This window comes from Schistocerca serialis, chromosome 3, assembly GCF_023864345.2.
Source record: "Schistocerca serialis cubense isolate TAMUIC-IGC-003099 chromosome 3, iqSchSeri2.2, whole genome shotgun sequence".
In the NCBI taxonomy this organism is placed as follows: Eukaryota; Metazoa; Arthropoda; class Insecta; order Orthoptera; family Acrididae; genus Schistocerca; species Schistocerca serialis.
The window spans coordinates 364,531,377-364,819,734 of NC_064640.1; the positions used below are offsets into that span (position 1 = coordinate 364,531,377).

Below are 288,358 nucleotides of genomic sequence, written 5' to 3' on the forward strand. Positions count from 1 at the left end.
ATCTGGTACATGTTCTACATGTGTTCATCAGGAGATCAGTGGTGTTGCTGGCTGGTAGGGGTTTTAATTTCTTACAAATTATTACAATAAAGTGATGTTGTCTTGATGCTTCTCAAAGTGGTTTCAGGCGAATTGTATTGTGATGTACTACAATTTCCTGAAAAGTACATTCATCATCTTGTAAGTGTGTTAATAATGCAGATAACTACTTCTAAATTTGTGGTGAAGTGACATTTACATTAAGGAACTGTTCAATTACACCTTCTATACAAAAAAAAAGACATATTCACAGTTTTCTGGATGTATAATATGGGAAATAGACAAAAAATAGCCACCACACATGTCCTATACTATGTGTTCGTTTAGCTTCAAGATACAGACGAAGGAGAAAGAATATTGTATGCCATATGGATTGCTAATGGTTTGAAGGGAACTCATCAACACAAATGACTATTATTTCTGTATGGTTCCCCATGCAAACAAATGTCTCCCCTTGAAGGGGGGGGGGGGGGGGGGACAAGACTTACATAAATATAGCAGGAAAGTTCTGGTAGAATGTAAATAATTGGAAGACTGCTCATCAAACAGCAGAAGCATGGAGTTGTTGGAAGAGAGGCACAAGGGGGGCATACGTGGATGAACTCAATATTATACCACGACCATGATCCAGCCACAGATCTACAATATTTCTGAACCGGGGCAAAAGCTTGATAATGGCACCCCCTCCTACTCAAGCGTTTGAGACAGGACATCAAAAATTTAAAAAAAAAAAAATCAATTTTTCAAAGATACTCGTATGTTCATTTTCAGCGCATATCTTTGTAGAGTTTGATATATAAAACATATATGTTCGAAGACATGTTTTTGGTCTTATGTGTGCCAAAGTGCAGCACAATGCCTTTTCACACAGCATTCTTCTTTCGCATGTCACTGTATTTCACTCTGTGGAATTCAAATGTGCATATTTTGTAATGGAAGCCATCAAAACTACATTCAGGACAATGGAAATTAAAATTTCCTGTGATACCCTTCCTATTCCCAGTCAGCTGGTTTGACATACTCCCCCCCCCCCCCCCCCCCTCCCGTGCCCCTCCCTTAAAAAAATGACAGTTAATACTGTGTGGGATTATTTGTGACTGGTAAAATAAGTGCTCTTCAGAAAATTTGCACTCTTTATATCCTGTTAGCTAATAACTCTCTCTTTTGTGTGGTATAAAATTAAATACAGGAAACATAAAACTAGTAATGACAAGAAACAATCAAGATAGCATACATTTCTTCAATTCTCAGATTCCAGCATTTTTGCCTCTCTAATCTTGCTACAGCTTTACACGGCATCCTTCTTTCCTATGAAATAATCTATTTCCTCATCAAAGTTTGCCAAATGTTTGCTTACGAGAAAAATCAAAATGTTGTTGTCTAATACTGAAAATCTGTTAATAAGACCAGTACCCAAGAGTTGTGTGGTTTCTCAATTTGATTATGTCTATTTTGTAACTGTCTGCTTGATAAAACGAAATAGGCCTTTTTAATAGTGCAGCAGTTGTAACACACAACAAAAAAGTGAGACTGTTTTGGTGCATATGGTTGATTTTATCTACCTCATTTGCAGAAATAACATGACAAACTATAAATCACAAAGTACCAATATCAAATATGTATGAGACCTATTAAAACAAATAGTTTCACATTTCATTCATATGCCCAAGCCCCATACCTCCGCAGAGGAAATAAAAAAGAGCCATCAGTGTCCACATATATACAACTTCTCCATATACCACCAAAATGTGCAGTCAATAACAAACAAGCTTGTAGAAATCGAATTCTTATTCACAACATTCACAACAGACCTGCAATATGTACATATCATTTGCATTACTGAACATTGGCTGAAACCAGGCCAAATTAGTTCAGCTAGCATACCTGGTTACACATTAGCTTCCCACTATTGCAGGAAAAACCAGAAAGGTGGAGGTGCTGCCATTTTTATAAAAAAATTCCGTAAACTATAGAAGTTTTGACCAGTTTGACCACTTAAATAAAGAAAATGATTTTGAGACAGCTGTAATCGAAATTCTAGAAGCAAATATAATCATAACATGTATCTATCATTCTCCAACAGGCAGTGTATGTGTCTTCCTAAAAAACCTTGAAATACTCCTAAACAAACTTCACCAAAACGAAAAGGTACTAATTTTATGCGGTGATTTCAATGTTGATTTCCAGTCTACAGGGTGTGTGAAAGGATCCCTACTGAATCTCACTAACTCATTCAGCCTGAATCCCACAGTAATATTCCCCACAAGGTGCAAAATCAACTCCAAAACCACACTTGACCAGATATTTATAAACTGTCCCTACCACAGAGTTCAACCTCTGGACACAGGCTATAATAATCACTGTGGCCAAGTCCTATACCTTACACATGTTCTCCCTTTAGACTGCAACAACAAATACAAAACTAAAGTAAGAAACTACAGCAATGAAAACATGAAAATCTTCAATGATTCCTTAGCTGCAGAAACATGGAACAAAGTATATGAAGCAGACGATACAGACAACAAAATGGAATCATTTCTAAACACATTTCTATATCACTTCAATATTGCCTTTCCTCTTAAACTCAAATGCACCACATCAAAAGAATCCAATAAGAAGCCATGGATAACAACTGGTATAAAGATTTCCTGCAGAAGGAAGAGAGATCTGTTGAAGTATCTAAAAAATAACAACGCCATCACCACCCCATGTCAAGAAAGATATATAAAGCAATATGTCAAAATCCTTAAAAATGTCATAGCACTAGCAAAGCAAAGAGCAAATGACAACTATGTGGCAACATCCTCAAACAAAACCAAAGCAGTGTGGAACATCATAAGGAACCAAACATGAAAACTGTATCCTGATCCACAACAACAACAGAGTTACTAATCCACAAGAAATTGCAAATATTTTCAACAATTACTATGAAAATATTGTTAAAAATCTGTTACAAAGCGTCAACAAACCCACCCCAACAGACAAAACAAAATAACAACTCTTGTAGAATCTATATTCTTCTGGGAAACTACTCCTGAAGAAATTGTACTAAGTGCAAAGTACCTCAAGAATAAATTCTCATCTGGAATCGATGACATCCCAGATTTTATCATCAAAAAGTGCATAAAAAATAGCTCTCCCACTCTCAAATGTGTACAACTCATCATTGATGGCAGGTACATTTCCAAAATGCATGAAAGTGGCTAAAGTCAGCCCAATCTTTAAGAAAGGTGAAAAACTCAACGTAGAAAATTACAGTTCCATATCGCTGTTAACTGTGTTTGTTAAACTTTTGGAGAGATTAGTCCTCCAAAGACTAATAAATTTTCTTGATAAGAACCAGATACTACCTGATGCCCAGCATGGTTTAAAAAAAAAACACACACACACACACAAATCCACAACAACTACCACATATGAGTATTTACACTCCACCCTAGATGCTCTAGACAAAAAGCGAAAAGCAGTTGGGATCTTCCTAGATTTGTCCAAGGCATTTGATGTCATAGAGCACAAGATTCTTCTCAACAAACTGGAGTCATATGGCATCAGAGGCACCCCACTAAACTGGTTCAGCTCATACCTGACAAATAGGAAACAAAAAGTGTCAATAAAACATAACAACCATGGACATGTCGAAACATACTACTATGACTATTGCAATATTACACAAGGTGTGCCCCAAGGCTCAATACTTGGACCAGTGCTCTTCCTTGTGTACATAAACGACCTACTGTCAAACATCAATGCCAGCACCAGTACACTCTTCGGGGATTATACCAGTATCCTCATAACAAGAAAAAATGGACATCAACTCCAAGAGGCCATAAATGGAAATACAGATGAACTTGGTTTGAAAAAAAACAAGCTCATAGTTAACACAAAGAAAACCACTTACCTAAACTTCCACCTAAGATCAAATAAAATTATGCCTGATATGAAATTACACGGTTCCCAAATATCCCCAAATACAGAAACAAGATTTCTAGGCCTATGGATTCAGGATAGTCTAAAATGGCAAACACACATTAATAAAACTAATAGTAAGCTAAACCAAGTGTGCTATGCCCTACGAATCCTCGCATACTACACAAGCCCAAAAACTGTTCACACAGTCTACTATGCACAATTCCACAGTGTAGTGCAGTATGATATTATATTCTGAGGGGACTCTACTCATAGCTCAAACATTCTCCTCACCCAAAAGAGAGCTATAAGAATAATGAACAAGGCAAAGCCGACTGATAGCTGCAGACCTCTCTTCCAAAAGTTGCTCATCCTACCCTTTGGCAGCCTGTATATACTAGAACTATGCAAATTTGTAAAAAGTAATATTACAAAATTTAATACAACTGTAAATGTCCATGACTATGGTACTAGACAGAAAATGAAACTCCATGTTAAAGAAATGTGCACCTCTGCCTTTAAAAACTCTCCATTCAACAAAGGCATTAAACTATACAATAGCCTGCCATCAGAAATAAAAAACAGTAAGTTCCTGACTGTATTTAGTAAAAAATTAAAATCATTCCTACTTGATCATTGCTTCTACAGAGCAAGTGAATTTCTGCTCCACATGGGTGGAAAGAAACATGAAACAAATTGCAGCAAAGAATTTTGTAAAGAGTAAAACGTTAATGCAAGTATGTGCAAAAATCTTGCATCTATATAATATGCTACTGGGAACCTCCCCATCGCACCCCCCTCAGATTTAGTTATAAGTTGGCACAGTGGATAGGCCTTGAAAAACTGAACACAGATCGATCAAGAAAACAGGAAGAAGTTATGTGGAACTATGAAAAAATAAGCAAAATATACAAACTGGGTCGTCCATGTGTAACATAAGCAATTGTTAGGTAAGTTAGCTCCAGTGCAGACTGATAACATGGATTTACACTGGGAGGTAGACAGGCTAAGGGAGGGAAGAAGGGAACAGTCAATTTCTAACATATCCTCACCTGCCATAGATTAGGCTGACCAGATTTCCAAAACCAAAATACAGGACACAAATTAGAAACAGGAACGAACCTGCATTTTCTGGAAACTTTCATTAATACTATAATTATATGGCAGATCTGTGTCAAAATATTTAAGTTTATGCTGCAACTACATAGCTAATTATCCCTTTTTGTTCAAACTTGCACAGAAAACCCTTGCAACACTCAATAAATATTTTATTGTTGTACATGCAAAATAATGCCTCACTTCAATATAATGAAGTCTTTAACTAGATAGACAATGACGATTACTTAAATAAGTTACTTACTTCTCATTGACCTCGAAGTTTCTCCGTAGGTAGTTTCCGAAAAATCTTTTTTATGATATTTTGCACTTAAAAGTATGTCATGCAGCAATTTGATATTTTGAAATAGAATTTTATAAAAATCAGCACATGAAGTAGCCTGAAAATGAACCCTTTCATCAGCCCATAAAGCATTTTGGTTGGTTGGTTGGTTTGGGGAAGGAGACCAGACATCGTGGTCATTGGTCTCATCGGATTAGGGAAGGATGGGGAAGGAAGTCGGCCGTGCCCTTTCAGAGGAACCATCCCGGCATTGGCCTGGAGTGATTTAGGGAAATAACGGAAAACCTAAATCAGGATGGTCGGACGCGGGATTGAACCGTCGTCCTCCCGAATGCGAGTCCAGTGTCTAACCACTGGGCCACCTCGCTCGGTCATAAAGCATTTTGATAGAGAATACACTTGCTGCAGCAGCATTAAAGCCGTGTAGAGTTAGCACAAGCTCAGTAATGAGCAGCAAATGTTTGCAGCGGGTATCTTGAGGTGCAAGGAAATTGAAAATGATATACCATTTTTCACCAACACACTTAACAGTTGTTAATTCATGGTTTTTCACTTCACATACATTTTTAATATGGTTCACTTCCTCATAACGTTCATCTTCACATACGTCTTTCAGAATATTCATTCAAACTCTGCTAAAGTTACAAGACATTGCTGAACTGAGTCACACCTTGTCAAAAGGCTTCAGCACATGAAACGGGTAAGCCCATATTTCAATATATTAATGAATGTCTCATAAAATAAATTTTAAATGTCCACAAAATTAGAATCTTTCAGCAAGCCATTTCTTACAATGTACTTATCAAAGTTTTCCTCCTCCCTCCATCTTACTTTCTTTATCGATGTTTCTAACTCCTCCAAAACTTCATTTGCCGACATGTCTATTGTCTCAGTAGTTTTTATTATCTGTGAAACCATTTCCAATTGGCTCTGAATAAAACAGAGCCAAAGCAGTGAATGAGGGTCACAAAAGAATAATTTTGGGAGAGTAAGACATTTTACTTGATATAAAGAATAAGATTTTAGTCCCTCATAAATATTAGTAATTCTGTTAACAGCCAGTTTCAAGGAAAACCATCTGCTTTTAACACTACCAAGCACCTGTTTATATTCCACTTCAGAAAACTCCTAAAACTCTTTTTAGTTCTTCAGCAGTAATGGTGTGAATGTGGAAATACAGAAACATTTTGTTTAAAATGGTTTCTATATCCAATTGGAGAATATCAGCACTGGTTCGTTTTACATTATGCACTATGTGCACAGCACAAACAACACTATGAATGTTTCTCTTCAGCAAAACTTTAAGCCTTTCAAAACCATTGTTTCATCCCTTTTTCCCGCCTCTCCAAAATTTGTGCTGTTGACCTCACAGACTGCAACAATTTTATGCCTCAGATTGTATTTATTAAGAGCTTTCATGATAATATTTGTTATATCATCAGACATTTCAGCTGTTATTCTGGAAGTCAATCACCTTTACTAGAATGCTCTTACCTGACAAAGACCGAGTGAGTCAGGAGGAAAGTAGAAGTTTATTGTCTCATAACATACAATTTCAAGCCATTGACTTAAAAGTACAGGAGACTCATCAAAACACAAAAACTGGTTCACAATTTTCCTTATAATACCATTAATATAATATACAGTACTGAATAATTGCTTAATTAAGCAATTACTAATTTTTCTTCAAAAGTAACAAACTTTTAAGATTAACAGTCCCAAGTACTTGCTCTCTCCTGCTCAAATTTTCAGGTTGTCATTTATGAATTCTACTGAATAGTAACATTTCTGCACTAGTTTCTCATATGAGGTTTGCTTTTGTTTTGTTTTCAGTGTTTCTAGATTTATGCTGAGCAATTCTCTTCCTTTCACTTTGTTATAAATTTTCATACCCATATAATGTGAAGTTTGAGCATAAAGTTTTAAACGATGGGTGGGCAGCATAAAATGATTTTGATTTCTGGTGGTGTAATTATGTCGAGATTACATCATGATCAGACAGAGAAATCAGATACTGGATTGTAAGGCGTACCCAGGAGCAGATATAGACTCATATCACAATATAGTAGTGATGAAGAGTAGGCTGAAGTTCAAGACATTAGTCAGGAAGAATCAATACGCAAAGAAGTGGGATACGGAAGTACTAAGGAATGACGAGATACGTTTGAAGTTCTCTAACACTATAGATACAGCAATAAGGAATAGCGCAGTAGGCAGTACAGTTGAAGAGGAATGGACATCTCTAATAAGGGCCATCACAGAAGTTGGGAAGGAAAACATAGGTACAAAGAAGGTAGCTGCGAAGAAACCATGAGTAACAGAAGAAATACTTCAGTTGATTGATGAAAGGAGGAAGTATAAACATGTTCCGCGAAAATCAGGAATACAGAAATACAAGTCGCTGAGGAATGAAATAAATTGGAAGTGCAGGGAAGCTAAGACAAAATGGCTGCAGGAAAAATGTGAAGACATCGAAAAAGATATGATTGTCGGAAGGACAGTCTCAGCATACAGGAAAGTCAAAACAACCTTTGGTGACATTAAAAGCAACGGTGGTAACATTAAGAGTGCAACGGGAATTCCACTGTTAAATGCAGAGGAGAGAGCAGATAGGTGGAAAGACTACATTGAAAGCCTCTATGAGGGTGAAGATTTGTCTGATGTGATAGAAGAAGAAACAGGAGTCGATTTAGAAGAGAGAGGGGATCCAGTATTAGAATCGGAATTTAAAAGAGCTTTGGAGGACTTACGGTCAAAATAAGGCAGAAGGGATAGATAACATTCCATCAGAATTTCTAAAATCATTGGGGGAAGTGGCAACAAAATGACTATTCACGTTGGTGTGTAGAATATATGAGTCTGGCGATATACCATCTGACTTTCGGAAAAGCATCATCCACACAATTCCGAAGACGGCAAGAGCTGACAAGTGCGAGAATTATCGCACAATCAGCTTAACAGCTCATGCATCGAAGCTGCTTACAAGAATTATATACAGAAGAATGGAAAAGAAAATTGAGAATGCGTTAGGTGACGATCAGTTTGGCTTTAGGAAAAGTACAGGGACGAGAGAGGCAATTCTGACGTTACGGCTAATAATGGAAGCAAGGCTAAAGAAAAATCAAGACACTTTCATAGGATTTGTCGACCTGGAAAAAGCGTTTGACAATATAAAATGGTGCAAGCTGTTCGAGATTCTGAAAAAAGTAGGGGTAAGCTATAGGGAGAGACGGGTCATATACAATATGTACAACAATCAAGAGGGAATAATAAGAGTGGACGATCAAGAACGAAGTGCTCATATTAAGAAGGGTGTAAGACAAGGCTGTAGCCTTTCGCCCGTACTCTTCAATCTGTACATCGAGGAAGCAATGATGGAAATAAAAGAAAGGTTCAGGAGTGGAATTAAAATACAAGGTGAAAGGATATCAATGATACGATTCGCTGATGACATTGCTATCCTGAGAGAAAGTGAAGAAGAATTAAATGATCTGCTGAACGGAATGAACAGTCTAATGAGTACACAGTATGGTTTGAGAGTAAATCGGAGAAAGACGAAGGTAATGAGAAGTAGTAGAAATGAGAACAGCGAGAAACTTAACATCAGGATTGACGGTCACGAAGTCAATGAAGTTAAGGAATTCTGCTACCTAGGTAGTAAAATAACCAATGACGGATGGAGCAAAGAGGACATCAAAAGCAGACTCGCTATGGCAAAAAAGGCATTTCTGGCTAAGAGAAGTCTACTACTATCAAATACCGGCCTTAATTTGAGGAAGAAATTTCTGAGGATGTATGTCTGGAGTACAGCATTGTATGGTAGTGAAACATGGACTGTGGGAAAACTGGAACAGAAGAGAATCGAAGCATTTGAGATGTGGTGCTATAGACGAATGTTGAAAATTAGGTGGGCTGATAAGGTAAGGAATGAGGAGGTTCTATGCAGAATCGGAGAGGAAAGGAATATGTGGAAAACACTGATAAGGAGAAGGGACAGGATTATAGGACATCTGCTAAGACATGAGGGAATGACTTCCATGGTACTAGAGGGAGCTGTAGAGGGCAAAAACTGTAGAGGAAGACAGAGACTGGAATACGTCAAGCAAATAATTGAGGACGTAGGTTGCAAGTGCTACTCTGAGATGAAGAGGCTAGCACAGGAAAGGAATTCGTGGCGGGCCGCATCAAACCAGTCAGTAGACTGATGAAAAAAAATAAATAAATAAATAAATAATGTTGAAAATGATTTGCTACAAATAAATCAGGGTTACTGTGTACAAAGATAATCAGCTCATATATGTATAATGAGGGAACACTTAATATAATCATATATTTTAAGAGTGGGTGACATGATTTTACTCACCCTACATTGGGCATATTTATAATGAGAGTTTTCTGAAGTTTTAGTATTCGACACACATGGTTCAAGTTACCCCAAAATACAGTTCCATACCTTATTACTGATTCAAAGTTGCTGTGACATACTACTTTTCTTATGCCCATACTGGTGGCATTGTACAATATTCTCATTGCATGTGCTAGGCTATTTAATTTATTTGCAAGGTAGTGAATGTGTGACCTCCATGATATATTTTTAGCTAGTTGCATTCTTAGGAATTTCACACAGCTAGCTTCCTGCAAATCCTGTTTTCTGCGACTGACCTGAATATCATTTAATTTTGCTTGTGTTGTTTTAAATTGCATTAACTGAGCCTTTTCCATGTTTAATTTTAACCCATTTAAGTCAAACCAGTTATCTAAGTTTTCTAAAGTATTTAAAACAGTTTGTGGAATTTCATCTGTAATGTTACTTTCACTGATTAAAGATGTCATATCTGTAAATAAAACTGAGTGACACTCAATATGAAGTGGCAGATCATTTATGTGAAACAAAAACAGAATGGGACCTAAGACAGAATCTTGGGGTTACTCCGTGTGAAATGGTTTTCCATTTTGAAGTATAAGTTCCTCTCTCTGATGTAATAACCACTCTTTGCCTTCGGTTGGTTAGATAGGATTTAAACCACCCCTAATTCCATACTTTTCCAGTTTACAGAGTAGCAAGGAGCGATTCACACTATCAGAGGCTTTTGATAGGTAACAAAAAATTCCTGTGGCATGCAGTGAGTTGTCTAGAGACGAACTAATTTTATCAACAAAATTATTTATAGCAGACATTATGGTTTTGCCTTTTTGAAATCCATACTGATTTTTTTGAGATTATTTTAAATTTTTCTATGAAATTTTGAACTTGTATGGTGACTACATTCTCAAATGTTTTTGACAGTGATGGAAGAAGAGAGACTAGATGATAGTTTCCCATGTGTTCTTTTGTGCCTTTTTTGAATAATGGCTTAACTACTGCATACTTCAGTGTGCCTGGAAAATAACCTTCTTGAAGGGACTGGTTAATTATTGTAGTTAGTGTCTGGGCAATAATTTTAGAGACTGTTTTTAACACTTTTGTTGGTATCCCATCCCATCCTGCTGATGATTTACTTTTTAGTGGCAGTATCACATTTTCTATATCTTTTACAGTAGTTTTTGTAAATGTACTGAAATATTCACCATTAAGTTGCTCACTGTTGAAGAAATGTACCTTCCTCAACAATAAGATGCTTTTTTTCCATAATTTGTAGTGGCACTGCTGTAACAAAAGACATAGCAAAAAATCATATTTTGAGACAAAGTTTTGCTTGTGTTTCTCTACATTATCATGTTGCGCAATATGAGATCGGAATCCACTGTCGACTGAAAAAGTGCTTTTATGCAATGTGCAAATTAATTTCTTAATTTGTTATTCTAGTTTCAGATATGGAAACTCAGCTTTAATTTCATCAGTAAATATACACTTTCTTTTTGGCATTTCTGTGAAAAGTTTGCACTATATCACATCAAGAAATGTAACCAATGATTCTACCAGCCTAAACCCACACTTCCAAATCTGATGACCTGAAGCAATAGGCAATGCACAAAGAAAATGCTTGTGACAAACTGCTCATCATGTGAAAGTGTTACGTAGTACCTATCAATGGACTTCAAAAATTGTGCCTCATTCAGTTTTGTTTAGACACAAAATGTACTTCCATTAGTCTTTGGATATGTCAAAATTTTAGTTATGCTACACTTTGCTTAAAAACACATGGCTCAACTGAAACTAGCAGGTGATACAAAAGTATATGTGATGCGGCACAAGAAATTGTGAAATACTCAATCTTTCCAGGATTTGCAGTGACTAGTGGAGCATTAAGAAAGAAAGAAAACGTCTGGATACTACTGGAAACCACTTAGAGGGGTAACTCAGAAACGGATAATCTGTTGAGAGCTCTGTGGATTGCATAAAGAAAAGAAATAATTAATAGATATGAATTGCTACATGATGAAAACGCCAATTTTGCGGGAGGCAGAACAAAGACCATTGAATGCATTATTGTGGGGCTTGCCTCCTGAGATGTCACATATAGTGTAGATAGAGTTTCCACAAACTTAAAACAAGATTGTAACAGCAAAGGCAGTTTTGGCCGAGACTGATGCGGTGACCAAGCTGAGAGAGAGGAAGTAGTTTTTAATGCTGAGACTGTGTGTTACAGATGTTGTCAGCTGGGACACATTCTACAGTCTTGTAGGAATCATAATGTAAGAAATGTAAACAGGTTGGCACTCCAAATGGGATTGCCAGCAAGGAACATGTAAACACAAGGGTGGGGCTCACAGGACAGATCTCCCACAGCAATGTTAAATGAAAGACGGAACAGTGTAGCCACAGTGCACAGTTTCCAGCGGATATTAGCTCTATGTGTCCCCTTGTAGAATCAGACAGTCTATTGTTTAAATGACTATTTTGGAGGAAGACAAAAATTTTTTTCTACATACATTTCAAGTATCTGAAGCCAATTAGGGTGTACTCCATATAAGGAATTTGTACCCACCTAATTGTAAGCTAAGTTGTGTAGGTGGAGGCATTATTCACTTGCTTTGTTCAGCATTATTGGGTTTATGAGTTGGGAGGGGGGGGGGGGGGGGGCAAAGTTGGAATGGAGGCTTCCAGGCTTGCACCGAAGTTCTTTCTAGCATGGCTCTAAGCTGTGACATCATACTTGGGCTCAATTTCCTGACTAAACATCACGCCAAAGTTGATCTACAACAGCACATAGTTTAACTGGATGGGACATTGTTCCATCTCAGTTTTACTGCTGCCAGTACCGAACAGATGCAAGGTACACCCCAGATACTAGGGAAGCCAATGAAACTGCATATAAAGTCTCAGACTCAAGTCGTGGGATGTAATACTGAAAGGTATAGGAGATAGACTGGGTGGATGTAGGAGTGGACAAGCCAGTTAATATCTTATGTATGTACAGTTGAGCCCTTGAAAGAAAATGAAGAACTGGTTAAGGCATAGTGTCTTATTCACCAAGTTTGTACCACATATAAGAGGCAGACAGAAATCGTGTCTTAGTTTGCTAGACCACCCAGTGACCTTAGGGCATATCCATATGTCACTGTAATCACTGGGGTATCTCATTTCTTTCGCTCTTCCTTACTATTTCCCACCTCGCTTTCAAAGGTACTGCTGGCAACTGAGACTGTGCTTCATGGCTGTCTTTTAATGGGCAGAATCACCCTGCACATACAACTATGGTGCGAGTCAGGAGTTGCAGTTTTATAAACTTCATTTCAACCACACAAAGACTACTTCACATTCCATAATCCATTGAATCTGCAGCCCCTTCTTCCGTAAATGTGTTGGGTACATCTGATGTCACCTTACACTCAACCGTTCTAGCCTTCCTGGACCAGACTGCATACCATTGGAGCATCTGTTTGTCCAAGTGAAGAAATACTACCCACACATCACTGTCGGCTCATTGCCGTGGGAACTGCCATGTTGATGCCATTCAGCATTTTAGTGACAGTAGACACTGTTTATTGCTAACTTAAGCATATTGCCTGGATATAACCCTTACATCCTGTGATCTGTGACTTCCACTAATAGCGTAAGCAAAAGTGAGGAAATGACCAAGCTGTACTCAATATTTGTCTTTTAACGGGGAGTTTGGAAGGTGTAAATTGTAAAGGTAACAGCACCTCTGTATAAGCCAGACTATATCTAGTCAGGAATTTGATGGGCCAAATTATTCCAAGATGTGAGGGGCCCGATGCCAAAATCCAAGTGCTTATCGACATCCATTAGTTCAGCACTTATACCACACCAGTGGCTCTGCTTCTAAGACTTAGTTTCTGCGGTGATAACTGGTGTTTCAAGATGTTTTGGTAGTTCTTGGCAGGTAGCATATATGACCTGCCTTCTGAACTGGACTGGACTGCCAGGCTGGGCACATTGTTGTGACTGGGCTTTGAACCAATGTCCACTGTGTGTGGCCTGCGACTGCGAGGCTGCCAGTGTTGTTCTGCTATCTTGACGGGATCTCAAACTGAGATACAGCCACAGCCTGGATGAGCTGGGGTCAAGCTAATGTCTCGAGCCACTGGAGTTCAACCATACCAGCCACTGCTCTCTAGTCACTGGCCCTGTGTCCTGACACTTGGCTACCGACAAGGCCACAAACCAAATTGTTCTGACTGCAGTTATGAGAACAGAGTCACAGCCACAGGACCCAACAATGAGATACAATGACGCACTGATAAGCTCGCCACTGAGCCATTCCGACAAAAAGGATGCATCCCCGCCAGCCCGTGCTGGTCCGAGTTCACCAAATTTCACTGCCGCCTCTGGGTGTTGTATTTACACCTGTCCAACTTAAAAGTTCATAAATTACCTGTGACAACTAGCTGCATTTATCTTCTGCACCACCTACCCTCCCCCTCCACCAGAGAACCATAACCCACATGCAGTCCACATCTGTTATATCACAACAATTTAACTTTTCAAAAATTGTAGAACAGTGATATTTTAAAGCCCTGTTAAACTAAAACTGTGGTACAAAATTGTGTGTTTTTTGCATTTTAAAACCATTTTTAGTCATTTTTATTGTGCCAAGTTTCCTGATTCTTTAATTTCCCAAAACCTGTACTATTACATCTTTCGTTCCATCATCCCCACTACTTTTTCTTCTTTCTTTTTAAATTATTTTTCCTTAACACTACTTTCTGATGGGTTGCCAATTGTGCTTTAGGTGCTGATTGCAACTTCACTGATTTACTGATTTGTGCAACTTCACTGATTTACTAATCTGTGCAACACTCCCTTAACTTTATAATGTCCTCCCTCCCTCTCTCCATATTTTTATCTGTTTTTCTGTAATCCAGCCTACAAGTAGACATTTTTACTAATGCATGATAATTACATTACCTACAGTTTTTTGCAACTCCAAAACCACCTCATGTATATACGTCTCCCTTATAGACGCACTTAGCTATATTTCTTCGTGTTACAAATTCATAATTTACTCTCCTTGAAAGAGTATTTTAATCATAATACCCTGAAATTTATTTATGAAATTCCAAAATCAAGTCCATCTATTATTTTCTCTATGCCAACCCACGTTTTATGCCACGTTGTCAATCACACCTTCTGCTAGCACTAATACTGAAAATCAAAATTAAAAACAAATACAAATTAGAACTGGGAAAGACTGAGCAGTCTGTGCAAATATTTCTACTTAAAACCACTGTTTGGTCCCCTCCCCCAAATCAACCAGCCGAAAAGCTCCCAAGAAAACAAGACACCTGGAGATTACCAAATTGAAATTTAGGATTAGAAACACCAAAGAAATAATGAACAGCAAGGTGAAGAAAGGAGACAATGTTGAAACAGACCATAACTTGACAACAATTATGGTAAAATGCATTCCCCAGTGCAAGATTAAGAGCCACAGGAATTAAATAGACTAATGGAATTACAGAACAACAACAAAATCTTCCAGACCAAATTAAACAACTTAGGAACGATTGATTGAAAAAGCATCCGTACCAAAATAATAGATGTTGAGAAGAAAACAGATCCATTGGAAAAGAACAAGAAAAACAGATGGTGGATCAACCTTGAACATACCTTAGAGGAAAGATTGAGAGCATGGAAAACATGATATACTACAGATAAATTAGTTGTTTATTTGGAATTCATAAACCAAAGAAAACAAATTGCTAAAAATCTACATGCCACTACAAGAAATTTTGAAAAAAATCTTCTCTACATGAAATTGAAGACGATTTCCAGAAAAACTAAGTAAGAAATTTCTATAAAGCTTTGGAAACTGAATTAGCAAAGAATCAACTGCCAAGTCTGTTTGAAAAGAAAAGTGGTGAACTAGCAGTTAATAGTGAAAACTCTAGCAAGGTAGTTCAAGAAGCTCTTCAGTTATGAGAAATCAGTGGTATCTTTAGGTTTCTGTTGTCACAGAAATTAGGAAAATATGTTTGAAAAATTTTGGAGGAAATTTGGGAAACAGAGAAAATTCCTGAAGAATAGAAATGTGCTCTCATATAGTTTCACACAAGAAAGGAACTATGGCAGGTGATGACAACTGTAGAAGAATCTCATTAGTTGCTGTTATGTACAAAATCCTATTCAAGATCCTTCAAAATCATTTGAAAGAGAAATTAGACCATCAGCCTGGTGAATACCAAGTGGGATTTAGAAAGGGCCAGTCCTGCATAGAGCAGATTATGAATTTGAAACTGATCATAAGGAACTATTGTTTAAGAAGCAAAAATCTTGTTGATACCTTTACAGACCAGAAAGCCTATGAATCGTTACACAGAACAACAATTTTCAATAAACTAGGAGAATTCGGCATAGTAATAAAAAGCAAGTTTTCAAAATAATTAAGGAAACACTGGCAGAAACAAAATCCCAAACAAAATTCCACAGAGAAATTTAGAAGCCACTTCAAACCAAAACAAGATTACAGCCTCTTTCAAATGCTCTTCAACTGCATTTGGGAAAGGGTGATAAGGGAATGGAATCTTAAGACTTCAAGAAAATCCACTTCAAGAAAACGGAATCCAAGACATTGGATAGGGATATAAAGACTTAATAAGGAACCCAACTGCCTTAGCATATAATTTAGCAATATTTCCAGAAATACATACAGCAATTGAGCAAATCAATCTGCTGATAGATGGTGGAAAAGACTAGATTACAAATTTCTTTTGAGACATGTTTTATAATGAATATTACAAGTACTTCAAAATTAATAAGCACGAGAGAGAGAGAGAGAGAGAGAGAGAGAGAGAGAGAGAGAGAGAGAGAGAGAGCAGAATCAACAATAAATTTAAGTAGTTAGGGGAAATAATACAGCTGAATGCTGTAAAATAAAGAACCAAAGCAAAATAGAGCCCAGAAAATCGAAATCACTTATCCATTACAACACTGTCATAAAACTGAAGTGCCCCTAAGCAGTGGCATGTTTAGTTTTCAACAAAAAGGGTGAAATTAAAGAGTTGGAGAAAAAGGAAAGGAAGATACTAGGACTGTGGGAAATATTTGGTCTAAGAAAAGTTGAGAACATTGATGGTAATAAGTAATGAAGATATCTACACCCAAACTGAAAAACTGTTAGATGCTCTCAGGAAAAGAAGAATTTTGTTTTATGGTCAGTTGGTACAACTGGTCCCAGAAAGACTGACTAAAAAAACATGTTTGAACATTTTGCCAAAAATCTCCCTCTCCCCCCCCCCCCCCCCAAAAGAAAAGGGCTTAGCAAAAATTAAAACTACAAAAACAGAAATTCTGAACTGCTCATTTTTTAAAACAAGATTCAGAGGTTTGAGGGTTTTCAGAATATATCCGGTAACTCATCACTGTATGGTCAAATGAAAGAAGAAAATAGCACACTGAAAGAATGAAGAAATACTGGAAAGAACAAAACAGGAAAGAAGACCAAATCATGAGGAAGTCACTTCATGTGACCAAAGTCAAGGAAAGAATAATTTAGAAAGCATACAACCTAAGCTTCTGCTTACACACAAAAAGAAAGAGAGAGAGAGAGAGAGAGAGAGAGAGAGAGAGAGAGAGAGATATCACAACACATGTTAACTTTTGGGCTAGCCATTTCATGTCTGTATTGAGCACTCCAAAACAAACTTACTGTCTTCGTCTTCTTATACTGCATCTGCTCTCGTTTCCTACCAACAGAGCATTGAGAATACTAGAATAAATATAAGTAGATGCCAAAGCAAAGGCATTTCTTTCTTTAAAAATTTATGAATCATTTAACTGGAACATTAGAAGTATAGACACACTGAGCTATTAGAAAAATACATATAAGAAATAATACATCAAGCTTTGATGCATTGGAAAAGGTATATGAAACATGCAGCACACCATCCCGCTTAGGAATCGTGACCATAAAACCCAGCTGTTAATGCTGTTTTCAATTTTGTGTAACATAACCACAGTTTTTTATTCTACTCTGAGTAAGCAGAAACACTGTTTTTTAGCAACCTGCACTGGTGGCAACACGGAGATCAGCAGAATGAATGACAGCAAAGATCATGAGGCAAGTGAATAACCAACACAATTCAAAGCATAGCCATGTCATCTGTATGTATACTACAACCCAAGGGAAAGAACATAGCTCAAAATGTAATCAGGCAAGGTCAAAATACTCTGTTATTCAATGGCATGAGGCTCAGGCTTCAGAGAATAGCAAGAAACTGGCTGTAATTGTCAGGCAGCAGTATATTAGTAAACAGTCGCCAGATGGCAGCACCATCTCATGAGCTCGCCACTGCGGCTGTGCGGCTATGGGTCGCAGCTGTCACCTGGAGCCCGACTACCTGTGATGTTTTCTCTCTATAGATACCCAGGCTAGGTGGATAATCCAAATCACTGTCAGATACTAAACAGAGTTACTGCAAATGTGCAAACGGTGCAAAAGGGAGGTTGGCACAGTACACCACTGGTATAACAAAAAACAAAACTATTTTCCAAAATAATAAGGCATGGTGTACAAACAAAATAGATTTATTTACTTTACAATAAGTTAAGACATTGAGCTCCCTACTTACTTACTGAAGAAAAAATATTTCTTCATGTTATCCACTGTTGTTGCTATAAAATAAAAATTAAGATAACTTCTTTGTTAAAAGATTTACCCAGGTTGTCTGGAAAATGTTTGCAGAATATTATGCACAGAAGATTTAAAGAAACATCCTCACAAATCAAACACATCAATTCAAAAAAATAAAAATAGGTTAACTAATTGTTACAAGTGGTTGTAAGAATGGTGAACCACACAACAGTTCTAAAAATGTACATATTATACTTAGTTGGTGTTTTGCTTACCATAATATTGATGTTTGTTGCATAAAAGGAACAGGTGACAACACAAGGCAACACAAAAAAAAGGCGGCCTATGATTCAAATAACTCTGTTTATTCACTCCGTGGTGCAAGACAAGTTCCTGCTTTTGCACATTTCCATTAAAGTTTAGAATAGGTGACAGTTGTCATGGGCAGTACGATTGTAACCAAGTTATTAACTGTTTTTCTCATGTGGTGGCTTCCACAAAATTGATTCAAGGATCATTACTTCATAGTAATGAAATCAGACACACACACACAGTATGAACACATGAAACATAAAAAGCCAAACTAAATACTGTTGTTTCACTTTTTTTTTGTCTTTTACTAAATGCAAAGTTATTTTGAAACTTCCAAATTTAAATGGAAGTGATTAACTGATACCAGCACCAACTCATAACAGTTGCAAGAAATGTATACATATATGTACGTACATAAATATTTATCAAAGACTGTCTCAGTATATGGTTCTTATATGTCTTAAAACATTAATAATAATAATTTTATTATTATTATTATTATAATAAATTATTTTTGAGGAAATCATGGATCCACAATATACAAAACAACACTAACACAAATTTTAAATACAAATGAAAAGAGCTGCAACAGTGACGACGATGATGATGATGATGATGATGAAGGTAATAAAATAATAATAATAATAATAATAATAATAATAATAATAATAATAAACTAACAATACCAAGCCTAGTCATTTAAATTTTTATTACTATTTTGAATTAGTGAAGTTCCCACAGTAGAAATAACTTGACACAAATAACAGAGTAAATGTAACAGGAATAAAACATCCCATCTCCAGTTTAATGATGGCTGTCCTTTTATCACAAGATCCTCAAACAATTTTTGTGCCATGTAGCAGCTGCACAATTCTTTGTTCAGTTTGCATCTTACGAACTCAAAAAGGAATCTTTAAATTTATATTCAAAAATACTGCAGAATAAAATAATGATTGCACCATTAATAACTTTTGCTATTTTAGGAACTTTCTACATAAAATAAAATGTCAATACCATTTGAAAGTGTTCATATCTGTATTCCAGTTATGGATCACAAATTTTTATAGCAGTTATTAATTTTGGTCAGTAATGACCATCTTCGGACTTGCATGCACACAATTTTTTTAATCACAAAGTGTCTGTATATGTAAAAATGGTGCAGTAAAACTAATAAGCAAGACAAGCTTAGTCATATTTATATAAAATGTAAGATGCTTCGTAGAGTCAACATATCCTGCTAGAACTATGTATGTGGTACTTAGATTTTATATAAAATTGTCAAAACTTATTCTGATTAGAAAAGTGTGTGTACTGAGATCTGAAAATGGTCATTAGTCACAAACTAATAACCTGGTATAAAATTTTTGTGAACTGTAACTGGGATAAATATGTAAATACCTTCCTTGATCACTGTGGATTTTGCTGCAATTATGTCACAACTTGTGATTTGAAAGTGTAATAACAACAGCTAACAACAAAAAAATACTTGAATAGGCAATTATATTGCAAAGAATGCCCAACAAGCTGTTCAATGATCATATCCAAGTTGCTGTACCTTTAAAAGTTTAATGTTTAACACACTCTAGAATAACTTCCTTCTCAGAAAAAAAGTAAATGTATAAAACAGAGTGGAAGACGTGTATGTGTAGCTGAGAAAGGGAGGGGGGGCTGGGGAGGGGGGGGGGGGGCACATGGTGGGGAATACATGAGAGAGAGAGAGAGAGAGAGAGAGAGAGAGAGAGAGTACAACAATGCTTGAAATATTAAATGGCATGGTGCCTATCCATATTTTTCTGCAGAGAGAATTTAAAATAAAGGAACAGACAATATTCCTTTCAGAACTAGGTATATGTATAAAGTGCCACTATATAAAGCAAATTTAAGCTTAAAGCCTTAAGAGGAAATAATAGGGCAAAACCAAGTTTGGGGTGGAGAGGTACTAGCAAGAGAGGAATTTGTAAACATTTGTAGTGTATGTCTTAACCACATCAAGATAATGTAACTATTTATGCTGAGCTATTTATGTTCCTCTTCATTTTATGAAATCTGTGGCTCATGAACTACTGTGTTTTAAGCTAAATCGCGCGCGTGTGTGTGTGTGTGTGTGTGTGTGTGTGTGTGTGTGTGTGCGCACGCGCGTGTGTGGGGGGGGGGGGCAGAGAATGAGAGAGTGTATGCACATCATCTGTTATCAATTCACAATTTTTAAAGCACATTTAGTCCTTTCAGGTATGCTATGTACAGCCCGTGCATGAAGTGCTCAGAACCTTAACTATAACAAAGGTTTCATATAGCAGTTTATTATATGCACAGTCAAAGAATGAATGAATTGGTAGTAGTTTGCGAACACTACTTTACATCTGATGTTACTTATTATTAGTGTTCGAAGATGTAAATATTTTGTTCTTAAATTGCACTTTTGATAAGAAAGTCAATAAATGATAAGTGTACCAATTACATTTTCATGTAGGAAATTTTTATTGCATGACAATACACTGAGAATGTTTTAAATAAAAATTGGAGTTTTAAAATCTTCACTGAACCACACCACTGAGTTTGCTCCGGGAACATAAACATAATATCAGACACAGGAAATGAAGAGCTATAGATTTACTAAGTAACTGTGTTTCAAAACCCTAGTTCTGAAATTACCTATAATGCTCACTGTCATAAGAAACTGGGTATCAGGACGTTTTACAGTGTAGCACATTATTTTCAATTTGTTCCAAATGAATGCATATATTTGTAAACTAAGTAGTGTGCAATTGAAATCTGAATTATACCTGTTCACAGGCACGTGCCCCCCCCCCCCCCCCTCCACACACACACACACACACACACACACACACACACACACACACACACACACACACACCACCCGCACACGCACGAAAACAGACTGTCCATTCCACAGCCCCCAAACACGTAAAGTGATATTTAATGAGAAATGTTGATTGTTACTTCAAAATGGTACAGAATTAAACAATACACTAACTGTTTGCAAAGAAAAAAAATGCAACCATGAAAGGTTTTTGCTGTACATAGATGTAAACAAAGTAATGATCAAGTAAAAAGTTTTTAAGCATTTGCTATGCTCCACATCAAAATATCATAACCATAGCCAGTGTTTGCTGAGTAAGAATTCAGGAAGTACATTTTTGCAGCATACATGTCTCTTATATTTTCAAAAATTAGCCATTATTACACACATTTTCTTCTGTGATAGGACCTGCCTCATTGAACGGTCACAAACAATACATAACATCACAAAGAATATACAACAGAGCTCAAAATAATGCCAAGTAAAACACCCAAAATGCAAAGAAACAAACAACATTGTAACCTGTGCAGTATATGTTTGTGCTCTAATTAATTAATATTTCAAATAATTAACACAAAACACAAACATAACAGCTTGCCATCTCTGACCTTTTTTACTTGTATCAGCTTGTTCAAGTTTAATAAAACATCTCTCACTTCCCCGACCAAGCAATTCTTGGCTTTCAAAGCCAAGATACTTTAGTTGCTGTTTTGTTCAGCCATAGTTCTCACTAGAGTTACAAACAAGATTCATTACTCCATTAAACACTTCATTTTTGCACAAAGTCTGCTCAAGTGCTGAAAGTGAGAGAATGTTAAACGAAAATGTCCGCCACGTAATTACTTACAAAATTATCGAAGACATAGTTATATCCATGAGTTATTATTTACAATTTTGATTAAGGAAATGGCAAAATCATGACACCTTATTTGAGAGACTATAAATGAAGATGGTTTTAAAGCAGTAATAGCTTCTGCATGATCTGGAAAGGATACCAGATGTTTACAGTGAAGTGTGTAACATGAACACACAACATTGAAATTGGAGGACTACATTAAATGTTGCTGCTGTGGATGAATACAAAAATCACTGTACAGACATTTAGCAATTTCTTTGAAGAGCCTGAGCAATACAGTTCATACACTAATATCTTTCTGTGCACCACAGGCAAGGCTCCAACAACTACAGTACTTTAAACGATACTTCTCCTCTGAGCCAAACAACCTTCCTTGAAGTCAAGCACTTTGGGCTGAATGTGTGACTCTTCAAAGAATGTTTCTTCCAAATGAAATCACTTTCAGAACCTTTGATGTCACTTTGGTTTTAAGTGGTTCAATGCATCTGCAATCTCTTGTAGGTAAATATAAAAGTTATTGATGATGAACTATCAAAAAATTCTTAATTAAATGCCCAAAACTGATTTCACTTTATAAAAGTAGCAATACTGGGTACATACAGCCAGTGCAATTCAATATGAATCATAGCACAATGTTAAGTGTAATATGGTATATATTGGAACAATGGCCCAGGTATTGACTGAAGTGAGGGATTTCCTTTTATATTGAAAGCATTAGGGTCATTAGGCTCAAATTGATTTTATACATATTCTTTTAATTGGAGAAGTTCAAGTGCATTAATGAAATATTTGTATAACTAACCTCCAGACTTTGTAATCGCGTAAAAGTACGGATAAGTTACTTTGGTGACAGCTAATTGGAAAAAAAATTATCACCTACAGTATCCATAGTGACACAGATCATAACTACAGTTAAGTAATCATGATCAACAATTGGAAAGATATGAAATTATTGTGCTAGGAAAGGATGATAGGCTAATTCTTAGAAATGTAAGAAACTACTGTGAATGGACAGTCCCAGATCTTGTTTTATTTAAAACATAATTATCTACCACAGCTACTGACACAGGAGATCTCAGGAAAGCACACACTTATTTATAACTAAGATATGGGGTAGATACGAAGAACGACAGTTATACTCTTTCTGTTAGCTGAAAGTAGAATTGAATGGTCAGGTTCACTGTTGGCAATAAACTCCCAAGTAAAAACTTTGGAAACAACAGTCACGTAGGTTCAAATGATCATTTTTATTTGAAGTTGATAGTGTCGTCTGGGAATTCTTAAAATATGGTAAAGTACTACCAGTTTTAGAATGGCTATTGATTAAAGTAAGTATAACAATAGCAAGCAAGGCAAACAGAAGACCTGGAAACACTTATCTATACTACACTCTGTAGTGCAGGGTTACACAATGGATTTTACTAGTAATGTATTGCATAACTAATGTTGACATTGTTTGCAAATGTTGCCATTGTGAGCATACTGTTAGTTTGGTGAAAAAGGGAAGAAGATCAATAATGATTCCAGGATAGTGAATTACCTGTTACATGTCTTGAACAAAGCTAAATTCCAAATGTTGCAGAGAGCACCTGCAATGGAGATACTGGAAAAATGCTGTAATTGTCTATGTACCTTCATGAGAATCAGTATGAAAATGCTCTGGCTTGCTTAATGAAAGCCACAGATCTGTGAGAACTCTCATGACAAGCAAACACTTTGGTGGTTAGACATGATGTGATTTGAAAGCATTGAAAGTTTCACTTATGCAAGGTGATCCATGATTTTTCCATTTCTTTACAGCAAAAGTGAACATTTTCTTATGATAATTTCATGTATATAATCAACACATTCACATTAATGGAAAAGATTACAACAAATGCCAAGGAAATACAGGAGGCTATGTAAAATAATTTGAAGTTGTTAGCCTGAATCATCTCTTAGGAAAACAAAAATAGCTCAGATTCATTTCTTACATTTTACTGAAGCAAAACAGAACCCAGATTGTGTGTTTTTCCTCTCAGTTAATGACTCAAAACAATTATAATTATGCCTTTATGTTTCTAAATAACTATCACAAATATTACACAAAAAAGGAAAAAAGCATTAATTACCAATAAAATACTACTTGGTTTGCGAGTCTCATTTTCTTATGTTGCACAAACCTAAAGTCTATGTAACTTAAAATTAAAGTGACCACAGATGAAATTTAGCTACATGAAGTAGCCCAAAAATCAGACACATGGTGTGAAGAACATACCATCATTTTCTTTGCTGAGCATTCTTCAAAATACCAAGAAAATAATTACTGCCACAGAAAATATGTTATAATTATTGACAGAACAAAGCAAAACATGCATGTCGATTTTGTAATTCACTTATACAATGGGGAAATGAATTATTTACAGGTAAATACAAAAAGGTTTGATCTGTATACAAATAAATGTCTGAACTTAAAAAGAGTTCAAACAAAATTACCAGCACAGTTGCAATAATTAGATTCAGGTTTTATCATATATGTAATTTAGTTTTGTGTGAAGAGCAATTTGACTGTAGTATAGCAAATCAAACTGCTAGGTTACTAAGTACAATCTGTACCACAATAAACATCACAATATAACACCAGTTACCAAATTACAAAATACAATATGCAAACAAAGTTGAATGAATGTGGTAACAGAAAGGACGAAAGTCACAGGAAGATGTCACAGTTTAGGCAATTATAAAAATAAACCTCACGTTGCACAAATCACTTTAACTATAAAAGACAGTAATCACTCTCTCACAGTTATGACTATACTGTTTAACAACCTTAACGCATAAGCTGTAAATAAACAAAATGTCACTAGAAACAGTGCAAAAGGATTTTATAACAAAATTATATCAACATATAGAAATTACTTAATTTATTAAAGTTGCACATTAACTCAAACAGTTGTTTTGTACATTGAATAACAGAACAGGTATCTGAAACTGCCTGCAGTTGCAGAGAGGTGTAAAACTTACCGTTTTACAAATCTGTGAAGTTCTTCAATGTGTACAAATATTTAATTTAATTTTGAGGGTCTTCATTAGCATACGGTACAAAGTAAAAACAGATATTTAGAAGAACTGAAAAGAAAGTCAGCATTTCAAGAATCTTATTTTCACAAGGAACACAGCCCAATAAGATCATGAATTTCCTGCTAACCAACAAATTCACAGTCTTTCTTATTTCTGTTACAGTATGTGCCAAAAAATAGAGTGTCGCAAGTTTGATATCAGAAACAAATCCATTCTGTCATTACTTACAAAGCATTACAATGAAGCACCAACAAGTCATTACAGCACTGTATCAAATAAAAGTAAATATCCTTTTACACTGTTTCTTTGCGACATGTACAATTCTTGATGTACGATTAACACTGGTGCACTTTCTTAATATCTACTTCTGTCAGATAACTTGCACTGCTAATTAACATATCACTTTCAAAATATCTGAGCAAAATAAAATTTAATAACTTAAGAAAAAAGTATATGCCTCTTCAAAATATCTGAGCAAAAGAAAATTTATAACTGAAGAAAATATGCCAAAAAACAAATGGAACAGTTGCAGTTACCCATTTATTTCATTCAGAACAGAATAAATGTACATAGATTAATAAGGCACTTCACCAAGTGATCTGGCAAAGCAAGAGTTGTTCTTTGGTAAACTATTTTGAAATTTTAACATTCTTGGTAAGAAAAATATAGAAAGAAAAGAAACAATTGGACAATGTGGTACCATGCCACAGAAACAAGATGGTGTATCAAGAAAACTCCTGTTTGACACACACACACACACACACACACACACACACACACACACAGAGAGAGAGAGAGAAAGAGAGAGAGAGAGAGAGAGAGAGAGAGAGAGAGAGAGAGAGAAATTCATTTTTTGCTTTTGTAAAGGTCACAAAAGTTAACAAAATCAATCACAGGAGCTATTATGTTACTTTTTCAATTTCTCAACTTTCTCCCAAAAACAGTCTTTTCTCAGAGAGTACATGAAAGCCAACACACAATTCTTTTAAACTCTGGAAACATTATTGCTTTTTTTAAAAAATATGTAATGATATATTAGTGCATTTTGATCTCACACACAGTCTTGGTAATCCTGAGCAGCACACAAGCATAAATACTGTAAAACAAAAATCATAATCCAGTTCCTAGATATATGCAAGCAGCTACCAAAGCAGCACCTCAAATGGCATGCACTTCGTTGTACTCACAGCCCATTTTCAACCTAAAACAGCAAATGGGTAAAAATGAGAATAATTTACTTCAACTAAATGGAAGAATAACATTAAAAACAATTTCTTAACACTGAGGTGGACAATCAACAGAACGTTGGGTGATGTGTGTTTTCCAAAGAAACTATACTGAATGACACTGTGTTGTTTTGTGTAAGTTGATTTTTGTTCAAATGGTGGCAGGATGTGTCCTCTGACACTGTCAAACAAAAATTAAACACAAGAAATACCTATGACTGACTGAATGTGTAACAGGCAATGATATAAAAGATACTTACTTTCAACTCTTTGAAACCTCATGCAGTGGTGATTTGCTGCTGTGATTTCTTGTGACATGTCGGTGCCCAAACCCAGGTGGCGGTGGAGGTACAGGCTGCGACATGGAGCTCCAGTCCGAAGGGGCTGGAGGCAGAGGCGGAGGTGGAGGAGCAGAAGTATAGACAGGAACATTCTGCACCCATGATTGACCATGATTTGAACTGCCTGGCCGTGATGATGTTACTATTGCAGGGTCTAGAGCATCCCAATCTGATCCCGTCCACCCTAAAAAACACCAGGAATGTGCATTTATCTGTTTAGCAAGTTCTAAACAATTTATATTGGAGTATGACTGTGGAGCTTTTAGAGGTAGCAAGCAATAATAAAAAAGTTCTTGGGACATAAACCACATTAAACTGAAGTTAAAAATTGAGCTTATGAGGATAATAGCCATTTTTTCTCATCGTCATATAAAATCAAACTGTCCCCTCTAATATTCACACTGGCTTTTGATATCATGTGTGGCTTTCACAAAATGTTTGAAAAGTGGCCAATCAGTAATAATCAATTGTGTTCACATCTGGCTTGAGGGAATTGATCTTTACGTCAAGGTGGGAGCAAGGAGGCTTGTAATTATGCTACTGCATTTACGTTGTCCTCTATTTCAATGTTTAACGGCCTTTTGGATTGAGGAATTTGAGTAAGCAAAGACACATGTGTCTTACAAATATCACACACACACACACACACACACACACACACACACACACACACACACACACACAAAAAATGGCTGTATCCCAAGTTTGATGATGACAGGACCTATGCAGTAGAATAACAGCAGAGAAGTCAACGTCAACACCTGAAGTGCTTGTGGTGGCTAGACTCCAACCTTAACTTCATGTAAGTGACCACAGCTGGGCAGAGACATAACAGTCCATTTCTGGGAAACATTTTGACTGGCTATTGCAGAACACCTACAAGTAACAGCAGAAGTTCTTTCGAATATAAGGTAGTTAAGTCAGGTGGATAGATTTTTAGCTCTCGACAATGGTGAACATGGATATTATACCCAGAAATTTGAGTTTTAACTTTTTAGAAAAGTTGTCAGTGCATAAAGTCAAAGCAAACTAACAATTTACAATTATTTACGTAATCAGATATTTTTTGTACAAATTACAAAGGCAAATGTATGAAATAACAAATGCAAAAAATTATTTTAACTGTCCAATACACAAACAACACTAGAAAATAAAGATTTTTCCCTTCTCACAAAATCAAATGGCTGCCCACAACTGTAGATACTTAATATTCCATGTGACTGCATCACAGTGTTTCACTGTAGTTATTTAACAGTTTCTCTTTAATCAAATGAAAATTTAAAGTGTTATGGAGTACATGCAAGACTTTTCATCAAACATAAATTTTGAACACTCTTAGTGTGTGTTGTCCAAATCATTCCCTACATATTCATTGACACACAAGTCGCTGAAGTGCCGTCAAATAGAAAGAGATGCATCAGGTGGCCAAACAATCCCAGATGGGTTCTCCTAGCGAATAATGGCATACCATAATTTCATTTTTTTGTAGCTAAGTAATTTTGATCAAAATTATTGTCTTCCCTCATTGAAATTTGGGCTTTTTTCTCAATAGTCAAGTGGATGTCAAACTACAAATCCAAAGATTCAGTGCTATACCCATGGTCAGTCAAAGGAATTTTTTATCTGTCACTTAACAATACTTTCGTATCTGACAATGATTTGTATGTGTGAAAAAAGTCACTAGTATTCACATTCAGTGTGCATCACTAACTGGATATGTCAATACAAAGGTCATAGAAAAACAAGTACACACCATTCCTTCCATGGACCTGTGCCCAACAAAACTGTGTGGCATTACAACCAGTCTTCAAGCTGAGGACAGTATTACTTACTGCAGTTTAAAAGAGTGTATACAAATTATATCTACATTTTCCTTTTCTCTAACTTGGGTGTTTCTGCATAATTGTATATACAGGGTGTTTCAATATGTTTGTCTCTCTAAGTTACAAAATAACTGAATGGATTATTTATTTAGAAAGGTAAACATAAGAAATGTTACTTTTTCTGCAGGGTTGTGAACATAGTTTATTTAGTTATTTCCTGAGAGGTATAACAATGAGTGATAATTTTTTAAATACAACATTATTTTCTTCTATAACATAGCTGATGTATTTAAATCAACTGTGCATAAATCAGTTTAAATCATATTTCTGTCAGTTTTAGTTACAGAGATGGAAACATTCAAAGTTTTAGGAGGGGATGTAACATGCTGTACACAACTGGGTGTGTTCAAGTGGCGGAATGTTCATTTAAGTGAAGTGTTCAAATGGGTGCCCATTTTTTTGAATGCACAACTCAATGTGCTCTCTAAAATACCTGTGGACAAGATGTGCAGAACTTGCCAGCATCATAGAACAACAAGTTTCCTGGGTGTGCTGTTTTAAGTCATCTGGGATTGTGGGTTCGGTGACAAAAATGATTTTTTAGATATCCCAACAAAGAAAAATCTTGTGGTGTTAAGTCACGTAACCTTGTGGTCTATTCCTAGGGAATACTTATGTCCTAACCATCTTCCAGGAAATATTTGATCAGTTTTTGTGCAACATCATCCGCAGAATCAACTAGGTGAGCATTGTGCTGAATCTACATGTCACCTCCAATGTCTAAATTTTCGACATGAGCATCTAAATTGTTGATGGTAAAAGCTTGATATAGCTCACCTCTCAGGGTACGCTTGAACGAGCTGATGATTTCATCTCTAAGAATTCCATACCACAAATTAATAGACCACCTTCTCTTACCATCAACATGACAAACCCACCTACGATTTTCTGTGCCTCACATTAGCATATATGATGATGGTTCACCACACAATAATTCACGAACGTGGGTTTCATCAAAGGACACTACACTTTGTGAAGCTTCTAGAGTGAAATTATTCATGGTTCCAGAATGAAATTTTCACTCTGCAGCAGAGTGTGCACTGCTATCAAACTTCCTGGCAGATTAAAACTGTGTACTGGTCTGAGAGCACTTCTCCACAAAAGGCCGAGGTCCCCAGTTTGAGGCTTGGTCTGGCACACAGTTTTAATCTGCCCGGAAGTTTCATATTCATGGCTTATTCACAGAGAGAAACTGATTGAACTGATTTTCATTCACCTCCTGTCTCAGTGACAGTTGGTAGGGATGTAACTTGGAACCATATAATAATTGCCACACAGATGTTGCGCTGATACCAGTGGCTGCAGCAACTTCTCATAAGCTGAAATGACGACTGTATTGTACTGCAGTTAAACAAACATTTTGATATTCTCACTTCTTGCTGCTCTTTGTCTGCTAGCATCTTACATTCTCAAACTACTTGTACACTTATTAGTAGACATTACATATACATCTACATCTACATCGATACTCTGCAAATCACATTTAAGTGCCTGGCAGAGGGTTCAAACGAACCACCTTCACAATTCTCTATTATTCCAATCTCGTATAGCGCGTGGAAAGAATGAACACCTATATCTTTCCGTACAAGCTCTGATTTCCTTTATTTTATCTTGGTGGTCGTTCCTCCTTATGTAGGTTGGTGCCAAAAAAAATATTTTCGCGTTCGGAGGAGAAAGTTGGTGATTGGAATTTCGTGAGGAGATTCCGTTGCAACACAAAACGCCTTTCTTTTAATGATGTTCAGCCCAAATCCTGTATCATTTCTGTGACACTCTCTCCCATATTTCGCGATAATACAAAACGTGCTGCCTTTCTTTGAACTTTTTCAATGTACTCCATCAGTCCTATCTGGTAAGGATCCCATGCCGCGCAGCAGTATTCTAAAAGAAGACGGACAAGCATAGTGTAGGCAGTCTCCTTAGTAGGTCTGTTACATTTTCTAAGCGTCTTGCCAATAAAACGCAGTCTTTGGTTAGCCTCCTGCACAACATTTTCTGTGTGTTCTTTCCAATTTAAGTTGTTCGTAATTGTAATACCTAGGTATTTAGTTGAATTTACGGCTTTTAAATTAGACTGATTTATCGTGTAACTGAAGTTTAACGAGTTCCTTTTAGCACTCATGTGGATGACCTTACACTTTTCGTTATTTAGGGTCAACTACCACTTTTCACACCATTCAGATATTTTTTTAATATGGGATACATCCACCCTTCACTGTTATATTGGCTTTAAGTCTGTTGGGGAGGAATGGCAGCCCACTGTTCCTCAAGAGCCAAAACCAAAGTAGGTAGTGAGGCTGGATGCTGCGGTCTGGAACTAAGTCAACATTCCAATTCATCCCAAAGGTGTTCCAACAGAGTTCAGGTTGGGGCTCTGGGCAGGCCAGTCCATTTCAAGAATGTTACTGCCCACAAACCATTGCTTCACAAATGCTGCTTCAAGAAAGAGTGTCATAAAAATACAATCACCATCTTCATATTGTTTCTCTACTGTACACAGTACACAATGCAGTAAATCGCATTCACACCCTTCCACATTTAGCACTTTCATAAGTGCAATGAGGAAACCACACCATAACCACCACAGCAGCGCCATACCAAACCACTACCTCTTCTGTTCTTCACTGTTTACACATGATGTCATGTAACATTGTTAAGGCATTTTCCAAACTCAAAGCCTTCCGTCAGATTGCCACAGCGTATAGCATAATTCATCACTCCATATCACTCATTTGCAGTCATGTACTGTCTACTGGCATCACTATTTACACTACCTCAAACGTGCTTAGTGTTGGCTACAGGAATGTGTGGTTCACAAGGGCCTGCTAGACTATTTTTAACCACCTATGCAGAGTCACTGTGCTAGCTGGGCTGCTGGTATCACTTTGGAACTGACAAATATTCCTTTTGTTGATTATATGCAATTTTTTAAAACCAGCCTCTGCAATACTTGACAATACCTGTCCGGCAATACATGAGGTTTGTCTGGGTTTGCTTTAGCTATGGTTCGTCCTTCATGTTTCTAGTTCACAATCAGATCACAAACAGTTGAGTTTGGCTGCTTTTGAAGGGTTGAAATTTGCCTATTGGATTTAGTACATAGGTAAAATAGAATGACTAATCCACGTTTGAAGTCTCTGAGCTCCTGGCTGACCCACTCTGCTGCTGCTGCTGCTGTGGGTCTACTAACACGATAATCCCGTCTGCCTTTTATACTGGTGGGTTCATCTCTCATGACATCTAGTCAACACATAGGGGTGTCCGGATATTTTTCATCAGGTAGTGTGTTTTCATAACTCTGCAGAAAGAGTAACATTTCTTACATTCATCTTGTCCACTTATTATTTTGTAAGTAACAGAGAAATGTATTTCTAAAACAGTCTGCATATGGAATTATGAAACCTTTCACATAGCATGTCCCATCTCTACTAATTTGACATAGTATCTTATCTCACCAATTCATATTGGTCATCTTTTGAATTTTGGCTGTTAAGTACATATTCTACTTCATTATACATAAAAAACTTCTCTGTTGTTTGAAAATAGTTTTGAAGAAGAAAACTACAAAATGTGCATAAGAGTTATTGGAGTAATGGCACTCTATTCAAATTTCAAAGGAAAATTATGAGGCTACTGAAGGTTTTATACTAGCTGTCATTGGGTGAAAGCTAAAATATTTTTTAAGGTAATATTTAAATGTAAAACAATACAGGTCACAAATGAAGAAACAAAACAAGGAATGTTGAAGAGATCTGGAAAAGTAAGAAATACAAAAGCACTAACAAACAATACAGAATGACAAATTCTTTCTGAAGGTCCATGACAGAATTGTATCACTTTACATTTGGAGGCCCTTTTTAGGTCTTCCACACTGAATTACTCTGCAACAGTATTTGAGCACTTGTGTGACCTCATACAGCATAATGGACAGCGGGCTAGCTTCCAGGACAGGAAGGTGAGCCAGACCCATACTGAATCCACAGTGCAGATTAGCGACCATGGCTGGGGCACTGGCCAGCCTAAGTGTGGTTTTTAGGCAGCTTTCCATGGTCGTCTACATAAGTATTGGGCTGGGCTCCACTTTCCACCTCAGAAAATATGAAACACAAACAGCTAAAACATAATCAAATGAAGTTCACACAGGTGGCACACGACTTCCCTCCCTTAGGTAACTGATGACTGCAACAATAGAAAGATCATCCGACCGCAAAGTTTAAAAATGTATTTGTCAAAACTCTAGTATAGTAGAGCCTTGACTAGGTAAAAAAGAAGTTGTATTTGAACTCTTGTGTAGTGAGTGCACTAGCAGTGAAAATAGTCTACATTGCTGATTGACAATATCTGTTCAATCAACTGCAGTAGAATTACAAATGTCTGCAGATACACAATAATAAGCAAAGTAAAATCATAACAACAATGCTAGGTGCATCAATATTTGTCCTTTGATGGTCTGTAGAATCCGGAAGAAGTTCCATTTAAAACAAAATGTCTCACGGTGTTACAGTGGATGATGTAAATATGTAATTTTAGCCATTATTGCAGTTTATTAGGGCCACTGGCAAGTCATAATACTCATATCCCAACTTCTGGCTAATACAGTGGCTGCTATTGGCTGATCTGTATCGATTAACACAGTAAACAGATACTTTATGGGTGTGGAAACCAGAATTAAGAATTAAACAAAATAATCACCTTCGAAGCTCCAACAGGAGCCAGGCACGCAGACTAAGTTATGGGAACTGGGTTCAATCTAATATTTGGGGGGGGGAATCACACATATTACATCAGGGTCAAGGTCAATCAATATGAAGTGACCATTTTTAAATATTTTAATTTTTTTATATGTGATTGTCCTATATTTGAGGAGTTCATAACAGTTTTTTAAAACAATTTATCTTGCACCTTTACTGGATGGCGGCAATTTTTATTTGTAGGCGCGTAACGATTTTTCAGTCTGGAGACATTAGCGAAAATTTGAGTATCTCTGCAATGGGTTAAGTTACAACACTGCAATTGACATGATTGTTTTTAGAAAAGTGTCCTCTACAACATTGTCTATTACACAAAATACCCTAAATTCAAAAATAACCAGTCAAAATGACCAAGTTTGCTATCCAAATTTTCAAAAATTCACTTTTTAGGCCCAAAAATAACAAACAAGGAGTGAGTTATGAGAGTATTTTTTTCCTATAGTTAAATATCATACACTACTAGCCTCATATACAGCAATAACCCTTACAAATGTTTCCTTAATTTTTTATGAATTTTTGAAACTTGAAAATTTTCATTTTTTCAAGTTAGGGGTTAGTTATCTCAGGTGAGACTCGATATAAAAATATGATTTTTGCACAGTTTGTACACCTATATGATAGCAACGTACTGCAAAAATTTCAACACTGATATCTGACGGTGAACAAAGATTTGAAGTTTTGAAAATGAAGAAATAATTCACATTACTCTACAACTGATCTTATGGCTGTTGCCTAATTAAATGGTTTATTGTTTCATTGTCATAAAATTTAATTGTGACATATATTTAGTTACCACTATCACCCAATATTCATTTAATTGATTTATTTTTAATAACGCAATATTAAAAAAATAGTAGCTTTTGCTTTGGTTCTATGGTAATAAAAATACCCATCTACGTTTAAGTTTATTGTCAATAAAGAAGTGCATTATTGCAGGGTGTGGCATTGTTGTAATCAGTCTGTTCTGAAACCTCTGTTAGAGTGGATGTACATACTTCATCGAGAGTGTAGAAGGTGTTATGTGCTTTGTTCTGTGTGTAATTAGTAATTAATTTTGAGAGATTAACTGGAATGCAATAACATGGATGAACAGTGCTCTGTTGGACAGATAGCAAGTGAAGTGTGTTACAAAACAGTTTATGGTTCAGTTTCAAAAACTTTGAAAAATATCAATGACTTTGATGAAGTTAGACACACTTTGTTTAAATTTCGAGTAAGTTCTTCTGTAACATCAGTGTGCGAGTATCATGAGAAGAAATATATTCTGAGGTACAACCACATTTTTGGAAGAAAGTGCTGTGGTCCACTTGAAGTTCATAAAAAGCCTATTACTAAAGGTTTGAGGGAAATAAAACTTGAACATTTGTCCTTGTTATGTGAGAGTGAAACAGCTTCCCCAGTGATACATAATGTGATTCCTGGGAATTCCCTGTGCCCAAATTGTTACTCAAAAATATTTGTTGTGAATCCAGAACCAGAATCATCTAACCTTGTTAATGACGTTTATATTCCTAATGAGGAAGCATATTGGGTTTTGCTTGTTCTAAGGTAGACCTATCTGCAGCTTTGAAAATAATAAAATTAAGTACCAGAAAAAGAAAAGCAGCTATTAAAAATAAGGTGCAACAAATTTCAGACAAAATTAGAAAAGACTTTGACTCATGCTTTAATAATACAGATACCAACATTATTTCTAAAGAAGAAGAAAATCTACCACCAGCATCAACTGACACTGAATATTTGAGCTTAATAGAGAATTTAAAAATTAAATGTTCTGTGACATCTGAATAGGAAAAATTTAAAATTTTGAGTTTGCTCCCTTACTCATGATCAAGAGAAAAAATAGTTCATGAATTCAACATTTCTCATCATTTGGTTAAACTAACCCGAAACTTAATGAAAGAGCAAGGCATTCTTCCAGTTTTAGGAAAGAAGAAAGAAGTAGGTATAAGTGAAGAAACAATTACAAAGATAAAAGCAGTTTTTTCAAGATGATGAAAACATTAGAATGTGCCCAGGTTGCAAAGATAGCTAAAGAGTTGTTATAAATGGAGTAACAAAGCAGAAATGACTAGTGCTGTCAAATTTAAATGAACTTTATGTAGCTTTCACAATTGTCATTCTGAATGCAAAATTGGAAGGTCAAAATTTTGTGACCTCCGCCCTAAGTGGTTTTATTTTGGCTGGATCCTCGGGGACAAACTCTCTATGTGTTTGTTAATATCATCATAATGTCAAACTGACGATTGTGGGTGCAAAACTCAGTGATATTAACTACAAAGAGTTACTAGGTTTAATGGTCTGTGACTCTAGAAGTTATGACTGCATGATGAGTTTGTGTAATAAATGCCCTGGTAACGAAACCATTATTGAATTGTTTCACAAACATTATAAGGAAATGCCAGATAGTATTAACTTCAAGTAGTGGGTCACAACTGAAAGGGCAGAAATGATAACAGCAGTTAAATCTCAGGAAGAGTACTTGGAATCTTTAACTGATAACTTACAAAAACTCAAGTCACCACTATGTTTCTAAAATCCAAAGTAAGTTTTTGAAGGACAAAAAAGCACAACTTCATGAAACGGAATGTATAGTGCTAGCTGATTTTGCAGAAAATTTTACATTTGTGATTCAGGATGCAACACAAGGGTACAACTGGGTCAATGACCAGGCAACAATGCATCCATTTATTCTCTACTTTAAACATGAGAAAGATGAGTTTGCAGTTCTTCAATTTGCATTCTAAGCGACTACTTGGAGCACATCACTTTGGCCATACATGTGTTTCAAAGGTATGTAATAAATTACACAAAAGAAAATTTTCCCAAGGTTGAGAAGCTGATATACTTTTCAGATGGAAGTGGTAGTCAGTTCAAAAAGAACTTCTCAAATCTGTGCAACCACAAAGTAGACTTTGGGTTGGAGGTTGAATGGCACTTTTTTGTATCTTGAATGTGATGGAGTAGGAGGTACAACAAAACATGAAGTAAGTAAAGCCAGCCAACAAAGAACAACCACAGACCAAATTCTCACAGCACAGGACATGTATGTCTTTTTCAAGAATAATATTAAAGGCATTACCTATTTTCTGATCAAGAAAGAAGAAGTGGTTCTGCATATGAAAACAACACTTCAAACCAGATTTGAGAACTGTATAGCAATAAAACGAACAAGGCATTTCCACAAATTCCTTGGCATTGCAGCAAACTTAGTTCGAACTTCAGAAACCAAAATTTATGAGGATCATTGTGTCGGTAAAATTACATCTCTGTCTTTAACGTTGAATGACATAGCAGCATGTGTCTATGATGGACAGTGATTGCTTGCAGAGGTTGAAAGAACAAGTTTGGAACACAATGACGTTTTTGTGCATTTTTACCAACCTGCTGGTCCAAGAAAATCATTCAAGAAATCTACTAGTGACAAAACTTTGAATACCAATGAAAAATGTTTTAAGGAAACTTTCAGTGCTTGAACTTACCACAGCAACTGGGAGGTCTTATTCTATATCACAGAAGCTGTCTGAATAAATAAGTGTTCTTAACATTCACCACCAGGTTTAGGAACAGTCGCACCTCTAAGGATGTTAATTGAAAATATTTATTTTAAGTATGTCAAGATAATATAAATGTTAATTTCACTAATGTTTCCACTTTTTGCATATAACTCAGTACCTTACTTTAATAATAATTAAATACATCCCACAAATATCACACATGAATAGGCAACAGCCTAAGATCAGTTGTAGAGTAATGTAAATTCTCTCCTCATTTTCAAAAATTCATATCTTTGTTCACAGTCAGATATCAATGTTGAACTTTTTACAGTACATTGCTATCATATAGGTGTACAAACTGTGCAAAAATCATATTTTTATATTCAGTCCAAAATTTACAAAAATGAAAATTTTCAAATTTCAAAAATTCATAAAAAATTAAGGAAACATTTGTAAGGGTTCTTGCTCTATATGAAGCTAGTAGTGTATGATATCTAACTATAGGAAAAAAAAAAAACATACTCTCTTAACTCAATCCTTGCTTGTTATTTTTGGGCCTAAAAAGTAGATTTTTGTAAATTTGGATACTACATTTTTGAGGCCATTTTGACTGGTTATTTTTGAATTTAGGGTATTTTGTGTAATAGACAATGTTGTACAGGACACTTTTCTAAAAACAATCATGTCAATTGCAGTGTTGTAACTTAACTCATTGCAGAGATACTCAAATTTTCGCTAATGTCTCCAGACTGAAAAATCGTTACGCGCCTACAAATAAAAATTGCCGCCATCCAGTAAAGGTGCAAGATAAATTATTTTAAAAAAACTGTTTTGAACTCCTCAAATATAGGACAATCACATATAAAAAAATTAAAATATTTAAAAATGGTCAAGCAATCAACTTAATTTTTACTGGACCACTTCATTTGGATTGAACCATCACATTCGTGCTATCATCAGTGGGTCATATTTTATTCAGTGTCTAGAAGGGTACACTTTTTAGGACTTTCTTTTAAATGGTCACACACATTGCCAGAAAAAAATAGTACATCCTTTTAGAGATTCCAAATTCACTCAAGATTTATTGTTGCAACAGTGCATATCGAGTATATGAAATGATTATGTTTACAGATCAATAGCACAAGAGGTTCTGAGGTACCAGGTATCGAATCATGCTGAAAAACCCATATTAGTACACAGTGTACAGCCTCCACGGGCAGCAATGTAGACACTGACGGGCATCCAGTTGATCATAAAGATGGGGGATACTGTCCTGGGATACGTTATACCACTCCTGCTCGACCTGTTCACGTAGTTCTGTAAGAGTTGTTGGCTGAGGAGTCGCACGAGTCACTTTTTGTCCCATTGTATCCCATACATGTTCTACAGGAGCTAAGTCTGGGGATTGTGCTGGCTACGGAAGTTGTTGCACCTTCAGTTTCATGAGCAATGTGTGGGCAAGCATTATCCTGTTGGAACAACACATGATCTTCCTGTTGCAGAAACAGCAAAAGAATGGGCCTAACAACATTCTGCACATACCAAGCACTGTAGCGTCCCCTCCAGAACCACCAAAGTTGAAAGAGAGTTGTAGCATCACACCTCAGACCATAAGGCCTGGACGAATGTACTCTAAACAGACAGCGCTCACCGGGTCTATGTCGCACAGCAAACATCCATCACTTGCATCCAGGCAGAAACTGCTTTTATTGCTGAAGACAAGGGTGTGCCATTCAGTCTTCTAAATGATCCTCTGACAGCACCAGTCAGTCCATGCGTATCGATGCTCTGGAGTAGTGGAAGATTGGCTAGAGATGTGCGTGCCCGTAATCCCACTAGTAATAACCGGTTCACAACAGTTCATGTTGGCACATCTGGGCTCACAAACCCTCTTATCTCAGCTGTGAATCTGTACAACCTGCCACAGCTGCTCCTGATGGGCGACTGTGCTGCATGGGTGTACAGAACCTCGTCTATGGTTGAAAAAATGTTCATGTGACCAATGATACCAGCAGTGTTGCACAACTGACGCAGCACATCCAGCTTGCGTGGCAATTCTCTGACAGGACCACCCTGCCACTTGGAAGGCCACAATTTGACTCTTTTCAAACTCTCTCAGTTTGCTGTAGGAAGCGCGCGCATTTGCATCATCCACGCGCGCGTGTGTGTGTGTGTGTGTGTGTGTGTGTGTGTGTGTGTGTGTGTGTGTGTGTGTGTGTGTGTGTGTGTACGCGCGTGCGTGTGTGGCATGGTTGCCTGCTTGCTTCTTAGATTTGCATCATCCTAAGCCTTCTGACAGAGCACTTGCTATTAAAGGGTAGACATAAACACTGTTCTGGTAGCTATGCCACTACGCTATCTGTTGGCGGATGATGCAGAAATCCTTGTCACTGCATCTACTATCCCTCAGGTGGCATATGCCATCATTGGACCAAAATTTACCTTGTCTTCCCAGGTGCGATTTTTTTTTTTTTTTCAGGCAGTGTAGTTTTTCTCATTGTTCTAATCTTCATACATATGCTCCTCTCTAGCACACAGTCTCCCAGAAACATGACAGATTATTTTAGTGAACACACTCAAAACCAGAGCTGATTCATGGTCATGTTGATTCGACAGTACTCTGATGGACTGTGGGGCCTTTATTTAACAAATAGCATTAGCATTTTTTAACGTGGCTTTAGTTCCACATAATATATGTGGGTAATATTTAATGACAGTTATTTTACTACACTAAAAGGTAACTTTGATTTTTTTTTTTGAAGCCTTACCTGACCAACACAATAAATATTAGTGAAGACACTTAAAAGCCACCAATCTCAACTGACTTTTATTAACTCCTTTCATGTAGCATGGAAAAACCTGTGCTAAGTAGTAAGTTAAATTTCACCATGTGTTTCATGTTCCTCCCTAATTAGGAAAATGTTAGCCCTCTAATGTGGTTATACAGTAACCTGTAAAGTGTCAGGCTTGTCAGATCACGAAGGCCAGTGGTATCTCAAGTTGACCACAGCTCAGTCTGCCACAGAGTGGTTTTCTGGTGATTACCTGCACACACATGCTGATCAACCAGAACATTATGACCACCAACCTACTACTGATATAAACCCATTCAGGTAATAGCAGCATCACCTACTATTCACACACAACACACAATGCATGTAATATCACTGAGCATGTTGTCCTTTTGTAAAATTGGGAAGGCATCACCTACTATTCACACACAACACACAATGCATGTAATATCACTGAGCATGTTGTCCTTTTGTAAAATTGGGAAGGCGCGTGATCTGAGTTTGACAGAGAGCACATTGTAATGGCCCAGAGACTCAGCACGAGCAGTTTGGAAACTGTATGACTTGTCAGGTGTTCTAGGAGTGCTGTGGTGAGTGTCTTCAACATGTGGTGAAACCATGATTTTAATCATACCGAACTTTTCAGCACTGTATTTATCAATATACAATGTTTCTGTAAATGCTGAAGAGAACTACCGTTTTTGCTCACCTCTTTTTTCAGTTGTATCAGCACTGACAACCTGCCAAAAAATTTTTTTCAGCATACCTTTCAGGAACAATAATTATTTACATCATAAAACTGAAACAACAATTTATGGCCACTACCTACCTGTTACTGCAACTTACACTACGTATACACAGAAACAGGCCTACAGACAAGGGAATTCTTACTTCCATTTTCTCTAAGTGTGAAGAGTAAAGTAAACAATGTTGCATGTTTATACCATTGCTGGAATTACTGGCAAGCAAAACAGTCACTGTTGGTGCTAATTTGTCCAGATTGGATCAGAGAAATATCACTAAGTGAGCAAGAACATCACTAACCTTAATTCAAATGAATAGTTGTCAGACTTAAGGAGTATTCTGGTAGTTTCTTTTTCATTTAGTGGCCTATCATTTGACATGTGAGGGGAATCGTAAATGGTTTTTAAGTGAACTTACTTAATAGTGTCAAGCGAACTTCCTCTGTCAACAATATTGTGATTCAAAAGACAATAATGCACTGTAGACCAGATTGGAAAAGAAAATGTTAGTAAAATTCTTGTGACAATTTGTTACACATACCGTGTTGTTTAACAAAGTAGAACTACAACAAATGTATTCTTCAAATGTTAAAAAAATACACACAATTTGGTGTATATGATTTGTTACTTCCAGTGCTTTAAAAATACTGTATAATCATGCACACACGATCCAAAATAATAGTATATCCAATTCAGAACTACTACCACCTAATTCTTCCGTATAAAAAAGGTCTGTGAGATTGCAGTAAATGAAATGGACCTGTCAAAAACAAGAATACAAAAGCAGTTGACCCTGATGTTCTACAGATGGTATAAGTCAAACACTTTGGCCAGAGTTAGGTGCTGATTGATGAAGCTGTTGAACAGCTGACTTAAATGTTATCAGAGTCATAAAAAGTAGAGAAAAGCAAGTGTTGCTTCTATTTCAAAAGAAGGGAAGACTGTAGTGACCCTAAAAGTTATAAACTATTGCCTTGCTCAGCCATCATTATAAATTTCAGCAGTCTCATTTTGCAGAAGATGGCAGAAAAAAACCACTTACGATTCTACAATGATCTGTATTCATGAAAGGGAAAACTCTATACTTCAAACTTAAACTACCTCAACTCATATAGACTGTCTTTGAAGAGAAATCATATCTCAAGAGCTGAAGAGTAGATTCCTCAGTAACTTACGACATTATGGAGCTCTGAAAAAAAGATAAATGACCATGACCCCTACAACAACAAACATAAAACAACACAACAGTATCATGTTGGGATAGCATCTTGCATGCCTCTTCAGAAATCTTTTTTAGTATAAGATTTTCTTGGTTACTTGCAAGAGCAAAGAAGCAGGTGACAGAAGAATGACCTACTTCATGGGAGTACAATGCCTCCTATCTGTTCAACATGTAAGTGAATGATCAACCTCTACCAGGAGGTATAGAGATTGGTCCAGCATGTCAATAACTGTGATATTACCACGGAAGCAAGGAGTTTTTAAATGATTGAACAGAAGCTGCCCAAAGGACTAGACGTCTTTGCTGCTTTTATCATAAAAACATATATACCTACAGCTTTGAAGATCACCTCTGAAAGAACCCACTGAGTACTTAAGTATGGTAAATTGTATGGGTGTTACTCAAGACTTACAGGAAAAAACTGTAGAACTGTTAAGGAAAAAAAAGAGTTGCTAAAAATAAAATTGTGTGAAAAATGACTGAAAAATTGTAAATCGTGATCTGGGGCACTATGTGCCTAGTAAGCGTATTAAGGACAGAAAAGACCCACCATGCTTTAACAAGTAAATTTGTAAAATGCTGAGGAAGCAAAGGCTGTTGCACTCTTGGTTCAAAAGAGGATATGCAAAGGTAGTAGAAATTCGGACATGTTTGAAAAGATCCATGCATGAAGCAACTGCCACAATCATACCTTAGCAAAAGATCTGGGTGGGAACCCAAGGAAATTCTGGTCCTTCATAAAAGTGCTAAGCAGGTCTAAGGCTTCCATCCACTCATTCATTGACCAGTCTGGTGTGGCAGTTGAAGACAGCAAATGAAAGCTGAATTTTAAAATTCACATTTAAGAAATTTTTCCTCTTACTTCCCCCCGTCATATGTCATGGCGAATATTGACAACATTGCAGCAAGAAACATGTACGTACAGCATTGACACCAATCTAGACTTTTACCATCTCCTGCAGAAATGAAAGCTATTGTTGAGTATTTGTCCATTTTTAAAGTCAGTTTGACTCCGACTACGTATTGATTTGGCAAACTGCAGTTTAAATGTGTAAAAACCCAAAAGTACGTGGTATAGATTCGCATGGTTGGCAACATGACGAAATTTGCTGCTTCCTCACCGCTCTCCTCCCAGCAATCACTCTTATTTCTCTGTCAAACTGGTGTCACTGTTCCTCCTCCATCTCTTCTGTAGTGCTGTGCTCGAGCAACTGTGAAAAACTGACTGCAATATCTTCTAGTTTACAGTTAACAAATCCAACTAATACATAAACAAAGGATCACAATTACGGTTCAGACCCACTCTCGAAGTTTCAGTCATCCCAAGATCTAGTGATGACTTGCTACTATCTCCATGACGGGTCTTGCTGCTGAAATTTAGCCTCACGATAACAATTATAGTCAGTTCAATATGATTTATTTCCTTTGTTAGATATTTAATTTTGGATTAAGAATCCTTCTTGTTTGATCTGAAGGTCACCATCATGTTCTCAAGAAAGTAACTTTTTACCCGGAATTCTAATATGTGAACAACGACTGACTGACATTTGCAATACACTTAGTAAATCATTACAGTCTCATATAACCAAATAAAATATTGGTCTGGATTCTGAATCAACTAATGTTTCTTGAAGGACATTTCCCTTTTTGAAAGTTACCTTTTCTTAAAAAGCGGCATTAATGTTTGTACTGGTACCCAAAAGCCTACATGTATGAGAATGTTTATTGAAAACCAGTTAAAATACAACAAACGTTTTTAGATGACAGAATCTAATACTATTTCCTCCATTGTTTCACAAAATTGTCATATTTGAATCAGAGCATTAGACTGTTGTAGTGGCTAGTGCATAGTTTCTCATGTATCTCTTGCATTAGCACTGTGTCACATGAGTTTTCGAGCAATGTCAATACTGTATCAAGTGCTTCGGCGTATCAGGAAATCTTGAGCCTGATGGAACACTGATATCATTTGCTGAGCCCTGCCCTGTCGAATTCTTCAAAATAATTCTGCCTGTGACCTCAAAAGCCAAAGCATCTCCAAATATAAGAAAACCCATATAAATGTGAGACTACTCATATAAACTCTACTAAACAACATACAAATGTTGACCTCAGCAGCAATAGTTTAATGTGTGAATATAAGACAACCTTATATTTTTCTAATGACGAATTTGAGGAATAAACCTCATCTTATAATCGGGTGAATATGGCACATGCTCAATGTAGACGCAACCTTACACTTCTTATGAAGTACATCTGGAAGACAAGCAGTAATATTTCTACAACACTCAATAGTTCTAGATAAACTGGCTATAATATTAGTATGTAAAACAAGCTTTCGAGCATCACATAACTGAGTCATGTGTCTTCCAATACAGCAAAGCTATGCAGAGCAGACACCTTGCCTATCCACTGTTCACAACAGTATAAAATGAAACTTACTGTAGCATTATCCTGCTACGCACACCGGTTCAACCATATGTTATTTCAATCATGAACAATATACTCCAGATCCTGTCCAACTAACCCTTTCCTGGTAATATCCCTTGCAACTGCCATGAACTTTTCCGTGTTTTGTGAATCCTAGCTACTTCCTTTTGCCTCGCTATTTCATCATTAATCAGAGAGTGGACTTGTTTTCATTTCTTTGCCTGTTCACTGTTATATAATGGCTGTCACTATCATTTTTCTTTTTGTGAAAACTGTCTTATTTGAGTTGCCTGGTCACAGATACTAAGTCTACTTATGCAAAGCCTGGGTCGGTCGATAGGTAATTACACACTAGACTATTAAGTTTGATCCTCAAATTATAGCAGAATAAGCAAAACACATACATCATATGCAAATTCTCTTCAACAAAGGTGATCTTAGCACAATACCCTCTTTGTTTCAAATGCTGCACACTTCATATCAACATGCAAGAAATATATGCTGTGTTGAAAATGTGTAAGATATATGGTGCACAGAAGTAAGCTCCTTCAGAAAAAGTACATGTTATCCTCTGTCATTGAGAATGGACTGCACAAATGAGAGAGCACACCCAACATTTTACTCTCTTTACCTTCTGTGAAACAGCATGTAAGGTCGATAAAGGCTATTTGGCATGCAAATGCTACTGTCCTTCAAGAATTTAAATACTTTCTATCTTTACTTTATATATAAATACAGGAATGTACACTTTGAAGAAAGCTTGTGTTAAGATTAATGGTACTTTTTTCCTTCAAAATAGCCAGTAAACCAAAGCCAATAACTATCTTCACATTCTTGCTTCCTGCACATGTAAATATTGCCTACTTCACAAATTCCTTATTCAAATTCCCATTTATCACATAATGACACGGCTCCCTGACAAGACGATATCAAAGAGCCTTTCTGGACTTCAATGTATGATATACCTATCAGTTCGAGGTAGTGTGTTTCATATTACAACGAAATTATTCAGTAGTTTAGGCACCTACTGTGACTGTTTGTTTATAATTATGAAGTCGTTCCACCAGGCAGCAACAGAAGAATAAACTAAAATGACCGTAGATGCACAAAAAATAGGCAATGCACTGAATAACAGCATTAAATTCACGAGTTGCACTAATTACTACGCATACCTTTTGAAGTATTGTTCTTTGAATTTGTGGCACTAGGAAAAACTGGTGGATGTGATGGACTTCCATGTTCTGACCATTCATGTGATTTGTAGCAGTCCTCCAGTCCAAAGGAGTTAGAGTTGTCTGGAGCAGGTGGACCAGATGCCTGGCCACTGTTGCATGTGCTGCTGCTGCTACTGCTGCTGCTGCTACTGCTGCTGCTGCTGGTGGTGGTGGTGGTGGTCGTGGTAGTGGTCGTGGTGGTGGTGGTTGAGCTGCTGCCACCACTACCACCACTGCCACCATTGCTGCCACCACCACCACTGCTGGTGGTGGTGCTTGTGCTGCTGCTGCTACTACTGCTGCTGCTACTGCTGCTGCTGGCACCGCCACCACCATTGGCACTGCTATTACTCAGTCCCATGAATGGCAGAATTTTGCTACCTAGAATATTAATTTAAGATTGTAAGGCAATGTTTAACTTCACTTGCCAGTGTTTAAAGTGATGTCTGCATTTTGCAGAAAGTTTTTGAATTATTTATGCAAGACATGTTATTGGCAAATTCAAGCTGTAACATGCAGTAGTACAAAAAATGTTACACTGCTACACACTGGAATTTGTGTTGTTCAAACATGTTAGGAAAGAAAGGCAACTGTAAAAGAAACTTAATATTCCATAACTTTTGTTTCTTCTATTAACATTTTCCTTTCTTTCTATTCATTTCTATTATTCTTTCACCAAGACACTGTACATCACTACTCATTTCTAGTCAGCTTTCGTCCACAATCACAGCGTGAACAATCTACCATATTCTTCCTTACAGCGTGACAGTAACTAGCAGCACTTCGAACACATTTTGTAAACATACTATCTCTGTCAACATACAATAAATGTTATCCCATCCACTCACCTACCAACCTACCCTGCCTCCCACCCACCCAACCTCCTATCCATCCAGTCTGTTACAGGAGATATAATCTTTGAATTTTCATTTTTTGCATTTACTTTATAATAAGCTAATTTCTGGTTCTAATGGTCTCAAACAGTGTTGTTTACTGTTCATCTTTCATCATGATCATCCACCTATCACTAACATAATAGTTCAATCTACATCACCTATTTTGTAGATGCATGTGAAGGGCACAAAAAGATGAAATGGTGTACCTGTTAAGAAATGGTCTTATAAATGAACATATGTCCATCCTTGGAACGTTTACGATGTCGAAAGAGCTATAATACATAGAAGTTACAAAACACTAGTTCTTTGACATTAAAACAGGGAACAGACAGTAGTGATTTGCTGTCTCTGGTTATCTTCAACTGCATTTTGGAGAAGATCATCCACAAATAGGAAAAAGAAGTAAACACGAAAGGGTTGCTCAATCAAGTATGCAATGGAGGAACCAGAAGCAGTACCATGGGCAACTACCTGGCATTTACAATACTATCTAACACTAACACAGCTTCCAAAAGAACAGGCAGACAAAGCTGAAATCTAAATTTACTTTCGAGAGAAACACGAAATCCGCCCCTTCTCATTACCCAGAAAACAGCACACAGTAACATGAAAAGAATTGACTGCTTTAAATATATTGAGCAAATTGGACAACTGAAAAATTGCTTCTCAAAGAAAACAATTATTAACGTTTTACATCTTTATTGTTCATGTCTCCATATTTGCAGTCCACTGCCACAAGATGGTTCCAAATTTTAGTGTGTAACACGTCATTGTGCAATGTAACTATGTCATTGTGTGAGAAACAGTGTGCTGTAATTGAGTTTCTAACCACAGAAAGAGTTTGTCCAATATGAAGCACCCTCTCCTTCAACATGACAATGCCAGACCACATACGAATGCTGTGACATCTGTAACAATCCGACACCTCAGGTCCATTGTCATCGATTCATCCTCCACATAGGTCCGACTTGGCCCCACTCAATTTCCATTTCTTTGCAAGACTTAAACAACACCTTTGAGGACTTCACATTGATAGTTATGAAGGAGTGCAAGCAGAGGTGAGACAGTGGCTCCATCAATACATCAAACACTCTACAGTGACAGTATCAATAAACTCTTCTCTCGTTGGGAGAAACATGTTCTTTAAAAATGGACACAAACAATCTCTACTGCAAAAACATTTATTTTGATGTAAACTGGTTTCAGTTAGGTTTTGACCATCTTCAGCTCCTCACACCACGATGGTAGGTAGGTAGTGACAGTGAATGGAGCAGCTGACGTTTGTGGAGTTACACCACCTGCTCCATTCACTGTCACTGCCTACCATAGTGGTATGAGGATCGTCAAAAACTGACAAACCAGTTACAATCAAAATACATGTTTTTGTGATCAAGACTGTTTCTGTCCATTTTTAAAATAATTTTAGCCAGAGCACTGTTCTCCATGAGAAATGTTCTAAAAAATTATTTGAAATGTGTTCACAGCCAGTGTGACGATGTCGAGGAATAAATATGTAGACATTTATAATAACATTTGTTTTGTTTATAAAGCTTTAAGAGTTTTCATGTAAAACATTTGGAGGCATTACTGTTTCAGCATGTCTTCGCACAACACTCCTATTACAAGAGTGTGTTCGTATGTTAGGGAATGACTCCGAATGACAGGAATGTAAGGACTACTAGAAGCCATAAAATCAGAGAGAGAGAGAGAGATGTGGTGGACAGCACAGGTTACGAGGAAGAGGAAAACGGTACCAGGAAAATAAAAGATTAAGCAAATCAATTAGAAAAACAAGATGAAGATTTTAGGATGGCTGGGAAAAGGTGGACAAAACACATTTTAATATACTGGACTGTACATCTCAAGTTTACATCAAATGGTTCAAAGAGGTGAAAAAGGATGTCAAACAGGCTGGGTTAAATCAAGGAGACATCTCAGACTGGACAAAGTACTGGTCAGGGATTAACAGCTTTGAAGACTTCCACAATGAGCAAAAACTGTAAGGGCGAAGAAAAAAAAAAAAAAAAAGATTTTGGACAACAAAGAAGGCTTTCAGTAATGTGTAATTGTCACCTAACATGGCGTTAAAAAGGTAGTTATAAGAAAGAAAAGTAAATATTATTGTTCAAATTGAAATCACTATACCAACAAATTTTTGCTAAAGACACAAGTCGTAACATGTATCCCTTCTGTACCATCTTCTCCATTTCAAAGAAAAATAAATGCGATAGAGAGAAAAATTTTATAAAAATTATAAGTCATGGTCCAGCCTCAGTTGTACATTCGTGGTTGGATAACTACACTTGTGTCCAAAATTAAAACAATACATCATTATTTCCCCATCCTTTGTCCAATTTATGATATAGCAACACACACTGTCAACAGATGTCCATACGACCATATTCTGCTCTTAAGATGGCCTGCACTTAAGATAGCATTCTGGTCAACGGACAACTATGCCACTCTAGATGTCAGGGCACCAATCAACTGTGGTAGTGATGATTTTCACGGGTGTGCAGCCGGGTTCCATCGTCCTGATGACAACACAATATTTTGGCGGACCATCTGGCCACCATCTTCAGGTGAGATTAAGTGCACAATCACGACGGAACTGAAGAGACCTCAGATTTGGCGGCTCCTTTATACTGCGGGTACTGGCCGTTGCGCGTGCGCGAGCAACAGAAGAGGTGCCCTCTGTGAGGCGAAGAATTGCAGCAGCGCCAGCGGCAACGGCTGATTTTTCCGGCTGGAGCAGACATGTATGCCGTTGATGTTCCACACATCGATCTTGAACTGTACGAATAATCTGTCCAATGTAGGCCTCGCCGCAGTGACAGGGAATCTTGTATACCCCAGGCTTCCTCAGTCCCAAATCATCTTTCACCGATCCAAGAAGGGATCTAGTTTTGGCCAAAGGCGTAAGGACGCTTTTAATATCATATTTCCTGTGGATCCTTGAAATTTTCGAAGAAATGCTTCCCACAAAGGGTAAAAAAGCGACAGATTTGGAAGTGTCCACCATTGGTTCTCGCGGGGGTCCAAATTGAAAAGCACGAGTAATTTGGAGATCAGAATGTCTTAGTACATAAGAAAGAAAATGGGACTTTCGGCCACAGCATATACCGAAAACATACGCAAATGGACCGCTACCTCCATGCCACAAGTTGTCATCCACAACATCAACGCTTGGGAGTTTTATGCGCACACTGGTCAAGAGGGCTTATGCTGTTTCGGATTCCGATAACTTGAAACAGGAGTTGGATCACCTCAAGGTTGTCTTCAGGCAGAATGGGTATTCTGATCACCAAATTACTTGTGCTTTTCAATTTGGACCCCCACGAGAACCAACGGTGGAAACTTCCAAATCTGTTGCTTTTTTACCCTTCGTGGGAAGCATTTCTTCGAAAATTTCAAGGATCCTCAGGAAATATGATATTAAAAATGTCCTCATGCCTTTGGCCATAACTAGATCCCTTCTTGGATCGGTGAAAGATGATTTGGGACTGAGGAAGCCTGGGGTATACAAGATTCCCTGTCACTGCGGCAAGGCCTACATTGGACAGACTATTCGTACAGTTCAAGATCGATGTGTGGAACATCAACGGCATACACATCTGCTCCAGCCGGAAAAATCAGCCCTTGCCGAACACTGTCTTAATGAAGGGCACAATATGTCCTTCAAAGAGACGCAAATTATTGCCTCGGCTTCCCGTTACTAGGATTGTGTATTGAAAGAATCAATTAAAATACGTCTGTCTGATGATATTATTAATAGAGACAAAGGTTTTCCTTTAAGCAAGACGTGGAATCCTATTTTATCACAGGTAAAACAACAACGGTCTGGTTTTCGACCGGCTGCATTTTAATTTTGGGATTCCTCGCTTTTGACAGTTTTCACCGCTGGCGCCGCTGCAATTCTTCGCCTCACAGAGGGCAGCTCTTCCGTTGCTTGCGCACACGCAACGGCCAGTACCCGCGGTATAAAGGAGCTGCCGAATCTGAGGTCTCTTCAGTTCCGGCGTGATTGTGCACTCAATCTCACCTGACGATGGCGGCCAGATGGTCCGCCGAAATATCATGTTGTTGTCAGGACGATGGAACCCGGCTGCACACCCGTGAAAATCATCAGCATTTTATACGCCGGAAAAATCAACACTATCACAACTGTGGTAGTGTTTGCCGGGTAATTCCACATCCACAATCACTGTGTACACAGTCACAGACTGTGCAATACGGCACAGAGAAGAGACCTACCACACTCTCTCTGCGGAGAAGTGCCATACGAAGAATGGAAGCAAGACAGTCAAAAACTGATGTGGCCTGATGGCTAAATGTGAATCACTCTGTTGTTTCTTGGGCATGGTGACAGTTTAGAGAGACCAATCTGTATCCAAAGACAATGGCAGGGCTGACCACATGTGACATAAGGAAGAGAGGGCAGTTATTTGGCTGTATGGCTATGACAGTACCACCTTAGTACTGCATGGCAACTGGCATCTGACCTCACAGCATCCACTGGATGTGATATATCGAGGCAAACAGTGTACAGAAGGCTTTAGCAAAGCAACCTTTATTGTTGGAGACCTGCTGTATGTGTACCTCTGATGAATTCACAGAAAGCAATGTCTAGAGTGGAGTTGTCGACATGCCACCAGTATGGTCAAACAGTGGGCCAATGTTCTTTTCACAGATGACTTCCAATTCTGTCTAGAGAGTGATTCTCAATGAATTTGCATATGGAAGGAATGTGGAACACAATTTCGGGACCCAAGCATTGTGAAAAAAGGCTGATATCGAAGATGATCCCTAATGGTATGGGCAGAGATTACATTGACCACTCTACGGTTTAACTGCTGTCAGGTATCGTGATGAGATCTTCGGACCTAATGTGTGATTGTTGCGAGGTACTATGGGCGACTTCTTATTGATGGAAGATGATGCTCGACCTCATATAGCATGGGTGGTTGATGGTTTTTAGGAAATCGAAAATATTGCATGCATGGTGTGGCCCTCTACAAGGCTTTCAAGCAGCTCTGCAGGAAGAATGAGCACTACTGCCGCAATATGAGATTGATGACATCATTCACAGCATGCCCCATCATCATTGTCAGTCCTATTGCTGCCACAGGTGGTCACACACAATACTAAACACATTAAACAGTTGTTGGAACATGTTGCAAATCCATTAAGTTCCGGGTGTGGGGGAAAGAAAGAAAGAAAGAAAGAGAGAGAGAGAGAGAGAGAGAGAGAGAGAAACATTTTTTGTCTACTGTTAAGCATGCTGTATCTATATTGTTGCAGAAGAAACTGAGAAGCACAGTCACTGTGGTGTAGTGGTTATGATACTAGACTGTTGGGTGGAGGGTCATGAGTTCAAAACTCACCTGAACTGTACAATTTTATTTTCTATATTCGGTTTGAGTACATTGTAGAAGTATCCACAAATGTCAAGTATCATTGTAACGTAATGTTCTGTAACTCTATATATACTGTACGTGTTCTGGCCGCAGGCCAGGCATCTGGTGGTCTGGTGGAGATGCTGGGTATTGGAACATGCGATAGTGCACATTATTGACGTCACAGTGGCTCCCATCAGGCCACGACAGAGCTGCTGTTTATGTGGTGAGAAACCTGAGTTAGAGCCATATTCAACAGATCCCAATCTATTGGAGACAGAAGAAGAAGAAGAGGAAGAAGAAGAAGACGACATTACGATGACAGCAACGGTGTGCCACCACATGAGACATCTGTCTAGGTTCTCTGGTGACAATGGCCAAGATCCAAACAAGTAGCTGAAGGTATATGAGCATGTAGCCAAATTTAACAAATGGGATGACACTGTGTGTTTGGCTAATGTATTTTTCTACTTGGAGGGCACTGCCAAGCAATGGTATGAGAACAACAAAGAGAAGTTCACAAGCTGGGAAGTATTCCAGGCGGAACTACGCAAGTATTTCGGCGACACACAATGACAGACATGCAAGGCTGAAGACAAATTATAGTGCAGGGCACAGCGTCCAGGAGAAACTACAGCATCCTACATTCAAGACATCTTAGAGCTGTGTAAAATAGTAGATCCTAGAATGGAGGAGGAAGATAAGGTTGCACACCTCATGAAGGGTGTTGCTGAGGAAATGTATCAAGCCCTGCTCCTGAAGGACGTTTTGACAGCAGGTGACTTAATAAAATGGTGCCAGTATATCGAGACAATGCATCAAAAAAGAATTACACGCAAGAAGTTTGAACAGCTTCCAAACATTGTATCGATGTCTGTGATGGAGGAAGGAACTCATTTCACACGTGTTCATCAGATAGTGAGAGAGGAAGTTCAGAAGGCACTTGCATTGCACGGTGAGCAAAAGACTGAGGCGCATCAAGAGGTCATAAGGGAGGAAGTGGAACAGACAATGAAGCCACTCTTTAGTCCTTCATTTCCCTTTAAAGCAGTGAAAAAGTCAAGACCCAGGTCGAGTTATGTTCCTACAATGCCACATGAGGACCCTGTTTGGGCACCAAGGAAGACTGACATCTGGAGGACTCAGGATAACCAACCAGTATGTTTTCACTGCGGACAACCGGGACATGTGGTGCACTATTGTTGAGAAAGGCAGTGGATATCTGATGGCGCCCGTGTCACAAGACAGTAGACCACCCTTAGCCAATGCCAACTCCGGGATGACGAAGATGAACAAGATGTGGGTGCAGGACGACGTAGGGCACCATCTCTGCAAGCTAGGTGCTGGAGAGTACGCTCCCCAACATGTCGATCAAGGTCTTCATCACCGTTTAGAAGCTCCAGCCAATCACCTAGCCGCCGCAACCTGAAAAACTATAGGGCGCGACCTTCCTGGGAAATGAGGCCACCGAAGAGAAAAATACTCCACCATCAATCACTACAAAAACAATAGGAAACTACGTTGATATTCTCATGGATGGCCAACCAGCCCAAGCTCTTGTGGACTCGCATCATATTCAGTCATTTCGGAGTAGTACTGTCGCCAGTTGCAGAAAACCGTATTCATCGACAACGAAACATCTCTGCTGAAGGTGGCTAATGGGAAATATGTAAAACCTATAGGAAGATGTGTCTTTCGTGTGGGTATAAGTGGCCATACACAGCCCTTAGAATTCATTGTCTTTCAAGAGTGTAGTCATGACGTCATTCTCAGATGGGACTTTTTGAAAGCTTCTCAGGCAATTATAGATTGTGATTGCTTGAACATTATGCTAGACGAGATGAGATACTGTGAACAGGAAGATGGGCATCCAAGTGAATGGAGACTGTGTGTGCTGGATGAAGTGATCATTCCTGCAGTCAGCGCTAAAAAGTTAACTGTCATGTGTCATGCCATGCATCTACCCATGGATCTTGTAGTGAAATGTAATAGAAGCATATCACTGAAGAATAACTTGGTCATACCAGCCTCTGTTGTCTCGTTTATGAACAGATTCAGTGAATTTTGGATAGTTAATTGTCGCCGAGAACCGCAGAGACCCTTCTAAGGCGCGAGTGCGTAGCAAATGCTGAGCTGTTAATTGCAGAACAGCTGAGCGTCACAGAAACCTCCCATGCCAAGTCTGTGGGCGAAATTGGCACCAACCACTACAAGGTAAGATCTTCTAGCTCGACTATCACCAGATCCCACTAAGGAACAACATAAGAAGCTATTTGCCATTCTTCAAGAGTACTCTGAATGCTTCAATCCACAGGTGAAGAGCAAATTAGACAAATTGACGGTGAAGCACTGGATTAGCACTGGAGACCATCAACCAATAAGCCAGAGAGCATACCATGTGTCAGCAACAGAACGTCGAATAATTTACGATGAGATAGAGAAAATGATGAAGAATAACATCATTCAGCCTTCACAGAGCCCATCGTCGTCACCAGTGGTTCTCGTCAAGAAGAAGGATGGCAGTAGGTGTTTTTGTGTTGATAACTGGAAGCTTAATAAGATAACTAAAAAGGACGTTTACCCTCTTCCACGAATTGACAATACACTAGATTGTCTGAAGGGGGTTAAGTGTTTCTCAATCATGGACATGTACTCGGGATACTGGCAAATCGAAGTAGATGAGGCTGATCGTGAGAAAACTGCATTCATCACCCCTGAGGGTCTGTATGAGTTTAAGGTAATACCGTTTGGTTTGTGTAATGCGCCAGCAACTTTTGGCCGGATGATGGATAATCTTCTAGGGCACCTGAAGTGGACGATGTGTCTTTGTTATTTAGATGACATCACAGTGTTCTCAGAGACATTTGATGAACATATAAAAAGACTGAGGGCCATTCGTAAGTATCTCCAACAAGGCGGACTAAAACTCAACCCAAGAAAGTCTCTCTTCGGAACAAAAGAAATCAAAATACTTGGACACCTTGTGTCAAATGAAGGTGTGCGGCCAGACCCAGAAAAGGTGAGATCTATAATGGAATTTCCTATTCCCAAAAGTATTAGAGATGTGAGAAGCTTCCTCGGATTATGTTCTTATTACTGTCATTGTATCAAAGATTTTTTTACCAAAGCCAGGCCAATCCAAGAGTTGTTAAATGCTGATGTTAAATTTATGCGGGGTGGTGCTTAACAAGATTCTTTCGTTGTGCTGCGAAAAGCTCTGACGACTGAACCTGTACTTGGTCTGTTGAGAGTTCAAAACTCACCTGAACTGTACAATTTTAATTTCTATATTCGGTTTGAGTACATTCTAGAAGTATATACAAATGTCAAGAATTATTGTACTGGAATGTTCTGTAACTGTATATATACCGTATGTGTTCTGACCAGAGGCAGTTCGCTTTGTATGTGCAAGTGCTGAATAAACTTTCGTTATGTGAAGTCAGTATTCGTCATTCATCTAATTACACCTTCTTTTATGTGACAACATTGTTTCTACATTACTATCACCTGTCCCAACTGCTTTGTGGCAAAATAAATCCAACCTTGCAAAATTTCCATTTGTTGCTTTGCTTTAGTTTTGGACACCAATGTACATGTGAAAGACAATAAACTTAAGACAAAATTTTAAAATAAACATTCTTATACACCAATAACAACACGGGTAAAGGCAATATAGTTGAGGTATTACAAAGAGGCGCGCACCCCCCCCCCCCCCGACACACACACACACACACACACACACACACACACACACACACACACACAAACAGAGAGAGAGAGAGAGAGAGAGAGAGAGAGAGAGAGAGGGGGGGGGGGGGAGACACGTCAGATGCAGAATGAGATGAAGACAAATGATGGCTGATGCACAGTAATAGCACCTTCTCCATCCTTTTTGTCTGCTATTGATAACTCAATGGCTCAACTACAGTGAGTTGTTACCTTCACTACATCATTATTTATGTTTCACACAGGACTTTCTTTTCTTATGTTCTTATATACCAATAATCTAAGTTCACATGTACAAGGCACCAAGTTATGAGCCTTGGAATAAATAACTAAATGATCTTAAATGCACTGACATTCTTAAGTTTTGGATGCAGCTCTCTTCTGAAAATGACCTAAACTTGTATAAAAATAGTTAGCTTAGTTTTATGTCGCACAGACCATTTTGCATGATAAATCTTAACGATGTGGAACAAGTCATTATACATTCACATCACAAATTAATTTGTAAATATAGCTACACGCTGAACATTTAAATTTTTTAAAATATATGGATGCGAGTTATTAATTCAAACCCATCACCATTTACACATTGCAATAACAAAAATTGTTCTATGGAATAGGAGTAGTTGTCGAGGAGAAACTTTTTTGGTTTGTTTTCAATTTTACTTTGCTATCTATCAGAAATTTTATATCACTGGGTAAGTGATCAAAAATTTTATTTGCACAATTGCGCATCCCTTTTTGTGCTAAAGACAACCTTAATGTGGAGTAATTAATGTCTTTTTCCTTCTGGTATTATAATTATTTATGTCATTGTTCCTTTTGAACTGCAGTGGATTATTTAAAATGAACTTCATGAGGAACTAAATATACTGTGAATCGGGAGTCAAAATGCCCAACTCCTTAGACAGGCATCTACAAGGTGATCATTAGTGAGCACCACATATTATTCTTACAGCATGTTTCTGAGAAATGAAAGCTTTTTTTTCCTTAAAGATGAGTTATCTCAGCACATTATTCCATCAAAATGTGTCAACTTACTGACTTGTCTGTCTGCAGGACCTGCAATGATTGTAAGTGCAAATGTGGCTGCACTAAGCTGTTTTGGGAGTTAAAAATGTGTTTTTTTTTCCAGTTTAAAATCTCATCATTATGGACACCTAAGAATTTTGAAGTTTCCACTCTGTTTATTATTTCCTCATCACGGGTTACAGTTACCATTGGTGTTACACTTACCATAGGTGTAGTATTTCGAGATGTCGATAACTGAATATGTTGTCTTTTTAAAATTGGGGGTGAGATCATTTGCAGAAAACCAGTCCGTGATACTTTTAAAAACATTGTTTACCATTTTCTCTATTTCTGTACGTATGCTTGGATTGATTACAATACTAGTGTCACATGCAAAAATTACTCATTCTACTTGTTTTATATTAGATGGAAGCTTGTTTTCATATATGAAAAACAATAGTGGACCTAAGACTGAGCCTTTGGGAGCCCCATACATGACTTTTCCCTAGTGGGAATGATGTCCCTGTACCACATTCCCTCAATTTCTAAGTAAACCTTTCTGCATGCTTTTGGTTAGATATGACATTATCTATTGTTTGGCTATACCACAATCCCATAAAACTGCAATTTGTCTAGGAGAATACCGAGATTCACAGACTCAAGTTGCAGAAAATGCCAACTGGCATTGTTTTATTACTTAATGCTTGTGAAATTTGTTGAGTGAGTACATAAATGGCATTCTCATTACAGCAACTCTTCTGAAAGCGAAACTGTGATTTGTTGAGGATATTATTGTCAGTCAGGTGACATACTATTCTAGAGTTCATCACCTTCTCAAAAATTCTGTAAAATGGTGTCAGCTGTGAAACACATCAGTAGTTATTGATATCTCCCGTATCACCTTTCTTAAATAGGGGTTTGAAAAAAGCATATTTCAGTTTCTCTGGAAAAGTGCCTCGAGTTAGTGATTATTATATATTTCAGGTAAGATCAGTCTGGCTTATTATACAGTAACAAATCTTTATTACTGTATTGGAAACACCATCAAAACCATATGAACTTTCATTTTTGAGTGAATATATAATTTTCTTGATTTTAGAAGGAGAAGTTGGTGATACATTCATACTATGGAATTTTTTGAGAGTTGCTTTTTCAACATACCGTTGAGATTTTTCTCTTTAACTGTTCTTCCCTAAACTTTTTAATATATTTAAGAAATTATTATTAAATATATTTTCTACCTGTGGCTCATCATTTATAGCCCTCCCATTCTATATCTATATTGATACTCCGCAAGCCACTTTTTGGTGCGTGGTGGAGGGGATCCTGTACCACTACTTGTCGTTTCCTTTCCTGTTCCACTCACAAATAGAGCGAGAGAAAAATGACTGTCTATATGCCTTCATGTGAGCCCTAATTTCTCATATCTTATTTTTGTGGTCCTTGCGCACAGTGTATGCTGGTGGCAGTAGAATCATTTGGCAGTCAGCTTCAAATGCCGGTTCTCTAACTTTTCTCAGTAGTGTTTCTCAAAAGAAAGTTGCCTTCCCTCCAGGGTTTCCCATTCGAGTTCCCGAAGCATCTTCACAACACTTACACATTGTTCGTATCTATCGGTAACAAATGTAGCAGCCTGCCTCTGAATTGCTTTGCTGTCTACCTTCACTCCGACCTGGTATGGATCCCAAACACTAGAACAGTACTCAAGAATAGGTTTCACCAGCATCCTATATGTGGCTTTACAGGTAAACCACTCTTTCCTAAAATTCTCCCAATAAAATGAAGTCTACCATTGACCTTCTCTAACACAGTTCTCACATGCTCGTTCCATCTTGTATCGCTTTGCAACGTTATGTTCAAATATTTAAATGACTTGACTGCATCAAGCAGGACGCTACTAACACTGTTTCCGAACATTACAGGTTAAATATGTTGTTATCCTGTTTGTGGTTGTTTGTTTTGTCTTGTTTCACTACATTCCATGTTTGTTTTGTCTTGTTTCACTAGATTCCATATAGTCTTAAGTCTGATGGCAGTGTTACTGATTTCTGACATTATGCGCTTGTGCCTTATTTTTTAAATAACTTTTCTTAGTAACTCTGAGTAGTGTTTGTAGTGTGCAACTACTGCAGTATATCTACTTGTTCTTGCCAACACACATTTCGCTTTTGCTTTTACAAGATACTTTAATCTCTCTAGTGATCCATGTTGGTTTTTACATGGCTGTTTAATGTCCTTACTCATAAGCTTATGCAGAAAGCTATTTTCAAATATGATTTAAATTTATCATGGAATAGATTAAATTTTATGTTAGCATTTGGTCCAAAATAAATTTCACATCAGGTCATGTCTTACTGTTCTTAAAAACATCTGTCCTGGATCATTAATTATTGCAACTTATATCCACTGCGGAGTATCCATCCTGTAAGGTATTTTGTTAGTTATCCAAACCAACCATGCATTATGATCAGGTAGAACATTTGTTACTGAGTGAGCAGTTATTTTCTTGCTTTGAGCTTTACTAAAGGAAACATGATCAATTAGGGTCGTACTGTCTTTATCCACCCGCATTAGAAAGTTAATTACTGAAATCAAATTATAGGATCCAAATTAGGTTTCCATATTTTTTTCTATCAGAATCCTTTACAGAATCTACTCTGATGTCACCAAGACTATTAACTGCTTGCTGATGTATGACCGATAGCATAGTAAGGCATCCAGATTCCTCAAACAGTTCAAGATTTTCCTGTGGGGATCTAAATAAAGTTACAATTGAAAGTGGCCTATTTTTCAGTATCAATTCACAAGCACACACTTCTGTGTGTTGATCACTACAAAATGTACTTGTCTGAATGGTTCTGAACTTGAGTTCTTTTTTAATATGTGTAACAACTCCTCCCCTTCCTATATTAATGCTGTGTGAGTAAGCTGCTGGAGAGAAATGGGTCTAGTTATTTCCAAACTTCGGTGGACAGTTCTCTCTTTAACTCATTACTGACAGCTAAAACATAAGTTGTGAAATCATTGCTAGTTCTTTATAACAGTGACCTTTGAAACCTGTGACAAGGCATCTAATAAGTCTCCAGTACAATACAGGCTGTAGATTGAAGCAGTGGACATTAAGCAGAAGTTAAACAAGAATGAATTAATTAATGAGAGAGAGAGAGAGAGAGAGAGAGAGAGAGAGAGAATTACTTTTCCCCCTACTGACGTAAGTATTTGGAATCCATCACCAATAAACACGTCAGTGAGTGAGTGAACATTGCACTGACTGCAAAACTACGTTCGTGATGAACACTAACCTGTTGATGCTATGTACTGATGTGCTTGATGCTAGTACTGTAGAGCAATGAGTCGCATGTCAACACAAGTACCGAAGTCAACATTACCTTCTTTCAATTGGGCCAACTGGCGATGAATCGAGCAAGTACAGTACATACTGACGAAACTAAAATGAGCCTTAACATGTAAAGTAAGCATTTCCGGACACATGCCCACATAACATATTTTCTTTCTTTGTGTGTGAGGAATGTTTCCTGAAAGTTTGGCCGTACCTTTTTGTAACACCCTGTATTTAGATGTAGCTCTGGATACCTGGCCAGGCATAAATTTCAAGATTTTGAACACAGCTGCATTTCAGCAGATGTGCATGCAAGAGCTTCAATGCATTAGAAATAAAATCCAACCTGTTGCAAAATGCACTTTTTAATAAACCTTGACTATGGGTTTGACAGTTTTAAAACTGTTTTCTTCAGAAAATGTAGGACATAAAATCACATGATCTATAGTCAATGTGGGAGTCATTGAGACAGTCTAGTACATGTCAACCACTTAATCACCATTTAAAACTAGTAGCCATCTAACGTGGTGCTTTGTCCCCAAATGAACTGAAGCTCTTGTATGCCCAGTTGCTGAAGTGCAGCAATGAACAAAACCTTTTAAAAACCTCGTAATTGTACATAACTGCATGTTCAATCATTACAAGGACATATTGTAATGCAAGGTATTTCTGGAGGGATAGTAAATATTTTAAGAGGTGGTAGTGTAGACTAACTAAAATAGAACATTCTACATTGCACGTTTCCTACTTTTATTAGTTACAGAGACAAGTTTTCATTTTGCATATTAGTAATCCAGTTACTATGACCTTATTTATTGATTGTTATTTTTGTTCTGAAGCAGTGTGCAAGCATGCCAAACATATTTACAAATGACAGATATGCCTATATGGCATTTGTGTATGGGTTTTGTAATGAAAACACTGCTGTCTGAAGAGAATATGGTAGATGATTACAGAGCGCCATATTCCAGAGTGTGTACTAACGTTTTCACTAAACTGTGTTGAGACTGATGCTGTGCCCATCAGTCATATTTCATCCGAAAATGCAAATAAATACAGTGTGGACGAAGTAGAAGACATCATTCAGTTGGTATAATATAGTCTCAACAAGCACACGAAAAATTTCTGTACCTATCTGTGTTCCACATAAGAGTGTATGGTGGATATTAAGAAAGCACGTGCTCTATCCGTATCATTTATGAAGTGGATTAAACTCCTCTGAGAAAGAGATGATGCAAGACTGTTTGAACTTTGTCATCAGCTAGTTACGAAACTCCCAGTAATCCCAGTACTACTGTTTACTGATGAAGCCATTTTCACTTGTGACAGTATGTAACAATGTTAACTTACACTGGTGGTCTGACGAAAACCCATATGCATTTGTAAAGACACAGTTTCAAGAACATTTTTCTGTTAATGTGTGGTGTGGTATGATAGACAATTGGTTTATTGGGACTGTTGTGTTATCATGCCATTTTATAGGACACTTTTATGTAAAACATGTCTTGAAAATGAGCTTCCATCATTTTTAGAGGAGGTTTCTTTGGCTATGATAATGGTATGTTCTTCCAGCATGACAGGGTGCCTACACAATCTAGTCATCAAGTGACACTTCATCTAAACCTAGTCTTTTTCGAATGAGGTACTGGTAAAAACAGTCATGAGTCTCAGCCACCAAGGTATCCGAAACTAACATTGGGGATGGCTGAGAGGCAAAGTCTACAAAGAAAATGTAAACACAAGAGAAGAAATCACCTTCTCGATTATGGATTATGACTAATGCTGCCCTCATAAATGAATACCAAGACTACCCTAGCAGAGCTATATATGATGATGTCAAGAGATTTTAAATGTGTGTTTAAGTTGGAGGTAGAAATTACGAAAATCAACTGAGAGCTTAATCATTTACCTTTGCTTATCATCATCATCATCATCATCATCATCATCATCATCATCATCATCATCATCATCATCAGTGAATATTTGTTTGGGTTAAAATGTAAGAGATATTTGTAACCAGCAAAAACTACACATACATTTATGTAACATTTTATTCAAATTAGTCTATACTACCACCTCCTTAACAATTTTTCTTCTTTAGGGCCAGCAGTATAATATATGTCTGATAAGGACATGATTATTAGCATATATGCACCAAAATAGCTGCTTGTAATAACAAATCTTTATTTACGACAGACTGTTTCGGTATTTATCGCCATTGTCAAGTACGTCTAGTCTGAAGTGATATCAATATTGTGTAGTTAGTGAATTGTCTTATAGCTCTCACCGTTTCAATAGGGTGGTAAATGACATAATATAACGAAAATAATATGTTAATAATGATGTGACAGTATTTTGACAGAAGAGTGGAACTGTCAAACTACTGTCACACCAAAATTAACATTTTACTTTCAATACATTACATTATTTATCACTTTAATAAAAAAAATGACAGTTATACGACAGTTCATTGAAGTCTAGACGTACTTGACAACAGCGATACATGTTGAAACAGCCTGTCAAAAATAAAGATTTGTTATTACAAGCACCTACACTCCTGGAAATGGAAAAAAGAACACATTGACACCGGTGTGTCAGACCCACCATACTTGCTCCGGACACTGCGAGAGGGCTGTACAAGCAATGATTACACGCACAGCACAGCGGACACACCAGGAACCGCGGTGTTGGCCGTCGAATGGCGCTAGCTGCACAGCATTTGTGCACCGCCGCCGTCAGTGTCAGCCAGTTTGCCGTGGCATACGGAGCTCCATCGCAGTCTTTAACACTGGTAGCATGCCGCGACAACGTGGACGTGAACCGTATGTGCAGTTGACGGACTTTGAGCGAGGGCGTATAGTGGGCATGCGGGAGGCCGGGTGGATGTACCGCCGAATTGCTCAACACGTAGGGCGTGAGGTCTCCACAGTACATCGATGTTGTCGCCAGTGGTCGGCGGAAGGTGCACGTGCCCGTCGACCAGGGACCGGACCGCAGCGACGCACGGATGCACGCCAAGACCGTAGGATCCTACGCAGTGCCGTAGGGGACCGCACCGCCACTTCCCAGCAAATTAGGGACACTGTTGCTCCTGGGGTATCAGCGAGGACCATTCGCAACCGTCTCCATGAAGCTGGGCTACGGTCCCGCACACCGTTAGGCCGTCTTCCACTCATGCCCCAACATCGTGCAGCCCGCCTCCAGTGGTGTCGCGACAGGCGTGAATGGAGGGACGAATGGAGACGTGTCATCTTCAGCGATGAGAGTCGCTTCTGCCTTGGTGCCAATGATGGTCGTATGCGTGTTTGGCGCCGTGCAGGTGAGCGCCACAATCAGGACTGCATACGACCGAGGCACACAGGGCCAACACCCGGCATCATGGTGTGGGGAGCGATCTCCTACACTGGCCGTACACCACTGGTGATCGTCGAGGGGACACTGAATAGTGCACGGTACATCCAAACCGTCATCGAACCCATCGTTCTACCATTCCTAGACCGGCAAGGGAACTTGCTGTTCCAACAGGACAATGCACGTCCGCATGTATCCCGTGGCACCCAACGTGCTCTAGAAGGTGTAAGTCTACTACCCTGGCCAGCAAGATCTCCGGATCTGTCCCCCATTGAGCATGTTTGGGACTGGATGAAGCGTCGTCTCACGCGGTCTGCACGTCCAGCACGAACGCTGGTCCAACTGAGGCGCCAGGTGGAAATGGCATGGCAAGCCGTTCCACAGGACTACATCCAGCATCTCTACGATCGCCTCCATGGGAGAATAGCAGCCTGCATTGCTGCGAAAGGTGGATATACACTGTACTAGTGCCGACATTGTGCATGCTCTGTTGCATGTGTCTATGTGCCTGTGGTTCTGTCAGTGTGATCATGTGATGTATCTGACCCCAGGAATGTGTCAATAAAGTTTCCCCTTCCTGGGACAATGAATTCACGGTGTTCTTATTTCAATTTCCAGGAGTGTATGTTGTTGCATCTATTCTAATAACAACATATCAGTTCTCCTGAAACACTCTGTATATATCCAGAAATGGTTCCAGATTTGGAATGCAAGCTTTTTCATCACCAGCTGACATAACTTCCTTTTCATTAATTTTTATCGTATCAAAATAATGGATGTAGTAGCAATCAATGAGACATGTGACAGTATTACAGGCTGTCTACAACCACCCATCTGGAGAAGTTATATTAGTCTTATTGAAATTTCTCCTACTGACATTTCAAGGGGAGTAGCAGCTACCAACAACATGACCAAAGCCGAACATCCAACATTTTTCCTCAGTTTGCTTGTCAGTAAGCATGTTTATGACTGAAGTTGAGAGAGAGTTATCTTACAGCATGCAAGATCCTTACAGCACTACCAGAGTAAAAACAAACAGGGCGCACTAGAATACTTCACCTGGAAATATGACTGATGCACGAAGGACTCCATCACAGTCATACAGGAGAGGAGGCTACCTAGAAGTAACTCGACCAAATCCTTTCTGGAGCATAAGGAATAAAATCAGTCGCCAGAGGTGGGGTTTCAGTGTGGAGTTTGTTCTTTTGACTGTAAGGTTAAACATGCCTCACAATGTCACTTATGTCCACCATGGGAGACTTAGTAAAAGTTACTATCAGTGCTATGGAAGTTGCCAAATTCTGGCCTGTGGCTGTCTGAGATCTATAGTCTTTATATTCTGATTTTAGTTATATGTGTACAACTGTGTTTCATGTGGTTTGCTTCTGACACCACAAGCCATAACTGAAAACAAATGTTTCCACAATATGAAGCAAGGAAGAATAATGGCATTAAAGCCTATCAAACTACATAAACAGCTGATGTATAAAAAAAACAACACCACCACTCCTGCTGAAATAAAATTTTTCACAAGAAAGCAAAACTACTTCAGTTATGACTGAACTGATTTATTTAGAAATATACAAACCTGATGTCGTGGGAGCGCGAGGGATCCCAAGACCAAAGGCATTCATGTGATTGGGTCCAGCTGAGAAGCCTGGAGGAGGCAGCCTTGCATTGGTGTTACTTCTAGCAGGAGAATTTTGTGAAACCCTGAAAAGCAAGTTATTTAAATTGGCCTGAGCAGACACAAATTTTCACGTGCAAAAAAGAATAATGTTGGTAATAATCAGTTCAAATACTTAATACAAACTTTTTTTTCTCAAATATACCCTAAGAAAAAACCGTTGCACTGCGAAGTAGTTACACAAATTGGTCACAAATTGATATTCATAGAGGTATCGACAGAAAATGCAGAACTGTAAACTTTGACAGCTGATGGATAAATGTGTGTGACTGCAGTGCAATTTCACTGTGCAGCTGGCAAGGATCGTAAACAGAGGACATGCTGATACCAGGGCATAAAGTCTTCGCAAATTTCTTTCTGTATACCCCAGTGGACAGTATAAGATGACAGGTGACAGTATAAGATGACAGGTGACAGTATAAGATGACAGGTGACAGTATAAGATGACAGGTGACAGTATAAGATGACAGGTGACAGTATAAGATGACAGGTGACAGTATAAGATGACAGGTGACAGTGTTAAGTAATGTGACAGCTTTGACAGTGACTGTGCTGTGTCGTCTCTTGTTGAGCAGTAAATGTAGATGGCGAGAGCGGACCAAGCTAAAGTTGCTGGGAATTTCTGATTAGGGGGAGGGGGGGGGGGGGGGACTAAAGAACTGCCAGGCTGCATCGTGTCAAAATGAAGGGATTCTGACTGAATTTGAAGCTAAAACACAAAATATTAAAATCACATGATAAAAACAGTCCCTAGAAAAATCACCATGTTTGCACCAATTTACAGAATAAGCTGTTAACAACTGTTTATAAAAAGAATCACCTGACAACTATAATGATACACACCACCACATTGCCTATGAACGCGAAATAGCAACTGTCTAGCATGAAATCCTCAAACAAATGAATGTTTGGCATAAGGATAAATACAACTACTGATTAACTATAAATAAAATTCTTTGATTAAGACAGGTGTGTGCCCAAAACAAAATTATCCACATGTATGAAACAGAGCGCCTCTGTGTGGACAGTTGACACTCATATTTATTTTTCTAGGTTTATTTGATGATAAATTTTCATATTAATATTTGTAAGAAAAGATTTAAGTAATGTAGCATGGAAATGGTGAAAATAAAGGAGCACGTCTGACTAATAATGGCTGTTCAGATTTGTCCAATGTTTAAAATGAAATAAGAAAGTGAATTATAGGACAAAGTGTAATAATAATAATAATAATAATAATAATAATAATACAAAGAAGGCCAGTTCAGCAAGTGAAGCTAATTACTTTAAAATTCAAAGAAGTGTTCCATGTTAAAAGAATGGAAATTTGAGTTGCCCACAATGGACCCATGGAAAATAAGACAGAAGCACATTATTTTTAGTGATGTGTTGCTACTGAGATCATCAGCAATGGAATAAATTAGGAAGGCAATAACTGTGGGTTTGTCTGAAGAAGCCATCTTGTTGACTGACTTCGGAAAATTATGGAAAACACTGTCCGGATTTCATTGTTAACTGAACTGACAAAATTGGCACTGGAGAATGAGATGAGACAAGTGGCTACAGATAATATAAAGGAATACACCACCTAAAAACATAACCAAATAGAACTCTTCCTGTCAAATTTAGATTTTCTCACGGAAATTAGCTTACACATCCATGCAAAGAGAAGAATAAGCCTGCCTGCTTGGCTAAAGATTTGATATGATCTACTATGGGTGGTAACATGACTATTAATAAAAGTTCACGTAGTCTATTAATAATCTCTCTCTCGTCACAAATGCAGCTAAGTATATCTTAGAAATGTACTCTCTACATAAACAGTGATTTCTAGAAGTTCAAAAGCACGAGTCCATTCGGTTATCTTGACACGTAGTTCAGGATCTCATGTGTGAAGAATGAGAGTTGGGGGTTCAAAAGATTTATTTTTTTGGAAACCACTTTAATTCTATGTTGGGCAATTTTTAACTAATTGGGCCCTTTTGTTTCATCACAAAATAAATTTCAGTGTTATGCAGCAGATAGAAATCTGTGATGCTGGGCAGCAATTATGAGGTACGTTCTGCTGTTGGTCTTTCAGGCAGCTGTGACTTTTATTGTCTTGCGATCACAGGGACAAAATTTACTCTTCTAATCATCTGTAGTAAATTTTATTTACAAGTGACACTAATGCACCTATCACATCTGTGTAAAATGTGACACAAATTGCATTGGGCCTTTGGGGCATTGTTGAGTTGTCAGCTTTCATTTTACTTGTGTATCATTAAGTATGTACTATTGGCTGCCTCAAAACTACAACTTTCATTGAAGACATATTGTACTTCTGACAGACAGGCATGTTTCCATAAACTGATTGCGTTTAGGCACTTTTACGCTACAATTCTCCACTTTCCTTCAAAACCTTTATGCAACAATCACTATTACTTTTGAAACTTAGTACACTCTCCTTGTGCTGTGGAGGGTCTTCATCATTTTTAGTTGTTCCATCTGTTTTTCTGGAAGACTCCAGTTATTTTCCAAAACTTGATTGAGGCCACCTTGGTTATTGCCACAGTGAAATGTTTAAGCTTTTGTTTGAGAAGGCTTGGCTGGAAACATGCCCAGTTCGCTGGACACGAAGATGTTTTATGTACCCTACGTAAAGTTCTGCATTCTGGCCCTAGACGGGTCAGTTGGGCGACTGACTGCCCTGACATCATCTGCCAATGGTATCATCATCACATGTGGTATGAAGGCGCATGTGGTCAGCACACAGCTCATCTGGTTGCTGTCATGTTTCTTGAGCATGTAATTATTACCAATTGGTTCAGAAGCTCCTCACTTGGACTTGAGAGGATGACTGCACACCCTGTACCAGTCCTGCCACCATGGAAAAATCCCTGGTAATACCAGGAATTGAATCCAGATCCCTGGCATGGCTGTCAGTCATGCTAACTATTCAGCTACCATTCAGCTACCGTGGCAGATAGTTGTCCTTCATATTGTGGCAATAATTTTTTCTACAACTGCCTCGCAATCTCTTAGTCCAGTGTCGGCGTAAATGGCTTCAAAGATGGGAGTTATATTTTACACTAGTAAAACTATTCTATTGCTCAGAAAATCTTAAGTGTTTTCATGTCAGATAGACTTTCAAACTAATTCTCAAGGTAGTTGGCTGGTAATGCTTTTAGAACAGAGTAAATTTTGTCTTGTGTGTCACTTGTATAACTGTAAAGTTCCTAGTCCACTGTTGGGTGGTTGCAACTTTCAACTACAATGTTACAGCTGATAAGCATGTGCACAAGTGAACTGGATGTTTTCGTAAGTCTGCATTTATTTCTCTGGTTATACCATGTGGTGATAGAGTGTTTCATTTCACTCTCAACAGTCAGTCTCATTGTAAAACCTCTTTTGTAGACTGACATTCTACTTAAGTGGATTAAGTTTCTTGCAACTATCGCTCTGTTAACTATAATTTTGACAAACTGTATTTTATCAAAGATCTCACTACTGCTGAATATAGGTTTTAGTTGACTTTCATTTGCTATTGTGTGAATTCCACAGTGGTCCTAAAGTGTGCAATTTTCATCACCATTAGTGGTTCACTCAAAAGTGGTACATGAAATCAGACAAAATAAAAATGAACTATAGATGACCTAACCTGAGCTTCAATTGATCAATGTATTAACAGACCAGCACTTAAGATTTATTTACTGAAAGTATTTACTTTTATTGTGTGTTCGCCATAGAAAAAATAGCAGTTTTCAAGATGTTAACTGAACAATACTACACTACTGGCCATTAAAATTGCTACACCACAAATATTATGTGCCACAGACGCGAAATCTAACCAACAGGAAGAAGATGTTGTGATATGCAAATGATTAGCTTTTCAGAGCATTCACACAAGGCTGGCACCGGTGGCAACACCTACAACATGCTGACATGAGGAAAGTTTCCGACCGATTTCTCATACACAAACAGCAGTTGACCGGCGTTGCCTGGTGAAACGTTGTTGTGATGCCTCGTGTAAGGAGGAGAAATGCGTACCATCACGTTTCCAACTTTGATAAAGGTCGAATAGTAGCCTATCTCAATTGCAGTTTATCGTATCGCGACACTGCTGCTTGCATTGGTCGAGATCCAATGACTGTTATCACAATATGGAATCGGTGGGTTCAGTAGGGTAATACGGAACGCTGCGCTGGATCCCAACGGTCTCATGTCACTAGCAGTTGAGATGACAGACATCTTATTCGCGTGGCTGTAACAGATCGTGCAGCCACATCTGGATCCCTGAGTCAACAGATGGGGACCGTTGCAAGACAACAATTACCTGCACGAACAGTTCGACGACGTTTCCAGCAGCATGGACTATCAGCTCTGAGACCGCGGCTGCGGTTACCATTGATGCTGCATCACAGACAGAAGCACTTGCAATGGTGTACTTGAAGACGAACCTGGGTGCACGAATGGCAAAACTTCATTTTTTCGGATGAATCCAGGTTCTGTTTACAGCATCATGATGGTCGCATCCGTGTTTGGCGACATCACGGTGAACGCACAGTGGAAGCATGTATTCGTCATCGCCATACTGGCGTATCACCCAGCGTGACGGTACGGGGTGGCATGGGTTACACGTCTCAGTCACCTCTTGTTCGCATTGACGACTCTTTGAACAGTGGTCATTACATTTCAGATGTGTTACGACCCGTGGCTCTTCCCTTCATTCGATCCCTGCGAAACACTACATTTCAGCAGGATAATGCACGACCGCATGTTGCAGGTCCTGTACGGGCCTTTCTGGATACAGAAAATGTTCGACAGCTGCCCTGGTCAGCACATTCTCCAGATCTCTCACCAACTGGAAACGTCTGGTCAATGGTGGCAAAGAAACTGGCTCATCACAATACGCCAGTCACTACTCTTGATGAACTGTGGTATCGTGTTCAAGCTGCATGGGCAGCTGTACCTGTACATGCCATCCAAGCTCTGTTTGACTCAATGCCCAGGCGTATCAAGGTCGTTATTACGGCCAGAGGTGGTTGTTCTGGGTACTGATTTCTCAGGGTCTATGCACCCAAATTGCGTGAAAATGTAATCACATGTCAGTTCTAGTATAATATATTTGCCCAATGAATACCTGTTTATCATCTGCATTTCTTCTTGGTGTAGCAATTTTAATGGCCAGTAGTGTATAATACTTAAAAGAGAACCACTGACATTTTAATCTACACAATAATACTGAAAGATACCTTTTAGGTTCACAGTAGTGGCATTGATCACATAACTGACATGACTTGTTTCATATTGTACCAGTACACTATATAGGAAACAATGAAGATCTTTATAAACAATATGTCACAAAACTCAGGCAGTTTATTGAAGGTAATTACAAATATGGTGGAAACAAATAGAGAGACACTGCTGTTTGTCTATTTTTTTGTACTGATAAGATGATGAAATAGGAAATATGGTGTAAACAGAATGGAGCTGAAGGAAAGTTATTAAACCTAACTGAGTGGCTAAACTGAAATTGACTGCTGCAATACCTCTGACTTAGGACAAATGCACTGAGAAACAAAGAGCAGAATGAGGGCAGTTAACCAAACAATTATTATTATTATTATTATTGATGATGATTTAAAATCCTGAACAGTGGTGCAAACAGCAATTGTAAGATGATAGTCTTGGTGGTGGCGGGGGGAGGGGGGGGGGGGGGGGCGGAGACAGTCAACCAGCTGCCCAACACAGGTTTATTAGAACGTACTTCAAGGGTTATAATTAAATTGTGTTATGAAACTAGTTGGCTGATTTCTTCATCCTTTCCAAGATGATGATGATGATGATGATGATGATGATGATGATGATGATGACGACGACGACGACGACGACGACGACGACAACAGTAATTTCACAGAAGAACAGTTGCATGAAGTTCTAGTGCTTTATAACTTTACTTTAACATTAACTGTGAAGCGGTGGAAACAGGTAATAGCAGTTACCTATTATTTATGAAATCCTTCAATTTATGCCTTTGTTCACTACAACTATTCGCCAAGTCGTGCAGCTAAACATTTTTGCAGTACGCTATACTTCGATTAAAATTACTTTATTACTTACAGAATGCACTGGTGCAGAGCATAGTTGCCAACTCAGGCAACATGCCACGTGCTCATGTGATCAACAGTTGCACACGCACCAAAAGAGAAATAAGTTGTTTGTTTACAGACTGCTGTTAATGTCTTTGTAGGTAGTGGGGAAGGCAGTGGTGGGAAGTGCTGCTGCTGTAGGACCAGCAATGTGTAATGACACAATAAGCACATGTTATATGTGAATAACAGCAAAAAGATGAGCATTGGGTCACATATGTCACGAAGTACCCAATAATTTAAGTACAATACACTCAAATGAATGCAGCATTGCACATACGGACAATTTTGACTTTGGTGCTAAGCATTATACAGCAACCATGTAAATTTTGTGTACTCCACATTGCAGTGAGACATGGCCCTCCTTCCACTATAAAGTGTTTGTTTATGAATGGCTGTTAAAGACTGTGAATTTGACATTGCTCTTTTATATATTTATGTGCAGAAACTAAAATGTTTATCAGAGAACTAAATTCAGCAGTACATACAGTTTTGTCTTATTTGCAAAAAATATTTTTGTAGTGGCACTACAAAACATGTAAAAAAATCACTACATATTAGGCAGTCCCTCCCCTCCCCCCCCCCCCCCCCCCCACCCTTCCAGTCTGTCCTGCCAGCCCCTCCCAACTCCTGCAGTCCACATCACCTGGCAAGACTTCTCTCTTCAGAACAGGCAACACAATGAGCATGTGGAGCCCAAGAAACAGCTGCAATTGGCTGATGCATGGCCCCTACTGCTCAACTTGCTGATATGTCAATCACAAAGTAATTTTATCCAAGCATTAGCATTTTGCCTATCACTAAATTTCATCACTGTGTGTGATTTTATAATGGACAAGATCTGCAAGCAACAATGCAGCAAAACAGAACAGATTTGGTTATGAACAATTAATTTCAAGAAATTAATGGCATTTGTCACAGCCTGAAAAAAATAATAATTTCTCTGTAACAGAATTTAGAACAACAACAGAAAATACTATGTGGAATACAAACAATTATCTGAGACAAAACAACCACTCAGCATACTGAAAATGTGTTGAAACCTAGCTATGTACAGAAATACTGTGCTGTACACTAAAGGCCAATTCATATTGGCCGTCACATCATGTCAAAACATTCTGCAACTCATTTCAAATAGCAGCAATCTGAGCTGGCCACCATGTCATGTCGCTGTCAAGGTTTCTCGGGAAAGAAGTTATGATGGCTAATGTTATCATCCGTTGTTGATCCTGTAACCCCCCACTTCATCTTCTCCTGATACGCAGCCACGGACTCATCTCCATATTTTGTTTCTTCATGGTTTTTGGGTTGATATCACTTGTTATTCTTAGTGTTTGTTTGTTTTTTGTTGGTTATAAATTTTTTGTTTTATTACTTCTTTTGTTGAAATTTATAATTTTATAATCAATCACAAAAGATTGATAAAAGCAGTCAGGCAGCAATCTGAACCATACGACTTGACTACACTAAATTACTTGCCCTTTATTACATTTATAAAGTGGGTTTTTACACATACCAGTGCCGTATTTAATATTCTACAATGAAATGGATTGCAATATGGCTGCAATTTGAAGTGGAAAAAAAAAAAAACTACTGTGGGCAGAATAAAATTGACAAGTAAGTGGAATTTATTTCTATGTTGTCAGGTATTTGTAATGTTTCATACAGAAATGGAATGTCACCTTCAGAAACTGCAACAGTGGCAAAATGCTTGTTTTGTGAAGTACCCATCAAGTAATGTACATTATGTGATTAAAAGTATCTGGACACCTCACTGAAAATGACTTACAAGTTCGTGGCACCCTCCATCGGTAAGGCAGGAATTCATTGTGGTGTTGGCCCACCCTTAGCCTTGATGACAGCTTCCACTCTCACAGGCATACGTTCAACCAGGTGCAGGAAGGTTTCTTGGGGAATAGCAGCCCATTCTTCACGGAGTGCTACACTGAGGAGAGGTACTGACGTCGATCGGTGAGGCCTGGCACAAAGTTGGCTCTCCAAAACATCCCAAAGGTGTTCTATACGATTCAGGTCATGACTTTGTGCAGGCCAGTCCATTACAGGAATGTTATTGTCATGTAAACTCTCCGCCACACGCCATGCATTAAGAACAGGTGCTCAATCATGTTGAAAGATGCAATCGCCATCCTCGAACTGCTCTTCAACTGTGGAAAGCAAGAAGGTGCTTAAAATATCAGTGTAGGCCTCCGCTGTGATAGTGCCATGCAAAACAAAAAGGGGTGCAAGTCCCCTTAGTGAAAAACACGACCACACCATAACACGACCGCCTCTGAATTTTACTGACGGCACTACACGTGCTGGCAGATAACGTTCACCGAGCATTCACCATGCCCACACCCTGCCATCGGATAGCCACATTGTGTACCGTGATTCTTCACACCACACAATGTTTTTCCACTGTTCAATTCTCCAATGTTTACACTCCCTACACACCAGGCGAGGCGTCATTTGGCATTTACTGGCGTGACGTGTGAGTTATGAGCAGCCGCTCGACCTTGAAATCCCAGGTTTCTCACTTCCCGCCAAACTGTCTTAGTACTTGCAGTGGATCCTGGTGCAGTTTGGAATTCCTGTGTGATGGTCTGGATAGATGTCTGGCTATTACACATTACGACCCTCTTCAACTGTCAGCGGTCTCTGTCAGTCAGAAGATGAGGTCGACCTGTACGCTTTAGTGCTGTATGTGTCCCTTCACGTTTCCATTCACTATCACATGAGAAACAGTGGACCTACAGATGTTTAGGAGTGTGTAAGTCTTGCATGCAGTCATATGACGTAAGTGACACCCTATCACCTGACCACGTTTGAAGTCCGTGAGTTCCGTGCAGCACCCCATTCTGCTCTGACGATGTCTATTGACTACTGAGGTCACTGAGATGGAGTACCTGCCAGCAGGTGGCATCAAAATGCACCTAATGTGAAAAATGCATGTTTTTGGGGGTGTCCAGATACTAGTGTAATAGAGTTGTTCATTTCAATGTGTGTTTGTGGTAGGCTTATTTACTGTTTTTTAGCTCTCTGGATTGGGTGTGAAACAGTTTTGCAAGCACCAGTGGTCAATATTTATGCGATTTCACTAGCTAACCCCAGCACAGTAAGGCACTTTTAACTATTACCACTAAGTGCCAAGCCTGTAGATTCTATGCACCGTGCATCCTTCCAAAAGCACCTAGCCCGTAGGTTCTACGGGCGTCTACTGTGTTGATTAAAAAGCTCTGTGTTTTGTTTTCGCACTTCTGACTATTGGTATATGATGTTTATACTGTAGTTACTAGTAGTGTGGACAGATGACATGAATGTGCATCTTGTTTTCATGCTACTTCATTCATTATGAGTTTTGTTTTCGACTGATAATAGAGCACATTATTGGTATACTTTGTAACAGATGCGGCACGTTTTGGTTTATCTGATGAAGAAATTGTCAATTTGCTGAATTTTGGTGACATTGTCTATATTCTTGATGCTGAAGATGACGACTTGGGTGAAACAGTTGTCTTCTGGAGTATGTTTTTTTGTAAAATTCTACAACAAAACATATTTACAGCATTTGACAAAAGCAGATAAATAGCATGTGTAAGTTCACAAAATTAGTAGTTTTTATGTCTCTTCCCATTTTTTTAGTTGAAGAATCAGCCGAAAGCAGTTCATCAGAAAACTACAGTAGTGATAATGAATATAGTGCTACTGCTCCTTCCATGACAGAAATTGGTGAATGAAGTGAATGTGAGGCTGCTCCAGAAATACCACTGAACAGAGCTCCGGACACTGATCACCTGAGTTCAGTGCTAGTTTTGTTAGTGTATTCACATAACTGACGAGGATACAAAATGACTGAAGTCTCAAGTCTCTATGCATCACAAATAATTCAAAGAAAGTTCTGGAAAAATAAAGCGAAACTTCATTCAGTACTCAGTTCCTGGAAGCCAGTATCTCTAGCTGAAATTAGATGGCTTTTTGAGCATTGTGCGTCGTGTGTGTGTCACATAGGCCAAAATTATCAGATCACTGGAGCACTAACAATGTAGTCATTTGTAATTTTTGTCTGCAAATAATGAGTCATTTACATTTCATGCAAATGTTTTTATGTCTTCATACTGTTGATAACTCTGACCAAAAGAAACCAGCAGGAGGCTTTCATCCACTTTTCAAAGTGCTTCCTTGCTACAGTAATTTGAAAGAGCAATACGTTCGAGCTGATGGCTTTCTGAAAAATTGATCAATGTATATGCCCATTCTGTGGCCATGTCAGTTTTCACATTTACATGCAAAATAAACCACAGAAGTATGGACTGAAGTTATACATGCTGACACTAACAGTAGCTATGTTGCAAACTTAAAAGTTTATACTGGAAAGCACAACAATGACAATTCATCAGCAGCAGTTGTTGTTATAAGGCTGCTGTCTAGCAGCAGTTGCTTGAATGAGGACATACTGTTTAGTTATTCGATAGATCCTATGCTAGTCCAGAAGTCTTTGAGCAGTTATCTTGCAAAGGTAATGGTGTTGTAGGACTGTAAATAAGAACAGAGAGTCAGTGCCTGAACATTTGATTACACCTAAATTGAAGAAGGATGAAATGACAAACAGACAAAAAGTAAATGTCCTGGCAATGAAGTGGAAGGACAAAAAGGATGCACATTCATTGTTCACAAGACATGTAGCCCCTTCACATCTTAGTTAATTGAAGTGAACAAGGTTGGAGTGGACCTTGGAGACCAGTGACTGCAGTAAAGTGAGTTCAGGCACAGAACTGTAAAATTGTGGTGGAAGCTGTATTTTCATTTGCTCCTACTACGAGTCTAAAATGCATTTTGGTTACACAGTTCATTACAGACCAAGAAAATGATAGTAACTGATTTCATTACCAATCTTGCTATGAAGATGGCTCAAGATCATATGCCATCAGCTCCAAATACCAGAAACTGATCTGTAGGCAGACTGACACACAGACATTTCCTGAAACATTTACCATCCACAAGAAAAAAGCACGCCTCTCATGTGTCATGTTCCTTTTTTCAAAATCAAAGGAAATGGGAAAGACAAAGTATCAGTGTGGACAGAGCTATGTGGGGTTATGTATGGAACCCTGTTTTAAAATATTCCATACTAAAAAGCAGTTAGATTCCATGCAAAAAGTGATATTGCATTTAAATTCTACATTCAGCACTGATCATTGTGTATTTATGAACTCATTTACTCTACTTATACGAATGTATGACTCTTAATTTTACAAAAACAATGTTATTTAAATAATATAATTTGTCCATGTCATACCAGACTGGATTTTGTTCATAGACAAACTGGGCTTAAACTGTTGTTAATTTTGTGTTTATACATTTACATGTTTACAACTTTCCAAGACATAATTTTTTGGACATAGCTAAAATTGCCTGGATTCTGCAGACATTGACAAGTATTGGGGCTGTATCTTGAAGGGAAAGATATTGAGAGAGATTTCACTATGGCAGCCCATAACACTGTGTTCCTTGTAGTAATTATGGGTGCAATTTGACATAAGAAATGAAAAACGATTTGACTTTCTCAAATATTTATAAAACACAGATTCTTCCCCCTCGAGCTCCTTGTATAATGTGTGAAATTCCCCTTCTGTACCACATAATGATATTTTTCAGTCCCACACTCTTTTTTTGCATTGTTCTGCACTTCTGTCTTCCTTCTCTAATATACAAGATAGGTCTGCAAGCTGCAAAACACTTGAGTCCAATGAATGCCATTTTTGCTCAGATGTGGTCTCCAGCATACACATATATACACTGAGGTGACAAAAACCATGGGAGACCTTGTAATATCATGTCAGACCTCCTTTTCCTTGGCATAGTGCAGCAGCTCGACATGGCATGGACTCAACAAGTTGTTGGAAATTCCCTGCAGAAATACTGAGCCATGCTGCCTCTATAGCCATCCATAATTGTGCAAGTACTGCAGGTGCAGGATTTTGTGCATAAACTAGCCTCTCAATATGTCCAATAATTATTCAATGGGATTCATGTCAGGCAGTCAGGGGGCCAAATCATTCACTCAAATTGTCCAGAATGTTCTTCAAGTCAATTAAATTCCATTGCTCTTTGGGAACAAGAAGTCCATGAATGGCTGCAAATTGTCTCCAAGTAGGCGAACATAGCCATTTTGAGTCAATGATTAGTTCAGTTGATGGAGTCACCATTAGCTTGCACAGTGCCATGTTGACAACTTAGGTCCACGGCTTCAAGAGGTCTGTGCCACACAGCTCTTACCAACTGAGATCAGGACTCATCTGACCAGGCCATGGTTTTCCAGTCATCTAGGGTCCAACCAATATGGTCACAAGCCCAGGAGAGGTGCTGCAGGTGACGACGCGCTTTTAGCAAAGGCACTCGCACACATCATCTGCTGACATAGCCTGTTAAAGCCAAATTTCACTGAAATGTCCTAACAGATATGTTTGCCATATGTCCCACAATGATTTCTGTGATTATTTCAATCACTGTTGCTTCTCTGTTAGTACTGCCAACTCTATGCAAACACCACTGCTCTCAGCTGGTAAATGAAGGCTGTTGGCCACTGCACTATCTGTGGTGAGAGGTAGTGACTGAAATTCGGTATTGTCAGCACACTCTTGACACTGTGGATCATGGAGTATTGAATTCCCTAATTATTTCCAAAGTGGAAGGTTCCAACTACCATTCTGTGTACAAAGATTGTTAACTCCGTTGTGTGGCTGTAATTATGTTGGCAACCTTTTCACATGAATCACCTGAGTACAAATGACAGCTCTGCCAATGCACTGTCCTTTTATACCTTGTGTAGGTGACACTATCGCCATCTGTATATGTGCATATTGCTATCCCATGACTTTCACCTTAGCGTAAGCTATCGCTTTTTGTGTGTGCACTTTGCACGTAGAAACAGTTGAAAGTAATCTTGTGAAGATAGCAACTCGCACAAAAAAACAGTTGAGGACAGCCATGGGTGTTGATATCACATGACTTTAACTGACTTTACACGCTGTGATGTGACTGACAGTGTGAATACACCTTGACGAGATGGTGCCATGTCCTGGCGGCCAATGTGAATTGGCCTTAACTTGGATATCCAACTTGCGTGCTTCACTTCAGTGTTTGTGCATTTATTTAGTGCTCAGCCTTTTCTGCATTTCAATTAACAGCAATAAGTTCTCAAAAGTGCAAAGTTATACAAAATTACATATAAAAAAAACTCTATTTCTTTTACCTTTGATTATGAAGGAGATATGAACTTGCACCATTAGTGTATGGTGGAAGTATCTTCCCTCCATACAGAAACTGCTGTTGTGTACTGGCTGATCCATGAAAACTGTGACCCCCATGCTGATAATGTTGTTGTTGCTGCTGCTGCTGCTGTTGATGTTGTTGTTGCTGCTGCTGGTGTTGTTGTTGGTGGTGGTGTTGCCGTTGCTGCTGTTGTTGCTGGTGGTGGTGGTGGCTATGGTGGTGGTGATGGTGGTGATGGTGGTGGTGGTGATGGTAGTGGTGATGCTGCTGTTGGTGGTGTTGCCGCTGATGCTGTTTCAGATGGATGTGCTGCACTTGGTCATTCCCACAACTTTCCTGCTGCCTAACAGACAACATCATTGTCTCTTTCTCAATCATTTCAGCCAAGGCCTTCTGGGTTTCATGGAAAGGATCGAAGTCCAGTTCATCATCTGGGGCACGTATATTGTCTTCTTGTTTGATTTCTTCTTTGACCCTTTCACAGAACTCATCCTCTCTATCTACATCCCCACAGCTGTCTGAAGAGTCATTACCGTTTCTCTGTCTTTCCAAGCCACCGTAGCTTGAAAAACGATCATCTTCCAAAGAAGAATCATTCGTGTCACAACTGTGGTGTGGCAGTTCACTAACCGTAGCACTACGATTGTTCTTCCTAGATTGCTTCACAACTCCTCTATTACTATTAGACACACAACCTTGCTTTTCTTTACGGTGTTCCCGCCTCCTGTGAATATCGGGGTAGCGTTTGTCTACACTCTTTGAAGAGAATCCATTACGCACATGTTGCATCGAGCCATTCTGGAGACCTGAGAATTCATGACGACTGCTGCCTATCACGTATACTGTTGGATCTTCAACAAACCCATTAGAAAGCACCTTGTGGAAAACATACCCATTTCCTGAAGCAATTTTTGTAGTTTCACAGTTAACAATAACACTGCTGTCCACACCATTTACTTCACTGAAAGGGAGCTTGTGCATTTTGCGTATAATATGTTCAATATTATTAATTCTGTAGCCCCCTTGCGCATTTTTAAATCGTTCCGAAGCAATTCTTACTGATTTTTCACCATTTTCAGCCCCCTCCTCCTCCTCCTCATCCTCTTCCTCCTCCTCCTCTTCTTCTTCTTCTTCTTCATCCTCTTCATCTTCCACCTCCTCATCTTCATCCTCCTCCTCCTCTTCTTCCTCTTCCTCTTCCTCCTCCTCCTCCTCCTCCTCCTCCTCCTCCTCATCATCATCGTCGTCACCCATACTATCTTCACGGACACTCTTATCTTGTGAAGTTGTGGTTTCTTTTGTTCGGTTTGAAAATCCAAATGCTGCTTGCCAGTCTTCTGAAGAGTGTACCGGAGGCAGCACATCTGGTATGTGTGCCACAGAAAGCCCATTAGAGGACCAATCCGAACCCCCTGAAAATCATGAAGTTACTGTCTGTTCATTAATAGTTTTTACATGAGCTGAATATAAAGAATAAACACTATCTCTGCAAACATAATTACAGTTCTCTGTGTTCACTGTTCATAATATCTATAAGGGTGAGATTACCAAGCTGCTCCTCAACAATAAACTTAACCATGAAACAGTCACCAATGCCCACACAGTAAATAATAAAAATATTAAAATTAAAACGGTGAACAGTGCTGCTGACAAACTGACTACCTTATTGTGTAATAGTCTGCCTCAAGATTAAACTTTTCACTGTTATCAGTATGCAAGTATTTTTTGAAAGGAATTTTGCAAACAGAGATCATAGTTGCAGTAAGACAACTCATTGCTCCTTCACCAAAACAGGATATCTGCTCACTTCTAAACTTCAATTCATGAGTTTTGTGCTTAAAAAAAAGTTGACTGCCTTCTCCTAGGCACTTTCCGTGACTTTTCCCTTGATCCAAAATTAAAACTGGTGTGAAAGGAAACTACATAGAAACTTTTATGATATTAAGGAGGGTCCATAATGGGCCCTTGAGAAAATTCCAAAAGAAGTTTTGGCAAAACTGCATAACCAAGTGGACACACTGCTAAGACAACGTGCGCATAACGTGTACATGCTACATGTACAGACAGATTGGGATGAAAAATCTCAAAATGGTATGGGTGAAAACTGAGTCTAATATAACTGCCAGAGTTGCCAGTATTAAGTGTATAACCAAAAGAACATACAATGCTTGGATTTAACAAAGCTACAAGCCTAAAATCTAAAGGCTAAGCACATGATCCCAATTTCTCCTCATATTCATAATCACATTGTTACTGGTTATGAGTGCAGTGAAATGTGGAAACAACCTTGTCTTCAGTATCGGCATAATGATCCTGCAGAGATGGTAAGCGGTTAATGCTACACGAATATGGCAGTACCTGTTATGGTCTTTGGACTGATTTTCAGAGTATGGTTGTACATGCTGGTATTGGTAATACTGAATCTTTTACAAGCAACTGACAAATGTTGATAACTGTAGGATTGTTATGGCACAAGTAACAAAATCATGCATTACATCAGGCTGTCATGTATGGATTGAGGGGGGGGGGGGGGGGGGGGGGGAAAGGGGGGGGGGGACTGGTAGTAAAGGGCAGTGAAGATAAAGATGCATAGGCTGTACCACTAGTCACCTTCACCAATACAGTTCTATCCTAGTCTACAAATGATTACCTTTATTCACTTGATAATACATGCAAATCATTGCAGTACAGTGAAGTCTTTTTACATATGTGTATCCGCAATTTTCTGAGATTGTCTGGCTAGAATACGTCAGTGTCTAGGAAGGTGAGGAATACTACTCATCATTAACGTCGTACCTCCAGGGAGAGCCAACTGCCCCAACCATCACCAATGCCAACACTGACTGTACTGCTGATGGCTGCCCATGTTAGATTAAGCCCACAGCTTTCTCTTTTTAACAGTAAAAAAATAATTTTAGCAATGTTAGGATGATAGTTAAGTAGAGTATGTTACCAAGAGGCGCCTAAAAATTAAAAAACTACAGGCAAGTAGATGGAATAAATATATCATCTCATAAAACCTATTATTAAAGAATAAATTTACAGTTAAAAAAAAGACTAAAATTACACCACAAACTAATTTAGCTTGTTGATTGTCAACGAAAGCCAGTACATATGCCAGACGAAGACAGTCATACACTGGATGACTACAACAAACCTGCCAAAAGTGGGGTATTGCGAACGTTAGAGAAGCATTCTCTCGTTTTGAGAAGGTGAGGGGAAGAAGGCAGGAAGTACGACCAGTGTTTAACGCATCACCAATGATGAGGTTACTAGAAATGGAGCACATGCTCAGTTTGGACATATATGGGATGGGAAATAATCAATGTTGTTCTTGCAGGAACCATCTGAGCACTCACTTTAACTCATTTAGGAAAACCCTGCCCATACCAAAAAAAAAAAAAAGAGGGCCAAGATGATGATTATTTTAAAATCACACTTAAGTATACAAAATCTTCCAATAATACAGATAAATTTATGTAGAAATTGTTTCAAACGACCAGTACTCTTCTAACAAGGGGAGGCCACGATGTTTGGAACGCGGATTTACTGCGAACTTCGTACACTCGTATTACTCCATGAGGACAACAAAATGTGTAAGCATTAGCACGTACTTCTCAAGCATTATTGAGAAAATTGCAAGATAATTTCGGTCATCAAATATATACCTGTGTGTGGCCATTTATTCCATGAAGCGGCGGCAGCTGAATGGTTAGCATTCAAGCCCCGTGATCGCGTGATCGAGTCCCGTTCGTCAGTTTTTTTTTTTTTTTTTTTTTTTTTTTTTTTTTTTTTTTTTTTTTTTTTTTTTTTAATAATTCATTTTCAGCACAGTAATTTTCTTTACTATTTATATTACAACTGATATAATGGGAAAAATACTTGTAATGGGATGAACTTTTGTTAAATTTACAATGTTATTTGGCAGTCTGCGTATTTTTATTGTCACAAATAATATAATATTCATAACTACCGACTCGTAAATGACCAAACGCATGAAGTGATACTGAAAATGTATGCTTGTCCGTGATTTAAGAAATCCCTTATACCTGGAAGGAGCCCGAAACAACTTGTTACCTGCAAGTTTTGACCGGCACAGACGGCTTTTGAAAGATGTACAATTAATAGTCTCTTTCGACATTACGAGTACAAGTTGCAGGATGACATTTTTCGTAAAAACATGGAAAACATAAAGTTAAACGGCACCAGTTACATTGAATAAATGCTATGTTTCTGCATATGCAAGGTCTTTTGAGGTTTTCCGTGGAAAAACAAACATTGTTAACATTTTCAAAAACATCTCTTTTGAGGTTTTCCGTGGAAAAACAAACATTGTTAACATTTTCAAAAACATCTCTTTCAGCCAATAATTTGGAAGCAAACCATGCATAGCAGGGTATTTCCTTAAATATCGGCACTGATAATTGGTCATGCAGTATCGAGTGTATTTTAATATTGTCTTCACGAGAAGCAATTTCTCGTTCTCTTTCAATTAAATACGAACCTTTTTGAAGACACGGACAAGCATATATTTTCAGTATCACTTTATGCGCTTGGTCGTTTACTAGTCGATAGTTATGAATATTATATTATTTGTGATAATAAAAATTTGTAGACTGCCAAATAACATTGTAAATTGAATAAAAGTCCATCCAATTACACGTATTTTTCCCATTATATCAATTGTAACGTAAAAAAAAAAAAAAAAGACACTGTTAAAAACTGACGAACGGGACTCGATCCCGCAGTTACGGGGTTTGAACGCTGAAAACTTTTTTGTTGTTGATATTATTTTGTTCTATATTGTTCGTTGAATTTGTTCATGGCAGACGTCCAATGACACTCGTTCAGGTTGTTTGTTGATCCGTTCACAACCTTTTTTTACCTTTTTTTTTTTATTTATTTATTTATTTATTTATTTATTTATTTATTACAGAGGGTAGCTCAACCCTCTGACTGAACATGCTGAGTTACCGTGCCGGCTTCCACTTGGCTGCCGCCGCTTCATGGTAAAAATGGTCACGCACAGGTATATATTTGACGACCAAAATTATCTTGCGATTTTCTCAATAACGCTTGAGAAGTACGCACTACTGCTTACACATTTTGTTTTGCTAATGGAGTACTACGAGTGTTCGGAGTCTGAAGTAAATCTGCATTACAAACGTCGTGGCCTCCCCTTGTAAGAACAACAGTTATATTAATATATAACACTAAACCAAATATTCATAAAATATAACTCAGAACATCATTAAACTAAATATTCATAAAATATAACTCAGAACCTATAACAAATGACATCCACCATTAAGTTTTTCATGGCTGAGGACACGCAATACTTCATTCATTCATTCATTCATTCTCTCTCTCTCTCTCTCTCTCTCTCTCTCTCTCTCTCTCTCTCTCTCTCTCTCACACACACACACACACACACACACACACACACACACACACACACACACACACACACACACATTTTCTAAGGAAATTAACTTTAATTTTATTTTATATTTGGTTCACATCCACAAGTAAAGAGAATACTTTTAAACATCATCTGCAAACATACCACTTTTACTTTTCAGGCATTTTAATGGCCTGTAATACATATCTGCAATCTATTATATGCACTAAGTATGTGAAGACTTTATTCTGAAGTTTCTTTAACATGATGATTTTTAGTGGTAACCTCTTTTCCAGGTTATAAACAACTCTTGGTACACATTATTTGTAATCCCTAAATAGAAGGTAAAGCAAAAATGCTGATGTAATATAGCCATTCTAAATTGTATTCCACATATCTATAAAATACAGTACACTGCCGGAAAAAAAAAAAAAAAAAAATAGCAGCCCCAAGGAGGAGTTGCGTGACAAATGAATGTTAGTAGGCATGTTCCTACATCTGAAAGATGATATCTATTCCAATTTCGCACCAGTTGCACAAGATAGGTGCTAGTAGTGCCATGGTGAGGATGCAAATCAGGTTTGCTTCAAAAACACAATGTAATGGTTGTGAGCATTAGTTACCTTTGAGACTGGACGTGGTGAGTTGATGTTAGTCAGTAATGTCTTTAAGGCAAAAAATATGCCATTGTCAACACTTCATTGAATTTGAACAAGGTCGTGTAATATAGCTACGATAAGCTGGATGTTCCTTCTGCGATACGGCAGAAGTACTTGGCAGGAATGTAGCCAGTGTACATGATTGCTGGCAGTGTCGGTCACAAGAATGTATGGTCGCGAGAAAACCAGGATCTGGACGGCCACGTGGGACAATAGAAAGGAAAGACCATCATGTTTGGTGTATGGTTCTGTTGCATCTCACTGCATTTGCAAAAGTGATTTGAGCAGCAGATGGCGCCACACTGACTTCAAGGACAGCTCCGAGCCACACACCCTGCTATATGCACTCCCCTGACCCCAAACCACTGCCATTTGTGATTTCAGTGGTGTCAAACAAGAGCTCATTGGAGGGACAGGTGCAGGTCTGTTGCGTTTTCTGATGAAAACTGCCTCAGTGCCAGTTAGCAGGAGGCCTGCACCCAAGTTGCCTGCGTGCTAGACATGCTGGACCTTTACCTGGAGTTATGGTCTGGGGTGTGATTTTGTATGATAGCAAGAGCACTCTTGTGGTTATCCCACGCACCCTGACTGCAAAATTGTATGCCAATCTGGTGATTTGACCTGTTGTGCTGTCATTCATGAACAGCAATCCAGAGTGTGTTTTCCAGCAGGATAACGCTTGCCAATATACTGCTGTTGAAACCCAACATGCTCTATAGTGTGTCAACACATTGCCTTGGCCTGCTCAATCACTAGATGTCTCCAATGTGTCCAATGCCCATAGGACATCATCAGATGACAACTCCAACGTCATCCACAAACAGCACTAACCATCCCTATATTGACAGACCAAGTGCCACACGCATGGAAAACCATCCTACAAACTGACACCCGGCACCTGTACAACACAAAGCATTTACATTTGCATGCTTGCATTCAACCGACTATTAATGTACACGCATGTCACATTTAATGGCTTATCTCACACTTACATTAACCTGTGACCTTGCAGAGTCAATTGTCATGTACACGCAATACACCTAATGGATCAGCAACCCTAAACCGAGAAGCATCGCGTGCACGCATACCGCCAAGATGTTACCTCCCAGGGCTTCGGCCACCGGTGAGTTTCATATCGCAAGCGATAGGTGGTGAGGTAAGTCCAAACAGAGGTCCTCCTCGCTGGGGATCTGCCGAGTCATGTGCAAGGAAATAGATTCAGACGTATACGTGCGCATACCAGTTATTTATAGTGGAGCAGCTCCACTCATCAGCAGTTCTCTGCTGACATTTTGGGTCAACTCCTGTGCCAGCTAATACTATACTTTCAGTCAGAACTTTTGCAGGACTTTAGACCTCTCCAAGAAGTAGCTCCAAGAAGCTTCTTTGGCCAGCACACCCTTCTTCCTTCCAGTAGGAAACTTTGTTGGATTAGTCCTTATGTACCCATCTTAATTAGTTTTGTTTTCCTAGAAGTCAGTGAGAGTTTGGCAGTAAGTTTTGTAACAAGTAGCTTTTGTTTAGCTAACATCCTGTAGTGCCATAATAAACTTTTCTCTTGTTGACTTGGGACATGTTGTTTCTCAATCATCTTCCTATGTGAGGTCCAGCAGTTTGTGGATGAGGTTTTTTTGGACCCAGGTGGTCACATGTGTGTTCTTTTGTCCTTTAGTTGCTCCAGGTCAACAGACAGGTCAGATCATCTTGCTTCCCTATGGCCGAACACCCGGTTCCTGAACCCCTCAATGTGATATAACAGATGTTGCTCTTCCTGCAAGATATGCAAAACGTCTTGCAGGATCTGGTAAACATGATGGCGGACATTACTGCAGCATCCGCTGATGGGTCGCAACTCTATTCTCTAATGGACTCTGTGGCTAAATGCCTCAGTGGAGCTAGTCCACCATTCCTGGCCTTCAACAGGAAAATGGAACCTTGGGCAAATTATATGGCCTCGTCCGGGCAGCATTTTCTCCAGCAACACCCATTGTCAGGCAGTCCTAGTCACCTGAAATGGACATGTGCTCTACTGTCTTCTTTAGGAGTTAAACCCTGAACTTGAACTGCACGTCCCGTCATATAAGGAATTGAAAGTTTGGTTGTAAGAATACTTTGACTGCCAGGTGCACACTGTGGCAGCAGAGCGCACTTTCTTCAGCTGTTGTAAGCAACAGGAGCAATAGTATTGGGAATGGCTCATGACACTATAGGCATGTCTCAGGAACGTCGTTTTGGTGTTCAAATGATAACTGTCAACAGTCATATGCCACATCGGTCATTTGAGACATGATCTTAGTGCATGCCACAAATGAGGGGCTTACTGAAGTTGAAAGAACCCATTTTGGATTCTTGTCTTTTGATCATTCGCGTGTTGGGGCAATCCCTTTGTGCATCAGCATTCCTGCATACTATTTCATGTAGCGCACCCCCCCCCCCCCCCCCACCCTCCCTCTGCAAAGCTTTTCCCTCCCTGTAAACTGCCATTCTCAGCCCACAACCCTCAGCAGTTGCCATGTTCTATTCCTTGTTTTGCCACGAATCCTAGGCGTCAGTGGCAGTTCCGCCCTGCCAAATGTGTGTGTGGCCAAACAGGTCACACAACAGTGGTCTGTAGAGCCTCCTTCAAGATGAATGTGGATTATGCTCAAATGGACCTCTTCCCATTACAGCATCCTGACCTGGGGGACCTGGAGGTCCTCCATGTCCATGTGAGACTTCCCGTCCAGGATGGACATGTGTTCCAGAAAGCGTTCATCAATAGTCACCTGGCCTGCCTCGTAGATTATTGTGTGGAACACACAACGGCCGTTGGGCTCTCCTCCCCTCCAAACATTCGACCAGTGCTTTTGCAGTTATAGTAATGGCATAGTGGGTTCAAAGGACAGTTCACAGCTCTCATCCAATATGGTGTCGTAACATGCAGGGTACACTTCTGTGTCATCGATATGCCTGGGGCTACGGGTTTATTGGGACTTGACCTCTTGTACACTTTGGGACTAGAAGTGCATGATGCAAGCCATAGAATCCAGCCTGGCATGGACAGTTCTTACGTTCATGCTCTTCACTTTAAGTATAGTTCAGTTTTTGAGCCTTCTACTACAGGTTTTGTGGGATTTGAAGCCCATATCACCCTCCTATCAACGGCCACATCCAACTTTTTTCAAGGCTCGGAACATCGCATTGCCTGCAGGATAAGTTACAGGTGGAGCTGCAATGTTTGCAAGATTCTGGCATCTTGACGGCTTTGTCTAACAGTTAGTGGGCAACACCCATCATGCTCGTAGACAAATCTGACAGCTCCCTTTGTATGTGTTGCAACCTCAAGCACACCCCTATGCACAGTCCATTGTTCTTACTCTATTTAATGATATTTCAGAGATATTTGGAACAACATATACAGAAAGTGCCAGATGTGGATAATTATCTGGATGCCATAATTGTTGCAGGCGAGTCTGCCCAACACCTGGCAGGTAGCCTGGGCATCCTTTTTTCCATCCTACAGGTAGTAAACCTTCGTTGCAACTTTGGGAAGTGTCAGTTTTTTGTTCCTCAAGCTGAGTATTTGGGACATATCTTCAGTGCTGCATGTATCTGGCTGATGCTGGAATATGTCCAGGCTATGCAGAACTTGCTACCTTGGACAAATGCGAATCAACTTCAGTCCATATTAGGCCAACTGAATTACTATCTTAAATTCATCCACCATGCTGCCACAATTGCAGAATCACTGCACTGTCTCTTACGTAAAAATGTGGCATGGAATTTGGACAAAACCTTCCTGGACCTTAAACAGTTGTTACTTTGCCCCATGTCTGATGGCTCACATTCCCTTGCTCACTGTGGCTGTTGCAGCAGACGCATCCGATTATGGATTAGAATCCATCCTCCCTCACATCATTGATGGCGCGGAACAGTCTGTCGCTTTCGTCTCAAAAACATTGAGATCGTTGCAGTGCAACTACGGACACATTGAAAAGGAGGCTCTGGCCATATTCCTCGCTTTACAAATTCCACGACTACATGTATAGGCGTCATTTTATCCTGTTGACAGACCATATGACCTTATTTCAATCTGACATGAACAATTCCACAGAATCGGCTTGTCACCTTCAACTATGGGTTTTGTTTCTCGCTAGTTATTCCTATGATATCCAGTCCCATTCTATGTATTATCATGTCAATGCTGACGTACTTTTAAGATTGCCTGTGGGTCAGGACTCCTCTTTTGATTCCAATTCAGAATTATGCTGCCACCTGGGCACTAGTGACGAAGAAGCCATTGTCTCACTTCCTATTGATGCTAAACTGGTGGCTCAGCATTTGGCAGAAGACTCTTTGTGAGCTCCTCCTCCTGGCCCAACAGGGATGGCCGTCACAATACGGGAAGGTGCTCAACCCAGGTGTTCAATTTTCTTGGCATTGCAGGTACGAATTCTCTGTCCTCAATGGTATCGTGCTGCTCCGGGGCGGACTCATATCATCATTCCAACTTCCCTCCAGCACTGTCTGTATCCTACACCTGATTCACCTTGGCCATTGAGGCATCAAGCTAATTTAAGGCCTGGCATGTCAACATGCATATTTGAAAGGGATTTAAGCAGATATTGTCACCATGGTGGCAGCCTACACATACTGGCAAAGCAAGCAAGCGGTCTCATGGCTGGAAGTATCAACATGGAAGTCGCAGCTCCATTTGGATATCATGGGTCCTTTCCTGGGCCATTTGTGGATCACTGTGGTTGATGCCAGATTTGGTTTTCTCTATGTCTCTCTGATGTTCTATATGTCATCAACGCATGTGATCCAAGCCATGATATAGGTATTTGTGACTGAAGGTCTTCCCTAAACAACTGGGACAGATAACAGACCTCAATTTATGTCTGCCGAGTTTACATCCTTTTGTGTGTCCAACGGAATCTTTCTGGGGCACACAGCACACATTCCACCCCGCATCCAATGGTCTGGCAAAACGTTTGGTTCTAACATTTAAACATCAGCTGTCGAAGCTCCATCATCACCACACTGAACAATGCACTCTCCATCTTTCTGGTCTCTTATCAGGCAACCCCGTAGGAGGGGGGCCAGTTCAGCTGGATGACCCAGTGATCAAAGATCTTCCTTCTACACCCATACTGGTGGCCGGAGCCCCCTCCATGGGGTCACGAGCACTATTTTTCTATCCACAGTGATATCTGGGTCCTGAAATTCTCTCAATGCGGTCAGAGTCTGGCTGGAGTCACCACCATGGGATTTCGGACCTCTCCAACGTTGCCTCTGAGAAGCTGCTGTTGAGTAAACTCTCCTTCCTTCCAGTGGGAAACTTTGTTGGATTAGTCCTTACATCCCTTCATCTTAATTAACTTTTTCCCCAGGCAAACACCTGACAGAAGTCCCTGAAAGTTTGGTATTAACTTTCATAGGAGGGGCGTTTGAAAGGTCTGCGCAAAGTCCGAGAGATGGCACCACCAGTGCATATCGAGGTCATGTTTAGTTAGTATCATCTTTGGAAAGAATGCACACCAAGTTTCAGCCATATTGGTCTATTTCTTTGTGTTTAGCATTCATGTGAATCAACGAAGTTGAAGGATTGTCAAAAAATGGACAAAAAAGAATTTTGTGTGGTGAGTAAACGTTACTTTATGAAAGGCAAAATGCCTCATGAGACTAAAGAGAAGCTTGATAAACATTATGGTGACTCTGCACCTTCGATTGGAACTGTTTATATGTGGTTTCAAATTTTTCTGAGTGGCCATATGGGCACAAGTGATGCTGAACATTCTGGACGCCCTGAGGAGGTTACAACTCCAAAAATCATTAATAAAAATCCATGATATGGTGATCGATGACAGAAGAGTTAAGGTGCGTGAGATTGCTAGTACTGTGGGCATCTCGAATGAATGGGTACATAACATTTTGCATAAACACTTGGACACGAGAAAGCTATCCACAAGATGGGTTCCGCGATTGCTCATGCTTGACCATAAACGGAATCGTGTGAGGTGTTGCAGTGATGGTTTGCAGCTGTTCAGGAAGAATCCGCAGGACTTTAAGCATTGTTTCATCACTGTGGATGAAACATGGATACATTACTATGCTCCTGAGAACAAACAATCTAAATAATGGATTACCAAGGGAGAATTTGCACCAAAAAAGGCGAAGACCATTCCTTCGGCCGGAAAGGTTATGGTGACTGTCTTTTGGGATTTGCAAGGAACACTCCTCACTGACTATCTGGAAAAGGGTAAAACTATTACAGGTGCATATTATTCATCGTTATTGGACTGTTTGAAAACTGAGCTGCATGAAAAACTCTGGCGATTGAACTGCAAAAAAAGTCCTTTTCTATCACAACAATGCACCAGCACACACCTCAGCAGTTGTGGTTGCAAAATTAATGGAAATAGGATTCCAACTCATTTCACCCCCCCCCCCCCCCCCAACTATTCTTCAGACTTGGCTTCCTCAGACTGCTATTTGTTCCTAAATTTGAAGAAATGGCTGGCAGGATGAAGATTTTATTCAAACGAGGAGGTGATTGCAGCAACTAATACCTATTTTGTAGACTTGGACAATTCCTATTATTCGGAAGGGATCAACAAATTAGAACAGCGTTGGACAAAGTGTATAAGTCCAAAAGGTGACTATGTCGAAAAATAAGAAAGGTTTACCTCAAACACGTAAGTAGTTTTTAGTTTTTATTTTTGCATGGACTTTTCAAATGCCCCTCGTAAGCAGTTTTTGTTTAGCTAATATCCTGTTGCGCTGTACTAAACCTCTGCGCTGTACTAAACCTCTCTCTTATAGATTTTGGACATTGTTTCTCAGACATCTCACGACATGAGATATAGCATTAATCACTTAAATATGTTACCTAAACAAATTTATTCCAGAAATTTCATAATTGTACATTAATTTGGTGTTGCAATTATTTTTCCACCAGTGTAGGAACATGTATCACAGACCAATGAAATACTTCAACAGTAAAAAGAAGTGAAATGCACATGGCTAACATTTTAAGAGACTTTTGTTTGGTTGTACAGAGGGACCAAATGTAAAAGACAATCTCAGTTGGTGTCGGCCAACTAAATATCTCATAGCAAACATACAATATGGTGACACAAAGTACACCTTGAAAGTAACTGTAAAAGAAATTTTAGTCAGATGCAACCACATTATTGGCTAGGTACTAAAATTTAGATACAAATTTATGTTTTTACCTGTGCCAGAAACTGTTGTGGACACTTTGGTGAAGGTATTTGATGAAAAGAAAGAGTTGTTATCTTGCTCAAACAAGGCCGCAGCTCTCACAGCAGGCAATCTACCAGAATTCTTGTGGAACCTTCCTGCTGGCAAATTACTGGCCACATCATTAGCTGAACTACAGCTCACACCACCACTATTTCTTTCTTTGGACCGTGTACGACATGCGCGATTGAAATTTACTGATGATTTTCGAGATGGGTCCTTAACTACACCATTGGCAGGGCGTTCACTATTTGACGAGTTCATCTTGCTACGAGTCGGTTTGCTTTGGCGATCCTCTCCAGTTGCATTCTGAAGTTTATCACGCAGTCTCCTATCAACAAGAAAAGAAAGCAACACATATTACAAAACAACATGTATATCTATTACCAAACTGAACAAAGCATTAACAATGAAATATTCTACACACACTATTTGATAACCTAATGTGCAAAATGTGTGTTTTTCTTCTTACTACTATGGTTTGATGCCTGAGATGCAAGTAACCAAAGTCCCATTCTCCAAGACCAAAAACATCATCAGTAAAGAAAGAGTAAAACGTGAGGGCACAGTCATAAATTGACATAGTATCTGTTTTCATGGCAATGGCCAAACCATTACTATTTGCATATCATGTCATACAGCACAATGTTGTCAACTGCCATTTTCGTCCAACCTACAAAGTTTGATTGCATGATGAGCAGAAAAATATATTATGCTGGCATCTAAACAGTTGACACTGTGTGCCACCACCAAAAGGTATCAAGCGCAAACAGACCAAGGGACTTCGCTTTCCTATGTCCTACCAACATAAGTAACTGAAAACACACTGTTAGAAATAATGGAATAAATTCTGGGAGATTTCTTCTTGTTCATCAGTTTTATAAATGTGACAGAACTCCATAATGTAATAATGCACTGGCCAACTTTTACCTAATCACATTTCTCTCTGACTCCAAACAATACCACACAGCAAATACGCTGCCCGACAAAAGAAGTGACGCACCCATGCACTGATTCAGATGGGAAAAGTGTCAAAGCCATTGCATCCTCTCCTTAGGTGAGCTGGCCCAGTTTCGTGGCATCACTCCAAACACAGCTGTTTGTGGTGTGGCAGTAATTCCCTAGTATGGCAGCTGCTAGTCTCTGACTAATGGGGTGAGATGACACAGAATGTTGCATGGAGTCCACTGCTCGTTCTCTGTTGGCAGTCACAGATGTGAATGGGTGACGATGTGCTCGATGCACAATACAGTTATTCTCGCAGTGGTCAGATGCAGTTGTATGCCTGCCCTCACCTTCCCATGCAGTTCGACATCAGAACACTGTCACATCTTAATGCCCAACAAATCTGGAATTGCACGATTCAATCAGCTGGTCAAATGGAAACCCATGACGATGCCCCTTTTAGACTCTTGTCTGGTGTCTCACACAAGAACATGGCATTCCGTGTCCTTCACAGTTAATAGTCAACATCTGATGCCACTTGAGCCTCTTATATACCCTATCGAGCATGGTAACGACACTGTTTGTCATTCTGCCCATTACAAAGAAATGCAACTTTTATCATTTATATACCTGCTGACAGTGTGTATATGTACAAAGTTTCATTGACATCTGAACATGTCATCTGGCTGCTTCACAGTTTTCATCAGGCAGAGTATACAGTTATAAATATGCGTGACATACTGCCAATGTTGAGATTTATATAGACAGAGAACTTTTTCATTTTGACAATTATGAAGCACAGATTGGGCCACGATCTTGTTTAAGAAGCAGTATTGTGTTTACCTTTCCAGGATATGGCAGAAACGAAAGAGGGTAGAAAGGCTAGAGTTTACTGTTCCTTTGGATTAGGGGATCATTGAAGCAGAGCACAAGATGGGTTTATACAAGGACGAGGAATGAAATTCAGCAGTGTTCTTTTCAATGGAACCATCATATCACTTGAACCAAACCTACAAATGTTTTGTGCTTTACTCACTGTACTATCCGACTCAAAACCAGGCCATTGATAGAAAACAAAAACTCTCTTCAGTCCTGCTTTGTTCCTACTTCTTTTAACTACAGTAGCAGTACTTACTTATCTAACTAGAAAGACAAATTGGAACTGTGGAAGCCATGGTGTTCAGATTAATCCTATGCTAGTGTGTGTCAGAAGTCTTATCTGCAAAGGGTACATTCTCTTTCTTATCTAGTCTTACACTGACACAAACATGCAGTGTGGGCAGAAACAAATACTGGATATGTCTAGTTACGAAAAGCAGCACTGCAGCCTGTCAATTCAGCTTTAAGATTTGGGTGAAACCAGCACCAAACCTACAATAAGTTAAGCTAATGATCTGTACTATTATTTAACATGCCACAATTGACACATCATCATCATCATCATCGTCATCATCATCATCATCTTCATCTCCTTTATCTTTTCTGGATATACTGGGTATATTGGACAGAAACTGTGATGACAGGTTAAATGGCTGGTAATGTACTCAAAGCACGTGCACTCGATCTGCAATTTATGTGCAGTCCCATTCATGCTTCAAATTTTCTAGTACTGCTCCATAATTATAGGTGAGACTAGTTGCAGTTATCCTCCTGTCTTTAAATACTGTGTCCTCCAATTTAATTGGTTTTTATCTTATCACTGCCTGTGGCCTTTCTACTACCATTCTCACCAATAAATACTTCCCACAATGTTTCTAATTTTATTTTGGATCATTAAAATTGTTGTCACTATTGCTTACTTTATTGAAAATCCCTGTAGTTCTCAGCACATCCAAACTCATGCTAGTATGTATAGTTTTTTTACACAATTCTAATATTAACATGGGAACCCATCTTTGTGTAGTTTTTTGTTTTTAATCTTGTTACAGACAACATTAAAGTAGCATTAATATTTTACAAATACTATCACAATAATAATAATAATTATTATTATTAGTGCTCTGAGGAGGTAGTGTCTGAAATAGATATTTCTTCCTCAGTCTCACTTAATGGGTGCTCAGTCGCATTGTTCTTAGTAAGGACCTGACTTCTCTTTTCATCTGGTTCCCAACTGTTACAGAGTCCACCCTACTACTGATCTGAAGAAAGTGCTTCCAATGAGCAGAAATTTCAATAAGAAAAGTGCTACCTCATCTGAATTTCTAATTTGTTGAAATACCTTTGATGTGCAGCAACATGTACACTGCATATGTTCGTATTATGAAGGTATAAATTCGGATTCCATCAAACACCGCATGTTACTTTCTGAAGCACTGAAATTGAGATTGTGCTGCGCTTTTGTAAGCCACCCATAGCTCACGTCACGTGATCTCGTCAGCTCATGACAGCACACAACACGTGATGTAGTCAGCCAATAGCAACATCACTCTTAAGTAGCGTGAACACACAAATAAGAAAAGTTAATGGTTTAAATTAATATACATAGCATTCACATATAATATTGGTCTCTAAGATTAATAAGCTGCAAGAGAAGCTAAGCTTGCACATATAATGTTGATCATCTTTGTGCGTGTTACACTTAAAGACACATCACACAAATGTGCCAGTAAAATTTTTAATAATGACCTAAATGTCTGATTTTCTGGGCTCGAAATTCTTCTAAACGGTCCTCCTCAAAGAGTTGATTTTTAAATGAGAGTCAAACGTTTTGTGATTTAGGAAATTCATCGTACATTCTCGCACATATTTCATCTCGCGTAAAAGGAAATTTGCTTTAATGTAACGCTTTTCAAACCACCATTCGCAATATTTTCCCGCGACCTGTTAGAAATAGGTTCGTTTCGGCAGTTGGCAGAGAACGCCAAATAACAGGCGTCACCGCCCTTGTGCAGCTACGATGACGCAGGAAGCCCAATGTTCCTATGTGTAAAACATTAAAAGACCTTACATTATGTCATAAAAGAAACAAGACATCAGAGAATACTTCAAGAGCATCGGAATTTGGTGCACCATACTAAAATGCATAATTCGGCTTAAAGTGCACAATCATATGTCCAGATTCGGATGTAAATTTTCTTGAGTACCAGTGCTGTATTATCTCATGTTTGGTTCTTTATTATGGCATAATGCCATACGGGCTAGAAAGATGGAAAACGTGCACTTGAAATGCAGCGAACAGTGTGAAATTAAACACTTTGTTTCAAATAAATTGACTGCCTCAGCAGAAAATATTAATAAAAACTAAATCTTTTTAGCAAACCGACAAAAATAACTTCATTGTTCTGCAAGGTGATTAATGCTCGACTGTCAGAAAGGTGGAAATAAAACCTGAAACTAAGCCTTCCGTAATCATGCGAATGTATTTTAATTCATTTGGTAGCTCCCGGCCCCAGAAATGCATTTTCTTTTCATTTAATGTGAGAGCAACGAACGAAGAGGAAATAGCAAAATCACTAAACGTAAACACAGGTCACGTGGAGACTACCCACCTCCCCACAACAACTCAGACTGCTCTGTGCAACAACCTTGGATCTACGATATTTCTGAACCGGAGCAATTTAGATAGTGGCACCCAGCCACACAGCTGTAGCCAGAAGCAGGAGAAGGTACTACTCATAGGTAACTCAACTGTACATACGCAAGAGCCCGCCCGCAACTGCTCAAATGAATCAAATGTAAACAGTTTTCATGTCACGCTCATCGAAGGCAATTTGTTGTTAGGAAGCACTGCATATTCTTCCTAAAGCCTTTGACACACTTTGGTTGGCGGACGCTTATATGAGCACTGCATTTTGTTGTTGTATATGGCGCATTTCCTTTGCGACTTACATTTTATTTTAGTTTTTTTCTCTCGTTCATGTTTTTTTGCTGCAGCATTATTCTGCAGAAGCTGGATACAGTAATATCCTTCGTTAGAGTATTGGTTCTTACCAGTCAAAATCACAAAAATTTAACTGGTAACTGAAACAAGGAAAACTTCCCGGAATTCTAAAAAATTCCTGGGTTTTTCCCCGTTTTCTCTCAGACGAAAAAATTCCCGGGTTTTTCCCAGATCTCCCGGGTCGTATACACCCTGAAACAATTCCCGGGTTTTTCCCGGTTTTCTCCTGGATAAAAAAATTCCCAGGTCTTTCCCGGATCTCCCAGTTGTCCCAGATCATATACATCGTGATAATAAACAGAAAAATAAAAAATAAATTACGTTTTGCTGTTTGGAGGTTAGAGGTTTTAGGTTGTGTAGTAGAATAGCTACCAAAATAAACGTCCAATAGCATCACGTAAGGTATGTAAAGTAAGGCACACATCCACTCTCTTTGCCAGTTCAGCTATAAACAGAATTTTGACATAATGTTATAAACAAGACACAGTGCATCAGGTCGTTGGTACACATCTCACACGTGAACTATGAACAAACGATGTAGAATATTTTACAACAATTATTCATTCACAATTGTAAATATTATGGACTAAAAGTTTCACTAAAAATCAATACGTAATAACAATCTTACAGTTAGAAAATAAAAAATAACCCACTGAAGATGGCACAGAAAGTGCTGAAACGTGTCTGGGTAAAACAAATCAGAAAAAAGGTGTCTTGCATGAGGCAGAATTCCTAGTCCTATTTTCATAGCAAATACAGACATAACATGAAGAACTGCAACACCACAAGATTAAATTCAAAGAGTTACATCAATGTTTTCCTAAAAGTAAACCACAATATCCTGTTTCTTGTAGGCAACTATACTGCCTCTTGAAAAGACATTTCCCTACAAAAATGGCTCTTCCTTTCCTCCCCCCCATTACAACTACCAAATATCAATCCACGAAATTTCTAAAACTCGGAAAACAGTTTTATCACGAGGGCCTTGTTCAACAGTTTCTACAACACACTCAAGTATAGGAATTTGCGAAGCCAATACACTTGGCTGTATCAGGTTTTATTACTGGGGCGTGGCATGTCAGGAAACATCAAAGTAATCAAAAACAGTCTCGAAAAACTCGAGTTTTTGAGGTGAGTATCAATATTTTTGGATTTTCTGACACAAACTGAACAGCTCATGGCTGCCGGTATGCAACTTTTGTTATGGTCATCAAGCAGGGTGAATATTAAAGCAAATGATTATGATGCCTAGAGCTAGCAGGCAGTTAATTAAAAGCTCTGTTCCTCCCTCTTTCATGGCTATGTTAAGATTGTTAACCATTTAATCATATATCAGGTACAGGACAAAGCCGAAATTGATGATTATGATGATGACGATGCATAATGTAACTGTGCTGTACATGAAGCACAGTTTAATTCAAACAGGAGACTGTACATTTGAATCGTCAATTCATGGACAAGAGTAGTCTGATTTGCAGCAAATGTTCAAAATGATTCAAATGGTTCTAAGCACTATGGGACTTAACATCTGAGGTCATCAGTCCCCTAGACATAGAACTACTTAAACCAAACTAATCTTAGGACACCCCACACATTCATGCCCAAGGCTGGATTCAAACCTGCAACCATAGAAGCAGCGCGGTTCTGGGCTGAAGCGCCTAGAATCGCTCGGCCACAGCAGCCAGCTAGCAAATGTTGACTGGCGTGATGGCGGTAATGGTAATCTTTATTATATACAAAACTTTGTGTTTTACCATAAACACGAAAGCAATCAAAAGAAACACACACACACACACACACACACACACACACACTCTCTCTCTCTCTCTCTCTCTCTCTCTCTCTCTCTCTCTCTCTTCATACATTTTGTCATTTTGTACTTTTGAAGCATTTAGTATCGTGTAGGATCAATGAATTAAATTTTGCTTACAACACTGCATTTGTAGTTTAACAATTTCTTTAATTCCAGTATTTGTAATTCCTTAGGTAGTTGCATATTTATGCTATTTATTTCATTAGCTGTCACTTCCGAGACAGAACACTGCGTCACATTTAGGATGTTTTGCTCCTTAATGTGTGTTTTACTCAGACATTTTTAATGTCTTATTAACAATAAATTTCAATATGATAAAATTTACAGAAACATGAATGTTTATAGGATAATGTTTGTAGGATGATGTATCCTGATGACTGAATACACTCAAACTCTGTAACCTTGAGAACACTGTGTTAGTGAAGTAGCTGGGGAATGTGTGTATATTTCTAAATTTATATATGAACAATTTGGTATCCATCTATGACAATGAATTTACTAGTTGTCAGCAAGGTTCTTCCATAAATCAACGACTGAATTAATTATAGAAATAAAATGTATATACAGATTTTTACAAAAGACACTACAATGAACTAAGGGTTGGGACTGCTTGGGGGAGGAGACCAGACAGCGAGGGGGGAGGAGACCAGACAGCGAGGTCATTGGTCTCATCGGATTAGGGAAGGACAGGGAAGGAAGTTGGCCGTGCCCTTTCAAAGGAACCATCCCAGCATTTGCCTGGAGCGATTTAGGGAAATCACAGGAAACCTAAATAAGGATGGTCTGACACAGGGTGAACCGTCGCCCTCCCGAATGCAAGTCAAGTGGGCTAGCCACTGCGCCACATCGCTCGGTACAATGAACTAAGATAAGAGGCAAGGATTTCTTTATGAAACTGTGTTCTTTGTCTGATAAACTTTAAAAATGAATTTATAGTATCCACATTAATGTACAAATTTTAAAACTCAATGAAAATAATTTTATGAATAAACTGCTGATCCCATGTCCCTCCATATCACATACAAATGACACCATATCTCACAGGATGTCAGAGAGGCCAGTCAGTATCATGGGGTCCAACCATGGAGTTACTTTTCCTCCCCCCTCCATTTTTTTAATGAAGGAGCAGAATTAAATCGCTGTATAAGTCTTCCTCTGGATGACAATTTCTATCTATGACACTAATATAACAATGAAAGAATTCTGTCCCTTCTTTCTATTGTAATGGCATTTTCTTTTCCTTAATGGGTCACCAGTCATTAGACTTGCTACAGCGAGAGTGGTGTTTATGTACAGTTGTGCTTCCTGGTTTTGGCACTGATTAAGGAGGGTGGAATGAATATACCACAGAATGTCCATTACTGCTTTTCATACTTTTAACTGTTTGTGTATTATGGCCTAGAGGTAAGAATGTAGTTCACTTACTGTAGCTGGATTAGGAAACCACCTGAAAACAACAAGTTAAGATGGCGTATCAGATCAAGATCCTCTCTAAATGTACTAGAGAAACTAGGGAATGTCGTCTTGCTCCTAAGATCGATGAAAGGACGTTCCCGATGCTTACTTCCCTGTGGCAGCGAGGGGACAATAATTGTAGTCCAGAATAAGAAAATAAATATGTTGAGATTTGCTGATGATATCACAATGTCAATTGAAAACGCAGAAAAATTAGAAGGTATGCTAGTCCCAATGGAACCCACTCTCACCCTCCCTATAACATGAAAATTAATAAAGCTGAAAGAAAAATCTTAGTTATGAGTAGACAAAACATTGTTGCCCAATGATCACTTTACAATGAGTGACTGGAGACAACTGAATCCTTCACCTATCTAGGGAGTAAAATTACATCAGACGGATGATCGAAGCGGGATATTGCAAGCTGAATTTACCAGGTAAACTGCTTTTATGAAGAGAAGAAACTTGCCACAGCCAGCTTCATAGTTGAACATCTCAAGAAAGATCTCATGAAGACATTATTTAAAGCATGCTATGGTACATAAGTGACATTTGGAGGGTGATTGGGAGAGGGTGGGAGGGTAGGGTGGGAGGGTAGGGGAGAATGTGGGAGGGTAGGGGGAGAGGGTGAGGGGGGTGAGGGGTGAGGGGGGGTGAGGGGGGTGAGGGGTGAGGGTGAGGGGTGAGGGTGAGGGGGGAGAGGGTGAGGGTGAGGGGGGAGAGGGTGAGGGTGAGGGGGGAGAGGGTGAGGGTGAGGGGGGAGAGGGTGAGGGGGGAGAGGGTAGAGGGCGAGGGGGGAGAGGGTGAGGGCGAGGGGGGAGAGGGCGAGGGGGGAGAGGGCGAGGGGGGAGAGGGCGAGGGGGGACAGGGCGAGGGGGGACAGGGCGAGGGGGGACAGGGCGAGGGGGGACAGGGCGAGGGGGGACAGGGCGAGGGGGGACAGGGCGAGGGGGGACAGGGCGAGGGGGGACAGGGCGAGGGGGGACAGGGCGAGGGGGGACAGGGCGAGGGGGGACAGGGCGAGGGGGAGAGGGCGAGGGGGAGAGGGCGAGGGGGGAGAGGGCGAGGGGGGAGAGGGCGAGGGGGGAGAGGGCGAGGGGGGAGAGGGCGAGGGGGGAGAGGGCGAGGGGGGAGAGGGCGAGGGGGGAGAGGGCGAGGGGGGAGAGGGCGAGGGGGGAGAGGGCGAGGGGGGAGAGGGCGAGGGGGGAGAGGGCGAGGGGGGAGAGGGCGAGGGGGGAGAGGGCGAGGGGGGAGAGGGCGAGGGGGGAGAGGGCGAGGGGGGAGAGGGCGAGGGGGGAGAGGGCGAGGGGGGAGAGGGCGAGGGGGGAGAGGGCGAGGGGGGAGAGGGCGAGGGGGGGAGAGGGCGAGGGGGGAGAGGGCGAGGGGGGAGAGGGCGAGGGGGGAGAGGGCGAGGGGGGAGAGGGCGAGGGGGGAGAGGGCGAGGGGGGAGAGGGCGAGGGGGGAGAGGGCGAGGGGGGAGAGGGCGAGGGGGGAGAGGGCGAGGGGGGAGAGGGCGAGGGGGGAGAGGGCGAGGGGGGAGAGGGCGAGGGGGGAGAGGGTGAGGGGGGGGAGGGTGAGGGTGAGGGGGGAGAGGGTGAGGGTGAGGGGGGAGAGGGTGAGGGTGAGGGGGGAGAGGGTGAGGGTGAGGGGGGAGAGGGTGAGGGTGAGGGGGGAGAGGGTGAGGGTGAGGGGGGAGAGGGTGAGGGTGAGGGGGGAGAGGGTGAGGGTGAGGGGGGAGAGGGTGAGGGTGAGGGGGGAGAGGGTGAGGGTGAGGGGGGAGAGGGTGAGGGGGGAGAGGGTGAGGGGGGAGAGGGTGAGGGTGGGGGTGGGGGGAGAGGGTGAGGGTGGGGGTGGGGGGAGAGGGTGAGGGTGGGGGTGGGGGGAGAGGGTGAGGGTGGGGGTGGGGGGAGAGGGTGAGGGTGGGGGTGGGGGGAGAGGGTGAGGGTGGGGGTGGGGGGAGAGGGTGAGGGTGGGGGTGGGGGGAGAGGGTGAGGGTGGGGGTGGGGGGAGAGGGTGAGGGTGGGGGTGGGGGGAGAGGGTGAGGGTGGGGGTGGGGGGAGGGGGTGAGGGTGGGGGTGGGGGGAGGGGGTGAGGGTGAGGGTGGGGGTGGGGGGAGGGCGTGAGGGGGAGGGGGTAGGAGGGAGGGGGTGAGGGGGAGGGGGTAGGAGGGAGGTGGAGAGGTGGAGGGGGGGAGAGGTGGAGGGGGGGAGAGGTGGAGAGGTGGAGAGGTGGAGAGGTGGAGAGGGGGAGAGGGGGAGAGGGGGAGAGGGGGAGAGGGGAGAGGGGGAGAGGGGGAGAGGGGGAGAGGGGGAGAGGGGGAGAGGGGGAGAGGGGGAGAGGGGGAGAGGGGGAGAGGGGGAGAGGGGGAGAGGGGGAGAGGGGGAGAGGGGGAGAGGCACAGGCAGAGAAAGAGCAAGAGGGTACGCATATCTCTGGCCATTAATCTGATACATTCAACTGATGACCTCTCATTAAACTGTCTCTCACAGGTGTTCACACTGTACACATTACACTCTACAAGCAGGTACCTTACCAGCTAATTCATTGGAACACAATATGGCACAAATAAAAAAGGTACACACCTATTTGCAATAACAGACTTTGTGCACAACTATCAAACTGTTCACAGGTCCTGATGAAAGCTTCAAAAAACTGACTGGTGTGATGAAAATTGATCACAAAAGCTGGAAGCCAGATTCTGAGAATAGAAAAACCAGATGATGAAGGAACTGTAAAATCTGTAACATATCTGACTGTATCTCCAAAATTGGAAACCATGACCATGTATATACATGTTTGGATGTGGTACAAGTGGAAATTCTGAAAACATAAAGAATGTGTTACGAATTAGTCACCAGTCTACACTAACATGAAGGACAGTATTATGTTAACTGTTTTTGGATGTCTAACAAGCACACTAGACAAAAAATAATCACCACTATGAGGAATCACGCTAATACCACTTAATATCTCCTCTGGTAATAATCTTAGTTCTGCGAGAAGTGTCCACAAGTTTCTTCAAGTATGCCATATCTAGCTGAAGCCATTCATCGGTTACTAGATTACACAGTTACCAAAATGTGGGGATGTCGATTGCTACATTTCACCCACTCTTCCAAACAGTTACAGGCATTTTCTATGGGATTATGATCGGGTGATTTTGCAGGCCACTCAGGGAGTGATAGGATGATATCTCGAGTGTTTGTCAAACTACGAATGCATGAATGCAGCCTTGTAAAAACAGCTGTTATCTTCATTGGTGGGAGGTAAACAGCATACCCATCTTGAAGATGTTGAAGAAAGCATAACATCTGATGACTGAGGATATTCAAATAAACATCTCCATTGACGATAATTCGATTTAGCGGATCCTAAGCATAGCATGAAAAACACTCCACATCATCAAGAACCACCTCTGATCTGAATTACACTTTCCACACACTGTGGGTTAAATCTACAACTGGCCAGTCTGTGCATCAACACTTCGCTGTGCAAAACCAGACCATACAACATTCCTCTAGTCACCTACTTCACAATTTCTGTGTTGTTTGACCCTGTGAAGACATGCAAGCTTTATATGCTGCTGTTACCAATAGCCTAAATGTCCATTCCACACAGTTCCCTTCACAATGCTCACTTGGCAACTGGTCGAGAGGGACCTGCATTCACCGACAGCTGCAATTCCTGTTGGGTTTGATGACAACTCTCATTAAGAAGTCATGACACTTGTCTCTGGTACTTGTCAGTTAAGCTCTTTTGTGACCACTGTTTCTGAGTAGTGTTAAATGCCTGCAAGTGGTACAGTATTTGTTGTAGAGATGTTGGACAGTCCTTGTTGATACACCAACAAATCTGGTTTGGTCATCCACAGGTCCAAACACCGTAACTTCTTTCTGCCATTCTGTCACACACATATGTCAATCAATCTCTCACTACTGATTCCATACAACCCATTTGCACATACACATCAACTCACTGACATGACTTATTGCAGCAATGGGGGGTCATATGAAGGTCTGGTACCAGTTCAGTGGTACATATAGCACTCCAAAGTGACCACTGTGCTCTTTTAGGGTGTGTGTAGTATTTTGTCCAGTGATCTTATTCCCAGAACTGATGCGCACTGTTACATTTTAGCATTTCTACTGTAAAATTTAAATAAGTGTTCCGATGACAGCAATTAATGCTTAAACCTAATGGTGAAATATCAATTTTAAATGTAACATTTGAAGCCTTCCGACAGACTGGAATATTCACTAGTTGAGATGCAGACATAAAATGTGAAACCCCCAGCATAAACAAACAACATAAAACTACAAAAACACAGCACAACAGGGATGTACACGAGCTTACACATGCGTCCCCCGCGGCATACTGATAGTCATTCACTTCCACGTCATTTGTCTGACATTTTGCCAGCGTCAGAGATGAATCCTACCATGACAATCATATATGCTAGCTCAAGTGAAAGCTCAGAGTGCCAACATTTTTAGTTTTAGAGGAACATCAGTCAGATATTTAATGGCATCACATAGTATATGCGCGATCTCTTTTAATGGAGAGGTGTGTGTTCTTTTTTTATGTATACATTTTTTTTTAAACCAATTGGGTCTTACCCACTTAACAGAAAATGTAGGAAAAATGTGAAAGGATTTTAACAAACAAGGTACAAGGTCAGCTGTTGACATATGGGGAGCTAGAAACATCTTTCCTAAAAACGAAAAATATAGTGCTGGGATGACCTGTCAATATAGGAGCAGCTACTGAGCACAAGAATGAATGTTTAATGGATTTTCTCTGACACCACGACCAGCCCTGGGCGAACTCAGCTGCAAAGTGTGTAAACACAGAGTTGAGAGGGCTCCTTCAAATGGATGCTAAATCTCATATCTACATTATCAAAGTGGTATCTTAGGACCCAGCACCAGTTGTAGCATGGGAGTAACACAAATTCGATTTTCAATATTTCACGTAATTACAGACTGAATTAAAAAAATTAGAATGCTGTCAATCTACTCATTAAGAGGCATAATCTTAACACAATAAAACTAGTATTAAATTTTATTTGCGGATTCTTCAGTTACTTCTAGGTAGAACAATTCTATATTTAAGGCTGAATAACAAGCACACTGTTTTTGTTCTATTGATCTGAAATAAATGAAAATCAGTATAACAAAAATAGTGCACTTCTTATTCAACCTTAAAGAAGTATTACAGTCTGAAATTGTGTGTTTGTGTTGAAGGAACATGACTGACAGTGCACAAATACCTGGAATTTCATTCATCCAGCTCCGTACATATTTATGTAGATTCAATATGGATAAAGGAAAAGTTGTCACATTCATAAAAATGGGATATAAATACAAAAATGTAGGAATGTCACACACTAATTGACAAGCAAGCTGCAATGCACTCAAGGAACACATAAGCACACCGTAAGCAAACATAACAACATCGTACCTAGCAACTATGCACGTTGAATGGCACAAACAAGTTTCAGTGTGGAAACTTTTCCAAATGTGATATCTCATAAACAATTACCACTAGAATCCTATAACAGACAACTGTCATTCTAATTTACCCTGCTTTCAGTTTGTTCATTTCAATAGGCATTGTTCCATTAAAAAAGTGTACATCTGCACAAAAAATACATTTCATAAATATTATTAGAATATGTTTATTGGCTAACAATACCAGCCCCTGATTACCACTCCATTCTGTGGATACCACACATCACTAGCACTTCCCATTTCAGCAACATTTATGGTGCCAAGTCTTAGGTGAATCACCCTGTATACGGCATAAACACATCCGACATGTGTTGAGTGTAGTTTTAAAGAGGCACAAAACAATAACAATAAGTTTTCTTATTGTAAAATCAGTTGGACTATATATTGTAATCTTTGATGCTCTATTAGGAAATTTAAGGCTGGGTTCATATGATGTGTCTAGAATTTTAATAGAACATTAATGTTAATATACAATTGCAGTGAGAAGACAAGTTACATTTTGGTAAAAGCTGAGAGATCTGAACAGACTGCAGCTTTTGTGTGTTAATGCAGAACTTAAAGACTGTAAATCACTTTCTGATTACAGGACATCTTCACACTTTTACTTTCAACCCTCGTGTATTACAGACTACATCAGTACCAATCATCCTGAAAAACCTGCAATACATAATTTGGGGGGTGGGGGCGGGGGTCCTCCCTTTCCAATATATTCAATAAAAGCTAATCAGTTGTCATTCTATGCCTACACACCCTTTGTCATCAGGTAGCGCATGCCTTTTCTTGTGAGAATCCTTTGAACGTCTCTGGTTTCCACCACCAGTTGATCGACCCATGGAATTGCTGCAGCCACTGCTGACACTTGATATTGGGCTGTTGCTTCCTGCAACTAAAAGAAACATAAATGATGCATGCAATAACTGAAATGGGGCAAAAATATCCTCTAATACACTCCCATCTCTAGAAGGCTCTGATGCACTCCAACTACTGACAGTATGAAAATTATTTCTTATGAGATTGAACAATAACATTAAATTAAGGACTATTCTAAACATAAGTACTGAATTTTTGCTACTTATCGATTATTTACTTTGCATATATACACTGCATTACCAAAAAATCAGAGAAACATAATGTGTGATTTTAAAAACTACCTATGAAGTTTATTGCATAGTGAGAGCTTAAAGCCCCTTTTGCAGGAGACACTTTCCTGAATCAAGTATTCATAGCAAGCGAGTCTATTGCGCTGTCCTTGGTGTGTTATTCCTATTTGGTCGTAGATATTTACACATTGATATCAGAATTAAATGTGTTTGGAGTGCTGTATGATCTTTAAACTAGTTCTGCAGAGTGAAAAAGGGGTCATAAGGTACCAGCTCTCACACAACAATTTGTAGTACAGGAGTAGTATTTTTTTTTATCAGTCTACTGACTGGTTTGATGCCCCTGCGACGAATTCCTTTCCTGTGCTAACCTCTTCATCTCAGAGTAGCACTTGCAACCTACGTCCTCAATTATTTGCTTGACGTATTCCAATCTCTGTCTTCCTCTACAGTTTTTGCCCTCTACAGCTCCCTCTAGTACCATGGAAGTCATTCCCTCATGTCTTAGCAGATGTCCTATCATCCTGTCCCTTCTCCTTATCAGTGTTTTCCACATATTCCTTTCCTCTCTGATTCTGCGTACAACCTCCTCATTCCTTACCTTATCAGTCCACCTAATTTTCAACATTCGTCTATAGCACCACATCTCAAATGCTTCGATTCTCTGTGTTAAGAAATAGCAATAACATACGATTTCTTTAATCATCCAAGCAAAATTTGTAATGTATTTTCTTGAGAAAGGTCAAATGTTAAACTCTCCACACTGCTGAGAACTAAAAGAATAGGAAAAGTGTAGTCAAAACATTTCCAAACATCTAGATTTGTCTGCTCAGTAGAATATACAGGGTGTTACAAAAAGGCGTGGTCAAACTTTTAGGAAACATTTCTCACACACAAATAAAGAAAAGATGTTATGTGGACATGTGTCCAGAAATGCTTAATTTCCATGTTAGAGCTCATTTTAGTTTCGTCAGTATGTACTGTACTTCCTCGATTCACCGCCAGTTGGCCCGATTGAAGGAAGGTAATGTTGACTTCGGTGCTTGTGTTCACATGCGACTCATTGCTCTACAGTACTAGCATCAAGCACATCAGTACGTAGCATCAACAGGTTAGTGTTCATCATGAACGTAGTTTTGCAGTCAGTGCAATGTTTACAAATGCGGAGTTGGCAGATGCCCATTTGATGTATGGATTAGCACGGGGCAATAGCCGTGGCGCGGTACGTTTGTATCAAGACAGATGTGCAGAACGAAGGTGTCCCGACAGGAAGATGTTCGAAGCAATTGATCGGCGTCTTAGGGAGCACGGAACATTCCAGCCTATGACTCACAACTGGGGAAGACCTAGAACGACGAGGGCACCTGCAATGGACGAGGCAATTCTTCGTGTAGTTGACGATAACCCTAATGTCAGCATCAGAGAAGTTGCTGCTGTACAAGATAACGTTGACCACGTCACTGTATGGAGAGTGCTACGGAAGAACCAGTTGTTTCCGTACCATGTACGGCGTGTGCAGGCACTATCAGCAGCTGATTGGCCTCCACGGGTACACGTCTGCGAATGGTTCATCCAACAATGTGTCAATCCTCATTTCAGTGCAAATGTTCTCTTTACGGATCAGGCTTCATTCCAACGTGATGAAATTGTAAATTTTCACAATCAACATGTGTGGGCTGACGAGAATCTGCATGCAATTGTGCAATAACGTCATCAACACAGATTTTCTGTGAACGTTTGGGCAAGCATTGTTGGTGATGTGTTGATTGGGCCCCATGTTCTTCCACCTATGCTCAATGAAGCACGTTATCATGATTTCATACGGGATACTCTACCTGTGCTGCTAGAACATGTGCCTTTACAAGTACGACACAACATGTGGTTCACGCAGGATGGAGCTCCCGCACATTTCAGTCGAAGTGCTCGTACGCTTCTCAACAACAGATTCGGTGACCGATGGATTGGTAGAGGTGGACCAATTCCATGGCCTCCACGCTCTCCTGACCTCAACCCTCTTGACTTTCATTTATGGGGGCATTTGAAAGCTCTTGTCTGTGCAACCCCGGTACCAAATGTAGTGACTCTTCGTGCTCGTATTGTGGATGGCTGTGATACAATATGCCATTCTCCAGGGCTGCATCAGCGCATCAGGGATTCCACGCGACGGAGGGGGGATGCATGTATCCTCGCTAACGGAGGACATTTTGAACATTTCCTGTAACAAAGTGTTTGAAGTCACGCTGGTACGTTCTGTTGCTGTGTATTTCCATTCCATGATTAATGTGATTTGAAGAGAAGTAATAAAATGAGCTCTAACATGGAAAGTAAGCGTTTCCGGACACATGTCCACGTAACATATTTTCTTTCTTTGTACGTGAGGAATGTTTCCTGAAAGTTTGGCTATACCTTTTTGTAACACCCTGTATACATAGGAAAACATCACACACTGTTTAGAGGGCCATTCATATAATCTTTTTACTTTATCCTTTGATTCTTTTAAGCGCAACATCCAAAATCTTTTTTCCTTCTATACAGCTGACCGTTTTTCCATTGAAACAATGTTCGTTAAAAAAACATTTTTTTCTCTTTATATTATTATTTTTGGAGAATGTAGGCTATTTCTTTGTCTAAGTACTGTCAAACTGAAATAATTGTTTGCTTTCAGGTATTCTGTATCTCTTCTGTGAGAATATTCATCGGCAAAGTATCATTTCTGCTTAATGCTCAATGCATCACAAAGTCAGCAAATGGCAAGACTGTGCCCAGTTTCTGCACATGTGCACTCTTTAATTTACTCAGGATTTTTAAACTATATACTCCACACAATCAATCTCTCACTGACATTACAGACCCTTTTGCAACATGGCTGGCACTTAAAGCACTTAAATTCTCTCTCTGTGATAATGTACCTGTGCACACATCTGTTGCCAGTTTCTCTTCACAAAGTACAACTAACAGATCAATTGGGGAATACTCAAGTTTAATGAAATAATACCAGTCAAAACAAACTGCTGCAGCTGAATCTAATATTTTTTTTAGAAGTCTGGAAAAATGCTGGTTATGAACAGACGTAAGTGGCAATTATGATGGGATCCAAACTGACTATCAGTAGAATTTTTTTAAGTCACAGAAATATCAGTTACTCTCCAAATACCAAATTCCTTAAAATTTCTGTTTAGCATACTTCAAAACTAAATTTTCAACTAGGACAAAATAGGCTTCAATCGATCCAGTCATTAAATGCACTAAAATAATGTTAATAGATACACCTTCACTTCTTTTCATTAAAATCTAATTTCATACAAAAGAAGCACCTGAACATCTTTTGAACATTGAAGTGACAATTAGAGAAGGTAATTTTCCGACACACACACACACACACACACACACACACACACTCCTTTTGTTCACTGAACAATTTTCCATCAAAATACTCACCATTGGCAGAAGCATGTTGCCAGCCTTGTTTATTCACTTGTGACTGGGACGATGTAGATGCAGAGCCTGAAGACAATGGAGAATTTGAAGATGCACATACAGAACTCTGTGTGCTACGAGGTGGTGAGGATCCCGGTTTTCTGGACAGAATTCAAAGAATAATATTATTATTGCAGAATACACCATTGATGTGCAAGGACGAAATTCTAACTAATGCACAAGATTAATTATTGAATCAGTTCCACCACTGAAGAAATAAATGCTGAATCCTGGTTTACACACCTGGTGTAACAGAATAGTGGCTAGTACCAAGTCAACTTAATGTTTATTGTATTATATTATTTTAAGGAGAACTATTACTGGGTAGTTTGTTGAAATGAAACTTTCTCACAAAATGCTCCAGCACTGCTGAACTGGACCAACACTCTACTATCAGGAATCATCTGACCACTGTCTCCAATTCTAGTACCAAGTTTCATTTCAGCCAGCTACCTGTTGAGTTTTTTTTTTTTTTTTTTTTTTTTTTTTTTTTTTAAATAAACAGAACTTTAATATTTCTTACCCGGAACATGGCCTAGACCGGGCCACATCTGGACCGACCTGCCCTTTTTTAGTTTGAGACTGTCTGTAGCGAGTGTTATGCTGATTAATGACTAACATTCTTCTTTTTTTTCCTTTCCTTCTATTCCCGTGTGGAAGCTTAGGATCTCTTGAGTTTTCCTGATCTGTGTGCCACTGAGTATGAAGCTGATCCCAGAGTACCCTTAGCACACAAGGGAAATAATTAGGAATTGAGAGGAAGCAGCTGTGGCCTCTGAATATGGTACAATGCTAGTATTGAAATGGAATGAAGAGGAAGCCACAAAGTAAAGCAAAGCAAAAGCACAGTAAGCAAAGGTCAGAAAAAATCCAAAAATCCCCCAAAAAACCACACCCAAGGTAGTTAATATTTTAACTTACAATAATCATTGTCCACAATAACCAAGATAGGAAATGTGTGGTCACTAGACAACACAAACTAAAGCCGTGACAGATTAGTTTAAAAAATAACATGCTCAGTACCATTATTAATGTATTTTCCCAATTCAAAATCAATCTTAACTGTACATGCACAATAATCACATTTATTTTACAAGTTTAATCTTAGTTCACTTATGATAAATATAAATAAATTGTTGTGTCTTCTCCCATCCCATTCTTTTAAAGTAATGGCTCTCACGAACTTGAGGAATGTACAAATTGGGAAAATAGGTCTGAAATATTCCTTGCAGATCTGACGCAGTTTATGCCTGTAGAGCAACTACGAGTAACTTTGAAATCAATGAAGTACATAACTGATGGTGAATCTACAACTCACTTTTAACTTATCTAATCTATGCAAATATATACCATCCTATTAACGTTCTATAATGACAATGTTATGAAAAGGATAGATTTCTACTCACCATATAGAGGAAATGTTGAGCCGTAGATACACACAACAAAAAGATTGCTAAATAGCAAGCTTTTGGCTTTGGAAGTCTTTTTGTTGTGGCTGCCTGCGACTCAACGTCTCCACTATATGGTGAGTAGCAATTGGATTTTCCACTGTTTTACTACAAATGTTCTTTCTTCTGACAACAGGGTTAACCTCAAAGTAGCCTGCTTATACTTTGGACAAGATAGTCAATTTTTACCTTAAATTTATTTTTACTGTATGTTATTTTTCGATTAAGCCACCAATGTGTACAGCTAACCTCCAGTAATTTCAATCCATGTTTCTCCCGTTGCTCATTGCTGCTATAAAACCATTAACACTCTAAAATAATTAATAAAATTATCTCACTTCAATAACAAAGACACTTATCTCCCATTTCACAAGAGGAAATATAATAATATTATAATGTGATAAAAATCTGATACATCAGTTAAAAATGAAAATATGTATATACTTGAGTGACAAAAACATTTTCTTTGTATAACCCATACAACAAGTTATGATTTTCTTTGTACTTCCAAGCATTCCACATAATTTTTAATTCAGAAACTGTATTTTGTTACATTTGTTTGAGAATGGTATTTAGTGTCATTCTTTGCAATATTACAAAACTACAATAAACACATCAGTTACACAAGTTTGAACCTCAAACACTGACATCTAAGTGTAATAACTATTAGTAGCCTTAGAAGCACTTCATATATCACATCAAACTTTGTTATCTATCATATTATGCTCATACTAAACAGTTTCTACAAGCATAATGAATGCTCAGCACTCTGTTAAGTAGTAATACAGAGAAGCATACTACACCAAAGTTACTGCACAGACATGGAACTAGACCAACAACCAAACATCAGTTTAGGCTACAGCAGCAACATGCTTCATGTATATTCTGAATCCAACAGATGTACAAAGAGACTAATGGAAAAAAGCTTTCAGAGCTAGCAACACTGCAAATGAAAATTCCATACATGAAAGTTTTTGCAAAGGTTTGATTCTACAATGCAGACAAATTTTGGCTTCTTTCTTTTTATGTATAGATTTGAGAACTGCCAAAAAAGTAAGCAATTATTCAGAGCAAACTCATGTTTTCTTGGGAATTGTTATTTCAAGTACAAGAATGCATGTTCAGATTGTCACAGAACAAGTAAAGCATGTACACGATAATTATCAGCCACTGCAAAATCATCAATAGAGGAAAAGTTCATAAGCAATATGATTTTAAGGCACTCAGTGATGTGGTTGTTGCTACTCTTTGATAAAATAATGATAAACAGTGTAACAAGTTACATTTATGTTTTTGAAACCTTTCATGTGAATATAATACAAACACACAACCCACAAACAGATACTGCAACAAATTCCATCCAAATTAAATTGAAGTTCAGCAGGATAAAAGTGACTGCAGTGATAAAGAGGGGAAAAGATGACCCATTTCAGAATACCAGGTAACATAAGCCACACAATATGCACCATAAAATACACATATTTACAGCCACAAAAATCAAGCATATTGCACTCACACCCAGAAAAATAAGCAGAAATAAATTAAACTGAATATAACCAGTAAAATACAAGACTCGGAATGGAGAAGGAAATGGGTTGGCTACAAGATCTTACAAATCATGCCACACAATAATAAAGAGGAAGTAAAAGATAAGAATTGAATGATTTCCTTAGAAGCTAGATTAAAGAGAACTGAAATAATGTCTTCAAAAGTAAAAGGTCTTTCATTAAGGGCGATACATTTTTAAAATTTAACCTTTTTTTGCACTTCTAAGTGTGAAAATACCCATTGCAATCTGCAACTCCGTCACAGCAACTCGTGCATCCCGAACATTTACAAGTCATTACATATTTTTACCAAAGTGACAGCTCAGTTGTGGGTGCTCATCGCTGATTCACCAGAGAATTGATCATCAAAGTTTCTCTGTTCAGGCTCTACAGCATACTGTGACCAAGTCTGAGTGAGATTTCACTCTACACGACCAGAAGCCACCAATGTAAAGCATGAAGTGAGGACAATATCACAGCAGTAGTGGCCAGTGTTGAGCTGAATGTGTCTGTTTCAAGATGATCTCAATAAAGGTGGCTATCTGAGACATCAACTTGGCAAATCCTGCTAAAGGATTTGGGTCTGCAGCCATAAAAAGTTAACTGACTCAAGAGTTGAAGCCAAACAATCACAGATTGTATCATGAGTTCACTGTTTGAGCACTGCAGAAGTTGGAAGCTGATCCTGATTTCTGTGGAAAAATGATTGTGTCAGACAAGGCGCATTTTTATCTTAGTGGCTTCATCTATATGCAAAATTTTCATTAAAGGAGTGAGAAGAATCCACAAGTGATTCACGAGACGAGATTTCATTTAGGAAAACACCCTGTGTGGTACAATTTATGATGTGGCAACGTCATTTGGCCTTATTTCTTTCGAGATGAGGCAAGAACCATTACCATCAATGGCAACCACTACAGATCCATGTTACGCAAATTTCTATGGCTAGAAATTTGTACAACATGGATCTGTAGCAGTTGTCTGATGAATGTTTATCTCAAAATCTTCACAAGTTTGTGCCTTGTCAGCATAGACCTGTCATCACGACTGTGATGACCAATTCACAAATCCCCGTCTTGAAATGGTCCAGCCACCAGACTTCTCCCTCAACAAACAGTTGTTAACCAGTCTGTTCAATATCAGTGGCACGATATCTGTGATAGCCTGGTGAGTGTTTACCTCAAAATCTTCACAAGTTTGTGACTTGTCAGCATAGACCTGTCATCACACCTGTGATGACCAATTCACAGATACCCATCTTGAAATGATCCAGTCACCAGACTTCTCCCTCAACAAATCAAGTGTAGCATCAGCTATGTGGCATGTAATGCCATCCTTGTGAAATCACATTTTCAATATATGTGGTCTCACATTCTATGGCTAGAACGTGAGACGCATATATTTTTCTTTCAAATTTTAAGAAATATCACTCTGAGTGAAAGACCCTTTATATACATACAATGTTACAGCAAGTTAAAATAACCAAGGTACCAAAGAGTCTATGGGAACAACACAATAGGTCAGTAATTTGTAACATACTGCAACTACAATCTCTGTGTAGTAAAGAGACAGGACTGAGGAAGGGGATATCTGAAGTAATTCTTAAGATTCTGTGTGATATAAACGTACTGGAAGAAGAGTATACCTGCACCCATTTGCAATGGGGGCACTGCAGACAACTTCCAGCTATATTTATGAAACAAATTCTCCTGTAATACTTTGTGTTTTTCATGGCTAAATTAATGTGAATGGATCACACTGGAAACAGTGGCCATAAGTGTGTATAGTCTGGGACTTAAGAGAAATTATCAAAAGCAACAAAGTCTGAAGTCAAGCTTAAAAATCCTGAAAACTGACACTAATTCCAGTTTCATTCTGTACTGTTCCTGCCCTTAAACCATGCAGAATAACTGACTTATTGTTAATGGGAACTGAAACGCAGGTAAAGAATACAATTGGACACACATTGCACAGCGCACAGTGAGAGAAATTTTCGAAGGACTATTAAGAGGCTTCTTCCATCACATCTATTGACATCATACAACTTCATGACACAAAGCTACTAATTAATGGCATATTGACTGTTGGCTTTTGTGTTGGGATCTTCAACTGATGGTAATTTTGCGATTTTTCTGATATTTGACCACAACATTGACCGAAGATCCTGAGATGAAACCTGACAGGTGTAAGTCAACAAGTGGCCATGGTAGCCTCAACAATTTTTGACAACTAATTTATTGTTTTGTGCACAGCTTATTAGAACAGCTTACACAATCCTGCCATAAGTTACTATTCCACAGAGCTGAATACATATTAATAGTTATCACAACAATTCCCAAACAATGGTATCAATATGAGTGTGTACTGAAGGTTTCAACTACATTTACTGCAACCCTTTATATTAACTAACCTGTGTTGTAAAGGAGGATGAGTTGTGAAAATTTTAGACAGGTTCCCGATACATATTCAGTGAGAGTATGTACATGAAGAAAGAGCAAAGCACTGCCCCCAATAATAATAAATATTTGTGCTGCAGATAGCATTTCGAAAGTTGGAGTAGTTTTATCTAACTTTTGCAATATGCATCTTATGAAGTGTCACACTTCCTTTTGCCTCACTTAGTCATGCATTACTTATGAAACTGCTGTATCTTTCCCACTAAAATTCATTAATATATTCTACAGATAAATCTAGCAATTATTAAATACACCGTCAAACAATCTCTGAATTCTGAATTAGTAATTTCATACAAAAACATGATAGGTTGCTTCTACTGCGGCAGTTATCAGGAATGTAATAATTTTTTAGTGCTTAAAAGATTTCTTTGTGAAACTGATCATAGTGGAAAACACTACACCATATATGTACAATCACATACCAGAGTGAAAATAGCAGCAAACTGTTTACATTATTTTGGTGAAAAATCGCATTCATAATGGCAACTGTTTTACAAACAGCCAAGAGAGCAAAACTAAAATGTTGCTGCGAGAGAATTATTGAAGATTAATATACCATTGATATCAGTCATTAAGGTTCTGTTGAGGAAGGTGGGAAGTAAAAAGTCTTAATTATTTTTAATGAATCCTACCAAAATTTACAAAATTTACAAGATTTAATTTACAGAAACCACAGAAAACCTAAATATGAGGCCAGCACCTCACTCACAGAGCCAATCAATGCATTTTTTGAAAAGTCCATGCTGATGCTATTTGTGCAAATGCACTTTAGCAAGCAAATGATAAAAATAGATGGACAATATGGCAATAAACTGTAGAATTCGAAGCTAGCAGTCATTTCAGCAGGAATATTTGAACCTTCATTTTTAAACTGGTCAGAGCAGAAAACAGTTTGGTGAATATAAAAAGAAAATCAACAATGACTATCGGTCTAAACATAAAATCTCCCCACATTTATGACTACGTGGGGAAAAAAAGCTTCACATGGGAAATAAAAAAAGGTCTTGAGTACCAAAAATTACTAAAACAACAAAAAATTGAGGGGGAGGGAGGGAGTTTGGGTAATGTGAGAATTGAGACCTTGAATCAACTGAAGGCATTATCAGATTGCTAATAAGAAACGGATTTACCTGATATTGGCAAAGATAAGGATTTGACTCCAGGTCTGGCACACAGTTGTCAGGAAGGTCCATCTTAGAAAAGTAAAGTTCATCAAAGTGTATAGCTACTATTCTACTCTGATTCTTCATAAAACATTGGAACTCACAGACAAGTTAGACATGATCAATATCCATCTATTACTGTAACTACCTGCATTTTGGCCAGAAAACTGTTATGCCCTAAGTCTAACAGCTTTGACCAGACTGTTCCATCTTGAGTGTCCAAGCACAAGCAGCAGCATGGCTATGTGCAGAAGTGGACAAAATGCTCATGCAAAGGCTGTCAGGCAGCCAGGCTATAGCCTTCATAACCAATGGCTCAGCCAACAGCCTAGACGGGTGGGCAAATGGCTCAAGGACATGACAGAATCAAATGTGAACTTGGTGCAATAACGTCCCATAGTGGGTAACCTGCACCTACCCGTTGCTGAGCCGGCAGGCACCCTTGCTTCATGGGGACAGCGCTGGAACAGCCTCATTTAGACTTAACACACCCATTAAGAAGCAACTCCTAAGCACAGCTGAACCAGTACTAGTAAACAATATGAACTAGGTGGTAACATGGCCTGATTCCCCACTCACTCAAAGTTAGGCCCTAGTGGAGATGATATGCAACTGTCTAATTGCAACACATTTATTGAGTATATCTATACAGTTTGGATGATTGTAATGAACACTTTGGAAAATATGTGTGTGTTTGAGTTTTAATAGAGATGACACTGGATGCCACCAAATCATCTATCACTCTTCCTGTGTGCCAAGGGGATCACTGAAGTTTTTACCAACACAAAGTTGGTTAATTAACATTGTCCTCAACTTAGAACTTTGTTTTGAATAAACTGTGCTTTAATCTCTTGAATAGAAAGATATACTATTATCTCTACCCTTCCTGAATACCACATCATAGTGACTAAAATATGTTCCAGTATAAAGATTTAATCCGACTAACATGAACTGAACTGCAAACCATACACAATAATTCTTTAATATATTGAAGTCATTTCAAGACAAGCTTCTATATCCGTTACTATTATGCGTCTTATAAGTGCCGTTAAACTGCAGCAATACAAAAGCATATTGGAGATGGTTTCTTTTTACTCTTTAATGTAGTTTTTCTCAACCTTTCAGCATTCGTGACCCAATTTTCAACCATAATTTTCATCCTCCTCTCCCCCCCCCCCCCCCCCCCCCCCCCACACACACACACATCATTCTTCATACGATAACAATATACATATGCCGAGTATATTGACGCTAAAGCTATGAAAGTTACAAACCTTACAAATTAAAAAGAGTTACTAAATTTATTGTTATTTCACAACACCCATCTGGTACACCGAAAAAACTAGACTTGATGGCCATTTATTCCTCTCTGTCCTACAGGTAGCACGCAAAAATACTCCCGAAGGTCTCCCAACTGCCGAAGAAGAAATTTTCATAGACTTCACGGCAAGTGGTGAAATCAAAAGACAATTTAGGAAGAAATCTTTCTTTTAATTTTGGGCAGGGGTGGATGATTATTTTCTGCACTGGAAACAAGAGCATTTCATATGCTATTTTCAACATCCTACCTTTGCAAAACTGGATTTTCTGCATTGGCTGCTTTCACGACAAAAGACAAATTTCAGCTAAACATAGATAATGAGCTTACACTGTCTATTTCTAATATCAAACCCTCTTTCACAAATCTTTGCTCAGCAGGCGAGGCCCAAGTGAGTCACTGACAGTTACTAAAGTTATTTTTAATTTAGTACTGAAAAGTTAATTATTAAATGTGTTTTGTGGTACTGACACAGTTCTATTTATAAGAGCATTATATCAGAGTAAATGTGGATTTGCATCAGACTGTAATTTGCTTCACAATACTTTCAGTAAATTTCTCTATTTTTGAATTCAAATTTGTTCTTTCCCATAACCTCCCCCCCCCCTCCCCCGTGTGTGTGTGTGGGGGGGGGGGGGGGGGGGGGGCTGGAGGAAGCAGCACCCTGCAGATTGAGAACTACTACTTTCGTGGTTAGGAAGCATGGAGGGAAACAAGTGACCAGCTGATAAAAGTGTCTCTCTCCGTTGAGTGTGTCTGAGAAGTGCAACTACACTAGTTCTAGCACGCAACTTTAACTTGTCACACATGTTCAAAAGCACATTAATTAAAAATATAGAACCACAAATATTTTGGCTACTTTCCTTACAGGTCAACTTGCATGGTACCCCTGAAATTAAACATGGGAAAGTCATTGACCCAGGGGTCACTGGTAAATAACCAAACCATTCTGAAACAGATTCATTCATTTTCGATTTCAACTCCTCATTCACTGACGGCCTTTTATACACTAGCACTATTGCATTTCTAATAATCCACTCTCAATGAAACCCAGAGAGCTCTTCTAGTTTGTTTCACACATGTCAAACCACTGTGTGGACAAAGGAGGAGGAGGAGGAGGAGGAGGAGGAGATTAGTGTTTAACGTCCTGTCAACAATGAGTTTATTAGGGATGGAGTGTAAGCTCAGATTGGGAAAGAACGGAAAAGGAAATCACCCGAGCCCTTTCACAGGAACCATCCCGGCATTTACCTTATGTGATTTCAGGAAATCACAGAAAACCTAAATCTGGATGGCCAGACATTGGTTTGAACCATCATCCTTCAAATTGTGAGTTCCATGTGCTAACCTGTGTGGACAAAAATTTAACACACTATCTAATGTTGCTGTCATCTCAGATGAGAGCAAGAGTTTCAAAATGTAGATGTTAGAATTATTTTAAGAGTTATTGGTATATTTGTGATTTTTTCATTGCAGTCCTTTGTTATTGCATACTATCAGTACTGTTGTCTATTACAGTGGGTTTGTTCAATGGTCTCAAACAACATACTCCAAAAACATTTTGCATGATCCAGAAGTGTAGCAAGTTGAAACTCTCTAAAGTTTGTGTGACATGCTAATGTATATACATCCAACAATGAAAAAGCATAGTGAATGAACTGAAAAAATCAGTTTTTGATATCAAAAGTAAGTTGCTCAAAAACTAATTCTAGATGTTGTAGATAATATATCAAGTAATTAAATTTTTTTTGTGTAAAAATTTTCTAGTGATCTGCACTTGTGGTTTTCCTCCATCCATCATGTTCTGGTTACCTAAGAAACTATTTCTCTGTGATCAAACACAGTTCATGCCTTACAAAGATAGGAAATGCATTGAACCACATCTAAATTTCTAACATTTACAAACTGCCTGTGCTATGTAAGTAGAAAGTGGTTTATGAGTTTAACATTCTGTTACTGGTGTGGTTATTGGATATAGAGTACTCCAGCAATTGGAAAAGGCTGAGGAACCATTCTAGAATTTACATGTTATGACTTGGGGAAAACATACAAATATAAATCTAGATGGCCAGGTGGGGCTGGGAACACCACTACTGAACAGCAGCCCAGTGTCTTAATAATATGCTACATTTACCTAATAGGGTTGACCTCCTAAGCAGCCTGGATGATGATGTTGGCAGCTGATGCTAAGGTTCTGGGTTTGATTATCACTGACTACCTCAAGAGGTTTTTGGGGTGGATGGCCATGGAACAGAATTTATTGAGCCTTATGAAACAAAGTGAAAATGCACTCAAATAAATAACGCACCGATATGACATGTACACTGCGGGGGGAGGGGAGGGGAGGGGAGGGGAGTATCTTGAAAGGCAACGTTAATTTTGATCGGATGATGACATATGCCACCTGGAATGTAGTTGGTGTACTGATAATGGTTTCAACATTGTCCACCAACAGATAGCATAGTGGCGCTCTGTGTCTACCCTTTAACAGGGGATGAATGTGGTGTAAACATGTGAAGCAAGTGGGCAACCACACTACGGAGACACACTCGTGCTTTCTGCAGCCAAATGAGCAAGTTTGAAAGGAGTCAAATTGTGGCCTTCCAAGTGGTGGGATGGTAGTTTTGAAGAATTGCAAAACAAATTGGATGTGCTGCATCAGCTGTGCAACGATGCTGATATCATTGGTCATGTGAACATTCTCGCACTAGAAAACGAGGATCTGGACATTCAAGTAGCACAGACACCCGCCAGTCAGGGTATTGTACGGTTAGACGTGGTAGATCATACAACTACCACAGCACAGATAAGAGAACTTGTGACCCCAGACATGTCAACATGAATATTTTCAGCTCATCTTCCACTCATGCCACAGCATTGACATGCACGGCTCAACTGATGCCATCAGAGGATCACTTGGAAGATGGAATGCTGCACCGTGGTCTTCAGCAATGAAAGCATGCAAGGTATGGTCATTTGTGCGTGTGACATAGATCTGGTGAGTGCTGTCTTGTAGACTGCATCAGATCAAGAGAAAGCTACACCTCTTATTCACTTTTAGTGTTTCTGGAGGGGATGTTAAGCAGCACTCAGTACATCCAGAATGTTGTTAGAGCCATTTTTTGCCGTTCTTGCAACAGGAAGGTGATGTGTTGTGCTAACATGGTAATACCCATCCACATGCTGCCCATTAAATGCAGCGCAATCTCCAGACTTGTGTCCAATTAAACATGTGTGGGATATGAAGGGGCAAAAAGAGACTCGTGCAGCTCGTCAACCAACAATTCTTACAGAACTACGTGAAAAGGTTGAGCAGGTGTGGCATAACGTATCCTAGGGCAGTATTCACCATTTGTATGATGAACTGGATGCCAGAGACAGCACCAGCACCGCTGCCTGTGGAGGCTATGACATGTATTAATATGGGCATTTCAGCATGGGTCATTACATGCTAACTCAGAATTGCTTCTCCTATTGATCTGTAAATGTAATCATTTCATGTACTCCACATGCACTGTGACAACAATAAATATGCAGTGAATTAGAAACCTTTATGGGAGTGTACTTATTTTGGTTTTTTCCCCACAGCAGTGCAATATGTTGAAATGGGATCAAATAAGTGTCAAATCGAAAGGCGTGCAATAAGCAGGGACACACAATATCCGTTGTACTTATCTGGTGCACCTTCTAGTAAAGAACACAAGTGTATAAGCAGAAGTATTATGTTCAAGTTCTTATCTATGAGCCTAGCTATCACACAATACCATTACTATGTGGTACATTGTGATCTTTATTAATTCCACTTTTGCAGTCCACCCAATATTTTCTGGTGGTGAATAAGAAAACTGAAAGATCTGTACCGAATGCATTTTTAATGTGAATTTCGTAAGGTATGAATGGAAGAAGATTCCTGTGATATGCCAACAGTGACTTTTCTATTTTTAATGTGGAAACACTGCAAAAACAGTGCTACTGATAAAAAATAGTTGCCTGAAACAGTAACACAAAAAAATAGTTCAAATGGCTCTGAGCACTATGGGACTTAATATCTGAGGTCATCAGTCCCCTGTAACTTAGAACTACTTAAACCTAACGAACCTAAGGACATCACACACATCCATGCTCGAGGCAGGATTCGAACCTGCGACCGTAGCAGTCGCGCGCTTCCAGACTGAAGCGCCTAGAACCGATCAGCCACTCCGGCCGGCAAACAGTAATACAACTAAAGGCTGACCTTTAGTATGTATTTATTGCAACACTTACTATGCACATCGCATTTTGTCTTCACACCAAGTGTGATCTCTTGTTAATGTTACAAGAATGAGCAAAAGTTTATGGAATTGCCAATTGTGTGATCTCTAGTTAATGTTACAAGAAAGAGCGAAAATGGAAAAATGGTTGGGACCTAAAATGAAAGTATTTACAAATCTTGAATATAAGTGTAGATTATTGTGAGTTCATTATTAGAGTGTCATTAATGTTTGTAATGCTGTCTACACAAAAACTGTCACTGTTTTCTCTTTGTCCAAGACATTTCACAAGTTGGATTCATTTAATCAATCACTGAAATTTAGACATACTGTGACTGGATGGTATCACAACTTTTTTTTTTTTCAGAACATCTGCCAAACAAAAAGACAATTATACAGTTTTTAATTTACGTAAACCGTGGAAATTGCGGGATGAAGATTACTGATAGTGTGGTGGGCAGGGCATTTGTATTATAACCAATGAAAGATGACGATGTCCTAATGTGTAGGAAAATTGTAAGTAAAAGATGGCATTTCAGTATCTGCAATGTCTATATCTGGTAAAATCTCACATAATTTTTCGTTTTGCTTTTTGTTTTAACTGAAGTTGTAACATGGTGTATAACCATAACTCTGTTTTTGGTGGTCCACGAAAAAACAATTTTTAAAGGTTTTTGTTGATCTTACTACTCAATATGAACATAAAATGATCTCAGTCACAAACTACAATACATCCAATTTATCGCTTTGAAGTAAGTAGTGCAAAAACATGTTTTGAACCCTGACTGCCAGTTCAGACATTCTTATCTTAAAACTCTTCAGGATAGCCAATTATAACTTTTCCGAATAGAAACCTCCCATTAATGGTTTTCAATTATCTTAATATTAATCAATAATTTTTGGGTGGCATGCATTTCTAAATTAGTCTTTTAATAAAACTGGAAACATGAAAAATTTTATGAGCTACCAAGAAATAGTGTAAAGCAAATGCTTTCTGAGAACATATTTGGCCACAAGTTAAATGTTCCGCAAAAGACTACACGAGACATGAGAAACACCTATACACTTAGAAAACACACACACACACACACACACACACACACACACACACACACACACACGTGGTATAACGCCCCAAGAAAATAACAAGCATGAGAAATAATTACAGTATCTATTATTTGCAACCTAATTTACTTAGGCAAATAAAAGTACCAAGAAGAGTCATGCAAGTTTGACTACACAACACAAAAATAGAAAGAACAAAACATATGATAGAACTAAGTTGTTATAATATGGAGCAACCTTCAATATGAAGCTTGAAAAATAGTTTATTTGCAGTTACACTAAACGAGACTCCAAAATATTAGCTATTTCAGGGTTTTTTCACCGCTTACTCTAACATGTTGCTCGCTGTGTGTTTTAGCAGGTGGTAGGAGCAATCAAAGGAGATACTATGCCATACATATGGAATTACGGCTGTGTCACCATTTCCTTCAGTACAATATGGTTGAGGAAAACAAATCCTTCTGTGGGATGAATTACTCCTGATGCCACAGATATGTGCAAGATGTTTTGATAATGTAGAGAAGGAAACAATAAACAGGAGAGGGGAAAAAATAAAAAAAAATAATAAAAAACCTTCTGATGTGTGAAATTGTGGTTCAATGTAACTTGGGCAGAGGAACTCTGCAGTGAGCGATATATGGACAAGAACCCACCTTTCCACTTTATTGCAATTGCTGTTCTGCTAAGTTAAATTCTCTATAGTTGAGTAGCATCTCTACCTTGTTGTACATTGTACTTGCATAAACCTTCAACTGAAGATGGTTGACTAAATGACTGGTATGCTATTTCTTTGTGTTTCCATTTGCTTACTGTCAACTCCAGTAAGTGAACAAGTTACATTATCACATTTACCTTCACTGTATGCAGATAGAGGGCAGTCAAAATCAATTTTGTGTTATATTTCAATAACACCATGTTCATATGAATAATCTCCCTTTGAAGTGTTCTACTCTGAGGTTGGTTTGCAGCAGTTTGCCATCCCCCCCCCCCCACTCACCCTTTCTGTCTGCCTTCTCCTTCATTTCCATGTACTTAGTGCATCCCACACCATTCATACTCTGCTACATGTATGACATCCTTGGTCATCCCCAGTGACTCCTTCCCTCCTCCTCTCCACACATTATTCTTCAGCAATGCATACCATTACTTTAGTATTTTGCTTGTTTATTCTTATAACATATTGATTATGGAACATCTATCCCATTGTGCATAGGACCTTCTGTACATCATCTTTCATCTCGGTTACTGCAGCAGTATCATTTGCATGAAGCAGCACATCTACCTTCTGCCCCTTAATTTTGATCACCATCTCACCGGTTTCACGAGTTTGATCTGTAGTTTCCTGGATGTAAGCACTGAATATGAGCTGAAAGAGCACATCCTAGTCTCATGCCTTTTCTAATTCTTGCTTCTTGTTCCTGATGAAAATTTCAAACTGCAACCATTTCGTTTTTGGGTCATTCTTGTTTGACCATCTAAGAAAAATTTGATATTTGCTGGCTGAAGCCCCTAATGTTCAGTGGACTAAAAAATATTTTTATTGTCTATCATTTAGAAATGGCAGCCATTTTTGTTTCAGGCCACATGCTTTTTTTGCATCTGCAAGCGTCTGTGTTTTTTTTTAATTATTGAATAATGGGTTGCCATAGGCCTTTCAAATAAAAAAGCGTTAGTTTGGCATACTCTGGTCTGCATATTAGAAATATTACCACCTAACTGAAGTATTCCTTAGTATGTTTTTAATAGCTCAAAGTTATTGGCTGCAAATTTAAAAACTCAATTTGTGAACAGTAGTTAGTTACATGTTACATGTTCCATGAATCATTTTGCACGACACATCATAATGATGTGGAACACATCATTTTACATTCCCATCACAAATAATTTGTTCATATGGTTACATACTGAACATTTCTAATTTTTTTAAAAATACCAAAAGAAGGAAGATATATAGATAAGAGTCAGTAACTCTTACCCAGCACCTTGAACACATTACAGTAACACAAATTAATCTGCACAATAGACGCAGTTGTCAAGGAGGAATTTCATCAATTTGTTTTCAAATTTTACTTTGCTGTTTGTCAGACATTTTATACTGAAGAGCCAAAGAAACTGGTACACCTGCATAATATTGTGTAGGGCCTCTGCGAGTACGCAGAAGGGCTGCAACACGAGATGGCATGGACTCTACTAATGTCTGAAGTAGTGCTGGAGGTAACTGATATCACGAATCCTGCAGGGCTGTCCATAGATCCGTAAGAGTATGAGGGGTTAGAGAGCTCTTCTGAACAGCACATTGCAAGGCATCACAGATATGCTCAATAATGTGGCCAGTGGAAGTGTTTAAACTCAGAAGACTGTTCCTGTAGCACTCTGCAGCCAATTCTAGATGTGTGGGGTGTCGCATTGTCCTGCAGGAATTACCCAAGTCCGTTGGAATGCACAACAGACATGAATGGATGCAGGTGATCAGAAACAATGCTTACATATGTGTCACCTGTCAGAGTAGTACCCCGCCATATCAGGAATCCCATATCACTCCCATATCACACTTTTTCCAGCGTCAGCTATGTTGGAGATTTTATGTCTTACTGGAGTCCTGATATTCACAGTACACTCATGAAATGGTCATAACAGAAAATCCCTACTTCATTGCTACCACGGAGATACTGTGTAACATCACTCGTGTGCTGACAGTAACACCACGTTCAAATTCACTTAAATCTTTATAAACTGCCACGGTAGCAATCTAACAACTACAACAGACACTTGTTGTCTTATATAGGCATTGCCGACTGCAGCACCATACTGTACCTGTTTACATATCTCTGTATTTGATCTGTATTTGAATACACATGCCTACACCAGTTTCCTTGGCGCTTCAGTGTATATCAATGGGTAAGTTGTAACGAAGCAGGGTTGCCCACTGCTATCCTGTTTTGGTTTTACACTCCTTCAGTAACTTAGTTAAGCAATGAACTTTTATTTTTTTTCATTTTCACTACTCAGATTCCGACTACAGATTCTGTTGCCTTCAGCCTCATAGTACGGAATTCAGAAATAGTTTAAATAAAATTCCACTAGTAAAATCTATTATTTCAGTACATTCTAATATCTATTCTGAAAGTAATGAGCTAATCAGTTTTATTGGAAATGCATACTATTAACAGTTATGGACAATGACGTATATTGTGCAATACATATTAAGTAAAATTCGAGTGAGCTAATAGATCAAATTCAGCTATAAGACTGCATCCAAAAGAAAGCCTAAATTTTACTGATTCCAGCAAAGTGTTTAAATTAACCTAAAGACTGTTAGTTAAATAGATATTAAGACTTGAAATCTGTAGCCTGTATGACTTTCAGTTCCAATTGTGACCAAACTACTAAATAATTCCGAGATCTGTTTTGATACTTTTGCTACCTTTATTTTTCTACATAAAATGACTCCAGTCTCAACTTTGTAAGTGCATTAATTAAGAATTAAGTAAATTTGAATATGTAAAAATTATTGCTCAAAAGGGCTGCCATGGTTATAAGTCGGGAATTCCCACGGCGGATGCGTAAGTTAGTTCCGCGTATTTAAATTGATATAGCTCACTCATGTTATTTAAATAATAAAACCCAATAGTTAACTTCAAAACCAGTTAGAAAGGATCATTTTAACCCAGGGAAATTATAAACTATAATATATTAACAGAAATAGTAAAATATTCAAGTGCTTGTCTATATAAGGTACGAGCTGGTGCAGCTCTAGTTAGTTCTCGGTCAAATTCTCTTGGAGCAAAAGTGCGGCAAGTTGGTTAATTTTTCGGTAATTGTAATTGTGAACTTTGTTAAAGACAGGAAGTTTTTGACCTACCTATTGTGACGATTAAGTGTAAGAGGCCTGGTCACATGAATACTGTGTGTGCGAGTGATAACAAATAAATCGCACTGTGGTTGGCATAAATGTTCAACAATGAATACGATCTTGACTTTTGATTTTGGAAAACTTCACCTAGGATCCTGGCTTCTTAATTTCAGTGTGATTTAGGTGAGATGGACGCAGCTACTGGGAAAACAATATTGAATAAACAAAGCAAGGTAGGTCGAGAACACTGCGCACTGTCTACTGGGTGAGGAAATGTTTCAATACAGGTACATCTGGTTGTGACGTGAACTTCAAGTGGCACTAATAAATAAGGGCGTGTCCCAGCACGTTACAAGTGGTGCCCCGGGTGAGGAAACAACCCAGCACGTTACCAAGTGATCAAAAATTTCTGTTGCAACATTGTGCACTCCTCTTTGTGCTAAAGACAATCTTAATGTGGAATAATGAATGTCATATTTCTTTGTGGTATTGTAATTATGTACATAATTGTTCCTTTTGAACTATAGTGGATTATTTACAATAAACTTCAAGAGGGATTAAATATACTGAGTGTCAGTAGTCAGAATGCCCAACTGCTTAAACAGATGATTGTGGGTGAGCACCACACATTATTCTTACAGCTTGTTTTTGAGGAACAAAGACTTACTTTCTTAAAGATGAGTTACCCCAAAACATTATTCCACATGACATCATTGAATGAAAATATGCCAACTTAGTGATTTGTCTTTCCCCAAGATTTGCAATGACTAAGTGCAAATGTGGCTGAAGTTTTAGGAGTTCCAAAATGTACTTTTTCCATTTTATATTCTCATCAAAGAAGGAGTTACTTCTCAGCCTTAATATTTTTTGTGCTATTACACTAACTAGTACAGTTACTTTGTATTCGGCATCAATGGCAAGAAGCTAACACTTAAAAATAACAATATTTTAAAAACAGATTTTTGAATTTTTCATTTTTTTGTCTACAGGATTGTTGTTACGGGACCAGATAAAAATCAAAATTTAACACATAATAGTCTCTTATGATATCAAACTTCTGTATAAATTTTAACTTTAAGATTCAATTGGAAGTTACGAAAAAAAAAAATTACAAATATGAGTAAAAAAACTTTTTTACCATCTGCAATATCTAGGCTACTGGAATAAAGTATATCAATTATATAATTTAAACACATCAAATTAAAGTAACTAATGATTATCTGAGGAGGCAATCCTCTTCTGAAAGTTTCAGCAGGCTTGCAGGCAGCATCTGCAAGTCTGTACAAGCTCACAGACAAACCTGTACAATCCTGTGCATTGTCGTCCCCCTTCCACCAACATATCTCCACTTGCACTCAGTTAACAATGAGCTCTCGAAGTGTGCAGTTTAAAAATGGAGTCTCAGTGTTCTACTGGTGTAGTTAACAAAGCTTGTCATGAAAGTGTATATGACATGTTTCCTAATGACATTACTTGAAGATTATGGTAAAGAAGGAAGAAGAAGAAGAAGTGTTGTTGTATTCAAGAGTTGACTCAGAGGTTAAATCAACTTGCAAGTACTATGAAATGAAATACTTACAAAAATGTTATCACCTCTTTCTCCAGTCTTACTTGAAACCTTTTAAGAAATGTAAGAAGCTTATAACAAACGGTTATTATAAAAATAAAAGCTCTTTCATCAATATAATACCAGGAAAATTATCATATCCAACACACTATTCTAAGACGTTTTTAATTAATACAGAAAGGGGTAGTGATAGTTCAGAAAAAGAATTTTGTGCCTTAATAGGAACTATGAAAAAGTAGATTCAGCTTGCAAAATCCTAGGTGTATTGTCAGCTAGTACAGTTATAAACTAACTGAAGGAAAAAGAACTTTAGCCCTGACTGCAAAAACTGAGAAACTGCCAACTACAGTCAACAAGAATTTGGAAATTTCATTTCAAAAGCAAATTTGTACTAAACCAGGTGAAAACTCTAAAAATTCACCAACCAAATATTATGATTTGATATGAGAACTAAACACCAAATACTGTATTTCAAACAATGTGTGTAAGTGTGAGATTATTAGTTTACTGCCGAATTCTTGGAATCGAGCAAAAGTTAGTGATTATTGTGACAGAATGTGTAGTTATATTAACAAGGCATTTAGTAAAAGAACAGGGAATTTTATCTGCATTACAAAAGAAAAATGCATCTGACCTGACAGATGAAAACAAGGTTAAAAGGTTTTATGAAGATGACAAAATAGCCATTTGATGCCTGGCAAAAAAGATTGTGTTTCTGTGAAAGAAAATAGTACTAAGATTCAAAGACAAGAAAGGTTGATGCTGTGTAATTTAAATGAACTATTTACTGAATTCTAAAATGAAAATCCTGACATTACAAACTGTAAGGTTGAAATTTTGCACGTCCAGAAATAAATGGTACACTGTTGCAGGGCCATCTGGCACCCATAACATTTACCTTTGTTTGTATCATCAGAATGTCAAGTTCTTGATAGTTGGAGCTAATCTTAGAGTTAACTATAAAGACCTTTAGGAAATTCTGGTATGCCATATTGGAAGTTACATGACGGGGAGGGAGGGGGGGGGGGGGGGGGGGGGGAATGTAAAGATTGTCCAGGCAAACAAGCTTTACTTGACATGCCTGAAGAATCTGAAGACTACAATTTGACGTCTGACAATACAGAATACAAACAATGGGTGACGCTAACTGCACACTTTTCAACTGCAAATATGTATTTTCTCCTTTCACAAAGAAGATTTAGGACTTTATGTAAAATGGCACTTTTTCACATCATGCCCAGAGAATACAACAAAGCGAGCTGTCACATACGTTAGTCTGCAGCGCACCTATGAGAACCAAATTTGGTTGTTGTTGTTGTTGTTGTTGTTGTGGTCTTCAGTCCAGAGACTGGTTTGATGAAGCTCTCCATGCTACTCTATCCTGTGCAAGCTTCTTCATCTCCCAGTACCTACTGCAACTTACATCCTTCTGTATTTGTTTTGTGTATTCATCTCTTGGTCTCCCTCTACGATTTTTACCCTCCACACTGCACTCCAATACTAAATTGGTGATCCCTTGATGCCTCGGAACATGTCCTACCGACCGATACCTTCTTTTGGTCAAGTTGTGCCAAAAAGTTCTCTTCTCCCCAATCCTATTCAATTTATATGATCTACCCATCTAATCTTCAGCATTCTTCTGTAGCACCACATTTCAAAAGCTTCTATTCTCTTCTTGTCCAAACTAGTTATCGTCCATGTTTCACTTCTATACATGGCTACATTCCATACAAATACTTTCAGAAACGACTTCCTAACACTTAAATCAATACTCAATGTTAACAAATTTCTCTTTTTCAGAAATGCTTTCCTTGCTATTGACAATATACATTTTATATCCTCTCTACTTTGACCATCATCAGTTATTTTGCTCCCCAAATAGCAAAACTCCTTTGCTACTCTAAGTGTCTCATTTCCTAATCTAATTCCCTCAGCATCACCCGACTTAATCTGACTACATTCCATTATCCTCATTTTGCTTTTGTTGATGTTCATCTTATATCCTCCTTTCAAGACACTATCCATTCCGTTCAACTGCTCTTCTAAGTCCTTTGCTTTCTCCGACAGAATTACAGTATCGTCAGCAAACCTCAAAGTTTTTATTTCTTCTCCATGGATTTTAATACCCACTCTGAATTTTTCTTTTGTTTCCTTCACTGCTTGCTCAATATACAGATTGAATAACACCGGGGAGAGGCTACAACCCTGTCTCACTACCTTCCCAACCACTGCTTCCCTTTCATGCCCCTCAACTCTTATAACTGCCATGTGCTTTCTGTACAAATCGTAAATAGCCTTTCTCTCCCTGTATTTTACCCCTGCCACCTTCAGAATTTGAAAGAGAGTATTCCAGTCAACATTGTCAAAAGCTTTCTCTAAGTCTACAAATTCTAGAAATGTAGGTTTGCCTTTCCTTAATCTAGCTTCTAAGATAAGTCGTAGGGTCAGTATTGCCTCACGTGTTCCAATATTCCTACGGAATCCAAACTGTTCTTCCCCGAAGTCGACTTCTACCAGTTTTTCCATTCGTCTGTAAAGAATTTGCGTTAGTATTTTGGATCCGTGACTTATTAAACTGATTGTTCGGTAATTTTCACATCTGTCAGCACCTGCTTTCTTTGGGATTGGAATTATTATATTCTTCTTGAAGTCTGAGGGTATTTCACCTGTCTCATACATCTTGCTCACCAGATGGTAGAGTTTTGTCAGGACTGGCTCTCCCACGGCCGTCAGTAGTTCTAATGGAATGTTGTCTACTCCCGGGGCCTTGTTTTGACTTAGGTCTTTCAGTGCTCTGTCAAACTCTTCACACAGTATCATATCTCCCATTTCATCTTCATCTACATCCTCTTCCATTTCCATAATATTGTCCTCAAGTACATTGTCCTTGTATAGACCCTCTATATACCCCTTCCACCTTTCTGCTTTCCCTTCTTAGCTTAGAACTGGGTTCCCATCTGAGTTCTTGATATTCATACAAGTGGTTCTCTTTTCTCCAAAGGTCTCTCTAATTTTCCTGTAGGCAGTACCTATCTTACCCCTAGTGAGATAAGCCTCTACATCCTTATATTTGTCCTCTAGCCATCCCTGCTTAGCCATTTTGCACTTTCTGTCGATCTCATTTTTGAGACGTTTGTATTCCTTTTTGCCTGCTTCATTTACCGCATTTTTATAATTTCTCCTTTCATCAATTAAATTCAATATTTCTGTTGCCCGAGGATTTCTACTAGCCCTCGTCTTTTTACTTACTTGATCCTCTGCTGCCTTCACTATTTCATCTCTCAAAGCTACCCATTCTTCTTCTACTTCATTTCTTTCCCCCCATTCCTGTCAATTTTTCCCTTATGCTCTCACTGAAACTCTGTACAACCTCTAGTTTAGTCAGTTTATCCACATCCCATCCCCTTAAATTCCCACCTTTTTGCAGTTTCTTCAGTTTTAACCTACAGGTCATAACCAATAGATTGTGGTCGGAGTCCACATCTGCCCCTGGAAATGTCTTACAATTTAAAACCTGGTTCCTAAATCTCTGTCTTACCATTATATAATCTATGTGAAACCTGTCAGTATCTCCAGGCTTCTTCCATGTATACAACCTTCTTTTATGATTCTTGAACCAAGTGTTAGCTATGATTAAGTTGTGCTCTGTGCAAAATTCTACCAGGCGGCTTCCTCTTTCATTTCTTAGCCCCAATCCATATTCACCTACTACGTTTCCTTCTCTCCCTTTTCCTACTACCGAATTCCAGTCACCCGTGACTATTAAATTTTCGTCTCCCTTCACTATCAGAATAATTTTTTTATTTCATCATACATTTCTTCAATTTCTTCGTCATCTGCAGAGCTAGTTGGCACATAAACTTGTACAACTGTAGTAGGCGTGGGCTTTGTGTCTATCTTGGGCACAATAAGGCATTCACTATGCTGTTTGTAGTAGCTTACCCGCGCTCCTATTTTTTTATTCATTATTAAACCTACTCCTGCATTACCCCTATTTGATTTTGTATTTATAACCCTGTATTCACCTGACCAAAAGTCTTCTTCCTCCTGCCACTGAACTCCACTAATTCCCACTATATCTAACTTTAACCTATACATTTCCCTTTTTAAATTTTCTAATCTACCTGCCCGATTAAGGAATCGGGCATTCCACACTCCGATCTGTAGAACGCCAGATTTCTTTCTCTTGATAACGACGTTCTCCTGAGTAGTCCCCGCCCGGAGATCTGAATGGGGGACTGTTTTACCTCCGGAATATTTTACCCACGAGGACGCCATTATCATTTAACTGAATTTGGATACCTCAAAAAAATGTTTAACTTCTGTAAAGAACAGGTGAAAAGAATTACCTATGTTTCTGTAAAATGTGAGGAAATACAAGAACGCTATACCAATGTCTTAGAGGAAAAATCCAACACTTATCAGAAGATTAAATGTACTCTGTCTTTTCACCATTTTATACTGCAGTCACACAACTTGCCCAAGTGTGGTTTCGCATTCACATCGCATTACAGTGAACTTCATCACTGTGGAAAACTTGTTACCTTGCACTTCAAAATACCAACATAGTGGCTTGTGTTTAGCATAAACAGCTGTGAATTGTTGAACTTAATAATATCAATTGACAAAACCAAGATGTGCATGTTACATGTTACCATCCACCATGACCAAGGACATCGTTTAAAAAAGTTGAGAAGTATCAAGTTTGGACGCAAATTAAAAATGTATTTAAGAAGCTGTCTCCCCTGAAATTTACAACTGTGACTGGCTGAACTTTTGACCTAACACCTTAACTGAGTGAAGAAATTTCCGAGATGCTCAATGAAGAACATAGTAAAAACAAATAAGACAAAAACAAGATAATATAATTAGACAGCTCATTTTTAGTAAAATAACAAGTAGTCATGGATATGCTTAAATTACATAACTGATATACTTTATTGCACATTGCAGATGTTAAAAACATATTTTTGACTCATTTGTTATTTTTTCACACCTTCCAACTGAAAGTTCGAATTTATACTGCAGTCTGATGATATAAATGTCTATCAAGTGTGTAATTTTGATTTTTATCTGATCTCCTTAACAAACACTGAAGGGCAAAAACTACAAAATTAAAAAAAAAAAAATATATATATATATATATATATGCTTCTCACAATTGGTAGTCTACAAAAAGTAACTAAAATATATAGCATAATAGCACAACAAATATTAAGGCTGAGAAATTACTACTACTATGGGGAACTACTGTTCAAAAACTTAGATTTTTTTCCCTTAATTGCAACCAATAACTTTGCACTATTAAAAATATATTAAGGGAATACATTCAGCTGGGTGATAATGGTTTTAATTCGTAACTCAGTGCATGCTGAACTAAATGCTTTTTATTTGAAATGTCCCAGGCAACCCATTACTGATTTTTTTTTTAAAAAAAAGGCAGATGCAAATACAAAAAAGGGTCTGGGGCCCATAACAAAAATGGCTGCCGTTTCTAAATGATAATAAAATTTTTTAAATATCTTTGAGTCTACTAAACATTAGGGAAATCACCTAGCAAATATATTTTTCCACGAAGATTAAGGAACCAGTGCTGATGGACCACTTGGTATCAATTTGAAGCTGTGTATCATCTGCACGTCTTTGTAGCTTAGACTTTAATGAAGAGTACATTGTGATATGTTTTTGAACATGTCGAAGAGAAGTGGACTGGGAAAAATAGATAAGAAAAGGATGCTGCTAGAAGAGGCACACTGCTGTTCATATCTTTGTAACAAACAAAGTTACATGAAAGAAAATAACTCTGGATAATGTTCACCTGGTTGCTACACATCATTTGCTTCACACATTTTTACTTTGCTCCTGAACAAAAGTTATTTACGGTGGTCAGATAAATGGGACTGATGAGTTGACAGCTCATTGTCTCCTAATAGAAATTTGAAGTTATTAGAATAAATATTTTAAAAATCTTTCAACATTGTTTGGGTGCAATGGATGCAAATTTATTTGTTCTTTAATCGAATGAGTGAGGCAGTGCAGTGGGTGGCACACTGGACGCACATTCCAGATATGACAGTTCAAATCCCTGTCCGGCCATTCAGAGAGTTTTCTGTGATTTCCTTAAATCACTTAAGGTAAATTTTGGAATGACTCCTTTCAAAGGGCACAGCCAATTTCCTTCCTGATCCTTCTCTTAACTGTGCTTCTCTAATAACCTTATTGTCGACAGGACATTAAACTCAGATGTTCCCTCCTTTTTATTTAATTTGTTATTTTCAACAGATTTTATGTAAAGTTTTCTTTCTTTCTTTTAATGAGATAAATCTGCTCAATAAATATAACTGATAAGCATATGCTTATATGCAATCCAAGACTGAAAAACAATGAAATATGACAAATATAAAGATCATAATTGAAGATAAGCAATCAGAAAGATACACCAAAATTTGCATAAAATTGCACCAAAATTGGCCAAAAAATGTGATTTTTTCCTGTCAATAGTTGTAAGTATAGTCCCAAGACATCTCAGAAAATGAGAAAATATCTCACAATTATGATGTGGATTATATTCTTTGATTTAAAAAGATATGACAGCAACAGTACATCTGGAGAGAATTAACAGGCTGTGCAGACTTTACAAATGCAATAAGATATTGCAAATGTTTCTGTTCAGTGACATTCTACAGCTTTTTAATTTTTGTTAATTCAGTGCAATGGTTTCTCAGCCTTCATTTTCATCCTTATAAACTTCACATTGTGCAAGAAAAAAAAATTGTGATTTAACTTTACAAAAATTATCTACAAATGAACAAAACTTGTAGTAGCTTTAAGTTGAATCGATATTAACTATACAAAAAAGTTATTGCACAGGAGCTATGTCATTGCCTGCTGTGTAGTAGTTGTCTCTGGATTATCATAAATCATTTTTAGGTGAAATGGTGGTATGGTTACAACTATGGTTGTGAATGTTATTCAATAACCTCTTCCAATTTCAACAGATGGGATAAGGTTTTACACAGCCAGTAAATAAATGATTTTATCAAATAATCCTGCAGGAATTAATGGCGTGATCTAAGTGACATCTTTTAACACATCCCGTCAGAAAATGTAACGTTCTTGGGTTTCCCACATATGGCATCGCAGACTTTTTGTCCAGTATCTCTCAACTTACATGTTAACAACGATTGCTGATGCTTTAACTAAATATAAAAGAATCGGTGAAGCCATGTCACCACTTAACAATGGATAAATATTGAGATTTGAATGAATTCTACAGAGAAGATGAATTAGAAAACCAGTTGCTTAAGGTACTATTTTATAAATTTATTATGAATTCATTTGCAGCATACAGGTACAGACCAACTGCACAAGAAACTATGCTGAATGCCGTAGGAAAGCTTTCATTGCATGCAAGTGGAAATGCAAAAACTGGATAAGTAAAAACTTTAATTAAAACTGAATAAACCAAACAACTGATGTGAACACTGGTAACAGAATCCACATGTTTCTATACAGTGTATTATTTGTGACAATTAGAAACATGAGGCACCAGGAACATTTGTTTTGCTTTTGGAGCACATGGTTCATAGAGCATCAGTTACTCATTTTATCACTAGAGCTTTACATTTCTGCTGGGAATATGATAAATGCTGAGATTTCTTCACAAATATCAGAAATATTGGTGAAGTTATTTATGGTAGAACACCAAAGCCTTCAATACTGAGTAAAACTTTTTTCCTTCCTCAATAATTATTGCAATCATAAAGAAAGGGAAGGGCTGTTTCTTGACACCAAATACAAATGGTAAGGTCTCCCTGTAAAGCTGGATGTCTGATAATTTGATAGTTGTTCATGATGTAAATGCTTTGTGTATACCTTGCAGAAAGAAAAGGGTACAAAAAGATTTCACTTGGATTAATGTGGAAATTAAATCTAAATATCTCCATCTGAGTGAGGACAACTGTATCTGTGGAAGACTATACAATTGTATTCTTAGCCAGCATGCATAAAAAGACACAAGAAAATAAAAGAAATTACAAAAACTTTGAGGAGGCTCAGTGACTACTCATGATAATTAGAATTTCTGCAGAGTAACAGAATACAACAAAGTGGAAGCAAACCTTGGCTGATGCAAAAATTACGTTTTTAAGGGTACTGCCTGATACCTCGATAAGGTAAATAACTATTCCACTACCACGAGTGCTCCTTACACAATGAAGCCTCTGCTTGTAACAAATGATATTAATGCCTATAATTTCTTTTTCCTATCTACCACTATCATGAACAAACATGTTAGCTGTGGGTGATACTGGTGGTGGTAGTGGGGACAGTGTGTTCTACACAGCTGAAAGGGCGGCATCATATGTGATTTCACATTGCTTATCATGCTTTGTATGATGTCTTTTTCAATTCATGTACGTTAAGACATTGGTTACTCCAATGAATGGGGATAGGGGATGAATACCAATGTCATGAACCGAAGTGTAGCCACTTTATCTCGAACTCTGCCAATGCTATCCTCTGCAAACAAAGCATAAGAAAGGCATTTTTTCCTTTTGATCGACTTTGACAGAGTTTACCTATTACCTCAAATTTTCATGACTGCGACATTCTTGAAGCAGCCCTTATCACCCATTTGATATGATTTTAGAGAAACTGTGGAAGACATAAATCGGGAAATTGAAAGGGGAATTTGAATCCAGTTTAACTTAAATACACATCTAGTATTTTAGACACATCTACTTTCCTCTGTGCAGTTTTAAGATCCTGTTTGAAACCCATTACTGCCAAAATACAGTATGATATCTGAAGCATGTGTCTTGATTGAACTGTAGACTGTATGCCAGTAGAAGAAACATTAGAGAGAGGGAGATTAGATTTTTAACATCCCATCGACAATGAGGTCATTGGAAATGGAGCACAAGCTCAGATTAGAAAAGGACCAGGGAAGAAGCTGGCTGTGTCCTTCACAGAGGAACAATTCCAGCATTTGCCTTAAGTGGTTTAGGGAAATCTAGAAGGCCAGACAGGAATAGGAACCATTGTCCTCCTGAATGCGAGTCTAGTACACTAACCTCTATGCCATCTTGCTCGGAGCAATAAATGCAGGGAACATTATTTAGAATTGGGCGTCTACGTGCTTTTGCTTCAACATGTTGCTCAATTGCTGCATGCAGGTTATGGGTGTGCAACACTGTTGAATTGCCTGTACATTTGTTTCTGTGTATCTTTATCTGCCTTTGTACTGCATTTTTTAAGTGTCTATCACTGGCCATCCCATTTTTCAGTAACTTGTGGGCTGGACAGCTATGTATTCCATCGAACCTGTCATTCCAGTGTCTTCATACAGGGCCAGATGCAGTAAACTTCTTAAAGAGGCATTTAAAATGGAGTTGTGTATACAAATCTCAGCGTACACATCGGTGGCACAGGTATATCAATAGTTCATCCACTTCTTAAGCTGGCTTTTTCAGTACTGAGGTATTAGTTGTCAATATGCCAGAAGCGGCAACGTTTTTTTGCCCACAGAACAACAAAGATACAGGCTTCATCAATTTCATCTCTAGCTAACACAGTCACCACTCCCTCACAAACATCCAGTCACTGCACAAATTTGCTTATGTCCCACCTACAACATTTTCTCAACAACTATCGACACTATTTATTATTTATTTCTCATAGTTCACTTTGTCAATGACAACACTCAATGGACAGTTACATACAAATTTACATGTATATGAATTTTCATGATAATCTATTTTTTCCCTTATTTTTTTCTATTCTGAAACTGAAGGCACAAATAGAACATTGTGAAAAACACTTCCAAGGAGTTAATATTCATCAAAATGCGGCCCTCGTGCATCAATAATGAACTGATAGTAATAGTTTTTAGTCGTCATATGCGTACAAGAAATCAACAACTGCAAAGACTGTTCATGAACCCTGTCACAGTTGGTCCCCTCAATAATCTGGAAACAACATCCTCTGGAGCTCCTTTTCATCTGAAGTAATAAAGAGAAACCTGGACAATCTGAATATGGAGTACAGGGAGGTTGGGGCAGTGTTGCTACATTGCACTTAGCCAGTACGACCGTTACAATTAATGACGAGTGACTGGACATTATGGCTGGAACTGTTCTTTCATCAGGCTGTGTACCACCCATCAGAAAAAAAGTTGATAAACTTAGAATAAGGATTAGTCAAGAGAATCAGACGAAAGATAAGCATTTGCCATTCAACATCAAAATAATGCTGAAGCCTAGTAGAAAAGCATTACTTTGTGTCCTGATGCCCAGCACATTGCAGTTAGTGCCTATAAGCCTGATGTTTACAGAATGCCCATCCATTACGACATACTTTCCAATAGGTGTGTTTCTAGCCAAAACAAACAAACACACACACACACACACACACACACACACACACACACACACAGTTTCATGACCGTATGTGTGTTGTGTTTTAAGTGAGATGGAGGATGGCACATAAGCTATAGCTAAAAGAAGAGTGACCACTAGGTGCAATATTTTGTTGTAAGTGCAGCTACACATCACTGAAGGTTAATCTGCAGGTGTTTTGTGGTTATGTGTCTTCAATTTCATTTATTTATTTTCAGATAGCAAATCAAATGAAGAGCTATTTGGTCTCTGCCAGAGTTGACAAGTTTCCAGTTAAGTAAATCCTGTCACCAATGGTATCATCATCTGCTTACAATAAAAGATTCTCAGACAGTATAAAGAAAGTTTTTCTTTGTATCCAAATACCTCACTTACTAACGCATACATTGGTCAAGAATGAATCTTTCACTCTGTAGCAGAGTGAACACTGTTTTGAAACTTCCTGATAAATTCAAACTGCGTGCTGGACCAAGCCTTGAACTCAGAAACACGCATTTTGCATGAAACGCTTTAACTGGTTAGAGCATTGCCCATGAAAGGCAAGGTTTTGGTTTCAGGCGCCAGTCTGGCACATTGCTCTAATACAACAGGAAGTCCCATGTATCTGTCTAGTTTATTCCAGATTTGATACACTGACATAATACCAATGTATTGCTTTTGGGATGAAAATTTGTTGTCAATACCGCTGAAAACACTGTTACATAACAGTTAAAAGTTTTCCTCCTTCCTCTGCTTTCTCAAATTCAGCCTCCTCCTCATAATTCATCTGTAATCCCCAACCAATCAAAAGATAGAAAAACTATGTTAACTATATGCATGATATATACACTCCAGAAAAACAGCTAGAAGTGACTAAGTAATGGATTTAGGTTATTTCACCACCACCACCACCACCACCACCACCACCACCAGCAGAAGCAGCAGCAATTCGATCACCCAGTGATGCGGCCTACTTGAGTTGGTGTGCAACATAGCAGCCCTGCAGGTTCTTCCATTTGTGTTTATCTTGAGCTTCCTATTCCATCCACCTGTCTTTTTTAAGTCTCTGTCCCATCTGTCCAGTGGTCTTCCCCTTTGTCTCTCTTTTTTTTTTTTTTTTTTTTTTTAATTGGGCTCCAGTCCCAATCTGTTACTTGTTTTGACCACTTTTCTTCAAGCAATATGAATATCCCATTTCCATTTCAAGGAATTTATTCATTGCATTATGTCACTGACCTTTGTTGTCCATCTGATATCAACTGATTTCTTTCTTTCTGTCTTTTTTTGTGCAGCCCAACACTGACCTTCCCACTCCTCTTTGGTCTACTACTAGTTTAACAATGAATCCATTCAGTGTCTATGTCTCACAGCTGCAAGTTGTTATTGGCAGTCTATATGGCTCAACAACTGTTTTCTTCAGCTCAGGCAACATCTTAGATTTCAAAACAGAAGTGTGTCTTCCATAAGCATACTAGCCTAATTTAATACACCAAAATATTTCTGGTTATAGATCTCCTTTCAAATTTACAACTTGATACAAATAGACATATTCTGTGGTCCTTTCCAGATGCACACTTGGGTAAATAATTACAAACAAATCACTGAAAACCTAATAAATCATTTTCAGTGTTCTGCACAAACATTTTCTAAACAAACTGTAATATACAATATATAAACAGAAATCTTTATGAATGTTTACTCATTATGGTAATCACAATTACCTTGCATTTGTAGATGCCCAAGTTTATTTCAGTTAAGTGCTAACAATACATTCAACTACAGACCATAACTAAAATGTAGAGGATTCAGCTGATAAAGAGGAGACAACAACAAGAAACATTTCTGACAGTAATGTACACCAGAGATATTTAAGAGGACATGCTGAAAAGTAATGCCTCCGATTTTTTTTTTGGTCACTCTTAAAGATTTTTAAATAAAACAAACATTACTAACATTCTACATCTTTATTCTTTATGTCTACATATTTGCAGCCCTCTGCACTGGAGGGCTATGAATTGTAGTGTGTAACACAGCTGTGCATAATTTAACTATGCTAATGTGTGAGAAACAGAAGAGAGTTATTTGGACTGTGGAATGCAAAGAAAACATTTCAGGACCTATCTATTCTCACATTAAGCTAATACTTTTAAAACATACGTTAGCTACATTCCTCAGAATGATCCTGATATTAATACATTTTATGAGCTTGGATAGGAACTTTTTTATGGTAGCACAGCAAAAGTTCTCTCTCTCAGCTCCTTCATTGCTGCTCAAAACCTTATCTGCAAATGTCCATTCACAGAGGCATTGACACACAGTAGCAAAAACTCAGTGTTCTGAGCCAACACAATCTTGTAATCCCGAGTCAATTTTCACTCTGCAATGGAGTATGCACAAATATGAAACTTCCTGGCATATTAAAACTGTGTGCCAGACCGTGAATTGAATCTGAGACCCCTGCCCCTCACAGGCAAGCACTCCAATGGAGCTATCCAGGCACTACTCACTCCCCACTTTTACAGCGTCACTTCCACAATTATCTCATCGCCTGTCTTACAAACCTCACAGAATTTCTTCTGTATACATTGTGGGAATAGCACTCCAGGAAAGAAGGATAGTGGAGAAACATGGCTTAGTCACAATGAGTGGAGTGTGCACAGATTTGAAACTTTGCCTGGTATGCCCACATAGCTGGGTGTCCTAAGGGAAGTTATGGAGGTTCCAGCTCTGTACAGATCATACAGTAGATTGTATAAATTGGTGATGAGTACTGCATCTTAAGGAATTATTGCACACAAGAAATTTCTGGGTTGGGAGAGTTTAGACCTGTTGTAGAATCCATTACACTGGTGTCAGTTCTTCGGTGAAATCTGCCTCCCTTAGCTGAGTGGTCAGTGCATCTGACTGCCATGCAGTGGGCCAAGGTTCGATTCCCAGCCAGGATGGAGATTTTCTCCACTCTGGGACTGGGTGTTGTATTTGCCTCATCGCCATTTCACAATCAATGATATGCAATGATATGCAAGTCATCCGATGTGGTGTCAGCTGAGAAGACTTGCACCTCAGCACCTGAACTTCCCCAGGTGGCAATTCCCAGCCATCAATGCCATATGCTCATTTCATTTCTTTGGTGAATAAATGCCATATGCTCATTTCATTTCTTTGGTGAATATGCTGCCCACATTTGGTAGAGTGTTGCTTGTGGCCACTCGTGTGCATGTAGGCATAAACCAACATCATGACCGTCAATTGAGCTTTCTGCATAAATGATTCAAAATGTGGATAATCATGAAGGACTGAATAGAATATGTGACTGTAAATGGTGGGTCAGTGTTTTCCTTGGGACCACATCCATTCAAACTATTGGACAGTAGACATACAATGGGGGAGTCTGACACAGTTTTGTGTATAAATGCAAGCATAGTGAAATTGGAACTCACTGTATACAACCTTAAATAGCACCTCAGAGGGTCTGTCTAGAGATACAGTGCAATTCTCTGTTTTTGGAACAGAGCAGGATAACAAGGGTGTTTGGGCCTCTAGTTGATCGTGATTGCACAGTTTACCAGGAGTTACAGGTGTTGTGGACTCTCAAAGGTGGTACATCTGCTTCTTTAAGGAAACTGTTTAATGGATTTACATCGAAAGCTACAGTTCTTAGTCTCACTCCACTATAGTATATGAAGTCTAACAGCTGAAGTATGAATGGTGCTGCTGAACGACTGACAAGATAAAATTAAAGTTTTATGACACCATAATAAAATCATCTGATCCACATCTCAGATGGCATTTTTTTCCTGAATACAGTTAGCTTTTATTTGTTGTACATCTGGTAACCATGTCAGTCTGCTATCAAATAGTAAACCTAAAAAGTAGAGTTGCTCAACTAGTTGTTGGAAGGATAGCTTAACCACAGCCTGAAGGTTTGTTTACAGAATGAAATTTCACTCTGAGCTCAGGGTGGGCATCTACAGATCTGAGACTACAAAAATATACACTGATGGAAAAAAAATTCCCAACACAAGAATGAGTTGTGCAAGATAAACAGACGTTGGGAGGTGTGTTTTCACACCTGAAATATGACATCTAATCAAATTTCGTGCCAGTCGCATAAGAGTGGCACTGGTAGTGCCACTATGAGTATGCAAATCAGGTTTGCTTTAAATATATGCTATAACCGTTGTGAGCATAAATTACTTTTGAGAAAGGACACAGTGAGTTGAGATTAGTCATGAAGGCCTTTAAGACGACCAAGATACCACTATCGACAGCTCAAGGATTTTTATTGTGGTCGTGTAACAGGGCCACAAGGAGCTGAATGTTACTTCTGTGATATTGCAGAAAGATTTGGCAGGAAAGCAGTCACTGTCTGTGCTTGCTGGCGGCTGTGGTCACAGGAAGGTATAGTCACAAGACAACCACGATCTGGGTGGCCACGGGGTACATTTTTCATATTTGGTGTATGGTTGTGTGCTGCATCGGCAGCAGCAATTCAAGCAGCAGCCACCATAGTGACATTACAAAATGTTACTATCAACTGCTTAAAGAACAGCTCCAAGCCAGATGCACTGTAGTGTGCGTTCCACTGATGCCAAACCAGCACTGTCTGCGACTTCAGTGGAGTCAACTGACAGCTCACTGGAAGGTGGAGTGGAGGTCTGTTGTTTTCTGATGAAAGCCAGTTCCGCCTCAGTGCCAGTGGTGGCTGAGTGTGTGTTAGGAGGAGGCCAGAAGAGCACCTGCAACCAACCTGTCTGCAGCCTATGGACCTATACCTGAGAGTTGTGTGTGGTCTGGAGTACAATTTCATATAACAACAGGAATGCACTTGTAGTTATTTTATGCATCCCTAGCACTAATTTGTACATCAGTCTGGTGATTTGACGTATTGTGCTGTCATTCATGAACAGCATTTCATTTCATGGGATGCCTTCCAACAGGTTAATGCTCACCCACATACCATTGTCGTAACTCAACTTTTTCTACAGAGTGTCAACACTTTGCCTTGGCCTGTTCAATCAGCAGATGCCTCCAATCGAGAATGTGTGGGGCATCATCAGATGACAACTCCATCCTAATGCACAACCAGCATGAACTGTCCCCATACTGATCGACCAGGTGCAACAGGAATGGGACTCCATTCTCTAAACTGATATCCAGCACCTGTATGAGACACTGAATGCACGTTTGCATGCTTGCATTCCAACATTCTGGCAGTTCCACCAGTTATTAATGTACCAGAATTTCACACTTGCATTGGCTTTTCGCACACTTGTATTAACATGAGGAACTTGCAACGTTAAACACTTAAATAATATGTTATCTAGACAAATGTTTTCCCAAAATTTCATTATTCTAAATTATTTATTTTTGGTGTTGGTTTTTTTTCCATCAGTGTATAACACGGAAGTTCACTGGTGAGAAACATTACCCTTGATTCTGAATATTGTCACGTGTGTTATGTGAAGTTTGCTGAAGTTGACTTTCTCTAGTGCAATGCTGTGAGGCTGTAAGATAAGCAGAAACTGTCAATGTACAATGCTACAGGCAGCAATTATGACATTGTTCATTGCTACCCCTGTAGGACCCTGCTGCCCTTGATGTGTCAACTACTAAGGGCTGTGCTCACTCAGACCTGAAACAATGGAAGTGATTAGAAGTCCTCTATAAATACTGGCAGTGTGTCCCAATAGCTCAATTTATTTAATGTGGATAAAACATGATAGTACCATGTTGCGTAATATGCCTTTAGAAGATCAAACAACACAGCGATAAGTTGCAGGCAATTTGCAAAAGCATCACAAATTGCAAATTCCAGGTACAGGTGTACATCAGTCGTGCACTCATCTCAGAAACCACACAGACACTGAGATGGAAGTTATCTGGTTTCCAAGGACTAATGCAGTCACTTATTAAGCATTCTTCCAAACAATTCACACAGGCTGGCTGTTGAACAAACCTGAAATTACCTACATTTTGTGCATCTTTTCCTGGTTTCAAGATAGCTACTATGATGCTCTCCTCCAATAGGGAGGGAAATTCTCTTAGGCACAGTCAATTAAAACACACTGATATTTTCTTTTTACTCTTATTGCTGAGGTATTGTAGCACTTGATTATGTACCTTCTTGTGTCTTGGTTAAGTGTCTGGATACAAAGCTGAATTGCTGTGAGTTCCCACTCATTAAAAGGACATTGTAAGTTTTTAGGTTCAAATGGCTCTGAGCACTATAAGTTTTTAGGTGTTGAGAGCAGAAGGATAAAGTGTTGTGTTCATTCAGGTGTCAGCAATTTGTAAAGGCACAATGGTAACTGCTGGATACAGACATTTCTGTAAAGTGTGTCTCTAGAAGTTTGGTGATATTCTTAGGGTCAGTGCAAAAGGCTCCATTTGCACAGACACCAAAGATTCCTGCCGGCAAATGCTGACTACAAAAGTGACACAGTTTATACCATACTTGAGGGTAAAGTGGTATATAACCTCATAGGGAAGACATATTGCTCCAATATTATTTTCTTAATTTTTAATTAAAAATTACATTTTCACCTGCGGTTACTAATCAAAGTTAAGTTGTTCATTGATGAGTAGTGTTTATGCTGTTGGGGCACTCTTCTATAATCTCTAATGGCCTCTACTACCTCTTCAGGTTATCACTGCACAGGCTTCTGGCAGGGAGGACACAAAGAGAAGGGAATTGTTGCGCCTCCAGTACATATGATAGTAGCACCTAATCAACTGCTTTCTCCTGGTCGATACTGAACAGCACTTCAGAGGAGAAGGTTTGCCAGGCTGCTAATCTTAGAGAGAGACAAACATGGTACAAATTTGGTATTTCTTCAGTCTGGTAGTGATAATGTGGGGGTGTACGGAAGAGTAATGCCTCTGAATTTCTTTAGATGAAAACTTCAAAAGCATTTTAAATAAGACAAACATTATTAACTTTCTACATCTATCCCTGTCTACATATTTATTTTTCAACATAGTCACCCTGACAATGAACACATTTCTCCCAATGGGAGACCAGTTTGTTGATACTGTCTGACTTTGTTGATGGAGCCACAACCTCACCTCTATTTGCACTGCTTCATCACTATCGAAGTGAAGTCCTCAAAGATGTTCTTTAAGTTTTGGAAACAGATGAAAATCTGATGAGGCCAAGTCAGGACTGAATAGAGGATGACAGATGTCAGTGAACACAAGGCATCAGACTGCTGCAGATATTGCACTGAGCGTATGTGGTCTGGCATTGTCATACTGAAGGAGAGGGTGCTCCATGTATGGACGAACTCTTTCTGCAGTTAGAAAGTCAACTTCAGCATGATGTTTCTCACACACTGACATAGTTATGTTACACACAGCCATGTTACAATTCAGAGCCTTATAGTGGCAGAGGGCTGCAAATGTGTGGACATGAAGAGTAAAGATACAGAATGTTAATAATGTTTATTTTATTTAAATAGCTTTATGAGTTTTCACATAAAAATTTCAGAGGCATTACTTTTCAGCATGTCCTCGTATAATTGGATAAAAGGAGTGGGGAGGGAGGGGATATACTTATTTGATCTGTTGTCTAGGAGGAAATCACTTTTTCAACAATGTCTTTGGCATTTATTGGAACTTTGTGCACACTTCTTTCTTCAAAAAACTGAGAATTATTTCCATCCTGGTTGCTGCATGTTATTCCACTATCATAATGTTTTATCATTTTGAAACAAATATTTATGAGAGTATGAATAAGCACTACATGTGTGCAAATAACAGATCTGCCAAGCATTACATGGCACTGATGTAAGTACTATGCTGGAATGGTCCTGTTGGAAGCGCCTTTCTCCTACCTTTGGTCTGATTTAACCAGCCAATTATAGGAGGATCTACAGTTCATTGTGCTATCTGAACCATGGAGCTACTTAGCATTTTCACACATTAAATAATTGTTGCCAGAAAAGAAAGAAACAGTAAGTGACAAAAAAATCGTAGGACTGACTGGGGATTGATCCCTGGACCGTTTGACTTTAGTCTAGCACACACCAACTAATCAATGTCCATAATAAATAGAAATCACTAGGCTTCTTAACCAATTCTAATCAACTGCCAACAGCAATTTATGTGATACAGTGCTAAACTTTCTCTTAACTTTGCAAGTAAACTCCATTTTGTTTTGTAAAAAGTGTAAAAACAATAGGTTTTGTAATTGAAAATTTCCTCAATAATATACATACATTTAAAATTACTTTTCTGGTTTGTAATGTAGTTTCCATCATTATGTATGCAAGTTATCAACCAAACAATATATGAATATTCAGGCAGCAGACCTAAGCACTGTACAGTGAGGCATGTAACTAACACACACACACACACACACACACACACACACACACAAGTCTAAAAAAGTTGAAGTACTGAGTAATGAAAACTATTATAATACTACAATCCACATGAAACAAAATAAGGTATACAGCATTTGCGACTAGCTTGCACTATTCCAAGCAAAAGTATTTTTTTCCCTCCTTCCTAAACTACAAAATGAACAACAGATAACAACCCAAAGAACACATGCCCGAAATTTCTTTATACTAAAAAAACAAAGAAAGGTATGGCCACACCCATTTCGATACACAGAAGGTAATAAGGTGGCTTAAGTTAGGTGCTCTACTCAGCATAATCGAAAGGTACATGCGAAACATGGCATGCTGTTAAGTGCATAAGCATGCAAATCATTCACAAATAAAATTAATTAATTTGGTACTAAATATTTCAACACTTCTCACTTCTGAAGTTTAATACTCTAGAACTCCAAATGGGGGGGGGGGGGGGGGGGGGGGGGAGGTATGTACTATTGTATTATCTATATGTATTACTAAACTGAAGTCCACTGCTGTGATTTTCTGTTTGTATGAGGGATTTTGACACAGTTTTCAGAATTAGATAGTGTCAATTTAACTAACTGTCACATGTATCGGGGTATCTGACAAATGATAAAGGGTCTGTAGGCAAATGGTTCAGTAACATTGCTCGAATGTTGTGTTCTATGTACAAACAGGTAAACGAAACCGAGAAAATATCTGACTGGCAGTCTGCATTTTTAGTGGCATAGCCGAAAAATACCATGTTTGCCTATTTGGGGCATCATGCAATCTCAATTCCTACATATTAAGAGCAGTCTGAACAGCATATATAGTTAGTTTTAGAGTTCTCTGTTCATCCTTCAGGCAGTTTGATATGCTATATTTCAGCAGGATATGCTTGTCCACATTTGGTGATTTACGTGAACGACTTCTTGAAAGACTGGCACTGCTGCCCTGTCTTGCATGTTTGATTGATATGTCATCCATCAAAGATGTTTAAAATATGGTTACTTGGCAACTCTTTCATCACAGACCTCCTTGATACTTCCTGTTCTACCATACAAACAAATCCATGCCCTATTTAATTCTATAACATGGTGTTTGGAAACTGATTGCATTGTAAAGGGACTTCACAACATACTGAATCATTTAAGCTGGAAGTAATGTGCAACTTTTATCCACTGATCATTTGTGTGTTGCCATACCTTATCTGTGGTACAAAGTTCATTTCAGACACATGCATTATTCTGCATGCAGTAGATTTCACAAATATTAGTGTGTATGGTTGACAATGTTAAAAATGCTTAAGAATTTTTCGAGTATTCAGAGTATACTTTGTTTGGACAGAAGGAAGAAGCATTAAGAGGTATGTTTCCAAACTAGTGCAAAAAGAATACTGAATAAATGGTTGACTAATCACAGCACTAACAAGATACAACAAACACTAAAAATAAAGTGTTTGAGGAGAGAAGAACAGAGGGAGGCAGAGAAGAAGAGATGGAAAACGACAAAGAGTAAATTGACAGGAGAAAGTAGTAAGAAATTTCTAGAAAAGACCAAGTTGGTAGTCTGTGCTCTAAAGAATGTTCTCACTCCTCTAATCATGAAATGGCAATTTTACGATAAGTGTCCAGGCAACACAAAAAAGCAATTGAAATCAATACAATCGCTGAGTTAGAAATTGATCCTGATACAATGCAAAATGAAACCATCTTGTTTTTAAGGTGACTGGGATGTTTTTAGGTCTTTTATTGACCACTGGCAAGACAACTAAATGCAGGATGCACAAAATGCAAGATATATATGTATTTGATCGAAGCCAGACCCTGGGTACCTGAGCATAACAGTGGCAAGAAGAGCTATGGTGAAATGAAGCACTCACTGATTCAATAATGGATTAAAAAAAACCATTACCAACCATATTATTCAGAACCACCAAATTTTTAAGGGGTAAAGAGGCCCACACTCCTTCCCTCTGGCCAACACAAGTCACAGAAGGCAGCACTGCCTTGCCTGCTGCTGCTGCTTCTTAACCACCTTCCCACTTGTTGCACAGTTCTACTACCCCCTTCATTTTAAATAAATATTACCACTTTTAGCAAGCTATTTGTTTACAACATGATACGAATGACAGGGAATGGCTCTGAGGCCAGTTACCTTTTGGTGGTGATCCATTAAAAAGAATCTTTAACACCTGAGGTTGCATCTTCTAGTGGCATGAAACCAGTCATGTCATTTTAATAAAAGTATTCTACAGCCAAAGTGGATTATTTCCTTCAAAATTTGGAAGTCTGGCTGTGGTTGCCTGCAATTTAAAATAAAAATCGTTTGTATGCCTACATTCCCTTGCAGATGACCTGTACCTTCAGCAAAACAACATGCCACACCATTGCTTCACAGTCTGCCATAATGGCTTGAAGAATACCCCAATGGCACAAGGGTGTTTCTGTGGCTTCAGGTCACATGACCTCAATCCTTTTGAGCATACACAGGATGCCACTGAGACAGACATGCACTGAACTGAGATCTAAACAATTTCCATGAGTTGGTGCAGTGTTGAATGGTCATGGATCAGAACGACTCCCAACACATTCAGTGTTTCGTGGTTGCCACATCATGATCAATTACTGCTGTCATCAGCAGGAAGGGTTGTGCTGCATGCAATTTAAGTGGGTGGATCCAATTCAAATGTTCACGAGTGTATTATCTTTCTGGCAGTCATCATCATGTTTGGGTAAATACTCACTTCAGACAATACTGATCCTTCTATATACTGGTTTGGTTCTTCTAAGTTCATTTTCATCCTTTCCCTCTTTAGTTTTCCTTTCTTCTTTCATTCTCTTCTAATTTATTTCTTGCCCATATTCTCCTGTCCACTTCCAGTTCAACAATTAACTGCACTGTATAGATTTTTCCTCATTAGTACTGTTTTTGAAATTTCTCAGCAATTAAAATATCTTGCAATGTTTTAGTGTGTTGAGGTCTTTTTCCACCTCTTGTAGATATCACCAACACACAATCTTGCATATTTTCCACTTGAAGTTTTACCTTTCTCTATCCTCTCCTCAACTCGCAATGCCAAGACTAGGCTGAAAGTTCTAATATTCATAATATAACATGCCAGTATTTCCCTTCCCCCCCCCCCCCCCCCCCCACCCCCTCCCTGCACAAAGTACAGTTTAACCTTCGGCTGACTATGTTTTTCACACACTCCCCTATTCTGCAATATATATTATTCTTCATCTTCTGCCAACATTTCCCCATTTGAGCACATAAGATATGCAATTAATAATTTCTTGTTACACATATTTTACTTTGTTTTTGCGACATCACACGTACAACAAAAGTAGTATCAGGTGATCTAGAAAACGTTGAAAATAATAGACATGACTACTACAATTTTCAAATTCCACAACTATGACTGAGAAACAGTGAAAAATCTACTTTCATTCTTATAATAGCTATTCCAGTAAAGTGAAGTTTCAGAGAACAAGTAAATTTTGTAGTTACTGGTCTGGACTTAAACTACAAAGTTCTCCATCAATTTGCCTCAAGGTTTTGACTCTTATTATTATTGCACATGAATAGCTTTGTGTATCCTTTAAAATTTAATATTCAACAAAATAGTGCCACAAATGTTCAACATTCAAACTGAGCTCCTTCCTCTGCCACAAAAAATTTGCTACATCCAAACGTATTGAAATGCTCCCAATCACCTCTACACAACTATTCAACATGTCAACAACTAGTGTAGAACTCTCTTCCTATACAAAGAAATGCTCAATGTGCAGTATAGGTCGCAATTCTAGGAACAGGTCAAAGGCTGCCGAATTCACGTCTAAACTGGTGATTCTGCAACTTCTGACTGTATATCGCAAACAATTCATGGGGACATAATTATCACAGTGGGGGCAGGTGAGTCCACACAAATTCTTGATTTTTTTTTTTTTAAACACTTCTCTTGAATTTGTGCCTTATTACTTCAAATATTGTAAAAACAGCTCGGAATGAAACACAGTAAAAATCATATTGCTTGCTATCCTGTGTATTATTATCACAGTTCACAAATGTTCATGAAAATTATGATGATGTAAGAGGTAACTTCTGTCTTCTTGATGTTTTCCCTCTTTTTGTCTTTTGGAAGTTTTGTGTGTGTATTCACTGCACTGATATTTGATATAACACACAAAACAATGAAATCAATTCACCAGTAAGAATAAACTTTCCCAGGAAAGCATTAATTTCTTTGCTGAGTATGTAATAATGGCTGTGCAGTTTCTGAATTTCACTTAACTGAATATGAAAGCACATGTACCAAACAACTGTATATAATGATTTCTCCATTAGATTTTCCATGGCCTGCTATAAAAGTATAATCTAAAATTAAGTAAGAATATTCAAAATTTTAAAATTCTTTAAAAGATGAAAAAAGTGAATCAAAAGAGAACTGAAGTGTAATGAAACAACACATAAGCTATGTTCACTTCTATTGCAAAAGCAGGAAAGATTTAAGCACGCAAATGTGATGTGATGAATGACACAGAAACACAAGGAACATCCACTTCACTTATAGGCAGGGAATAATTTTCAGATCCAATGATCAATAAGTTGAAAGGAAATTTTAAACAGATGACTATAGCGAAAAAAAAGATGTGGACTTCCAATTCAAAATGGCACACTGCCAAAAATAATGCTTCTGAAAAGAATTCCCCATTACCACAAAATATTTATGATCGGTAACAGTCTTATTAATATGGTTGAAATCTAGAATATCTCAACAATTTCACACTTGCCGTGAAGTATCATCCTCCTCTTTCCTGTATTCATTTTTGTGTAAACTGATAAAACGTCAACATCCTTTCTGTCCTTCCAATTGAGATCCAGCATTACATTTCCTCCTAAAATTAAAGAAAGTTTACTTTCAGACCTACAGTCAATTCTATTTTGCACTAACTGGAGAATTTATCAAGTGTAACTTTTTATTCTTTTTGAATCCATTAATGAAAGTGGTTTTAAAGTCTACACCCACTGAATCTTCACAGCCAGAAAATGTTTTAGGCAATACTGCTATTGAATTCAACTGGTTCCAAAATTTCAGGCAGACACACATCACCTCCATAATAGTTACGTCTTATAGCAAGCACATTTTTCAGTTATGATAACAAAACGTGTTCCGGCACTTCATTTGGTCCCTAGTGACTTCATGAGTGTTTTCTATCTGACTTCTGCTCTTTCCATTACTTCAGCAGCTAATGTGGATTTAGGTTTTGTACAAAAATAACATCTTTGGATTTAACATTTGCCATAAACACTATGTACATATGATTATAATATGTGTAAGAAACAACAGAAGTATTCATATATTGATGCCAAGTCTAATGTAGACTTACAAAATGAATAAATAAATAAATGAAGATAGAAAAGGGGAAGGAATGAATTGATATACATTATCAACTGATTTACGTACTCACAAACAGCTGGTTGAAGTGGTGTCTGAGACATCATTGGAGAAATCAGAATCTACCAAAATAATGCCATATGGCAAAGGAAAATTTTTAAAAGGAAAAAAAGTGTGTGTGTGTGTGTGTGTGTGTGTGTGTGTGTGTGTGTAAATTGTTGTGCAACTGAGGCTTCTAAATTTATTTTTCAAATTAAAGGTATTTCAGAACCAACTACTTTACAGTGTTGTTCATATGTTTTACTCAAAATACATACTCTTATAGACGATGACAAATTTTATACTTTGTGACAATATGAAACTTATTATCACCTACTCCACCACCCATTCATCCACACAACATACCCCATTCCATTTCTGTTTATCCATTCATTCAAAGCTGATTACTAAGTCTACAACTTTTGGATACTGAAAAATGTGCTCCAGCACTTTATGTACTGTCACTTTATGTACATACAAATATAAGCCAGACAATGTGATATCAAATTATAAAAAGCAGTGATATGTTTAGTTAGAAAAATGTAGTATGAGAAACTAATTTGCAGCAACATGCAGAGTAAGTAGGAGCCCATAACATTTTTCTTCAAAAGTTAATGTTACTTGGAAACAACTTCATATTTTAAAACACAAATTAGTAAGGAACACCTTGAAAGCCACAACTTCTAGGATCAGGTACCAAAGCTCAGTGTCTGAAAACTTTGAAATAAAGGCAGGAGTTTGTCAAGGAGATGGGTTGTCATTGATTCTGTCCAACTTGTTGCTGGATGAAATGGTCCAACAGTGAAGACAGACAAACCAAACCATGGTTACTGATGGTGTACAAATAGGGTACAAAATAAAACATAACAACACCACAGTAGATGGCTTAGTCTTTGCTGATGATATAGAATTTCTACATGAGAACAAAGATGATGCAAAATGGCACTGAAATATCTTGCTGTAGTTACAGCAGTCAGCCCTCAAGACAGTGTACAGTACGACCTGTGGTGGAGAATAAGAACAGCTTCTACCATCTTGGGGAAAAAATATAACAAGTTAGTTAAAGACCCATAAAAACATAACAGACAGGTGCCAAATGCTGCAGAAACTATGATATGTAGCAAAGATAACATCTGGAAAGAGAAACCAGTTTAGAAATGTCAAACTGGGACACATTATTTCAACAATTAGAAATACTGGATTATATGCAATGGAGATTACCACTTTTGGCAAGAGAGCCTGTATCCATTTGGAAAAAAGGAGGAAAGAAAGATATCGAGAGACTTCTGAAGGGAAAAAAATTGGTGAGGATTGGATATACAGATCAAGGCAGGAACTTTATGAGTGTGTTGAACTTATTTCAAGTATGATATGTAGGAGAAGATTTGCTGGGCACATCATGAGGATGAACGAAAAAACATTTACCAACAAGAACCCGAATGCATGAAAGAAGTCAGGGGGGTCGGAGGACCAAGTCATCCATGATCCTGAATGGTCAAAACGAACCAAATAAACATAAAAATTCCGTGATCAGTGCTTTCAGTACTACGAGTTTCAAGAACCAAATAAAAGAACTTCAAATGCGCTTCTATGCAGACGCAAACAACGATTATCTGTTGGCAAAGACAGATAATGACAATTTTTCACAAAAAATACTTCATAAATACAAATTTAACTAGATAACAAAAATGCAGTATGGCCAATGAAAAACATTTTTACTGACAAAATTACACGTATAATTTCCCCACACAAGTTACATTTCTCTAGAATGATATGAACTGCTACAGTTCTTATCCTTCTGTCAGCTACAGATGATTGATTTAAGATAAACAAAATACCTAACAATGTACTTACCTGTGACGTCTATAAAGATATTTCTAAATTTGAAAATCTTTTGTCGGAAAAAATTACTTTAAGAGAATCTAAAAGTAGAACTGTCTATTTCTTATTTCCCTAAAATGGACTACACCATCTAGAGTGCAAAGTGTGTGAAACATTCTTTCAAATAACTGATATAAATACAATCACAAAGTAAATATCAAGAAATAGAAATATCAGATTTGAAATCCTTCCCCTCCCTCTCCCTCCCCCCAAAAAAGGAAAGAATTACAACTGAAGATGATATATGCGTTTTTAAAAAACTGCAAGATACAATAACAGATAATCATAATTTACATGTGGTCTTTCTCCTCACAAGGAACATAAAAAGTTAAATTTAGTTTATCGTGCTCACACACAAGCAGAATCATAATGAAGCTACTGAAGTATTACATGAGTCTGTCAATGATAAAAGTAATGTACAAATGAATATTCTAAGGGAAGTAATGCATACTAAATCTAACAATACCTGTCTTTGTTGTAGCCATTCAGAAGCTGCTCATGTAGCTTTTTCTCATACTCTTGATGTTTCCCCTGCTGCATTTCTTCTTTTGTAAAGCTCGCTTCTGGATCACCTTGAAAAGAATAGCAAGAAAAAATTTTTAATGGTCAGCAAAAGTACTTCAATTTTATTTATGACGCTGGCCAGCAGAATGACATTATAAAAGATAAATTCCCATTTCATGAAGGTGTCCAAACAAACTTGGTAATAATTACAGAGCTATGTGCAATACGCAATGAGGTGACAAAAGTCATGGGAGACGTCCGAATATCATGTTGGACCTAATTTTGCTCAGGATAGTGCAGCAACTCGGTGTGGCATGGACTCAATAAGTCGTTAGAAGTCCCCTGCAGAAATATTAAACCATGCTGCCCCTACAGCCATCCATAAATGTGAAAGTGTTGTCAGTGCAAAATTTTGTGTACAAATTGACCTCTTGATTACGTCCCTTAAATGTCTGATGGGATTCATGTCAGGTGATCTGCGTGGCCAAATCGTTCACTCAAACTGTCCAGAACAATCTTCAAACAAATTGCAAACAACTGTGTCCTGGTGACATGACACTTTGTCATCTATAAAAATTCCATTTTTGTTTGGGAACATGAAGCCCATGAATGGCTGCAAGTGGTGTCCAAGTAGCCGAACATAACCACTTCCAATCAATAACTGGTTCAGGTCTACCAGAGGACCCAGTCCATTCCATGTGAACACAACTCACACCATTGTCGAGCCACCACAAGCTTGCCTAGTGCCTTGTTGATAACTTGGGTCCATGGCTTCATGGGACCTGCACCACACTTCAACCCTGCCATCAACTCTTACCAAGCAAACTCTGAAATCATCTGACCAGGACATGGTTTTCCAGTTGTCTAGGGTCCAACCAATATGGTCACGAGCCCATGAGAGGTATTGCAGGTGATTTCGTGCTGTTAGTAAAGGCACTCGCATCTGTCACCTGCTGCCATAGCCCATTAAAGCCAAATTTTGTCACACAATTTTAAACGATACATTCGTCGCATGTCCCTCATTGATTTTTGTAGTTATTGCACGCAATGTTGCTTGTCTGTTAGCACTGACAACTCTACACAAATGCCATTGCTCTTGATTGTTAAGCGAAGGTCATCAGCCACTGTCTTGTTCGTGGTGAGAGGTAATGCCTGAAATTTGGTATTCTTGGCACATTCTTGACGCTGTGGTTCTCAGGATATTGAATACCCTAATGATTTCCAAAACGGAATGTCCCATGTGTTTCGCTCCAACTACCATTCCGCATTCAAAGTCTGTTAATTCAGTTCGTGTGGCCATACTCATGTTGGAAATATTTTCACATGGATCAACTGAGTACAAATAACTGCTCTGCCAATCCACTGCCCTCGTGTATGTGATACTACTGCCATCTGTATGAGTGCAGTATAAAATCCCACGACTTTTGCCACCTCTGTGTAGTGAATAGTTTGAGGATTTTCATATAAAATTTTATTTCAGGCATCATTTACGCTCACCTCAAACTATACATTTAAACACTGAACCTGTTAAAAATATTCAGCATAGAGAAAAACATGGTATAAAATTACAGCACACAAAATAATGTGGTACTCAATATTCTCAATGACACTTTCACTAAATTATATATGGTGTTGCAAGACCACTTAGGAGTGGAATATAAAGCTCAAAATTACACTAGGTACAGTACTTAAACAATCGAAACGCCAGGTCAGAATAATAACAATAACATAAAGAAAACATGGATTGCCATTCACCATAAGGAAAACATGTAGAGTTGCAGACAGGCACAATGAGACGACACAAATTAGCTTTCGGTTAAAACCTTCATTAGAAAAGGAAAACACACACACACACACACACACACACACACACACACACACACACACACACACACAGAGAGAGAGAGCTGCCAGACATGGTTTTTTGTGTGTGTGTGTGTGTGTGTGTGTGTGTGTGCAACTTTACATGTCATCTTTATGGTCAGTCACATCTATCTTTTCCTTATATTGTAGGTTTAGTACTTATTAGAGAAACGCTCAGGACATTGTTGTTGTTGTTGTGGTCTTCAGTCCTGAGACTGGTTTGATGCAGCTCTCCATGCTACTCTATCCTGTGCAAGATTTTTCATCTCCCCGTACCTACTGCAACCTACATCCTTCTGAATCTGCTTAGTGTATTCATCTCTTGGTCTCCCTCTACGATTTTTACCCTCCACGCTGCCCTCCAATACTAAATTGGTGATCCCTTGATGCCTCAGAACATGTCCTACCAACCGATCCCTTCTTCTGGTCAAGTTGTGCCACAAACTTCTCTTCTCCCCAATCCTATTCAATACTTCCTCATTAGTTATGTGATCTACCCATCTAATCTTCAGCATTCTTCTGTAGCACCACATTTCGAAAGCTTCTATTCTCTTCTTGTCCAAACTATTTATCGTCCATGTTTCACTTCCATACATGGCTACACTCCATACGAATACTTTCAGAAATGACTTCCTGACACTTAAATCAATACTGGATGTTAACAAATTTCTCTTCTTCAGAAACGCTTTCCTTGCCATTGCCAGTCTACATTTTATATCCTCTCTACTTCGACCATCATCAGTTATTTTGCTCCCCAAATAGCAAAACTCCTTTACTACTTTAAGTGCCTCATTTCCTAACCTAATTCCCTCAGCATCACCCGACTTAATTAGACTACATTCCATTATCCTTGTTTTGCTTTTGTTGATGTTCATCTTAAATCCTCCTTTCAAGACACTGTCCATTCCATTCAACTGCTCTTCCAAGTCCTTTGCTGTCTCTGACAGAATTACAATGTCATCGGCGAACCTCAAAGTTTTTATTTCTTCTCCATGAATTTTAATACCTACTCCGAATTTTCCTTTTGTTTCCTTTACTGCTTGCTCAATATACAGATTGAACAACATCGGGGAGAGGCTACAACCCTGTCTTACTCCCTTCCCAACCACTGCTTCCCTTTCATGTCCCTCGACTCTTATAACTGCCATCTGGTTTCTGTACAAATTGTAAATAGCCTTTCGCTCCCTGTATTTTACCCCTGCCACCTTTAAAATTTGAAAGAGAGTATTCCAGTCAACATTGTCAAAAGCTTTCTCTAAGTCTACAAATGCTAGAAACGTAGGTTTGCCTTTCCTTAATCTTTCTTCTAAGATAAGTCGTAAGGTCAGTATTGCCTCGCGTGTTCCAGTGTTTCTACGGAATCCAAACTGATCTTCCCCAAGGTTGGCTTCTACTAGTTTTTCCATTCGTCTGTAAAGAATTCGTGTTAGTATTTTGCAGCTGTGACTTATTAAGCTGATAGTTCGGTAATTTTCACATCTGTCAACACCTGCTTTCTTTGGGATTGGAATTATTATATTCTTCTTGAAGTCTGAGGGTATTTCGCCTGTTTCATACATCTTGCTCACCAGATGGTAGAGTTTTGTCAGGACTGGCTCTCCCACGGCCGTCAGTAGTTCCAATGGAATATTGTCTACTCCGGGGGCCTTGTTTCGACTCAGGTCTTTCAGTGCTCTGTCAAACTCTTCACGCAGTATCATATCTCCCATTTCATCTTCATCTACATCCTCTTCCATTTCCATAATATTGTCCTCAAGTACATCGCCCTTGTATAGACCCTCTATATACTCCTTCCACCTTTCTGCTTTCCCTTCTTTGCTTAGAACTGGGTTTCCATCTGAGCTCTTGATATTCATACAAGTCGTTCTCTTATCTCCAAAGGTCTCTTTAATTTTCCTGTAGGCGGTATCTATCTTACCCCTAGTGAGATAGGCCTCTACATCCTTACATTTGTCCTCTAGCCATCCCTGCTTAGCCATTTTGCACTTCCTGTCGATCTCATTTTTGAGACGTTTGTATTCCTTTTTCCCTGTTTCACTTACTGCATTTTTATATTTTCTCCTTTCATCAATTAAATTCAATATTTCTTCTGTTACCCAAGGATTTCTACTAGCTCTCGTCTTTTTACCTACTTGGTCCTCTGCTGCCTTCACTATTTCATTCCTCAAAGCTACCCATTCTTCTTCTACTGTATTTATTTCCCCCATTCCTGTCAATTGCTCCCTTATGCTCTCCCTGAATCTCTGTACAACCTCTGGTTCTTTTAGTTTATCCAGGTCCCATCTCCTTAAATTCCCACCTTTTTGCAGTTTCTTCAGTTTTAATCTACAGGTCATAACCAATAGATTGTGGTCAGAGTCCACATCTGCCCCTGGAAATGTCTTACAATTTAAAACCTGGTTCCTAAATCTCTGTCTTACCATTATATAATCTATCTGATACCTTTTAGTATCTCCAGGGTTCTTCCATGTATATAACCTTCTTTCATGATTCTTAAACCAAGTGTTAGTTATGATTATGTTGTGCTCTGTGCAAAATTCTACCAGGCGGCTTCCTCTTTCATTTCTGTCCCCCAATCCATATTCATATCTCAGGACATACAGGAACCAAAAGTATCCGGACACCCCCAAAAACATACTTTTTCATATTAGGTGCATTGTGCTGCCACCTACTGGCAGGTACTCTGCCTCAGTGACCTCAGTAGTCATTAGACATTCAGGTACTCTGCCTCAGTGACCTCAGTAGTCATTAGACATTGTGAGAAAGCATAATGGGATGCTCCGCGGAACTCATGGTCTTCGAACACAGTCAGGTGATTGGGTATCACTTGTGTCATACATCTTTACGCGATATTTCCACACTCCTAAACATCTCTAGGTCCACTGTTTCCGAAGTGATAGTGAAGTGGAAATGTGAAGGGACATGTACAGCACAAAAGTGTACAGGTCGATCTAATCTGTTGACTGACAGAGACTGCCGACAGTTGAAGAGGGCCGTAATGTGTAATAGGCAGACATCTATCCAGACCATCACACGGGAATTACAAGCTGCATCAGGTTCCACTGCAAGTACTATGACGGTTAGGTGGGAGGTGAGAAAACTTGGATTTCATGGTCAAGCGGCTGCTCATAAGCCACACATCACACCAGTAAATGCCAAATGATGCCTATCTTGGTGTAAGGAGCGTAAACGATTAAACAGTGGAAAAACGTTGTGTGCAGTGACGAATCACGGTACACAATGTGGCGATCCAATGGCAGGGTGTATGTATGGCGAATGCCCAGTTAAAGTCCTCTGCCAGCATGTGTAGAGCCAACAGTAAAATTCGGAAGCAGTGATGTTATGGTATGGTCGAGTTTTTCAAGGAGGGGGCTTGCACCCCTTGTTGTGTGTGATACAATCACAGCACAGGCTTACATTGATGTTTTAAGCACCTTCTTGCTTCCCACTGTTGAAGAGCAATTCAGGGATGGTGATTGCATCTTTCAACATGATCGAGCACCTGTTCATAATGCACGGCCTGTGGCCGAGTGGTTACACGACAATCACATCCCTGTAATGTACTGGCCTGCACAGAGTCCTGATGTGAATCCTCCTGAACACCTTTGGAATGCAGACTATGTGCCAGGCCTCACCGACTGACATCGATACCTCTCCTCAGTGCAGCATTCCACTAAGACTGGGCTGCCATTCCCCAAGGAACCTTCAAGCACCTGACTGAACATATTCCTGCGAGAGTGAGTGGGTCAACACCATATTGAATTCCAGCATTACTGATGGAGGGTGCCAGAAACTTAAGTCATTTTCAGCCAGGTGTCTGGATACTTTTGATCACAGTGTATGTGCATGTGAGGCAGGTTCTTATTAAAACAAATTTTATTTTTCTGGTTGATCTAGCAAGCAAAATGTTGAAACCACTGACTTTTTAAGCTGTTGGAGATGTGTTTCATAAATGATCTTTTTTAAAATTATTTCTTTACATTGTGTATCACAATTAACTTGCTCACACTTCTGTTGTTTATCAAAATACAGATCCTGTCAGGTTAAACTAAACTGTGTGATAAATTTCGTCAACAACCATGGTTCAGCTTATTATATAGATGATAAGTTCATTAGTGATGGAGCACGAGCTTAGATTGGAAAAGAAGGGGCAGTGGAACTGGCTGTCTCTTTTTCAAATGAACTCTTCTGGCATTCCACATGAATGATACACAGCAACAGAAAACCTACATCTGGTTGGCCTCACAAGGAATTTGAAACCTATTGGTCACAAAATGTTAGTCCAGTGCCCAAATCACTTTGTCACCACACTTTATAGTTTCAAGAGTTATTTGAAGAAATTATGCAACCACAGGGTGTATATGTACTGGGACAAAGCGCATAAATTCCTTTAGAAAAAAATTCTTTTGGTAGTCCGTGCAACCACTCACGCATCGCTTGGCATACCTCTTCATCAGAATGGAACTTCTTTCCTCCCATTGCATCTCTGAGTGGTCCAAACATATGGAAATCACTTGGGGGCAAGGTCTGGGTTGCTCGCTCCCTTCGTTTCCGGTTGGTGGAAGTGAACCCAGACTTCGTTCCCAGTAACGATTCTTGCAAGGAAGCCATCACTTCTCATTCAAAGTGCCGAAGAAGTTCTTCACAAGCACCAACATGTTGTTCTCTCATTTCAGGAGTCAGTTGCCGTGGTACCCATCTCGCAGACACTTTGTGAAACTTGAGCACATCATGCACAATGTGGTGTGCTGACCCATGACATGTAAACATGCTGCAATGTCATTGAGTGTCACTTGGCAGTTTTCCTTCACTATGGCTTCAACTGCTGCAATGTTCTGTGGAGTCACAACTCGTTGTGCCTGACCTGGACGAGGAGCATCTTCCACTGAAATCACACCATTTGCGAACTTCCTACTCCATTCATAGACTTGCTGCTGTGACAAACATGCATCGCCGTACTGAACCTTCATTTGTCGATGAATTTCAATAGGTTTCACACCTTCACTACGCAAAAACCGAATAACAGAACACTGTTCTTCCCTGGTCCAAGTCACAAGTGGGGCAGCCAGTTTTATACTGATACTGCAATGGTATGTGTGCATCTGCACTATGCTGCCACCTACAGGCCATTCTGCATGTTGTTTGTAGCATGCTTACCAACTTACTGGATAACAGCACGAAATTTCGATTTGTTATTACAAATTTAAGGCTTTCATTTGACTCACCCTCGTACAATTCTCATTTATTTCAAATTTATGTTTTGCAAGTATTCCTGGGGATACGGAAATCAGCTGCAACTGCTGGCAAATATAGCAGTTCATTTTCCATAGCAGAACTTCTCGACACTGTGACATTCATAATACTGACTAAAATTGCTCGTGTGCTAAGTGTCAGGGCAAGTGACCGATTAGAGGCAATATCACATTTGACGGATCGCTGCGATCCATCACTTACATGTGGGACCCATAACAGGTCACAGGCAAATATTGCAAATGGCGGTTTGAAATGTATTCCTTTCTCACAATATGAATTATGTTACAGTTTTCTTAAATCACAGAGCATTTGACTCTCATTCAAAACTTAACACCCTGTAGACCAGCCGCATAAAAAAAAAGTTTTGGACCCAGAATTACTGGTCCAATAAATAAATAAATCTTAAAGGGTAACACATGCTAAAAAAGACTTATATGTGAAAACTTAACTTTTCTTTTAGCTATACTGTATGTATATTAATTCAAAACAATTTTTCCAATTTGTGTGTTCACACTAGTTAACAGTGATGCTGCTATTGGCTGACTACATCATGTGTCCTATGCTCTGAATATCTGCTGTCACTGGCTGACATGAGCACATTCCAAATCTTGATTCCAGTGCTTCGGAAGCTACCAGGCTGTATTTGGTGGAATTCATATTTATACTGTCATAACATGAAAAATGTGCACTGAATATGTCACTGTGCACCACAGATATTTCAAAACGTGTCTTTTTCATTTCCTAAAGTTCCGGGAAGTTCTACATCAGTGTTTGAATGAGAGTCGAATGCTCTGTGATTTAAGAAAATCAGTCCTTTGAATGGTAAAGGGTTTACATCTCCCAGGGAAGTATATTGTCTCTCAACATGAGAAAAGAGTATTTTCACCTGGGAAAAAGTGTATTTTCAACCAGGAAATCCAGGGTTTTTTTTTTGTCAGCTTATGCACTCTGAACCAGTAGCTTTTATAAAACTTTATTTGTGCCAAGGCATGTTAATGTATTTCAAGTAATTTAATCCAAAGCCACAGAGATCAACTACCATTATCATAGATCAATTACAGTTTAAACAGTAACATGCATAAATATGATGTAATGGTTGGCAACCAGAGATAACTAAGTTTAAAGTTATTTCTAGTAACTTAACAGTGTTTTATCAATAAAGACACTGAGTAGTTGACCATTAGGTCAACATTAATGATACAGTATGTCATGTACACTCTGCGAACGACAAACGTGCACTGAGTATGGGAAAATGATGGGTTATACACATCTATATGAGTTGTTGTTAGCCTACTTTCATCTACACAGTCTCTGCTGAAGAGTGAGAAGGCTGAAGAATATTCACAGGCTCTGCCTTGGAAACCAGTTCTTGGAATTTTCTGACATCTGACACTAAATTTATAACCCATCAGAAATTTGCTACCAGCGAATGAAATTGCAGGCCAAATATTTATAACAACTATCAGGTTGAAAGAACCCACGGCTACCAAAGTTATTACAAAATCCACACAGTGTGATATGCAGGTCAGGCAGATTACGAAAACCAATGCCAATGCTCAAACAATAATTTCACAACTTATGAAAAATCCAAAGCAAAAACACAGCTGATAAGCTGTTCTGATGATTTTATTACATTTTGCAGACATAACAGTGGCCAATAAGACTTTCTGTCAATGTGAATACATGAATATGTTACACAACTCATCTAAACATTTGCCTTAAGTTAGACAGAGCAGAACCATCATGGGAACAGAACAAGCCACTCCCACTGTTTTGAGTCTGACACTAAATATCCTAAAAATGGTGTGCCATCCAACACAAAATAATTGTCACCGCTGAGAGAGAGAGAGAGAGAGAGAGAGAGAGAGAGAGAGAGAAATGGGGGCTGGAGGTGTGTGCTTTCCTCTAAAGTAAGTGGCCTTATGTGCTCATTATTTTGGGGGACATTCTGCTGTTCTTATTACATAAATTAAGCATTATCCACACCAAAAATTTTAGTCAAATGCTGTGGAAATGAAATACATGTGCAACATCCTCTATGTCCCTACTCTCAACTGCATCATATTAATAGCTTAACATCTAATCATTAGGAAAACTTCCAAACATGTCTCCATTGAGAATAAGTGAAACTCTGACCTGTTTCTAATCTAGACGTGAATCACCATTTCCTATCATTACAGAAATCAAATAGCTTTTGGCCATCTAATTTTCAAACTGTTATTTTATTTGGCTACCAGATTCAGCAATTTACTACGCCATCTGCGGGCCCCATGACCAATGTGCAGGAAGATTCCAACCTCAGTTCCAGTCAAAACAGGGGCCAGCATTCAAAAACTGTTTTCTGTAGATTTCTGCTTGATACAGCAATCACTTCAATCATCATCTTCTGACAGAAGGTAGATGATAGTTGAAGTGATCACTGTATCAAACAGAAATCTACAGATACCAGTATTTGAATGCTGTCCCCTATTTTGACACGAACCGAGGTTGGTATCTTCCTACACATCAGCCAGGGGACCTGAAAATGGGGTAGTAAATTGCCAGAACTCGCAGCCAAATAAAATAACAGTTTGGAAATTAGACGGCTGAAAGGAGTTCAATTTGACATTCTGTACTGGACAGGTGAGTCCTGCAACCATCTCTAAAAAGATGGATATACAGATACTTTCCCATCAGTGTTGCCAGTGCAACATAGATCCCTCTTTAGTTCCTCAATTATATTTTTTATATATTTCATTCATAAAGAAACTCATAGTGTAGCTCCAGAATTCAATTATTATAATTTTATTTATTTTTCTGGTAATAAGAGACAAAAGGAACATTACAAATGTAAAATATTTCTGATGTATCACTTTTGCCTCAGGCTCTTTGGCTGACATTTACTAGGTGATGTTTCTGATGTTTCACTAGCAGGAGTAGCTGGCTCTGTCAGAGGTTCACCTTCCACTACTGATCCAGTCTACTATCAGTAATGGAGGGTGAACCTTTCACAATGAAAGCCCCTACTGCTACTGAAACATCAGAAAAATTATTAATCAGATGTTGGTTAACGATCCCAAGATAAATACAAACAGGCAATATGTCAACAAGCATTCACAAAAACCTGAACAAGTTAATAAAATATTGTATTAGGATTCTTCTAGCTAACTGTGCAACAACAAATTTCAACAGTCAAACTGAAATACAAATGCAGCCTTTGTTAGAATGTGTAAAAATAGTTACGTTACAGATTTGAGATAAAAATTAATATCTGCAATTGCGGTCACATATTTCTGTCAGTCTAATTCCTGACTTGGAGGACAGGCATGTACGAATGCAACATTCCTCCCATAAAAAAAGAATAATAAGAATATTGAGTACTCACTTTCCCATTCTGCATCTCTTGCAAAAATATACATACACATTTTTGAGAACAATACACAAGGATGAGTTTGCAGGTAAAAAATGAACTATAAGTGCAAGGCTTTGTGTCTCTCATATTACATGAGGACTGATTTTAAAACAGCAACTTCAACAAATCTCTCATTACATTTTTTTGTTCTCTTGCTCAACCACTGCAGCATGAAAGATAAGAGTATGTAATAAGATAACAACAGTCCATTGATTTCAGAAATTACCTAAATCATGAAGGTACATGCAGTCTGGTTTAGGGCATGGCTGATTCTTCATAAAGTGAGAGCAGTATTTTGTAGTGCCTAATGATGTTTTTATAGTCCTACCATCTACAGAAATGTTGTTAACTGCCTGAATAGCCCTCAAGGCATCATCAGCTTTATGGTACGTTACATATGCACTTGCACTAGGACCCTGTAAAGCAAAACAAAAGCATATTTATTTTAAGGATGTGAATCAATTTGTCAAAAAGATAGAGAAATACAAATAATTACTTGATAGCTTTACTCAACAACAACAACAATAGTGAAATTTTATTGTACAAAGATAGTCAGTCAGTCAAGTCAAGCATTTTAAATCCCTAAGACTGAGGATAGATGGAAGGCATTTTGGGAAGCACTATGTTCACAATCTTGTGCTGAGGCTGAACACTGCTATCTTCACTACAATAAAGATCTCCATTATCTTTGACATTGAATCACAAGGCTCATCTGCTTACTTTCACTTTATTATCTTGTATGGTGCCACATTTTGAGGTAATTCATGCACTCAACTAGAAATGGGTGGTCACACTGATCTGCAGTGTTAGTTAGCGAACTTCATATAGGCAGTTTTTAAGATGTGTCACAATTCTAACTCTGCGTCCCTGTACAAATATCGCATCACGGGAAACGTTGTTGACAACAGTGACACTTTCAGGAGAAACTGCAACAATCACCCAGGAAACACTAGACAGAAAAACAATGCATACTTTGATAACTTCCTTCAGCATTGTACAGGAAAGTGTGCACTATTCAGTGGGTTGCACTTTCAATAGGCTTCCAGCAAAACCAAAAAACTGAGTGAAACTCCAAGTACTCAAATCCTATTTGAAAGCTTTCCTTGTGGCACACTACTACTATTCTGTACAAGAGTTCCTCACCATAGTTGAGAACTTTTCTCTGTAATGTGTTATTTATTCCTATACTCTCTATCATACTTTATTAATTATTTGATTCTTTGTTCATGTATTTTCTAATCATCATTCTGTCAACTATTTACATACTCATTTCGTGACCGAGTAGCTTTGACTCGCTTGGTCCCATTAGGTGTGGTTGGGATGATTAATGGCCACAGTATTGCAATGTGGAAATGTGGAAGACAATGGGGAACCACCATGTTTTCTTTCCCTCGTACTTGCAGTTTCTTTGCTCAAACTGTAATGATGGCTTAGTTCTGGGTGAAACAGTCCACAGATAAAATAGACGAGTCATACGGGTATCCAGATGGTGTAGAGTTGCCAAACAGAAGAAGAACGCTAATCATGGTCGGATACACTGAATGTGTGGGAAACTAGAGAATCTAATGGTATAAATGGAAAAGGTGCAGACAGATATTTTAAGAATCGAGAATGAAAACATTGTCCAGGTGGGCTGTATGATTTCTTTTTTTATTATCTATGTGACTGGCCAATTTCGACATTTGGTCATTTTCAAGTATGTATCTTGAGCTTCCAGCTTCATTTTACATAATAATATATTGGTGGTACATGTGGACTGGAATATATTTTACTTCTGTGTGCATGTAACACAAAATTAATATATTATTGTCCATGGTTACATCTATTAGCCAACACAAACAAAAATATGTCATCTTTCTGTTTGTGTCCGCTAATAGATGTATCAATGTGCAATGGTATATTATTTTTGTGTCACATATACAAAGAAGTAAAATATTTTCCAATCCACATGTACCACCAATATATTACTACGTAAAATGAAGCTGGACCATTTTTTCATTCTAATAATAGTTGAGGCCATGAACCCCCACTAAACAAAATTTTAAAATGTTAAGAATCAGTGACTTGTGAGGGCTAGAGGTTTTCTTTCTTGAGAGGATTATAGGCTTATTCATACTGAATGAAATAATGATACATCAATATCAGGAATAATAACTGGAGAGTTAGACTCGGTCAAACAAAATTAAAGGGGAAAAAAATTAATACAATTCTATGCCAAGTGTGAGTGAGTTGTTTTGATTCCAGTTTTAGAGAAACCGCTGAGAACAAAGTATTCATGGATAATGACAGGGGATCAAGGAAGCTATCAGATTGATTATATTTTGGTAAACCAAAGATTCAGGGCTTGAAGACTTACCCATGTGCTGGCACCGATAGTGACTGTAACATTGTACTAATGGAATGCCACTTGAAATTCAAATAAAAGAGAAAGCAGTTAAAATATATTGTAACCTCAACAAGCTAAACAAATCATAACTCTTGACAGTATTGTAACAGAGTTTTCAGCGTGGAAAACCAATGGAGCTTACTTTACAAGATATATAATAAATGCAACAAATAAGTGCAAAGATTCACACAGACCAAAACAAGGCAGCCATGGATAACAAATAAAACACTGGAATTAAATAAATGACAAAAATGTTGAACATGAAAGTAACAATATAGATCACTTAGAAATGAAATTAACCAGTTACTAAAAGTATGGAAGGTAGGCATCACAAAGTTCAAAAATAATTGTAAGATGTTCAAATGAATACTGTGCACATACTAATAAACAATTACTTTATGGAGAACACAGCCCAAAGATGGAAAAGTTAATTGGGTAATTGAAGCAGAAAATAATGGGACATTTGTTATAACCATAACAAATGTCGAAAAGAAATGAGTGTGATTGGAAATGAGGATACAATGCATCAAGGTGACAACAGTAGATTCAATCTGTATCTTCAAATTTCAAAAAACTTTGAAACCAGAAGGAATAAATGTCCTGATAATGATGAACTACCAGTGGAACTGTTATGGACCTCAAACTAACAGTGGGCCACACACTATACAAGCTCAAGAAAAAAATTTACGAAACTGAGGAAGTTCCATCACATTTTGAAAAAAATGTAATTATTACACTTCCAAAGAAAGCAAAAGTGATCAGATGCAAAAACTGTTTAACAATCAATCTGTTATCACACATGTCAAACACACACACAATAGCACTTTATCAAAGAATGGAAGGAAAAATTGGAAGTAGATAAGAAGAAAATCTGTTCATGATCTTTCAGGCTTTATTGACTAAACTGAATTTACTACAAGTTTTTAAGCTTGCAATCAAGCTGCCATTTTTTTTACATGACATTTCAAAAAATGCTGAATTATCTTTCACAGGTGTCAGGCAATGAAATCTGCACTCAATGCCTAATTAACATCTACATCTAAATAAGTACTTTGCAATTTGCACTATAGTGCCTTGCAGAGGGTTCATCGAACCACCTCCATACTTTTCCCTCTACCATTTCACGCTTGAACAGCACTTGGGAAAAATGAACATTTAAATCTTTCTGTATGAAAGTCTGATTTCTGTTGGATGATCATTTCTTCCTATGTGCGTTGTGATCAAATAAATATTCTCACATTGAGAGGACAAAGTTGGTGACTGAAATTTCGTAAATGGATCTGGCCACAACAAAATACACCTTTGTTTTAATGATGAATATCAAAACTCACTCTTCCCACCCTGTTTCACAATAATACAAAATTACCTGCCCTTCTTTGTAATTTTTTTATCTCCTGTGTCAATCTTATCTGGTAAGGATCCCTGTGCAGTAATACTCTAGCCAAGCAAAGGGTGGACAAAACTAGTGCAGGCAGTGTCTTTAGTATATGTGATCCCATCATCTATGGCTTCTGCCAATTATCACAGTCTTTGCTTCGCTTTCCCCACAACATTATCTATGTGACTTTTCCAATTTAAGTTGTTTGTAATTGTAATTCCTAAGTACTTAGTTGAAGTGACAGCCTTTAGATTTGTGTGATGTATCACGTAACCAGAATTTAGTGGATTTCTTTTTGTACTCATGTGGATGATCCCACTCTTTTTCTAATTGAGAATCATCTGCCACTTTTTGCACCATACAGATATGGCCTAAGTCACTTTTCAATTGGTTTTAATCTTCTGACGACTTTACTAGATTGTAAATTGTAGCATCATATGCAAACAGTTTAAGAGGGCTGTTCAGATCGTCTCCTAAATCATTTATATAAATTAGGACCAGCAGAAAGCTTAAACACCTCATTGGGGAACACCAGATATTACTTCGGTTTTATTTAATGGCTTTCCGTAGATTGCTATGAACTGTGACCTTCTTGACAGGAAATCATGACTCCAACTAGGGAAGCTGTCAAAATACTATGGTGCAAAATGGAAGGTGTAAGGCAGGATTGCCCATTGTTACCACTGACAAACTGAATACTGAAGAAGTAATGTCAGAGTTGTTTGTCACACAAAATCGGCAGAATATGATTCAGTAATGGTATAGCAGCAGTTGCTGGAAGTGAACAGAAATGAAATGTGTGTCTAACTGATGGCTATAATATGCACACAAATACAAAGAAAATGAAACAGATGGAGATGAAAGACAGCTAATATTAAACATGGACAAAAGACACTAAGAGGTGAACAAAATTAGCTCTCTCAGAAGTAGAAGAGAAAGAATGATGATACAAGAAAGTAATTGCAGCCAAGATTGTACCATGAGAAAAAGCTTCTTACATAAAGGAACAGCTGTTAACAAACAACACAAACTTTGAGGCCACAAAATAAATCATGAAAGCTGTGTTTGGAGCACAGCTCTGTATGCGTACAAAATATGGACAATGGGGAAGACAAAAATTAAACAACTAAAAGCCATTGAAACAGTGTTACAGGCGACCCTTGCAGAACAGATCCACTGATTAGTAAAGAATGAAGATTTCTTGCAACAAGTCAATACCTAGTAAATACTATAATGAACAGATGTGACAGAATGGTTGAGCACATATTACAACATGACTTGGTGCTGAAAAGTGTAATTGACATGATGGTGAAAGGAAATTATTGCAGGGATAGGTATGAGTATATGAGGCAAGTCATTGATATTATAGGATGCAGCAGTTAAGACAAAAGGAATAACTAGTAAATCATGACCAAAAACAACATTAATTCTCTGACATGTTACCATGTCTTGGCAGTTACTTTGCTGGAACTGATTTTCTTCCCCTGCAAGGAACTGACCAGGTGTTCTGGCTGAGTTGCTGCATCTCCTGCCTCATCTAAACTCTCTTGTGGCAGAGAATGTAAGAGTACAAAATGATCATAATCTCAGCTTACACACAAGTTTAAGTGTTGGATATACAGCAACTAAATTGTTATTTTTCTTTAATTATTCATAACTGGTCTGCTTGTTATCATCATATACATTAGTTGGCATCTGCAGTTTCACTTGCTGAATGTACTCTGTAAACCATTATTATTCTGTTACTACCCAATCCATCTACTGAAGATGTCACTCAGTTTTACAACACTACTGTGAACCTAGAACAGGCTGTGCATTATATAGCTCCTGATTTATTAAGAGTGACTGCTGTACAAACCTTCACTCTATACTTTCTGAATCTCCAATTTCTTCTGCAACAATGATAGTTTACAGACAATGCAAAGTTAACTGTATAGTCTCCATCTGGCCTTAATCTGAGAACTCAATCAACTCTGGAAATAGTATTACAGAGCAAGGATTGTAATTTTAACACCCTATGGAGGATATCAGTATTCACCATTTAAGCAACATTTCGGAAAAACCAATGTGAACATGTGTTGGACTAACACTATGTACAAGATGAAGACTCAACAGATATCATGCACAGGCAGTTTTCTTGACTTTGAGCACATCTCCCACACTGAACAGAACTTGTATATGCCCCAAAAAGATTAAAAGATTTAACTCCAGGAACAAATACAATTTCAAAAGCAAAGTTATTATCATTGCAATTGCCAACAATGGCCATCATTAACCTAAAATTTATCCAGCATTCTGATTATTTTCAATCATCTGTTATTAGAGAAATAAATTTTAGATCAGAAAATCATATAACCTTTTATTGCTATCAAAATTCATTCTTTGCAACACTGAGTATATGAGGGGAAGAATTTTATTAGTTTTATCCAAAACTGGACTGTTTGTGAAATATGTCTAATGTTATACTGTCTGCAATATAAATGTCGTTGATTCTACTTACCTGGGTCCTCGCAAGCATCAATAAGAAAACAGGAATGCTAGCATAAATCTCAATGTGAATATATTTACAATGCATTAAATGAGCCAAAGGTTTTTCATTATTTACCTATGCTTTTATTTTGTAATGATCACACAAAGTAATGTAGGTCATACATACCACCAGTTACCAAAGGTTATAGCCACTTTCTGATGTGGCAGTTAACTGTTGTAATGTGGTTCATGAAAATGTAATAAATAATTTTGCTGCAGCTATTTATATCAGACATACTGACATGGCGTTATACGGTATACATCGTATTTTGCTGCCCTTGAAAAATCATGTTGTGACAATTTGTGTAACAATGAAATATCATACGACAGCTATAAACATCCTAAATGTATTATGCTTACAGAATATTGTGGAATAGTTATTAGATAAATACATTTGTTAATTGTTGTAATCAGATTCTGTTTCTCCATTAGACAATATGTCAGTGTATATTCCTCATAATAAGACATTACGCTGACTATAATACTCCAGTTCGACAGTAAACTGAACATCACTATGATTGGATGAAAATATAAAAATTCCAGGTTCATCGCTTTTCTGCAACTTCCAAGATACAAAGATTTTGAAAGTGAAGACTCAAGAACCTTGACCTCCATATCCTCTGTTCACAAAGGATGGCAAGCAAGAGGAGCAGGGCAGGCTTCATCAAGATCACTTGTCTTTATTGAGTAATACATAACAAAGTGGACAATGAAAACATTTTTCAAGAAGTGCAGACATATGTCTCTGAAAGCATGTCTAATTTATGAGTGTTCAACAGAAACCATTGTGAAGAGGAAGACAACATGAAAGTTCACTAACAAATTTTAGTCTCTAACCTGGGGATATGTAAAGTCATTAAAGAAGTAGCTGAAATAGTGTAGGAAAATTATGTAAGCAATATTTCTGGATGTGCTTATAAGTAATACAAAGGCAATCCTATAACTTAACAATGTAGTAGTAGTATGTCATGTGGATGAAATAACAATTGTTTGATCACATGAAATTCTGTTACACCACCATTATTCAAAAATGCATCTAACTTACTGGTCATTGAAAGTGAGCTTTGTTCTCACACTATGTCCACTGTATTATTATTTTATTGGTTGCAGGTCGCAACCACTCCTGACTGTGCACATAAGAAGGCGGGTGATCAGGTAATGAGCAATGGCATGAGGTACCATGTGGCACTACAGCCAACAGTGTCATCCCGCCACATCTGTCTGTAGCACAAGCTCTTTGGGTTACATGTACAAAATTTAGCATTGATTTTCATGTCAGTTTAGGTACTTGGCCATTGTAGAGTTCATTATGGGCAATGAAAAGCAAAAATGACAAATTCTTCTTTAAGAAGCAAAAGCAACAGTTTTCTGAGGATATAAATCCTTCTGGAAGACAGTCAAAAGCAAATACACTTGCCCAATGTGGTGCTTATCCCAGAATTGATAGTTACTGGGGTAGGTAATGAGTGGAAAGTGTGGCTTAGGAAAGACACAGAGCACACTGGCAATGCCATGAAATATGCCCTCTCCCTCTGTGTGCTAACCATGACACACATCTGCCTTCTTATTAGCACACCACTACAGCATATTGCCATGCCTATTATGTGGCTCCCTGCTAGGGATAAAGGCAGCTGGCACTAATTTCACCTTTTACGGACAAACTAGTGTGAGCCATTACTTGTAGACCATGCTTGTCTTGACTAAGATCTTCACATATTATACACATACTGTGGGAAAATATAAAAGGACACTCAGCTAAATATATGCAGACAGAGTTGTGCATGGTGCTATGCAAATATTGGTGAGTAGGTGATCATAATCTTCTTCTGACTTTCCTTGGTGCACAGATATATATATTTTTTAACTTTATCCATATTTTGCATTTGTGAATGTGACTGCATCTGGTGCACAGGAAATTTGAATAAAAATACCTCCAGTAACAATTTTTTGTGTTTTATTAAATTACATGGTGCGCTTTGGACCCTATGGATCCATCTTCAGGTACAAATCATCTAATACATAATTTACATTTGATCTTGATTGGGGGACATGTATTTTCCTGGTATGAGAAAGTCAGACATTAGGTTTTGTATTTCATTAACTGAGTACGGAAATATGTGATGAATAGTGGAAATGCAGAGAAAAATGTACCGAGCATGCAAGGAAGAACATTTTTAACCTTTTGAGTTCAGCATACATTGGTTTATTCAGACTTATCGCACATCACTTCACTCAAGGCACACCTTTGTTTGCAACTGTTTAAACACACTTCACAGATATAGTTTAAGCTGATCAAAGATAAACTTTACCACATAGTGTCATATCTGAGTTTTAAGAAGCCGATACATGCAAGGAATGATTAAATAACTCTTTAAAATTACTCAAATAACTATAGCTACCAAAATCTGCTCGTTCATTTAACATAGATTCATGCTTTCTGATTTTGTGGAAATATACTTCGATCTGTTGTAACAGATTTAGGATCTTACCATTGGCTTCACTGTATAGTAATACCAAACTGTTTACTATCTTCTATGAAATGCACAATCTTCTGTGGAGTGTGCATTGAAATGAAACTTCCTGGCAGATTAAAACTGTGTGCTGGACCAAGACTCAAACTCAGAACCTTTGCCTTTCATTGACAAGTGCTCTACTGACTGAGTTACCAAAGCATGACTCAAGGCCCATCCTCACAGCTTTACTTCCGCCAGCACCTCGTCTCCTACCTTCCAAACTTCACAGAAGTTCTCCTGCTAAACTTGTAAGATTAGCACTCCTGGAATATCACATGTTTGGTTTCTAGCATATGCTGTGCAATAATTGATTTTTCAAAATGGTTGAGTCTCAAAGCATTTGTGCGTTCTTGGAAATGGGTTTTAAAATTTCAGCGTGTTTTCCCTACATAGTAGTAGGACAAATGGGGCGTGATACTTTATACACTACACTTATGTTGAACTATTGGTTCCTTTTTTTATGCCGTGGACTAGTAAGTGTCCGAACTTATTATTAGTGGAGAATGCAATTGTGTGTGTGTGTGTGTGTGTGTGTGACACACACACACACACACACACACACACACACACACACACACACACACACACACACACACACAAAAAAAAAAAAATTGCATTCTCAACTAATAATAAGTTGCCGGCAATTTTATTGTGATATGGAGTCTAGGAATGGATTGCTGTCAAATACTTTTTCTTCTTTCTAATTGTTGCACTTTGTTGCCTTACTTTTGTGTATTTGCAGGTCCAAATTATCAGTTGTTTTGGCTGTGCATCCACTGTATATCGCAAAACTTTTATTGTATCCAATTCTGTCCTAGAGGCTCTTTTCGTCTAAGTAAAGTGAGTGTGCTGTATGTAGTATGGTCCTGAAGGCAGCATGTTTCTGTGCAGTGGGACGGCATGATGAGTTCTCAGTTGTTATATCTGTGTAAGTGTGTGTTCTGTGTAGTAGCGTATCACATTATCTGGAAGATCTATTTCTCAATTATCTGGAAAATAGTTCTTTTTAAGAAATCAAAAGGCTCAAAAGTAAAATAGAACATTGCTGGAGCATGTTCATGATGCATTGCAACTATATGATGGCAAGAAAGGGAAGATTGAGGGTTGGGTGGTTTGGGGGAGGAAATCAAACAGCGAGGTCACCAGTCTCATCGGATTAGGGACGGTCAAGGAAGGAAGTTGGCCGTGCCCTTTCAAAGGAACCATTCCAACATTTACCTGGAGTGATTTAGGGAAATCACAAAAAACCTAAATCAGGATGGCCGGATGCAGGATTGAACCGTCGACCCCGTGTGAGTCCAGGTGCTAACCACTGTGCCCCCTCGCTCGGTGGGTAAGATTGAGGAACTACTTGAAGTTTTCAATTCTTTCTGCAGAAGTACTAAATTTACAGCAGATTATAAGGACAACAAAAGCATAAATTTCTTGGATCCCAAAATGATCAACCTCCAACAAAAACACACACAGGATACACAGATATAACAATTGACAACTCATCATGCCATCCCATTGCACACTAACATGTTGCCTTTAGGGCCATGCTACACAGAGCACACTCACTTGACTTAGAAGAAAACAGACTTTAGGACAGAATTGGAAAAAACAAAAACTACTGCCATATACAATGGACACAGAGCAAAAACTACTGATAATTCGGACACACAAAACAAAAATAAGACTACAAAGTGTCACACTAAGAAAGAAGAAAAAATATTTATCAGCATCCCACACCTAGGCCCCATATCACAAAAAGCTTCGAAACTTAAAAAAAAAAATAAAAAATAAAAAAGCAACAAAACAAGTGCATTTTCCACTAACAATAAATAACATCAGTCCACAACACAAAAACAGAGAAGTAAAAATGCAACAGAAATGGAGTGTATAAAGTATCATGCCCCAGTTTCCCTGCCTACTATGTAGAGAAACAGGCCAAAATTTTCATGAACACACAAATGCTTTCAGACTCAACTACATAGAAAAATCAGTTATTGGACAGCATCAACAAGACAGAAACCAATTTCGTAATACTACACAATGAAGCCAATGGCAAGATCCAAAATCTGTTGCAATATTTGAAATATACAACCACAAAATCAAAAAGCATGAATCTATGTTAAATGAACAAACATATTTCAATAGCCATAGGTATTTTAGCAGTTTTAAAGACTTATTTTAAATTTATTCCTTTAATATAACAACTTCTTACATCTAATATTTCAGATACTATGTGACAAAATTCATCTTTGATCACATCAGATTAAACTACATCTGTGAAATGTATTTAAACAGTTGTAAACAAATGTATGTATTGAGTGAAGTGATGTGCAATGATAGTACACTACTGGCCATTAAAATTGCTACACTACAAAGATGACATGCTACAGATACGAAATCTACCCGACAGGAAGAAGATGCTGTGATATGCAAATGATTAGCTTTTCAGAGCGTTCACACAAGGTTGGCGCCGGTGGTGACACATACAACATGCTCACATGAGGAAAGTTTCCAACCACTTTCTCATACACAAACAGCAGTTGACCGGCGTTGCCTGGTGAAACGTTGTTGTGATGCCTCGTGTAAGGAGGAGAAATGCGTACCATCACGTTTCAGACTTTGATAAAGGTCAGATTGTAGCCTATCGCAATTGCGGTTTATTGTATCGCGACATTGCTGCTCGCGTAGCTTGAGATCCAACGACTGTTATCAGAATGTGGAATCGGTGGGTTCAGGAGGGTAATAAGGAACACCATGCTGGATCCCAATGGCCTCATATCACTAGCAGTCGAGATGACAGGCATCTTATCCACATGGCTGTAACGGATCGTGCAGCCAAATCTCAATCCCTGAGTCAACAGATGGGGATGTTTGCAAGACAACAACCATCTGCACAAACTGTTTGATGACGTTTGCAGCAGCATGGACTATCAGCTTGGAGACCATGGCTGCGGTTACCCTCGACACTGCATCAGACAGGAGTGCCTGTGATGGTGTACTCAACAACAACCTGGGTGCACGAATGGCAAAATGTCATTTTTTCGGAGGAGTCCAGGTTCTGTTTACAGCATCATGATGGTCGCCTCCAGTTTGGCGACATCACGGAGAGGGCACATTAGAAGCATGTATTCGTCATCGCCATACTGGCGTATCACCTGGTGTGATGGGTTGGGGTGCCATTGGTTACACGTATCAGTCACCTCTTGTTCGCACTGATGGCACTTTGAAGAGTGGACGTTACATTTCAGATGTGTTACGACCCGTGGTTCTACACTTCATTCGATCCCTGCGAAACCCTACACTTCAGCAGGATAATGCACAACCGCATGTTGCAGATCCTGTACGGGCCTTTCTGGATACAGAAAATGTTCGACTGCTGCCCTGGCCAGCAAATTCTACGGATCTCTCACCAACTGAAAACATCCGGTCAATGGTGGCCGAGCAACTGGCTCGTCACAATACGCCAGTCACTACTATTGAAGAAATGTGGTATCGTGTTGAAGCTGCATGGGCAGCTGTACCTGTACACACCATCCAAGCTCTGTTTGACTCAATGCCCAGGTGTATCAAGGCCATTATTACGGCCAAAGGTGGTTGTTCTGGGTACTGATTTCTCAGGATCTATGCACCCAAATTGCGTGAAAATGAATCACACGTCAGTTCTAGTATAATATGTTTGTCCAATGAATACCCGTTTATCATCGGCATTTCTTCTTGGTGTAGCAATTTTAATGGCCAGTAGTGTAGGCCTATGAATAAACCAATGTATGCTGAACTCGAAAGATTGAAAATGTTTTTTCTTGTGTGTTCAGTAAATTTTTCTCTGTTATTTCCACCGTTTCTGCACTCGATTCACAAAGTATGAAACCTAAGATCTAACTTTCTCACACGAGGAAAATGCATTTCACCCTAGTCGAGACCAAATGTAAATTTTGTATTAGACAATTTATGCCTGAAGATGGATCCACAGGGTCCAAAATGCATTGTGTGTTTTATTAAAACACAAAAAATTATGACTTCAGGTGTTTTAATTAAAATTGCCTGTGTACAAACAAATGTATCACTGAAATAATTCATCAAATACCACTGCTGTGAAAATTAGCAAAATAATTCTTGATTGATAACACTTCATTCAGTTTTACATCTAGCAATTGCACCTACCTGAGAGCCTGCATATGTAGTGCTCTGGTTAATAACAACTTTGTGAATTTTCCCGAACTTTCCAAAATATTCATGCTTTTTCAATATCTGTGAAATATCAAGATTAGAACACTTTAGGATAAACATTTTATTAGCCATCACATATCCAGTTTTATAAATACATAAACATACTTTGGACAGTCAATTACTCTACGAATGTATTAATGTCTATGGTAGGAGTTACAATAATGTACATAAAAGTTCTTTATTTCTCTCAAAATGTCTGTTAAAACAAATCTAACTTAGCACATACTGAATATCTTCACACCGACATACACACAACTACAAAATTAGGTGAAGTGAGCAATCAACAGAACAGTATCAACCAGGATCATATTACTTTCATTAAAACAATTAATGATGATCCAATTATTTTCATCAGTTTTAGCATATGATTGTGGGGAAAGCTTGCGATAATGTGACATTATTTCTCATGTACAAAAAAGCAGTGTCCCTAAGCAAATAGTTCTCAATTACTGTTCTTTGTGTGAAGCATGATACATTTAGAGAACGCATCCTCAAGAAATATCGGGTTCTCAATAGCCAGGAACTGTATTTTACACTATGCCCCATCTTTGTTTCAACAAAATGTGATGAAAAGTCTAACTGGCTAATGAATAATTCAAAATATGTTCTGCATACCATCACATAAAACAAACATTGTCTACACACAAACAAACACAAACATACACACAAAATTCAAGCTTTCACAACAAACTGTTGCCTCATCAGGAAAGAGGGAAGGAGAGGGAAAGACGAAAGGATGTGGGTTTTAAGGGAGAGGGTAAGGAGTCATTCCAATCCCGGGAGCGGAAAGACTTACCTTAGGGGGAAAAAAGGACGGGTATACACACACACACACACACACACACACACACACACACACACACACACATATACAGATACAAGCAGACATATTTAAAGACAAAGAGTTTGGGCAGAGATGTCAGTCAAGGCGGAAGTGCAGAGGCAAAGATATTGTTGACTGACAGGTGATGTATGAGTGGCGGCAACTTGAAATTAGCAGAGATTGAGGCCTGGTGGGTAACGGGAAGAGAGGATATATTGAAGAGCAAGTTCCCATCTCCGCAGTTCGGATAGGTTGGTGTTGGTGGGAAGTATCCAGATAACCCAAACGGTGTAACACTGTGCCAAGATGTGCTAGCTGTGCACCAAGGCATGTTTAGCCACAGGGTGATCCTCATTACCAACAAACACTGTCTGCCTGTGTCCATTCATGCGAATGGACAGTTTGTTGCTGGTCATTCCCACATAGAATGCATCACAGTGTAGGCAGGTCAGTTGGTAAATCACGTGGGTGCTTTCACACGTGGCTCTGCCTTTGATCGTGTACTCCTTCCGGGTTACAGGACTGGCATAGGTGGTGGTGGGAGGGTGCATGGGACAGGTTTTACACCGGGGGCGGTTACAAGGATAGGAGCCAGAGGGTAGGGAAGGTGGTTTGGGGATTTCATAGGGATGAACTAACACGTTACGAAGGTTAGGTGGACGGCGGAAAGACACTCTTGGTGGAGTGGGAAGGATTTCATGAAGGATGGATCTCATTTCAGGGCAGGATTTGAGGAAGTCGTATCCCTGCTGGAGAGCCACATTCAGAGTCTGGTCCAGTCCCGGAAAGTATCCTGTCACAAGTGGGGCACTTTTGTGGTTCTTCTGTGGGAGGTTCTGGGTTTGAGGGGATGAGGGGATGGTGCACGGCCAGCACATCTTGGCACAGTGTTACACCGTCCGGGTTATCTGGATACTTCCCACCAACACCAACCAATCCGAACTCCGGAGATGGGAACTTGCTCTTCAATATATCCTCTCTTCCCGTTACCCACCAGGCCTCAATCTCCGCTAATTTCAAGTTGCCGCCACTCATACATCACCTGTCATTCAACAACATCTTTGCCTCTGCGCTTCCGCCTCGACTGACATCTCTGCCCAAACTCTTTGTCTTTAAATATGTCGGCTTGTATCTGTATGTGTGTATGTGTGTGTGTGTGTGTGTGGGCGCGCGCGCGCGCGCGCGCGCGCGCGCGCGCGCGCGAGCGAGTGTATACCCGTCCTTTTTTCCCCCTAAAGTAAGTCTTTCCGCTCCCGGATTGGAATGACTCCTTACCCTCTCCCTTAAAACCCACATCCTTTCGTCTTTCCCTCTCCTTCCCTCTTTCCTGATGAGGCAACAGTTTGTTGCGAAAGCTTGAATTTTGTGTGTATATTTGTGTTTGTTTGTGTGTCTATTGACCTGCCAACACTTTCGTTTGGTAAGTCACATCATTTTTGTTTTTAGATATATTTTTCCCAAGTGGAATGTTTCCCTCTATTATATTAAACATTGTCTACAGTTTGAAATAAATACAATAAAGGAAACTGGAAGAGTAAAGGAGTTCCCCAACACTATGATACAAAGCAAATGTGGCTCAAGCTAGATGCAAATAATGTACACAAAGTAGTGCAATACGTATCACAGTAAAGAGTATTCGCTACATACGTAACTCCTCAATGAAAGATGGTGAATTTGTAACAGCCACAAATATAAAACAAGATCTTAGGATACTGCACTGCTTAAACAAAGTTCACATTATTGGATCTTCTAGATTAATTAGATAAATTGTGGCACTAGAAAAAAATCAAGTAGCAAAGTAGTCAATGAAAAGATGGCAAGTGACTTCTTTCATGCCCCCCCCCCACCCCATCCCAAAAATATACTGTAATGCCACAATGTGAAAAAATTATATACACAACTAAAAAGTGCGTGTGTCACCAATTCTTACAAAGGTGGAAGCTATGTTTGCAAAAGTAATGTCTATATGTACATACAGCACCTTTGTAACATTCATGTGTTTTTACTGAATATTTGCACTGCATAATAATAGTGAGTATGAATAAATCAAGATTAAAGGTTACTGTACTGTTGGCAATGCATTCCTTAGAGATGGTGTACAAACACTGATTGGGAAAGGATGTGGAAGGAAATAATCGTATCTGCTGTATCCTGTTACTAGTGCGTGTGAGTGTGTCGAGTGTGGGTCGCTGTGCATGTGTGCTCAAATCAGTCGCCAATTGCATCAGTGTGAGCTGGCCACTAGAGGCCGCCTGTAAGAAGCGTGCACAGACCAGCACTGACTAAATGAATCTCTTGTTTTATTTCTTGTGTGTATTGCACACACAAGCGTTCTGTGTCTTGTGGAGCCCCGAGTGACTTAATGTCCAGAAGTTATGAATAAACCCACATTTGCATGACTTGGATCGGTTTTGTGTATTAGTTGGTTACTACACAACTGGCAACAAGGATGGGATCCAATTGTGTAGTAAGCAAGTAATACATAAAAGTGATCCAAGTCACACAAACAGGACTTTATTCATAACCTCTGAACATTAAGTCTCTAGGGACTCCACATGACACAGAACACTGGTGTGATCGATACAGACAAGAAATGTAAGAGGTTGAGTCAGCACTGCTCTATTCATATATAGGCACAGGCAGCAGGCAGATGGCGCGGCAGAGGCCATGCCATGTGCACACTTCCTACAGGCAGTCTCTAGTGGCCAACCCCCGCCCGGCTGATGCAGTTTGTGGGTGATTTGAGCGCGCACACCCATGCACGCACGCACGCACGCACGCACGCACGCACGCACACACACACACACACACACACACACACACACACACACGCACGCAGTTACCCACATTCAGTGCACTTGCACTCGCACTCACACTCACGTGCCCTACTAACGACAGTGCGAGTACTGTGGCAACAATGAATAGAAAAGATAGTGTGATCAAATTTGTTCCCTCACTGGTTGTAATGGCAGCTGCACTGTCAACAACTAACTGCCAATCATATTGTTATTCTGATCCTAGAATACAGTTTTGCATTTCTCTTGTAGCTATTCTTGTTTTGGCATTTTGCGAATTCTAACCATCTTATTTTTGAAACACCTGTACTCCTTTTTGCCTGCTTCATTTACTGCATGTTTGTATTTCATTCCTTTGCCAATTAAATACCATATCTCATCTGTTAAATAAGGATTTCTATTGGGCCTTGTCTTTTTGACTATTTGAGCCTCTTCTTCCTACAATACTTCACTCCCAAACTATTCATTTGTCTTCTATTGTATTCCTTTCTCCTATTAAGTCAATTACAACCTAATGATTCCTTTAAAACTGTCAACAACCTCTGGTACTTTCAACTTATTCAATCTAATTCAATTTTCCTAATTTCCTACCTTTCTGCAATTTCTTTCCTGCCCTTACACTTCACTAATTCCCACGATATCCAACTTCTGCTTATCCATCTCTCTTTTCAAAGTCTCCAATCTAACTGCCTGATTAATGAATATAATAGTTTATTCCAACCCGCAAGGTGGCATTTTTTTCCACTGTTACAAAAAACACTCCCAATTATTCTCCATCTGGAAATCTGAATGGTGAACTATTTTACCCCTGAAAGATTTTACCACACATGCTATCTATATCACTATGAAAGACACACAACCATAGCATGTTCTGTGGTCGATAAAAATGGCTAAAAGAAAGCAAACTGCCACTCAGCCACAATAACACACTGTATTCAGCTCCTTATATGCAATCTGTGGGACTGGCTAAATGACAAAGTAATTAGCTCTAAGAACTTTTTGATCACTTCCTGTTGATTTAATCTTCCAGCTTCTACATGAAACTTTAGGTCCCTATATAACTATTCCCAATAGGACCTTGCCTCAGCACTCAAAAAATAAATCCAAAATCTTTGGGTTGAGAACAACTATACAGTTGCCTTACAAGCAGTTTAGCTCATGCTTCTCCTATCATAAGATAGTGTTTATCACCCTGAAGAAGTAGGATGAGTACCTTTATTCCATTCCCTGGAGTAGTACTCTATATTATTATGGTGTGAGTGAGGATTCAATAAAGAATATACTTGGGTATAAATAAGTGGTTAGGGAAATGTAAGGTGTCAGTCTACAAAATTCAGTGATGTGTCTGTTTAAAACTCTACTAACACTCATGAGACTGTACTAGTAGCACAGCCAACTATTCTAATGAAATACATTTATAACACATATTTAAATATTTATTTCAGTTATGCATCAATAATTTCAATCAGTCACGACGGTCTTCAGACCTATGCAACACATAGGCATCTGGTACGAAGTACACCAAATATACAAAGCAAGGCAGAAATAAGCCAAACAAGCAATGTAGTGCTTTTATAACATGAAAGTACCACATGCACAGTTCTGGCAGACATGTTGACTCTATGAATCATCTTAGGCTGCTGTGCTTTGGCGACTGATATGCCTGCTTTATTGCGTGCTACATATTGCTACTGTGTGGCAGTACATATTAATTGTACATCAGCCATTTATAGAATAAACGAATACTCAAAACCGTTTCAGTAGGTGTTAATGAAGTTAATATAAGTGCACTCATCAGAACACTAGAATATTATAATTACACACATGGGGGCTGCCTTTATTTAATGTAAGTAATAAATAATAAAAATTAGATATAAAAAGTAACATGGCATTGTTTAAAACAGTAGTTGAACTAACCCAGCCTAAAGCAAAAATTCTAATATACTGTTGGCATATGTACATGCATAACATGATAATACATACTTTGACAAACAGAGAGAGACAACGAGTTGCATGATGGAATGGAGAGGCTGCTGTCATACAGAATATATTTATCAACACTGTCTTACATATCAACTGTTTGTAGTAACTATAAAAAAAGTTCATCATAAACAGATTGTAGCTCTGATAAAATAAATAAAACAATTATGAAATACAAATGGGTAAGATCATGAAATGTTCAGTTAAATCCTCAATATTCTTTAATCTGCCAATCAGAATTGTAGTATAAAACAAAATATGACAAAAATATATTACAAATTACAATTATCTAGAATCATATGACATTTGCCTTGCTTTACAGTCAAACATTATTTTGTACTATGCCATTGACAACATAGCAGTTGAAAAAACAAACTTTCATATGCAATAAGTACTGTATGCATTAGTTAACATTAATATAAAACACGTGGATATCTATTGAACATATATGGATTGAGGCTCTGATAAAACAAGTAAAACAGTTGTAAAATATGAATGAGTGAACTCCACCATGCAAAGTACTGTTGGAGCTTCAATAAGCTTGCACTCTGCTCATCAGATATGTAGAATAAAACAAAGTATGCGTTAAATTGTATTACAACAGACAATCAAATATAACATCTGATATTTGCCACACATCGTAGTCGGCCAATCACTATTTTGGTAGACAAAATAGTAGCTGAAAAGACAAATTTCCATGTGTTAAATGCTGTATGCATTATTTTACAATAATATGAAACTTAAGACTCAAAAATACAAAAAGAAGATTGGCTAAAAGCAATAAAATGTATAAACTGTGACAACATAAGGTTCAAGCGTATAATCCAAAAGCCTATGAGACATGAGTAACAAAAATGGCTTTAGAAAGCTGTACTCATTGGACCATCATTATTTAAACCTTATCCATACACACATCCCAAAGCAGTCCCTGTTGAGGGAATTGAAAAGTGGACAAGCTATATTAAATGTCATACAATATTTCACATAATGTATGTCACTAATACAACATATAAAATGTGGAGCCCTGGTAGGAGAGAAACAGCACAGTTATCAATCAAGTCTAAGCAGTCAAGACAGAAACAGATACTGCAGGTGTTTATCTAAGGATTACTATATAGTCGATGTAGCTCCAATGGTAAAAGAACAGAAGAGGAGAATTCTTCATAGAAAGCTACTGAATAGGACAAACTTTGCAGTATGTGAAAAATAAATCTGTTGATTAAGGCTGATTCTTAGATTTATAGATCTCTAATGCCTCCAGTAGATCAAAGGTATATCCTTTCTGGCATGTTGCGAAAGATGTGCATACTCTTTTATGAATGTATGCTGAATGCGAACCCATTCTGTGGCCACAAGTGTTCCTTAAACCTTACATCGAATGTATCTGCCATTTTAGTCTATATAATAATGGTCACATTGGCAACAGTCAGTCCTGTGTACCTCTGACACTGAAAATCTGTTTTTCTTTTCTATGTTGTGTGTAATTCTATTCTATACAGAACTGACTGTGGCCAATGTGATTATTATTATATAGGAAAAACTTGTAGTTCATTTGATGTAAGGTTTAATGAATACTTGTGACTGAAGAATGGGGCTGCATACAGCATACATTTGTCTAAAAGTGGACATTAATTAGATCATACAAGAAAGAGTACGCACATTCTCCACAATGCACTTAGTCTACTGGAGCCATTAGCTCTACAAATGTCAAACTCAACCCGACAGAATGCTTGATGATCAAATTTCTTTTGCATATGCTGTATATTTCACAACATTTGATAGCTTTCTGTGGAAAAAACTATCTCTCTGGTTCGTGGGAGTCATATGAAGCATGTAGTAAAGCTTAGATAGGCACCTGTACTATCTGTTTCTGGTTTGATTTCTTAGATATTTCATTTTGACCACTGTGCTGTTTCTCTCCTTCCATCTGGGCCACAAATTTCATGAGTTGTATTAATAATTATTATATATTCATGAAATTGACAGTATGGGGGCGATCTGCAGTGTATGGTAACTGAAAAAATTTCACAAGCAGACATGGCTAAAAACACATTTTATTGGATAACCAGTTTTGACAGAGCTATGCTGCCATAATTAGATCTTATGCTTTACAATATTACAACATATTGTCCATCAGTCATTTCACATTGCATATACGCTTCCCGGTATCAGCAGCAAAATGCATAAATGCTTTGTGAAATGTTGCGGCCATTCTGTAATGCACTCAAAAACTGTTGTTAGTCTTGACCACTGTAATTATTAATTTTATACTACCTTACACATTTCGGACTTATGCCACTCTCAAAGACTCAAAATATCTTAACCCCATTCTCAGGTAAAATGAAAATCTGTCACGCATGAATACAAAATATCTTGTCTACATTATTTGATGTCACCTAAGTTTACACTCTGATGTCATCAAATAATATAGACCAGATACTCTGTATCCATGTGTGACAGTTTGGAGGCCGAAATGCTTAAGGCAGTATAAAATTAATAAATACAGTGGTCACAAGTAATATCAGTTTTTGAGTGACTTTCCAGTATCATGAAGATCACTACAAATCAGCATGTCAAATGTAAAATTACTACGTACAAACATAAATATAACTCTATTGTGCAAATTATAAGTGTTCATGTTCCCCAGCAGCTGGTGATGGACATTTGTGTTTCTACACATGCCACTTTGAAGTGATCTTCATGATACTGTGAAGTATATACGCAATGTGGAATGACTTGCAGCACTGATGGACAATATGTTTTAATATTTTAAAGCATAAGATCTGGTGATAACAGCATAGTTGTGTTGAAACTTGTCATCCAATAAAATACATTTTTCGTGATCTTGGCTTGTGAAGTTTCTTCACTTACCTTTGTGTTAATAACATACACAGTGTAGGGATCCATATGACATTTAACGCAACTCTGCCAATTTTTACTTCCCTCAACCAAGGCTGCTTCGGGAGGCATGTATGGATGAATAAGTACAGCTTTTTAAAACCATGTTCATATCTCATGTTTCATGGGCTTTTAGGTTATCTGTATCAACCTTGTATTGTCACAGTTTTAGGTGTTCTGCTTATATTTCTATTTCAGTATAAAGGCTGTTTTATACTGATGTAAACTAATGTACACACCTTTGAACGCATATAAAAGTTTGTCCTTTCAGTGACTATTCTGCCTACCACTTCATTAAGAACAATGATTGGCTAATTAAAATGTGTGGTAAATAGTCAATGCTATATTTGATTGCCCCTTATAACATAATTTAATCCAGTGTTGAAACTCAAACAGTACTTTGCATGGCACATTTAGGTGTTCATATTTTATAACTGTTTTATTTTATGAGAGCCTTGATCTACATACGTTACCTAGATTTCCACATTTTATATTGATGTAAGCTAACATATACATCACTTAATACATATGAAAGTTTCTTTTTTTCAACTACTATCTCGTCTGTGATGTAAGGCAGAAAACTATTTAACTGACCATGGTATATGGCAAGTTTCAAATGCTTATATGTAATAGCCATTTGTACTATCTTTTACTGACACTTTCTGTTTTACACTACAACTTCAATGAGCAGATTATATGCATACTGAAGTAGCACGGACACACATTATACCCGTTCTTATTTTATAGTTGTTCCATTTATTTTATCAGATCTCTAATTTATATTTCATGAATTTTATCGAGTTGCTACAAACAGCTGATATGTAAGGCAGTTTTGCTAAATATGTTTTGTTCAACAGGACCTCTTTCATTCCATCATGTGCATAACTGGTTGTCTATCACTGTTTGTCACTGGATGTACTATCATGCTGCACTCGTCCTGGATGGAACACCTTTTTGTTTTGCACTGCCATCTCTTTGTTATGATGTGAAATGTATCTGATGCATTTTCTCGTAAGGTACGAAAAGTATTGATGTCACAGGTTTGTAGTGGCAGGACATTTATTCTGCATATATAAATTTCCAGACAGTGGATTAGGATTTTTGCTTCAAGTTAGTTCTGTTTAAAATAATGCAGAGTTACTTTCTAAAATATATTCTGTAATATTTATTACTTACATTAAATAAAGCCTCTGCTCTATTTGTAACTATATAAGAAAGGATGGACGTTTTTAGAACAGATAGTAGTCAGGCTCAAGTAGTAAGAGTGGGGAGGGGGACTGATGTGGTCACATGTTTGGCAGCTCCTGCCATTTTGCTTAGTCGAAGTCATGGAGCCATGGACTGTGCAACATTGTGCATTTGCTTATGATAGTTTTGTTCATAATAATGAGTTTATCATTGCAGTTCGGCAGGAGTTTCATAGCCATTTCAATCTTGCAAGATATGATAGTGTACCCAATCTTAACACCATTTTACGTTGGTCTGAATAATTTATTTTACGAGGAACAATGATGAATAGAAAACCACCAGGGGCTCCTCGCTGAGTACGCACTGCAGAAAATGTTGTAAGAGCTCAGCAAGCCAAACCCCATAGTCCTGGTCAGTCTGCTAGGAGACATTCTGCTGAACTGCACCTCAGTAATCATTCAGTAAGGCACATTTTGCGTATTGCTCTAGCATTTCATCCCTACAAAATGGTCATGGTGCGACAATTCAACCCTAGATTACATACAGTGGCTAAATTTTGCTCGAGACGACGACGCCATACTTGAGCAAAATGACATTATTTTGTTTATGAGTGATGAAGCTTTTTCATTTGAATGAGATGGTAAATCAGCAGAACTGCTGTTACTGGGCCCGTGAAAATCCAAAACTAATGCTTGAGACACCATTGCTTAGTCCCAATGTGACTGATGTGCTGTTAACTGGTGCAGATGTTACTGGTCCATACTTTTTCCAAGACAATAATGGGAACACTGTAACTGCAACCTCGCAACACTATAGGCAGATGATCATTGAATTCTTCCTACCTGAACTAAGAAGAAAATTTATTCCTGTCTGGCGAATTCAATTTCAGTATGACGGGCTCACAGCTCACACAGCAAGAATGTCAATGGAAGCTGTTCGGACTGTTTTTCATGGTTGTGTCATTTCCCGGTTTGGTGACATTAGTTGCCCGCCTCATTCCCCAGACCTCTCCAAGTGTAACTACTTTTTGTGGAGCTACATCAAGTCAAGCGTATAGGAACATCAGCCATATACACTTGAAGAACTGAAGGGAGCAATTCATGTGGAAGTCGTTCAAATTGAAAGAGCAGTGTTGGAGAGAGTGGGAGCCAACATCCAAGAGTAGCTTGAGAAGCACATTGCTAAAAACTGCCATTAATAAAAATAGGCATATCAGTTAATGCTGCTTCATTGAGTCAAAATGTCTGCCATAACTGTGTATGTGCTATTTACATCCATACATATTACAAAAAAAAAAAATGGACATATGCATGTATGTATGTATGTATGTACATATGTACATACATACGAGCCTTGTCGAAGGCTCTCGCCTAATACACTGGCAACCCTCTGGGCAGCTCCATCATGTTGGCAGCTACCACTGCCCCTGCACACCTCAGCATTGTAAGCACAACACAACGCCATCAAGACTGCTCACCTGAACGAGAAGCTGGCACCTGTCAACATGGAACCTATCTGCATTTGCGTACCATGTCACATGGTAATAGTTCCAGCAGTATTCCGCTGCAGGGAGATATATAAGGCAGTGACAGGGCAGCATGAGTCAGATCATGCTTCAAGAGCCTCTTCTGGTCCAGGTGATGGGTGCTACTCACCTCATCAAACAGGGCAGCTCCCCAAGTCCATGATTAGGGACAAAAGTTACTGTTAGATGTCAACATTATTCCTTCTTCCAGACTCTCACACCAGCTGATATCCAGGGATGTTGGCTTCTACGGCAGCACAGTGTATTCATCATTAGTGACATTATTCTGAATTGTACATTCAGGCCTTCAGCCTCCAACTCCAAGTGCTATCCTACTGCACCTAAACCAGAACAGCCATCATTGTTGGACTCAGGCTTACAGGCCACAAACTTAGCATCCAGCCAGTGTTCATTGCTGAACTTTGTGTCCAGCAAGTGCTCATTCCTGACTTTCCCCCAAGCAGTGTTTAGTTCTGAATGGAGCATTCTGCCAGTGTTTTCTCTGTGAACTTAAGTCTCCAACCAGTGCTCTGGCTCTTAGTGCCAGTCTGACCTTTTTGTGATCCACAGTTAATTTTGTACCTATTGTGATACCCTTGTTACTGTATTCTTGGCTTTCATTTCCATACTGTTGGAGCAGACTTTTTTGCTCAATAAACATGTTATTAGATTAGATGGGTAGATCATATAACTAATGAGGAGGTATTGAATAGGATTGGGGAGAGGAGAAGTTTGTGGCACAACTTAACTAGAAGAAGGGATCGGTTGGTAGGACATGTTCTGAGGCATCAAGGGATCACCAATTTAGTATTGGAGGGCAGTGTGGAGGGTAAAAATCGTAGAGGGAGACCAAGAGATGAATACACTAAATAGATTCAGAAGGATGTAGGTTGCAGTAGGTACTGGGAGATGAAGAAGCTTGCACAGGATAGAGTAACATGGAGAGCTGCATCAAACCAGTCTCAGGACTGAAGACCACAACAACAACAACAAACTTGTGATATCCTGGACACTGTTTTCCTGTGTTGCAGAGTGTGACATCAGTATGTAGGTTCCACATCTGCTCCTAAGCCACTGAACTGATTTAAACCAAACTTGGTACACATATCACTTATTGTCAGGAAAGAGTCACTTTGGGAGTAAGAACTATCTTCTCATCAAACAGATGCTGGTTGGAGTGAAAAAGAAGTGCAGCCCACAATGCACTAATACCAGACTTTATTCATCCCATATTTGTAAATGTGAGCACTTAGTGACTTGCAACAAACTTTACACAATTTGAAATGTTTAAAAAAAAAATCTTTTTTTCACTGAAAAAACCCACAAAATAATTAAAGCAAAAATTTATCACTTAATACATTTTTGCTGTTCATGCAATACAAATGCCACATCAGGCATGCTGTTTTAATTTATTACTTCTTTACTACTAACTGCATTCACAACACATTTTGCAGACTGTAGTTACATATATCCCTGAATATACCTGCATAATTATATCACTGCACTGCACACAGCTCATGAGATATGACATTACAAACATTTGTATGCACGAATAACTGCTGCAATGTGCAGGATTTTTAAAATTATTACTTCTTTGCTACTACCTATTTGCAATATGATATTATAAACACTGAACAGTTTGAAAACAAAAGTGCAGGGCAAAAGTTGCTAGAACTGCAGGTGAAATTTTTGTGCAAAAATGTGTGTGAAATATTTTAAATATATCTGAAATATATGTGTCGCAAGTATCCAGGCAAAGCCACAAGTGAGAAACTACTACTAATGCCCTGGTCCAATTTCAGCCAAACTTGGTACACATATTCCTATCTGGGAAGAAATACTCTGGGGGTAAGGAACTAGCAACCTCCTATTGCGGTGCTGGGGTTATAACATGCAGTTAGAGAAGGGGGAGAAAGAGATGGACAGACAGGGAAGGGGAAGGAGGACATCGCCAAAGATATGGGGGAGGAGGAAATGGACAGAGAAAGGGAAGATGGGGAGAGGGGAGATGGACACAGAGAGAGGGAGTTGGAGGCAGGCACAGAAAGTAAAGGGGAGGAAAGGAGAAGAGATGGGCACAGAAAATGGAAAGAGAGAAGGGGAAGCAGATGCACTAATGGAACTGGAACAAATACATGTCCTGGCAATGCTTGGTACTCAGCTAGTTTTATGTAAATATGACAGAGCATGCTTGACTGATTACTTTGACTATATCATTTTTATATCTGCTGACTGGGAGTGATTAGAAAATTGTGTGTACTCAGGTTTGTGACTTGTCTTTTATGCTTAAACTGATTTCTGATACTTTGCTTTGTAAACTTTGTGTACTTTGTATGACAAGATGCCCCTGCTTCATAGGTCTGAAGATGGTCATTACTGACTGAAATTAACAAACTGGTATTAAAAATTTGTGATTGGTAACTGGAATAAGTATATAAATACATTCCTGGATCACAATGGATTTTGTTGCGACTAGATTATAACTTGGTAAAACATATACCAACTAAATTATTTCTTATATAATAACTTTCCTTAAAAGTGAATGGCTGAATTACAGTAGTACTCTATAATTTATCCTGATCACATGTAGAGAATCAAAGGGTATTATTTGGTAAGTGTAATGCAAAATACTTATAAATTTGAGGCAGTGAAAACTCGTGGCAGCGCAGGTTTAGAAATATCCAAAAAGGAGGTTGATGTCGAGCCTCTATCATTGTTGAGGTGGTGCTAAGAATGATTCATTATAAATGTGTGGCGTGACATCGCAGGTGATAACTTCACTTAGCTAGACCCTGTTCCTATTATCAATGGGTTGTGTCAACATATATTAATTCTGTGAACACAAACTATTACTGGACACGAAATATATGTGCTCATTACATACTGGGATACATTTAATGCATGATAAATGCTTACAATGGATGAAATGTTTAAGTATTTCTGCATCTCGCATATGTTAGATAGGTACTTATGTTGCCCACTTCGACTGAATGAACAGTGTCTAATTATTTTATATGTTGCTAAGCTAAATTATTCTAAATATGTACAAAATAAGAGAACTTTATATTATGTACAACTGCTCAAGATAGTGCATTTATTAAGACACTGGCCTCAAATTTGGGAGGATGAAGACTCATAATCTGTCCAGAAATTTCAATGTAGCTTTTCTGGGGCTTTGCTAAAGTACTTCAGACAAATGCTGTGATGGTTCTTTGAATATGGCTGTGGTTGACCAGCAGTCCTGACCTCATTAAACATATGTATAAGACTTACCCTTTCCTTTTAGAAAGCTGACACCCTTTATTATTGTAAAATTATCCTTCGATGAATAAATTACTAATACTTGGGGACTTGAAAAATTTGCAGTTTGTGATAAACGAGAATACATATGCAAGTTCTGCTGAAAAATGTGAAAACAGGAAATTATCTAACAGATGAACTATTTTGCCAGAGATAGTTTGAAGTAGATTTGTTTTCTGCAGATAAATATCGAAAATGTAATGAATTTTCACTTACAAGACTGAGTGCGAAATGGAAAGTGCACAAAAGCAATGACCTATCAGTGTTTTTGATGCTCTGGCCCCACATCAACTGCGGGTGGTTGAATGGTCTGTATAAGAGACATGTCACATAATACAATGTAATACTTGGCTGTGGGACCCAACATCTTGTAACAAAGAAACGCAGAAATCTGCCTGCTAGCTAAAGTCCAAAAGTTGCTACAATGCGGACACTTTAACACAGCAGTTTTAGATGGTGCGTTCAGTGTTTTGAACTGTGGCTGCGTTAAATACTAGTAAAGGCTGGGGCTGAACTACCTCATTTATGACACTGCCAACTTCACCATTACTGAATGCTTTGGTCGTACATTTCTGCAGATCAATTGTTGAAAGCTTAAATACAACCAAACAAAGAGAACAAAAGCCATTTCGGAAAAAACTGCTGAAGTTCTTGCAAAAGCAAACACCCCATTCAAAGAGTTCCCCAATCACCACTTTTTTTTTTAAGTAAATTTCAAAGCACTAAGGCTTCAGCATCACACTAGTAGTGTGACTACCTTTCAAACTTGACTATCCCCCCCACACACACACAGTGAATTTCACCAAAAATTTATGAAATTTTCCAAAAATAGGTGCAAATTTTTCAGTCCGTTCTAAGAGTAATAAATCTGTTGATTTTTTCATTAAACTGTTTGTTCAGATGAGAACAGAATGGCAACTGAGCATATTTTCCTAAGAATTCATTGTAACACAGTCATCTTTGAAATCGTCTACTGATTGCTGGACATTTATTATACTCTTTAAAGTTACTTCTGGGGTCGAGATATTAAGCACTTTGTGTAGTATCTACAACCTATATCAAAACCGCACACACAAGTATTCACACATCAAAATCTATTTCATCCAACTGGTAGTGTAGCATAAATTATTACTCATGTACCAAATAACTCAGCTTTTTCACTTTCTTGGCAAACAATGTATGAAATTCCAAATCGTAGTAAAAATTATTTGGGTGTCCAAAGCATCAAGTGTTGATATAAGAAGAGGATCTCTCCCTCCTGGTAGTTAAAGAAGGGTAGATTTCAATTTTGATGAGTTAATGAAATAATAATAGCACTTGTAGAAACAGGCTACTGTTGTTAATAAAAACAAATGAAGGTGTTCGATCTAGAGTTATAATTTCTAATCATATACGAATTGCTGTTGTAATGAAATTAATTGCACTGATGACTTGATGAGAACCCTGCTACTTGCAAATAAGTAACAAACAAAAAAAAAGTATTGTTTACAGGATGACGCAAATGCTGCATATACGATTTCTGAAGTGATATTCACTATACCAAACTGGAGAAGGGGGGTGGGGGAGGATGAAGTGATTGTATTTAATTGTGGGAATGTCATAATGTATATGAAGAAAGACTGAGGGCAAAGGAAGAAGAGTGTTGGGCACAAAAACTGTGGATGAAGACTAAGCTACGGTATGATTGAAAACCAGAAAAGTACATAAGAGGATTGAGGTTGTCAGACAGGAGAGAGAAGGGTAGGAAGAAATTGTGGGAAAGTATTTTCATAATCTCCTATTAAAATCGTTTTTGGCAATGTTTTCCAACTGATGTAAACAGTGATTTGCTTGATAAGTTCACCTGGTCATATGGGAAGAGTAAATTTTTGTGGTGTGTGTGGCTGTGTGTGATGTATGTTTCCTAGCTTTATTTTGTTTCATTTTGTTACTTACTTTTGCAACCAAATTACCAATGTATCTACTGCTTGTGGCTATCTGCATCATACTGTCTAGTGAACAGATCTGCAGACAAAACTATGACACTTCTTGCAGTACAGAAAGTGTTTTACCACAGCACCAAATTGTTTGGTACCGACTATGAAGTCTAAGAAAACAAACAATTTCAACATGAATGGGCAGAAATTGCTGGCAGGTTCCAGTTTGAATGTGGATCAATACGAGATAATGCCAATAACAAAGAGAAAGACTCCGATAGTATCCAACAACAGGCTCTGGATTATCAAATAGAAAAGTCACATATGTATGTAATAGTTTCTCTATTACTTCAACATATTTAACTGCTGTTTTTCTTGGAGTTTAATATCCCACTGACATTCAGGTCACTGAAGCACTAACACAAATTAGGAATTTACTGGAAGAGTCTTCCTATCAGTAACCTGAAGTTGCTGCACTACTTATTTGCAGTTCATTGTTTCATACAGTAGTAGGTAATATATAATGATTCTTAATGCACACTGAGCACCACAACCTGTAATTAGTCAATGAAAATGGTCATTCATGTGCCCTATTGAGCAGTATATTAGGAGGTTAGGTGGGAGCTCCGATTGCATGAGAAGTAGAGCTCACCCAGTATCTGCAATTACAGATTTGGAATTTATGAAGTTTGCCTGCCAAACCTACAACAACAACAACAACAACAACAACAATAATAATAATGTAATTGCTACAACCAAACCACTAATAACCACATGGAGAAACCTCTTTACGTATCAACTTTCAACTGATATATTTTTCAATTTTTAATCCAAAACTGGAAACAGACACTATACGCACATTACGAAGAAGGCAAATTATGGTCATTAATGCATAACCTTTCATTTTTACAACTCTGTGTGAACTCCTAGTGAATCAGCACAATTACCTTATCAATACAACACCTCTGGATACAGTGTAGAAAGAGTGATACCTTTTTATTATGTATACAAAATAGCTATTGCTGTGCTATTCTCCAGAAGACTGTTTCAGGGAGCACAAGGTTACAGGAAACATGTCTGAGTAAGGGATTATCATAAGCAGTAATTTTCCCAGCATTATTCCCACATGGTACGCATACCCACCAGTGATTATTGTGTGACACAAGTATGTCTTCATTGAGTGAGCTGGTTGTTGTAATTAGTTTGCCATTTACAGACTACTGACGAAAAAGATATGAAAACAACAAAAAATGAAATTAGACTGGCAGGGTAAAATCAAACACTTTCTTACAGAATAATTGTCAATCACCGTTTCATCTCACTTATTTGGTGCACATTTTTGGAAGGAACAGTTTTTTGGCCTAAGGTAGCTAGTAACACGACAAACCATTACTTACCTCAGCATCTGCAAGTCTCATTGGTAATCCAACAACGAACACTAAGTTTTTTTGCACTACACGGACATTTGCTAGATGCTTTCTGTTCTCAGTTATCTTCTGCTTTCGTTGTTGATCTCTCTGTCGTTTCTCTGCTTTCAGTTTCTGTACTTCTTCCTGTGTGAGAGGTTTGAAATCCGCAGGATTCTCTGGATAGGCTTTGCGACATGCTGGGCACAGCCCATTTTCATCAGTCCTGATTCGATGCCAACAAAATCGGCAGATCTGCAAGTGAGTTGAACTTTCCTTTTATATTTGCCTCAACAAGCCAAAGAAAAACAAATACAGACAAGAAATAATTCATCCATAAAAAAGTGGAGTGTGTGAGAGTGAGAGAGAATATTAATTCTTTGAAACCACAGTAGAGATGCTTATTTAAAAAAAACATCCCTCTCAAATTACAGCTCCTAAACTGAATGTAACTGTATGTTTATTATTTTATAGAATGCAACAATCTCAAAGGATGGTGGAAGTATTCTGATGTGGAAGAGTGAACATGGGATGAAATGAGGACCCTGATGATATCTGCCCAATGTTTGCCACTGGAACATAGTAGAGAAAGCTACTATCTAATCATGTGCATCTATTTGTTCACTTACATCACACTCAACTGTTATCTTTACCAGACAATGCACCACCCAACTGCCTCTAAATTGGTTTCAGGAACACACTATACACATAAGGGTACTTTTGTGCTGTCCCCTCCCAACGTTACTGACATCACACACACTGATCATTTAAGCTAGAGGACATGTTCAGAGTTTCATCACAATAAAACAAAACAAAGAGAATCAAACCTGGTAGCCACATGTGCATGGGAAGAAATTTATGTCATCAACTTCCAGTGGTTCCATACACAATGGGCATTCTACTTGTTCTTCTCCACTTTGGTTTAAAACCGACATTGTTAACAACTGAATTTTGATCGCAAATGCCTGGAAACAAAAACCATTTAATTAGTGACAATACCTTGTTTTCGTTTTGTTTAACTACTAAGTAGTGACCCTAGAAAGAAACAGAAATACATGATACGCCTCAGTCTTGTCTGTACAATGACTTCTAAAACTCTTCTCAGCACAGAGTACATTTACTTAAAACAAGTTTGGCACAAAACAATGTTCACAGTTTAGCATTTCCATTCCATACTGAATGTTGGCAGACCCTGCAAGAAGTTGAGTATATCATACGGCAGTAAATTTACCAATCTCGTGTTCGTGAAATGTTATAAACACCCCTCCACAGTAAGTTAACAGAGTAATAAATTTGCCATCAATTTCAAGGAGACCTGTATTTCAACAACAATCATGTTAAACATACTTCATATCTGAATATTGTGTTCATGTTATAAACATGACATGGAACTTTCAATTAGCATAGGGTCTTTCTTTCAGGTTAACGATTGAGGAGGGGTTAGGGTTACATAGTCACCTTTCTTTCCAGCTCCCAATATTCCTTTCGTGTAAATTACATCGCGTATCTAAATCTTAGGTTAAACATGCATTTTACACATTGAAACTGTTGTGTGTCTTAGACAAACACTGTGATAATGTTAATGTAAGTAAAGAAAACAGCTTTCCTCTGTGTCACTACTCCTAACGAAGACCAAAACTCATAGTGATAACTATGGGCAACCATGACTAGCCCAAGTAATAACTAGATACAGTACCCATGACATTTAGTAAATCTAACAAAAGATGTTTATCCATATTGCGTTGTTCATGAAGCACTTACAGTTCTTGTAAGCACATTAATTTCACAATTTTATTTGATATGGGATTACAGTCTCATTTAATTATTTGAAATACACTTTCACCACTGACTGCATAAATTTATTGTAAATCTCTCAATTGTAATTTTTCTAGTGTTTTATGTACATACTATAAGTATACAACAGATAGAAATGATTCTCGGGGAACTGGATTTATCATACACTACATTGGCAAAAATGTTTATGTAAGAAAATCCACTCACTTTAAGTCTAACTTTAGATGTGTATGGACAACTAAACTATTATTTTCTTTACAGAGACCTAACATTATAATGTGCCCTACTGAAAAATCCTCTATAAGACATTATATTTTATACTGTACTGGCATAATCTAAATATTACAATTAATACCCCACAAAAGTAAAAACTTTTAGAAATTTTCAAAATACAGCTTTGAGAGCCAATTCTGTGATTCTTATGTAACTTCCCGCATCACACTCCAAAATGGACATGAAAGTAAGAATAATAATAGCTAACAATGAACCATTAATCCAGTCAATATGCAGACACTGCACATAGGAAATTTGTTAAAAAATATAGAATCTGTATTAGTTTTGGGGTAAAATGATGTAATGTCTCATCATTTTCCAAAAAGTCTTGCAGTTAATCTACTTTGCATCAATAAACCACCCATGTCATTATTTGGTACACAATTTTACATCTGGAAACAATTTTCTGGTTATTTTTTTTATGGGTAGTATTCTTAGTTTCTGTCTCTCTCTCTCTCTCTCTTTTTAACACATGTTCAATTATCTATGTTTGATGCTCACTGAATAGACGTTACTGATTTTGACTGCTATAAACAGGTTGTCAATAACTTTATAGGACTGATTTTAAAGTAACTAAACTGTCCAAGTTATAAGTTCAGTTATATGTCCAAATGTATAAAATTGTAAGTTAATGCAGATGAGTAAGAAAAACGATCCCTTAATTTTCGAATACAGCGTTAGTAGTGCACTGTTTGACACAGTCATGTCAATTAAATGTCTAAGCCTATAATTACAAAGTGATATGAAATGGAATGAGCACATGAGGATGATAGTAGGGAAAGTGAACAGTTGGTTACAGTTTATTGGGAGAATTTTAGGAAAGTGTGGTTCATCTGTAAAGGAGACCATATATAGAACACAAGTGCGACCGATTGAGTACCTTTCAAGTGCTTGGGATCACCATCAGGTGAGATTAAAGGAAGATATTGATGCAATTCGGAGACAGTCTGCCAGATTTGTCACCATCCTAATTTATGTTTCCCGTGATTTCCCTAAATTACCTCAGGCAAATGCCACGTGGTTCCTTTGAAAGGGCATGGCCAACTTCTTTCCCCGTCCTTCCACAATCCGATGGGACTGATGACGTCCCTGTTTGTTCCCTTTCCACAAATCAATAATGATTTAATTAGAAAACAGTAGCAATCTTTTATATGACTGGTCTTGTGAACATTGTCAATATTTTCAAAGCTGAAACACACCTTTATACAAAAACAGAGCACAGCTCTCCTGTCAGAAGGGTCACAGTTCGTCGTCGTCGTCGTAGTAGTAGTAGTAGTAGTAGTAGTTGTTGTTGTTTTTGTTGTTGTCTTCAGTCCTGAGACTGGTTTGATGCAGCTCTCCATGCTACTCTATCCTGTGCAAGCTTCTTCATCTCCCAGTACCTACATCCTTCTGAATCTGCTTGGTGTAATCATCTCTTGGTCTCCCTTTACGATTTTAACCCTCCACGCTGCCCTCCAATGCTAAATTTGTGATCCCTTGATGCCTCAGAACATGACCTACCAACCGGTCCCTTCTTCTTGTGAAGTTGCGCCACAAACTTCTCTTCTCCCCAATTCTATTCAATGCCTCATCAGTTTTGTGATCTACCCATCTAATCTTCAGCATTCTTCTGTAGCACCACATTCCGAAAGCTTCTATTCTCTTCTTGTTCAAACTATTTATCTTCCACGTTTCACTTCCATACATGGCTACATTCCATACAAATACTTTCGGAAATGACTCCCGACACTTAAATCTATACTCGATGTTAACAAATTTCTCTTTTTCAGAAACGCTTTCCTTACCATTGCCAGTCTACATTTTATATCCTCTCTACTTCGAACATTATCAGTTATTTTGCTCCCCAAATAGCAAAACTCCTTTACTACTTTAAGTGCCTCATTTCCTAATCTAATTCCCTCAGCATCACCCAACTTAATTCGACTACATTCCATTATCCTCGTTTTGCTTTTGTTGATGTTCATCTTATATCCTCCTTTCAAGACACTGTCCATTCCATTCAACTGCTCTTCTAAGTCCTTTGCTGTCTCTGACAGAATTACAGTATCGTCAGCAAACCTCAAAGTTTTTATTTCTTCTCCATGGATTTTAATACCTACTCTGAATTTTTCTTTTGTTTCCTTCACTGCTTGCTCAATATACAGATTGAATAACATCAGGGAGAGGCTACAACCCTGTCTCACTACCTTCCCAACCACTGCTTCCCTTTCCTGTCCCTAGACTCTTATAACTGCCATTTGCTTTCTGTACAAATTGTAAATAGCCTTTCTCTCCCTGTATTTTATCCCTGCCACCTTTAGAGTTTGAAAGAGAGTATTCCAGTCAACACTGTCAAAAGCTTTCTCTAAGTCTACAAATGCTAGAAATGTAGGTTTGCCTTTCCTTAATCTTTCTTCTAAGATAAGTCGTAAGGTCAGTATTGTCTCACATGTTCCAATATTTCTACGGAATCCAAACTGATCTTCCCCAAGGTCGGCCTCTACCAGTTTTTCTATTCATCTGTAAAGAATTCATGTTAGTATTTTGCAGCTGTGACTTATTAAACTGATAGTTCGGTAATTTTCACATCTGTCAACACCTGCTTTCTTTGGGATTGGAATTATTATATTCTTCTTGAAGTCTGAGGGTATTTTGCCTGTCTCATACATCTTGCTCAGCAGATGGTAGAGTTTTGTCAGGACTGGCTCTCCCACGGCCGTCAGTAGTTCTAATGGAATGTTGTCTACTCCCGGGGCCTTCTTTCGACTCATGTCTTTCAGAGCTCTGTCAAACTCTTCACGCAGTATCCTATCTCCAGTTTCATCATCATCTACATCCCCTTCCATTTTCATAATATTGTCCTCATGTACATTGCCCTTGTATATACCCTCTATATACCCCTTCCACCTTTCTGCTTCCCCTTCTTTGCTTAGAATTGGGTTTCCATCTAAGCTCTTGATATTCATACAAGTGGTTCTCTTTTCTCCAAAGGTCTCTCTAATTTTCCTGTAGGCAGTATCTATCTTACCCCTAGTGAGATAAGCCTCTACATCCTTATATTTGTCCTCTAGCGATCCCTGCTTAGCCATTTTGCACTTCCTGTCGATCTCATTTTTGAGACGTTTGTACTCTTTTTACCTGCTTCATTTACTGCATTTTTATAATTTCTCCCTTCATCAATTAAATTCAATATTTCTTCTGTTACCTGAGAATTCAATATTTCTTCTGTTACCTGAGAATTTCTACTAGCCCTCGTCTTTGTACCTACTTGATCCTCTGCTGCCTTCACTATTTCATCTCTCAAAGCTACCCATTCTTCTTCTACTTCATTTCTTTCCTCCCATTCCTGTCAATTGTTCCCTTATGCTCTCCCTGAAGCACTGTACAACCTCTGGTTTAGTCTGCTTATCCAGGTGCCATCTCCTTAAATTCCCACCTTTTTGCAGTTTCTTCAGTTTTAATCTACAGTTCATAACCAACAGATTGTGGTCAGAGTCCACATCTGCCCCTGGAAATGTGCAAAATTCTACCAGACTGCTTCCTCTTTCATTTCTTACCACCAATCCATATTCACCTACTATGTTTCCTTCTCTCCCTTTTCCTACTCTCGAATTCCAGTCACCCATGACTATTAAATTTTCGTCTCCCTTCACTACCTGAATAATTTCTTTTATCTCATCATACATTTCATCAATTTCTTCATCATCTGCAGAGCTAGTTGGCATATAAACTTGTACTGCTGTAGTAGGCATGGGCTTCGTGTCTATCTTGGCTACAATAACGCGTTCACTATGCTGTGCGTAGTAGCCCTTATCCGCGATCCTATTTTGTATTACATTATTAAACCTACTCCTGCATTACCACTACTTGATTTTGTATTTATAACCCTGTATTCACCTGACCAAAAGTCTTGTTCCTCCTGCCCCCGAAATTCACTAATTCCCGCTATATCTAACTTTAACCTATCCATTTCCCTTTTTAAATTTTCTAACCTACCTGCCCGATTAAGGAATCTGACATTCCACGCTCCAATTCGTAGAACGACAGTTTTGTTTCTCCTGATAACGACGTTCTCCTGAGTAGTCCCCGCCCAGAGATCCGAATGGGGGACTATTTTACCTCCGGAATATTTTACCCAAGAGGGTGCTATCATCATTTAACCATACAGTAAAGCTGCATACCCCGGGAAAAATTACGGCTGTAGTTTCCCCTTGCTTTCAGCCGTTCGCAGTACCAGCACAGCAAGGCCGTTTTGGTTAGTGTTACAAGGGCAGATCAGTCAATCATCCAGACTGTTGCCCCTGCAACTACTGAGAAGGCTGCTGCCCCTCTTCACGAACCACATATTTGTCTAGCATCTCAACAGATACCCCTCCATTGTGGTTGCACCTACGGTACGGCCATCTGTATCACTGAGGCACGCAAGCCTCCCCACCAACGGCAAGATCCATGGTTCATGGGGTACAATACAGTTTGTAGTAATACACAGAAAGTGATAGAGTAAAATAGAAGTTCAAAAAATCTTCAGCATTCCCCAAGGAAGCGTTATAGGCCCTCTATTCTTCCTCATCTATATTAACGACATAGGAGACAATCTGAGTAGCAGTCTTAGATTGTTTGCAGATGATGCTGTCATTTACCGTCTTGTAAAGTCATCAGTTGGTCAAAATGACTTGCAAAATGATTTACATAAGATATCTGTGTGGTGCAAGAAGTGGCAATTGATCCTGAATAAAGAAAAGTTTGAAGTTATTCACATGAGTACTAAAAGAAATCAGCTAAATTTCGATTACGCGATAAGTCACACAAATCTGAAGGCTGTAAATTCACCTAAATACTTAGGGATTACAATTACAAATAACCTAAATTGGAACGATCACATAGATAATTTTGTGATTCATTGGCAGAACACTTAGAAGGTGCAACAGGTCTACTAAAGAGACTGCTTACACCATGCTTGTCTACCCTATTCTGGAGTATTGCTGTGCGGTGTGGGATCCCCATTAGGTGAGACTAACGGATGACATCAAAAAAGTACAAAGAAAGGCAGCTCGTTTTGTATTATTGCGAAATAGGGGAGATAGTGTCTCAGCCATGATATGTGAATTGTAGTAGCAATCATTAAAACAAAGGCATTTTTCATTGCGACGGGATCTTCTCACGAAATTTCAGTCACCAGTTTTCTCCTCTGATTGCGAAAACATTATGTTGGCACCTACCTACATAGGGAGAAATGATCATCACGACAAAATAAGAGAAATCAGGGCTCGCACAGAAAAATTTAAGTGCTTGTTTTTCCCGTGTGCTGTTCGAGAGTGGAACGGCAGAGAGACAGCATGAAGGTGGTTCATTGAACCCTCTGCCAGGCACTATATTGTGAATAGCAGAGATGTAGAAATTGGAGATGAGCATGGGAAGGGGCACAGGAGGGCAAGGGAGGGGGGGAAGAGTAGGGTCAACAACTGTAAGACAAAACATACCCACAAAGCTCTTTTTCATTGCAGCTGGCAAAAGTGTCCTGCATTAGGTAGTGCTAAAATTGGCCTTTATTATGATTTTTTTTTAAATGTCTCTGAGATGAGGATCCTAAAATATAAGCTTGGGGAAACCCTTAAAAGGACATAAATGTTTGTAAATTATGTTGGCACCAAGGCCAGGTGCAGCTGAAGGTCCCTCAGGCCCTACACTGAGGTGTTTGTTTATCTGATTACAATTACGATGATGATGATGATGACAAGGTCCCATACTCCGAGGAGCGTAGGGGACAATGCGGGAAACCCGCACCGCCGTACTAGGCAAGGTCTTGGCGGAGGTGGCTTGCCATTGCCTTCCTCCGACAGTAATGGGGATGAATGGCGATGATGATGATGATGATGACACAATAACACCCAGTCATCTCGAGGCAGGGTAAATCCCTGACCCCGCCAGGAATCGAACCTGGGACCTCATGCGCGGGAAGCGAGAACGCTACCACAAGACCACAAGCTGCGGACTTGTTTATACCAACATCCATATTCTGAAGGCCACTATGTGGTGCATGGCAGACTGTACCTTGTACCACTACTGGTCATTCCCTTTCCTGATCCACTTGTGAATGGAGTGAGGGAAAAACAAATATCTACATGCCTCCGTACAAGCCCTAATATCCCTTATCTTGCCTTCATGAACCTTGTGTGAGAACTATGCTGGTGGCAGAACAATCATTCTGCACTCAGTCAAAAATGCTGGTACTTTAAGCTCTCTCAATAATGTTTTTTGGGATTCACCTACCAGCAGCGTGCCTCTGGATTGTCTCAATTTCTTTCTTTAATCCAACCTGTAACCGACATTATACTGTAACAGTTGTTAATTTTTATAATTACAGCCACTCTTTCTTACAAATAATATGACCAAACTTGCTACTTGTACGTCACCAACAAGTCACTTAACTTTAGTTACAACTCCATTTATTTAAAGTGGTACAAGCAACATGAATACAAGCCAGCATCATATGAATACAGCGGTGGTTCCCCTAATCCTAAGATGTAGCTGTGGGCGGGCCTAGTGTGTGTCCAATACGCAACTGACATAGTGTGATTGAGTCGTTTAAGGATGTTCAGAAAGCATATCACCAAATAGCAGTGGTCCTCTCAGTTATTCCTAGCTTATTTTGGATGATACTGACTTCCTATTACCTATTCCATTCTTTCAAAAATACACCACACAATTGTGATCGTAGATGAGTGCCCATCTCTCCTCATCTCTAGTGCTTCCATTGTAGTTGTGTCTTTGACTCATTGCTCAATAAATGTTAGCCAGTATTATGTGATACCTGAAATCCAGATAAATGTGATAGTTACTCTGTGAAGGTCAAAAATTAAATCTTTAAAATATGTAGACTAGTGAATACTAGGAGGATAACACTGGTCTGTTAGTTGTAGACTACTTAGCTGCAGCTCACAATGAAAAGTTTCACAGGAATGTTGATATGTTGTTTTAAGAGTAAAAAAATAAAATATAGTGTGCCTTTAGAGAACAGGCTTGTGAAAATTACAAACCGGTGTCAGAAACGCAAGCAGCAGAATTGTGAAATTGGAAGGAAGGAAGGTAGGTACGGATTAAACTTCCTACCCACGATGACGACATTAACAAGAGGCAAGTAGTACTGAAATTGTGTGTGGCAGAATTGTTTGCCTGGTAAAAGTTAAGAATAAGGGCACTGCTGTTACTGATTTGTTTGACATAGCAATATTTGCAGTACTTGCTGCAGCTGGTTTTAAGCAAGTAACTGTCACTGTGGCAGCTAAAATTTATGCTGCCCATTCATGTTCCAACCTAACCACAACCTCCAAACATGCAATGTGTTTAAAAAATGGCTACCTGCAAATGCGCAGAACTACTAAATATGCTACACCACATATTCTGACAATTGGTGGAGGGTGAGGAGAAAACATACTTACATGTCCCATACTCCATCTGCATCATTTTTGTCACAATGATAAAGTATGTACAATTTAAACCACAAAAGCGCACCACTTATCACCTTGCCTCTCATTGGAACCTAAAACTATCCTCCTTTTGACTATGCAAAACTAATATATTGCCACCTACATACTGTAGAAGAAAAGTGTCCACGATGGCACTACACCTATTTTTAATTACAGCTATTCACTTCCAACCAAAACTGCTGCTTGTGATTGAACTTTCAAAATACAGACTACCAAGAATATTTACGTAAGTACCTTTGACATAATTTCACACATGATTGCAATTCAGCTGACTAATTGAGTGGAAAGAAGTACCAAATTAAAAAAAAAAAAAGTATAGTAAACAAGTTGAAAATAATAGCTGGGATGACTCCTGTTAATGTAATTGCAGATACTGGCATCACAATTTAAAGCAACACTTATCTTCGTAATCTGTGGAGAAGCCAGTGTTCCACATAAACAACAAGACAAGCAAAAAGTAAGCAGACCTGATACTGGAAAAACTACTTGACAAAACTGAACAAACTGCCAGCAAATAAAGCTATGGATTCATCACAATATGAGTCTTTATCTATGGATTTTTTTCATCATGCCTTGGTAGAAAAATTCTATATTTAAGGTTGAACAACAAGCTAACTGTTTTTGTTTATTTCTAACTAATTTTTGGCTTATTGGACCGTCTTCAGGAAGCAATTGACTTACGGATGCTAGTCAGTTGTTTCCTGACAGTGGCCCAATAAGCCAAAAACTAGTTAGAAATAAACAACAATCAGTAAAACAAAATCAGTTTACTAGTTATACAACCTTAAACACAATGTGAATATTACACTACACAAGTAGCTTTCAAATGAGATGAACTCGAGGTAAACCACATATTTGTACTGCTAAGTTAAGCAAAGAGAATTCCTTATGTGGAAGCTCATTATATGTTAGAAATAAGTCCATACATTTAAATAGACTTGTATATTAATTTAAACATATATTTCAAATGCTTTAATGGATCTTCCGGCTGTAGATTTAATTCACAGCTGATAGGGAGCAAGATATTATGTACTACAAAACTAACAAGTGTACCTAAATGGGGGAAAGAAGTACCATAAGGATACTTCAGTATAACAGAAATAAATGAACTTCGGTAGAATCAGTGGATTCATAAACATCTAGTAAACTAAGGCAACAGAAGATATGTTAAACAGGATTTATGTTTTGTTTTTCAAAGCTTTCCTAGTTGACAGAATATCCCATCACCTTTTGGGCATGCATCTGAGACAGAAGTATTTCTGCTGCCAATATTTCAGCCAATAACCATACAGCCATCTTCAGTAAACTATCAGAAGGGATACAGACTGTCCCACATGCAAACCTGTAAGATGATGGGATAGGCTTTGTAGTAATAATATTCTCTGGAAACAAGGATATAGAAGCATGTTCAATACGAGTCATCAGCTTTGACCAATCACATGTGACAAATGGTGTAAACAACATGGCAACAGTAATATGATGATATTAGCATTTTTTTCAAACGGACTGAACAACAGATCAGTCTCTCACCACAAGCACATCTTTTTAGTCTCACATGCATTGGCTTCATCAACTCTAACAAAACCATTACCTTCCAACCTAAATTATACCCTAGGCTAAGCTACAGATCAATCTACCAACAAAACCAGTTTTTTCGATTAATTTTCATTGGCTTCACCAAGTAACACCAAAACAGAATATACGCACAAAAGTGATGCGACAGCAGCCATTAACATTATGTCACTGGTCAAAGCCAACGACTCCTACTGAACATTCCTCTTGACCCAGAAACAAACCTACTTACTGTAGTGTATACAAACATAGTTAAAAAATACATAACAAAGGACATACATCCTTAAAGCTACATAGACTGACATCAACCACCAAAACATTTTATGAATGGATAACGACAGGAAAAAAGGATTGCCATTTAATAATATGACAACAGTGATGTCATTCAAAATAGAGCAGATACTTGGTAGGAACAGTTAATAGAGTTAATCAGGGCCTGTTAAAGGAATCGTCCGTTGTATACACAGAAATTAAATTAAAAGAATCACATGCTTTGAGTGGTAACTGTCCCAAATAGCACCATAGGGCCTTAACCATTGCACCTTCTTGCATAGGGAAAATATTACAGGCCTATATGACACAATAACAAACTGAAATCAAAGTCACAAGGGTCTAAAGCATTACAACTGGCAAATATTTAAATTCTCTTTCTATTGTCTATGGAAATAACATTGATTTAAGTGCATTCCTACACAAAAATAATTCAACTGTAGAGTTTCATTTATCACAGAAATTACATTATAGCATGAAGTACTATATTATACATACTGACTATACAGACAGACATGTTCCACATCCTGGAGGACCTCCTCACTACGGATCAATTGGAATGAAAGTAAATCTAATCTAAAAAAAAAAAAACAGATTGGGGACATAACCTACTTAGCAGAAAATGATTTACGAGTCTGCCACAGACACAAGACTAAGTTTTAAATGTCAGGTAATTAGTGTTGTTGAAAAGAGGTGAGTTTTTACTGAATGCTCTATATAACGGATGGTCTGCCAGTTACCAGACAATAACAAGTAGACCAAGGTATCAAGTCTCTTAATGACACTTTTCACTAAAAACGATTCACCGGCAACTGCAGAATACATTATTTAACATTCACGTCTATAACTCCTATTGGAACAGAACTGCTACATCACAAATGTAACAGATCTTCACTGGATTCCAAAATTTCCTTGGGACACACAACACACACAGGTCTATCCATCGTCCCATTAGGCATAGAAATGTTTAAATTAATTTTACTTTGCTTAAAAGGGCAGTTGTGTCATGCACCTGCACCTAACAAAGAAATACAATGTCACAAAGTAATATGCACAAATTATGTTGTCTTTAGCATTCTTCGACGATTTCGAGTAGTAACCGAATTATAAATAAGTTAGCGGTACTGCTTGTAATATAAAATAATGAAAATGAGGGTCTTGGGCTCTTAGCACCGTAAATTTCATTAAATTTGCTAAACACAATTACCACCAAGACGCATATGGTGTTGCACGAACAACTCACCTATAAAACTAGTTTTTAAGTTTCTGACTGCTCTCACAATGTCTGCGGGAAATAGGCACATACCCAGTTGATTTATGGGCTAGAAAGAAACATTTATAAAGCTGACAGATTAAAGAACCACAAAACCTCTCCAATGGTAACAAATTATAAACACATAGAAACGCACTAAGTCAAACTCAGCGTCTATGTAATGTTTGCCGAGTATGTGAGAAAAATTTAACGAGTAAACGTAAGTGGAAATTACAATGTGGGAAGTATCACTCATCACCTGATGTATCATAGAATTCTTCCTGTACTGTCAAACTGCCATGTTGGTTATTACAAGATTTTTTATAGCACTTCCGTTCTGTATTCAAGCTGTTAACTTAAATTTTTGAGTCATTAGTATCATCCAGATATACTTCGAACTTAGATATCCCGTCAAGACTGACCAATATTTACGTCACTGAGTTACGATTCCTGACGTCCGAAAGTTAGTACAGTAACAACAGTCATTGCGAGCGATTTCCCATACAAAATGACTTCAAACATATCGTTTACCTTTCACAGTATCAATTCAACCTATAAACACAATTTCGTCGTTTCCGTTTCACGTAATGATAGTGTTTACTGAATTCCACAATCAACAACGAAGCCTACCACGAATTTCACAGTCGACAAAATCGAGACTCTGCGCAGATGTTCGACGCAGTTCACTACATGTATGTAGTTGATGTTGTGCTGTAAGAACAGGAATTTTTAAAAGATTGATTATAGCTCACATACTGTCATATTTTACAATAATACTATGTTATTTCAAGATTTTGTTGAGAAAGGTTGGTACAGAATATATTCTTTTGTCATTACAGACATAGCTTTGACTCCGTTTGTACCACAGTTCGTGAAAGCAGAACTTACCATACCAATAGTGTTACAAGAAGCTATTTGCTTACGCTAATTTGTTACTGCTTTCAAGTTAACAGCTGTCATCGAACGAAATATATTACAGTATATTTACAAAAATGCATTTTCTTTTCTACAATCTCAAAATAGATAATAAAAGAAGTAAACAGTTGTGTAGGTACGTAGAAAGCAAGTAGATCGCATTTGCCTTGTTATATTTCTAATTTTCACGTGATAAAATAATTATTTAATTGTTCGAACTACTGACTTCAGCTTCCCTCAATGGTGGCATCCGCCACAGAACTCGTTTATAATTGTCATACTGCGCTTCCGAATGTTAATCATGAAATCGACTGTCAAATTTTGGTTTACGAAAATCAAAAATATACTTTTTGCGCAGTGTGGTGCCTTTTGAACAGGTTGTTGGTGTATTCTCATTAATTCTTGTTTCTTGCGACACCTAAATGAGCAAATGTTTTCATGTCGCCGTGAATTTCACGCGTGTTGCATCGGGTCTATATCACTTATATGTTCCTGGTGATTAATACAAGAGTTCATGTATTATTGCGAAGACTCAGATATTTACTCGTCAGATTCGGATGGTGATCATCAGTCAGAGCGATCTGACGATGAAAATAGCGAGACAGGAATTGCCGTCATTAGATGTCTCCTCATCTCAGTTCTTTTCACAACAATCGAATCAATTGTCACAACAGTGAAGATGACGGGTAAAGATGGAGTGGACTGGAAGGTCCCTGATTCGTCTTCTTCGATGAGAAGTCATCCCGAGTTTATCACATCCCTGCTGACAAGTTCGCTCTTATTTCTGAAAAAAGTTCGTGCAAAACTGCCTCCGCTGTTACCACCCTGGTGAAAATATTGCAAATGATGAGCAGTTACTTCCAAATAAAGCAAGGTACAGGTTTACTCACTTTCTTCTAAACCAGCTTGGTAAATACGGACTCAAGTTTTGGATAGCTGCAGACTAACTAAATTTTCAATGGCTTTCCATACCTAGGTAAGGAGAAATGCCGATCAGCCAGCTAGTGGGAGCATATGTCGTTCTTCGCCTCATGGAGCCATTTCTAAACGAAGAAACAACTTCTTCACATCCCTTCAGCTTGCCAAGGAATTGCAACCGAAGAAAACGTCATTAGTGAGAACACTGAACAAGATTTCCCGATAAACGCCCAACTGCATGAAGAAGAACAATTCTGACTTATCTTCGAACATCATATTGAAAAAGACTGATAAGTCAGAGTGCACTTGACAATGTACCAAGGGAAGAAGAATAAGAATGTCATCATTCTTAGCAAACAAGATCCTGATGCAGCAATGAGCGAAAAATGAAAGAAGAAAACGGAAACTGTTACCTTCTGTAACTGCCACAAATTGGGGTGTGGACGTCGTTCATTAAATGACTCGTAAATATCCCACTAAAGTTGCTTGCAGGATATGGCCGGTGTATGTCTTTTTACAATACCCTAGACATGTCAGAAATGAATGCGTGGATCATCTGCAATCAAATAAATAAAAATAACCTGAAGGGTAAAGCGTTCAGTCCTCTGTTGATAAATAAACCCACGAACGGGAAACAAAAAGAGCAGGACAGGAGCAAGAATGCCAGTCGACCAGACAAATCGAAAAAGCGAAAGAAGTTTCAAATTGGGATGTGGGAAGGATCAAAGACTAGCGTGGAAAATGTATATAAAAATACGAATAATGTGCTCAAAGTGCGATATCAATTTGTAGAAACAAACAAGTGAAATAAATGAAAAAAATGTTAGGAACATTAAGAATAGGTCAGATTTCTGGGTGGAAATGCAACAGTTTTGTGACCAACAGAAGGTTCTTCAGTTCCTTTTGTGTTTCGTGTTAACTCTCAACAAGAATGTATGTCGTTGTAGGGCTTAGTTATTTCAGTATTTATTTATTTCTTCTTTCTCAGCAAGTTCTTGAAGTAGATTAACGAAATTTAAGCCAAAAAAACTATGCAACAGGTAATTAAATTCCAGTATTAACATTCAGTTCAGGGAAAATTCTTCGAAAACTATACCAATATTAAAGACCTGAATGTAATAATTGCAGTTTCGATTTAGAGAATGACACTCTTTACCGAAGTGCCTACGCTATTAAATTGGAGCCTCAATAGACAATCAGAGACGAAAATAACTTTTTAATTAATTTTATTGGTTTTTTAGACGAAAATAAAAACAACGGAAACTCAGTAAGACTTAATATCATTGAAAGAACGTAAAGTATTTGTGACTTTGTTGTACATCAGTACAAGTATTTACGCAACTAGGTTGACGTGGATTTAGCTTAGAACAAAGTGAACGGGCATGGATTACGATGACGAAGAGAAATCGACTAGTTACGGCGCACAGATGTACGCTGTCCATAGGTCCTTCTTGAGACCATCGAATTCTGAGCGGTCTACAGAGTAACAATGTAATTCCGACTAACTTGTCTGTTACTCCAGTCATCTTTATTTGTGTGAAAATACCTTCACAAGAATGAAAAATCCTGCGATATATTATCACAAAAACATGGAAGAATGCTGTATCTCGCAGGCGCCTATAGGCCGCACACTTTTACTTGACCCTCTCTGAGATCGGCGGAAGGTTATGTTTGTGGCACTCCGGAATATTTTCACTCTTTGTCAACCTTAGCTACTAGCGGTATTGTGCGCCGTAACAATAAATAGCAGTTATGAATATAGTGGGGAATAGGCGGTACCTGGTGCTTCCAGCGACTCGTCGTAAACTTCCGCGACGCATTAACCCATTACACGTTGGTTTCTTTTAAACGGTATGAGCTGGCTGCTCTGGGAAAATAAGGCAGGGGTCGTATCAGCAGACAATGTGCTACGAGCCGATCGCGAGCTTCTGCTCCCAGCAGCATCCGCTCAGGGGCGAAGAAGAAGTTTGCGATCAGTATTTACAAAAATGTAAAAGGGCAATGATGTGGTTGCCATCGCTGCGGGAACAGCTCAGCATAACGTCGCTATGCTGCTCTTCCCTCGTATTCAGTGAACCCATGCACGCGGTGCGTGCCGACCAACTCTTCATCAGTAACCCTACCCATATCAGTGTTAATGTACAACTAATACTGTCGGAAAACCAAACACCAGACGGAACCGACTAGCACCGAACTCACGTTTCAGGGCGAAAAGTAAAGTGAGCATTATTGTTATCAACAGAAAGTACCGTGTGCGAACGGACGTAACATGTTTATTTCCCAACGAGACACACAGTGCATACCACCGACATCTGCACGATTGTGCAAATATTTTCAGTGCAATACAGAGATAAGCGGGGGTAGGAAATTAAACGAAATTCAATTACTGTGTAACGAACCACCGGAGACCACGGGTCCGTTCTATCAAAATATTCAGAAAATATCCCTGAACAGCCTGTGACATTTTTCCTGTGGAACTGAGATTCACCCTGTAGAAGGACTCCCACAAAGAAATAGCAGATAACACTTCCTTATGTATCGAATAGAAATTACTGTTTCTTTGGCCAGTTCACTCTATGCTTTCTCTTAACGAATTTTTTCAAGTATTTCCCCGACTTTTTATGGCATTATGGCATAGCTGAGTGGTGAGCGCGGCTGTCTGTCACGCCAAGGGGCCCGGTTTCGATTCCCGGCTGGATCGGAGATTTTCTCCGCTCAGGGACTGGGTGTTGTGTTGTCCTCATTATCATTTCATCACCATCAGTGGAAGGCAACGGGAAACCACCACTGGAACCACTTCCCTAGACGCTCATGCGGTGGACCTCTCTGACAATACCTGCCGTAAGGCAGAACACAAAGTTTCAAGTTTATGGGAGTAGTGACCTACTGTCCGATGATAACTATTGGAGCGTTGTGCAGATAACTGTACGCATCCTCGCACGTGAGGAACGATTTAACTGACAGCTAGCTTCTTATGTCATCCGGACACAGCATGCCTGTAAGGGCATCTACTGTTTCGTTACGAATTGAAACCTAATCAAAACGCCGCGCAGGCTGCCAGAAATGTAGAAACAACACTTGGAGCCAAAAGAGTAAAGGAAATAACGTCATAGCGAACTCTCGAAAATGATATGGATGGGCTCTCAACCAGCCGTAATTAAGTTTTAAGGGTACGGAAAACGCAGGTTAAAATTTGAAATCCCGTCAACGGTGTGGTCGTTTATGTGGAACGCTTAACGGATGGGCAAGGATAGGGAAGGACATTATCTGTGCTGTATTTAATGGAATCATCGCAGAATTCGCCTGAAGTGACTACAAGAAACCTCTGAAAATCTAAATATGAATGGCCGAACGGCGTTTCAGCCCTGCCCTTCCCGAATCCGTGCGAAACTTCTCTTGGTCAGGCGGTTAGTAGGAGAGTTTTGCAATACAGCCTCAAAAGTTTAGTTTTTCTAAGTGATTTTTATAGTTCTAAGTGGCTTTTTTATCTTCAAAGCAACTCTTTTTTCAAGTGACTTCTGGGAGATATGAAAATTTATCCATTGTCGAAGCTATCTGGCAGCTCTCCATCCCTAGGAAATCGCCGTATTTGCAACAGAGTCCTCAGTTTTGGAAACGAGATAGTCATACGGAGCAAGCTCAATGCTGTACCTAAGGCGCTCAAGTACTTTGAATAATACTGCAGCTAGATAATTATTTTTGATTGGCATTTTGGAGTATTGTCACAGCGAAGGAAGAAACTGACGGGTCTGGGTTGTCTTCGAGTGATTTCGGGTCCTGTTTTCTTTTACAGCTGAGCACCAAGTGGCTCAACTCATCGTTTATGGTGAAGAAAACTGGTAATATCCTCTCCTCAACAGATCAGGAGTTTAGAGATCTGACAGGTGTGTTCTCATTCTCAAAGATTCTCTTCCTAATTTATGATATGGTTTGTACATTTAGGGATAATGCTAGGAAAGAACACAAAGTGGGATGAACATGTGGAAAGAGTAGTAAGGAAGGTGATTGGGGGACTTACATTTGTCGGAGGTTTTTTGCAAAGTGTGGTGCATCTTTAAAAGAAGCAGTGTACAAGACGATAGTCGGACCAGTTATAGAAACCTTCTATAATCTGCATGACAGATTTCGAACGAATTCAGAGACTTGTTGCAAGGATTATAACTCTCTCTCTGCCTCTCTCTCTCTCTCTCTCTCTCTCTCTCTCTTTCTCTTTCTCTCTCTCTCCAACTGAACAGGCCTCGCAAGGCCCAACGGTACCGACCGACCGCCGTATCATCCTCAGCCGACAAGTGTGACTGGTGACTGAATGCATAGATGGAGGGGCATGTACTCAGCACACTGCTCTCCTGGCCATTGTCAGTTTTCGTGATAGGAGCTGCTAATTCCCAATCAAGTAGCTCCTCAATTGGTCTCACAAGGGCTGAGACACCCTGCTTGCCAACAGTGCTCGGTAGACCTGGACAGTTACACATCCAAGTGCTCGCTAAGCCCAACAACATTTAACTTCGCCGATCTGACAGGAACTGGTGTTACTGCTGCGGTATGGCTGTTGGCCACTAGTACTATAACAAATCGCTATTATTTGTACGAAAGTGTTACAGAGCAGAGAGGTGAGCAGTTTCGTGAAACCCTGTATACTAGATTTAGAGACTCGACAATGGAGGAAAACTGTGAGCCAGTTCTGATTCCTCCAACATACATGGACTAGTCACACTAATGTGACCACCAACTATGTTCGACGCCAATGTGCAGTAACTACTCACAGAAGGTGGGTGGGACACTAGCAGTGAAAGGCATATAAACCGTGTAGAGGGGACGCGGGAAACAATGCAGTCGTTGTCGTAATACGGAAATGGAGTGCTTTATCTGATGTCCAAAAGGGCACGATCATTGACTTTTGGGGCATGAGTGGAAGCATTTCCGAAACAGCTAAGTTTGTAAACTGATCGTGTGCCACAGTGATTATAGTATACCGTGCATGACAAAACAGCGCTGACCAAAACTGGTGCAGAGGCAAATGTGGTGCACCACAGGCCATAGATGACAGGGATGAACGATGGCTGCGGAGATGTGTACAGGCGAGCAGATGAACAACTGTTGAGCAACTGACCGACCAGATGAACGAAGGGGCTACTAACAGTGCCTTCTCAACGACTGTTCAGCGTACGTTGCTGTGTATGGGACTCTGCAGCAGGCGGCTGGTTCATGCACCTCTGTACCGCGCGCTGCGGAATTTGAATCCGCGCCAGACGTCAGGGACGTCGAGGACCCATAGAGGTCTCTGCACCATCGCGCCGCAAGCTGTGGCGGCGCTCGCCTCCTGGCCCGCTTTTAGTGTGGGGGTGGCACAGCGGAACACGTGGTCCCAGCGGCCAATAGCGGCGCCCCCGATAGCGTACTTAAGGCCCGGCCACTCGCTCAGCCATTACCTCCCGCTGCCTTGATCCCCCTAACCCCCTGGTTGCTCCTCTCCTCTACCATCCCCGCCCCCTGCCACGTCTTCACTGTTGTGTCCCCCCTATCCTCCACCTCTACACCCTTCATCTCCTTTCCCAAGGCGGCTTCCATCAACTTCCCCTCCTGGATGATGCCCTCTCTCCCTCCATTTATCCCTCCTATCAACTCTGATCCTCACTCCTCCTCCTTTCCTCTGTCCTTTTCCCGGGCTCCCTCTCCTCCCCTTCCATCCTCTTTTTTCCCCACCTCCCCTCTCTCTGCCCCCTTCTCTCCCCCGAGTCCTTTTGCATTTCCCTCCTCTGCCTTTCCTCGTTCCCTCTCGCATCTGCCCTGCCCCTCTTCCCCCTTATGCATCCTCTCCCTCTTCGGTTCCCCCCCTTTTCGTTTTTTCCTCTCTTCCCTCCTTGTTTTTTCCCCCTCCTCCAGGTTTCCCCCCCCCCCCCCCCCATCTGCCCTCGGCTCGGGAGTGTCATCTTTGTGCCGCCATTTTCGTGCAGTGTTTTACAGTGAGTGTTTCACAGCGAGTGTTCCGTGTTGTGTGTCTTTTGGGAAGTGTTGTGAACAGCCATCATAGTGTCGCTGGGTGTGATTTTTTTATCTCTTGCGAACAGAAACCAGACTGTCGCCATGCTTTTTTAATTGTGTGTCCACTATGTTACTTGTCTGATTCCTGTGTATTTTAATAACATTGCCAACCCCTTTGTTTTCTGTTTTAACATTCCGCATTTTTCCATCATTTTACACTTTAAGTCACCGTTTTATCGCCTGTTTTTCTTGTTTCTTTTCTTCTACCGTTTTTAAAAAAGTCTGTAGGCTGTAGAGCAGGGTACTAAGCTGCTGCCAGCCCACCCCCTTCGGGGAGAATTGAAAATCAATAAAGGAAAAAAAAAGCTCAGCCAGTCAGTCTAATCTCTTTTACGTCGTTTACTCCTCGCTTGCACTAAACTGCTTACTTCCTGGTTCGTGTACGAGTTTGTTTCCTTGTGACTCTGTTGTTCGGTGTTGTTGTATTTGTTCTGTCCTATGTTGGTCGTGTCCGTCCTTTTCCGTTGTGTTGTTGCTCGCTGGCCTCTCCGCGGGTCCCGCCGCGCCTTCCGTCAGTGCTACCCCGTGACCGTCCTGGTCGCAGTTACAACAGCACCCATGCTGACTGCTGTTCATCAGCGATGAACGTTAAAATTTGCGCCCCAGTACCATAACAGGACCCACTGAGAGGCGACAGGTGACTCTTCAGATGAATCACGTTTTATGCTCCATCGAACATATGGCCGTTGTCGTGTACGGCGTGAAACGCCTGAAAGCAAACAACCTACAACAATAATTGGAAGGGTCAGTGCCAGAGGTGGGAGTGTTATGGTATGGCGAATGTTTTTGTGACATTCCCTCGATGATCTCATCATTCTGGAAGGCATACTGGATCAACACAAGTATGCATCTATCTTTGGGGACCATGTCTATTCCTGCATACAGTTTGTTTTTCCTCGGCACAGCGACATCTAGTAGCAGGAAAATGCAACATGTCACATATCTCGCAGTGTGAGTGCGTGGTTTGAAGAATACCAGGATGCATTTACCGTACTACCCTGGTCACCAAACACTCAGGATTTTAAACCCAATCCAGACTCTGTTTGATCAGCTCGAACGTGCTGTTCACGTCACGGACCCTCAACCGACAAAAACAGCGCAACGGACTATGGCACTGGTGTCGGCACGGTACCACATTCCTGTCGATACCTTCCAGAACCTCACTCTCTTCCCTCACGTCTCGCAGTGGTTCGCACTGCAAATGGTGGTTATTCAAGCTTTCTAGCCGGCCGAAGTGGCCGAGCGGTTCTAAGCACTTCAGTCTGGAACTGCGCGACCGCTACGGTCATAGGTTCGAATCCTGCCTCGGGCACAGATGTGTGTGATGTCCTTAGGTTAGTTAGGTTTAAGTAGTTCTAAGTTCTAGGGGACTGATGACCTCAGCTGTTAAGTCCCATAGTGCTCAGAGCCATTTGAACCAAGCGTTCTACTGGTGGTCACATTAATGTGACTGAACAGTTTATATCTCGCCACGGATCAGATGTATAAGATACGAGAGATTAGGTTGCGTAGTAACAATGAGAAGTACATGAGCGTCATAGCAAAGGTCCCAGGACTAGTTTCACTTGTTGTTGTGGTCTTCAGTCCTGAGACTTGTTTGATGCAGCTCTCCATGCTACTCTATCCTGTGCAAGTTTCTTCATCTCCCAGTACCTACTGCAGCCTACATCCTTCTGAATCTGCTTAGTGTATTCATCTCTTGGTCTCCCTCTACGATTTTTACCCTCCACGCTGCCCTCCAGTACTAAATTGGTGATCCCTTGATGCTTCAGAACATGTCCTACCAACCGACCCCTTCTTCTAGTCAAGTTGTGCCACAAACTCCTCTTCTCCCCAATTCTATTCAATACCTCCTCATTAGTTATGTGATCTACCAATCTAATCTTCAGCATTCTTCTGTAGCACCACATTTCGAAAACTTCTATTCTCTTCTTGTCCAAACTAGTTATCGTCCATGTTTCACTTCCATACATGGCTACACTCCATACAAATACTTTCAGGAACGACTTCCTGACACTTAAATCTATACTCGATGTTAACAAATTTCTCTTTTTCAGAAACGCTTTCCTTGCCATTGCCAGTCTACATTTTATATCCTCTCTACTTCGACCATTATCAGTTATTTTGCTCCCCAAATAGCAAAACTCCTTTACTACTTTAAGTGTATCATTTCCTAATCTAATTCCCTCAGCATCACCCAACTTAATTCGATTCCATTCCATTATCATCGCTTTACTTTTAGTTTCACTTATGAACAGTAATAAGGCACACATACTACTAGCGACAGAATGCTGGTGAAACCAGATGCTAATAGCAATGCAATTCTACATTCCAACAGGAATGAATATCCCAAAGATAGGCTGTAAACCGATAGTGGAGCGTTTTTATAGCCGCAAAGTAATACTATAATATCGACTGAGTTTGTTACAGATTCTGAATGCAAAATAATTTGGGTAAAGATTATTGTTAAAGGGTACAGAGCAGATCAGTGAAGACCTGTAGAAAGTTGTCGGTAAATTTTCTGGTCACGTTGTAGTTCTAGATCTCAACTTACGCTTCAACCACATTTAACAAGAACGATGAAATTAGGATTTTTCATCCGGCACCAAGATGCGCTGACGCTTCCATGCAAGAGTTTCGTATATCTAGGGGAGTCATTCAAGAAAACCAACGGCAGCGATACAGTGGGATCCAAGGTTACACATAAAGCTTTAGCATTCCTGTTCCAAGAGATACACTATGAACTCAATGGGTCTGAGATCGACCGTACACACAGTGTCAGCATAACATTAATCCTTAAAACATACGTCTCTGTATCACCTGCGGATCTGCATAGTTTCGAAAATGTGGAATGGTTCATAGACGATCCAGAGGATAGAACAGTTGCAGAGTACAAGCGATTTACTGCATTTATACCTCTAAAAATGCTTGTGGGTAACTTGGAGGACATGAGGCAGATTATTATGAACGCTAAACAGGAACACATTCTGGTACGGACTGGGACGGATAATAATTCATATGTTCAAGGAGCTCAAGAGGAAAATATGATCACAATCAGCAAGATGACATGGAAAATACCTCACATCAGTGTACCAGACGAGCTTCGTTTGAAGCTTTTAATAGTGGAAATTCCGGTACATTTCTGTCACTGACATTTCACTCATACGAGGTTTTCGAGTACCCAGTGTTACCGACTGCGAGCAGACAAACATGGGCTATTAAAACCTCTTCGCAGCTAGAGACACCTAGATTCATAATACTTGCGTTTCATACTGATAGAAGACGGAACATAGCAAATGATTCCGCCGTGTTCGAACAACTGCAAGTTAACTAACGCCAAAGTCTACCTGAATTCAGAATTCTACCCATATGATAATTTACACCTGCAGTGGGATGAAAATGTATACAGCCTAGCATATGACACGAATGCAAGGTTTGTGCTTCTTACTATGAAAGTGCTGAAGAAGAAGAAGGAGGAGGAGGAGGAGGAGGAGGGTGTCAACTCAGTCATGGAAGTTCAAGGAGCTATCACCGATCATCGTAATAGACTGCTCGAAACAGAACGAGATAAGTAAGTCTGGACTTATAGATGTGCGAATTGAATTTGAATCTTTGACAAATTTCCCAGAACACACTGCTGCATATGCTCTAGTTCTCCATGGCTATGTGATCAACTACTGCCCACTCACCAGTATTGTGCAACGAGCTGTATAAACGAACAGGTGATGCACCGTACCCTAGAGTATTCCACAGTGGGATCTCAAGGCGTTAACATCATTTCAGACGCTTAGGGTTTCTATGATGGTGAGCATAGACAGTTCATATTTAAAGATGGTGCATTTGTAGCGTACACAGAAGATGCAGGAATAATAGGGACATTCTCAGCAAACATTGCATCACTGAAGTCTGAAGTCTTTCAAGTTTGTGAAGTGCGCTAATGCACGGAGTAGTGCAAAGTAGTTAACACACTTCTACCATGGAATTTACTGGGATGATCCTGCCATACCCTACAAAGATGTGGTGACGTTGCTTCAATTATTCGTCCACACGGACACCACATCTACGTGAAGGGAAGAAGAAGATCTCATGGACACGTTGAATCTTTAAGTTTACTGCTATTCGAGACCTGGAATTCTACAGGTGTCCTTCTCTCCATCGACTCATGAAGAAGAAGAACATGTATGAAAATAGTGTTGCTGTGTCTCCTTATGAAAATGTAGAATTGCTTTTAAGTTGAATGAGAAATAAAAGAATTTACCTCTTTTTCTTCAACCCTGTTCACTCTTTGACAGTGTACCGTTTTAACCACATGCTATGTCTGTGGTTTTCTTCAATCACTGGAGATATAATTTTAGACATGTGTACTATATATCTTTGGAAGCAGACACAGTCACGTGCCTCCTGCTCCCATACTCTAGTTCATGCTGCACGATAGGCGTCATTCAATGAAACCATTCTTACTGCACAGCTTTTATGTATACATATACATACATAATGCAACAGGAAATAGGTTTTTAGTAAATGACAACAACAAAGATGTATGGTGAAGAATTTTTTTCGTCGTTTTATTCAGTTCACACAAATATAATATACGCTCCTGGAAATCGAAATAAGAACACCGTGAATTCATTGTCCCAGGAAGGGGAAACTTTATTGACACATTCCTGGGGTCAGATACATCACATGATCACACTGACAGAACCACAGGCACATAGACACAGGCAACAGAGCATGCACAATGTCGGCACTAGTACAGTGTATATCCACCTTTCGCAGCAATGCAGGCTGCTACTCTCCCATGGAGACGATCGTAGAGATGCTGGATGTAGTCCTGTGGAACGGCTTGCCATGCCATTTCCACCTGGCGCCTCAGTTGGACCAGCGTTCGTGCTGGACGTGCAGACCGCGTGAGACGACGCTTCATCCAGTCCCAAACATGCTCAATGGGGACAGATCCGGAGATCTTGCTGGCCAGGGTAGTTGACTTACACCTTCTAGAGCACGTTGGGTGGCACGGGATACATGCGGACGTGCATTGTCCTGTTGGAACAGCAAGTTCCCTTGCCGGTCTAGGAATGGTAGAACGATGGGTTCGATGACGGTCTGGATGTACCGTGCACTATTCAGTGTCCCCTCGACGATCACCAGTGGTGTACGGCCAGTGTAGGAGATCGCTCCCCACACCATGATGCCGGGTGTTGGCCCTGTGTGCCTCGGTCGTATGCAGTCCTGATTGTGGCGCTCACCTGCACGGCGCCAAACACGCATACGACCATCATTGGCACCAAGGCAGAAGCGACTCTCATCGCTGAAGACGACACGTCTCCATTCGTCCCTCCATTCACGCCTGTCGCGACACCACTGGAGGCGGGCTGCACGATGTTGGGGCGTGAGTGGAAGACGGCCTAACGGTGTGCGGGACCGTAGCCCAGCTTCATGGAGACGGTTGCGAATGGTCCTCGCCGATACCCCAGGAGCAACAGTGTCCCTAATTTGCTGGGAAGTGGCGGTGCGGTCCCCTACGGCACTGCGTAGGATCCTACGGTCTTGGCGTGCATCCGTGCGTCGCTGCTGTCCGGTCCCAGGTCGACGGGCACGTGCACTTTCCGCCGACCACTGGCGACAACATCGATGTACTGTGGAGACCTCACGCCCCACGTGTTGAGCAATTCGGCGGTACGTCCACCCGGCCTCCCGCATGCCCACTATACGCCCTCACTCAAAGTCCGTCAACTGCACTTACGGTTCACGTCCACGCTGTCGCGGCATGCTACCAGTGTTGAAGACTGCGATGGAGCTCCGTATGCCACGGCAAACTGGCTGACACTGACGGCGGCGGTGCACAAATGCTGCGCAGCTAGCGCCATTCGACGGCCAACACCGCGGTTCCTGGTGTGTCCGCTGTGCCGTGCGTGTGATCATTGCTTGTACAGCCCTCTCGCAGTGTCCGGAGCAAGTATGGTGGGTCTGACACACCGGTGTCAATGTGTTCTTTTTTCCATTTCCAGGAGTGTAGTTCTTGAGGTACAATATAATTCTTCAGGTACAATGTAGTTTTTGAGGTACAATATAGTTTTCTTGACGTATAAATTGACTCTGCTTTTCCAATGCAGAAATACTCTTAACTTACTCGCTACAACAGTAACACCGGTCAGAATTTGTTTTATAAATCTACGCTAAAAACTAATGCAGAGATACTTTCTTTACTACAACTAAATTCCACAGCCTCAGTAACATGGTTTTTACAGTAATTCTGATGGACTGTGCATGCTTAGAATCTAATTTCAACAGTCCCAATAGCAACGGTTTTTACAGTAACAATTCTGATAGACTGTGAGCTATATAAATACAAATACACATAAAACTATTCTGACATTGATGGCTAGCGGCAGATGAAAAACTTAAAAGCTATTCTATTTACAAGGGGCACACGGAGCGTAGATATAAATATTTACAGGCCACACATACATTGTGTAAGAACAAATAAATAAATATACAATTTTTTTCTGTTTATGCTTTTTAATATTTTTTTACTCTTTTTCTTTCTTTCACACACATGGTGTGCATCCAAATATTTTCTTTTTCTTTTTTAATCCTTTTTTTCCACACATGCCCTCTATGTATGTATATACACATGTACATAGTACTCATAAATATTTCACGACACACACACACAAACTACTTAAATTATGATAAAAGGGTCATTCTACTACTCTGTAGACTCTCTCTCTCTCTCTCTCTGTCTCTCTCTCACTCAGAGTGCCCCACCCCTCCTCTCGCTACAAGTGAGTAGTGTGAGTACGGGAGAGTTTTAGTCCCATCATCACAAATGACCCTTTTCTCGTCATGAGGCGACAGGCCGATTTTAGACTGCAGCACAGTGTACACCTCGTGTCCTCTCGACTGAATACTGGTCTGCCGTACTGTATGCAGTGGCTCAGTGCAGCACCGCGAACACCACTGCACAGGCACCGCAAATAGTCTTCGATAGAGAGGGCTACCTGTGCCATACGACTCAAACTCTTAGTCCGCCTCTAGGTAGTACCTTCCAACGTGCGACAGGCATACATTTTTGAGTGCCGATCTACAAACTCCACAATCGGCAATCCGTTCGCTTCGTCCTTCATAAGACCTATAACCTTCTTGTTCTGTGGAGTAATACCGTAAGGATTATTGGCTGTGTATGAGGACGTGTCGAATTTCATTACCGTGGCACCTCATTACTTCATATTGATTGCAGTTTTTCACCCAATAGATGAAGCTTTCTGTACCCATATAAAGTAACTTAGGATCTGCAAAATTAGTTTTCGCAAACTCATAATGAAAGCGGTGCATATGGAGTTCAGATAGGTCTGGTATGCACATCCCCACATAAATACACTCCTGGAAATTGAAATAAGAACACCGTGAATTCATTGTCCCAGGAAGGGGAAACTTTATTGACACATTCCTGGGGTCAGATACATCACATGATCACACTGACAGAACCACAGGCACATAGACACAGGCAACAGAGCATGCACAATGTCGGCACTAGTACAGTGTATATCCACCTTTCGCAGCAATGCAGGCTGCTATTCTCCCATGGAAACGATCGTAGAGATGCTGGATGTAGTCCTGTGGAACGGCTTGCCATGCCATTTCCACCTGGCGCCTCAGTTGGACCAGCGTTCGTGCTGGACGTGCAGACCGCGTGATACGACGCTTCATCCAGTCCCAAACATGCTCAATGGGGGACAGATCCGGAGATCTTGCTGGCCAGGGTAGTTGACTTACACCTTCTAGAGCACGTTGGGTGGCACGGGATACATGCGGACGTGCATTGTCCTGTTGGAACAGCAAGTTCCCTTGCCGGTCTAGGAATGGTAGAACGATGGGTTCGATGACGGTTTGGATGTACCGTGCACTATTCAGTGTCCCCTCGACGATCACCAGTGGCGTACGGACAGTGTAGGAGATCGCTCCCCACACCATGATGCCGGGTGTTGGCCCTGTGTGCCTCGGTCGTATGCAGTCCTGATTGTGGCGCTCACCTGCACGGCGCCAAACACGCATACGACCATCATTGGCACCAAGGCAGAGGCGACTCTCATCGCTGAAGACGACACGTCTCCACTTGTCCCTCCATTCACGCCTGTCTCTACACCACTGGAGGCGGGCTGCACGATGTTGGGGCGTGAGCGGGAGACGGCCTAACGGTGTGCGGGACCGTAGCCCAGCTTCATGGAGACGGTTGCGAATGGTCCTCGCCGATACCCCAGGGACAACAGTGTCCCTAATTTGCTGGGAAGTGGCAGTGCGGTCCCCTACGGCACTGCGTAGGATCCTACGGTCTTGGCGTGCATCCGTGAGTCGCTGCGGTCCGGTCCCAGGTCGACGGACACGTGCACCTTCCGCCGACCACTGGCGACAACATCGATGTACTGTGGAGACCTCACGCCCCACGTGTTGAGCAATTCGGCGGTACGTCCACCCGGCCTCCCGCATGCCCACTATACGCCCTCGCTCAAAGTCCGTCAACTGCACATACGGTTCACGTCCACGCTGTCGCGGCATGCTACCAGTGTTAAAGACTGCGATGGAGCTCCGTATGCCACGGCAAACTGGCTGACACTGACGGCGGCGGTGCACAAATGCTGCGCAGCTAGCGCCATTCGACGGCCAACACCGCGGTTCCTGGTGTGTCCGCTGTGCCGTGCGTGTGATCATTGCTTGTACAGCCCTCTCGCAGTGTCCGGAGCAATTATGGTGGGTCTGACACACCGGTGTCAATGTGTTCTTTTTTCCATTTCCAGGAGTGTAGGTTTTGTAAACTCTACTGCAGTCTTCGCCATCTCCACAGCAACAAAGTTCTTATTGAATATGGTGACCCACTTAAAATTTGGTCTGGCAATTCATTGTCTTACACCATAACGCTCATCTCATTCGGTTCTAATTAAAATTTCTCGTCGTTCCCACAAATTCTCCATTGTTTTACCGAAAATTGAATTATTCATTAATTTGTAAAAATCTTTCTCAAAGTCACATGTCGTGGAAGCTCTCTGTCCAATATTCAAATTAATATACTCTTTCAACCAGGACAACTGCTTGAAGGATGATTCTAACCAGCTCCATACCCAAACTGAGACACTGCTGGAGATTACGATAATGAATAATGTATCTCCGCTTATCCCTCAGTGTTGTCAACAGTTTTGGTGTGGAGCCTCCTCACGGAGCTACTTGCTCCGGACACAGCGGCAAATCGGTGTCTGCATCATGCCAACTAATAGGGTATATGAGTTCTGCCTCCGCCACATACCCTACATCAGAATCAGCTGCCATACCCCCCATGATTTTTCCACGTAGTCCCTTGCATTCGTCTTTGGGCAGCCATCGAAACTCACCAATCGGCAGTGCTTGCTGCATAGCGTGCCCATATAAGTTATTTATGTCCAGGTACATTATGTAACTCGAATCAAGGGGTGCATTGAACCTGTCACCCATCCGCAGGTTATTTGCCTTCGAGTGCCTATGGACACATTGGCAAAGTCCCCCACGGATCCCTCGCTCAAAGAAAAGAAGCATATCAGCATTGGTCAATAATTCAATGCTGCATTTCGTTTTCTTGAGCATTACGTCCCAAGACAACCCAGGCCCCGTTTAATAATAGGCGGGATCCAGAAAATATGTGGCCATGCATAGACTCCAGAATTTCTCAAAAATGTCAGCAAGCAAGTGTACATCTGTGTCCATGTAAAGCCGTATGTGCTATCCTAAAGTGGAGATACTGAATTCCCACCAGACATTCACAGCATGCTAATACTCTGCATCCATTATGACATCGCCTGTAAGGTTGACGGAGTATGCAGTTATGTCAGGTAGCCTGGTTTCGTTGAGTTTCGTCATACTATCTACATACTCATAGTGACAAGTTGAAACTTTTACTCGTTGGGAAATGCAGCACGAGTGATATGCATATCTCCATAGGCAGAGTTTCAACGAGTTTATGGAGCTGCGCCTGCATAAAATGCAGCGTATCAAGGTAGCGGAGCGTAATTCTTGCCGTCATTCATTTGGAGAATGAAATGTATTTCTCGACCCCCTCGGGTATGACACTGACCTGATCTTTCTCCAGACCGAAATCAGCCAAGTGCTCAACTAGAAATTATGGAAGGAAACGGGTACGTGCCTTGGTAGCTTGTACTTCAAATTGCACGCATTGTGAGCTGCCTCATGGAACTTCCCCGTAAGATGACAGTGGTCCCTTAGAGGAGTTTCTGCTTTTCTGTCTAACAGTGGCCCACAAATATGACAATCAACAGCGCTATTCCACAAATCTTCATTCTCCTTCGATTTGGTCATGGGAGCGTTGTCACTATAAAGCTTATCAACCTCCCATGAAAGTCTTTCGAGCTCAGTAAGCAGCCAAACCGCAGGATTATCCCTGACATAAGATTTGTAGCGGTTTAGACTGGAGTCATATGACGATACAATATGGTACGCTGCCAAATATGTTATGTGTTTTTCTACAAAGGTGGTAAGTGAGGCCATAGGGTCACCTTCACAGTGGGTCACAGGAGTGAGGAGGTTGGTTTCCTCAATAGGCAAAATAACACGTACCGGGTCTTTGGAAGCACTGTCTACTAGATGCGCCGTCAATAACTTGTCTGAGGAGAAATAATTCAGGCACCTTAAGGAAATATGTTTTACATGATGATTAGTTGATAGTTGAGCAGAAATGAGTCGGGACATGGCTTGATCCAAACATAGTGATAATTATCACCTTCAGTGAAGAGCAGCATGTTTACATGCAGCTTCCGCTCACTGGCAAATTTTGAGAGTATGCTTGTCTTGCTCATCTGACTTGCTATTCCTCTCCAGGCCATAAACATGAACGGATATTCCAGTATTCCATGCCTCAAATTTAGGTATGTCCTGGATCTTGACAGGGAAATCGATATGATCAAAGTTATAACACCCACGAATGTTATCACCTACGTGGTATGTACTAGAACGCTCAGGATGATCTCTGTAATTGTAATTGCTCTCGCAAGCCAGGATTGACCATGTGAAACAAGCCTGATCAGTTTTATTTTCAACATTAATGCGTGCCCTCTTGTTAGCTATATCTTTAGGGAGCTTAATATAGCTTGATCCTCCCTTTACCAGACCATAGACAAGTGTATGGATGTCCAGGTGTACTATTCGGCTGAGTGCTTAAGCTGACCCTCTGACCTCCATCTCGGAAAACTGGGCCAGTATAGCACACAAGGTGGATTTTCGAAACCACCCGGCGATTGACATGCTCCGCGTTATCACGCCATTTTCCCCCCAAAGATAATGAAGAGTTGTCTCTTCAACACCAGAATCGACTTTGGAGAGATGCGATAGTTTGATGCAGAGCACTGCACTGCATTTAATGGCGGAATACCGCGGATCATTGACTACTTTGAGAAACACCATTTCCACAACAGGAAGGCACACCCTTAGAAAACCAACAGGATCCCAGTGCCCTCCTGCAGGGTTCTCGATCCTTGTGAACGAGATTCGCTCCTCATAGGCGTCTGCAATCACTGAGTATTCTAAGTGTGGTATGGTGTCACTGAGCTGATGTCCTTCACTAAAAGGACGGGAGAGAGAACTGCCACTAGCTACAGGATCTTCTCTGTTACTATTAATGCTATTCTGAGTCCACCTCGTTGATGATGGTGTTGGGGAGGGGCAAGTTGGTATGCACTGAGGCACACATATCTTGCGTTTACGTCGATTCTGATGAAATTGATATGATGATGATGAAGATGATGAAGGTGGATACTGCGGTGCTACAGGGTCAGACCGATGGGAGCAGCCGGGCTGCAGTGATGGTTCCTGATGCTGTAGTTGCTGTTGCTACAGACCCGACCCGGTAACTTGAGGTGTGGTGGTTCGTTGCTCGGCCCACAGACGCCAGAGTGGCGATGCCGGGTCGGCGGCGGCGGCGGCGGAAGCGGCTTCCCGCGCGGCGATTAGCGGCGCTCTTATTGCGTGCCTTACCGGGCGCCGCTTTGGGGAAGAAGAAGTTTTAGCCACCACCACTATGCCGCGCCACACTGTGTTGCGGCTGCGGAGACGCGACCGCTGTAGAGAAACTGATAAAAAAATAATATTTAAGAAAAGTACATTGTTTACCGCTACTGGCGCAGTGAAAGAAACAATTCAGACGATCACAAGGTTATAAGCAGAGTGAGTAATTACCTTTTACGCTCTGGCTCCAAGGCTTTAACACTTCATCTGGCGACTCCACCGCACCCTCAAAGAAGTCATCATCATCATCTAATAGGGCCAGATCACAGCGCCTTTCCTCCTTCTCCTCTAGTTGAGTGGCCCTTTGTCCGACCCATTCAAGCACGTCATCGTCCCCGTCAGAATCGACATCTAGCATTTGGTATGTCTCGCCTACAACAACAACAACAACAACAAACAGATTATATAAACTGAATAAACAAGTGCGAAATAAGAACATTTTAAATCTCTACGGTACAAGAACAAATTACAGTGGAAATTATACACACATGGGAATCCTGGCTGTGAACCCATCACAGGAGAATGGACTTCGAGAGTCTGCCACGGTCTCATTTGAATGTTCAGCCAATGAGAAGCTTTTATGGAACGTCAATATTTCTGGGAGGGCTTGATGCAACCATCGTCTCTCTTTCCAAATAACAAGAATGCTTTTCTGATTAACGATGTTTTTGCAAGCGTGCACATAGATGATGAAGAATTTTAGGAGTGAGAAGTTTACCATTTCTGAGATGTATGTTGAAAGCAGGAGATTACAATTTCTGGGAAAGGTAACATGTGATGCTTCTAGAATGCAAACGGTGTTATTCTGGGCTATTTTTGCGAAAGGGTCCTGTTAGAACAAGAATTTTCATGAATACAAGCTGAGACATCACAAAAGCTCATTCAAAAATAACAAAAGTGAAGGTTAACTATTTCTGTGACACTTTATGATTTCCGTGAGCGGCTGACATGTGATGGACGGGCTCTGCCATTAGGAGCATCAGGAAGAATGCATTCAGTGTTATTCTGGACTATTTTCGTTAACAGTTTCTGAAAGCAGTGCAGATTTCTATAGGGTGTCCAGAGGGAGACTAGACTGTTATTTATATAGACATGAGACATCAGTATAACACTGAGAACCTTTTAGCTGTGCCTGCGCGCGTGAGTTGCTATGCAGACATGTCTCGCTTGCCAATTAGGCCTGCACTGGACTGACAGGTACGTGTGGTGGCTGGGTAAACATGTACGTGTCCGGAGGCATCTCGCATGTCCCATTAGGATCACTAGGGAGAATGCACCCTGTGCTAGTCTGGGAAGCATTGCAACAGATTTCTATAGTGCATTCAGAGAGAGACTTGGTTGTTATCTACATTGACATGTGACGTCAGTATAACACTGAGAACCTTTTAGCTGCGTTTGCGAGGGTGAGCCGCTATGAAAACATCTCTCTCTGTGCTGGACCCGCAGCTTTGCATCAGCCGCAATGGTTAGGTGAACACATGTGCATCCAGAGGGAGACTTGACTCTTATTTACAGACATGGGACTTCAGAGTAACACTCAAAGAATTCTAACTGTATACCCAAAAACAGACGCAACTTTCATCTGCTTGGTGCAGGTGGCAGCAGTGTGAGAACAATGACTTGCAGCCCTGTGTTCGCCTCTCCGGTGGTGGTTTGCATCCGGAGTCGGCAGCGTCGCCGCGTGCACGAGTTGGAACCTCTGTAGGGAACAGTTCACTGACATGTCGCGGTCGAATTTCTTCACAATAGTTCTAAAGCAATTTTATGTGCAATGAGTGTTTGTGCACTACATTATTTTCAGATCTTTAACCGTTGTGAGCGTGTTGGCAGAGCATTATGTATGCATTATTTTGGCAATTTTATGCATAGTGAATGTGTGTGTTGCATTATTTTGTGAACAGGTCTGTAGTCTGTGCTATGCATTATTTCAGTAATTTACAAGTTGTTTGGGTGCCTGTACATCAGTGCACTGCATTATTTCGATAACTTACGAGTAGTTTGTTGGTCTGTAGGCTGTGTATTGTGACCCTAAGCATGTCAGAGTGAGTGTTCTGTGTCATTGTAATAAATAAACTACATGAAATCCATCCTTAAATAAATTGTTGCAAAATAAATGAAGTACACTCTTTCCTCTCTCCAGCAGCCCAGCACAGGCTGAGTCCTTTACCCGCCATTTTGGTGAACACACTAGATGGATCTCCTGCCTATAACAACTCAAATTGTTTAAATAAACACTGAAAATAAATAAAGTACACTCCTTCCTCTCCCCATCAACTAGACACAGGCTGATTCCTTTTCCTACCAATTCCAAAGAAGAGGTGGTGGTCGGATGTCTTAGGTTAGTGGAAGTAGCCCAAGTGACCTATTTTCCCGCCAAAATTTTCCCACCATTTTCTTAGGTTAGTGGAGGTAGTCAAAGTGCCCTTTTTTTCTGCCAAAATTTTAACTTCCCACCATTTTCTGGGGGAGGGGAGAGGAGGAGGTTAGGTTGGTGGAGGTAGCCCAATTGACCTATTTTCCCGCCAAAATTTGAACTTCCCACCCTGACGTTATTGCGACATTGCCATATCTACTGCTGCCAGCTTGGATCCGCTATCTTGAATAAATTTGGCAACAATGCAGAGTGGGGTGACACTAACATTGTCCCACTACATGTGTGTGTGTGTGTGTGTGTGTGTGTGTGTGTGTTTTGTACATGTGAGTGAAATAAAAAGTTTTGCAAAGAAGAACACTGACTTTTTTTAACGTGAACACCAACTACATGTCTTGTAAGTGCATTTGCTCTTTTAGAGAGAGAAGACACTTCCAGAATACAAATGAACGATGGAGATTGCCGGAGCTCCCCACAGGCGAGTAATAAGAAATTCTTGTTATAATTTGGCTTCTAGTCTGTGTGTCTAATATTTTACCTTTAACCTCATTACTGAAGGTTTTTATAATAGCTGGTATGGACAACAGCACCCTGGATTACAGAGAGATAACTGCTTGGGGAGCCACGTTAATAATTGTCAGGACTTAATTTAATGTGTGGACTTAGACCAGATTGGAAAATCAAACCAGTTACTGACATATAGCTGTTTTTGCAGAGCGCACTCGTGATATTGAGGCACCCTGACGCCTACAGCCGTCTGGAATCGAGAGAGAGAGGAATACAGGGGATAGGCAAAAATAATGTGGACAGTGGTAGTAACGGGATGGTCGTGTGTGACGGTCATCAACGCGGGTAAGTCACGAGTCACGTTGGACTGTGCATGTTCAGCACCGACTAGGCATCAGTGCGGGTTGTTTACGAGTAGTGCACACTTCGTACTTGCATTCAGAAGCCGAGGTCGACATGCAATGAAAGACCTAACAGAGTTCCAAAGAGGGCAGATTGTGGGGGCCTGATTAGCTGGAGCATCAGTAACCAAGACAGCCAGCTTATTGAATGTTTCAAGAGCAATTGTTTCTGCCGTCATGACAGCCTACATAAAACATGGAAAGACATCATTGTGTAAACGTAATAGTGAGCGCAAATCAAAACTAAATGACTGAGATCGACGTACGCTAACATGAATTTTGTCAAAACAACACAAAACTACGGCGGCTAAAGTGACTGCAGAGCTCAATAGCCATCTTCGAGACCTCGTATCTGTCGATATTGTCCTCCGAGAATTCCATAAAGCGAATAATCATGGACGAGCTGCTATACCGAAACCATTAGTAACGACAACCAACGTAAAGAAGCGTAAAACATGGTGTCAGGAGCATGGATACTGGACGGCTGATCAGTGGTAAACCGTCATTTGGTCCTACGAATCATTATTTTCATTATTTCCAACATCGGTGCGGTTTACATCTGGAGAGCGCCAAAAGAAGCCTACAATCCTGATTGCTTGATTCTAGTGGTTAAGCATGTAGGAAAAGTGTGATGGTGTGGTAAGCATGGAGGAAAAGTTCAATGGTGTGGACAACATGGTATTCTGCTGGTTCCATCATTACTCTCAAAGGCCGTGTTACAGCCAATGATTATATGAACATTTTAGGTGATCTGGTGCACCCCATGATTCAAATGTTTTCCCCCAACAATGATGTCATATTTCAAGAAGGTAATGCACCTCTTCACACAGCCAGGACAGTAAAATCGTGGTATGAGGAGCATGCAGCTGAACTGCAGCGTCTTCCCTGGCTAGCAAAGTCCCCAGACTTGTGGGTGGTATTGGAGCACAGACTCCATAGCAGATTTCGGCCTCCCTCGTCGCTACAGGAGTTAGAAGAGGTTCTGATCGAAGAGTGGTATAACATTCCATTGGAGACCATACAATCATTATATGCCAGTATTCAAAAAAGTATCGCAGCTGTATTAAAGACAAATGGGAGTCCAACCCCTTAATAATAAATCATTTCCAAGTAACTACAAGTGTTCACATTATTTTGCCTATTCCCTGTATACAGAGTGGTGCACTGATAGTGACCGGGCCAAATATCTCACGAAATAAGCATCAAACGAAAAAACTACAAAGAACGAAACTCGTCTACCTGGAGGATAATGGATGTACAGATAATGGTTTCAGCATCGTCAGCCAACAGATAGCGTAGTGACATAACCACCAGATCGCCATCTGGTCTGCCCTTCAACAGCGAATGCTCACAGCCGGAAGGCTCAGTGTAGAGCAAACGCGTAAGCAAGCAGGCAACCGTGTAACAGAGATGCACTTGTGCTTCCTAAGGTCAACTGAGAGAGTTTGAAATAGGTCAGATAGTCGCCTTCCGAGTCGCGGGATGGTCGTTTCGGAGAATTTCCATACAAGTTGGACGTTCTGCGTCAGTTGTGCAACGATGCTCATCTCAGCGGTTACGTGAACGTTCTCATAACTGTAGACGAGGCTATGGACGTCCACACAGCACAGACGCCGCCAGTATCGTCGTATGGCAAGAGCAGCAATGGCAGATCACACAGCTACCACTACAGAGATAAGAGAGCTTGTGAGCCCAGATTCGTCAAGACGTACCATTGCTAACGAGTTATTAGCAGTGGGACTACGGGCACGCACATCTCTAGCCCGTCTTCCACTCACGCCACAGCATCGACGTGCACAACTCGACTGGTGGCGTCAGAGGATCACTTCCAAGATGGAATGGTGCACTGTGGTCTTCAGCGATGAAAACAGATTCTGCATACACGCAAGTGATAGTCGTTTGTGTGTACAACATAGACTTAATGAGCGCTGTCTCGTATAGTGCATTAGTCTGAGATCCACTGGCCCCACTGCAGCCATTATGGGCTGAGGTGTTTAAGATACAAATCTCTTTCACCTTTGGTGACGGTAACCAGCGCTGAGTACATGCAGAATGTCGTTAGACACGTTCTTTGCAGTTCTTGCAACAGGAGGGTGGACCGAGCGATGTGGTGCAGTCGTTCACACACTGGACTAGCATCGGGAGGACGAATCCGGCCATCCTGATTTAGGTTTTCCGTGATTTCCCTAAATCGCTCCAGGAAAATACTGGGATGGTTCCTTTGAAAGGGCACGGCCGACTTCCTTTCCCGTCCTTCCCCAATCCCATGAGACCGATGACCTCGCTGTTTGGTCTCAAACAACCAAACCAACAGGAGGGTGACGTGTTGTTGCAACAGGATAATGCTCATCCACAAACTGACCGTGAAACTCAACGTGTTCGGCAAGACGTGCAGAAAGTTCCATGGCCGGCATTATCTCTAGACTTGTCTCCAATCGAGCACGTGTGCGATATGATGGCACGAGAAAGGACTTGTGCCACTCATCAACCAACAATTCTTACAGAACTATGTGAACATGTCGAGCAGGCGTGGCATAACGTATCCCATGTCAGTATTCGCTATCTGTACGATCGACTGGATGCCAAAGTCAGCTTCTGCATTGCCACCTTTGGAGGCTACACCATGGGTCGATACCTGGTACCTCAGAACCGCTAGTGCTATTGATTTGTAAACGTAATCATTTCATGTTTTCCACATACATTTTGGAGTAATAAATCTTGAGTGAGTTAGAAATCTTGAAAATGATGTACTATTTTTTTCCAGCAGTGTATATGCACTAAAGTGTAGGGTAATATGTATGTGGGCATTATAGCTCAATTGGTATAATACTGGAATCATATGCAGACACTAACATCAATTTTATCTGTGCTGCTCAAATATTTTTATAAAAAACACATGTAATAAGAATTTTCTGCTACTGATTACTTTCTTATAATACTAGAATCATATGCAGACACTAAGATCAATTTTATCTATGCTTCTCAAACATTTTTATAAAGAACACATGTAATATGAATTTTCTTTTATTGATTACTTTCTTTTCTACGGCCAACACAACTCAGTCTCATGGGTGGTGGCCCGTCAATTTGACATCGACCATTTGAATCATAATGTTTAAAGCAGGGCTGATAATTTGAAAGAACAGTCAGCTTTGAACACTTGAGGTAGCAAATGAAAACCGTGTGAGATATCACACAGTCGTGGTATAAGTTGCGTTGGGAATAAGTGGTAATCCAGTGAATTGAAGAATAGCCGTCTTTTTATTAAAAAAATGGTTCAAATGGCTCTGAGCACTATGGGACTCAACTGCTGAGGTCATTAGTCCCCTAGAACTTAGAACTAGTTAAACCTAACTAACCGAAGGACATCACAAACATCCATGCCCGAGGCAGGATTCGAACCTGCGACCGTAGCGGTCTTGCGGTTCCAGACTGCAGCGCCTTTAACCGCACGGCCACTTCGGCCGGCGTCTTTTTATAAGTTTTTCATATTCATCAATAAGCATTTTACACACTTTTTTTGTTTTTACTAAAAGTACACATAAAACACATCGAAGCAATCATCGCGAGCAGTGTAGCCATAATCTTCAAGTGGAATCAGCGTTTGGCTTTGCGGAATAATAATTTGTTGTAGAACAGTTAACATGTCACTGCTACGATGGTTATGTGAGTAGGCTACAGCAGCAATGATTCCAGTCCGCTGGATGTTATACCCGCTCTCACAACACCAATCATATGTTCACTGCCTTCACACAAGTTAACTGTGAAACCAAATTCCCTGGTCCTAGCATCAAGAAACACGGTGACGTTACTCATAGCTACTGTAGGCACAAACTGAGTGCTGTGCTCCGCGTGTGTTTGTGTTTATATGCTTCAAATATTCCAACAGTGCTAGTGAAATGCCGCGCCTTGCCACGGTTCGCGCGGTTCCCCCCGTCGGAGGTTCGAGTTCTTCCTCGGGCATGGGTGTGTGTGTTGTCCTTAGCGTAAGTTAGTTTACGTTAGATTAAGTAGTGTGTAAGCCTAGGGACCGATGACCTCAGCAGTTTGCTCCCTTAAGAACTTACAACAAATTTCCCAAATAAAAAAAAAATGCTAATGAAATCTATAAATAAGCAGCTAATGTCAGTTCGAGCTCTTAATCAAGCTTCAATATGTCATGTCAGTAAGTATTAGTACTGATGAACGTGTAGATAATCGAAAAAAAAACACGTAGAATTGTGCATATTCTTCCAGGTGTGGTGAAATCAGTACTGACGTGCAAATACTGCTGTTCAACACTACATACAAGTTAAATACGAGGGCAGTTCAATAAGTAATGCAACACATTTTTTTTCTCGGCCAATTTTGGTTGAAAAAACCGGAAATTTCTTGTGGAATATTTTCAAACATTCCCGCTTCGTCTCGTACAGTTTCATTGACTTCCGACAGGTGGCAGCGCTGTACGGAGCTGTTAAAATGGCGTCTGTAACGGATGTGCGTTGCAAACAATGGGCAGTGATCGAGTTTCTTTTGGCGGAAAACCAGGGCATCTCAGATATTCATAGGCGCTTGCAGAATATCTACGGTGATCTGGCAGTGGACAAAAGCACCGTGAGTCGTTGGGAAAAGCGTGTGTCATCATCGCCACAAGGTCAAGCAAGACTGTCTGATCTCCCGCGTGCGGGCCGGCCGTGCACAGCTGTGACTCCTGCAATGGCGGAGTGTGCGAACACACTCGTTCGAGATGATCGACGGATCACCATCAAACAACTCAGTGCTCAACTTGACATCTCTGTTGGTAGTGCTGTCACAATTGTTCACCAGATGGGATATTCAAAGGTTTGTTCCCGCTGGGTCCCTCGTTGTCTAACCGAACACCATAAAGAGCAAAGGAGAACCATCTGTGCGGAATTGCTTGCTCGTCATGTGGCTGAGGGTGACAATTTCTTGTCAAAGATTGTTACAGGCGATGAAACATGGGTTCATCACTTCGAACCTGAAACAAAACGGCAATCAATGGAGTGGCGCCACACCCACTCCCCTACCAAGAAAAAGTTTAAAGCCATACCCTCAGCCGGTAAAGTCATGGTTACAGTCTTCTGGGACGCTGAAGGGGTTATTCTGTTCGATGTCCTTCCCCATGGTCAAACGATCAACTCTGAAGTGTATTGTGCTACTCTTCAGAAATTGAAGAAACGACTTCAGCGTGTTCGTAGGCACAAAAATCTGAACGAACTTCTCCTTCTTCATGACAACGCAAGACCTCACACAAGTCTTCGCACCCGAGAGGAGCTCACAAAACTTCTGTGGACTGTTCTTCCTCATGCACCCTACAGCCCCGATCTCGCACCGTCGGATTTCCATATGTTTGGCCCAATGAAGGACGCAATCCGTGGGAGGCACTACGCGGATGATGAAGAAGTTATTGATGCAGTACGACGTTGGCTCCGACATCGACCAGTGGAATGGTACCGTGCAGGCATACAGGCCCTCATTCCAAGGTGGCGTAAGGCCGTAGCATTGAATGGAGATTACGTTGAAAAATAGTGTTGTGTAGCTAAAAGATTGGGGAATAACCTGGTGTATTTCAATGCTGAATAAAACAAACCCTGTTTCAGAAAAAAAATGTGTTGCATTACTTATTGAACTGCCCTCGTACAAGTAATCGCGTCAGTGCAAGGATGTCTTCAGACTGAGTTTTTTCCAGTGGTGGTATTCGAAAATCCTATATATAGTGAGGGCAGCGGCCTTGCCGCAGTGATTACACAGGTTCCCGTGAGATCACCGAAGTTAAGCGCTGTCGGGCGTGGTCGGCACTTGGATGGGTGACCAACCAGTCCGCCATGTGCTGTTGCCATTTTTCGGGGTGCACTCAGCGTCGTGATGCCAATTGAGGAGCTACTCGACCGAATCGGAGCGGCTTCGGTCGAGACTACCATCATAACGACTGGGAGAGCGGTGTGCTGACCCCACGCCCCTGCTATCCGCATCCTCCACGGAGGATGACACGGCGGTCGGATGGTCCCGGTAGGCCACTCGTGGCCTGAAGACGGAGTACTTATATATAGTGAGACCTAAGTAGCATCTTCCAGAGACGGATGGAACTGTCTGTGCGGTAACTCAATGCAGACTGCGTCATTGTTCCGTGGGAGTATCCAGTCACCACCACTGGAGATGGACAGCCGTGCAGTTACAGCATGAACCTTCCGAACAATGAAAATCTATAATGAGAGCGAGTGTGTGTGGATGCAAGAATGTACCTTCAGAAACCAAATGTATGCTACTCATGTGATCCAGCGGGCACTAGACCACAGACTGTTGTCAAACAATTTTCAACAGTTTCTATGAGAAATTATGGATCAATTTACTGGAGCTAGTGCAGCAAACACGCTTCTACCCATTGGAGGAAATGCTTGCTCAACTGTACAACACCTGCTGCCTATCAGTGGACGGAACTGTATATGATGCAACAGTGCCAGAATTTAGCGTGGAGTTAAGTTAATATTTAAGTACATTTATATCCAGCAACATGTAGGAGCTTATAAACAGCAAGTAGGTCTATTGTGTATCTATAAAAACCTCAGTACACAGTACTCAGTACATGGCACAGTCGTCGCCATGGCTGAGTGAATGAAGCACTGACGTCATAAGAAGCTTTTTTTTTTTTTTTTTTTTTTCACCACCAGAAAACTTGTCCGCCCCGATAGCTGAGTGGTCAGCGTGACGGATTGCCGTCCTACGGGCCCGGGTTGGATTCCCGGTTGGGTCGGGGATTTTCTCTGCTCAGCGACTGGGTGTTGTGTTGTCTTCATCATCATTTCATCCCCATCCGGCGCGCAGGTCGCCCACTGTGGCGTCCAATGTAATAAGACCTGCACCAAGGCAGCCGGACCTGCCCCGCAAGGGGCCTCCCGGCCAATGACGCCAAACGCTCATTTCCGTTTACCAGAAAACCTGAAACCCAACTCAGTATTTATATTCAGTGATGTCACCATGGAGAATCTGGATGAGATACGCAGAATATGTAGAAGTAGATTATTTTTATTTGGGCGACACATATTCCCGGATTCCAAAGCAGTTATTGATAGTGCTAACCTCATTATCACTTTTAAACAGGACAATATGAATTTAAAGCATATTTACCAGGCGTATATAGGTACTGGCATGACGTTCAGTGAATTTATAAACGTCTGTGCAGATTATTGGAATTACACAGGTAATGGATTTACGTTTATTGACAAAATTAGAAAATTGAATGACAGGAGGTATAGACGAAACCTCCAGGAGGCTCTTGTTATTAAAAAATAGCGTTAGTGTACGATGTGCAATGGATGTGTTCAGACGCATTTCGGGCATTCAGAGCTATACGAGAGTTATGCACAAACATTTGTCCATACATGGCCGCGAAAATTGAAGCTATTAACGAAACTCTTATCGCTGTACAATGGAAATGCAGGCGTTGGATAACATCACGTGAACGATAACTGTAAAGGTCCATGAAATAGAAGAAACATTGGAAGTCATCAATGAAACTCTTACTCACCATAGTACTCAAATGCAGCCGTTAGATAGTGCAATGCGACCTGTAACTGTAAAGGTCCATGAAACAGAAGAAAAACAAAATTCTCCAGTAAATATTAAGGAGAAAAATGATCATGAAGAAAGTACTAGAACTATTCCGCAGTTAATCAATGTAGTAAATACAAAGGTCAATGTAACTGAAAAAAAAACAGTTTCAGAAATACGGAGACTATATAGGATGCGAGCAATCTCGAAGCCCGCTTAGTGTGCAGCAACATGGCGACAAAACGCAAAGTCATTGAAGTGTAGAAGGCTATTCGACGAGAATTTATGCCTGCTGAAAGTAAGACAGCAACAACATGATCAGACTCTATCCGAAACTTTTATACCTGTAATTGACTCTATTGACCGAGTCTCAAAGGGTGGGAAAGACAAAAAAGAAGAAGATGCAATTGCTGATTTTATTAATTGTCACAGTGGTAATAAGGTAGACAAAATATACGGCGTCAGCAGGAAAAACCCTATATTCTGGATATGCAGCCGATAAGTATAAAGAGCACACAATACAAGTTGTTGGTCGAGAATTTGAGAGCACCGCTGGTTTAATGAATCTAATATTTCTAAGAACAACGAAACCGTAGAATTATTCACATATTTTTAAAAATATGGTGAAATATTACAGGTGTTTATAAGAAAGTCAATGAAGAACCAGAAAGTCCATCCTGTGTGAAATACAATAATATTATTAAACCAGCATTAGCGTGCAAACATACCACTGATGAAGAGATTGATGGTCAGCTGAAGAGAACGACCAATCCATCACTAAAGTATATACCCAAATGAAATAATAGAACAGCTAAAACTGCTTACAGCATCAGCTAGACTGGGGAATACAGCCCGCTCGAATGAAATTATATCAATAACTTCAGAGTTACAGGAAAGACGCATCACTGAGTAAATGAAACATTGAGACAATTGTTCAGCATGCAAGACATTCACATGCAGGCATGTTATAAGAAAAGGTTTGGATGATTTGTGGCAGGCAGATTTGTATTCACAACTGAACAGAGCTTTCAAATATACACTATGCGATCAAAAGTAACCGGACACCTGGCTGAAAATTACTTATAAGTTCGTGGCGCCCTCCATCGGTAACACTGGAATTCAAAATGGTGCTGGCCCACTCTTAGCCTTGATGACAGTTTCCACTCTTCCAGGTATACTTTCAGCCAGGTGCTGGAAGGTTTCTTGGGGAATGGCAGCTAATTCTTCACGGAGTGCTGCACTGAGGAGAGGTATCGATGTCGGTCGGTGAGGCCTGGCACGAAGTCAGCGTCCCAAAACATCCCAAAGGTGTTCTATAGGATCCAGTACAGGACTCTGTGCAAGCCAGACCATTACAGAGAAGTTACTATCGTGCAACCACTCCGCCACAGGACGTGCATTATGAATAGGTGTTCGATCTTGTTGAAAGATGCAATCACGATCGCCGTATTGCTATTCAACAGGTGCTTAAAACATCAATGTAGGCCTATGCTGTGATAGTGCCACACAAAACAACAAGGGGTGCAAGCCCCCTCCATGAAAAACACTACCACGGTATAACACCACCGCCTCCGAATTTTAGTGTTGGCACGACACACACTGGCAGATGACTTTCACCGGGCATTCGCCATACGCACACCCTGCCATTGGCTCGTCACATTGTGTACCATGATTCGCCACACCACACAACGTTTTTCCACTGTTCAATCGTCCAATGTTTACGCTCCTTAAACCAAGCGAGGCGTCGTTTGGCATTTACCGGCGTGATGTGTGGCTTATGAGCAGCCGCTCGACCATGAAATCCAAGTTTTCTCACAAAAATAGTTCAAATGGCTCTGAGCACTATGGGACTTAACATCTGAGGTCATCAGTCTCCTAGAACTTAGAACTACTGAAACCTAACTAACCTAAGGACATCACACACATCCAGGCCCTAGGCAGGATTCGAACCTGCGACTGTGGTGGTCGCGCGGTTCCAGAAAGTTTTCTCACCTCCCGCTTAACTGTCATAGTACTTGCAGTGGATCGTGATGCAGTTTGGAATTGCTGTGTGACGATCTGCATAGATGTCTTCGTATTACACATTACGACCCTCTTCAACTGTCGGCGGTCTCTGTCAGTCAACAGACGAGGTTGGCCTGTACGCTTTTGTCCTGTACATGTCCCTTGACGTTTCCGCTTCACTATGACATCGGAAACAGTGGACCTAGAGATGTTTAGGTGTGTGGAAATCTCGCGTACAGACGTATGCCGCAAGTGACACCCCATCGCCTGACCACGTTCGAAGCCCGTGAGTTCCGCGGAGCGTGCCATTCTGCTCTCTCACGATGTCTAATGGTTACTGTGGTCGCTGATATGGAGTACCTGGCACTGGGTGGCAGCACAATGCACTTAATATGAAAAACGTATGTTTTTGGGGGTGTCCGAATACTTTTGCTCACATAGTGTATATTAGTGGTTACAGATACGTATTGCGAATTTGCATGGCGTGTACCTATTAAAGCAAAGACTGGGTGTGGGGTGTGACGTTGCATAGGTTTTTGAACAGCTCTTGCAGACAGGAGCGAACTGATGTCCACACAATCTGCAAACCAATCACAGTGGTTAATTCTACAATAATTTGAAGATTCTAATGGCTCGGTATGGAATACAGCACTACTTGACATTTTCACATTTGAAAGCAAGTATTGTAGAACATTTTAATAAGGCCGATAAAGTCACATGCGTCGAGGCAATTCGATCTTCATGATTCACACAGATGGTTAGATATTCTCCTGCAAATAATCAATCAGTATAACTGTACTCATCACAGAACAATAAAAATGTATCCTATTGATGCCTGCAATAATGAGCTTCTAAATATGGTGTATAATGACATTAAAATGATGGACCCACACAAGCATAAATATAACGTAGGTGATTTGGTGCGGCCGGCCGGAGTGGCCGTGCTGTTCTAGGCGCTACAGTCTGGAACCGAGAGACCGCTACGGTCGCAGGTTCGAATCCTGCCTCGGGCATGGATGTTAGGTTGAATTAGTTCTAAGTTCTAGGCGACTGATGACCTCAGAAGTTAAGTCGCATAGTGCTCAGAGCCATTTGAACCATTTTTTGATTTGGTGCGTATTTCAAAATACAAGACAGCGTTCCAATAATCATACCTGCCGAACTGGTCAATGGAGATTCTACAGTTCTGAAAGTGCAATGTACAAATCCAAGAATTTTCATCTTAAAGGAAGACAATGGATGTGAAATAGCAGGTAGTTTTTACACCAAAAAAAAAAAAAAAAAAAAAAAAAGGTTCAAATGGCTCTGAGCACTATGGGACTTAACATCTTAGGTCATCAGTCCCCTAAAACTTAGAACTACTTAAACCTAACTAACCTAAGGACATCACACACATCCATGCCCGAGGCAAGATTCGAACCTGCGACCGTAGCAGTCGCGCGGTTCCTGACTGAAGCGCCTAGAAGCGCTCGGCCACCGTGGCCGGCTAGTTTTTACACAGAAGAATTACAGAGAAGCGCTGAACCGGATGTGTATCTCACTGTAAAGAATGAAATAATTGCAGAAGAACAGCCGAAGAAAGTGAATAGATATAATAAAGCCATGGAATCTATCGCAATCGGGAAAGGACAATATTTAAAACTGTACAGGAAAGATCTTGGACTATTTATTTAAAAGAGAAGCTCCTAATTATACTACCGGACAGGCTGCTAAATAATTCAGATCTGCTGAAATTCGTCAAAGACCTCAACATTTTGAGATTTTTTGGTGTGTTTACACGGAATGCAATGCCGAGTATGATGTAGGAAACTAATAAAGATTGTGGAATCGTGAATTTAGATGTCTCTGGTGGATCTGGACGACTGGGTCTCCTATGCTAAGAAGAAGACTCGAAATATTGTATACCACTTTGACTCGTATGATGATTTACGACTTCCAGAAGAATTACACCACCACTTCACTGGCAACCACGCGTTCTACAATTTTCAGCGCTATCAAGACTTTGATTCATATCTCTGCAGTCACCTGTGTCTCGTGTTTATCCTGTCAAACGCATAAAAACGAATGCTACACACATCACTGCATCTGTTGCGATTCAGATGCGATGTTGTGCACCCTGACTGAAAACACATTTGCCAGTACTAATTTCGGATTATTTTCCACCAATAGATCGAAGCAGTGGTAAATCGAGTATTCCACTGATTGAACTGGAAACATATAACAGCATTCCTAATACCACCAAGGCTAGCAATAAACTACATTTAGGAGGCAGTAAAGTTGTGGAAGTACCACCAGGCACATAGGATATTGATGATCGAAATACACTTATTAAGCGATCTGTAAAGGGATTTGAGCTACGATCAAATGTTGATACGTTTAAAGCGGAAATAAAAAGACTGAACATAGAATAGACTTTGGCTAGCAAGGCTCAATGGGAAAACTATTAGGTTTCAGTCGTATTTTAGAGGGGAATCCACATAAATTATACATGTCAGAACAAACAGTTGATGTATTGCTAGTCAGCATGATTCGTATCGAGAGAAAATAGCAACGATTTTGTATCTTAACGGTAGACCAAGAAGATTTTCTGATTTTTTCCTACTGTGGGTCCAGGATATAAAATCACTGAAGTGACAGATAGTCCCGTATACCTTCCACACTCCCGTATACCTTCCAGCGACTGCTCAGACATTCGACCATCTCGAGCTCAATATAGTGTAGCAGGATGGGAATCTAGTCGATTTTCGAGGTGAGTAAATCGTGCTGCGTCTCCGCTTTAAAGCAAACATCATCATAGACGTAATAAGATATGAAGTACATCATTTCACACGGCAAGCGCAGTACGATAACACCAGAGAATTACAAGGTCCTTAAATCGATAGGACTGAAACCTTACAATGACGTCTCCACTCGATCTAATATTTCCAATTCACTGTGATCAACGAATAACTCGACAGAAATGTGTTGCCCATAAACTGTTTTCTTCAGCTACGTTAAACAACAGTGAATACAGATCCTGATTCAGCACAGTTACAAGCAGCAGTTTCTTATACTTGGAAGGAAGATTTCTGAACACGGATGGAACACATGCAACATCATTACTACTGCTTATGCGAAAAGCGTTCGCCTATCTTTTTCAGGAGATGTGCTACAAATTCAATGGAATAGAAATAGAATGCACCAGGAATGTTGGTATCACATCAACCCTTAAAACAAATGTATCAGTATCAGTGTCTGACATGAATGATTTACTGAATACAGGGTGGTTCATGGATGGATCGATCAGCAACAGTTGATTTAGTGTGTGCATCCCACTCACGATGCTTATGGGCTTCTTTGAGGATATGACGAAAGTTATCGTGCTTGTGAAGCAGGAACTCATTCTAGTACGATCTGAAATGGATAATAATACATATACGCAGGCAGTACAAGGTGATCCCGAAAAGAACAAAATTTTGCTGGATAAAATAGAATGGAAAACGCAACATGTTTCTGTTTCAGATGAGGAGAGATTAAAATTTCTTCAGGTGTTGAATTCGAATATTCACTCTCTTTAAGCTTCTGGTCATGGGAGCTATGCAAACACCCATTTCGACCGAAATCAAGCGAACACGCTTGGTCGATTAAAATGAGTGTGCAGTTGTAAACGCCTCGCTAAGACTAGCGCTACAAACAGATAGGAGAGGAAATCTGAAAAGGAGGTCTAGTGAGTTCGACAACAGTAAAGTAATCAATACAAAGGCGTTTCAAAATGCTGAATATTTTCCACACAATAATAATTTGCAGCTAGATAGGGCTAAAGACATGTACAGTATGTTATATTAAATGTATTCAAGGTTTCGCTCCTCTTACTATGAGGGAGATGATGAATCCGGATGCATTCTCACCCCACAGCAGTTTAAAGACTTGGCACCAGATGTCGTAATAGACTGCTTGAAACAACATGAAAGTCTTAAAACGAGTGCCATTGATATCCGAACTGAATTTGTACCATCGGAAAATTTCCCACTACGCATGCTGCATACGTATTATTACTGCACGACACTGCGTTCAGTTACAGTGAGTCATATAAAGGTACGTACGTACCTCACATGTGCGCCATCTCGAGATGAATCCACAGTATGCAAATATATCGTCGCAGGGCTTTCGCGACGAGTACGCCCATTTCGTGTTTAAAGATGTGGCTTTTGTCGCATTTACAGATTCAGGCTGTGTTTTAAGAAGTTCCCACATAATTGTCGCTTAGCCTTAATTGTTCAGAACAATAAAATTTCTCAAGACTCGAAAGACAGTGGTGTGGTTGACTCGATTCCATCATGGCAAAAGCTGGGATCCATATGCTGACTTCACTGCAAACCTTTGATCACAGAGGCAGCATCGTGTACGTCAAAGGCGTTGAAAGGTGATCTGGATGCGTGAAATTTTCAGGAATGCAACTATTTGGATTTCGGAGTCATTCACTGTCCATCAGTCAGACGTCTCAATGAAGTGTATGGTGAAAGAAAAAAATTTATATGTGCTTCAGACAATCTGGAAATGCTGTTACAATGGTTGAGCAATAAATAAAACCTTTTTTTATTTAAAAAAAAGAGACCTCTTGTATTTATTCAGATATTCCTGACCTCATTTTTTTTTCTTCACAGGTTTGTTTGTCAGGTAATTTTTTTTAACACATAATGTCTATGCTCTTCGTCGAGAAGTGTTGAAATGATTTTGGAAGTCTCTGCAATACGTCGCTTAAAGGTTGCGCTCAGCAGCTGCTTGCAGCCAACATATTCTGCCTCGTGCTTCTCTGTATGCGGCATAATCACAGTCGTCAGTCGCTTAATATGCGAAATGCTACTTTTTGTTTAGAGAAATTTACCTGCTTCTGCGTTCTACCCAATCCACGTCTGATCAGTACAGCTAAGCATGTACCATGACGCTGGGACCTGTTGCAATGAGTTATGGCTAAGTAATTTTACCGCCACCGCCAAAAACCAAACATCACTCAAAAAACAAAACAGAAAACAAAAAAAGCAACGGACTGCCTGCAGGTTAGATACGCCACGATAAGTAGTGATATTGGCTCCAGCGTATTCAAACACGCTGCACGTTATGAGTAAGTAATTTTTACTGGCGGTGCAGTATGCAAGAAGCAGCAGTGACTTGAAATTCTTATCAGCAGGGGTCAAAGCTTAGAAATAGCTCTCCGGAGCGTAATGACATTCTAACTGTGTCTCAGATCGCCACCTGGTACCAACGTCTGAAAATGGAAAGTTCAGGTGGTGATCGTAACGATGATGACCGCAACAAGCGGCCACACATGTCGGGTGATGACGACACCACACTATTATCATTAATTACAGGTGATGGTGTAATACTGAACATCATAAACGACTGGGCGGAGGATGAGGAGGAAAGGAAATATACGTATTTTTTATAGTAAAACACTATTTGTGCTTTTTTATGTTTACTCATGATTTTTATGTGTTCTTCTTCTTCAACCTTTCCCAATGCTCTAGAGTCGCTGAGGGAGCTCAATCGCATGGTTGATGACAATCGCTGTGGAATGCAGATACGTGAGTTTTAATTCGTTCATCATTCTAAACTTGTTTTGTCGTTGTTGTTGTTGCTTATGAAATGTTCCTTTTGTTCTTTTTTTAGCTGTGTCCGCTGAGAATATTAGCTCTCTTCCGCCACCACCGTAACCGTCTGTTGATGCAGGGGACTGAGTGAATTCTGTCAGATGCATTCCCAAGCTGGCGTTGCATACTTCCTTCCCCTCCACTTCCTCCACAGCCTACAACACCAAACACCAATGATCATTGGTACGCTTCTAACAGAAGACGACAACTCCCTTCTCCCTCCCCCCCCCCCCCCCGCCCCCCACAAGTTGACGCTGCTTGCTCGAAGCAATTACTTTATGCGTAAGTACTCGGAAATTATTATTATCATCATCAATGGCCACATATTGTTTTTTTTCTGAAGCATTAGATAATTATAAATTTTGTTCGTTCTTCTTCTTTTCTGCAGAATTAATGGGGGGCAGTGGGCTCGCAATGCCACCGCCGTCACTGCCAGCGCAGCCAGCCCCAACTCAGCTACAGGTTGGACCAACACCACCCCCACAACGTGCTGGGCCGTCTCACTGGTACTCACTCCTGCCACAACCACTGCCACCCCTGCCATTGTGGTTTGGAACATCTCACTGGTGAGTAACTGTATCGCTACAGCCAAGTCTGTCCAACTGGCAGCGAACCGGTGCTGTCACCATTACGCTATGACCTGGGCCATCTAACTGGCGCCCACCCCCACCAGCTGAGCAGCCCAATTGGCAGCCACTACCTGAGCAATCAAACTGACACCAAACCCATGCTATCACTGTAGCACAACCATTCAGGAAAGACTGGCGTTGGAGACACTCACTCTCAGATACAGCAGCAGCAGTTAACCGCCAGCCTGACCGTTAATAGGGACTGCCATGTTAGTCACACACTTATTTAACTTACTTGGCGATTGCTGGCAACTTTTAGGGATAGGATCCCCTATGTCAACATAGGTGAATCTATTGCAAGTTTTAGACCTCTAACCTTTTCCCTCAAAGCATGTTTACCAGTTTTTGAAAGAGAAATTCCTAGAATTGTTAGGAGCTGGTATCCTGCCATTACATGTGGTGCAGTTCCGTGCTGTGAACTCGCTTTCCTCTAGAAAAATAAAGACAGCACTGACGGCGTTCATGAGACAGAGATTGTCTACATCTTGAGGTAAAATGGCGTGATATCGTGGGGTGATTCAATCACTGAGTGGTTCAGCACTTTTGTCTTGAGCATCATACTGCGTCAGTTTTCCAAAATAAAGGATCTAGGGTCAGGTAAGGCGCACAGTCATGTACTCCACCATGATGTGTACTCACGTGGTTATTATCCAGTAAATGGTGGGTCCAGTTTCATATGTCTACTGGAAGATATAGTCACTAGAAAGGCCTGTGTAAGTGTCCTAAATACAGCAAAGGGAGATGTATTTTGCTTCAGGTGATTGCTTCTGGCTAGTTATAGAAATTACGAGGAACATGCAGAGCATTATGCTACATGCAAAAACAAAAATGTCTCTGGGAATTACAACTTCAACAGTATATCACGCCCTGTCACAATCCAGGATCTAGTAAAATTTGAGAATCCGGATTATTCAGTACATGTTTACAGCCTGGATGAAGACAACCCAGACAATAATGCGCACACTGTGCATAAAAGCCCAAAGTAGTTGGCGCACTCTATTTTTCAAAAGTAGCCAGTCAGTGCCGCAAACAAGTAGATTTGCTGCTAATTTCCGAGGGAGATAGACAGCATTACGTCTGGATCAGGAGCATGTCCTGCCGGCCGCTGTGGCCGAGCGGATCTAGGAGCTTCAGTCCGGCACCGCGCTGCTGCTACGGTCGCAGGTTCGAATCCTGCCTCGGGCAGGGATGTGTGTGATGTCCTTAAGAAAGGAAGTAAATAGGTACTTTCAAATTAACATCGACGAAAAGCAAAACTTTCATGCACATGTGGAAACGTCTGCCAGTGAGGCATTAAAATCCTAAACAAAATAACAACATTTCGGCAAAGGAGTTTTCAGCTGTCACTAAGTGCAATAAGAACGTACCACAGCGCAACCTTAACAGCTATTGTGAGCTACGGGCCGAGCGTTTGGGTTCATAGAGCCAAGAAGGTAAGGACAGCACAGGCTCTAAGGCGAGCTTGACAGGTGCGTATAGAACAACACTGAATGAGGCGCTGCTGGTGATATTAGGCTTTTTACCTCTAGATGTAGCAGTAACCAAGAGAACAGATATCTGTGTGCCAGATGGCCTAATGGTAGAATGTAGAAATTTTTATTTTTTTAGTTATTATTATTATTATTATTATGTAGACATACTGTTTAGATTTTTCCCTTAAACAGTGTACTACTTGAAACTAACTCTTTAATTATTTTTTCTTATTAATCACTGACCAACAGAATTTTCCCTGACAAAGACAACTCAAACTTAACCTATTCATTTTTTACGCACAATATACAACCCAAGGCAATCTCACTGCTATACATTGACAACATGACTTGCAATAATTAAAACAAAAGAATGGCCCTGAATTGCAAGAAACACTATCAATAATACAAATGCAAAAAATATGAAATTAAAGAAATATGAAACTACCTCCAGCTCTGTTAATTGCCTAAACTCATTTCAATCACGAATCCCGATAGTGGAAACCCCATTCTCTTTTATAAGTCACTTACCTCACAGAAAATCTTCATAACACGAACTACATCATTACAGCAAGTAGCAACTACAGTCAGCTAAATAAAAGAATTCTATTTACTATAGACTCTAAACTACTAGGAGGCATATGGTTCGCAAAAATGAAAGATTTTTTGAAGAGCAAACAATGTATTTAGAAAAATTTTACCTTATTCATGTGACATCCAGTTCCAAAAATTATATAGTTGTCAATAATTCCACTACTCAAACATGATCAACAACATCCATCCTCATTTTACAATGCATATCCTACCAACACAGAGTCTCCACTAAGAAAATATATGTCCATACACTTCTCTATCCACTCGCCAACTGCAAAGCGCTGTCAGCGATATTAACACAGTCTATAGCGCTGCCAACATACAAAAAGGCTACTTACATAGCTAGTTATTACTTACACATTTGAAATTATGTTAATATGTTATGTGCCATATTCATGCTAATTCATGTGCAACATTCGAGCTGTTCTTTTATATAGATAAAAGACTAAAAGAAAATAGCAAATAAATAATATATAAATCATATTCAAATTTAATTATTAACTTAACTGCTGGATGAAGATCCCTAGATACCCCACTGACTACAGTACTATACATTTTCGGTGCTAAACCACTTATGTAAACATTGAGTGCCCTCTGCTTAGCTCGTAACGCATGATAAGTGGCAGACATGATCTTCTGTTATGGTTTGACAAATGTAAGCAACGATCGAGCCCGTGTCCTGTATGCTGAAAAATATTTAGAACGCACTGTACCATGTGCACAATTATTTTTCAGTGTCTTTCCAACGACTAGCACACTCCGGTTCGCAGCTCCAACAACAGTGGATAGTGGTAGACCTCACGTCACTCGTACTCTGTTGTGGGGAGGTTCAACGAGTGGAAAAGACCCCTGGAATTAATGTCCGTAGAATTTCAGTGTTTATTTGGGTTGGTGGCTCTCTAGTCTGGATGATCCTGCAGCAACAGTTACTATACCCACATCGACTTCATTTACTTCCGGTACGATGGACGTGGAAGAATTATGGGCAAATTTTAAACACATTGTAAATCACGCATTGGGCATGTATGTGCCGAAAAAGTGGGTTACGGACGGAAAAGACCCACCGTGGTTTAACAGCGCAATTCGGAGAATGCTCAGGAAGCAAAGGCAGTTGCACTCGCGGTACAAGAAAGATCGGGAGAATGAGGACAGGCAAAAGTTTGTAGAGATTCGTGCTGCTGTAAAAAGAGCGGCGCGCGAAGCATTCAACCACTACCACCGTCATACCTTAGCAAAAGATCTTGCTGAAAACCCAAGGAAATTCTGGTCTTACGTAAAATCGGTAAGCGGGTCGAAGGCTTCCATCCAGTCACTCACTGATTAGTCTGGCCTGCAACGGAAGACAGCAAAACGAAAGCTGAAATTATAAATTTAGCATTTGAGAAATCTTTCACGCAGGAGGATCGTACAAACATACCGCCGTTTGAGTCTCGTACAGATTCCCGTATGGAGGACATAGTGATAGACATCCCTGGGGTTGTGAAGCAGCTGAATGGGTTGAAAATAAATGAATCGCCAGGTCATGATGGGATTCCAATTCGGTTTTACAGAGAGTACTCTACTGCATTGGCTCCTTACTTATCTAGCATTTATCGCGAATCTCTTGCCCAACGTAAAGTCCCGAGCGACTGGAAAAAAGCGCAGGTGATGCCTGTATATAAGAAGGATAGAAGGACGGATCCTCAAAATTACAGACCAATATCCTTAACATCGGTTTGTTGCAGGATTTTCAAACATATTCTCAGTTCGAATATAATGAATTTCCTTGAGACAGAGAAGTTACTGTCCATGCATCAGCACGACTTTAGAAAGCATCGTTCCTGCGAAACGCAACTCGCCCTTTTTTCACATGATATCTTGCGAACCATGGATGAAGGACATCAGACGGATGCCATATTCCTTGACTTCCGGAAAGCGTTTGACTCGGTGCCCCACTGCAGACTCCTAACTAAGGTACGAGCATATGGGATTGGTTCCATAGTATGTGAGTGGCTCGAAGACTTCTTAAGTAATAGAACCCAGTACGTTGTCCTCGATGGTGAGTGTTCATCGGAGGTGAGGGTATCATCTGCAGTGCCCCAGGGAAGAGTGGTAGGTCCGCTGTTGTTTTCTATCTACATAAATGATCTTTTGGATAGGGTGGATAGCAATGTGCGGCTGTTTGCTGATGATGCTGTGGTGTACGGGAAGGTGTCGTCGTTGGGTGACTGTAGGAGGATACAAGATGACTTGAACAGGATTTGTGATTGGTGTAAAGAATGGCAGCTAACTGTAAATATAGATAAATGTAAATGAGGCAGATGAATAGGAAAAAGAATCCTTTAATGTTTGAATGCTCCTTTACTAGTGTAGCTCTTGACACAGTCACGTCGATTAAATATTTGGGCGTAACATTGCAGAGCGATATTAAGTGGGACAAGCATGTAATGGCAGTTGTGGGGAAGGTGGATAGTCGTCTTCGGTTCATTGGTAGAATTTTGGGAAGATGTGGTTCATCTGTAAAGGAGACCGCTTATAAAACACTAATACAACCTATTCTTGAGTACTGCTCGAGCGTTTGGGATACCTATCAGGTCGGATTGAGGAAGGACATAGAAGCAATTCAGAGGCGGGCTGCTAGAGTTGTTACTGGTAGGTTCGATCATCACGCGAGTGTTACGGAAATGCTTCAGGAACTCGGGTGGGAGTCTCTAGAGGAAAGGAGGCGTTCTTTTCGTGAATCGCTACTGAGGAAATTTAGAGAACCAGCATCTGAGGCTGACTGCAGTACAATTTTTCTGCCGCCAACTTACATTTCGCGGAAAGACCACAAAGATAATATAAGAGAGATTAGGGCTTGTACACAGGCATATAGGCAGTCATTTTTCCCTCGTTCTGTTTGGGAGTGGAACAGGGAGAGAAGATGCTAGTTGTGGTACGAGGTAGCCTCCGCCACGCACCGTATGGTGGACTGCGGAGTATGTATGTAGATGGTTGTTGCACAGATGTGAACTTTTCACAATAAAGAGCTCGTTGACAGACGAGGACGGTTTCACGCGAGGTGGGACTTTCAATTTTCATAATCAGCATATGAGGGCTCATGCAAATCCACACTCAGTTGAAGAAGCACAGCATTAGCGCCAATATTCAGTTAACGTAAGGGAGGGAATTATTAGCGATAGACTAATGGGACCTTACATACTACCAAACAGGTTGACTGGTGCAGGATATCGTCAGTTCCTATGTACGGTGTGAAACTCTGAAAGCAAACACCGTGCAACAACTGAGAGACCATTAGTGTGTGGAGAAACGTGAGAATAGGACTCACGCTCTGAGGACCTTTATCCTCAGGGACCATGCCCATCACTACATGCATTTTGTTTTAGGTCGCCACGATGGCATCTATCAGCAGGACTAGACTTAAACCCAGTCGAGAATCTGTGGGACCACCTCGATTGCCCTGTCCGCGCCATGAATCCTCAACCGAGAAACCTCGTGCAGCTGGCCACGGCACTGGAGTCGGTATGGTTCCACATCTCTGTCAGTGACCTTCCAGAACCTCACTCGCTTTCTTCTTGCACATCTCGCAGTGGTCCGTGCTGCAAAAGTTAGTTATTAGGCTTTTGACAGGTGATCACATTAACGTAACAGGACAGTGGATGTGACATAATTGCATAATTGGGGGTGTCTTTTGATTGAAGTTTAAATTTTCTACATCCCCCAAGGGACTGTAGACCTTAGTGGGTTGGGTTGTTTTGGGGGAGGAGACCGGACAGCAAGGTCATCGGTCTTATCGGATAAGGAAAGGACGGGGAAGGAAGTCGGCCGTGCCCTTTCGAAGGAACCATTCCGGCATTTGCCTCGAGCGATTTATGGAAATCACGGAAAAGCTAAATCGGGATGGCGGGACACGGGATTGAACCGTCGTCCTTCCGAATGCGAGTCCAGTGTGCTAGCCACTGCGCCACCTCGCTCGGTGCAGAGATTGATGTTTGACACTAATTTCAACTTGGTACCTCTACACGTGCATGAGAAAATGGGCCGGCCGGTGTGGCCATGCGGTTCTAGGCGCTTCAGCTACGATCGCAGGTTCGAATCCTGCCTCGGGCATGGATGTGTGTGATGTCGTTAGGTTCGTTAGGTTTAAGTAGTTCTAGGGGACTGATGACCACAGATGTTAAGTCCCATAGTGCTCAGAGCCATTTTGAGAAAAATGGGTCTTATCAGACGGACAGACAGACGGACAACAAAATAATCCCGTAAGGGGTTGAGGTGCTGAACCCCAATAAGTAACAGAAACACCGGCTTCCCGAACGCAGGCAGAAACGACTGAAACAAACAAAAATTCCCTCATTTATGCGCAAGTGTAGCTATGGTCTGCAGACCTGTTTTTACAGTCGTAGAGCTATGTCAACTATGATAACGATGGCTTCAACACTTCGATTTTAATATCGCGCAAATTATGACGTTGTCAAAGTTGTTCGGGTTTTTGCTATAATAGCTTTCAAATCAATTGCCTAATCCAGCTGCTGATAGTCACAGTGATATGGAAACAGAATCTTCCACAGAGTCCATTACTTGTTCTCGGATGGCAGCAGCAGATATGAAGGGCTGACGATGTGCTTCGTCCACAATATGGCGATCCTCCCTTGTAGTGGTCAGACGTGATCGACAGCAACCTTGATGACGAGTATGCCTGCCCACACGCTCCCATGTAGTGCAACGTGGGGCCATTGTAACATCCGAACGTCCCAGAAATATGGATATTGTACGATTCGACCAGACAGCTAACTGGAGACCCACAACGAGGCTCCTTGCAAACTCGGTCAGGTGCTGCGAAAGCTGCCTCACCCGAATACGATGCATTGATGTGTCTTTCACAGTGATCGCTCAACATCTGACGCTGTTCGTGCCTTGTATCTACACAACTAAGCCTGGTAACAACACCAAACACGAAAAACACACGTCACAGAGAATTGTAGCTCTAATCATTTATGTATCCTCAATAATACACTCTTGTCTTGGTTGATATATTTTTTATTGATAATTGCTCCTGGTTATGCATTTCACTTTAACAGCATCTTCAGATCAAATTTGTAGTACAGAGAACTAACATTAGAAGGATGGGACCACTTTTTTATAAACTATGTGTGAAATAATAGTGTTGACGCATACGTTCATCACATATGTTATGGTTAGACAGTATCTAGTCAGAGCTTAAAACGTCTTACTTAACATCAAAATCCAAACGGGCTCTCGTCGTAAGAACAAACTTACATGTATACAATGTTTAGAATAATTATGGTGACGCATAAGCTAATCATATACGTGATGGATACACAGTATAGTCATAATTTAAAACATCTCAGTCAGCATCAAAAGTCAAACTGGCTCTCAAGTGTAGCGCATTACAAAGTAAAGTTATTCGCCCACTAGGTGTCTGCGGTGAACGGCAATATAGCGAATATAATATCCCACAACAATTTTTAATGTGAAACAATTAGTCCCCGCTTCAAACGTTCTAATTACAGCTTAAACGTATAAGATTTTAAAATAATTCTACTGTGTGCCCTATTGTGTGTCGAAAGACATGCAACTTGAATCACGTGACTCTACACTTACAGTATTAACTTTTTAATTTTTTTTTGAGAAACTAGACTGTTATTGTTACATGTTTAGTAAAAACGCATGACTGTAGTATCAAGGCACAACTGTAGCTAGCTGTGTTACACTTACAGAGGAACACAAATAGGGCACTTTACTTTAAGGTCGGGAGTGGAGAGAAACTTTATACACAATATCTTAGATGTAGTATCATCCAAAAACATTGATGACAGTAACAAAATAGTGACAATAATGACAGTAAAAGCCAATGAAGTGGAGAACCCTGATGAAAGTAATGACAATGGCGGTACATACGCTGCTGGAAAAGAATAGTACACCCTTATAGAGGTTTCCAATATACTCAAGATTTATTGCTGCAACAGTGTATATGGAGTATATGAAATGATTAAATTTACAGATCCATAGCACAAGCGGTTCTGAGGTACCGGGCGTCGACTCATGCTGAAACACGCATATTAGCATGTGGTGTAACCTCCATGGCTAGCAATGCAGGTGCTGACTGGCATCCAGTCGATCGTGCAGATGGCGAATACTGTCGTGGGATATGTTATGCCTCGCCTGCTCGATCTGTTCATGTAGTCTTCTAAGAGTTCTTGGTTGACGAGAGGCATGAGTCACTTCTCGTCACATCATTTATTTATTCTCCATGGACAAATAACAGGCTTTATTTTGGATAGTTTACATATTGATCATTTCACCTTATAAAATTGTGGGAAACAATTATATACAATAGGTCTAACAGATAAAAAATTATGTTGCTATTTTTTTGTACGTGTAAATACTATTTATACAAATGAAAGTATTCTATTCCTCTGAGAGGAATTCCTCAATACTATGAAAACACTTATTGCTGAGGAACTCCTTCAAGGCAATTTCAAGGCAGCTTCTACTTAAGCTTTTTAATTTTTTTGGAAGTTTGTTATAAAATTAATCCCCATGTAATAGGGGCTCTTGTCTGCACTTTTCGTATTATTTGTTTCCAGGTGATAATCATCGTCCCTCCTAGTATTGTACGTGTGCACTTCTCTATTTAGATGATTGCACTGCTTGTATTTTAGCATAATCTGTACAGTTTTATAAATATATAGTGATGGGAGTGTTAGTAGTTTCTTAATTTTAAAAACTGCTTTGCAAGACTCATTATATCTAAGCTTACACATGATCCTAACTGCCTTTTTTTGAAGGATGAATACCTTATTTACATGCTTGGCAGCAGTACATCCCCATAGTTCAATTCCATATGTGAGGTATGGACACACTAAAGGATGATAGATTATACTCATTTGCTCATATTTAAGAAAGAGTGACATTGTCCACATTGCATGAATTGATTTGCTAAGTATTTGGCGTAAGAAATCGATATGATGCTCCAAAGAGAGATGCTGATCCAACATTACGCCAAGGAAGGAAGTTTTATCTTTCAATTTTATTTCTGAACCATCATCAGACACAACACTTCATTTAATTCATCTTGTTTGTGGTGTATTTGAAATTCCATTAGATTTGTTTTATCGATGTTTAAGCTTAAGTGATTGTTTTGGAAGTAGTTCTTCAGTCCAAATAAGACATCAGAACAATTTTGCGCCAAAACATTCTTGTTGGTTCCCCAGTTAACAACGGTTGTGTCATACACATAGTTAAGTATCTTGCAGTTGTGTTCTGCGGGCAGATCATTAAAATATAGTATGAACAATAAAGGACCCAGAACTGACCCTTGGGGCACACCATACTTTACTATAGCTGGACTGGAGCTGTACTTCTTAATAACATTGCCCACTTTGTGTGTGACTTGTGTGACCTGATACTTCTTGTAGGTATGACTGTATGAGACATTTGGCTATCCCTCTAATACTGTAAGTTTCCAGTTTCTCAAGTAGCAGCTCATGAGATACTGTGTCGAATGCACGCAATAAATCTAGGAACAAACATGCCACCATTTCTTTTTCATCTAATTTCATAAGTATCGTATGTACTACATCACATATGACAGATGATGTTGAATAGCCTTTCCTAAAACCATGTTGGGTTTCTCGTAGCACTTTTTATTTGAAAAGAAAGTTTTCTAACCGTAGTGAAATAATCTTTTCTAATACTTTGCTTAGGATTGGAATTAGGCTAATGGGTCGGTAGTTTTCGAGTTTGTCGATACTACATTTTTTGTGCAGTGGCTTGACTATTGTATACTTTAATTCAGATGGAAACACACCTTTATTCAAACTTTCATTGAAGAGGTGGACCGAACAGGTATGAGTGAATGTTTTAATATACCACACATGCTCGATTGGGGACAAGTTTGGATATTGCACTGGCCAGCAAAGTTGTTGCACGTCTCACAGAGCACTTTTAGTTTCACGGGTGGTGTGTGGGCGAGGATTATCTTGTTGCAACAACACGTTACCTTCCTGTTGCAAGAACGGCAAAATAATGGGTCTTACAACATTTTGCACATACCGAATGCTGGTTAACGTCCCCTCTCGAAACACCAGAGATGAATGAGAGTTGTAGCTTATCGCACTGCAAACCATAAGGCCTGAGGTGGGGCCAATGAGTCTCAGAAGAATACGGTCTACGAGATAGTGCTCACCAGGTCTATGTCGCACGCGCGAGGACCATCACTTGCACGCAGGCATAATCTGGTTTCATCATTGAAGACCACAGCGCGCCATTCAGTCTTCCAAGTGATCCTCTGACGGCACCAGTCGAGCCGTGCTCGTCGATGCTGTGGCGTGAGTGGAAGACGGGCTAGAGGTGTGCGTGCCTGTAGTCCCACTGCTAATAACAGCCTTGCAACATTTTGTGTTGACACCTCTGGGCTCACAAGTCCTGTTACGTGAGCTGTGGTAGCTGTACAATCTGCTACTGCTACCCCAAAGTGACCTGTGGTAGCAGCATCATTGCACAGTTTACATAGCATATCCAACTTATGTGGCAGTTCTCCGAAAGGACCATCCTACCACTCGGAAGGCTGCGATTTGATCCCTTTCAAACTCACTCAGTTGGCTGTAGGAAGCATAAGTGGGTCTCCGTGGCATGGTTGCCTGCTTGTTTAGCACGTTTACATCATACTGAGTCTTCTGTCTGTGAGCATTCTTTATTAAAGAGTAGACACAAATGACGCTCTGTTAGCTATGTCACAACGTTATCTGTTGGAGGACGACACTGAAACCATTACCAATACATTTACTATTCCCCAGGAGGCACATGCTGTCATCGGATCAAAATACACTCCTGGAAATGGAAAAAAGAACATATTGACACAGATGTGTCAGACCCACCATACTTGCTCCGGACACTGCGAGAGGGCTGTACAAGCAATGATCACACGCACGGCACAGCGGACACACCAGGAACCGCGGTGTTGGCCGTCGAATGGCGCTAGCTGCGCAGCATTTGTGCACCGCCGCCGTCAGTGTCAGCCAGTTTGCCGTGGCATACGGAGCTCCATCGCAGTCTTTAACACTGGTAGCATGCCGCGACAGCGTGGACGTGAACCGTATGTGCAGTTGACGGACTTTGAGCGAGGGCGTATAGTGGGCATGCGGGAGGCCGGGTGGACGTACCGCCGAATTGCTCAACACGTGGGGCGTGAGGTCTCCACAGTACATCGATGTTGTCGCCAGTGGTCGGCGGAAGGTGCACGTGCCCGTCGACCTGGGACCGGACCGCAGCGACGCACGGATGCACGCCAAGACCGTAGGATCCTACGCAGTGCCGTAGGGGACCGCACCGCCACTTCCCAGCAAATTAGGGACACTGTTGCTCCTGGGGTATCGGCGAGGACCATTCGCAACCGTCTCCATGAAGCTGGGCTACGGTCCCGCACACCGTTAGGCCGTTTTCCGCTCACGCCCCAACATCGTGCAGCCCGCCTCCAGTGGTGTCGCGACAGGCGTGAATGGAGGGACGAATGGAGACGTGTCGTCTTCAGCGATGAGAGTCGCTTCTGCCTTGGTGCCAATGATGGTCGTATGCGTGTTTGGCGCCGTGCAGGTGAGCGCCACAATCAGGACTGCATACGACCGAGGCACACAGGGCCAACACCCGGCATCATGGTGTGGGGAGCGATCTCCTACACTGGCCGTACACCACTGGTGATCGTCGAGGGGACACTGAATAGTGCACGGTACATCCAAACCGTCATCGAACCCATCGTTCTACCATTCCTAGACCGGCAAGGGAACTTGCTGTTCCAACAGGACAATGCACGTCCGCATGTATCCCGTGCCACCCAACGTGCTCTAGAAGGTGTACGTCAACTACCCTGGCCAGCAAGATCTCCGGATCTGTCCCCCATTGAGCATGTTTGGGACTGGATGAAGCGTCGTCTCACGCGGTCTGCACGTCCAGCACGAACGCTGGTCCAACTGAGGCGCCAGGTGGAAATGGCATGGCAAGCCGTTCCACAGGACTACATCCAGCATCTCTACGATCGTTTCCATGGGAGAATAGCAGCCTGCATTGCTGCGAAAGGTGGATATACACTGTACTAGTGCCGACATTGTGCATGCTCTGTTGCCTGTGTCTATGTGCCTGTGGTTCTGTCAGTGTGATCATGTGATGTATCTGACCCCAGGAATGTGTCAATAAAGTTTCCCCTTCCTGGGACAATGAATTCACGGTGTTCTTATTTCAATTTCCAGGAGTGTAGATTCTGTCTTTCCAGGTGCACTAATTTTTTTCCGGTAGTGTATGAGGTGCGACAATAAAGTAATGAGACTGGTTTTCTTTGCAAGATGTGGCAACCCTGCAGACTTGCATAGGCACAATATCTTTGACCTTGGTCTATAAGCTGCTTCTAGTCCAAGAGGCACATCAATGCAACCGCTCAGTCGTGAGTTGTAATGTAATAAGTTAAAATGTGTTTGTGTCTCTCGTCACGGAAATGGAACCGCATAATATTGCACAACATTATGCCACTTCTTTTTGCGTTAAATTGGGTGAAAACGCGACGACACTTATGGTAAGCTTCAGAAGGCTTTTCGAGAGGATGTTATGTCAAAAGCTCAAGTTTTTCGTTGGCATAAAATGTTTAGTGAAGTAGGAACGAATGTTGAAGATGAAGACCACAGTGGATGACCACCAACCTCACGGACGGATGTCAACTTGGCCAAGGTGCGTGAACTCGTACGATCTGGTCGAAGATTATCCGTGAAAATGACTGCAGAAGAACTGAATATCAATCGAGAAACGGTTCGTCTAATAATAACTGAAGATCTTGATATGAGAACGATTAGTGCAAAAATGGCCCCCAAAAATCTCACACCACAACAGCGAGAAACACGGAAAAATGTGACAGCCGATCTGTTAGAGCAAACGGAAATCAATCCAGAACTGTTGAGCCGTGTTGTCACTAGTGAGGAAAGTTGATTTTTTCAGTACGATCCAGAGACAAAACTCCGAAGTTCGCAATGGTGCTCAAAGGGATCACCCAGACCAAAAAAAGCTCGCATCTCAAAGTCAAAAGTGAAATGCATGCTTGTGTGCTTCTTTGATTCCAAGGGAATTGTTCATAAAGAGTGGGCGCCTCCTGGACAAACAGTAAACCAATATTACTACAAAGAAATTTTAGAAAGACTTCGTTAAAGAGTTCTTCGTGTCGTGCCAACATTGCTGATAATTGGATTCTGCATCACGGTAATGAGCCATCCCATACTGCTCTGTCAGTACAGCAATTTTTAACCTCAAAACAAATTTCAGTACTACCACAGCCACTTTGTTCAGCAGATATCGCTCTGTGCGACTTTTTTCTATTTCCAAGAGTCAAAACGGTGGTCAAGGGACACCATTTTCAAACAACACAAGATGTCCAAAAAGCTGTGACGAGAGGCTTGGAGGATATTACAGAAGATGAGTTCCAGAAATGTCACCATCAATGGCAGAAGCACTGGAAAAAGGGAACTGCTTTGAAGGAGACAACACTAAACTTGACTAAAACGGTAGGCAACATTTTTTTTCACATCGGTTTCATTACCTTATTGTCACACCTCGTAAATGAGACATTTGCAGGTATTTTTTAAAGTCTAACATTCATGTATGAATTCATATGCATTACATATAACATTCTAAGTGAAGTTTATGTATAGAGAGACCATAATGTGAAACCACATGTGTACCATCATTGTCAGTATTATTTACTGTCCTTACGTCATCAATGTGTTTTACTTTATTGGTGTTTACTCTCATTATTGCCCTTATGTTATTACTGTCTTCATTGTTTTTCATATGATATTGGATCTGAAACTTCGTATATAGGATTTTTTTTCTCTCCTGGCCTCAAAATAAATTTCTATGTACATGCTCTTCTATACATGTTACACCACTAGTTATATATTAATAAGCCAGTCGCGCATTTTTTCTGCACCTATAACAATTACATTCTCGTTTCTTTACAAAAAAGTTAAAAAGTTGTTACTGTCAATTCAGCGTCGTGTGATCCAAGTCGTACATCTTTCGACGCGCATTAGGGACTACTGCAAATTGATTTATACTGTTATATGTTTATGCTGCAATTAGAATGTTTAAAGAGGAAACTAACTGATTCACATTAAAAACTATTTGCTATACGCCGTTCATCACAGCCACCGAGTGGGCGAACATGTTTACTTTGTTTGTAATGCGGTGCATGCGAGATCCACTTTGAGTTTAATGTTGAGTAAGATCTTGTAAACTCTGACTAGCTACTGTGTATCCATATGATCAACTTATGCGTCACCACAGTTATTCTAAACATTGTTTACATAAAAGTTTGTTCCATCCTTTTAATGTTAGTTCTCTATAACACAAACCTGATCTGAAGAGGCTGTAAAAGAGAAATACGTAATCAGGAACAATAATAAATAAAAAATGTAGCGACAAAGGTAGGAGCGTACTATTGCGCCAAACACAGTCGCAGACACACTAAGAGGCTTTTTTATCTTAGTAATGCTTTACATATCAGACGATGGTGTGTACGTGTCCGATTTTACATTGTCACCCGACCATGTTTTCAGGGTGTTCCACTTTTTTTTTCACGCAATGTATATCGCCAGTTGTGGCGACGTGTCATGTGTTTATTCCTACACCATGCGTTATTTCTGCTCGTGACTACGAGTAAAGACTGGTCTGTCTGGATCCACCGGGTCCTATCTCAGTAACAGGGCGACAAAAATCAGCTGTTGTTGTGGTCTTCAGACCTGAGTCTGGTTTGATGCAGCTGTCCATGCTACTCTATCCTGTGTAAGCTTCTTCATCTCCCAGTACCTACTGCAACCTACATCCTTCTGAATCTGCTTAGCGTATTCATCTCTTGGTCTCCCTCTACGATTTTTACCCTCCACGCTGCTCTCCAATACAAAATTGGTGATCCCTTGATGTCTCAGAACATGTCCTACCAACCGATCCCTTCTTCTTGTCAAGTTGTGCCACAAACTCCTCTTTTCCCCAATTCTATTCAATGCCACCTCATTAGTTATGTGATCTACTCATCTCATCTTCAGCATTCTTCTGTAGCACCACATTTCGAAAGCTTCTATTCTCTTCTTGTCCAAACTATTTATTGTCCACATTTCACTTCCATACATGGCTACACTCCATACAAATACTTTCAGAAACGACTTCCTGACACTTAAATCTATACTCGATGTTAACAAATTTCTCTTCTTCAGAAACGCATTCCTTGCCATTGCCAGTCTACATTTTATATCTTCTCTACTTCGATCATCATCAGTTATTTTGCTCCCCAAATAGCAAAACTCCTTTACTACATTAAGTGTCTCATTTCCTAATCTAATTCCCTCAACATCACCCGACTTAATTCGACTACATTCCATTATCCTCGTTTTGCTTTTGTTGATGTTCATCTTATATCCTCCCTTCAAGACATTGTCCATTCCGTTCAACTGCTCTTCCAAGTCCTTTGCTGTCTCTGACAGAATTACAATGTCATCGGCGAACCTCAATTTTTTTATTTCTTCTCCATGGATTTTAATACTTATCGGAATTTCTCTTTTGTTTCCTTTACTGCTTGCTCAATTTACAGATTGAATAACATCGGGGAGAGGCTACAACCCTGTCTCACTCCCTTCCCATCACTGCTACCCTTTAATGCCCCTCGACTCTTATCAGTACCATCTGGTTTCTGTACAAATTGTAAATAGCCTTGAAAGAGAGTATTCCAGTCAACATTGTCAAAACCTTTCTCTACGTCTACAAATGCTAGGAACGTAGGTTTGCCTTTCGTTAATCTTTCTTCTAAGATAAGTCGTAAGATCAGTATTGCCTCACGTGTTCCAATATTTCTACGGAATCCAAACTGATGCTCCCCGAGGTCGGCTTCTACCAGTTTTTCCATTCGTCTGTAAAGAATTCGTGTTAGTATTTTGCAGCTGTGACTTATTAAACTGATGGTTCGGTAATTTTCACATCTGTCAACACCTGCTTTCTTTGGGATTGGAATTATTATATTCTTCTTGAAGTCTGACGGTATTTCGCCTGTCTCATACATCTTGCTCACTATATGGTTTTGTTAGGCCTGGCTCTCCCAAGGGTGTCAGTATTTCTAATGGAATGTTGTCTACTCCCGGGGCCTTGTTTCGACTCAAGTCTTTCAGTGCTCTGTCAAACTCTTCACGCAGTGTCATATCTCCCATTTCATCTTCATCTACATCCTCTTCCATTTCCATAGTATTATCCTCAAGAACATCGCCCTTGTATTGACCCTCTATATACTCCTTCCACCTTTCTGCTTTCCCTTTTTTGTTTAGAACTGGGTTTCCATCTGAGCTCTTGATATACATGCAAGTGGTTCTCTTTTCTCCAAAGGTTTCTTTAATTTTCCTGTAGGCAGTATCTTTCTTACCCCTAGTAGATAAGCCTCTACATCCTTACATTTGTCCTCTAGCCATCCCTGCTTAGCCATTATGCACTTCCTATCGATCTCATTTATGAGACGTTTGTATTCCTTTTTCCCTGCTTCATTTACTGCATTTTTATATTTTCTCCTTTCATCAATTAAATTCATTATTTCTTCTGTTACCAAAGGATTTCTACTAGCCCTCGTCTTTTTACCTACTTGATCCTCTGCTACCTTCACTATTTCATCCGTCAAAGCTACCCATTCTTCTTCTACTGTATTTCTTTCCCCCGTTCCTGTCAATTGTTCCCTTATGCTCTCCCTGAAACTCTGTACAACCTATGGTTTATTCAGTTTATCCTCGTCCCATCTCCTTAAATTCCCACCTTTTTGCAGTTTCTTCAGTTTTAATCTACAGTTCATAACCAATAGATTGTGGTCAGAGTCCACATCTGCCCCTGGAAATGTCTTACAATTTAAAACCGGGTTCCTAAATCTCTGTCTTACCATTATATAATCTATCTGATACCTTCTAGTATCTCCAGGCTTCTTCCATGTATACAAACTTCTTTCATGATTCTTGAACCAAGTGTTAGCTATGATTAAGTCATGCTCCGTGCAGAATTCTAGCAGGCGGCTTCCTCTTTCATTTCTTACCCCCAATTCATACTCACCTACTATGTTTCCTTCTCTCCCTTTTCCTACTATCGAATTCCAGTCACCCATGACTATTAAATTTTCGTCTCCCTTCACAATCTGAATAATTTCTTTTATCTCATCATACATTTCATCAATTTCTTCGTCATCTGCAGAGCTAGTTGGCATATAAACTTGTACGGCTGTGGTTGGCATGGGCTTCGTGTCTATCTTGGCCACAATAATGCGTTCACTAAGCTGTTTGTAGTAGCTTACCCGCACTCCTATTTTTTTTATTCATTATTAAGCACACTCCTGTATTACCCCTATTTGATTTTGTAATTAAAACCCTGTATTCACTTGACCATAAGTCTTGTTTCTCCTGCCACCCAACTTCACTAATTCCCACTATATCCAACTTTAACCTATCCATTTCCCTTTTTAAATTTTCTAACCTATCTGCCCGATTAAGGCATCTGTCATTCCACACTCCGATCCGTAGAGCGTCAGTTTTATTTCTCGTGATAATGACGTCCTTTTGAGTAGTCCCCGCCCGGAGATCCGAATGGGGGACTATTTTACCTCAGGAATATTTTACCCAAGAGGACGCCATCATCATTTAGTCATACAGTAAAGCTGCATGCCCTTGGGAGAAATTACGGCTGTAGTTTCTCCTTGCTTTCAGCCGTTCGCAGTACCAGCACAGCATGGCCGTTTTGGTTATTGTTACAAGGGCAGATCAGTCAATCATCCAGACAGCTGCCGCTGCAACTACTGAAAAGGCTGCTGCCCCTCTTCAGGAACTGATACCCCTCCGTTGTGGTTGCACCTACGGTACGACTATCTGTATCGCTGAGGCACGCAAGCCTCCCCACCAACGGCAAGGTCTATGGTTCAGGGGGGGGGGGGGGCGGGGGGGATCAATCAGTTATCAAAACAATTTATAGCATATGCCTGACTCCATGGCTGTGATATCATTCAACAACACTTTAAGTCGCACTTTTAATACTGAAACATATGTAGACCCAATGTGAGCCAAGAAATTTCAGACCAGTATAAAAATTTAAACAATTTTCTGTTGAGCAGTTTGGTTTTTAGATCTCACTGAGCAATTTATGAACTGCAGTACCTTTTATACTGATTCAACAGTTTGGGTCATGTCTGTGAATGCTTCAGTTATTAATGGTAACAAAAACCCAAATAATTAACTTCACATTAATGTTAATGGATACTCAGAAAGTTTCAGTATCAGGAACAGAACCGTATCACAGCGCACCTGACTTAGGACTTTGATGTTCTCGTTACACATGAACAATGAGTGTTACAAAGGTGCTGACGCACTGCTGTGAAGTGAATGATTCCTGCAACGTTACAAGTGTAAATAATCTGTACATCACCTGGAAGTGTCGGAGTGATGATCTGCTGCGGTAATTGTGCTGAAAAGTATTACATGGTTATCGATCTTCACACGAATTGCTCTATTAAGTTACGTGTTTTCACTTTCAGACATCTTAGAGCATTTCACATTATGCCACGTTAGAATATGATGATAGTACTTTCATCTGAGGACCTTTATAATAATGTGGAAATAATTTCCCTCACTTTGTACTCCAAGATTTTCACACTTGGCAGCTACAGGTAGCTACTGACTCCCTGAAGTTGCCTTGGTCCTTTAATTTCGCGCCTTTACACCTCTTCATTTGGCGCCCTAACTCCCACCTTTTCCATCCTAACCATTACATTCTAATTACCGATTCCCTCTGCCTGTATCAGCGAAATGACGAATCGTTTTAAATGAAAGGAATACATAAATGTGAGCATAGAAAATGATAATAATATGTCAATATTTACTTAGAAGGCTCAAAAGTGTTATTGTTATATCATCACTGACATAAAATATTGGTGTTACATGGGCACCTGATGACTGCTTATTATTCTTGATACAGATTCCGATTATCTCATTTGTTTAAATGTTTTCCTGTTTCAAAACTTTTTATTTAAATTATCAACGTTAATGGTATATGGACAAAAACATCCAACGTGAATGTTTTTAAACTGTAGTTTCTAGCTTACAGGTCATTTTGATGGCTACTTATTTCATTTAATCATAAGGCACTACTATTAATCTAAAAAAATTAAAATCTATAAGCATATTAAAATTATAAAAAGATGCACATAGCATATCCTAGTACAATAACATCCATCTTTTACGTATCATACATACAATAAAATATTTAGTGGGTAACTGTCGATCTTCGAATTCGTTGACCCTGTTGTATAAAAAAAATTGAAAGTTTAGAATTTTGCCTCCCTTCGCCTTTGTTTATAATTCTGTGGACGCCTATGGCATAATGTTTAGAAATGTAAAATTGTGCGTTTCATAAAATGAAAAAAGTAGTATTCTATGGCTACAATATCAGTGTTTTATCTCAACTGGGGAGGTCCACTGATACAAATACCTGGGTGTAAGAATTTGTAGGGGACTGATGACCTCAGATGTTAAGTCCCATAGTGCTCAGAGCGATTTGAATTGTAAGAATTTGTAGAGATGTGAAATGGAACGAGCGCATCGGCACAGTCGTAGCTAAAACTTGGTGTCGATTTCATTTCGTTGGTAGGATAACTGAAAAATGAAATCAGTGCTTAAAGGAGATTGCTTACAAAACAGTAGCGTGCCTTTCCTGGAATACTGCTCCAGAATTATGACGTTCCTGGAAAATGAACAGCTCCTCTATAAAAATCAACATGGATTCCGCAAACAGAAATGCTGCGAAACTCAGCTCGTTCTGTTCCTCCATGAGATTCACAGCGCAGTGGACAACGGCGCTCAGGATGATGCTGTTTTCCCTGATTTCAGTAAGGCATTTGACACCGTCCCGCATTGCCGTTTAATGAAAAAAATACGAGCTTACGGAGTATCGGAGCAAACCTGCGGTTGGATTCAAGACTTTCTTGCAGATAGAATATATAATATCCCGAGTACCACAGGGAAGTGTGATAGGACCGTTGCTGTTCACAAAATATATAAATGGTCTAGAAGAAAGTGTCGGATGCTCTTTAAGGCTATTCGTAGATGATGCAAGTCTTTACACCAAAGTAGCAACGTCTGAAAATAGTAAGAATTTGCAGAACGACCTGCAGAGAATTGACGAATGGTGCAGACTCTGGCAGTTGACCCTGAACGTAAATAAATGTAAGATATTGCACATACATAGGAAAAGAAATCCACTATTGTACAGCTACGCTATTGATGACAAACAGCTGGAGACAGCGTCTGCCGTAAAATATCTAGGTGTAATTATCCAGAGCGACCTTAAGTGGAATGACCATATAAAACAGATCGTGGGAAAAGCAGACACAAGACTCAGATTAATCGGCAGAATCTTAAGGAAATGTAACTCATCCATGAAAGAAGTGGCTTATAAGGCGCTTGTTCGCCCGATTATTGAGTATTGTGCATCTATCAGGGATCCCTGTCAGGTAGGACTGATAGAGAAGATCCAACGAAGAGCGGCGCGTTTCGTCACGGGATCGTTCAGATGGCGAGAGAGCGTTACGGAGATGCTAAACAAACTCCACTGGCAGATGTTACAAGATAGGCGTTGTGCACCACGGAGAGATTTACTATTGAAATTTCGGTACAGCACTTTTCAGGAGGAGCCATGCAACATAGTACTTCCCCCGTACATCTCACGTATTGACCACGAGGAGAAAATTCGAGAAATTACAGCCAATTCAGACGCTTACCGACAATCATTCTTCTCACACACTATTCGTGAGTGAAACAGGGTTGGAGGGATCTGATAATGGTACCGAAAGTGCCCTCCGCATCACACCATTAGGTGGCTTGCGAAGTATTATGTAGATGTAGATGAAGTGTGTGGGAGCCGTACCAAATAGGATGGTCACAGGTTTGTTTGACCCTTGAGGCAGCATTCGCGGAAAAAATGCTGGAAAAAATTGAACTGACAGGGGCTTCATGGTAGACATAAACTATTCCGTGAAAGCCAACCTAAGAAGTTTTGAAGGAGAAGCTTTAAGTGAAAGAACAAAAAATGTAGTACAAAGCGTAAGTGTCGCTCCTGATGGGAGCTCCTTACTTGAATGAAACGGGAACAACCCCCAATAACATCTACAATGAGAAGTATCCCTTGCCGTTGGTGGGGAGGCTTGCTGCCTCAACGACGCAGATAGCCGATCCGTAGGTGAAACCACAACGGAGGGGTATCTGTTGAGAGGCCTGACAAACGTGTGGTTCCTGAAGAGGGGCAGCAGCCTTTTCAGTAGTTGCAGGGGCAACAGTCTGGATGATTGACTGATCTGGCCCTGTAACACTAACCAAAACGGCCTTGCTGTTGTGGTACTGCGAACGGCTGAAAGCAAGGGGAAACTACAGCCGTAATTTTTCCCGAAGACATGCAGCTTTACTGTATAATTAAATGATGATGGCGTCCTCTTGGGTAAAATATTCCGGAGGTAAAATAGTCCCCCATTTGGATCTCCGGGCGGGGACTATCCAGGAGGACGTCGCTATCAGGAGAAAGAAAACTGGCTTTTTACGGATCGGAGCGTGGAATGTCAGATCCCTCAATCTGGCAGGTAGGTTAGAAAATTTAAAAAGGAAAATGGATAGGTTAAAGTTGGATATAGTGGGAATTAGTGCAGTTCGGTGGCAGGAGAAACAAGACTTCTGGTCAGGTGAATACAGGGTTATAAATACAAAATCAAGTAGGGGTAATGAAGGAGTAGGTTTAATAATGAATAAAAAAATAGGAGTGCGGGTTAGCTACTACAAACAGCATAGCGAACGCATTATTGTGGCCAAGATAGACACGAAGTCCACGCCTACTACAGTAGTACAAGTTTATATCCCAACTAGCTCTGCAGATGATGAAGAAATTGATGAAACGTATGATGAGATAAAAGAAATTATTCAGGTAGTGAAAGGAGACGAAAATTTAATAATCATGGGTGACTGGAAATCGAGAGTAGGAAAAGGACGAGAAGGAAACGTAGTTGGTGAATATGGATTGGGGCTAAGAAATGAAAGAGGAAACCGCCTGGTAGAGTTTTGCACTTAATCATAGCTAACACTTGGTTCAAGAATCATGAAAGAAGGTTGTATACATGGAAGAACCCTGGAGATACTAGAAGGTTTCAGATAGATTATATAATGGTAAGACAGAGATTTAGGAACCCGGTTTTAAATTGTAAGACATTTCCAGGGGCAGATGTGGACTCTGACCACAATCTATTGGTTATGAACTGTAGATTAAAACTGAAGAAACTGCAAAAAGGTGGGAATTTAAGGAGATGGGACGAGGATAAACTGACTAAACCAGAGGTTGTAGAGAGTTTCAGGGAGAGCATAAGGGAACAATAGACAGGAATGGGGGAAAGAAATACAGTAGAAGAAGAATGGGTAGCTTTGAGGAATGAAATAGTGAAGGCAGCAGAAGTTCAAGTAGGTAAAATGACGAGGGCTAGTAGAAATCCTTGGGTAACAGGAGACATAATGAATTTAAGAGACGAAAGTATAAAATTCAAAAATGCAGGACTGACTGCGGACCTTTGGTACAGAGCCGAGTGGAGGGTCTGAATCAGAGGCTGAGACGGTTCTGCGACCGTGTGGGCTGCGGATTCCTCGACTTGCGCCATAGGGTGGTGGGGTTTCGGGTTCCGCTGGATAGGTCAGGAGTCCACTACACGCAACAAGCGGGTACACGGGTAGCAGGGGTTGTGTGGCGTGGGCTGGGCGGTTTTTTAGGTTAGATGGCCTTGGGCAAGTACAGAAAGGGCAACAGCCTCAACGGGTGCGGGGCAAAGTCAGGACATGCGGAGACCAAGCAGCAATCGGAATTGTAATTGTCAACTGTCGAAGCTGCGTTGGTAAAGTACCAGAACTTCAAGCGCTGATAGAAAGCACCGAAGCTGAAATCGTTATAGGTACAGAAAGCTGGCTTAAGCCAGAGATAAATTCTGCTGAAATTTTTACAAAGGTACAGACGGTGTTTAGAAAGGATAGATTGCATGCAACCGGTGATGGAGTGTTCGTCGCTGTTAGTAGTAGTTTATCCTGTAGTGAAGTAGAAGTGGATAGTTCCTGTGAATTATTATGGGTGGAGGCTACACTCAACAACCGAGCTAGGTTAATAATTGGCTCCTTTTACCGACCTCCCGACTCAGCAGCATTAGTGGCAGAACAACTGAGAGAAAATTTGGAATACATTTCACATAAATTTTCTCAGCATGTTATAGTCTTAGGTGGAGATTTCAATTTACCAGATATAGACTGGGACACTCAGATGTTTAGGACGGGTGGTAGGGACAGAGCATCGAGTGACATTATACTGAGTGCACTATCCGAAAATTACCTCGAGCAATTAAACAGAGAACCGACTCGTGGAGATAACATCTTGGACCTACTGATAACAAACAGACCCGAACTTTTCGACTCTTTAAGTGCAGAACAGGGAATCAGTGATCATAAGGCCGTCGCAGCATCCCTGAATATGGAAGTTAATAGGAATATAAAAAAAGGGAGGAAGGTTTATCTGTTTAGCAAGAGTAATAGAAGGCAGATTTCAGACTACCTAACAGATCAAAACGAAAATTTCTGTTCCGACACTGACAATGTTGAGTGTTTATGGAAAAAGTTCAAGGCAATCGTAAAATGCGTTTTAGACAGGTACGTGCCGAGTAAAACTGTGAGGGACGGGAAAAACCCACCGTGGTACAACAACAAAGTTAGGAAACTACTGCGAAAGCAAAGAGAGCTTCACTCCAAGTTTAAACGCAGCCAAAACCTCTCAGACAAACAGAAGCTAAACGATGTCAAAGTTAGCGTAAGGAGGGCTATGCGTGAAGCGTTCAGTGAATTCGAAAGTAAAATTCTATGTACCGACTTGACAGAAAATCCTAGGAAGTTCTGGTCTTACGTTAAATCAGTAAGTGGCTGGAAACAGCATATCCAGACACTCCGGGATGATGATGGCATTGAAACAGAGGATGACACGCGTAAAGCTGAAATACTAAACACCTTTTTCCAAAGCTGTTTCACAGAGGAAGACCGCACTGCAATTCCTTCTCTAAATCCTCGCACAAACGAAAAAATGGCTGACATCGAAATAAGTGTCCAAGGAATAGAAAAGCAACTGGAATCACTCAACAGAGGAAAGTCCACTGGACCTGACGGGATACCAATTCGATTCTACACAGAGTACGCGAAAGAACTTGCCCCCCTTCTAACAGCCGTGTACCGCAAGTCTCTAGAGGAACGGAGGGTTCCAAATGATTGGAATAGAGCACAGGTAGTCCCAGTCTTCAAGAAGGGTCGTCGAGCAGTTGCGCAAAACTATAGACCTATATCTCTGACGTCGATCTGTTGTAGAATTTTAGAACATGTTTTTTGCTCGAGTATCATGTCGTTTCTAGAAACCCAGAATCTACTATGTACGAATCAACATGGATTCCGGAAACAGCGATCGAGTGAGACCCAACTCGCTTTATTTGTTCATGAGACCTAGAAAATATTAGATACAAGCTCCCAGGTAGATGCTATTTTTCTTGACTTCCGGAAGGCGTTCGATACAGTTCCGCACTGTCGCCTGATAAACAAAGTAAGAGCCTACGGAATATCAGACCAGCTGTGTGGCTGGATTGAAGAGTTTTTAGCAAACAGAACACAGCATGTTGTTATCAATGGAGAGACGTCTACAGACGTTAAAGTAACCTCTGGCGTGCCACAGGGGAGTGTTATGGGACCATTGCTTTTCACAATATATATAAATGACCTAGCAGATAGTGTCGGAAGTTCCATGCGGCTTTTCGCGGATGATGCTGTAGTATACAGAGAAGTTGCAGCATTAGAAAATTGTAGCGAAATGCAGGAAGATCTGCAGCGGATAGGCACTTGGTGCAGGGAGTGGCAACTGTCCCTTAACATAGACAAATGTAATGTATTGCGAATACATAGAAAGAAGGATCCCTTATTGTATGATTATATGATAGCGGAACAAACACTGGTAGCAGTTACTTCTGTAAAATATCTGGGAGTATGCGTGCGGAACGATTTGAAGTGGAATGATCATATAAAATTAATTGTTGGTAAGGCGGGTACCAGGTTGAGATTCATTGGGAGAGTGCTTAGGAAATGTAGTCCATCAACAAAGGAGGTGGCTTACAAAACTCTCGTTCGACCTATACTTGAGTATTGCTCATCAGTGTGGGATCCGTACCAGATCGGTTTGACGGAGGAGATAGAGAAGATCCAAAGAAGAGCGGCGCGTTTCGTCACAGGGTTATTTGGTAACCGTGATATCGTTACGGAGATGTTTAATAAACTCAAGTGGCAGACTCTGCAAGAGAGGCGCTCTGCATCGCGGTGTAGATTGCTCGCCAGGTTTCGAGAGGGTGCGTTTCTGGATGAGGTATCGAATATATTGCTTCCCCCTACTTATACCTCCCGAGGAGATCACGAATGTAAAATTAGAGAGATTAGAGCGCGCACGGAGGCTTTCAGACAGTCGTTCTTCCCGCGAACCATACGCGACTGGAACAGAAAAGGGAGGTAATGACAGTGGCACGTAAAATGCCCTCCACCACACACCTTTGGGTGGCTTGCGGAGTATAAATCTAAATGTAGATGTAGATGTAGATGAAGCAGGCAAAAAGGAATACAAACGTCTCAAAAATGAGATCGACAGGAAGTGCAAAATGGCTATGTAGGGATGGCTAGAGGACAAATGTAAGGATGTAGAGGCTTATCTCACGAGGGTTAAGATAGATATTGCCTACAGGAAAATTAAAGAGACCTTTGGAGAAAAGTGAACCACTTGGATGAATATCAAGAGCTCAGATGGAAACCCAGTGCTAAGCAAAGAAGGGAAAGCAGAAAGGTGGAAGGAGTATATAGAGGGTCTATACAGGGGTGATGTTCTTGAGGACAGTATTATGGAAATGGAAGAGGATGAAATGAAATGGGAGATATGATACTGCATGAAGAGTTTGACAGAGGACTGAAAGACCTAAGTCGAAACAAGGCCCCATGAGTAGACAACATCCATTAGAACTACTGACAGCCTTGGGAGACCCAGTCCTGACAAAACTCTACCATCTGGTGAGCAAGATGTATGAGACAGGCTATATTCCCTCAGACTTCAAGAAGAAAATAATAATTCCAATCCCAAAGATAGCAGGTGTTGACAGATCTGATAATTATCGAACTATCAGTTTAATAAGTCACTGCTGCAAAATACTAACGCGAATTCTTTACAAAAGAATGGAAAAACTGGTAGAAGCCGACCTCGGGGAGCATCAGTTTGGATTCCGTAGAAATATTGGAACACGTGAGGCAATACTGACCCTACGACTTATCTTAGAAGAAAGATTAAGGAAAGGCAAACCTACGTTTCTAGCATTTGTAGACTTAGAGAAAGCTTTTGACAATGTTGACTGGAATACTCTCTTTCAAATTCTGAAGGTGGCGGGGGTCAAATACAGGGAGCAAAAGGCTATTTGCATTTTGTACAGAAACCAGATAGCAGTTATAAGAGTCAAGGCACATGAAAGGGAAGCGGTGGTTGGGAAGGGAGTGAGACAGGGTTGTAGCCTCTCCCCGATGCTATTGAATCTGTATATTGAGCAAGCAGTAAAGGAAACAAAAGAAAAGTTCGGAGTAGGTATTAAAATCTATCGAGAGGAAATAAAAACATTGAGTTTCGCCGATGACATTGTAATTCTGTCAGAGACAGAAAAGGAATTGGAAGAGCAGTTGAACGGAATGGATAGTATCTTGAAAGGAGGATATAAGATGAACATCAACAAAAGCAAAACGAGATTAATGGAATGTAGTCGAATTAAATCGAGTGATGCTGAGGGAATTAGATTAGGAAATGAGATACTTAAAGTAGTAAAGGGGTTTTGCTATTTGGGGAGCAAAATAACTGATGATGGTCGAAGTAGAGAGGATATAAAATGTAGACTGGCAATGGCAAGGAAAGCGTTTCTGAAGAAGAGAAATTTGTTAACATCGAGTATTGATTTAAGTGTCAAGAAGTCGTTTCTGAAAGTATTTGTATGGAGTGTAGCCATGTATAGAAGTGAAACATGGACTATAAATAGTTTAGACAAGAAGAGAATAGAAGCTTTCAAAATGTCGTGCTACGGAAGAATGCTGAAGATTAGATGAGTAGATCACATAACTAATGAGGAGTTATCGAATAGAATAGGGAAGAAGAGGAGTTTGTGGCACAACATGACAAGAAGAAGGGATCGGTTGGTAGGACATGTTCTGAGACATCAAGGGATCACCAATTTAGTGGAGGGTAATAATCGCAAAGGGAGACCAAGAGATGAATACACTAAGCAGATTCAGAAGGATGTAGGCCGCAGTAGGTACTGGGAGATGAAGAAGCTTGCACAGGATAGAGCAGCATGGAGAGCTGCATCAAACCAGTCTCAGGACTGAAGACCACAACAACAACAACAATGAGAAGTACTTTTTGCCATGCTGTTCACATTGGTTTGAAGAGTATAGATGTACATGTATATGTAAGTTATGAAAACATTATAATGTGTCTGACAACTAACTAAAAGTAATGAAGTCCAAATATGTAGCTAATAGACATGGATCCGCCTTCATTGCCACTAAAATGGTGTGTCGATGGGCAGATTAGATTAGATTAATATTTTTTCCATAGATCATGAATGCGACACTTCGTAATGATGTGGAACGTGTCAGGTTAATAAAAGATGTCTGTACAAGATATTACATTACACAAAATATTACATGACACTAATGTTTAAGTTTTTTTCCCTTAATTTATATCTAAAAATTCGGCCAATGAGTAGAAGGAGTTGTCATCTAGAAATTCTTTTAATTTATTTTTAAATGTTAGTTGGCTATCTGTCAGGCTTTTGATGCTGTTTGGTAGGTGACCAAAGACTTTTGTGGCAGCATAATTTACCCCTTTCTGTGCCAAAGTCAGATTTAACCCTGCATAGTGAAGATCATCCTTTCTCCTGGTGTTGTAGCTATGCACACTGCTATTACTTTTAAACTGGATTGGATTATTAACAACAAATTTCATAAGTGAATATATATACTGTGAGGTTACTGTGAGGATCCCTAGATCCTTAAATAGATGTCTGCAGGATGACCGTGGGTGGGCTCCAGCAATTATTCTGATTACACGTTTTTGATCAATGAATACTTTTCTACTCAACGATGAATTACCCCAGAATATGATGCCATACGAAAGCAGTGAATGAAAGTAGGCATAGTAAGCTAATTTACTGAGATTCTTATCACCAAAATCTGCAATAACCCTAATAGCATAGGTAGCTGAACTCAGACGTTTCAGCAGACCATCAATGTGTTGCTTCCAGTTTAACCTCTCATCAATGGACACACCTAAAAATTTTGAAAATTCTACCTTAGCTACAAACTTCTGTTCAGAGTCTATATTTATTACTGGAGTTGTGCCATTTACTGTACGGAACTGTATATACTGTGTTTTATCAAAATTTAAAGAGAGTCCGTTTGCTAAGAACCACTTAATAATTTTGTGAAAAACATCATTTACAATTACATCAGTTAGTTCTTTGTTTTTGGATGTTATTACTATACTTGTGTCATCAGCAAAAAGAACTAACTTTGCATCTTCATCAATGTGGAATGGTAAGTCATTAATGTATATCAAGAACAGTAAAGGACCTAAGACCGAACCCTGTGGGACCCCGTACTTGACAGCCCCCCAGTTTGAGGAATCAACTGTTGTTTTAACATTACATGAACCACTTATTTCAACTTTCTGCATTCTTCCAGTTAAGTATGAATTAAACCATTTGTGCACTGCTCCACTCAAACCATAATGATTTAGCTTATCTAAAAGAAAAGAAACAGCACAAACACTATTACCATAATTATGCATAATCGAACAGACATGGATTTTAGTTCTATTTCGCATATGTGGAGAAAAAGGCACAATGAACGGGGCAATTTATGACGAGTACCTTAAAGAGCGACTGAAGTGGCCTCTCAGCAGCGTATTGCATATTCTCTTTCACCCCGATGACGGCAGCGACACGTCGGCTCCGGGACTCCACAAGCCGCCAAAAGCATTGAGAAGTCGACGGTTGATCAAAACTAAAAGCCGGCCTGTGTGGCCGTGCGGTTCTAGGCGCTTCAGTCTGGAACCGCGTGACCGCTACGGTCGCAGGTTCGAATTCTGCCTCGGGCATGGATGTGTGTGATGTCCTGAGGTTAGTTAGGTTTAAGTAGTTCTAAGTTCTAGGGGACTGATGACCATAGATGTTAAGTCCCATAGTGCTCAGAGCCATTTGAACCATTTTTTCAAAACTAAAATCAAAAGCAGGCCACTGTTCACGGCAGGTAATCGAAACCGGGCCCATGGTAGTCATCTCTATCGACAGCGTGTCGTATGAGTTCTACCTGATGTAGGGTAACGTAGAGGGCCATGCAATTACTCGCGAATCAGTGGTATCACTCTTACTCATTTCTTGCATCAGGAGAGAGAAACAGCTAAACTAAACCGGAGTGGTGAGTGGATAGCTGCAAGCAAGAAGGAAGGAAGATTATAGTTTAATTTCCCGTCGACAAATAGGTCATTTTGAGACGGGGCACAATCTCGGAACGGTCAAGGATAGGGAAGAAAATCGGCTGCGCCCTTTCAAAGGGCCGTAAGTTATCCGGTCTTTGGAATGGTTCTGTTTACTGTTCATTCGCCTAGTTGTCATATTGATTCGAGGTGTTTCCCACCGTAGCTGAATGGTCAACATGGCTAACTGCTTGCGGAGGTCCTGTGTTCAATTCTTGGTACTGCTAGGGATTTTTCCTCGGTGGGAGAACTGGTATGGAGTGCACTCTGGATCGTGAGGCCAACTGCGGATCTACCCGACCGATTAGTAGCGGGTTCCAAGATTAGGAAACTCTACAAAGGGATGACAGGATGGTCGGAAGGGCCCGATCGGCCCGTATAGGGCTAGAACGCGGAACTTTACCTTCTTGTTGATTCGGAGTCGGACTGGTAGTAGACAATATTTGAGGACAATCTAGCCTCAAGGTACACATATACCCGTAATAATTTCCGTAGCCAAGTGCCTATGTGACATGTGTCCTCTCAATTTACAACATCCTCTCTACAGTATAACTAAATCAGTAAGCATACTGTTATGATAGGGAAACTTTTAGCTTAAGCAGTTTATAAATAACACTGGGTTTATGATGTCTTACGTTCACGAAAAATGTCCCTACGTTGATCTAAAGTTCACCACGAGTACATGCACAAATAGACTATTCACATTGTCACTTGATGTAGGCACTGTTCTTTAGGATTCCGTTAAAGAAAAATACACTGTTTCATATTTCACGATAGTGACCATAAAATTAATAAACTCTAAGACAAAAAAGGGATGAAAATCGGTAGATGCGCTATACATGTATAGACAAACAAATGATTACAATTTAAGAAAAAATTGATGATTTATTCAAGAGAAAGTGCTTCACAAATCGAGCAAGTCAATGTTGCATTAATCCACCTCTGGCTCTTATGCAAGCAGTTATTCGGCTTGGCATTGACTCATGGTTTTGTTGGATGTCTACCTGAGGGATATCGTGCCATATTCTATCCAATTGGCGCTTTAGACCGTGAAAATCCCGAAATTGTTCGAGGTTCCTATACACAATGCTCCAAACGTTCCCAATTGGGGAGAGATTCGGCGACCTTGATGGCCAAGTTGGGGTTTGGCAAACACGAAGAAAAGCAGTAGAAACTCTTGCCGTATGTGGACGGGCACTGTCTTGCAGAAATGTAAGCCCAGGATGACTTGCCACAGAGGGCAACAAAATTGGACGTAGAGCATCGTCGACGTACCACTATGCTGTAAGGGTGCTAATAACAACTACAGCGACTCTGCTATGAAAAGAAATAGCACCCCAAACCATCACTCCTGGTTGTTGGGCCACATGGCCGGTGACAGTCAGGTTGGTATCCGACCACAGCCCAGGGCGTCTCCCGACACGTCTTCGCCCTGGAATCTCATTGACTTCTCAGCCGAGAACGTTTGAAGCGTTATGGACAGGGCCCTCCAACCAGCTTAGGATTTTTGTTGACTGACTCGCGAATTGGACACAATTTGGCACGATATCCCTCAGGAGGGCATCCAACAACTCTGTCAGTCAATGTCAAGCTGAATACCTGCTTGCACAAGGGCCAGATGTGGACCAACGAGTTATTGACTTGCCCAATTTCTGCAGCTCTTTCTCTTAAATGAATCATCGAGTGTTTTCTGAAATTGTAATCGTTTGTCTGTACATGTACATCACATCAATCGATTTGCGTCTTATTCGGATAATTCTTTCGTGATGATCTTTTTTGTCTTAGAGTGTACTTAATGCTCCTATTCGCGCCAACGGGGACCGCGACCCGACTTCTAATTGTTCGTTCCATGAGGCGATCTCGCAGTCTGACTCCTTACTCGCCTTTTCTGTAGTCGCAGAAAAACTCACCCCCTCCCTAGCAAAGGGGGCATACCCACTTCATACACTATGTGATCAAAAGTATCCGGACACTCTCAAAAACATACGTTTTTCATATTAGATGGAATGTGCTACCACCTACCGCCAGGTACTCCATATCAACGAGCTCAGTAGTCATGAGCCATCGTGAAAGAGCAGAATGGGGCAATCCGCGGAACTCAAGGACTTCGAACGTGGTCAGGTGATTGGGTGTCACTTGTGTCATACGTCTGTACGCGAGATTTCCACTCTCCTAAACATCCCTAGGTCCACTGTTCCCGATGTGATAGTGAAGTGGAAACGTGAAGGGACACGTACAGCACAAAAGCGACAGTTGAAGAGGGTCATAATGTGTAATAGGCAGACATGTATCCAGACCATCAGACAGGAATTCCAAACTGCATCAGGATCCACTGCAAATACTATGACAGTTAGGCGGGAGGTGAGAAAACTTGGATTTCATGGCCGAGCTGCTGCTCATAAGCCACAAATCGTGCCGGTAAATGCCAAACGAGGCCTCGCTTGGTGTAAGGAGAGGAAACATTGGACGATTGAACAGTGGAAAAACGTTGTGTAGAGTGACGAATCACGGTACACAATGTGGCGATCCGATTGCAGGGTGTGGGTATGGCGAATGCCCGGTGAACATCATCTGCCAGCGTGTGTAGTGCCAACAGTAAAATTCGGAGGCGGTGGTGTTATGGTGTGGTAGTGTTTTTCATGGGGGTGGGGGTGGGGGGGGTGGGGGGCGTGCACCCCTTGTTGTTTTGCGTGGCACTATCACAACATAGGCCTACATTGATGTTTTAAGCACCTTCTTGCTTTCCACTGTTGAAGAGCAATTCGGGGATGGCGATTGCATCTTTCAACACGATCGATCTCCTGTTCATAATGCACTCCCTGTGGCAGAGTGATTACACGACAGTAACATGCCTGTAATGGACTGACCTGCACAGAATCCTGATCTGAATCCTATAGAGCAGCTTTGGGATGTTTTGGAACGCCAGGGCTCACCGACCGACATCGATACCTCTCCTCAGTGCAGCACTCCGTGGAGAATGGGCTGCCATTTCTCAAGAAACGTTCCAGCACCTGATTGAAAGCATGCCTGCGAGAGTGGAAGCTGTCATCAAGGGCAACACCATATTGGGTCCCAGCATTACCAATGGGGGGCGCCACAAACTTGTAAGTCATTTTCAGCCAGGTGTCCGGATACTTTTGATAACATAGTTTATGTGTTCTTGGCTCTATTGGAGATTGGTAAGTGTAAGATTCGATACCCCGTAGAAACATCGATAATTGCACTCTTACAAGGCACAGTTCTGCCATTAGTATTAAGCGATATGTTGAAATAACGGAAAACATGAATTTGGATGGCAAGACGGAGATTTGAACAGCCGTCCTCCTGAATATAAGTCCTGTGTCTTACCAATGCGGGAAGAGCTTTGTCCGTGGGAGGCACAAAAGCAGTTTTGAGTCCTATTCTAACGCACAGTTTGTAATCTATCATCACGAGTCATAAATGCGCTCTAGGCGCCTCAGTCTGGAATGGCGCGACCGCCACTGTCGCAGGTTCGAATCCTGCCTCGGGCATGGATCTGTGTGATGTCCTTAAGTTAGTTAGGTTTAAGTAGTTCTAAGGTCTAGGGGACTGATGACCTCAGATGTTGAGTCCCATAGTGCTCAGGTTAGTTAGGTTTAAGTAGTTGTAAGGTCTAGGGGACATGACCTCAGATGTTGACTTTCATAGTGCTCAGAGCCATAAATGCGCGCAGCCACCTACAGAGTGTAATATTAATTCTGCACTTGGATAGAGTTCAGGTGCGACAGAATATTGTGTCGTACTGCTAAGTGTACATATGATTTACCATAAATTCAATATATGATTCAGCCATCAGGGATAGGGTTCTGATCTCATTTCCCTGCGAAATTCGATAACAAATATCCCCTTGTGCCTTGATGGCGTCTGTAGCCCACGAAGTTTCTGTCTTATGGATTGTGATTGGCGAGTGACTCGGTAAACTGTAAACTGTGACCCGTCTGTCCGCTGTTGAGGCCAGGTGTAATCGATTTTGGCCTCATACGTCTGTATGTAGTTGACCATTGCAGGAAGCTGGCGACGGTGAATTTCCCTGAACTGCTCTGCTCGTAGTAGAATCTACAAGATTTTGAAGATGGAGTGGCCATTGGATCTGGCCCTGATCATGTACAGCCGGCCGAAGTGGCCGTGCGGTTAAAGGCGCTGCAGTCTGGAACCGCAAGACCGCTACGGTCGCAGGTTCGAATCCTGCCTCGGGCATGGATGTTTGTGATGTCCTTAGGTTAGTTAGGTTTAACTAGTTCTAAGTTCTAGGGGACTAATGACCTCAGCAGTTGAGTCCCATAGTGCTCAGAGCCATTTGAACCATTTTTGAACCTGATCATGTACGCTGAGATAGTGCCCATCTGTCACTTTGATGACCAGTATAAGGTCTGATAACGACATGCTCCCACGCTACGCCGATCCACGTTAAATTTTGTGAGAACTACAACAGCCAGAAGGAATGGCCCGAACGAACCGATACCTGGATTGCGCATAGAACAAAGTGACAGCAGTGTGGGAGGAAGGTTGCAGAGGTATGGAGTTCACACAGGTGCATTAGCATGTTCTTACGTGGTGCTGGAAAAGACAGTGATACGCCTTTATCATTTGCAAAGAGCGGTCACACAGTGTTTAAGGCGCTGGGCGTGCATTAAAACCAAGTATGAAGAAGTAAGTACCATCATTTCAGACAATGCTTAAAAGTGGGAAACAAAAAAGCTTAGGGTTTAACGTCTAGGAAGTGCCTTCCTGGAACATTATAGAATGGCTGACAACTGGGTGGGCCCGCATCTCGTGGTCGTGCGGTAGCGTTCTCGCTTCCCACGCCCGGGTTCCCGGGTTCGATTCCCGGCGGGGTCAGGGATTTTCTCTGCCACGTGATGGCTGGGTGTTGTGTGCTGTCCTTAGGTTAGTTAGGTTTAAGTAGTTCTAAGTTCTAGGGGACTGATGACCATAGATGTTAAGTCCCATAGTGCTCAGAGCCACAACTGGGTGGCATAGACTGACGTATTCGCTGGAAGATCTCTTGTTATGGCAATCTCACTGCAGTCTACAGATAGTCTTCAGTTACTAGTATTGATAGAACGTAGTGGAAAATAGGTGTTCGTGTTGCACGTCGATGCAGCGCGAACTGGCTGCTGTCTGGAAACAGCTAAATGTTGAAGCTGCATTGGTCACAGCTACATGCTGAGGCGGCGGCGAGGCTGAGACTCCTGAGTGAAGGCTATGACACTTCGGGAGCCTCTGGCGTCGTATGGGATTCCTGACTGTACTGCACTTTCCGATGTATTTAGCCTGGCTGGTTGTCCCTACCTGAGGGTGAATGGCGTGCGATGGCGGGTTCGCGAGTATCTAGAAGGAAGGGGCGACGTTGCTTTACACCCCAACAACAGACACGAGAGGCTATCCACTGCTGAGAATACACCTGAACCAGGGAGACAGGCTACGTTTGTTGCAACTATCGTACTTCTCCTGATAGTTGCGAACGTGCACAGAGTGTGGATGCACTGGTAACTGGGGGTTCCAGCATAAGGCAGGTAATGGAACCTCCCAACAAAATAACTGCTAAGCCGAAAAGCAAAGCCGGTCTGAGCTCGGTATGCTCCTAAATTAAGTCAGATGGGATTCGTTCCTTCAGTGTAAAAAGAGAAAATGTTAATATGGCATTCGCTAACCACAAGAGGATCATGAAAAGTCCTAACCTCATAAAAATGACCACATAGTACTGGGAACAGAAAGCTGACTGAAGCCAGAAATGAACAGTAGTGAAATTTTAGATTCCAGTTCGAATATATAAGGGGCGGTCAAAGGAAAACGAGACAAAAGGCAAAAAGTAAGTAAACTGTTTCTCATTCCAAAAGTAATGGACGTTACTGGTAATACACTTATCACGTTGTGAGACAAGACTGTCATTGCCTTCATTACTGCATGGAAAAATGTTTACAGTTGTCTACGGACACACATATTGCCAAGATTGTTTAGACTACACAGCAGAAGTGATTCTTGAGTTTCTCCCGGCGTATTTGATAGTCAAAATATCCACGGGTGTGCTGCCGGTCTATAGTGCCCTTTGGACACTATAGACCGGCAGCACACCCGTGGATATTTTGACTACACAGCAGAAGTTTCACTGGGAAGCTTTTACACATCCTCCATACAGCCCCAATCTCTCCCCACGCGTTTTCCATGTTCTTGGAGCCCTGAAGAAAAGCATTCGTGGCCATCTATGTGCTCCAGACAAAGAAGTGCACTCCTCGGTACAGTCATGGCTATAGGCACCTGCCAACGTTTTCCATGAGGGCATCTTGCCTCACAGTGGGATAAATGTATTAACAGTTCTGGCAATTACCTTTGAAATAATAAACAGTTTACCTACTTTTTCCATTTGTCTCATTTGGACGGTCTTTTATATATTGAGTAACTACGCTGTGCGGCGGGGCGCGTTAGAATTGCGGCGTAAATGTTTGATCACCGTCTCTCGTCGTACTGTGCACTACCAAAGTTCCACCTACCTCAGTACGGCGTCTGATCACCAGCCCGTTTCTCTACATACGTCGATACTGTCCAGACGATGTTAAAAGCAGTGTTAAAGAAAAACACCGTCAATACTTACGTTTGCAAAGTCAGTATGAACTCTGGTAGCAAGCTATCCTCTAATATATTATAACAAATTTCGGGTGAAGGGTGATTTGTTCATCTCTTTAGAAAAATGGCAATATTCTGCAACGAGTTATTTTATTTCTTTAAGTTCAAAATTACACACTTGCCATCAGCCCGAATTTAATTAACGAATAACATCACTGTCCTCAGCTCACAGTTCATTATTACGCGATTTACAGTCATTACTCTGCTATAGTACACTCCTGGAAATGGAAAAAAGAACACATTGACACCGGTGTGTCAGACCCACCATACTTGCTCCGGACACTGCGAGAGGGCTGTACAAGCAATGATCACACGCACGGCACAGCGGACACACCAGGAACCGCGGTGTTGGCCGTCGAATGGCGCTAGCTGCGCAGCATTTGTGCACCGCCGCCGTCAGTGTCAGCCAGTTTGCCGTGGCATACGGAGCTCCATCGCAGTCTTCAACACTGGTAGCATGCCGCGACAGCGTGGACGTGAACCGTATGTGCAGTTGACGGACTTTGAGCGAGGGTGTATAGTGGGCATGCGGGAGGCCGGGTGGACGTACCGCCGAATTGCTCAACACGTGGGGCGTGAGGTCTCCACAGTACATCGATGTTGTCGCCAGTGGTCGGCGGAAGGTGCACGTGCCCGTCGACCAGGGACCGGACCGCAGCGATGCACGGATGCACGCCAAGACCGTAGGATCCTACGCAGTGCCGTAGCGGACCGCACCGCCACTTCCCAGCAAATTAGGGACACTGTTGCTCCTGGGGTATCGGCGAGGACCATTCGCAACCGTCTCCATGAAGTTGGGCTACGGTCTCGCACACCGTTAGGCCGTCTTCCGCTCACGCCCCAACATCGTGCAGCCCGCCTCCAGTGGTGTCGCGACAGGCATGAATGGAGGGACGAATGGAGACGTGTCGTCTTCAGCGATGAGAGTCACTTCTGCCTTGGTGCCAATGATGGTCGCATGCGTGTTTGGCGCAATGCAGGTGAGCGCCACAATCAGGACTGCATACGACCGAGGCACACAGGGCCAACACCCGGCATCATGGTGTGGGGAGCGATCTCCTACACTGGCCGTACACCACTGGTGATCGTCGAGGGGACACTGAATAGTGCACGGTACATCCAAACCGTCATCGAACCCATCGTTCTACCATTCCTAGACCGGCAAGGGAACTTGCTGTTCCAACAGGACAATGCACGTCCGCATGTATCCCGTGCCACCCAACGTGATCTAGAAGGTGTAAGTCAACTACCCTGGCCAGCAAGATCTCCGGATCTGTCCCCCATTGAGCATGTTTGGGACTGGATGAAGCGTCGTCTCACGCGGTCTGCACGTCCAGCACGAACGCTGGTCCAACTGAGGCGCCAGGTGGAAATGGCATGGCAAGCCGTTCCACAGGACTACATCCAGCATCTCTACGATCGTCTCCATGGGAGAATAGCAGCCTGCATTGCTGCGAAAGGTGGATATACAGTGTACTAGTGCCGACATTGTGCATGCTCTGTTGCCTGTGTCTATGTGCCTGTGGTTCTGTCAGTGTGATCATGTGATGTATCTGACCCCAGGAATGTGTCAATAAAGTTTCCCCTTCCTGGGACAATGAATTCACGGTGTTCTTATTTCAATTTCCAGGAGTGTATATGAGTTTCAGAGTCAGTCCTTTTCAATGGATTTCTAATAAAGAAGCTGCTCGCCAACTATTCCATAGATGAATATGAAACAGGCCACGCAGAATTATTCAAAGGCCGAAAGTTCACACGCGTTTATCTTTCCAACAGATCACTTCACAAAGCTCAGATTTTCACAATCTGTCCGTCAATGCAACTGCTTTCACGGCAATACAATCCGGACGCGAGAAACCAATAACTTCTTCATTTTACTTATAATGTAGACGGACACGTCCAACAGGACCTGCACGTCCGATAGCTAGCCAGCGACTGACTCCCTGCCGTTCCTTACAGGGCCTATAACTACCTGATAGAGCGCGGGAAAAGCTTAACTCTGATTGGTTGTTCAAAATGACCAGCCAGTCAATACAATCCTTCGAGTTCTATCTCGCGCCAAAACTATCCTACGCCAATCAATATTCACAGACGCATTTACCTCACTTCATCATCCAAATCTTAATAAAATGTTTAACAAAACCAAACGAAAAGAAAACTAATTCTGAAATGACTTTAGAAAATCAAATGGCTATTCTGCCTGCCTTATTACAAAAGCAAGTACCCTTGGACATACGTCATCAGCAAGGTAGGGAAATTACAGCTTTCATTGCAACTGCTTGCTTCACCCACTTTCCCATGACATAGTTACATACTGTTTAACATCAGATAATACTGAATTTTTCGTTTGTCCCACATACACAATCTCACTCATTCTCATTTACTCACACAACAACACATTAAATAAATACTGACCTTATCTGAATTTTTTATTACGAAAATGAAAAATAGTTAACGTTTTTAATTATGAAAATGAAACAAATTGACCTAACATTTTGTGAACTTCATTAATGATTCCAAATGATACTAAAAGACAAACTGTTATGAACCCTAACTGACTCTAATCCTACAAGTGTCGGTTTGGGGTGTTTTAGGTAATTTTCTCTAACTCTGAAAGTACGCCAGCTAGAAAGCTAAGATTTTTACATAATCTTCTTTTTAACAACAAAGGGAAGTATATTGACTTTTAACTAAATTGAATAATATTTAATATAGTTTATTTAGATTCTTAGGGGCTTGAATATTCTGTCGCTCGAACTGACACACGTACCGCTTCCCACGGCTAGGATAGCGATAGGTGCGAAAGAGTGATTGCTAAGATACAAGGGGCTCTGTCTGTCACTGCCAATGGCTCCAATGCTACGAGCCGTACTGCAAAGTGGCTTACTGCAATAACGCTAGTGCGTATTGACTCGCGACGTTACAACTGGACGCCAGTAGTGGCAGAAAGTGAATTACCCTATAGGCTTCATTAATATCTAGTAGTATGTAAGCTTCAAACGTGGGTGGTAGGAGAGTCATGAATGCTCTGGGCTACTTTGCACAAAGCATGGTACTCAAACATGTGATATCACTGACGTAACAATTCAAGATGGCGACTACTTCGCACTTAAATGCAGTATTGAACCATGAAAACCAATGACTTCACAAGCCATATATCCTTATCTACGATGTCATCACTCCTTATTAATGCAATAATAACCGTGTTGTTACTAATCATGTCATTTTTTCTATGACATCACGTTGGCAGGAAATTAAAAAAAGAATACTAACAAAACAGGCAGTCAGGATGTACGAGTATCCATCATGTTCAATCTGAATGACTAATGCTAATTAAAAAAAACAAAACAAATATATAAGCTTTACATGAACTGCATAAAACGACTCCATGTTACAAACGAGTGTGAACGAAAATGGCTCTGAGCACTATGGGACTCAACTGCTGAGGTCATCAGTCCCCTAGAACTACTTAAACCTAAATAACCTAAGGACATCACACACATCCATGCACGAGGCAGGATTCAAACCTGCAACCGCCGCGGTCGCGCGGTTCCAGACTGTAGCGCCTAGAACCGCTCGGCCACTCCGGCCAACCGTGTGTGAACGATCTGAGTTTTTTTATATCAAAATTATGCAAGTGCACACACACACACACACACACACACACACACACACACACATACACACACACACACACACACACACCCATCTGAGACAGATGATATGCACACATTTTCAGGTTCGAGTGCAGCAGTGGTTGGATGCAAGAGAGATAGAGAGGGAGAGAGAGATAGGTACTACTGGGTGTGGCAATGATGGCTAGTTCATAGGATGGGCCAATATTTGTCAATTTACAGGGTGTGGCGGAGATGAACAGTTTGCAAGAATCCTGCCATTAATACTGTTAGCCAGGGGCAATGATGGTGAGCTGACGGAGTGGGATAATGATAGTTCAGTTTACAGAGTGGGACAATGGTGATCAGTTTA

The 288,358-nt window shown here is 40.0% G+C and overlaps 1 protein-coding gene across 1 annotated transcript; it reads right to left on the bottom strand.

Moving 5' to 3' along the window:
* Nucleotides 1-20,778: 20,778 nt before the first annotated feature.
* On the bottom strand, nt 20,779-209,494 carry LOC126470866 (myb-like protein Q). Its single transcript, XM_050098881.1, has 16 exons — nt 209,229-209,494; nt 197,167-197,304; nt 196,331-196,594; nt 178,443-178,529; nt 165,708-165,897; nt 154,937-155,042; nt 110,288-110,488; nt 109,726-109,865; nt 105,938-106,073; nt 91,557-91,915; nt 79,503-79,691; nt 78,260-79,337; nt 64,778-64,902; nt 45,428-45,850; nt 26,857-27,121; nt 20,779-26,571 (listed from the first exon to the last, which is right to left on the bottom strand). Exons 1-15 carry the CDS (start codon nt 209,238-209,240, stop codon nt 26,859-26,861), a joined length of 3,711 nt encoding a protein of 1,236 aa, XP_049954838.1. The 5' UTR covers nt 209,241-209,494; the 3' UTR covers nt 20,779-26,571; nt 26,857-26,858.
* Nucleotides 209,495-288,358: the final 78,864 nt, after the last annotated feature.

Coding starts and splice junctions, on each gene's coding strand:
- LOC126470866 (XM_050098881.1), bottom strand. Junction 109,866..110,287: donor CGGTCTAGGCCATGTTCCGG/GTAAGAAATATT, acceptor AATTCTGTCCAG/AAAACCGGGATCCTCACCAC. Junction 79,338..79,502: donor CGATGATGATGAGGAGGAGG/AGGAGGAGGAGG, acceptor GTGAAAAATCAG/TAAGAATTGCTTCGGAACGA.